The 255,168-nt window shown below is 34.0% G+C and overlaps 21 protein-coding genes and 3 long non-coding RNA genes across 66 annotated transcripts; 13 read left to right on the top strand and 11 right to left on the bottom strand.

The window, feature by feature from the left end:
* The first annotated feature begins 32,887 nt into the window (after nucleotides 1-32,887).
* On the top strand, nucleotides 32,888-33,461 carry LOC138857114 (uncharacterized). Its single transcript, XR_011396087.1, has 2 exons — nucleotides 32,888-33,107; nucleotides 33,180-33,461. It is a non-coding gene; the product is annotated as an uncharacterized lncRNA (long non-coding RNA).
* A 4,716-nt stretch (nucleotides 33,462-38,177) lies between these two features.
* SRPK (SR splicing factor protein kinase) lies at nucleotides 38,178-44,552 on the bottom strand. The gene is made up of 3 exons (XM_014247188.3): nucleotides 43,371-44,552; nucleotides 40,346-41,392; nucleotides 38,178-40,253 (listed from the first exon to the last, which is right to left on the bottom strand). The coding sequence occupies exons 1-3, from the start codon at nucleotides 44,044-44,046 to the stop codon at nucleotides 39,325-39,327; spliced, it is 2,652 nt and encodes an 883-aa protein (XP_014102663.2). The 5' UTR covers nucleotides 44,047-44,552; the 3' UTR covers nucleotides 38,178-39,324.
* Nucleotides 44,553-45,375: 823 nt separating this feature from the next.
* dup (double parked) lies at nucleotides 45,376-50,237 on the top strand. The gene is made up of 3 exons (XM_070108692.1): nucleotides 45,376-46,205; nucleotides 46,488-47,176; nucleotides 48,207-50,237. The coding sequence occupies exons 1-3, from the start codon at nucleotides 46,125-46,127 to the stop codon at nucleotides 49,672-49,674; spliced, it is 2,238 nt and encodes a 745-aa protein (XP_069964793.1). The 5' UTR covers nucleotides 45,376-46,124; the 3' UTR covers nucleotides 49,675-50,237.
* Nucleotides 50,238-51,005: 768 nt separating this feature from the next.
* Pms2 (mismatch repair endonuclease PMS2) lies at nucleotides 51,006-58,188 on the top strand. Its single transcript, XM_070108691.1, has 8 exons — nucleotides 51,006-51,223; nucleotides 51,303-51,462; nucleotides 51,518-51,661; nucleotides 51,736-52,289; nucleotides 52,345-52,993; nucleotides 53,068-53,745; nucleotides 53,846-54,096; nucleotides 57,907-58,188. The coding sequence occupies exons 1-8, from the start codon at nucleotides 51,125-51,127 to the stop codon at nucleotides 58,000-58,002; spliced, it is 2,631 nt and encodes an 876-aa protein (XP_069964792.1). The 5' UTR covers nucleotides 51,006-51,124; the 3' UTR covers nucleotides 58,003-58,188.
* On the bottom strand, nucleotides 54,128-57,152 carry LOC106627358 (solute carrier family 2, facilitated glucose transporter member 1). Its single transcript, XM_014247451.3, has 7 exons — nucleotides 56,906-57,152; nucleotides 56,743-56,847; nucleotides 56,492-56,652; nucleotides 55,503-56,097; nucleotides 55,128-55,340; nucleotides 54,963-55,065; nucleotides 54,128-54,489 (listed from the first exon to the last, which is right to left on the bottom strand). The coding sequence occupies exons 1-7, from the start codon at nucleotides 57,014-57,016 to the stop codon at nucleotides 54,227-54,229; spliced, it is 1,551 nt and encodes a 516-aa protein (XP_014102926.2). The 5' UTR covers nucleotides 57,017-57,152; the 3' UTR covers nucleotides 54,128-54,226.
* On the bottom strand, nucleotides 58,182-59,789 carry l(2)09851 (WD repeat-containing protein 1 l(2)09851). The gene is made up of 2 exons (XM_014247463.3): nucleotides 58,930-59,789; nucleotides 58,182-58,860 (listed from the first exon to the last, which is right to left on the bottom strand). The coding sequence occupies exons 1-2, from the start codon at nucleotides 59,670-59,672 to the stop codon at nucleotides 58,206-58,208; spliced, it is 1,398 nt and encodes a 465-aa protein (XP_014102938.1). The 5' UTR covers nucleotides 59,673-59,789; the 3' UTR covers nucleotides 58,182-58,205.
* A 292-nt stretch (nucleotides 59,790-60,081) lies between these two features.
* On the top strand, nucleotides 60,082-62,222 carry uno (univalents only). The gene is made up of 2 exons (XM_036367801.2): nucleotides 60,082-60,323; nucleotides 60,389-62,222. Exon 2 carries the CDS (start codon nucleotides 60,408-60,410, stop codon nucleotides 61,758-61,760), a length of 1,353 nt encoding a protein of 450 aa, XP_036223694.2. The 5' UTR covers nucleotides 60,082-60,323; nucleotides 60,389-60,407; the 3' UTR covers nucleotides 61,761-62,222.
* Nucleotides 62,223-62,401: 179 nt separating this feature from the next.
* Nucleotides 62,402-85,753, bottom strand: sand (sandman). 4 transcript variants are annotated; one of them, XM_070108695.1, is made up of 10 exons: nucleotides 81,994-82,343; nucleotides 81,594-81,739; nucleotides 66,323-66,739; nucleotides 66,072-66,228; nucleotides 65,869-65,996; nucleotides 63,383-63,615; nucleotides 63,104-63,330; nucleotides 62,913-63,039; nucleotides 62,755-62,856; nucleotides 62,402-62,689 (listed from the first exon to the last, which is right to left on the bottom strand). In XM_070108695.1, exons 3-10 carry the CDS (start codon nucleotides 66,459-66,461, stop codon nucleotides 62,621-62,623), a joined length of 1,182 nt encoding a protein of 393 aa, XP_069964796.1. In that variant the 5' UTR covers nucleotides 66,462-66,739; nucleotides 81,594-81,739; nucleotides 81,994-82,343; the 3' UTR covers nucleotides 62,402-62,620. The 4 variants fall into 4 exon arrangements, with proteins under 4 accessions (XP_069964796.1, XP_069964797.1, XP_014091857.1 ...); XM_070108696.1 differs by lacking the exons at nucleotides 81,594-81,739; nucleotides 81,994-82,343 and adding an exon at nucleotides 85,613-85,753; XM_014236382.3 differs by lacking the exon at nucleotides 81,594-81,739.
* LOC106618463 (solute carrier family 2, facilitated glucose transporter member 1) lies at nucleotides 84,041-86,029 on the top strand. Its single transcript, XM_014236268.3, has 6 exons — nucleotides 84,041-84,100; nucleotides 84,180-84,290; nucleotides 84,347-84,507; nucleotides 84,573-85,380; nucleotides 85,433-85,535; nucleotides 85,621-86,029. Exons 1-6 carry the CDS (start codon nucleotides 84,089-84,091, stop codon nucleotides 85,872-85,874), a joined length of 1,449 nt encoding a protein of 482 aa, XP_014091743.2. The 5' UTR covers nucleotides 84,041-84,088; the 3' UTR covers nucleotides 85,875-86,029.
* A 5,459-nt stretch (nucleotides 86,030-91,488) lies between these two features.
* Nucleotides 91,489-98,828, bottom strand: sut2 (sugar transporter 2). Its single transcript, XM_014230468.3, has 5 exons — nucleotides 98,363-98,828; nucleotides 93,639-93,749; nucleotides 93,382-93,542; nucleotides 92,510-93,320; nucleotides 91,489-92,413 (listed from the first exon to the last, which is right to left on the bottom strand). The coding sequence occupies exons 1-5, from the start codon at nucleotides 98,393-98,395 to the stop codon at nucleotides 92,057-92,059; spliced, it is 1,473 nt and encodes a 490-aa protein (XP_014085943.2). The 5' UTR covers nucleotides 98,396-98,828; the 3' UTR covers nucleotides 91,489-92,056.
* Nucleotides 98,829-103,895: 5,067 nt separating this feature from the next.
* On the bottom strand, nucleotides 103,896-113,316 carry sut1 (sugar transporter 1). 3 transcript variants are annotated; one of them, XM_036367770.2, is made up of 9 exons: nucleotides 111,427-111,494; nucleotides 110,851-111,367; nucleotides 110,524-110,705; nucleotides 107,449-107,553; nucleotides 107,195-107,355; nucleotides 106,188-106,785; nucleotides 105,908-106,120; nucleotides 105,737-105,839; nucleotides 103,896-104,350 (listed from the first exon to the last, which is right to left on the bottom strand). In XM_036367770.2, exons 3-9 carry the CDS (start codon nucleotides 110,647-110,649, stop codon nucleotides 104,097-104,099), a joined length of 1,560 nt encoding a protein of 519 aa, XP_036223663.2. In that variant the 5' UTR covers nucleotides 110,650-110,705; nucleotides 110,851-111,367; nucleotides 111,427-111,494; the 3' UTR covers nucleotides 103,896-104,096. The 3 variants fall into 3 exon arrangements, with proteins under 3 accessions (XP_036223663.2, XP_036223660.2, XP_069964786.1); XM_036367767.2 differs by having other exon boundaries at nucleotides 110,524-111,367; nucleotides 111,427-111,493; XM_070108685.1 differs by lacking the exons at nucleotides 110,524-110,705; nucleotides 110,851-111,367; nucleotides 111,427-111,494 and adding an exon at nucleotides 113,275-113,316.
* Nucleotides 111,772-113,100, top strand: slv (sugar transporter SWEET1). The gene is made up of 5 exons (XM_014229960.3): nucleotides 111,772-112,061; nucleotides 112,121-112,198; nucleotides 112,286-112,512; nucleotides 112,612-112,787; nucleotides 112,856-113,100. The coding sequence occupies exons 1-5, from the start codon at nucleotides 111,985-111,987 to the stop codon at nucleotides 112,973-112,975; spliced, it is 678 nt and encodes a 225-aa protein (XP_014085435.1). The 5' UTR covers nucleotides 111,772-111,984; the 3' UTR covers nucleotides 112,976-113,100.
* A 929-nt stretch (nucleotides 113,317-114,245) lies between the features above and the next one.
* Vps28 (vacuolar protein sorting 28) lies at nucleotides 114,246-115,220 on the top strand. Its single transcript, XM_014235295.3, has one exon. The coding sequence runs from the start codon at nucleotides 114,369-114,371 to the stop codon at nucleotides 114,999-115,001; it is 633 nt and encodes a 210-aa protein (XP_014090770.1). The 5' UTR covers nucleotides 114,246-114,368; the 3' UTR covers nucleotides 115,002-115,220.
* A 640-nt stretch (nucleotides 115,221-115,860) lies between these two features.
* Nucleotides 115,861-128,712, bottom strand: lig (ubiquitin-associated protein-like lingerer). Of its 9 annotated transcripts, none has more exons than XM_036367581.2 (18): nucleotides 128,630-128,712; nucleotides 126,315-126,497; nucleotides 126,027-126,218; nucleotides 125,782-125,956; nucleotides 124,478-125,715; nucleotides 124,131-124,412; nucleotides 123,756-124,070; nucleotides 123,454-123,656; nucleotides 123,050-123,154; nucleotides 121,904-122,008; nucleotides 121,619-121,713; nucleotides 121,161-121,540; nucleotides 119,967-120,101; nucleotides 119,777-119,899; nucleotides 119,458-119,709; nucleotides 119,237-119,392; nucleotides 117,289-117,321; nucleotides 115,861-116,716 (listed from the first exon to the last, which is right to left on the bottom strand). In XM_036367581.2, the coding sequence occupies exons 2-18, from the start codon at nucleotides 126,465-126,467 to the stop codon at nucleotides 116,618-116,620; spliced, it is 4,041 nt and encodes a 1,346-aa protein (XP_036223474.1). In that variant the 5' UTR covers nucleotides 126,468-126,497; nucleotides 128,630-128,712; the 3' UTR covers nucleotides 115,861-116,617. The 9 variants fall into 9 exon arrangements, with proteins under 9 accessions (XP_036223474.1, XP_014100465.1, XP_014100530.1 ...); XM_014244990.3 differs by having other exon boundaries at nucleotides 128,549-128,636; XM_014245055.3 differs by lacking the exon at nucleotides 128,630-128,712 and adding an exon at nucleotides 127,328-127,447.
* LOC138857113 (uncharacterized) lies at nucleotides 127,668-132,594 on the top strand. The gene is made up of 2 exons (XR_011396085.1): nucleotides 127,668-127,995; nucleotides 132,472-132,594. It is a non-coding gene; the product is annotated as an uncharacterized lncRNA (long non-coding RNA).
* mRpS16 (mitochondrial ribosomal protein S16) lies at nucleotides 129,529-130,161 on the top strand. The gene is made up of 2 exons (XM_014245787.3): nucleotides 129,529-129,769; nucleotides 129,827-130,161. The coding sequence occupies exons 1-2, from the start codon at nucleotides 129,653-129,655 to the stop codon at nucleotides 130,097-130,099; spliced, it is 390 nt and encodes a 129-aa protein (XP_014101262.1). The 5' UTR covers nucleotides 129,529-129,652; the 3' UTR covers nucleotides 130,100-130,161.
* On the bottom strand, nucleotides 130,366-137,867 carry ReepB (Receptor expression enhancing protein B). Of its 6 annotated transcripts, XR_011396084.1 has the most exons (7): nucleotides 137,747-137,867; nucleotides 137,589-137,690; nucleotides 136,449-136,798; nucleotides 134,760-134,992; nucleotides 132,508-132,607; nucleotides 131,098-131,220; nucleotides 130,366-131,038 (listed from the first exon to the last, which is right to left on the bottom strand). XR_011396084.1 is itself a non-coding variant. In XM_014245576.3 (6 exons), the coding sequence occupies exons 3-6, from the start codon at nucleotides 136,588-136,590 to the stop codon at nucleotides 130,965-130,967; spliced, it is 549 nt and encodes a 182-aa protein (XP_014101051.1). In that variant the 5' UTR covers nucleotides 136,591-136,798; nucleotides 137,589-137,690; nucleotides 137,747-137,867; the 3' UTR covers nucleotides 130,366-130,964. The 6 variants fall into 6 exon arrangements, 5 of the variants coding, with proteins under 5 accessions (XP_014101051.1, XP_069964788.1, XP_036223825.1 ...); XM_014245576.3 differs by lacking the exon at nucleotides 131,098-131,220; XM_070108687.1 differs by lacking the exons at nucleotides 131,098-131,220; nucleotides 137,747-137,867 and having other exon boundaries at nucleotides 137,589-137,705.
* Nucleotides 137,868-138,013: 146 nt separating this feature from the next.
* On the bottom strand, nucleotides 138,014-145,685 carry LOC106625621 (nose resistant to fluoxetine protein 6). 3 transcript variants are annotated; one of them, XM_036367679.2, is made up of 11 exons: nucleotides 145,425-145,685; nucleotides 142,619-142,923; nucleotides 142,391-142,556; nucleotides 142,181-142,327; nucleotides 139,765-140,146; nucleotides 139,537-139,702; nucleotides 139,335-139,414; nucleotides 139,046-139,159; nucleotides 138,639-138,979; nucleotides 138,428-138,570; nucleotides 138,014-138,371 (listed from the first exon to the last, which is right to left on the bottom strand). In XM_036367679.2, the coding sequence occupies exons 2-11, from the start codon at nucleotides 142,904-142,906 to the stop codon at nucleotides 138,213-138,215; spliced, it is 1,986 nt and encodes a 661-aa protein (XP_036223572.2). In that variant the 5' UTR covers nucleotides 142,907-142,923; nucleotides 145,425-145,685; the 3' UTR covers nucleotides 138,014-138,212. The 3 variants fall into 3 exon arrangements, with proteins under 3 accessions (XP_036223572.2, XP_036223571.2, XP_069964785.1); XM_036367678.2 differs by lacking the exon at nucleotides 145,425-145,685 and adding an exon at nucleotides 143,048-143,609; XM_070108684.1 differs by lacking the exon at nucleotides 145,425-145,685 and adding an exon at nucleotides 143,048-143,110 and having other exon boundaries at nucleotides 142,619-142,910.
* On the top strand, nucleotides 143,845-154,410 carry Dp1 (satellite-binding protein 1 Dp1). 5 transcript variants are annotated; one of them, XM_070108683.1, is made up of 7 exons: nucleotides 143,845-143,934; nucleotides 145,096-145,169; nucleotides 148,069-148,149; nucleotides 148,230-148,465; nucleotides 148,555-150,408; nucleotides 150,493-151,851; nucleotides 151,967-154,410. In XM_070108683.1, the coding sequence occupies exons 3-7, from the start codon at nucleotides 148,119-148,121 to the stop codon at nucleotides 152,330-152,332; spliced, it is 3,846 nt and encodes a 1,281-aa protein (XP_069964784.1). In that variant the 5' UTR covers nucleotides 143,845-143,934; nucleotides 145,096-145,169; nucleotides 148,069-148,118; the 3' UTR covers nucleotides 152,333-154,410. The 5 variants fall into 5 exon arrangements, with proteins under 5 accessions (XP_069964784.1, XP_069964780.1, XP_069964782.1 ...); XM_070108679.1 differs by having other exon boundaries at nucleotides 148,227-148,465; XM_070108681.1 differs by having other exon boundaries at nucleotides 143,849-143,934; nucleotides 145,093-145,169; nucleotides 148,227-148,465.
* Nucleotides 154,411-155,722: 1,312 nt separating this feature from the next.
* On the top strand, nucleotides 155,723-167,539 carry LOC106614227 (tumor protein D52). Of its 12 annotated transcripts, XM_070108665.1 has the most exons (8): nucleotides 155,723-155,852; nucleotides 155,926-156,027; nucleotides 157,828-158,302; nucleotides 159,285-159,409; nucleotides 159,592-159,752; nucleotides 161,235-161,294; nucleotides 161,659-161,863; nucleotides 166,363-167,045. In XM_070108665.1, exons 3-8 carry the CDS (start codon nucleotides 157,855-157,857, stop codon nucleotides 166,471-166,473), a joined length of 1,110 nt encoding a protein of 369 aa, XP_069964766.1. In that variant the 5' UTR covers nucleotides 155,723-155,852; nucleotides 155,926-156,027; nucleotides 157,828-157,854; the 3' UTR covers nucleotides 166,474-167,045. The 12 variants fall into 12 exon arrangements, with proteins under 12 accessions (XP_069964766.1, XP_014085337.1, XP_069964767.1 ...); XM_014229862.3 differs by lacking the exon at nucleotides 157,828-158,302 and having other exon boundaries at nucleotides 155,732-155,852; XM_070108667.1 differs by lacking the exon at nucleotides 166,363-167,045 and adding an exon at nucleotides 167,096-167,539 and having other exon boundaries at nucleotides 155,799-156,027.
* LOC138857112 (uncharacterized) lies at nucleotides 161,738-166,158 on the bottom strand. Its single transcript, XR_011396083.1, has 2 exons — nucleotides 165,163-166,158; nucleotides 161,738-165,098 (listed from the first exon to the last, which is right to left on the bottom strand). It is a non-coding gene; the product is annotated as an uncharacterized lncRNA (long non-coding RNA).
* A 152-nt stretch (nucleotides 167,540-167,691) lies between the features above and the next one.
* On the top strand, nucleotides 167,692-169,258 carry LOC106616817 (retinol dehydrogenase 13). 2 transcript variants are annotated; one of them, XM_014233750.3, is made up of 7 exons: nucleotides 167,692-167,918; nucleotides 167,980-168,145; nucleotides 168,215-168,312; nucleotides 168,384-168,540; nucleotides 168,599-168,767; nucleotides 168,835-168,934; nucleotides 168,990-169,258. In XM_014233750.3, exons 1-7 carry the CDS (start codon nucleotides 167,839-167,841, stop codon nucleotides 169,204-169,206), a joined length of 987 nt encoding a protein of 328 aa, XP_014089225.2. In that variant the 5' UTR covers nucleotides 167,692-167,838; the 3' UTR covers nucleotides 169,207-169,258. The 2 variants fall into 2 exon arrangements, with proteins under 2 accessions (XP_014089225.2, XP_014089305.2); XM_014233830.3 differs by having other exon boundaries at nucleotides 167,695-167,918; nucleotides 168,835-168,925.
* Nucleotides 169,259-169,870: 612 nt separating this feature from the next.
* Nucleotides 169,871-194,578, top strand: egl (Egl_like_exo domain-containing protein). 2 transcript variants are annotated; one of them, XM_014248046.3, is made up of 10 exons: nucleotides 169,871-170,369; nucleotides 172,611-173,280; nucleotides 188,927-189,172; nucleotides 189,248-190,785; nucleotides 190,843-191,090; nucleotides 191,153-191,347; nucleotides 191,427-191,528; nucleotides 191,591-191,840; nucleotides 192,030-192,118; nucleotides 192,183-194,578. In XM_014248046.3, the coding sequence occupies exons 2-10, from the start codon at nucleotides 173,115-173,117 to the stop codon at nucleotides 192,433-192,435; spliced, it is 3,087 nt and encodes a 1,028-aa protein (XP_014103521.1). In that variant the 5' UTR covers nucleotides 169,871-170,369; nucleotides 172,611-173,114; the 3' UTR covers nucleotides 192,436-194,578. The 2 variants fall into 2 exon arrangements, with proteins under 2 accessions (XP_014103521.1, XP_036223527.1); XM_036367634.2 differs by lacking the exon at nucleotides 169,871-170,369 and adding an exon at nucleotides 172,275-172,350.
* A 783-nt stretch (nucleotides 194,579-195,361) lies between these two features.
* Nucleotides 195,362-253,707, bottom strand: Sesn (Sestrin). 6 transcript variants are annotated; one of them, XM_014243546.3, is made up of 10 exons: nucleotides 253,598-253,707; nucleotides 251,552-252,452; nucleotides 241,247-242,969; nucleotides 208,297-208,461; nucleotides 199,262-199,444; nucleotides 198,784-199,186; nucleotides 198,405-198,717; nucleotides 198,158-198,341; nucleotides 197,382-197,492; nucleotides 195,362-196,441 (listed from the first exon to the last, which is right to left on the bottom strand). In XM_014243546.3, the coding sequence occupies exons 3-10, from the start codon at nucleotides 241,286-241,288 to the stop codon at nucleotides 196,355-196,357; spliced, it is 1,488 nt and encodes a 495-aa protein (XP_014099021.1). In that variant the 5' UTR covers nucleotides 241,289-242,969; nucleotides 251,552-252,452; nucleotides 253,598-253,707; the 3' UTR covers nucleotides 195,362-196,354. The 6 variants fall into 6 exon arrangements, with proteins under 6 accessions (XP_014099021.1, XP_036223671.1, XP_014099241.1 ...); XM_036367778.2 differs by having other exon boundaries at nucleotides 253,643-253,659; XM_014243766.3 differs by lacking the exon at nucleotides 208,297-208,461.
* Nucleotides 253,708-255,168: the final 1,461 nt, after the last annotated feature.

Below are 255,168 nucleotides of genomic sequence, written 5' to 3'. Positions count from 1 at the left end.
CAAAATATGTTTACATTAAAAATTTGCAGAATAGGTACATTCCGTGTGATACCCATTTTTCTTTGTCTAAATTTTGACACGATATTTCAGAAACCGACTTATATTCTATAATAAGTATAGCAATAAGTGTGACGTAATATAGGTGATATAATAAAGTGTAGCAATAAGTGTGCCTCTCTATATTATTGTGTCCATTCAGTTTCGGGACTTTTTGAGTTCACTGAAAAGTTGCTGGTGGGATGCGATCATATCAACTTCATCAACAGATTAAGGCACACAATGTGTGTTGGTGTTGAAACGCTTTTACCGAAATTAGTCATTTTATTCGTAACATAAGTGATAACACGATTCATTCAAGTTTTATGTGTAGATAACATGAATAATAAGAACAAACCCACTCTCAGCAGATCTTCGATAATATTGCCAGCTTAACTTTTTTAGTGAATATATATTTGGTTTTATCCCAAAAAATAATATATTCTAGCTAGATTACAATCGAAATTATTATTTTCGGCATATTATAAATGCGCCGAAATGTAGGCAACATTGGTTAGAAATTTCATGCTTTTACTTTTTATATCGAATTGGATTAAAGCAAGGTCCTTAAGTGAAAATTCATTTTTATTTCGAAAACCATACAAAATGGAAGAGCATATTTATATTATATTATATAAGTATATACAAAAACAAATGCAAATGGCTTTGTCTCAATATTCAAGGGAAAATGCTTCTAATTCAATACTAAAGCTATTTTTTAGTTTAGAAGAAAATGTTGAGGTACGTCTGGTGAACTATTACTTTTGCACGAAAATCCAAATATTTAAATAAGAAGCCATTCGGTGCCCATATGCCTCGGGCCACCGCTGTTCACGAGTTATTAGCATAATTTCACAAATGTATACTAGTTTTTCGTAGAAAAGGAAAGGGAGAAGCAGAGAAAACATGAAAAACTTAATACGAAAGTAAATAAGCAAATGAAGGCATGAAAAAGCCTTATTTTTTGTTTCGAAACATTGAAATAATGTACACGCACTGCCTGCGGGACTCATTGGCTTAGTGATTGAGGGAATGCTAATGGATCCCTGCCCATTTGTTATGTGTACACTTGCGCCGACATACATGGCTAATGCTGCATATATACATACATGCATATCCATATATATAAATGCATTATATATATATATATAATATATACACATTTTTGTTATATATATGCATGTAGTCATGTATATGCATGTACTCATCTATATGCATATATGTGTGTGTATGTATATTTGTGTGTGCGTATTGCACTCTATATTCATTTAATATCAACTCTTTGTGTGGGACGATTCACTTTTTATGAGCGAACATTTTCCATCTCTGAAAATATTTGCTTGGCACATTTGTACTTTCATTTACATATGTACATGCAGAAATGTATTTGCACAGAGTTTTTATTTGCGGTTGGCATAAACAAAATTGCTTATCATCTCAAACTAATTAAGCAGCATAAAAAGCACCCAAGTATTTTCCACTTACCCGAACGGACTGGTAGTGACCCATAGTGGGCCCCAGACAGCTTCAACAGGTGAGCGCGCGTGTTTAAAAGTAGATGAAGTGTTTCATCGAATATTGCGATTTCAGCTTATTTCATTTTGTTTTGTACAAATGCAGCCATAGATATATTCTTATGTGAGCCGAAATCCGTATATTTCCCAATTCCCATCGGCTCTGCTAGTTCAATGATTTTGCCGAACAGCTAAGAAATTTGTTGTCACATAAATTGTCAAACAATTATATTTGTTGTTGTTCTTTTAAAACGCTTTTTGTCACAAATTGTTCTTCTCGCGATTTCTTGATAAACTGTTGGCTGCTATGACTCTTAACATTTCTTTTCGGGAATATTTTCTACGAGTGTGAATTTAAAACCTAATGTTCGTGGGAACTTATCTAATTCACACCGTTTTTAATTTCGAAAAAAATATAATATTATTAGGTTTGTGTTTCTTTTTTTTTTAATTTTTTTTTTTCAAATCAAATTTTAATATATTAATTTCTGTTTTCTCTTCTTGTATGTCGCTGATATTTTTATGACCTAAACGTTTTTAAAAGGCGTGTAGATCGAATAAAGAACTGTTTTAATATTTTGCTGTTTCAGTTTCAGAAATCGAAAGAGAATTTGATATTTCTACTGATCTTAAACATAGAACACATAACTGATGAAATCTGAACTCGCTTAGTTCCCTTGGAGGTTGCTTAAAGAAAAATGCCATTTTTGTCATGTTTTCAAAGTATATTCATAACTATTTGATAGGCCTATTTATATCCACCAGCACTACTAAGTTCCAAATAAGTTTATAAACAATACATATTCAAAGCTAACTGTACCTAGTTGGTTAAAAAATATTCTTAATCTAAAAAGAACTTTCCGCCTTTAATATAATGCCCTTGATAGTTGATAAGCGTGGTGCATTTCAAATAAATTTTTGACTTGTGCAAAGATTCTACTTTTCGAAATCTTTAAAATCAAAATTAACATTTACCTCAAATTTCAATCTGAAAAGTACCTTAGGGCAGTGTATGCCCCCTCTGCAATTTCCGTATTTATTTTGACTTTTTTTAAATGCTTTTTCATCATCTCACCATCTCATCTCTTCTAATTATTAGTCACAAATTGATTCACTTTCATGTCAAATGTCACGGTGAGTTGAACCTCAGGAAATTTATCCTAAGCCTTCTACTTATTCAAAGAGACTAAGTCCACTTATTTCAATTAAGGCTTTCCTTTTGGCTTTTAGGTCAATTGTATGCAATTGAGCGTTTGCTCCTTGAAACTACGCCATTTTCATTTCAGGTCTTAGTTATAAGCAAATTCAGAATAAGCTTCTTCCTGTAATTACAATTTCAATCAGCTTTTCGTCTGCACTCGGATTTAACGCAATAGCACTCAGCTCCTTTTCCATTTAAACCTCACTTGCTGCACGCATCCACACACACATATTTGTGAGCCAGTATGTTGGCCATGTACGTGCTACATGCAATTGTCGCATTAAAAAGCGTACACACGGCGACACTTTAACTTGTGCGTGCGTGTGTAAGTGTGTGTACATAATAAATGCCCTAAAATTTACGTACATGAAAATGCATATTTGTACATTCCACACGCAGTGCGACGATTCCGATTATATTTGCACACATTGCCACTTGATTTGTGCCACACATGCGTGTTCTGTAAATACAATATTGCAACAAATGCCACTACAACATGTAAAAGGTCATAAAGAATCGGAAAGACTCTAGCTACTGCTCACCATCCTGTGCAGAGGCTCACATGAGCGGGGAGAAGGGGCGCACACGTGCACCACTAGCCACATATGCCACTTGCCACATGCCGCATACTTTATCAAATTGCCATACATGCAACAACATCGCCACCGCTGCCAATGCAATTTCACTCCACTTATTTCCGCCACGCAACGCAAGAGTCACGGATTCGCGCGAGAGGGGGCAAAAGGAAATCACACGAATATTCAACTCAACGCAAATGTGTTTTTTTAGCGAATTCTTCTTCAAATATTTTTGGGTTCCCGTATTCCTTTAGCCGCTTCAACGCGCGCGTACATGAACATACTTCACCACATAACGCGAGCGCACGCACACATGCGTACACATATGTACATACTTGCTAGATTAATTTGTACTCTACTTTAACGACTTCGTCGCGTTGTGACTTTGTACCCTTTCACAGTTTACTGCCTCGATACCAAATGTCAACAGCACAAAACCTTAGCCTCGCCGCCACCGTCAACATTCAACCGAACTGTTATTACCACTGGCGCTCAAATGACTGCTGTGACGAAGTCAAAGACGAGGCCGAGTGAATTTCATAAAACAAAAAATAGCACAACTTCTAATATATTCTGTCTCTTTCACTTCTCAGCGTTCTCTTCGTCGTCGTCGTCCAACTGCCGCGACATACGTCCGTGCAGTAACGCGTCGAAATCCCTACTAAACGCAAGAATCCGGTGGCGGCACAAATATTCGCTGGCAAGCACATCCGACGCCACGCACGGACACTTGTGGCAGTCGCGCTCGCTTTCTTGCTTTCGGAGTCGTTTTCGGAGTGAACGGCAAATTCTTGCAGTTCCCCGCTCGCGCTGCCCGGCAAGCCAGCTATGCAGCGGGCCTGGGCAAATCAGCTGTCGGTCGGCAGAATCAAGCAAGTGGTTGTCGCCTCTCTCCGGCTGTGAGTGCGCGCCCGTTCATAGAGCGAACGAGCTCCCCACTTGCTTACCTTGGCGCTTAGGCCACACTGTCCGTCTCTGTGTTACTGGGGCGCTCATGCGATGGCACATATTTGTGCACATGTGTGTCATGCCCTTGCGTCTTCAGACCTGGATGTTCATAAACATTCATCTATACGGTTAAGTATGCATATGTTAGTATTTATGGTGGCACAGTGGAGCAAATGTAACGAAGATAAATACAAGAAATAGTAATCGAATTTTTTCAATGTGAGTTTTCAGCGATTCCCACTCCCCGGTATATATACATTTATGCATTGAGATTTAAATAGCTGTTAATGAATTAAATATCAGAACGCCCTGAACAGCGCATATTGAGTTTGCCACGTAATTTGTAACTCCCCAAAGAAAATGTGGAAGACCTATAGATTATATATAAAAATTATCAGCGTAACATGCTGAGTGAGCTGAGTCGATTTTACCATGTCCGTCTATCTGAATATACACGAACTACTCCCTTAGTTTTTGAGATATCAATCTGAAATTCATTGCACATGTCTTTTTCTCCCAAAGAAGATGCTCAATTTCCGCAACCACCGATATCGAACCATTATAGCATGTAGCTGCCATACAAACTGACCAATCAAAATCAAGATAAAGATTTTCATAAAAGATCTTTTTTTCTTTATTAACTAACCTTAACTCGACTTAACTGTTTGAGTTAGCTAGAAAAAACTAACAAAACGTTTTACGTTCGATGCAAACCGTTCGCCGGTGACGTTTTCAGAATTAGTTAGTTGTACATGTAGTTGCTAAAAGAAATGCACCTGTTAAGGGAAGGGTCTTTTTCGCGTATATAAATATGACACTAGCTTACTCGTACAAGCCTATGAGCCTATTAGCAACAAAGTGCTCCAACTATATCATCAACTTTCGGAAGACATACTAAATATAGTTCGAAGAAAACAATACACTCTGGACCAATTAGGACCAATAATAAACATTTTTATTGGTTCTCAACGTGTAAATGATTTCGCCGAATGCCTTGACAGAAATATTACTGTCTCAAAATGAAAACAAAGTCCTACATTAGGCCACCTTTAAGAGCTTTTGCTTTTCTATCAGAAGCTTTTGCTGGAAATATCTAAAAGACCTATGTTGTTTTAAATGAATGTTTAAGCCCCAGTCAAATGAAACTGAATAGAAAGTTGTTGGCTTATTAAACGCTTTTATTTTCTTTTACTCAAGTAGTGCGCAGGGGCGTATGAGTTATATGACGACCTACCAATGCCGCTAACAACTAAAAGTAACGTCCTCATGTATGTGTAAGCTTGTATATGTGTGTTTTTATGTGCGTAAATGGTTTATGGTGGTGTTGCCGTCAATCAAATCAAATTAATTGAACTTGAACAATTGCTTTTCTACTTCTCTACTTTGAAAACGCAAGTGACGCAGATGTGTGTGAGGAATAAATAAGTAACGGAGAACACTATATGTTGTCTATGGACACTATAATTTGGTGATGATAAAAAGAAATACAGTTTTATGTAGAGGCAGATCGCTCTGCATATATTCCTGAGTTTTATCGAAAATATTTTTTAGCGGAATGGTTCTAGTCGAAGTTGCCGTGCTAGAAAATGTTTAAGCAACTTGTCGATTGCTGAAGCTTTCGTCATAGAAAATAAATTAAGCAATTGTTGATAGCTAACTCGTACTAGTCCATTACAGGATCGACACTCAACCAGAGTGAAATTGGCCCAATATTTATTTATGGAAGTTCACTAATGAAAGCAAAGAAACATCTTGTAAATACAATGGTAACCCTTTTATTAACAAAAATTAACTTTGTTCACCAAATATTTTTAGTTTTTTATATTTTTTAGGAATTTCAAACTTCAAAAATTTGAATTTATTTGTTTTAATATACCTTATGCGACGGCAGCTGAAGCCTCTTCCTGGTGCAACAATTGCATTTCCGTTCAACAGCAGAGAGCCAAAACAATCTATGTCACCCGTTTGGTGGCAATTTGTTTGTTCGTTTTGAAATTGATATCAGCATGATATATTAACATTGAGGTCGGAAGTCGATTTGTTGCATTTAAAATGCAACTATCCTTCCACAAAGGCCGATTAGGCTATGGGGCACAGTTGGTTGCACAAGGCAATCGGTATACGTCATATGAAGCTCAATACCGCTTTACCTGCTGTGGACAATGACAGTGTTGGCTTTAATCGTTTGTGCGTTGATTGCATTCATTTGCATATTTAAACACTTTTCTGATGGCGCTGGTGAATTCTCAGCACAAGCCAACTGGGGATTCCATACTGCTTGTCCGTTAATGGACTTATTAGTCGACTTATAAATAAGTGAATAGTCAACTTTTGTGAATGTCTCAAGGGCACGTGTATGTGTAGTTATGTATATAGAAAAACCATAAGCCATTTTGTTCGTAGCATGACTTTTTTGAAAGCTTTTGATTATTGCTTTCTGACTCGCATTAGTTCTCCTAAATATAAGAAACAGCTTTTTATAACCAGGTCCCAGTCATCGTATGTATAAACAATATATGTTGATAAACAATTCCAAAGTAAAAAAAAAACTGTATTTGACTTCAGTTTCATTAACCATTAACTAAGAACTTTGCGCTTAAGACATAAAATACATACACACATGCATATATGACACAAAAAGTTCAGTGTTCATGCCACCTAACAGTTTCCTCTTCATACATTCCCATAACATCTATGTATATGCAGTCGCCTCGATCGATGTCATTTGTGCTTGTAAGAATTCTTACGCACCAACTGACACACATGCATACAAGTATATTTTCCTGCTGTTTTATGATTAAATTATGAGCTGTCATAATGTCGTAATTATTACACACACACACACACACATTCACTCATGTTTGGCAAAGCATTCGCAACGACCCCTGAACATTTTCATAAACGTCGTCGATAATGAGGCATATAAATATTCTCATTAATATTTCAGTAAACACATACATACACGCATATCATAGCACTTATACACATATACATATAAAGACGTGCGTATATCTGTTTGTACATATGCGAGTTTTCACGTGAGCAGTAATGTGAAAAGTTCCATGAAAACGGAAATGACTGAACACACACATTTTTGGGTAATGTTAGTCCGACTCGTTTTACATGTGAGTTATTAATGACGAAGGCATAAGTGTTGAGCGATGAACTTAAAGGGCTAGTGGGACAGCCAGAAGCTCAAAATCGAGAAGTCTCTACACATGTCCAACATTCGATAAAACTTTAAAATTAATTTTCTATTTATACCACACAATTTAAAAATAAAGTAATGTTTTCTTTCTGTAGAAAATATCTAAATCTGACCAAACCTTTGGTAAACTGTGGACAGCTGATTTGACTAGAAGGCTATTGTGACATTGTAATCATCCAAAACCCCGCATTTTTGTAAATTTTCTCTTACATTTAAAGTGTAATGTTTTGAGGCTGCTCAATTTATTATCTATTCACCGCGGTAAATTTATAGATATATAATATAATAGAGTGCATTGAATAAAGGGCGCGCTTATTGGTGAGAACATGCATCAGTACCAACGTGGTTCAAGAGTAAATCAACTGAACTGTTGCCTTCATTAATTTTTAACCGCACATATCTGCTATTGCTACACTTAACGTTGCTTGCGAGCAGAGTAAGACGACACAAGCGCGCTGTGAGCGCATAGTTCTGACAGCCAAATTGCTGAACTCATTCACTGGCGACACCCCCCCAAGCAACGTTTCATCCGATTCATTGCCCGCGAAGCTGCCATAATGCGAAGCATATCTGTGAATGTTTTCAGGTATAAAAGCAGAACACGACACATAAACCAGCGCGTTTACGAGCGCACAGATGCCGTAATTATATACCATATGTATTCAGATGCGCTGAGGTCATTGACAATGCCACAACACACTTAACCACTTATCCAGTGAATGGCACTCCACAGTCTTCCGGGTGGCAAGAATTATGTTTCTCGTGTCTAACAGCGACGCGTGATCCTGCCACAAAGCACCACAGCAGATATACACTTCCCCCATTATCAAAACAGATATGTACCTCAAGAGTGAGGAGCTGTAGTATCTTAAACACTCGGTTGAGTGCAGCGCATGCGTATATGCACACATCCATAAATATACTTGTAGGTGAATATGCCACAAACGTGTTTATATCTGAGCGTGCATGTAAATGTTTAGGAATGCTTCTGGAATCATCTAATATTGATTGTATCCGCTGTAGCATGCCAAGACACCATTATTATGCTCTCTAATGAGACCTCAACACTAACATTACCAGCTCCGCATTTCAGCGTCATGTCATCGGAACATTATCAGATGACGTTTGCTGTCCCCTTAGGATTTCTCTAATCGCAATTACAAGTAATATATAAGGTACCACAAAAATACCCCGCCAGGCTTTTCCAACAACCAAGAGTTAAGACAAAAAATATAACGCCGATCATACTGTAAAGGGTTCACAATTTAAAATTGATAGTCAAACTTTAATCACTTTTTGTTTTCGCTTTCTTTTATCAATCCACTGACCCACATGAAATGCCACTCTGATGGAAGTAGTTCGCATATGTGCAATCCAGTACCACGATCTTCCCTACTTCACACTTACGATTGCAAATTATTTGCCAATTTTCTCACGCTCGAGGCAACCGATTGCCATTAAGGAATGTCGACGATTTTGAAAGGAATGCGCTGGCATTTGAAAGCAAGCTGAGAATGACGAGCAATTGAGACAACAACACAAATACACACACACTTACAGCTGATACAATAACTGTAAGTCAAGAGTGTTAAGGAACTGAACTGCAGGAGGCAAAGGTTTATGAATTTGCGTGGCTGGATTGGAATGTGTTGACGTTGTTAAATGTTTAGTAAATTATTTACTTTGCCCACAATCCCTTCCGTCCCGTACAGCTGTATATATAATATTTGCCCATACATACCTCTTCGATGGCTAGTGTTTCTTGCTACGTGCCCGGCATGAGAATTTCGCAAGAGCAAGACAGTGAAACCGTTAGTAATAAATGGACAAAGAGAGCTGTTTTCTGGTAATTACTACTTTCGTTGCACCAGTGAAGTGGCTCACACGAGTGTGTGTGTGCAATATCAGCATCCACTTGACTGCCACTTTGCTATGCGGGTGCTCTGCCTAAGCATACATGCATTATGTATCCAATACATGCTTGCAGACTTACATAATTGCCACGTCATAAGATGCTATGCTAGTTTTATCGCTTCATTACAGCCAGATAAAAAAGATTTTTGGAGTTGACTGGCGCCATATACTTACCACTTTACATTGGCGGCATTTGACGATTTCACTGCTTGACGGCTTGTCAAGCTAATAATTCATACACTGACATCGAAGCCAATCCACGATTTCTATCTGCAGCCATTTTAGTGTTGGGGTGTTACAATACTTATACTATATAATACTTATCATAGAATTCTCGGAATGTCCAAACATATAGATAGATACTTTTACCGATTTTTATTCATACAAAAATTCGTCGGAAATTTGTCATCATTTTGTTGCGGTTATGGCATCAGGGCTGGAGCTTTTTCAATACCACATGATATAATGTCTATAGAACCCCTTTGTATCAACTGAAATATTTTACACTCCAATTACACTGATACAGACTAATGTACTAATCGCCTTAACACTGTTTTTATCACTTTATTGCTTAATATAAAATTGATTGCTTAAATTTCACCAGGCGTGCATGCCGACATATCACCTCAGCATAAAGACGGAGAAATGTCCGAACACGCGCTTCTAGATTTCACAAAGTTCCAAAAAGACTTAGGATTCAACTTAATGTTAGACTCCGTGCCGCCAATAAACCTTTTATAGAGTAATTTATCCAAATTATTAAACAATTTTGCATAATGTTGAAATTGAGCGAAGAAGACATGAACATTTGTTAAAGAGGGAGAGAAATAACGTAAGGTTTTGCGAACACCTGAAATGTTCGATCACATCCGAACTTAGCCCTTCCTTACTTTCTTTTGTATATGAAGTGTTTTGACTTTCAACATAAAAAAAATATATCTAATCTATGTCCATCCCCAGGATCTAAGCAACCTTTTCACTAATTTTCAGCCAAATCGGTTCCGCCGTTTTTGAGTTATAAATAGTGTCACTAAGACGATTTTCTTTAATATATATAGATTGCAAAGTCGACGGTGATTTTGCAAGAAAAGGCTCCATTAGGACCTTCTGCAGGAATAAACGAATAACTGTGCAAATTTTTACGTTGTTCCGTGCTGTGGTTCGGACGTTCTGCAGGTACATAACGAATAGCGTTTCATTTTTATATATAAGAAAAGATAAAGTGTTACATACTTTATTGACAAGAAATACAAATAATTAAATTTACTTAATGAAAGAAGGACTTTCGTTTCGGTTGCTAGTAAATATACATGACAAAGGCTGAAACTCAAAGGGTAAATGCATTTGTGCATACAAAATTGAGTTTGAACAAAATTATGCAAATTCTTGTGGCAAATAAATCGAATTAGGGTTGCAACTTGCGTTGTTTGCAGAGAAACTCATACGCCCTGGTGCAGCAGCGCAGAGTGCTATTCGTGGATATGCTTGCAGTTCGAACGGAAATTCGTAAATTTAATGCTAAAAAGTTATTTACACCACAAATAATGCTGTAAGCGCTCATTGGAGTATACCATATACACACATATATATTTTACTTAAAGTTTTTAGTCACTTTTATTTACACTTCTAAACTATGTGCATATTTAATGCGCGAGCTGTGACTATCTTCTCGCATTAACTTTTCCCCTTTAACGCCTCTGGTTCTTGCCGCTGCATAAATGCATGCATAATTTACTCAGCTAATTTATCTGCTCAACCCCATTTGAAAGGCAGGAGCGTCCATGCAACAAACTGGCTTGAACGCCCCTTCCTTTGCTCATCAAATATGCACCCTCTTCTCACCCGTGCTCCCTTGCTGCACTTCGCTCACACTCACTATCTCGCGCTCACTCAGCCAATCGCTGAGTTTTGACTTGTTTACTAAGCTATGTGATGAGCTCAAAAAGAACCTTTAAAGCGTCGCTCTTGGGACTTCCATCGCACCACATCACCAACGCATCCGATACCAAAACTGTTGATTGAAGTTGGCTGTTGCTTCAGTACAGTACACACAGTCTTTCAACATGTTATTAGTGTGAGTATAATATTTTTATACTCTCGCAACCTGTTGCTACAGAGTATAATAGTTTTGTTCACCTAACGGTTGTTTGTATCACCTAAAACTAATCGAGTTAGATATAGGGTTATATATATATAAATGATCAGGATGAATAGACGAGTTGAAATCCGGGTGACTGTCTGTCCGTCCGTCCGTCCGTCCGTCCGTCCGTGCAAGCTCTAACTTGAGTAAAAATTGAGATATCTTTATGAAACTTGGTAGACATGTTTCTTGGTGCCGTGAGACGGTTGGTATTGCAGATGGGCGTAATCGGACCACTGCCACGCCCACAAAACGCCATTAATCAAAAACAAATAACTTGCCATAACTAAGCTCCGCAATAAGATACAAGACTGTTATTTGGTACACAGGATTACATTAGGAAGGGGCATCATATAATAGGTTTAATGTGCACTAGAAGCAAATTTTTTTAGCACTTCTATTGACGGTGTGAAAATAGTTGAAATCGGGTGGCAACTCCGCCCACTCCCCATATAACGGTACTGTTAAAAACTACTAAACGCGCGATAAATCAAGCACTAAACACGCCAGAGACATTAAATCTTATCTCTGAGATGGTATAAATTGGCTTTATAGGAACCGCGTTCAAAATTAGTCAGTGGGCGTGGCACAGCCCACTTTTAGGTGAAAACCCATATCTTGAGATCTGCTCAACCGATTTCAACCAAATTCGGTGCATAACGTTCTTTTCATGTTTCTATATCATAGTGCGCAAATGGGCGAAATCGGATTACAATCACGCTTATTTCCCATGTAACACCATTTTCAATTCCATCTGATTCTTTCACTTTCCACTATGCAAATCAGGTAACAATGATTATATCGGGGTAAAACTTTGCGTGAATAATGCAATTAAAGTATGCCACCCTGCGGCCAAAAATTGTCTAAATCGAACCAAAACTGTTCAAACCCCTAAGTACTAAATATGTGGACCCCAGTGCCTATAGTTGACCTTCTACCGAAAATATCAGTCAATCCACAAAGAAATCTCAAACGAGTATACCATTTGACTTTGCGAGAGTATAAAATGTTCGGTTACATCCGAACTTAGCCCTTCCTTACTTGTTTTATATAATTTTGTTCACCTAACGATTGTTTGTATCACCGAACACTTATCGAGTTAGATATAGGGTTATATGGTATACAATATATATAATAATTATAATATAAGACGGTTGGTATTGTAGATGGGCGTAATCGGATCGCTGCCACGCCCACAAAAGGCCCTTAATCGAAAACGAATAAATAGCCATAACTCAGCTTTTATTGGGTATAACAAATCACATTAGGGAGCAGCATCTGTAGTTTCAAAAAAATGTTTAAAGTGGGCGTGGTCCCGCCTTAAACTTTAACCGCTAAAGCTATAATAAACAAATTCATTCAGGACAAATATTTTTAGCACTTCTATCGACAGTGTGAATAGGAGTGAAATCGGGTGATAACCCCGCCCACTCCCTATATAACGGTTTCGATTAAAAGTCGTTAAATAAAGCAGTCAGAGACGTTGAATTTTACACATATGATGGTATAATTAAGCCATATAGGAACCAAAACAAAAATTGGGCAAGAGGCGTGGCACCGCACACTTTTAAGGGAAAACACATATCTCGGGACCTGCTCAACCGATTTCAACCAAAATTCGGTATGTAACATTTTTTGACATTGCTATGTTAATCTCATGAGATAAAACTGCACAAATAATGCCTGTAAAGCGTGCCACTTTACGACCAAAAATTGTCCAAATCGAACTAAAACTGATCAAGCCCATAGGTACCGAATGTGTAGACCTTAGTAAATATAGTTGATTTTTTACCGAAAATATCGGTCAATGTGAGATATATAATTGAAATTCAGAGAGGATCCTTGCTTTATATGAGTATGTATGTACGTCAAAAACGGATTGAATCAGGCCAATACTTCCCTTAATCTCCATATACTTAATATAAAGACTTTTGAACTTCCGGTAGAACAGCGCGTAACATATGTTATAACAGTGTATCTTTGTGTCTAAAATGGATAAAATTAGATGAAAACTCTACCTAGCCCCATAGACCTAATATCAGGATTTTCGAACATCCAGCTGACTTTACCCCATATGATTGGTGATGGTATGTGAGGTACCTTAATGAAACCCAGGGAGCATTTTATTAGTCTGTGCGCAAGTAAATTAAACAGCCTACGGAGGGCTGGTCATATTATTAGCGCCGACGAAAACTATCCTTCTAAGCAAATTCTCCTGGGCAGATACAGAAATAACAGGAGCAGAGGCAAACCAAAACTTAGATGGATTGATGGTGTGAACCAGGACGCTGAAGCGCTGGAATTAAGACGCTGGCGAACGCAAACAAGGAACAAAAATAATTGGAGAACTAAATTGTAGCAAATGTTGAGATTTTGAAAATACCCGCAGTTGTTCTAATAACTTTCAGACACAACATGACTAAAATTTCAAATATATATTCAGTGCATACATAATATATATACATAACCCGTCTTAACACTGCCAGCGTTATTTCCAAATAATTTTTCAAAAAACGCCACAAAACAAACCAGAAAATGCGTATTTGAATGTTGCCACGTTTTGCGTGTACTCGTATTTGTATGCGTGTGAGATGCGAAAAATTAATAGAATTTTAATTACTGGGTTTGTATTAATGGTTTTTAAATTAAGCCAAACACAAAACTAAAAAAACGAAAACCAACAAAACTAAACACTAATGACACAGCGACTTAATAGCGGTTCCCCGTCCAGCAAAATCAGGCGAAATATTTAAATACAAACATATTCAATTGCTCTTCTAAAAGAGAAAAAATGTGTTTAAAGACTTTATGTTGTCACCAAAACTTCGATTTCTTCCAAACAACTGATGAATGTGTTTGAAATAATTGAAGAATCAGAATTAATTAACCCTTTTGAATTTAAAATGTATTAAATTTCCTTGAACGAGCTTTGCAGTCGCAAGTGGAATTTTCCGCGCGTTAACAATGGAGATTGGCTCTTATATATCGTCAATCAAATTGACGACAAAGCACTGTGATTATACACGTGATATGCCAACAGATTACATCCAGTTCAGTGCGAGAGGTTTGAAAATGTACCACACATTTATCTGTTTTGTTTGGTGTTTTCTATTCTCTTCCTCTAAGTTATTGCGACCTCATTCAGTTGAAGTTGAACGCTGAAGCAGGTGGACGTGGCAACAAATGCTCACTAACACAATGAAATTACATATTTACCATGAGTCATGATATTTGACAACTTCGAAAATATAAACAAATTTATATATCGTATTAGTATTATAATGGAATGCTTACTGAAAAAATTTATTTTAAATAAAGTGAAAGTATGTTCAAGTCATGTGAAATGTAAAGATTAAAACAACATTCGTTCCCAAACGAAAGTTTTAACGGCGTACACTCATCGAGAGTACAAGAACCAATTTCACAATTTGGGAAATAATAACTTTATTTCCTTTTATGGTATAAAGTCAACCATAGAGGCGGAAATCCTACCATTGGGGCCAGAGCCACGACTTATATAAACTTTCAGCACCAAATCACATTATACATAATTTTCGCTGTATCTTCTTTTTAGTTAAATTTGATACTTCTAACGGTATTCTTTCGCAGTTCTTTAAATGAGATTATTTCCCCAGTTGCTGATAGTTTTATGGAGTTGAGGAGTTTTCGCTTTTCACTCTCTGCGCATCATGGCCTTCCACTCAAAGAAAATGCTTGGACTAAGTTTCGACGCCCCTCAAAATGTATTCTATTGCCAGAGTTTCGTATATTAATTAATAGCCACAAATTTAATTTTTGAAACAAAAATTTCCGCAGAACGTCGCTAGCGATTCGTTTTAGCAGTTATTTGCTTCCACTTTCTAAAATAATTGCAGACATTGCAGTAAAATTTAATTTAATAATAATTGCGCTCTCATAAAACTAAAATGTTGACTAATTTGACGCGCAGTCACACACACACACTTATTCACACACATGAGCGCGTTATCAGAAAGTGCGCAAAACAATTAAATTAAATTTTCCTGAGCAACTAAAAGCGAGCGACGGCAACAAGCCATCAGCCCACGGAGCGGAGCTCTTCCTCTCGAAAATAAGTACAGTCGCCGGTGAAAGTGGTGATATGGGCATGCACAACAACAAGAGCAACAGCATCCTTGCAGAGCGAGTTCTCGTAAAAGCACGTAGACAATTAAAAAAAAATAATACAACTAAAACAAAAAAAAACAAAATGCAAGAGTTTTCGATTGTTTTTTCAGCTTCAACAACAACAACAATTAAAGACTACAGATTTGTTGCTTCTGCTGTTGTTGCATTGTTAATGTCGCCGTTATTGCCGCCATAATTACATCGCAAACATGCGAACTCCTCGCCGACCCCTTTACAATATCAACACGACGAAGGACAACGCCGGTTAACTCACTTGTAAAACACCATAATTTAACTTCCGCCTTGCTTGCTTATATTTTACAGTTAGTCACTGGGTTGCTGCAATGTCAACGTAAGAAACTACTAAACACCTGCAGTATCGCTACGCTGCCGCGAAAATGGGTGAATGCAACAAAAAAAGAAGTTGCCACAGTGAATAAGCTTCGAATATATTTTGATTAAATATGAGTTACAAAAGTCACACATTTTAATTATAGTATTAATTTATATATTTGTGATGATTAGATCTTTTCACGAATAAATATCTTCTCTACTAATAAGAGCAATCTACAATATTCTTTCCAAGACAACACAATAACAGAATCCCTTCACCTAACTTTTAGTTCATAGTACTTGATCTTTTTATTAACATTATAAAGGGGTTATGGATGTGTTATACATGGGAAAGGTTCCAGAACAGCTCGAGTTAATATTCCCACCGGTGGGTTTTTTTGAGTCCAACTTCAATCATAAAAGCATTTAAATCTTTAGAGAACACAGCAACTGAAAAAAACACTTGCTTTGCATTGCCTCAAGCCTTTTGGAAAATATTTATTAAACATCAGGTTTTCAAAACCACTAAAACCATCTTAACCACTATTAAGTAAGCTATGTAGAGATGGATGTAAAAGAAATCAACACGATTGTACAATTGCAACTGCAGTTGTCTCTCAACGTCAGCGCTACAAAGTAAATGGCCACGCATCGCTGATTGTCATGTCGCCATAGTGGCCGGTTAGTTGAGCGAGCGAGCATTTGTCCGAACACAGCAACCAACTAGTCAGCCAAGCATGCGAGTCAAGTGACAAAGGTCGAGAGATGGCCACAGGCGTAAGAGCGGGAGGTAAGCAAGTGATAGTGATGCGTTGCTGCACCAACAATGACAGTTTATGAAAGCGACTTCTTCGCAGGTCCTTGATATATCACAACACCTCTGCTTGTTCTTTGGAAAAGGTTGAGTTAATGATAATGAATGGTATAGTCGTTGTCGCCTGTAAACTTTCCCAAGAATACCTGCTTGGGTGTGACTTGTAAAGCGACTCTTTAGAATGTATGTACGAACATTAGGAAGGTATAAAAGCAGCGTTAGTGATAATCGGGGCTCTGACTGTACTAGACTCTACAGCTTCATCATTGCGGCGGATACCGACAATTACAGACAGATTGTATTGAAAATGGATCTCCAAGTTTTGAAATTCTTGATATTCTACAAGTACTCCCAATTCTCTTATCTCGTATCCATTCGCTCCGAACTAATGTACTTGAAAAGCAGCACATAACTCGTGTGTTAATATCTAAATGGTTTTTAATATAATTTCTCTGTCTCTGTAATAGCTTTTGAAAAGTTCAAATATTTGTACGCAATTAAGACGCAAAGTTTAAAGCGCCTGAATGCAACACTACTTTTGACATTAAACTGAGTTAACAACATACAAAATGTATAATGTAATCGCCTATATTGGAATGGATGGGAAGAAAGTTGCATACTGTGAAGGCAAGTCCAGGCGGCGAGCAGTTTAAACAGCTTAATGCGCAGTGATAGCTTAATAACAGTATATTGCATGTGATATGGTAGTGAATAATAACGGACTCCCACACAATTACTTATGTCTTATCTAATTAACATTTAAGGAGCTCTTAATAATTATAAAACAGCAGTTTGATAATTCCCAGCATATATAATATATGTATATAGATGTTAGCCATTGTTTACATGTTAGTTCGGCTGTGTATTTGTGAAATTCAAATTTACTCTGGATTGAAAACAATAGCTGAGCCAGGGCCAAACACCTGAATGAGATAATTACGATGCTGCCGTCATTGCTAACACATGCATAAATATACATATGTACATAATATACATACTGGTGTCGTAATGTTTGAGTGCTGATATTGCGAGGATCGCTGTTAATATAATAAAAAATATATTTTTAAACAAACTATTGACATTTGTGGACCTGTAGAAAGTTATTAAGTTAACGGTTGAATGCTGAACGGAAATTATATAATCCTTATAAAATGAGAGGACATTGCGCCCCACATGATATTATGACCATTTTTTGGCAAGTCAAGTGAGTTAAAGAATTTTATGGTATATATCAAAACGACCTATTTTTATATAACATATTTGAAAATTACACTTAAATGGGAATCGTGATTTGGTAAACGATTTGTGTAAGATTGGGTGCGTTCGAGATGGCAATCACGACAGCAGTGTTGCAAATTTGTCAAAGTATCACGTTCCGCGTGAATTTTCGGCAACACTTGCAACAGCACCACGTTCTACTGTCACTTTTTGTACGCAATTTATGCAAATAATCGGCAACACTAAATTTTTGTCTGCACATCAGCAGAGTATCAACAAATATGCAACACACTAGATGTACTGCTGCAATTATTAGGTAGCTCGAACGCACCCATTCTAATAACGAATAATATTTATTACGAAGAAAATTTTTATTTTAATCCGAATAGGTGTTCGATTCTGGTTTTCCCTTTTGCACGTAACTACCGCACCCCCTTGCACACATAATTTTCGGCGAATGTTTCGCTGATTGCTGTTCTAGTGCCAGCTAAATTGCATACGACGCAATACTCTATTTTTCTATGAAACTTAGTTGAGTATTTGCCTGCACTTTGATTAACAGCTATACATATATATGTATGTCTTGTTGGAGATTCAAACTTTCCAATATGTTGACTTGGTAAACGGATATGAGTGTGTACATTGAGCCTCGCACAAGTCAATAATTCATGCATACATGCATAAGTATATGTATACTCCGCTGACGTAAGCTTTTGTATGTAAATAACCTGTTTTCTGTGGTTTCCCGAATGTCATATAGTAGACTTGCCAACGTAAATATTTACTCAACCACCAACAGATAAGCAATGTCAAAATAATAAAAATTGACTTTAGCCTAAACAAACAGTTAACTAAAAATTCCGTTATGGCTCTTAGCAGGCATGAAAGAAATACCCCACGAATTTATAAACAAGTGTTTGTATGAGAATTCCCTGCAGAGAAACGAACTAGTTGCCAGCTACGTATCTCGCAGCCGATATGAGTCGCAAGTCCTACTTTCCAACATTATTATCACTATATGGTTTTGATTCTGTGTTTTTGTTAATAACAAGTTGTTTGTTTCATATATAGTTTTATTAGCGAATCGGTGCTTTTGCAACTGCATTAACATAGTTTAAAAACTGGTTCTTCTCGGACCACATTATAAACTAAAGATTTTCTTTACTTCAGAGCTTATTTACGTAGAAGCAAACATTTGTACGTATGTACAAGTATATATACAACATTCTTATATTCTTTTTTTAATTCCAATACATATTTTGCATTAGACTAGAGAACGGAATGTAACAGATGAAATACCTAGACGAAAAAAAATATCCGGTAAAAAGACGTGCGTTCGCGAGTGTGGTTTTAATACAATAGAATTCTTTATTTTACGTATATTATAAATTAGCCTAAACCTTAACCTAACAGCTTAAACTAGTGGTAAGTTTGTATTAGAAATGTAAAAGATTATTGTAATAGATAATATGTTTTGTAATAAGTATAATAAAGGTAGGTATTTTTCATAGCATAAAACATTTATAATTCATTCCAATATTACTAAGTTAATCTTCATTTTGTTAAGTTTATTTTTAAGATATATTTTATTTTAGTTTCGAAAGTTGCTTGACGCAACAAATATTTTATAACTTTTTTGGCAAATGTCCTTTTTATAAAATGCTAGCATACTTCCGCTAATCTCCCTAATTCCCCTACAACTTAGTAGTTAGCTGTCGACAAAATATCAAATTAAACGCCATTAATAATTTGCAGCACTTAAATCACAATTAGGCATTGATTATATGATTTATTTGCTGTGAATTATAAGAATTCCGTTTAAATACGACTTGAGCTTAGTCAAATATTTTCATGTGTCGCGACAACGAGTTGCCATTATTATGTACATACATATGTACATATAGGAACACATACACTCAGGTATGTATTATTTATGTCACGTCCAATGACTCCCAGATTACTTAATTAATTGCAAAATTGGCTGGGTCAACGGCAAATGTAGCCAATTTGGCAGCAATTATGATATTCATGCAGCGTACACACAACACAGCAACAACAAAGAGGTCACAAGAGCTAACAGACAGAGAAAATGGGATAATCACAGATATGGTACTCGAAGCACACGCACCGTCACAAAAACACAAGCATGCTCGTTCACACGACAATGTGAATGTGTGTATGAGTTTGTTTATCCATGAGCTATATAACTTAATTTAAATGTTAATTGATTATGACAGCCGCAGGAATATTAATTATCATGCAATAAGAAAGCAATATACATAAATACAAATTTAAACAGCTTTTGCTGATCAAAAAACGTACTTACCAGAATTGCCGCAAATGTGATCAGAGAATGTTGAAGAATTCTCTGATGTGATATAGGTTTAAAAATTATTTCTGTTCTAAAGAAACGTATACTTTTAGGCTATCCTCGCATTGAATTTATTAAAAATTGAAATTCTAAATGCGGTTGATTAGCATTATCCATGAGTTTTAATTCCATCTAAAACAGTTGGTGCACGAAAATTGCTCTCCGTATCAATAGTTAACATTTTATGAGATATGAAAATATAGAATAAAGCTCTACTAGTAATAGTTATGAGGCAATAAACTACATGTTGTATGTTATGTTATGATGTTACAATGAATGATGTATGTTTGCATGTATGCATGTATGTGCACAATCATCTATATATTTATGAGCCCAATAAATGGCCATGGAAGATACAAACATATAAATTTAACTCCAGTGGATGCGTGCCCATGAAGGTGAAGAACGATGGCAAAAATATTAAGTTGCTTACAGTGAAGACGTAAGTTAGTCGTTCAATCACATATGAGTGCTCAGGTAAACAAACCATATAATTTGCTTGCGTATTCGTAGAGTGAATGGTACAGCGGCATGTAGATGGTATGGATATTACAGGCAAACATTTTTGGCGGGTAACAAATGTGAGAGCAGACCGTTAAATTCATTTCAAAAGACAGTGGCAACGCCTTATTGGCATTTATCCTTTCAGTATGTCTTGAAGACCAACTACAACGACGGAAACATAACAAAAATTCACATTCCATTTTTAACTTGACTTCCACATGGCACTACAAGTCAATCACTTAAAGGTGGGAGGAATATCTTATAGGGCCCTGAATGCCTAAATAGTCTCACTGCCCAGTGAACCTTAAAAAAACAAATTGTCGCAATATTAAGTGCATATTTAGCGCCTGAATTGTAAGTGGGTACTTTGAGTTATCTGGTTAATATATTGTTGGTCCAACAGTGTGCCTGTACTGTGAGCATCCTGCCTTTATAATACAAGAAGTATGAAGAATGCTCTACAAATATGTAGTTTCGTAAGTTAATAGGCGAAACATACGTAAATATAAATCTTCCACCAAGTTAAAGATCCCTCATTATTCTCATATATGAAATGTGTTTACCGACTAACATGTTTTTGTATATACTATATACATATACAGTATCTATGTGCCGAAGTAAAGAATACGAAATTTGAAACTAACTACAAGTATAAGCATATCTTGACCCGTTATTAATTTTGAAAACAGAATATCGATTTAATTTTCAATAGTTTTAACAAACAAGTTCTTACACAAATTGCCCTTAATTCTCTCCATAGAAATATTAAGCAACGCTTTAACTTTTAAGAAGAATTTAATCTCAAAAAACATATATATGGAAGCAGCGGTGTGAAACTCTCGTTCTCTGCAAACGAACCTAGCAGAAAGCCTGCCAGAAATTTAAAGGAAAAGGTTAGCCTTCACGTTTTAATTTTTTATAAAAGTCATAGCTCTATAAGATCCGATTTCTACAGCATCAAAATTGTATGCTACATTCCCCAAGGCCTAATGAAAAGAGTCTTTGCCAATGCTAAGTGAAAAGATTCATGCCAGCTAATAAAAAGTAAAGATTTTTTTCTAATCGAAATTCAATAATGTTCAACGACCTTTGCTAACTGTGTATGTGGCTTAATAAGACAAACGTATGGTAAAGTTACAGCCAAAATGTCGCTGAAGGGAAGTTAAGGTGGCTGAACACAGCAGGAGCAACTTTGATTTATGAGGAAACAAACACACAGCCGTCCAGGAGGTGTCGAATAACAACAGAAGAAGTATAAATCAGTTTTACAAAAGAAAGTTCAATAAAAGCAAAATGATCTTCTCTTGGGAGAGGAAAGAAATGTTTAACGCATACTGGGCAAGAACACAGAGGCGTGTGCCATATCGATTTGAAAACTACATAAAAGCACTATATACAAGTAGAAGAGTATGAATGAAGTGTGCAACGATTTGTAAACATAAGCTGCGACTCTTGACCCAAAGAACGAAATTCCTTAAGGATTTAGGGCTGAAACTGTCAGGCTTGACACCTTTCAAAACTATTAAACCTTTTGCTTACATCTGTTCAAGCATAACTTCAGTCGATTGTTGTATTGGAAACTTCTGATATAAACCGTTGATATGACACGGAGTTGGACTAAACAAATATTGATGAATTGAGTGTAAACAAAGATGATGCCAGAGTGGAAAATATGGAAGTATGTTGTAGTAATTACAAGTATATTTCGATTATGTAGAAGATGTTATCGAGTGCGCGATTAATACACGGATTGTTGGCTCAAATCACAACAAAGGCGAAGTCTAAAACTACATGAACCCTCAGCGGGGATTATTTAATCTTCAAGTGTATTTCTCATTCCGTTTCCTGCATATTTTTTTCTGAGTGCCCTGGACCCGCAGTTCAAAATGTAAAACCCGGGTGGTGCGTTGTATTAGTGTTTAAACAGAAAAGTATTCAATTTCTTATAGCTCACAATATTCACATGCACAAAAAAACGAGTGTATCAGAGCACATTTGCAACACCACATATTTGCCATGTGACGATATAAAGACTTGGCTCTCTGCTTCTGCTTCGCTTAGAATTATTCACCACAACGTGTTGACCAATTGACCAGTTTCTTTGCACTCTTTGCTTAGCTTTCTTCATCCGGTTCCCACACTCCCATAAATCCATTTTTTCAGTACACTTCTGCCGCTCTTCTGCCTGTTTTTTACGTTAAATGACCAAGTCTATTATTATCACAGTCGTCCACTTATTGCTTGGTAGCTTGTCGCTATATATGGATTGCTAGTTCGGACACGCACGAGCAGATGACGTCAGCAAGATTATACCATACACGCGAACTCCTTTTTCTTTTTGGCATATTCCTGTAACATATTAATCTCTTAATTTCTCATCTCTTACCGTCCACAATAAATCCGGAGCGTTAAGTTCAAGTGTTTTTTTTCATTCTACTGAATCTTTCGCTAAGAGATTCCTAAGTGGTGAACAATTCTGATGATCCTATCGCGTAAACTGTAAATCTTTGTCCGTCAGAAACGGAACGATTGCGGATAATATATTTGAATATATATCTCGTTCTTGACAACTTTTGAAACCTACCGAGTCCAGAGAACGAATTGAAGCGACACACTTCTGCACTATTTAACTTCACTCATAAGGTCACCGTAGTCACCAACAAACTTCTTATCACATATACGATGCAAGGAATTTCATATGCACGGATCCCCTAGAGACGCGCTAAAGTAGCCGAGCGACTCAGTGTCTGCTCAAACTGCGCGGGCCAATTTTAACAGACTCTAATGCAGAAACATGTGCCTGGATTGAGGAGCTTTGTTTGACCGTGCTCGAACTAATTCGTTAAAATTTATTTGTTAAGCGCAAAGCAAGCTTTCGAAGTGCAAGCATATGTTAGAGACCAAAATTGTGTTTGCTTCACTAGAAACCCAGTATATAAATATTTAGCAAACGATAACTAAGCAAAATTTATTTTTATTTGGTATTTATTTTAATTTTTCTTCTTGTTGCTATTATTATAAAGCTTCGCATGAAATGTAACAAAATGCAAATATGCCACAATTCCACAGGCGCATCATCCACAAGTGCTTATTATAAATCTGATGGTCATTAATCGCCAATATCAGCAATTATGACTTCCGAGCGCTAATGACAGCCACCATCAGTGAGTTCCTTCGCCAGTCCGCAATATAACATTACAATGGCGGCTGCAGTGGATGGTGGTCGGTGGATAACCACAAGTGGCGGCAATAACTTTGATGGCTCTACTTAATGATTCAAAGCCTTAACGCCACTCAAAGCCAATATTTGTTATGTTTAAGACTTCGGAAGCAGCAATAAATTGACGACTCGGCGTTTCGTTATACTGCATCAATGCCTTAATGTTTAAGTGGTTCGGTTGTTTGTTGAGCAATAAAAATGGGTGGCATAAGGGAAATATTAATTATTGGCTTAATCCTGTTTACCGAGGACTAATTGTGAGCGCTAATAAATTTCTTGATGGCAGAATAATACATACATAGATACATTCACAGGAATATTTCCTCTATTACAACATTAGTATGAATCAACTACGAAAAGCTCAGGCAAGCATTACTAAAACGCTTACGATGTCGTTGTTGTAAAGTGATATGAATGATCAGTGTTTGCGCAACTCTTTTCTGGGTGGAAGATAAAAAAAATTACAGGAAGTGTCTGAAACACTCACAAAAATTCCAACTAAAACATTTGGTTCTACTCTGTGGTTTTTGTTGTAATTTATTTTTTAAGTTCAGACAATTCATAGAACGCTGCAGCAAATTGCCTACAGAGCTTATCAATTATCTCTTTTTATCTCTTTCACCATATTTGTGTTAAGCTTTGCATATTTCGTACTGGGTGGGTTCCACTGGAAAAGTGGAAGGTTTTGACGATTAATTCGCTGGAATGTGGGTAGACAGACTATTACGCTATTAGGCGTAATTATAAATACACATCGAATAAAGATTCAGAAACAGCTAATTAGACACAATTACTGTTACAGCAATATAAACAATAACGGTTACGCAGGAGAAACAGTGGCCATCGGTATGGCGATTTGTCGGTGACACTTGGAAGAGCATGTGGTAAAATAAATACTTAGCAATGATACGACACATGTTGTCAATGGAGTTAAACAGTCAAAACAAATAAAATCAAGGCGGAACGACAGTCATCGGAGGGTAGCTCAATAAGTGTGCTGTATTTAGAAACAATATTATTTACATATGTATGTGTGTGTGTCTGCAGATAAGTGACCTAGAGTACTAGCTATTACATTATAAAAATGTATATTAATCAGTCTACTAGAGGCAAATAAGGTAATTATACCAAAGGCATTAGTAATTTATTTTACCGTTATATAAGCAATTTGTAGTATTAAATATAAAGTTACTAATTTCCAAACGGATGATTCCAAATGCAAATACGCTAAGCTAAATCAGCCCGGCTTGTACTTTACAGGCAGCTAGTCGACGATTTTTTTTAGAGTCTCCATTATCGGCGATAATATCTTCTTTCAACAAACAGTTATTTAGGATGTAGCCCACCGTCAATACAAAAGTATTTTATCTCTTTAATTCGAAAAAGATTTCCGCCTCGAGCGAAAAACGCGTGTGCAACAGTTTTTGAATGAGTAAAGCAAATATGAGGAATGAACTGAGCCTATAAATACTCACCTTTGTATGGCTGCCCAAACAAACAGTTGGCCTATTATGTATGTGAGCTCCAGAGTGCTTGAAACAATGAAATCAAAGCAATGGCGAATAAAACAAAAGCAATAACGTAAAAGCTGAAACACTCACATCACTGCTAAGTGCCAAATAACGGTATTTACGCACTTGAATTCAAAACCCACAGCTGCCACTTGCTGCTCCTTCAAACGAAACGGCACACGTTCGAGCATGTGTGCAATGTAGCTTTCTTGTCTGCCCTCCGCCTCGGTTCCAATTCATGCGCTTGTTTATCAGCGAGCTCCAATAAAACCGTTATTCTACCAGGTAAATCTCCTTATCTCAATCATAACGCAAGCTCCCACGCTCGCTCACGTTGTATGGCTAACTGTGCATGTTCTCATATACACACCGACAATTCTTTACATTTCTCTGTATGCATGGGATAGTATATGTGTGAGTGTGCCAACACTGACGTCTGCGTTGGCAGGCAGCCATTCAACAAGCAGCCAACCGAGCGTGCAACCATATCGAGCAGTTACCTGGCAATTTCAATTAAAATTCGACATTGAAACCAATGAACTGTCTGATTGTCTGCGGCTGGCAGCCGCACATACTAGAGGCTAGCGCAGAGTAGATGGGCATTGGGATCTCAACGAGGTTTGCATACAGCCACTCGTGGTGCTTCATGGTTACACGGAATGGTGAATAGACAGCATCTTGTCAAAATATCGGATACGAAAGGTAGAAGGGCTTCCTTCGAGACCGCAGCATATTCTAAAAGGATAATTTATCTTTATGTTTATCGAACGAGTTCTTATTTTTAAGTGAATATTTCATAAACGGAAGGAAGTTTCTGAGTTATCTATGCATGGATTGCGGGGTTTTTGGGATACGTATCCTTAAAATATTTAATTATCAGCATTATTTTGACAAGTTTCTCCTAGTTTTCAAACTGAACAACCGTTATATATAATATCTGTTATTGATCCCCAACATAAGAATTCCTCTCTCTTTCTTGGTGGTACCTTGGCAAAACTAATTCATACTTCAAGTAAGAATCCTTTATTCAAAGGATCTGTTTTTTACTATCCCTGCCTCATATATTTGGGAGAACTACTGCAATTCCCACCAGATCCTGCATTGTCCACACACATTTTGTTGTCTCTTAAACCGTTTTATGAAAACAATTTTTGTGCGCGTTCTTTTTAACTCCACTAAGGACGCGGTAAATAAAATGTTGGTAAATATTTTTGAGGGAGAAATATGTATTTTTTTTTCTCAAAAATAAAGAAAAAGAAGACAGTTGCTTTCATAAGTTAAAAAAACAAGATCAAATGAAATAATTAATATTTAATAGTACTAGTAGTAATAGGGATAGTACATTAGCGAGATATAGGTGGATTATTTGTGTTTTTAAACAATAGATGTTAATAAACGTCAACAGAATTTTAAACCGTTGAGCAGCACAAACTTTACACTCTCAAAATTATGCTACAATGTCCTGTATTATTCATTCCACGAAAAAGAATCACAAAAAAGACTGCAACAAAAACAATAACAATGATGTTTGGTAATTGTCACGAGCATACTCGCACAAGTGCACGCATCCAAAAAAATGTGAAACAATGGAGTGAACAAATAAACAGAAAGAGCGTGGCGTGCCTAATAATAGGCAACAACAACAATGGAATTAACATGCGTCAGCCGATGAAGCGCTCGGCAGCAGCAAGGACTGCTTATGCAAATTTATTACAGCTCACATTTCACCTACAACAACAACGATTCGGTTAACAACAAGGATACGGCAGCTTTCACATGATTTACAGATCCAGCGGAGAGAAGGAGAACGCCTCATAAACAACCAGGAGCGCGAAAACTTAAACGCGGACAACGTTTAGGTAATGTAATCTTAAAATGGTTTAAATACAATAAATAAGCTTGTAAAGAGAAAGTTAAAACGAGGGGAGGGCAACAATTATATTTGATATAAATCCGGAGGTAGATGTGCAGTGGAAAAATTGTTGGATTAACATAAGAATGTTTTGAGGTGAAACCTGTGCAACCGATGCAACCGATGCAGAAGTCAATATAGTTTGCGACTCTTTCGCGTAAGCAGTCTTTGAACATATATGTGATATATTATATTTTGCATCACTAGTTTATTCTTCCTGCAGGCCAATACTATACTTTGTCGACTACATAGTTATCATATTCCGAGGAGGAAACTATTGCCATCTACTTATGTCTTTCACCAGTTTAAGGGGAAGCCCCTACTTAGTCAATTGAACTTTCAATGTTATAGAAGACGAATTTTCAACAAAAAATATATTCATCACACAACATGATTTAATATTTTTTTCGCCGCTGCAATTTAATTGATTTGTTAGTTTACTTCATTTAGTTTACTTCATCAAATTATAAAATAGTTAAGAAAGGGCATAACTTCATTCTGCAATACAAATATTAATAATACAAATATAATAAATATATTTTAAATGAAGAATGCAAATTACCTTACAATAATAATTAACAATAACAATACTGCTTCAGTTGTGAAGCTTAAATATTTTTCATTTTCCGGTGAAGCGGGGCGTATACGTAACAACGTTGAATTTAATTGTATGCTGTTGTGTTCTCAGGCTGTCATAAGAATGCCTCAAATTCATTGATTTCTAAATCCTAAACCAAATAGTGGCAACAAGAAACCCGCAAATCACTTATGATTCAGAAATCTCATTCGCCGTCTAAACAACTTCCGTTCAGTTCCGGCTTTTAATATAAACAAGTAATAAAAACACAAAATAATGAATATTTCGGACGTCTTCTTGGGAGCTCAAGGGGTGTGGGAAATTCGAAGACTGCAAGTTTTGTAATTCAATCGCGGAAGTCCGCCACACTCGCAGTAACCAGAACTTTTTCACTTTCAACTTTAGGTGCAACTTTCCCTTCATTTGTAAAATGATATCGAGCGTAGAGAATTCACACACTTATCTTTATTGTATATGTGGTACACCAACAACAGCTTTACCTACACCATACGCATTTGTATGTATATGTATGTTTGTTTGGACGTTCCAGTTTTCACAGCCAAGGCATGCGATGCTCACACCGCTTCCACAGCAAGGTCACAAGTTTATTGTCATGAAAATTGGGTGCCGAAATCGCTACTTGTTTCCGCTTAAATTAAAATGTTAAAAAATCAAGATTTTTGTCATAAGAATTTAAGACCCATTACCACCTGTGACAGATAAATCATAAGAAACAATGCTGCGATTTAAGAAAATCTGAGATCAAAGCAGTTTAATGCCAATACACAATTTAATTATGTGAAACGCTTTTGAGCACAGTCTTCCTTCACACACAAAGAGCATTGCTTTAAGAAACTTCAAATAAAGCGATAGTCAAGGAACATTTTGCTATGGCAGAAATGCAAGGTATTATTTAAATAGTTTAGGTTACATACGAGTATTTTAAGAACATTTATTTTTTAAGTGCTAAGAAGTATGCTCAGATCTAATATACCTATACGCTATTCCTTTGTTCGGAGTGAGCAAACGTACATAATTTCATGTAGGACATGACCCATGGCATCTTTTTAGTTGACAACTATCTCAGCTATCTCACGCACTTTTATTAGACGTTCCATCTACACGAGATCATAAACATGAGTCAGGTTATCCTCCCAGGCAACCGTTTTCACTTCCGCATGCAGTCAAAACATAACTTCGTTCCGAATAGCGAGAGAAAAGCCTCGCATAAGCCTTATCCAACTAAACACCCAATGATTCATCAACTTAACAACAACAACAATGAATGGTTTGTAGCTATCGTTAAGAGCATTTGAATTAAATGTAAAGTCCAGATATTTGAACTGATTTCTTTATAAAAATGTATCGACCTGCACGTTTATCAGCCTCATTATGAGCCCCAAATCGTGAGCAACGAAATGTACTTTCAACAATAAAAAAAACACAAAAAACTTAACATCAAGACCCTACTGCTTTTGTGTGTTTCAGAAATCATATCAGCCAGTCATGGAAAATAATTATCATCGACTTTTCTTTCATTATTAATTGCTCACTTCATCACCGTCTGTCCCCATCGTACCCACTCTCCACGCTAATGGCGACGCGCTTGGCATAACGAGGACTGACCAATTATTTCGGTTGATATCAAAAATAATTTCATGCTCTTTGTGGCTGGTTCACGCCAGTTGCCACCATTGTTGGTTGCATGTGAAACGCCATTTTCGGTTGTTTCTTTTATTTTAACAGACAACCGCAATTTGGCCTGGGCTCATATCCGTGTGGACGATTATGTGACTCTACCCAAAAAAAAGCTGTCAACTGTCAGTCATTCTCGACAATTTGATAGTATGACTTTATACTTACATGGGAAAACTTGAAAGTAACTGAAAGCTTTTACAGTTACAACTCTAATTGGGTCGACAATAATTTAGTGCACATTTGTTTCTACAAGTACATGTACATATTTAGGTGGCAAAAGGTGAGTTTAACCAAAATCCTAAAATTACTTTTGCGCTTGTTCTCTCAGACTCATATGTGTATTTACGCTAACCGTGAAATATACACTTTAAAACGCCAAAGGTATCACCCTTTTGCATCTCCAATATACAGTTTCACAATGACTTTGATCCATCAAGGCAACAACAACTTTTGCATCTCCAATATACAGTTTCACAATGACTTTGATCCATCAAGGCAACAACCGCTTTTTGGCTACAAATGATGGAGAAAGAGGCTGTTAGCTTTGGATATTCCTGAATGGCTGCTCTATTGCAGAAAAATATTAGCAAGAGTGTTTTCGATAATGTGAAGAAAAGCTCCTTGACTAATAGATTGAAGTTTAATCAGAGGGAGGTTCAGTTCCATTTTAATTCAAATTAAATATGTATGTTTCCCTAGTAAAGCTCGAAGTTCCCATGAATAAATGTATATCTTTTTTCGACAATTTCAAACCGATTTACATAATTTCAACCTATGTTTTATGTATTTAATGCTAATAAAAGTGTCCCATCATATTTTGTTTGTTTTTTTTCTCCTTTTGGCAATCACTCAGCGCCTGCTCATCCTCTTTTAGTGGCACGGTATGTCTGCCACCAAATTTACATGTTCTTCTTATACGCTACTTGTTCGCCTCTTACTTCGTTCCAGTAGTATGTAATGCTTTTGGAACTCTTGCTATGCCATTTGCAATTCGCAGATGTTTATGCGAATCCATTTGTATGCCAGTAATCCCGACTTGGACGACACATGCACTTCACATTTCATAAATAATTTAATGCTTTAATGAAATATACACACCTTCCTCAATATGACTTACCTAAAGCGCTATGCGCACATTAACTATACATATGTAAATACCTACGTATCGATGTTTGAGGAAGCTGCCATTTGAGGCTCCACTCATCCATGGCTTAACGCGATGCTGTCTACAGCGTATACGAAACTGATTCCCTTTGCATTGCTACTGATGCAACATATTACGTACATACAAACATCCCGAACGTAGTCAGTGAAAGCAAGTAGAATGTGACTGTCATTCTAGTTAGACAGTGAGACTTTGGTTGCAGATTCTATGAAAATTCAACACTCATTACAACTTTTTTCTTCAAAAATCTACAAACTGATCGATCAAAATCAAGTTTTTAGTATGTTTAGTTTTTATTTCTGAAGAGTATTATAGCTGCTATGCCAACGAAGTTAACGTTATTTCTTCTTTTTACTTTATGTATGGTAAATACATCGTTGACATGTAGAGTACCGCGCCGAACGCGAATGCTTATTCTAGAAATTAAAAATCTCATTTTCAAGAAAATAGCAATCGAATATCGAAAATACCAAATAACCTACATAATGAAACTATGAGTATGATATGCGGAAACTAAAATAGTGACAACCATGGAAGAGCTACAGTCGAACCAAACCTAATATGAGTAACCCTCCGAACCTTGCACATATCATTATGAATAGCATTCTTCTTCATTCTATTAAATTTGTCAAATCTGAGTTTACTTAATTTTACAAAATAGTCATAACACATAGACTTATTTTAAGAAGAAAAACAACTATTGGCAAAGCCCAAATTAGAAGCTGTAGTATTGAAATTAGAGAAATCTAAGCCAAGAGAAGAAGTCAGACGAAATGCGATGACAGTATTATGATTATGATCATCCAACCGAATATAATCTTAAAACCTTACATATTTATATTATATATGTACTAAGTATACATGTATTTAGTGTAAAATATAATATGATTTCATATGCTACAAACTAAACTCCGAATATTTTCTTGCAGTTCACTGGTACACATACTTTTCGCTGCACTGTAAGCTGCTGGAAAAAGACAAGCAGTCGAGTTGGAGAGTGGAGAGCATGCTCTAATGCGCATGTGTCAAAAGTGGCCGGATGTTATATTACAGTAAAACCCCATTTTCTTTTCTCCCTTTCTGGTTTTAGAATAATCACTATTGTTGCCATTAAAATGTTATTGTCAAACCACTTCTACAGTTCAGCACCGCTTGTCAAAGAACAAACTGATTGCTTCAATAAATAATGGTTTTACAAGACACGAGTTACTATTTGAACGAGAAAAATTCAGGCATTTAGGGATTGTTGTGTTACGACTCTCACAATTCTACAGATTTCAATAAATATGATTTATCTATTGACAATTGAACAAACTAACTAACTTAACGATGATTCAAGCATGAACACATTTACATATAACTGAATTAGCGCTTCTCAAATCTGCAGAAAACCACTAATACTCACTTAATAAGAAATATCAAGCATAAGCCATTACCTAACCACATATGTCGAATGCAAAACAAAGCGCTTCAAGAATCTATGGCTATGAAGTTCACACAATTCTGCCACGGCCAAAGTAATTCGATAGCTGGAGAGCATAAACTACTAAAGGAAACAAAGCATGCATAATATTTAAGTGCCTACTTAAAAAGGGAGTCAAGGGCGGTGGATAATGGTGAACCTAAAGCGCTTGAACAGCTGTCATCAAACGGATTTAGATACTCGTACTATTGAGCAGCTACGCGTCGCACCAAACGATGTGTGAAACGCATTGCTTGTTTGCACAAAACACATTTATATTCACACAATATAACATATACCATATCGTATACATATATATTTATATCGTATATGAGTACTAAGGTAGTACAGGCTTTCATTTAACTCAATTGATATTTCAAATCTATCGGTTGAAAATTGCTTAATTTCATTCCAAACAATATTTTTTCAGCTGGGTTAAATTTAAGCTTGGAATAGGAAGTTCTATGTTCAGTAAATAATAGAAGACCCTCTCTTGTGATTCAAAAGACAGCGCAATCCTCCTTTTCCCACTTGTGTCGAGAAGAGAAGTATCACGATCACAGCCGTTATGTGTGTACATATGTATCTGCAGAAAAGAAAATCCTACAAAAATATGGCATGTAGCCTCAAAGAAATGGTAAGCTTTTATTATAACTTAACAGTGGCTAAAAAAAATAATTTTTTCTACAATATGTTTTCATAAATATAGCAAAACCGATCTACGAACAGACTTCTTGGCATCAAAACAATTTAACATGAAGGTGGATTGCCACCAAGCGGAAGGCAGTCGTCGTTATATTCATATCAGGGCACTTCAGTAGCGTTTCTTTTGCTGCCATCTGTTTTAGCTGTTCGGCTATTCCATCGGAATCTTCTAATTTTGGCCACTACCGATCTTCATAGAGTAACTGGGAGCACCCGAAATACTCGCTAATATAATACTAATATCAATCTATCAAAAAAAAATCAAAAATAATGACCAGAATCACAAGCATTTGTTTTGGGTCTGAAGCCTTTGTGCCCCACATACACACCAAGCTATCCCCCTGCCGACTAAAAAGCAGTTACGAATGTTTTAAGTTTAATTATTTACTTTATTGTGTTAGTGTTGTTTATATATAATCTGAATGTTCTCAACTATGACACTGTGACAATTTTCTCAAACTCTCCCGATTCTTAACATTGTTTTATGGTGCATTTACATTTTTACCTTTAACTTGCTGGTGTGTGATATTTTACCGAATCCATTTGTAATTATTTGTGTGCTTGTGTGTTCCGCATTTCGATATCTTTAACACTACTCGGCCGATTGGAGTTTTTTGTTTTCATTTGCAATTTCATGGATTTGCATATACTTATACTTGTACATATGTATGTAAGTATGTAGGTATGCGGTCACATCACTTATTAATTTATTTTTTCTCCCTCTTAGGGGTTACATTTGTGTAGGTATTGTTGCTTTATCGTCTGTTATCTTACAGTTTATAGGCAAATAAATTAGCTAAAATGCCGCTGTTATTATTTTCAACTATAACCACTGCTTATTTTTATTTTTTTATTTTTTTATTTATTTTTATTTTTCTTTTTTACTTTTTATAGCATGGTTTTCCAAGAGTTACCTAATTTATTCAATTATTATTTATCTACTTATTTCATTCTGTTTACTTTCTTACGATTCTTACTTGGATCAATTGATGACATTTTCTAATTAAATGCTTGGAAGGTTTTTACATTTACCGTTACTCTTTTTCATAGCTCCACTTGCTATTTTAAGTGTTTTGTTGTAATATTGGACCGTTATTACGTTTGATATATTTAATATTAAACCAGCTTAACACCTAAGTTGCTATACATAAATATGTATGTATGTAAATACTTAATTGGGGGAACCGCAGTTAAGATACTCTATGCGTTTGTAAAGTAACATCTTCTAATACCACTTAAAGCATTTGTTGCGATTATCTGTTACGTTTCAAGTTTAATTCGTCGCATCGCTCGCAGATACGCAGTTAAATACAATAACAAAGTCAAAAGATTCGAGTATATTTTCATTTCGATTGCGGATTTTGTTATTATTCTTGCATTAAAGTGGCTGTGCAGTTGTCTTGGTGTATTCAAATCAAATTCATAAGGCCACTTGGCTAATACATACAAATACAATGCTTACATACGAATATACATAATTATCATCGTTAATTTTTAACAGTTATGAGAAAGAAAAGCCGTTTTGACCAAACAAACCAATATATTTTGTTGGTAACATTGGCTTGCATTTGCAATGATTGTAGTAAAAATATGTAAAAGCTGGTCACACAGTGGACTTAATCGCATCGGTGCAATGTCTTGAGGAAAAGTAAAATTCCGAAATGTAGATTTCATGTAGGTTGTAATAGTTTTGAAAAAACAGCAATTCTCCAAACATAACCCCAAAAAGCTAAAAAAAAACAGCAAATTGTCCTGCTTTATATATGTATATTTATCAGTATTCAAGTGTGACTATAATTTTAGTTTATTATGAATCTAGGTCCTGGGGAGAACTGCGTTTAGAAGAAGCCAAGTGCACCAGCTTGTTCATTATGCATATGCAATCATCGGTACGTTATCCGAATAACTGATTTCAAAAATTATTGTTATACTATTTATGTTCGAACTTAACCTCAATTTCTGCAAAAAAATTATGTTCAATTTGCTTTACCGAGATCGAAAATTGAATTTATTCATTAATTTAATTATGTATTTTTATTTATACGTATGCATATCTATTATATTTTATTTGTTATTATTAATGTTTTATTTTTGATTTAAAGACTCTTTGTGGCCCTTATCCTTTTAAAACCATTAATGATTGTTTTTGATACTTCGTTAAATTTCCTGCATTTCCGCTATTTTTCTTGGTTAATTAAGAAGTATAAATTGCATTATTATCCAATTCTACTAAGAATCTACATATTAAATATATATATTTTTTTTGATGCATTAAAATAGATTAAATTTTTTTATTTTATTCATGTTTGCTCTTGTAAATATCTATGTATGTTTAATCGGTTTCAAACTACACTGAAGAATCGCTAGCAATGTTTTTCAGCAACGTTACGCGGGGGTGCTTTTAGGGAACTGTTGTTCTCAAGATTGAAGGAACGGTACTCTGGAAGTAAGTTCGAGAATGTTCCGAAATTTTACTTTTTACTAGTTTATAGTCACTATAAAAAACGTGAAGGGCTAAAATTTAAGTTATAATTGTTCTGTATCTGTTTTTATACAGACCTCTTTTTACGACAGACCTAAGTTTTTGAGTGCCAATGCATATTAAAGAGCAAAACCCAATATGTTTTTGTCATTATCATATGGTTTATTGGCTCCTTGCGTTGTGATTTTGTTTTTGTATAATTTTTCCAGCTCGAAGTATCTCAAATATTCACTCCCTTTCTAAGTTGACCACCTCTCCACTAGTTTATTGCAAAGAAAGGAGAATTCAAGTATTAATGGCTCGAATTCGAAACGAATATTTTTGGCATTCACTTGGAAATCATTGGCAGGACCTGCCTTCGTAATCATTATCCGGTGCCACATAATTAACTACTTGTGTAAGTGTGTTCTTATTAATATTTATTCTTCTTACTAATGTTTAACATTAGGGTACACGCCACTTACAAATTATATGGATTTGAATTGAGGTCTTGATACATATGTATGCCTATATATATATATTTATTCATCGCACAACTGTTTTCATCAAAGAGTTAACAACTACACACAGATTTAATGATTTTCATTTGTTCATCCGCCCTCCGGCAACGCTCTCGACGCTTTCGACGCTTGCCAATTGGACATATTTTCGTTTATAATTCAACACTAACACTAAATAACACTACGACATAGCATAATTACATATGTATGTATGATTGTTTACTTTTTTTATTTTGCATTGATGTATATTTATTCTTGAATTTCCGGTCCATTTTGCTTTCATTTATGATTGCATGTATTTATTTTTTGCGAATATATTTGTTAGAATTTTCTTACAATTTAAAATACCGTTAGCATTTTTTACTGTAATGTACATTGTAATCTCAAAGTCGTTATGTTTTACCTCTCATTTTTAACAAATTTGTATACGTCCGCGTGAATGACCACAGACACTTCCAATTTTATAAATACTGTGCAAAGGTTTGAGGCGTTTCACTTAGTTTTAGATTATACAACTTTTTCAAATGGTTTGGAACCGGAAACGCAAACCTCTTCTACCTCTTATCTACAAGGTATTTTTTCCAAACGGGCAGTTTAAACATCTAAATCCAATGAATTCAATTTTTTGTCTATTGAAGAAAATATAGTTTACTATAGCTTTACTGATATCTAATTATAATACATATATAAATCATTTTGCATTTAATATAACAGTATGTTTAAAATAAAGTAATTCACATAAAGCTTACGTTTAACAGTTTTCCGTTTCGCGCTGTTTTAGCTAAGAGTATGCACATGAATATAGAACGACTCTGATCTTCGTACATATTCAGTCATTACAGTTTAGTTCTGGTTAAGCAAAAAAAAAAACAAAAAAAATGGAGGAATTTTTTTATTCTTAAATTTCTTATTCAACTGTAAGATATTCGGTTCGATTCTGTTCAAAAATAAATGTACTGTGTATATGTACCACATAATTATCAGGCTTCGTATTTGTAAAATAGCAAACTTGTTAAAAGTTCTCCTTATTTGATATTCGTACTGTATAAAAAGTTAATGTTTTTTAACAAGTTACATGATTTTCGTCTTCTTCGCATTTAGTGTAATTGTTAATACATCTCAAACTAAAATTCTTGTACATTTTGTCTACAGATTAACTTAGGATTTTTTTTAATTTAGTGTCACGATTTGGGGAATTATAATGATTACCAAAACAAATTTACTGATAACTCAATGTCTGTTACTTCAGGTAACTTCAGGTTCAGTTTCATACTTTGAAACAAACAGTTCTGGAAACTCATTGCAACTTTTATAAGTTTTTGTAAGATCTAGAATGGTATCCATTTTAACTAAAAACGTTTTAGTTATAATTACACAATTTCTTTCAGAGCCTTTTTCCAATTTTACAAACTGTACTTATTTCTTAGTTTATTGTTTTTTAAATGTATTACTTGCAAATGAAAATATTGTGCTTGAAAACTAACGAATTGTATTTTAGGTTGTTTGATTCTGAGTTAAAATAATGCAGAATTTTTATTACTTTTTTATTCAAACATAAAAGGATAAACCGGGAAGGTCTTAGGTTTAGCCTTTCATGTTTATAGGGTATTTTCTTTTAATAATTTTATAGTCCTTTTTTAGCACACTAGTTTAAAAAATCCACCTCGTCCTCGTAAATGTTCGTGGCGCTCATTATTAACAAATTGATGCGAAATATGACATACTGATGGACAGGCTATAAATTTTGGCTTTCTAAATGTGATTGCTTCGCGCGTTGAACTAGTTTCCAATTGATAATAGCAATATTGAATATTTTATTAAATAGAAACTTATTGTTTTATTGATTTTCAGTTCCAAAGGAATATTATTAAATAGCCAATTGCAAATTTTGGAGCTAAAAGGAATGCTTTTCTCACAAAAACGTAAAAAACAATGGAAAAGAGAACGCTTGTATAAAGAATAATAAGCACCTAATTTTAATATAAAAAAAAAATAAAAAAATAAAAATTTATGTCAAAAATAAGTTTTCATTGATTTATATAACGTTTTACATGCATTTCAAATATTTATCGAACAACGAATTTCTCAGCGACAAAGCGTTTCCTATATAATGAATATATTGTTTAATTAATGTCCGTAATTGCTTATGAATCTCCAAACTTTTTGTGCTCTAGCCAACCACTCTTCTAAGGAAATATATATAATTTGCAAAATAGCAAATTGTCTTAAATTAAATAAGATACAAAGTATTTACTTCTATTTCTGGTTGCCGTTTCATAAATAAAATAATTATGTATATATAGAAGCGGATTGCACAGTAATAAAAACATTATAATGATAAATAAAAATAAAAACTCTACGAGAGAACATGTTTTTTGATTAAATTTCTTGTATGTAATTTGTTGTTGTTGTGCTGCTGTGATTTTTTTCTTTCTGCTGTTATGCCCGTTCTGCTGCATCGGCTACTGCGTCAACACCGCCTACGAAACCTCCTTATTACTCCATATAATGTGCATCGTTTGCTAATTTACGCCTCTTTCATATTATTTTTAATATTTTAAATTATTATTATTGTTATTAGTATTTTTTTAATAAATATTCAATCCAAATCTAAACGACTATCAATAATAGCGCGCGTACGCCAACGCCAACACCACCACACGACGCCGCTTGCCCCGCCCACGCCAACGGCAATGCCAAAGTGCGCGCTCACGTTGGCGTCGCCGTCGCGCACGCAGCAGCCAACGTCACTTGCGCTGAAACATACGCCGGAGCGTGTTGCGCCAGCACTGGGTTTGGCCAACTGCCGAAGCAGCCGCCGACGACGAGGGTGTCGCTGCACCACCCGACACCGAACGCGTGGTGCGCTTATGCGACAATAATGGCAATGGTAGCGAAGTGGTTTTTGTGGCCACCAATGGCTTGCGTAACGCTGTGCACTGTACCACATCCAGTTCGGCCATAGCTGCTACCGCCAACATGCCACTTGCGGCATTGCGGGAAATTGAGTGCGTGGTATGCATCACAGTTGACGGTGATGGTGATGGCGACAGGGACAGTGACATTAGTGTTGCAGATGGCGTTAGTGGTGAGGGCAATGTCGGCTCTGGTGGTGGTGGTGTTACGCTTGGTGCTGGCGCATGCGCGCAACAGCAAATCATTGTATTTTATCTCAGCCACGGATGCTTCAGGCACTCCGCAGCCGTTGCACGCTTCGTCCGATCAAATACCAACATTGGTATGAGAAAATCAGCAAAGGACTCTGCATCTGCGCGTGGCCATTCGTACTTTTCCGATAATACGTCCACCAAACCCCATGGTTTCAAGCCGGTGATGTTACGCAGTTCACCTTTACGGTTGAATGCTTGCGATGCATACGCCCCGCGTAGGATTATATTATGGGGTATCGGACCCAATAATTCGATAATATGTGCAATGTGATCCTCGTCGCGTGAGTAATTCTCGCCCGAATGGGGTTCGAATAGATAGTCGCCAGTGGCCAACTCAAAAGCCATACATGCGGTACTCCAAATATCCGCTGATGTATCATAGCCAGCACCCAGTATTACTTCTAACGAGCGATACTGACGAGTCTGTATGTCCTCAGTGAAGTGTTTGTCAACCCAACAGGCATTGCCTAGATCGGCGATTTTAACATCAAACTTACAGGGTTCTAGAGCTGGGTCCTTGCGAGGGATTGGCTTTACAGCCGGAGGTGAAGCTAATGCAGGCGCATATATAACCGGCTCGGATTTGGATTGCTGTGGGGCTGCTGTTGTTACTGTGCAATTAACAATTTGCTCATTATTATTGGCATTTTGTTTTATGTGAGGTGTCAGATTCGTATTCGACGTGTTAGTATTATTGTTGTTCTTTATGTTGTTGTTTTGCGTTTTCGATGCCTTTGCGGTGGCATTTTTGGTCGATGCGTTTTTCTTATTTGCTGATTGTCCTTTAAGGGTCGGCGAAGAGCTACCTGAGTCATTCAACTCGTCTTTAATGGTGTGGCTATCACTGCTCGATGATGATTTGTTATCATTTTGCTGTTGTTGGTTTTCTCTTTCCTTTTGATGTTGTTGCTGATGCCCTGAGTTTTCTTCAATAAAAAAAAATAATAATCATTATATAATAAAAAGAAATGATATACATAGGTACGAATAATGTGAATAATGTAATATGTTTACTCACTCTTATTTTTCTTCTTTTTTTTCTTCTTCTCGCCAGGAATGCTGTTTGTGATGACTTGTTCTGTTGCGTTGTGGACAGCCGTAGGCCTCTGTTGTTTTCGTGGTGAATTCGTATTTGAGTTGTTGCTGTCGCATCCTAGCACCTGTTCCTCTTCATCGTCGTCATCTGCATCGCCATCTGCGGCATTGTCCTCTGCAATAACATCTTGTTCTGCATCTTCATCGTCGCCATCTTCATCACCATCATCTGGATCAGTCACATCGCCATTTACCAATTTACCGCCTTTCAAGCGCGCACGCTGCTCTTTGTTGCCATCGCCGAAGCCATCGTTGGCCAACAACGTTCTATCGTCAGCCTCGGCTGGCGCTTCTCCGCCCTCCTGCACACCACCGCCACTCTGTTCCAGATAGTCCCATTGCTTTTTAAACAACTCCAGACGTTTCTTTGCCTTTTTCTTTAGTTTCTTTTTCTTGTTTTTACTCATCTTGCCAGTAATTTGCGGTTCGCGATATTCTTTGGGAGCCCGACTTACAAACGAAGGAAACATTTTATAATTCATGACATACAGTTCGGTAGCTTCGTTAGCCAACGAACGCACATACTGTTCATCGACACAAAGCAGCACATTCTCCGGCTTAATGTCGGTGTGAATAATCTTGCAACAGGTGTGTAAGTAGTCCAGACCCTCCAACACTTGGCGTGTAATCGACTTTACGTTTTCAATTGGTATGCCGCGGTAATTTGACTTACGTATAAGTTTTAGCAAATTGTCGCCAAGCACTTCGAACACCATGCAAATATGTGTGCCATTTACGCCAGTGATCTTAAAGTCATCTAGCAGCTGCACCGTCTTCTGGCGACGCGGATTGCTTGGTTCCGAATCGCGCACCGATTTGAGTATCTTAATTTCGTCTTTCGCCGTCTCGGCAAAATGATGAGCTGATTTTACGATTTTTATGGCCACGTAACGTTTCTCCTGCAAATCCCAACACAGCCATACGGTGGAGAAATGGCCCCATCCTAATTTGCGTACAACGTGATAACGCCCTATAAAAAGATGGAATATGTAAAGAATGTCAACATTTTATTTATTTATTTTTTAATGTTTTCTTTATTTTCTTCTTATTTTAAAATTAAACAACTGTTCATTTAATGTGTATGGTCGATATATCGACCAAGGTCAGTCACCTTAACGAAATCCCTCAAAACAATTCCAGGGTTATTTTATGCTACAACTACATTATTTTTTGAGTGGAAAAATCATTTTTAATTCACGCTTGTAAATTTCTGAATTGATTGTTCTATAGCAACAAAGAGTTACTAACGGTATACAATCATGGCAAAGTAGCAGATAATAAGGTACACGCATACGTATTAATTTGTTTATAGAAAATAACCAACTAATGTTTTATGACACCGAAACAGATACTCCCGCACTATCATTATATGATGCACAAAACTAAAAACATAAAACAAAGTAAAACACTTGAATGCACCTAATAAATAGACAAGATCATAGAAACCAGTGCAATCCGGCAGCAAATCCATTCCGTTGTAATCGACTTTACATTCTTTCAAAAAATTCTTGATGTTAAGCAATACTTCTGCGGCACCAACAAATATATTCATGCCATACCCCGTTCCAGCTTTATTTATTTATCCATTTTAATGGTATATGTTACACTATTTGATTTTTATTTTTACACCAAGTTACAATTGGCGATGTATGAACAAGTATATATATATTAAAGTACATATATGCTTAGATGGCCAATGAAACGGGACTGATTAGTGGCAGCTCATTTCAATGTCACTTCACCAATAAAGTAGTACAATGAGCTCATCACCATCCACTTCAGTCCTCTCGCGCTTAAGGCGAAGACAACCGTCGCTCAAGTGTATGTGGTCTCGTTCAAGTGCCCGCCATGGCGCGGCTTTGTTGGCTTGCCACCAACGACCGACCAATATAACGCACTGAACAGACGACACAATAAACTATAGATGTGTTTTTGAGAAAGTGCACAAATTTAATTAACTGGACAAATTGCGAAAAAAAAAGAGCGAACAGTTTGCGATAATCGCTGAACTATCACTCTACTCGATTGATTATTGTGCTGGGGTGGAAAATCAATATACAATTTTTTTGGCTTCTGTAGCAATTTTATTGATTTTTATATAAAATCTATTTAACCACGCTCTTACATACTAAAACCTTGTGTTTTAGCAAAAACTTCCTAATTAATTAAAATTGTGTGTTTGAAGTTCTTTCGGTGGTTATCACGTCATAATTAAGTTTATTTTTATTGCTTCTATATCATCATGATAAATCTTTAAGAGATGTGCATATAATTACGAACCTAAATAGTTACTAATATTATAAAAACAAATCCACCGCGAATTCAGGCCATGCGAATTATTTTACCGTGATACATTAACTATTCCACTGATTAAGTCGACTTCGAAATGCGTTCCGGCACAAATTAGTTGAAATAACGCTGAAATATAAATAGCCAAACACCTTGCACATATGTAGATATGTATGTAATTATGCATGTAATATTAAAACGAAAACATAGTTTTTAACGTAAAAGTTTAAAGCAGGTAAAAATAAAACAACCACTGCATACATTTGATTGATGTTTTTGCACTTCCTGGTTGCCGCTCAGCCGATATCACAAAAACAATGATAACAACAAGAATGTAATCGGTTAGAACAAAACCAAACCAAAAGTTTTGATTGCTCAGTAAAAGAAACGTGCACAAGCCAGTTGAGGAATGAGTACCTGAGAAAGCATTTACACATATACACATACATATATATGCGAGCACGGTAAACGAAATCCTAAATACATATATCTTGGCTCGCTAAACTTAAAAAAAAAAAAGAAAAAAACTAAAACATACATATTTACACATATAGGTATGCAGTATTTGTTGCTACATAATACTGATAACACTTGAAAAGACTGTCGTGTATTTAGCAAACGAATCCCTTATGTTTTATCTTATTATTTCTAAGATTTACCTTGAAACAAATCGCCAATATTCACAGGATGATAGCCCCCTTTGCAGTAGTCTTCTTTCAATTCTTGCTCCTCGTTTTCACTATTCAATTCAGAATCTTCCGAATCGTTCGATGAACTACGTGGCGGGTATTGATATTGTTGCTGCTGTTGCTGTTGCTGTTGCTGATTCTGAGGATCATCATATTGATGCTGTTGTATATTCTGAAATTGTTGCTGCACATGGAAATTGTTCATACACTTTTGCTGGTGCTGCTGCTGCGGCAACAACTGCTGCTGATAGTTAGAAGAGGACTTTTTACCTCCTCCACTAGCGCCACCGCCAACGCCACCACTGACGTTATTCACCGAACTTCTCAGATGTGAACTATCGTCTAAATTATTGGTAGATCCTGTAGCTGGCGTATTAGTAGCTAATGATCCTGTGCCACTTGTGGATGGGGCTCCACTAAAGGATTTAGACATTTTCGCAGTGATTTCACCTTCAGGCGAAATAGGAGATGTTGGTGGAGCACCACTTGGGTTGCTATTATTAGAATTTCCCGGTGTCTGACCAACACTAGTACCGGAACCACCAACCACGCCATTCTGTTTACCACGCTTCTTGTTGGGCTTATGTCGTTTCTTCTTGGCTTGTATAGCCAGAACTCGTCTGTTGACGTCAGCTTTTGTGTTCATTTCAATGGCCTTTAAGCTAGCTGCCGCTACTTTTGCCGTAGACAGCTGTTGTTTTTGCTACCCTTATTTCAGATACTGCAGAATGATAGCAAACTGTTTTTGGTCAATATCGCTCCAGCTGCTACAAATATGCTAAATGGATAATAGTTCTTTTTCTCGAATAGTTTTAATGTTTTGAGAAAACGTCTTCTTCTATCGAAATATTGAATTTTTGTCTTCGTATTATATTTTTCTTTCTTTATTTCAGCCACACCACTTCCTTGGTCGCACTATAGAAATTGTTGAAAGAGAAAAGTTGGTAAGATTTTTTCTTCGTTATAAATTTGGCTAGGTTTCGTCTCTTCTTTTCGAAGTACGTCCACCGCCTACTCGAATATTCATTCAAAGATTTTCACTGTGACAATTTTTCACAAATTTCCAAGCTTGAAAATTAAACTATCAAAATTTTTACTAAACTTGAAAAGATTTTCTCCGCTCAAGTTTTTTCGTGATAGGAAAAGAAATTAAACAAAAACGAAACCGAGCAAAATTTTATATAGAACTTCCAATTAGACCATATTATCTATCTCTCTCTATCCCAAACAAAATCTGACCAAATTTTCACTACAGCACAGTCTATTTCGTTTTCGCAAATTCGATAGCCATACGTTTGCGAATGTCGTCAAGCGACGAGTATGTCAAAAACTTGCATTGCCAACTACTTTCGTCTGTGTTTTTGCAATGTTTCGCATATTTTTATCAACTAAAATGTTACTATCATGAGGAAACTTCCACCTGTAACAATTGTGAAGTATTCTGATTTTTCGAATGACTACACTTACTTAGGAAATGCGATGAAAGAAAAGCAATCAAAACTTTGCTTCATCTAGAACTCTTTTCACTTCTTACAGAAAATGTTCTCTGCTTCTCACCCAAATTAATTTAAGCATGTGGTTGGAGTCGCTGCATTACCATCAGAGTTGCAATCCATTAACAGAAAATTTCTGAAGCCATTAGCGTTATTCACTAAATGGTAAAAAATAATTTGCTGATAACATTTTTAAATTGGTAATTATATATAGAAAAACATATAATAAATAAGTAGTATACAATTACATATTTTAAACATTTTAAGCTTTTAACATTGTATCGAATCATAAGGGTACAATCAACTTTGACCAGAAATTTGGACAATAAACAGACGTTCTGGCAACTATGGGATAGTAGGGACTATAATAAAAGCAACTCTGTGCTATAGTATTTAGCAATAAAGTCCAACTTTTATCAATCCCTTAATACAAAAGAAATAACGTTGTTTTTCCGTTCTACTAAGTTTACTTTTAGAAGTTGTGTGATGAAAGTTACATTTAATTATCCAATATTGTATAGAGGCAATAAAAATATATTAATATTTTGTTAATTAGTGGCTGATGCGCAATATTTTACAAGATCGCTCTTTTTTTTTTTTGCATACATTATTGAATAGAAAAGGAGTGAAAAACGGATGAGTGAGAGAGTCAACATTAATTCATAAAACAGCTGATATCAAATTGACAATTCGCACGAATACATTGAGATAGAGTGAAATAGCATTCAGTCGAAAATAGTGTACCAGCAAATGAATCTGGTAAAAAATTTCCCAAAACAAAAGCGCGCGAAGGGGAAGAAATTGCGCGCCAAATACTACTACTAGTATAGCAATTTATTAAGGTTCATTATAATAGAATTAATGAAGTTTTTTGAATGGACGCATATAACTAATAATGTTCGGGAGTATAGTTATTGAAAAATTAATAGGATTAATTTTTAATTTAATAAGTACGTTCTATTCTCACTTGAATAACTGCGAGTAACAAACAATACTAACACACACGCTCACAACATGTGTTCAACTTTCGCAAAGAGTTGGTGTTCGGTTCATTTTGTGAATGCTTTTGGAGGGAAAATTCGTGTCAGTCAGAATTTGAGCGGGATAAAGTAAAGACGTGTGGGTTGTTAATGTGCTACGGAGCATTGATAAGAAGACGTGCATTTTTGTGAAATTTCAACAATTAAGACGATATTTAATATAAAATAAAACAAATCTACCAAAATACATAATGTCACAGCCATCAATTGCTTCATTTTTTAATACGCGTAAGCGAGTGGCGACAGATGAAGTGGGTACTATTAAAAGTCGGGTAAGTAAAGTATTAATATTTGTTTTTGTTAAAGTGTATAATTGAGAAAGTGACAATATCCTTGGCGAACTTATTGGGATCGTCAATCGGACATTTTGTATGTGAAGGCATTTCACCCTTAAAATTGTTCACTCTCTTATTGCGCGTATGTTTGTACAATGACATGTACACATTCAAGGGTGTGAGTGATGTAATTTGAACATGCTCTTAAAGCCAAATGTGCTCTTTGGTGATAAATGATAGAAACGGCATAAATCTAACAAATTTTACATATTTTATTAGCGATTAACAGATGACAATGAATCGGCTGTCCCTTCTGCTACTCTCGGTGCAGCGGGAATCCCAAATGATGATGACGATATCGCCGCCATCAAAGCAGCTGCAATGGGTATTCGGACTCGATCCGGACGTACGATTAAGCGTACAGGTATTCAATCCTCAGCCGAAATGCCGCTTAAAAAGCAGTGTAAACAGGAACAGACTATATTACAACAACAAAAACTAGTACAATTTATCAAAAAGGGACCAATGTCCCCAAGGAAAAAGGCAACACCAATTAATGAAATGCAAAAGAAGAATGAAGAAACGCCAAGTGCTAATTCAGCCATAAAAATAGCAAATGCCTTTGCATCCAAAGACAATGTAACAAATGTACTACGAGGACTTAAAACTCCAACTAAACAAATTATAAAAGGTTCTGGTGTTACACCACTAAAGCACGATGACTTGAAGGGTCTCGTACGGAAGGAACTAAATTTCGATGAAGTAAAGACGAAATTATCGCGTAGTGCCAAACTGCAGGAATTAAAAGCTTCGCTTTCACGCATACAAGATCTTGAAAAGACGCGTAAAGCACAAGAAGACCGTAATCGTCGTTTACGTGATGGTCAAAGCGTCTCGCCATTAAAGAAAACAACACCCCTTGTTCAGCTTAAGGAATTCGATACGATTGAATTGGAAGTGTTGACTAGGTAAGTTTCAAAAAACTGACCAATCCAACCTATTTTTTGATATTATATAACGTCATTCAAAAGTTCCCCAATTTTTCATACTGTATGTGGCCTACAACGATAACCCGATAAGTTATTGAGGTCATTAAGTTCGTTTTTTATTTAACTACTCTCACTGGTATAGAAGTCTAGTGAGTGTTAAACTGCTGTCACTGCATTTACCAACGGTCTGATGGTCATTCAGTTAGCAATGTAATTCACGGCGATGCATATACTCTACGTCATTGTCAAACATTTAATTTTTTCGTTCTCTTCCTAGTAGTTTGCACGCTTCTTTTGCTTAGCGTTGCAGTTGGAAGCAAATAAAAGCAGAAACACTCTTGTTTACATTCTTTTGTTACTGCCTGGCTATTTATTACATGCTAGTATATATGTATACACACAAATGTATACCCAAATTATATCTAGAATCTTTTTATTTCCTCTTACAAGACTTTGACTTTACTTATCTCTTTCACATTCCAATGCTCAATTTTTTGTTATTTATTTCTTTCAATATTTTATCCTTGTATCGAGGGATGTTTTTGTAACGGTCGGTTGTTGCCGTGGTTTACAATTCCTTCCAAAGTGAAGTCAGGTAGCTAAACAACAACGAAAGGAAGTTTGTTTTGATGATAGATACACATACATACATACAATTTATCAGTTACAGCACAGCAGACCCGAAGTAATAAAAGAATGCATCTAAATATAAAAATGGCTGCAAATACTTCTGTATATGGTAACATTTGTGTATGATGAAAAATTTGAAATATTGGGCTTAGAATAGATACTTGTATATGCATTTCTATATAGTGTATTTTGCTTAAATTTCAATCCTTTTGCTGTATATGTTCTATATACTCATACATTATATAGTCGTTTCAACTATGAGTTTCTTCAGTTTTATAACATACTTTATCTCTGGTAGACATTTTACGAATTATTATTTATTTAAATTTATTTATCACTTGAAATGCACCTGCAAGTAATATTTTTGTTTTTATTGCAGTCCAGCAAAAACATTCAAGACCCCCACTAAAATACCACCACCAACACCAGATAAAAATGAGCTTATGTCACCACGTCATACAGATGTGTCCAAACGCATCCTCTTCAGCCCCGCAAAACAGGGTTCTCCAGCAAAAGTTGTGGTGACACCTGCTTACCAGCGCTTTATGAGCCTTGCCGAGTCAAGTAAAGCTGGCCAGTTGCCTTTGCCATTTAAATATCGTAATCTTATTGAAGTATTCAAGGGAGTGGACTCTGTGTGCGCTATGTTCCACAATCGCAAGGAATGCATTACGTTTAAAAAATTAAAACCGGCAGTGCAAAGAATGCTGCGTAAGAATTTCACGGAAACCCATTTGGCACAAATTAAGCATGTGTATCCCGATGCATTCATTTTCTCACAAATGAAAATGCGCAATTATGGTTCCGTATCAAAGGCGGACTATTTCCAATTGGTTATTTGTCCAAACGTCGACGGCAAGTCGTCGGAAAAAGTAAAGAGTCATATTTTAGAGGAAAATGATGCTGCCGATAATATTTTGAATGCGGCTCAAACATGCGTAATGAATCCGCAAGTTATGACTGAGCGTTTGCAACGTTTTACAAATACTCTGCTGCAACGTGTTTTAAATGAGCACGAAAAGTTCTTGCACACACTTGATCCCCCAATCCGCATACCTAAGTCAAAAGTGACTCGTTGGCATCCAGATTTTGAATTAGAAAACTGTCCAGAAATTGATTGCGCACATTTACCGCAGCCACCAAATATGGAGAAGTATTCTTCGGCGCGCGATATATTGTCTACAGCACGTAATCTTTTCAACTGTGCAACACCAATGGAGCGAGCTCTAGAACGTTACGAAGCTAAGATGGAGGCAACACGGGTGGCAGAAGAGAATGCAAATAATTCCTCTAAAGTCACCTCTACAACTGTCACAAAAGAGGGCATATGTGAAAGTAAAGATCGTTTGGCGACACCTATCAAATCCGTAGCTGTGGCCACAGTGACAACTGACACTTCTGAGGCTTGCCAAATCCCAGCGGTTTCTGGAAAAGATGTCACATCTAATTTATTGAAAGGTGTTCCTAAATCGTTGCTGGAGAAAATACGCGCCAAGCAAGCAGCCAAAGCGCTAGATGCTATGACAAGGCGACCCTCACAGGATCAGGAAGCCACTATGTACTCACGTCTTCCAGAATTGGCACGTCATCTACGTAACGTTTTTATTACCGAGCGCAAGGGTGTGCTAATGTTGGAGATCGTCATAAAAAAGATACAAAATAGTTATCGTGCGTGTTTGACGGCACAAGAATTGGAGGCTCATTTAAAACTTATGGCCAAAGAGGTGGCTGCATGGGTATCATTTCACGAGGTACGGAAGACAATGTACCTTAAGATAGCGCGGGAAATGGAATTGAAGAAAGTAATTGCCAAACTGGAAGAAGTAGCAAATGAGAAGAGTAAATAATTTGAAATGAAAATATATCTTTTTTATATAATAAAATTTTGTTATATTATTAAGCAGACCGAAAATGATGTATTGATAATTTATTAAGTTAAATATTTAACATTTTACAATTACACAAATTACTGAAAAGTTTTTGTTGACATAAATTTATAATTCCACAAAGTTAAGTGTCTTAAAAAATAGTTTAAATTTCTACACTAATTTTGTCCCTTGATGTATTGTCTCACAATAAAAAAATATACAATATGTATGTATCTTTAGATTTAAATCTGAAAACAAAAATAAGTTATATTTTATATGATATTCCAATATTCAAATAAGATCTACTTATTCTCATATTTAACGGAAACTAGGTCATGTTAACATTTTATAGAAACAATATATAATCACTGAATAGTTAATAGTAAGCATTTATGTATTTTTCCCCAAGTGATACTCATATAACCGTTATTTATACATTACATCGCTTTACTTTTCTTTCATAAATCTAATATCAAAGTCTGCATCCGTTATAATTTATAATTATGTAAGTGATTCCAAATAAAGACTAATAATAAAACATTTCCCAAGTAGTTTTAAAGAATGCTACTGACTAGTTGGACTGATTAATTATTTAATCCAAAGATCAGATAAATAACAGGTTTACTTTCCAAGAGCACTACCAAATATTAAAAAGAACTTTACCCACGGCTGCACCGAAGCTATAATACCCTTTACAGGTGCCTTACTTATAGCATAAAAGGGTATACAAATATCTTGAAAATCTTGATTTTGATCGGTCATCGATCTGAACAAATTTTTCGGAGATTGTGCCTAATTTTGTGAAGATAAATGCAAACGTTTTTTATACAAGAACTGGATTTTAATCGATTACCTTGTATGGCAGTCATATACTATAGTAGCCCGATCTGAAAAAATTTTTTTGTATATTATTTCGTTGCATTGTGCCAAAGTTCGTGAAGATATCTCCTTAAATAAAAAAAGTTTTCCATATAAGAACATGTATTTGATCGTACAGTTTTCATATCTACTACTACTGCGTATTAGATGCTATAGTGGTCCAGCAGCTTCTTGGGAAGAAAGGGACGTTTTCAAAATGCCATATCTATATCAAAAACTGAGAGACTAGTTCATGTACGAGTATATACAGACGGACGGACAGACGGAAATGGATAAATCGACTCAGCTCATCATGCTGGTTATTTATATATATTTTTTATAAGGTGTTACAACTCTGTGGCAAACTTAATACTCTGTTCAGGATATATTAATTAATAAATATATTTTCTCATATATATCATCTGGCAACGTTTTAGTATCATATGTCAAAATGTGTTTCGTTGCTTCCGTTCGTTACTATGTCTTAGCATCAGGAATGCAAAAATTAATTTAATATTTATTTATTTTTATTGTGCATGGTTATATTGTGTTGTTATTCATTATATATAAAATGGCAGAAGAAATTATAATACATGAACCAACAAAAGAACAATGTGGTGAAATTAAAGCCATAGCTAAGGACACTGTGCATAGGATTTGCTCTGGCCAGGTAGTATTTATATTAATACTTTAAATCAAACACCCATAAACCCTGTTTCAAATTGTAAATTTAAATGACCACCTGTTAGGTTGTGCTTACTCTGGCGGTGGCTGTGAAAGAGCTTGTAGAAAATTCCATCGACGCCGGTGCATCGCTTATTGAAATTAAACTTCGGGAACAAGGTTTAGAATCTTTGGAAGTTAGTGATAATGGTTGCGGAGTTCGTGAAAGTGATCTCGAAGCTATGAGTTAGGACATCTTGATTTTTAACTGAAGTTTATATTGAAACTTTTCTAATTGCAGCCGCCAAATACCATACATCAAAGATAAAAGACTTTGTTGATTTGCAAAACGTTGAAACGTTTGGATTTCGCGGGGAAGCACTTAGTTCCCTTTGTGCCTTGTCTGATTTATTTGTGCTTACAAGACATGCCTCACAAGATGTTGGTGGGTTATATTTATGCTAATACCATAATGGACAATGTAAATTATATTTTGAGTTTAATTTTATATATATGTAGGTGTTCGTCTGGAACTCGATCATGATGGTAAAATAAAAAAGCGCACCCCTTGCGCTCGTGGTGTAGGTACTACGGTTACATTAACAAACTTGTTTGTGACGCTACCTGTAAGGCGTCGCGATTTTACGCGTAACGTTCGCAAAGAGTTCAACAAAATGTGTCAAATTTTACAGGCATATTGTTTAGTTGCGCGAGGTGTTCGCATAATTTGTACTAATCAGAATGCGAAAGGTGCTAAAATGGTAGTTATGCAAACACACGGAACTCAGGATGTTCTAGCAAATGTGGGTGCAGTTTTCGGCAATCGTCAAGCGTCCGAGCTTTTGCCTTTAAAGTCGATCTTCTGCGGGGACCAGGTTTTAACCGAAAAAGGCTTACATGCAGAATTCGAAACCGACGATAACTTCCAAATTACCCCCGAAGATTTGACTCAATTGAAATCATCACGTTTTAGGTTGGAAGGATATGTATCCAGTTGTAATCACGGCGCAGGCCGATCGTCCAAAGATCGCCAGTATTTTTATATAAACTCGAGACCCTGTGATCCAAAGAGTGTAAGATTTTCGATCAGCTTCACCGTTAAATATGACTTTCATCACATGTTTTCAGATATCAAAAATTGTGAATGAGACTTATCACCGCTACAATAGTCATCAATATCCATTTATATTTTTAAACATCGTTACTTCACGATCGGACGTGGATGTAAATCTAACTCCAGATAAACGGCAGCTATTGATTCACAATGAAAAAATATTGACAATAGCTATCAAAAAGGCATTGTTGAGTACCTACGCCAACTTACCATCTACATATAAACTTCAAAACTCTACTATAGTTAGCATGCTGGAAAACGACAAAAAAATTGGACAAAATGAAGATGCTGAAGAAAAAGTAAGCAGTGAAGAGCCAATGGAAAATATGCCAATTAGCAGTTCACAACGATTTATGGATGTATTGTCACAATGGAAGAAAACTGGCGATACAGTAGGCACAGCCCCACAGGTCTCTAAAAAGCGAAAATATCCAGATGAAGTCGAAGTGCGTACGTTAAAGTTAAAGAAAATACATGAATATTTAGATAGAGAAAATCCAAGACATTGTGATATGCCTAAAGAGTTCAGAGTGGAGTCTGAGAGTGATGATGACGAAACTAGCCAACCAGCTAAGGCAAATGTCTCAAATGTTGTATTGAATGAACAGAAATCATTTGACAATAGTTTACTTGACTTACAACGTCTAAACAAAGAATCTCTAGGTCTGTAACGAAAACTAAAAAATCCATGGATTTCTTGCATAGTTATTAGTTAAAAACATTATTTCTCCCTATAGAATTTGACTCATTGACTGAAAAGACTGTGGAGCGCCTAGATTGTGAAATTTTATCTAACAAGCAGGAATCATTTTTGTACCTAGACGAGTCGACTAAAGTTGATAATATGGTGGATTCGATAAACAAAAATGGTGAAGTTGAAGATGTGAAAAGTTCTCAATTGTCTGCTACAACGACTGTAATGTTAGATAATAGTTTAATAGATGTTGAAGCTACTAGCAAGTACTACTCTACTGGAGTTATGCGTATTACACTCACAGAAATCGAGCGCAACATTAAAGCGGAGGAAAAGTTAAAGGCTGAATTTAAACAGTCTAATAAAGCCAAGCTGGAGCGCTTACGTTTCAAAAGTGAAATTAATCCCAGCCAAAATCTAAAAGCAGAAGAAGAATTACAGCGTGAAATTAGCAAGGACACTTTTGCCAAAATGGAAATTTTAGGTCAATTTAATTTAGGTTTCATCATTGTGAAATTGGATACGGATCTTTTTATCATCGATCAACACGCCACTGACGAGAAATATAACTTTGAAGTGTTGCACCGAACTACGGTTATGCAATCACAACCACTGGCTGTACCGCAGCCACTCGAACTGACGGCGGCCAATGAGATGCTCTTGCTAGATCACCTGCCGGTGTTTGAGAAAAACGGCTTCAAATTTGAAATCAATGAAAGTGGTAAGTAGTCTTGATCATAACACAGTAGGAAATAGTAAATAATAAGAAAAATATAATCTACATTAATTTATGTTATATTTCTTTGTCAATTTCGATTTAGCACCGCCTACTAAAAGAGTTAAATTACTGCGTAAACCCTCTAGCCAGCGTTGGGAATTTGGCAAGGACGATATTGACGAGTTACTCTTCATGCTTCAGGATGCTCCCCCAGGAAGTGTGTGCCGACCATCACGGATACGCGACATGTTTGCATCGCGAGCGTGTCGCAAATCGGTAATGATTGGCATGGCCTTAAAACGTGCTACAATGAAGAAATTAGTTACGCACATGGGAGAGATTGAACAACCTTGGGTAAGTCAAACTCAAAAAAGACAAACGTTGATATCTTTAACTTAAAAAAATTAGTTTGTAATATATATGTAAGTATAATAAGCAATGCTTATTATATGCTCAAAAGTATCTACATAAGCTTAAGTTTTAATTATTTCCCTTCATGTATATTCGATTTAAAACCATTCGCCACCAATTGTACAACATGCGATGGATCGCGTCCTTTTGTTTCCGGTAAATAGCGTTTGGTCAGTATGAAAAGCAAAGTGCAGACCAAGGAGAAAGGTATGAACACCAAAGAGCCCCATAATTCTTGTAGTGTTGGAAAGAGCATGCCCACAATGAAATTACATACCCAAGAGGAAACACTTCCAAGAGCCATGGCAGCTGGGCGTGGAGCCACTTCGAAGAGTTCTGTAAAAATATAAAGTAAACAGATGTATGTATATTAGGGTTGGTAAAAAAAAAACAACTTCGTACTCTAAAGAATTGGTTGATAGACTCCTTTAAGAAAGGCTCTCCGATTTAACGTAAAATGATGTTTTTTCATTGGGTTATAAAATTCTAAAGCATAAAAAGAAATTTGCCGTAAAATAGTCAAACTTCAAACGTTAATATTTCTTAAACCGTTAGGTTTACGAAAAAACCGTAAAAGACTATTTTGTAGAGCATACAATCCTATGACATCTCTATATGTTTTCAAGTAGTTGGAAGTGAGTTATGAATTTTTCTATCTGATAATAAGAAAAAAATAGAAAACCGTTAGTCGGAGAACGTTCCCGTCAAAATTAAGAGCTCAAACTTATTATAGAGTACAAAACGACCAAAACAACAATCGTTTATTTTGACCTCTACATATTTGCTTCATGATATGCATAATTGCTTACCAGATCCAATGAAAAATGGAATGGGACCCAAACCAAACTGGAAGAAGAAAATATAAAGAAATATGCAAGCGATGCAACCCATTGCGAACCAAGGGACATAGTCCTAAAACGAGAAAATCATAATTAAATAAGCCGTTCAACTGAACAAGACGATGTAATACTCACAATAAAGTAGAGCAATAGTGCAAATGCCATCAAAGAGACTCCACTAAAAAACGTTGAGAAAAGAAAAAGTGGACGACGATTGAAGCGGGCCATTAAATATGGCCCAATTAATGATATTGCCAAATTAAGGCTACCAGCACCTAAATTAGTCCACTCGGCAGCAGTCGCAGATAACCCAGCTTTCAGAAAAATAGAGACCGAATAGTAAAAAATCTGGAAAATTAAGTATGCAACCAAATAAATATCTATGATATACATATTAACATATAAATTGCCTAAATGTACGGAAGAAGAGACATAAATACCTAATGTATAGGTGTCTTAATTCTTTATTTAAACGTTACTATCTTTCATAATGATAAAAACTTTACTCACAGCGTTAATACCAGACAATTGTTGACCGCCTTGATAAGCACAAACGATGATCAATGGTAAGCGGAGCTTAGGATCACTAAGCACGGCCTTATAACTGCTGACTTGATTTTTTGCATTCGCTTCAGCTTCCATCTCCAAAATCTCTCTATTAATCGCATTCTCAGTAACGTTTCCACGTAACTTTTCTAGTTGTTGTCGCGCGCCAACTTTATCGCCTTTCATAATGTATAACCATTTCGGACTTTCTAGATAACAGTTCATAGGTGCATAACATATTAACACTAGAACAATATAAAGGCTGATCGCTAAATGCCATTGATCAGCATTACCGAAGACGCCTCGTAAACTGAATATTTGTGATATGACAACGCCGGCGGTTAGGCCCATCGGACAGAAGACACCTAAAACACCGCGCATCGATAGTGGTGCTACTTCTGACAGGTACATAGGCAAACACGCCGTTGTTAAACCTGATGCTAGGCCCGCCAGAAAACGGGCAATAATAAGCGCTTCCACCGAACGAAGCATGCGGCAAGTGTAGAAAAGCATAGCTGAGATGATAAAGAACACACCGCAGTAGAGAAAACTACTACGCCTGAAAAAAGTAGAGGATTGAATTTAATACACTTTTATATTTTATATGTGTCATTTTTTGATTAGCAGAAAACATTAAAAAATTAATTTAAGTGATTTCTGTAAGGAAAGGACTTAGCGGGATTCAAATACGGAAGTTTCTTGTGTGTTAGTATCAAACGGCTATAGAGCGATGCCACTATATACAGATGTTTTTCAAATATAACAGAAAAGTAACTTTTACTTTAGTCTATCAAGAAGCTCAAAAATACAAAATCGAACGAATATGGTAACTTAACTGCGGAAAATCAGCTACGAGTTTAAGGACTTGAAATTTAAAATCTGAGTTCAAATTCTGATGTTTGTTGTCATAATTATTCGATTACAGTTTTATACATTATTTACATGAACGTTACCTTCCGAAACGGTTGGCCACTTTTGCTCCTGTAAGAGATCCTATTGCACCGCCAACTAAGAAAATCGAAACAATCGTTGACCATAAAATATTGTTACCCATTTCTCCCAGGTGCCAGTCATAACGCTCTATCAGCGTTTGATGACACCAACTGCGCATAAACTGCAAAAATATATACATACGTATTTATAAATAATGGAAATAAAGAAAGATTCATGATTTAGAAACAAATTTCTTTGCTGGTGCACAAACCTCTGCAGGACTATTCATCACACCAACGCAATAACCCGCAGGAATTGCTGAACCTATGGTTGCACCGTATCCAACAAAGGCCAGCTGCTTGGTCCATTGTCCTGCCTGAAATACACATAGCTCAACAACATTAAATGAATCTGAACTCTAAAATAAACCATACATTATCCTGTTGTTGATCGACCAGGCGTTCTTCCTCATTTGGCTTTATCGCTTGCTTATTTTCTGGCGCAGCGATTTTGTAGGCCCCTTCTTCACACAGTGACGCGCTCATTTTGTGTGACTTTGTTCGTGACGAACAGAGATTTTTATTTATTTCACAGTTGTGGTTGCTATCAGCTAACTCTATGAGACTTAGTAATTTAATCTGTGATTTACTATTTCGTACACGCAATTGGCATTAGATTAGCCTTTCTCGCTTTTTTATCCATTTAAGATAAATGCTGAAGGGCTCATTTGATAACGTTGGCTATTTAATTGTGAAAGTTGGATCCCATTGAATCAAACGTGAGGCTTTTTATTCATATTGATAAGACAATTTCATGCTGGCCACATAGCGGGCTCCAAGATTGTTGGATGTGTAAATATTTAATAGTTAAATATAATACAAATACTTAGTACTTATTACAAAAAAATTGTACAAAGGCAAGAGCAATGGAATTTCACTGCGAGTTATTATTAAACATATTATTTTAATATATTTTTATACATATAAATTATATTCTTATATATTTCTACATTGGGCTAAGCAAAATATTCCCGTTTAAATGTATTGTGATATAACACATTCCGATCCACATACATATATGGTATTCACAGCGATATTCAGGTAGAAGAATGCGGGATTGTTCGATGCACATGTAATTTTATCTTAAAACATACATATGTACAAGTATATGTAAATAAAATTTGTTGTTGTAGCAAATGTACTCATTTCTCCGTAGAGTTCCATTATCATCTAAAATAAGTCACCATCTGTGAACTGATTGAGCCATGGCTTAACGAGTGAGCAGATAACATACATATCGCAATTTAATTTATATATGTATGCATAGAGTTATCTACAATTAACACTATTTTATGTTACAATTAATTTAAATCAGTTTTACAGAACCATCCATTTTTTAATCCTTGTGTAATTCTGTCTTTTTACATATACTTTAGAATTGTCCACATGGACGGCCGACTATGCGTCATCTTATCAATATCGCAATGCTTGAAGACGACGTGGAAATCAATTATACACAGACTGTTACTTAGATTTTTTTTAGATGTGTTTAACATATTATGCTAAAGATGCCACAGACTGTTGATCAGTTTGCCAAAATAAGACAATACAGGTAACTGAATTTCGAGAATTCCTAGAATACGTAAAAAGTTTGAGTAAAGAATACCACTACAGTAATAATATATGGCTCAATAAAAATAAAATGCATATATTTGTCAGTTCAGAATTTTTATTATTAAACACTGATTGTTCGAAAAACATTAAATCCACTATGCGCCGTGGACAATATTACACCAGGCAATTGCGGATGCCAATGCAACTCTTTTATTTCTTTCTGTCCTTGATGTATGAATAGCAACTGCGGTGGTAGTTTATTTATCTCATCTTCGCTTTGTGTTTGTTCTGATGCGTTAGGTGTTGCCTCTTGGTCTATATCCTTTTCTACCGCCAAATCCCACAGAGCAATTTGATCATCATCACCACCTGACGCAAATACTGTAGCATCATTAGGGTTCCATTCCAATGTGGTAATATGGTCAGTATGGTGTTTGAATGTTGCAATTGGCTTCTTTGACTGAAATTGTCTTAAATCCCAAACATGTAGGAAACCATCGTCGCCACCACTTGCAATGAATGGTTCTGTGCGATTCCAGGATATAACATTAATGTCACTTTGATGTGCATCATCACATGTGAGCATACAAGCCTTCTGGGGAGGTGCTCTACAATCCCAAATTCGTATCGTTTTATCGACTGAACAGGATGCCAATACACTGGCCTCATTGGGACTCCATTGCAAATCTTCCACAGATGCAGTATGACCCACCAGTGGACGCTGGTCAACTTTCCAGCTGCCCCCTTCCAGAGGTGACCAAATGTGTATATCACGTCTGTAATGCATTAAAAATTTAATTTATATCAATGCATATATTATTAGGTTGGCTTTTATAATTACTTACTTGCAATCACCCGTTGCGAGAACACCTTCAGCACATATACTCCAGTCAATTGCGAAGCCTTCCTGCTGATGACCATTGAAAGTGAATGCTGGACGCACAGTCTCATCAACCACTTCACGTTCATATTGCTTTAGTAGTTGGGGATCTTCAACTGCTTGAAGCTGTTTTGATATATCCCAAATATTCACTCTTCCCAATTCACTCCACGAAGCTGCATATACGGTATTGCCTAATCTGTGAGCACGTACACGATTTACACAACCTTGATGCTTTATCAATGCACATGCCATTTGTGGTTTTCTTTTTTCATCTGGATCGTTATCGTCGTCTTGATCATCCTCCAATTCCTCATCATCTTCCTCATCCTCACCACCTTCCTGCGTCTTGTGCAAATTACTCATTTTCATGACAATTAAATTGTTGACATGAGTACGGGCTGCCTGAGTTCCAGCTACCATATAAGCGGTTAAGGGAAAATTCTCCCGACCGGCACCCAATTCATCGGGCACTACATCAAAACTAAGGCATGGCGCTCCGGTTGATGCCTGATGCAGCATTATGTACGCAGATTCATCACATACGAGCTCTTCGCCATCTTCTAAAGGTTTACCTGGCAGGTATACCTCTTTGTGTTTAGCTTCGTTTGTTGTTTCTCCTTCATTGTCACTTTCCATTCCTTCTTCGCCGGCGTCCTCGTCATCCTCGGCTTCGACATATTCTAAATCCATTTCATCATTATCCATTGTTTGAAAGTAAAATATCTACTGAATTTAAAAATTACCAACTAAACTCGAAAATATTAATTGTTTTGACATTTTTCTTATTGACACGTGCAATCCAAATAGTCATTGCCAGATTAGTTTTTGTTGCTTTGTGACAATAAGATGGTATCTGGGAAAAAAATTCAAGAGGGTTCACATTTAGTCTCCAAATAAATAGCAATAAATGACCCAAAAGTGAAAATAAATTTTCTTTTTTTAACAGTCTTATTAAATAACTTATAAAATGGAATTTTTAATGCAAATAAAAAAGAGAAGGAACATTTTTGATGTGAGTTTTATGGATAGTATTTACTGCATTAATATTTTTATACTAGTCCAAAAGATTTATTGGTAGAATGGCGATAGAAAAATATTCTTAAGTAAAGGATTACGTTGATATGATGAAAGTGGACGACAAATGAAGTGATAAATTTTTAATATCGTAATTTACCATCCACAATAATCGTTTGATTGATGACAATGGCAAATGTAACGATTACAATATAAGTGGCAACTCATATTTATGTTTTCCTTTTACCTATCCGATACCGAAATGCAGCTGTCAAATTTATTTACGTTAGAATTTTTGATTTGTTTCCAAATTAGCATTTCTCATTGAATTTATAAGGACGGGTGATTATATTTTTACAAAAATACAAAAAATTTGCTGGAACTAAATTGTTAATCTCTTCTGTAAGTCAAAATTTCAAGTTCGTGATGTCCTTGAAGAAAGACTTCTCCAAAGTGGAGTATCGAATAAAGCTGTTGTCTGGTAATAATGTAGTTCTTGTCGAGGCGAATGGTTTCGAATCTGAGATATTTGTTCCGGAAATTCAGAATGGACGCATTAGTTTTCAGAACATTATACCTAATAGGCGTTGCTGTTTTATGTTGAATTCGTTAGCGACAAAAAATTTGACTCGTAGAAAACGTCGTCAATTACAAACTACTGATCAACTAATGAGAACAGCAGAAAACCAAAGAGATAGTGTATCACCATCGAGAACATGGCGCCTACAGGGCGGTGACGAAATACATCGGGTGCGTTCGCCGTTAGCGTTTAGCACACCTGCACCTGCTCCGTCACCAACTCCTTCATATACAATAAAGCAACAAATGAAGTACACAAATAAAGAAAATTATTCACAACGTCCACGCACTTTAGCTCAAGCATATCAAACAATAGAGTTGTTGCGTGCAAGAGGGTCGGCACCCGTTCAGTTGGCAAGACGAAATAGTGTCCAAACGCCATGTACAAAAACAGTACGTATACAATGTGAACAATCAGAAATCGACAGACATTTAAATGAAAATTGTGGTGACTCTGGGTCTGGCTTTAATATACCAGATATTCCAAACTTATCACCCAGATTTGAATCACCAAATGAGATGAAAACTAACACAAAGAAAGCGTGTATTTCAACTCCAGGAACAGTTACAAAGTGGCGTAAGTGTCTGACGCCTGTACGAACTTACTCTCGTCATGGCATTAATGTGCCACGTTTACCTTCTAGTTGTAGTGTCAAGAAAGTGCGAAACTTGAAAAAAATTTCTTCGACACAAGGAACTGTTGGTTCATACAAACTGGAAATAAAGAGGCGGAAGATAATCGTGGATCCCAAAACAACTATAACACCCAAAACATTTAAGCAGCAGCAATATTCTACGGCTCATTTACGTCCGAAAAGTCCGGATCGATTCTTCGCAACAGCAGCGAAAGATCGAAAGAAATACGACATAAATAAAAAAACTGCTTTTGATATGCTAACGGCACCTAGTAGACCTGTGATGTCTTCAAAGCTATCACAACAATTTAAAAAGGCCTGCGTAAACAAGGCGTCGTCTACATGTCCAAAATATAAAATTTTATGTAAAATACCGCCATTGGAACAAGTAGAAGAAAGTCGAAATCGGGAACACCGAGACGTGAATATCGATCGGAAATTGCCGCCAAGTAATGTAACAGTAGCCGCTATGATGGAGAAAGCGTGCTCGAATGCAATACAATCATCCAACCGCACTTCACATGTACCTCACTTGAGATGGTCTTCTCAACAAAAGTCATGTTGAAATGTAGACGAACTTCATTTATTAGTAAGAATAATTTTTGGGCAATAATTGTAAATTTGATGGATGATATTTAATGTACTTTAGGATTATGATGTGTAGTATGTGTCTGTGCATTTTTTTATTTTTATATTTACTAGAATTTCAACGAGTAACTTTGTCTTCGTTTAGTGAAACTATTTTGACTACATAAACTGCAATAGAGGTATGTCAATATTGCCATTTTGCAATAAATGTAGTTATTAAATATTTTCACCGCAAACCAAGAAATGTTTAACATCTATTATGCTCGTTGTTACTTTTATATATGCAAAATGTAATAAAGTAATTAGGAAATTATAGTTGTTTGTAAGAATATATCCTCTTTTAAATGTTTCCGATACGCAAAATTACTTTTTTGGAATATGGGTATTATATTACCATGGTTTGTAGATCAAATTATACTGAATCTCTTAATTAATTTAACTGTTAGTCGCTTCGATTTTTATTTATTGTGGTAAATATTTAGATGTGTACGTTTAATATGTGTTATAAGATAAATATATATACTTATACGCATGTGCATATTGACCAAATAAGTTTTATAAGTAAACACACTATTTTAAAAATATTTCAAAAAATTATGAATAAAAACATTTAATGGGTATATTAATATCCGTAAAAACACCTATTTTTATTTCTTTCTTTCTTTTCGCTTGCGAACACATTTGGATTGCTATTTTATTGAATATTACTATCTTTAAACAGTTATACATATTTATTGTATAATAAAATAAATCTACATATATTACTCAATAGTGTTTTTGCAACTTAGTATCACGATTTATTCTACTGTACACATAACGAATGCGTCTAACGTAGTGTCATCTTCTGCAACCGAAGCAGGACTTAAAGGCCCGCTTTATGGCGCGCACATTATGAATGACTTGTTCCTGAAAAGGAGAGTTGTATGTTCAAATTTTCTCATCTCATTGAATGATATTGGGTTATAATGTACCTGCATTAAATTGAAACACATAGCAATGAGCGCCATACCAAGTAGAAGATAAACAGCACAAAGTATAAAACTAACCTCCACTTTGTCTTTATCGGCAGTAATCTGGAAATGAGAACGGATTAGTTTTCTTGGTAATTCTTGAATATTTGGAAGTATACCACCCGTTCGCCGGGCACCAAATCGCCAAAACCGATACTACTTAACGATATGAAACAGAAGTAACTGCCATCCAAATAGTCCCATGCCTCCCACCGGCTGAACAAAATAGCTCCAGCTAATATATAACTGGGAAATCAAATTGCTTTAGCCGATTTTAATATATTATATATTTTTAAAAACTATAGACTACCTTATCATTATGACTACGCAGACCATTAGCGGCACAGTTATTTCGTCAGTATTCATTCGTATTTCTCTCTCAATGTCGGAATCATTCTCTTTCTCAAAGTTCTCCAGTGCGCTCATACTCTGTGTAGAAGTTTCAGTTTCTTCACTGTAGTAACTACTCGAGGAGCTGTTACTACTCCGACTGTCACTACTGCTGTTCGTACACCGATGACTTTCCATGTCTTGCAGCTATTAAGTAATAAGTTATTTAAATACTGTCTGTTGTATGTTTCAAACTTACCGCTTTAGACATAGCCAATTGACGCAGTTTCCTTCGTTCCCGTATGATTCGTCGCCTTGCAACACCCGGACAAATGCGGCACAGACATACTTTGGAGTAAATCCATTTGAAGGATTTGGCTAGAACATCGCCTATATTCGATAGATATAAAAGGAAAAGCGGCATACCAATAATTGCATATAAAATTGTCACTAATTTGCCCCAATCCGATTTTGGTGAAATATTGCCATAACCTGCGGAATGAAAAAATAAATGAAGATATCATTAAAGCGATGTCATATCGACTTTCTGCTTTAAATTTATTTACAATAGTTTTAAAAATTAATTTCATAACAAATATTTAATTTATATTAAAAAACGTTGCGAAAGAATTCAACATTCATTGTTCGATGGATTACAATCAAATTTGACGTCTTCTTGACTTATACTGAAGGTCATAAACTTAAACATAGTTTCATAGTATATTTTAAATCGCTTCAAGTAAAGTTATGTTTAAATCATTTTCACATGAGAAGAACTCAGGCGAAGAGGCTAGATATATTCTAGTTTAGCGCTAAGCCACTTAATTTTTAGGAAAACTTGTCCATTTAATTTCATTAAAATATTCCACACTTTGACCAACCTGAACGGTTTAAAGTCAGATGGAAAGTCGGAAATCATTATGCAGGCTATATTAGGGTCAGAGAGAGAGAGATGAGCTGATTGTACTTGTATTACATTGTAATATTAACATATTTTTAAGGAATTTCATAAAGATATAAATAACACACAGAACGGCGCTTGGCCAAGTTTTTGCTCGATTTGATCCATTTTAGGCACAAAGATGCGCTGTTATTATCTAGGGACTTGAACAGTTATAGTCCGATTTTGACAATATTTAGTCATTAGGGGGCATATGCATTGGTATTTGCTTTGTATTCTGTATAGCAAAAGAATCAGGTGGAATTTAAAATTGTGTTTTATGGGAAGTAATCGTGGTTGTTATCCGTTCGCGCCTACTATCGCACTGTAAGATTGAATTGTCATAATAATCTTATGTACCGAATTTGGTTGAAATTGGTCGAGTATTTAACCTATTTTCAAACTGTCGTAAAGGCGTCGAAAGAATTTGTCCTGTGAAAATTTGGGTGATGTAGCTTGGATGGTTTGGGAGATATATACATTAACCTATTAGAAGGTAGGGGCATGCCCATTATTTATTAATTTTCAGCCCACATGTGCCTCTGCGATCTTATGTACCAGATTACAGTTTTATTTCGTAATTTGGAGCTTAGTTACGATATCTCAATTTTTACTCAAGTTAAGGCTCGGCTTGCACAGATAGACAGACGGACGGACGGACAGACAGTCATCTGGATTGCAACTCGGCTCATCATCCTGATCATTTATATATACATAACCCTATATCTACTTGTATCTCGATTAGTTTCAGGTGATACAAACAACCGTTAGATGAACAAAACTATTATACTCTATAGTGACATGTCGTAAGGGTATAATAACAAGGAAACAGTAAAATCGATGGCAGCCGAACATTAAATACTCTCGCAATTTGTAAGAATGAAAGTTGTGTAAATCATTCTTGGTATATGTTGCTAAAGGCTCGATTTTACCACCAAACCACAATAAGTTCAAGATGTACGAAATGTGTTTAGACAGTGTTTTTGAATTATGTTGATATGCATACATACAATACATGCTGAAATTTTCAGCTGTATTCATTGCTTATATTTCACACTTCATTGCTTGTTTCTGAAATCTTCACCAAAAACTATACTGTAATGATGCCCCAGACTCCATATTTGCCAGACATAGCTCCGCGTGACTTTTTCCTATTTCCAAAAATAAATTGAACCTTAAAAGGTTAAAAGAGCTAAAGGCTAAAAAGCGAGTTTGAGAAATGTTTTGACGATTGGAAGAAGTCCTGGCATAAGTGCATAATATCGAATTTTTACTATTTTGACGGCACCAACGTTAATGTAGACGAGATCGCACATATTAATCAATATTTACGATATATCTTAAACTGAAATAAGAGAATCATTATCCCCAAGCCGAGAGGACGTAATGATAACGTTACGAACCAAATTGGCTGGGTAAAATTCGTCAAGTGGTTTCTGAGATATAAAATTCTAATTCAATGTTCAATCTTTTATTTGATCTACATGTAGCTTTACTGTATAATCCTACTCACACTTATAGCAATGTAATCAACTACGTTGATTATTGTGCAGTGGTAATTGGTGATTAAGTTATAGCACTTTTTCTTTGTATCCTTTTTGTGGGCGTAGAAACTCCCACCCAACCTCTTCAGAATTACGTGTACTACATGAACCGAATGGGTAGACACACATTTTTCTAGTATTTTCGATACATAACTCTATATCTATTTTGATTATTGTAGTATGTTAGATGAATAAAGCGGTTATTCTTCTATGCAACATGCTGAGAGAGTTCACTGTAGCAATCTGGAAGATGGTATTCACCTATAGTAGTTATAACCGTTAGTGAATAGAGGAAAGCACCCGAGAAGCTCCACTGTTTGTCAATATCAGGATCAATTAAGTTTTCATGTGCAACTTCCCGTTGAAATTCCAGTAAAATTTCGTTAACTCTATAAGATTGAAAGGGAGAAGGCTTTGATGTACAAATGTTGGCACAATAGAAATTTCGAGTTGTTAATACGTACCTTTCCTTATAATAATTGTTGTCAAAGAAACTTATATTTTGTACAGTTATATCCCAGATCTTCTGCAGGCATTTCCCCGTTATGTTGGGTTTTATAGTTTTGTGTGTACTGAGTCTTTCGTATTCGAATAATTCAATTGCTTGAAAAATGAAGGCACCTGTATATAGTCAATGCGATTGAGGTAAATAAAGGAAAAGAAAATCCACAATATGTTTGAATACATGGACATAGTTGAATGATTTTCGAATTACCTCCAATGGTATAGATTATTACAAGGAGTATGATGCCAACATTACTAAACAGAAAAGCTGTAAATTGTCGACATCTATCTTTGAATCGTTCGAAAGGGGGTTTTTGTCGTTTTCGAAATGAGCTGCGCCGTGAGGACATTTTTCCTACAACGCTCACTCTATGTCACCTCAAACAACACTCCGACCGTCCTCTTGTATGCTGGAGCTAGGTTGCGCGCTTTTTTGTCTTCTTCGACGATGCTTTGCAAAGAAGAGTTTTAGCGATCGATCGGCAATTGAAGTGGAGCTATGATCTGCTCCAATTTGTAAAAGACAACCTCTGTGCTCTGTAACACTGGACATGCTTTACGACAGAACAACAGATACGTATCATTAGTTGTTTGTGTTCTGTAAGGTTAATGGCGATATAGACGGCAACTGAAAGTAAACGAGAAAATCAGTTATTGTACATATCAGAAAACGAAAAGTCAATGCAATAATAATAATTATATAATATTATATTAATAATTTTTGAATAAAATATTTATATTAATTGTAATATTATGTTTACTTTTTATGGTAAACCACCCAGCAGAATATTGGAGTTTATCAACATGCTGGGGCTAGATGTGTCGATATGATTTAGAAGCGATGCATACCTCAAAACTAATCTAACTATCTATCTATCCTAACATTCATTACTTTTCAAGCTATCTCGAAAGAGTATGTATTTAAGTAATAGGTTCACTTAAACTCAGTTGTCCTTCGTAATCGGATGGAAGCTCAGAAACATTATATTTATACAATATCCATTGAGAATTTCTAAGTATCGGTTCCGCGTTAAAAATCATTTATATGTTATTTTCATCTTTAAAACTCTAATTTCCACATTTGTTGTGATTTAATCAATATAGAGGTATTATGTACAAATACCACAATATGACTCAAGTACCTTTCACAACCCTATGAGTAAATATGCTCGTTCAAGTGCTGCAACACACCCTAATATGCCCATATGTATGTATTTATGGATATAAACTACAATTTAAATATATTTTCTGGCACACGTGCGTCGAGACAAGGGCGGATATACATAAAGTTTTAAAAACTTAACTCCGAGCATACTACCAACAAAGTTCGTATAGCAGATATGCTTGTATGACAAAAGGCGTGTGCATATATTGAGATGATTTTGTGATAAGACCATACCGATACATTTAAGTTTATAAATATCTACATACATATGAACATGCATATGGAGAATTGTGTGCATATGGAGTGAATATCGTAGAGGCAAAACTAAAACAAAATCTTGTTGGGTACTTTGGGAGAAAATTCTGCTAAATTAGACTAAATCGTGTGACTCACAAATGTTATTGAACTGCGTATGCTAGGAAGTACTTTTGATTTTAACATGTGGCTTCGGAATATAAGGTAAGTTATAAAGTCGTTTTTAAGTGCCAATAATCTAGACTCGTAACCTCAATTATTACAAATTGTGTAAGGTACATAAAAGACGTACTCGGGAGTGCGTCACATATTGATTAAGTATTATGATTTTAATCAAATTATTGCTTATAGGTATGTATGTACTATATATAGACAAGTATACATGTATATTTACTTTGTTAGTGTATTTATAGTTTTGCATCGAAACAACAGTGTTAATTTGGTTTTGGATATGGGCGGAAGAAAATAATACAACGAACAGTCAGGTTCCAGCTAGCCAATAATGTGAATATGTTAATAAGTAAAGTGAATTATTGTTTAGCTTACATTCTTCAATGAGTTCAAAAACCTTAAGGCGAACACACATACAAGTAGATATAAATAGAATAGCAGCGGTATTTCCCTGAAATGTACGAGACTTCTAGATACACGGTAAAGGCTAAAATCGTTTGCTAAATGTATGAGGTGCCACATTATATATAAGATAGTTATTATTTATACATCCGAAGATATAAATTTTAAACAACGTATTTGGCTCGAACTTAGTAACTGTAATCATGTACAGTAATCACAATCATATAAAAACCCTGAACATCTTAAAACCACATGTTGTATGAGTAATATTCATTTTACAGATAAGCAGGTACTGTATTTGTTTGTAGAACACCTACTATACATATGTACATATATCAACAGGTTGCCCTAAGAATTACTCTTATTAATTGATCGATCTATGAACACAAATACACATATGAATTTACAGTTACTGCAATTATATTATGATATATTTTTCCGCATAGGCCATTGGATAATGAAAACGTAACGTGGACTAAGAGATCGTCTATTTCTGACCAAACAGACATTTAATGACAGCTACTGACGCCAGTCGTCATTGTTATTACTATGCCCAAGTACACGGCGCTTACTTTTTCGGGTGCTGTGGCATAAGGGGTGTACCATATTTGACGATGCGTTTAATTACCGAAAAGCGTTGTTCGTTTTGAATGAGTTGCAGTAGGCCAGCGAAGACATCACCATTATTTGGATCACTTTGGCATTAAGTGGATTTTCGTATACTATGTACAAAACGTCACTTTTTGCAACATTGCCAATTATGTATAATGTGTAAATACAATATATAACAAGTAAGGAAGGGCTAAGTTTGGATGTAACCGAACATTTTATACTCTCGCAAAGTCAAATGGTATACTCGTTATAGATTTCTTTGTGCATCTTGCCGCCTTGTTCTATGTTGACCGATGTTTTCGGTAAAAAGTCAACTATAGGCACTGGGGTTGACATATTCAATACCTAGGGGCTTGAACAGTTTTGGTTCGATTTAGACAATTTTTGGTCACAAGGTGGCACTTTAAACGTATTATTCACGCAAAGTTTTACCCCCAAATAATCATTGTTGCTTGATATGCATAGTGGGAAGTGAAATAATCAGATGGAATTGAAAATGGTGTTATTTGGTAAATAGGCGTGGTTGTAGTCCGATTTCGCCCATTTTCGCACTATGGCATGGAAATATAAAAAGAACGTTACCGAATTTGGTTGAAATCGGTTAAGCAGATCCCAAGATATGGGTTCTCACCTAAAAGTAGGCGGTGCCACGCCTACTGACTAATTTTGAACGTGGTTCCTATAAAGTCATCTCATACCATCCCAGAGATAAAACTTAATGTCTCTGGCGTGTTTAGTGCTTGGTTTATCGCGCTTTTAGTATTTTTATACTCTTGCAACATGTTGCCACAGAGTATAATATTTTTGTTCATTTAACGGTTGTTTCTATCAGCTAATACTAATCGAGTTAGATGTAGAGTTATATATGTATATATATAAAGGATCAGGATGATGAGACGTGTTGAAATCCGATTGTTTTTTGGCCCCATAAGAAGTTCATTTTTGTAAATGGGCGTAACCCCACCACTGCCACGCCCACACAACGCCAATAGTCGTCATAACTTCAATCCATTCTCGATTTTGATTTTGCTGCAATCTCTGAAGAAATTATTCAGATTGGGCCACTATAGCATATAGCTGCCACACAAACTACGAACTATATGCTACAGAGTCCGATTTGACCAATTTACAAAGGTGTCATTGACTCCATAAAATGTAAACAAAGAGCAATTGTTAACAAAGGTTGTTGACTTAGCAAAATGAAAAAATAGGTTGTGGACTTCGCTAAATCGAAAATAGGTTGTGGACTTGGCTAAATGTAGCCAAAGGTTGTGGACTTGGCTAAATGTAAACAAAGAGTTCATTGACCTCATAAAATGTAAACAAAGGGGTCATTGAACTTGGCAAAATGTAAACAATAAGGTCATTGACCTTGGCAAAATGCTAACAAAGAGGTCATTGACCCCATAAAATGTAAACAAAAGAGTCACTGACCCTAAATATAAACAGAGGTTGTTAACTTCGCTGAATGAAAAAATAGGTTGTGGACTTCGCTAAATCGAAAATAGGTTGTGGACTTGGCTAAAAGTAAACAAAAAGTTCATTGACCTCATAAAATGTAAACAAAGGGGTCATTGAACTTGGCAGAATGTAAACAATAAGGTCATTGACCTCATAATGTAAACAAAGGAGTCATTGACTCCATAAAATGTAAACAAAAGGGTCACTGACCCTAAATGTAAACAAATGTTGTTGACTTCGCTTAATCTAATTTAGGTTGTGAACTTGGCTAAAGGTAGCCAAAGGTTGTGGACTTGGCTAAATGTAAACAAAAAGTTTATTGACCTCATAAAATGTAAACAAAGGGGTCATTGTACTTGGCGAAATGTAAACAAAGAGGTCATTGACCCCATAAAATGTAAACAAAAGAGTCACTGACCCTAAATATAAACAGAGGTTGTTAACTTCGCTAAATGAAAAAATAGGTTGTGGACTTCGCTAAATCGAAAAAAGGTTGTGGACTTGGCTAAAAGTAAACAAAAAGTTCATTGACCTCATAAAATGTAAACAAAGGGGTCATTGAACTTGGCAGAATGTAAACAATAAGGTCATTGACCTCATAATGTAAACAAAGGAGTCATTGACCCCATAAAATGTAAACAAAAGGGTCACTGACCCTAAATGTAAACAAATGTTGTTGACTTCGCTTAATCTAATTTAGGTTGTGAACTTGGCTAAAGGTAGCCAAAGGTTGTGGACTTGGCTAAATGTAAACAAAAAGTTTATTGACCTCATAAAATGTAAACAAAGGGGTCATTGAACTTGGAAAAATGTAAACAATAAGGTCATTGACCTTGGCAAAATGTTAACAAAGAGGTCATTGACCCCATAAAATGTAAACAAAAGGGTCACTGACCCTAAATATAAACAAAGGTTGTTGACTTCGCTAAATGTTAACAAATGGTTGTGGACTTCGCTAGATCGAATATAGCTTGTGGACTTGGATAAATGTAAACAAAAGGTTCATTGACCTCATAAAATATAAACAAAGGGGTCATTGACCTTGGAAAAACGTAAACAATAAGGTCATTGACCTTATAATGTAAACAAAGGGGTCATTGACCTCATAAAGTGTAAACAAAGGGGCATCGACTTCATAAAATGTAAACAAAAGAATCCCAAATGTATACAAAGATTAGAGGATTGGTTAAATATAAACAAAAAGATACTCCGTAAAGGGTATTAGTGCTTCGGTGCGGCTGAAATTAACATTTTTCTAGTTTAATATTAATATAAATATAAAGTTTTGCTATATCTGAATGTATTTTCCCTACGTTGATCTTTGCAAGTTGCAAGAGTTTAAAATGTTCGGTTACACCCGAACTTAGCTCTTTCTTACTTGTTTAACAGTACCGTTATATGGGGAGTGGGCGGGCTTGTCACCCGATTTCAACCATTTTCACACCGTCAATAGAGGTGCTAAAAACATTTGCTCCCAGTGAATTTGGTTATTATAGCTTTAGCGGCTTAGGAGATATGCACATTAAACCTATTAGAGGCGGGACCACGCCCACTTTTTAAAAAAAAGTTTTAACTGCAGATTCCCCTTCCTAATGTGATCCTGTGTACCAAATAACAGTCTTGTATCTTATTGCGGAGCTTAGTTATGGCAATTTATTTGTTTTTGATTAATGGCGTTTTGTGGGTGTGGCAGTAGTCCAGTTACGCCCATCTGCAATACCAACCGTCTTACGGTACCAAGAAACATGTGTACCAAGTTTCATGAAGATATCTCAATTTTTACTCAAGTTACAGCTTGCACGGACGGACGGACAGACAGTCACCCGGATTTCAACTCGTCTCTTCATCCTGATCATTTATATATACATAACCCTATATCTAACTCGATTAGTTTTAGGTGATACAAACAACCGTTAAGTGAACAAAACTATTATACTCTGTAGCAACAAGTTGCGAGAGTATAAATATATATAATGACAGCTGCGTTTTAGCAAGCAACTTTGCTTTTGTTATCTTTCTTGCATATACTGGTATGTATGTATTTATTAGAAATTTAATTCAATTTAAATCTTTTTTTATTTCAATGACATAGTCAAGACATTTTATTATCATTGTGAGTGGCTACTACGCGGGCATATTGTACATTACATACATACGTTCATATGTAATTGCTTGCTTATAAAAGAAAAACACATTTTTTCAAATTTGTCTGAATGTATAAAAATATGAATTATGAATTGAAATAGCGGTAAATGCTAGTGTGGTTGAATGAGCAAATGCAAAAAAGTAGACCATTTTAGAATAGGCAAGAGGCAGCAGTGACATGGCTCCTAAAGCGACATTTGGCATGAGTTGATGAGCGGTAAGGGACGACAGGTGTTCATTGATATTTGAAAAAATTCTGTGTTGCCGTGTACTTGTAATGAAATACGAAAAAATATGTTACACTAAATATTTTTAATATCACGCGATATTGTGAACAGTTTATTTTTCCTCTCATTCAAATATTAAACGTAGTTATTATACTCTTACAACATTTTACAGAGTACAAATAGTTTGGATCACCTAACGGTTGTTTGTATCATCTAAAACTTATCGAATAATTAAAAAAAATTAAAAAAGTGGGCGTGGCTCCGATCTCTAATCTAATAGGTTTAATGCGCATATATCCTAAACCGCTAAAGATATAACAACCAAATTATTCCAGGACAAACCTTTTTAGCACCCCTACCGACAGTGTGAAAATGGATGAAATCGATTAAAACTACTAAAAGTGCGATTCATTAAATAAACCAGTTAGAGACGTTGAATTTTACACATAGGATGATACAATTAAGCTTTATAAAAGCCAATACAAAAATTGGACAGTGGGCGTGGCACCGCCCATCTCTAGGGGGAAAACCCATATCTCAGGATCTACTCAACCGATTTCAACCGAATTTGGTAAGTAACATTATCCTAAGATTCCTACGCCCACTTCCCATATACCAATTTTAAATTCCGTTTGATTCTTTCGCATTCCAGCACACAAATAAAGCACCAATTAATATAACGGAATACAAATTTGCATGAACAGTGCCTTTGAAGTATGGCACCTTATGCCAAAGTTGGCTAAATCGAACCAAAATTGTTCAAACGCCTAGGTACCGAATATGTGGATCGCAGTGGATATAGTCCACTTTTTACCAAAAATATCGGTCAATGTGTGAGATATGATAGTATGTCTGAGTGTCAATAATGGGTTGTCTCGGGTCAATACTTCCCATAGCCCCCATATACCTAATATAAAAATTTTCGAAGTTCCGGGTGAGTTTATACCGCTTATATCGGGTAATATGTACGTTATCTTAATTTAATTGAGTGAGCAGGTTTTTCTCCTAATGGTGCATTTCTGTGTCTAAAATGGTTAAAATCGGGTGAAAATTTGACCTAGCCCCGATACAACTATTATTAGAATTTTCGAACATCCGGCTGACATTACTCCATATAGATTGGTGATGGTAGGTACTTTAATGAAACCCAGGGAGCATTTTATTAGTATGTGTCGTGTAAATATTGTATATATATATATATATATATATATATAATATATATTATAGTATGTGGTATTGGCAAAAATAGATGAAATCGGTTCAATACTACCCCAACTCCCATATACTACATACCATAATGATTTTGGTTTTTTCAAAAACTTTTATGCCGAAAATGTCGTTCAGTGTATGAGTTATACAATATATTTACAAAATTGTTTGGAAATATGTTCTCAAGTATAATGGAACAATGTCAAAATGAATGCAATCAGCCCGTTCCATATAATGATTTCAGTCTTTCCACCTGACTTGTAACTTTTCAACTTGGTCAAAATGTGATATTTTAATGAAATTAAATAGACAAGTTTTCTTAAAAATAATGTGGTCTAAACATCGCATCTCTATTATTATATAATGAATTCCGATCCGCTAGCTTACGTTTTCCGCATCAACTCAATAAGTAGAGAAGTAAAATATAGCTATACAATTAAGTCTAAATTAATGGCCTGCAATATATGTATGTCAAGAAGATACCAAATTTGATTGTAATTTATTCACAGTTTCTTCGAATAATTAATGTTGAATTCTTTCGCAACATTTTTTTTTTATAACGTTTGGCCAACACCTGAAGGAATTTTTCGGGCTTTGATTCTTGCTTAGCTTAGCTTCGTTACATATTTTTATTTTTTTTATTTTTATTTATTAACATGATATGCCTGACGATAGCTGAGCAAAAATGTATCCTAAATACCCAACAAATGAGTTAAAAGTTTTCAGAGGGTTGTGTGCTCTCAAAGATGCGCAGAAACCGCAGCAGATCCAGCTGATTTTAAGTGAAGTAGTTCAAAATTTCGTTTTCCTCAGAAATGCTGTTAGTAAAACCGAGTTACTAATTAGAACCAGTGAAAGAATGGATTAGATCGTGGCACCGTCTTTTTTTGGGTATAATGCTCATGGAGTCCAGTATTAAGCTAAATACAATCAGAACACAACTATGCCTACTTTCCGTAGAAAATTTGTGGTGCGCATGACAGTCTTGATAAGTTTTTAACTCATTCACTATGCTAAAAATGTTGCTAAGTTAAAAACAAAAATTTAATAAATTTGAAAATAAAAATAAAAATAAAAATAAAAAAATTCTTCGAACAGCTAATTTTCTAAAATATGGCACCACCTGCTGTCTGGATTTATTCCAGAGTAAGCATCCAAAATAACAAACGGTTAATGTAATAAACAAAAAAAATATAAAATATGACTTTCGAGCTCATAACAAGAAATAAAGTATTTCGGCATTGCCGATTTTAATATACATAACCTACTTCTAGAAATGAAAGGGCATTGGTTTTCGTTCATTAACGGCCATTTTCTGCAATATTTATGATCCAGTTGGTAGAGATCAAGGTAGTGTTTCTTGTATTATTAGTCAATATCGGACTCAGCTAAATAACTAAATCATCTTTCTGTATGGCCTTGAACTTAGAACTGTGCAGTTTTAGGACTAGAAACAATACCTAAGAGTCCAAATTGAAAGCAAATATTCAAAGAGTGAAAATAGTTCAGCTCGAAAAGTGTGTATTTGTGTGTTCACGGAACAGTAGGCAAATACTGTAAATAAAAGCATATTTGTTTAAATTCAGATTTGATTGGAACATCATCCATTGTACAAATCACCTGCGAAAGTGTATCATGTCGACCCTACGAGAAAAAAATCCATAAGAAACGATATAGCTATAAAGCTGGTTCTTCAACCATTAAGGGGGTACAACTAAAATAGAAGGCATTACTCATATTATTTAAGGATATTTTTAACTGAATACGAATGCTTAATCCACAGGGAGCCCATAATAACTCAAAAGCAAGCAACACCAGAGAACATACCATCCAGATTCAATAAATTATTAGTGATCGGACTTTAACTCGATATCTTTTCAACACACAATTAAAATTAAAATATCAAATATTAAATATATTCGAGCGCTTACCTAGACAAGAGATAAAGTATATCCGATATTTTGTGTTGAAGTCGAATAAGCAAAGTTCTCTATGGGATACCTTCTGTTGTGTATTTTTTATAGTTTTTCAAGGCACTTACCTACGCGTATTAATTCATACGTATTTACAATAGAAATTAATTGTTTAAATTTCTGACATAACAAAAAAAAAAAAATAGTTCACAAACGCGAATAGCAAAGAAATTATTTTCCTTTACATGTTGTTGTACAAGTATCATCTTAGTTAAGAAGGGACAAGCTTTGTAAATATTTCTGCATCAATTTCGTGTGAGTATTTTTAAATAATCGCAAGTGGTTGCATCGAACACTTTTAGGCAGAACATTAATTACGAACATAAATATTTACTTCTCTGTATACATATCTTTTGTGAACAAAATTAGATATATATACTCTATAGTGAAACCCTAAAAATAGTAATAATGAACCATAAGGAGTTTTTTTTTACGATGCCGGTTGTGTCAAATGTCGGTCAGCTCACTTGTGACCTAGAACAATTGCTTTCATAAAAACTCACTTGATTTGTATTGAATGTTTAAGTAAAATTAAATTTGTTATATTTACGTTATATTGCATTTGATGCACAACTGTAAGTGCGTATAACGTTTAAAGGAATGCTGTTATGAAAAAATCTTTTAGACCTTTTTGTAGGGCGAAACAACTTTTTATTACAAAATAATTTGTAAGTTTATTTGCTTTACAGTGCCTGCAGAGTGCAGAGAGCGTGGCTCGGCTCCGACAAACGCTTCAAAACTCTTTTCTCGTCTCAGCTTTACGCTCGGCTACGGTCAGCGTCCGTGAATTCGGATGAAAATGATCGCACACAGTTTTGCCGCTTTATTTATTGCAAAAAAAAATTATCTCAAAAATTATAACAGATGTGTTCGATTTGACTGGATAACAGGTTATTGTTGTTGCTTTGCATTTATTAACTTTTTGAAGAGGCGAATCGAAGGCACCTTAGAGAATTTACAACAAGGAAGGTTGTATGTTTTGTGGTTAAAGTTGGCATTTCCCAAAAACTTTCATTATTTTATGAACTCTGTTATTTGCAGCTTTTATTGACTATTAATGAATGTTATTTAACTTGAAATTTTAATGTTTTATTGCTACATGATTTAAAAAATAATAATTCCCAACAAATTGCTTACAATTACACATCTTATTTAACCAAAAAAAAACAAAATCTTCTGCCTTTTCACACATTCATAAATACATACATACATACATTCCTACATACCTACATATATGGTCATATGTATGTAGGTTTGTATACGCAATGTTTTCCGCATAATTAAATTGAAAATTATTAGGTGCTTGAAGCGAAACGACTGCGACTGTGACTGCGAGTAACAAGCCGACATGCAAACGCTGGATCAAGCTGACCGTCTCGCTGACGAATCTTTGGACAGACCGTTTACGTGCGCTGCGAAAAGATCAAAAGCTGTAATGGAGCGAAACGCAGAACAACTCTAATAATACGTATATAGTGATCGTAAGTTTGGAATATCTGCTAAATATAACGAACATGTGCAAATACTCCACAGTGGCACTTATGTTTGTATGGAAATGTGCACATATAGAGACACATTGGCAAATAAGTTTTTATGTATTGTAGAAGTGCATATTTTCCATATTTTGTTATTTTTGCATTGTTAAAGTATACTTGGTAAATGTAATATTCGAACTTACAAAACTTGTAAACATTAGGGTTTACACAATTATAGTACACAGAAAAATGTGTATATGTAAATGAAACTCAATTACGTAATTAACAACATTAATATGCCTTGGTACAAGCGTATGTAGATACAAGTATGTTTATGCATATATCCAATCGATCTATTTTGAACTATTTTGTTCTTCTTTGTTATTAGAAACATAAACCAAAGCTATGGTATTGTGGAACTTAAACACCCGACAATTCTAACATCTGTGGTAAATTTGTGCGTCATGGCTATTTCTTTTTAGTACCTTGCGGAGATTCTGTTTATCCACCCTCGTATCCACCATGTGCATGTGATATACATACAGATATTATATGTTTATCTACAATTGTTTATGAAAAGTGTGATTGAGTTATAGTAATTACCTAAGTTAGAGATATTTCATGGACAAAGTTAATACATCTTTCTAACGCAACACTTCCGAAGAAGTTACAAACAGAAAACATAGTAGCAATTTGGTAAAATCGAGGAAACCGCTTGATCATTTCCACAAGGATACTTTGAAACTTATTTATTTTCTTATTTTGCCACACAACTACAGTTGCAATTTATTTTATATGTTTGTTTAGTAGATATATAAATTTAAGAGTTTCTGTTTGGATTACAATCAAATTTGGTATGTTTTTAGTTATAATATAGGTCATATACTCATTTAGTTTTATTACTATATTTCACTTCCCGTCAGCTAAAATTGTATTAAAACCGTCTTCAAATGAGATATATGTGATATAAACTCAACTGAAGAAGCTAATCTTAATATAATAAGTTGATGTGAAACGTCATCGCAATTCATTATTTTAGAAATATAAGGTTTTGACAAATGTCTAGACTTTGCTGACTATTCGTCCCGGTTTGGTCCCTGCTCCCTGAGTTTCATTAAAGTACCTCACATACCGTCACCAATAATATGGAGTAAAATCAACCTGATGTTTGAAAATTCTGTGATTAGTTATATGGGGACTAGGTCAAGTTTTCACCCGCTTTTACTTATTTTAGACACAAAAATACACTGTTTTGAGGAAAATACGCACTCTCACTTTTATTGAGATAACTCACATATTGGCCGATATATGCGGCATAAATTCACAAGGAACTTCGAAGATCTTTATATTAGGTATATGGGGGCTAAGAGAAATATTGACCCGATTCACCCCATTTTTGAAACTTAATTGGTGATTTATTTGGATACTGGAATGTGAAAGAATCTGATGGAATTTAAAATGGTGTTATATGAGAAGCAGGCGTGGTTGTGTTCCGTTTTCTCCATTTTTGCACTAATACGTGTCATGTCAAAATAATATTGTGTGCCAAATTTAGTTGAAATTGGTGGTATAGGTTCGGAGATCTGTGATTTCACTTAAATGTGGGTGGTGCCACATTAGCCCATTGTCCAATTTTGACACCTGCTCCTATAAAGCCCTTTTGTGTTATCTCGAATGTAAAATTAAATGTCTCTGACCCATTTCCTCGAACCACGAAGAACTACGAAGTTTTCGCTACATTTCTTAATACAAAGTTTTGCCAACACCTGAAGGTATGGCATTTCTCCGTCTTTGATCCTTGCAAGTTGTAAGAGTATGAAATTTTTGGTTAAACCCGCAAATTAGGGTCATACTTGTTTTTATCTATTTTTCGTTAGGTTTATCAAAATAATTTTAGCAACTAAATTTATCTTAACTTCAGCTGAGGTGGTCATATATATATATATATTTTATTGATATTAATGTTTCTAAAAGACCCTAAACATTGATGACATTGATCAACGGTTCAAGTGTTGTAATCGAATTTGAATTAACTTTATTTTATTCATTTTTTTTTTTAACTTTCAATTCTCTAAACTATAGATTTTCTATCGCTTCTGAAAACCTGAAAACCGCGGAAAAAATTATGATGGTATTGAAACAACATAAACAGCAATATAAAATAAAAATTTTCTGGTATATGCCGGGTTTCGTGTAAAGAAAAATGTATCATATAATGTTTTTTATACTCTCGGAAATTGTTGCTACAGAGTATAATAGTTTTGTTCACTTAACGGTTGTTTGTACCACCTAAAACTAATCGAGTTAGATATAGGGTTATGTATATATAAATGATCAGGATAAAGAGACGAGTTGAAATCCGGGTGACTGTCTGTCCGTCCGTCCGTCTGTCCGTCTGTCCGTCTGTCCGTCTTGCTACTGCTACGCCCACAAAACGCCATTAATCAAAAACAAATAAATTGCCATAACTAAGCTCCGCAATAAGATACAAGACTGTTATTTGGCACAAAGGATCACATTAGGGAGGGGCATCTGCACTTAAAATAGGCGTGGTCCCGCCCCTAATAAGTTTAATGTGCATATCTCCTAAACCGCTAAAGCTATAATAACCAAATTCACTGACCTACTGATAACAAATTTTTTTGGCACCTCTATCGACAGCGTGAAAATGGGTGAAATCGAACGACAACCCCGCAAACTCCCCATATAACGGTACTGTTAAAAAATACTAAATGCACGATAAATCAAGCACTAAACAAGCCAGAGACATTAAATTTTATCTCTGGGATGGTATAAGATGATTTTATAGGAACCACGTTCAAAATTACATAGTGGGCATGGCACCGCCCACTTTTAGGGGAAAACCCATATCTTGGGATCTGCTTAACCGATTTCAACCAAATTCGGTACATAATATTCTTCCCATATTTCTATGTTGTAGTACGAAAATGGAGGAAATCGGATTACAACCACGCCTATTTACCAAATAACACCATTTTCAATTCCATCTGATTCTTTCACTTTCCAGTATGCAAATCAAGCAACAATGATTATATCGGCGTAAAACTTTGCGTGAATAATACGTTTAAAGTACGCCACCAAAAATTGTCTAAATCGAACAAAAACTGTTCAAGCCCCTAGGTATTGAATATGTGAACCCCAGTGCCTATAGTTGACTTTTTACCGAAAATATCGGTCAACATAGAACAAGGCGGCAAGATGCACAAAGAAATCTATAACGAGTATACCATTTGACTTTGCGAGAGTATAAAATGTTCGGTTACATCCGAACTTAGTTCTTCCTTACTTGTTTTTTGTTGTTTTTACGTATTTTTTGCAAACAACGAATGTATAAATATTAGCACACATGAGAAATAATTATTGTAATTATTAATTTAATGTGAAATCTGTCACCTACATGTGCCAGCCATCACGCTGGTTATTTATTGACAGACGCGTCAGGAAACTTGAGTAAAACAACAATGATGTCCACACAAATTTTCGCTTAGTGACTTTTTCGTACAAAAAATTAACATGAACTCTTAAATTCCTTGGACTCCTACGTAGTGTGTACAGACAGTGCGTAAGATGCGCCAATACCCGCAAATTATAATAATTTTTCTAAGTAAGGACGGCACTCGTTCGAGTTCATATGATCTTAACAGTCGCAATTAAAAGAATATGTAGGCCGATTGTCGTCATTTATTCTTATCATGGGTGTCAAATTAACTTCTGCTAGAGTTGCCATAACTGAGCTGCATATTAAGATTCAACACCCTAATTTTGTACAACTAATCGCAATAACCTGTTATAGTTTCAACCTTTCGTTTGAAATAGCTTTAAAAGTGGGCGTGGAACCATAATATGTTTGATGTATATATCTCCCAAATTCTTCAGGTTGTATCACCCAAATTTGCACAGCAAATATCGTTAAAAACTACTAAAACTGCGATAAATCAGTAACGAAATGCGTCAGAGACATTAAATTTCGTGTAGTTCTGGAGGTATACGATTTTACCTAAATGTAGGCGGAGTCACGCCCATTGTTCAATTTTTACACCGAAATCCATGAAGCCCTTAAGCACCACCATAGCTCTGAAATTAAATGCGTCTGACGCTGCTTTAATTACTGAGGTTTTAAACTTTTAAAAGTCGTTAAATGATTTTGTTTTTAGAAATTACAAAAATAAATTCCAAAAAATAATAATTTATAAATTTCCCGATTAGTCCATCATATAATTAGTATTAGAAAATATTTAAGTCCTTCATATCACTACTCGATATCAGACTTCGTGGTCTCATATCTATTTCTTATGAGTATGCCAAAAGAGGATTAATTTACTTTTCTTTCTTGCGTCTGACACAATTATAAAAAATTGCTGATTACCTACGTATATATCGAGTTGCTTTGCTCATAGCAATCGACAATGATTCGTTGAGATTTTCCGATACACGGCAGCCCCCGAACAAAAACTATAATCAATGTAAATAGAAGAGCGTCATCGCCTCGATTGTATTTACGATAATCTTTACCTAGGCAATACATACGTACATATGAATTTATAGTATATGAGATGTAGATATATTGGTTTTGTATTTTTAGCTGCATTTGTATATCTTAAGAGTCAACGTGACGTCACTATTGAAATACATACGTATGTATATATAGACACTACTAACAATATCACAATTCAAAACTTGAATAAACAATTTTGTGATATGTATGAATGTATGCACATCGTCATATACAATTTTTTGTACTGCTTCAAAAAAGTTTGATTATTTACTTGGTTTCCATTGGGCTGCTTGTTTGCGCGATTAACAGGATCCACTTAATTTTACTACAAGTATATTTTTAAAATCTATTTTGTTTTATCATACTCGTACATATGCATTTAAATCGTTTTTGCAACGAAATTTTTTTATTTATAACTACAAAAGAATAAAACTAAATTCACTATATTTGCATAAATGTGTGAAATAGATAAATGACGAATTAAAATGCCGCCGGGTATAAATTTAAGACAATAGGACCAGCATACGTAAGCAGAAAAAGTAGGTCTGTGCCACACCAACTTTTCCTATTTCTACGCGGTTCGGTTTTCGCCGTTCGCCAGAGAAATCACTACTGACACTATTTTGCCGCGACGGTCATCGAAAGAGTTCGAAATTGAGATTTTTACTTGGTATTGACGTCGTGTCTATGACGATTTTCAACGATCAGTGATTTTCGGTCGAGAGATCGTTGAAGATTCTGCGCAGATCATATCAAATCATTAAGCAGATGAGCGGTTAATTAAAAGTTTCAAAAACTTAAGGCTTTATAGAGTGAGCTAGGTAATCGTTGATAAACCCTGGACACAAGTTTTTGACTATTTAAAAAAACAAATAGTCGTCAAAGTCAATAGAAAGAAATATCAATATTCATATAAGCCTTTGAGATGATACGGATCGATTTCGATCATTTTTAGAAAATAATTGTTACATGTTTGTTATTACATGTTTCGTTTTTTTATCTTTGATGATGAGTGAATTTTTTTGTAAAGTAAAAGAAGCTAATGGAATCAAAACAGTGTCGGTGGTGTCGTGCGATTTATCTTATGATATATGAAATCCAACCTAAAAGGTGTTTGATAGCAATCGTACTTTAAACAGTTTTGAACAATACTGCTAAATAACAACATTGTTTTTTTGTCCTTTTTTGCATCTTAGCAGCGAAAGACGTACAATAAACCTATCAGAAGGCGAGATCACTAATTAATTAATTTTCTCTGCAGAATTTTTAATTGAATTTAAGTAATTTTGGTGAATTTGTGGATTTTGACGTTTCTAAAGGATATACGAGCAGGATACATGAAAACTATTGGACCAATATAGTTATTGTTACATAAGATTTGGACAATGGGCGTTACACCGTCCACCTTTAGGTGCAATCCCAAAGTTCAGGAACTACTCGTTACGGAAAAGTTGTTACATTGTGAAAATGGGTGAAATGGGCTACAACCACGCCTGGTTTCTATGTACCATACATATGATATGTACTACATTTTTGAATTCCTTATGATTCTTTCACATTCCAGTATATAAATAAAGCACCAATTAAGTTATTGGAAACAACTTTTAGGTAAATAGTGCCTTTAAAGTAGGCAATCTCGCGTCTCAAAAATGTAGAAATCGGACCATAATATTTCAACCACCTGATACCGAATATGTGAGTCTCAGTGCTCATGGCTAACTTTTTATCGAAAGTGTAATTAATTTGTGGGATGAATTATTGAAAATCAAAAAGAATCCTGTTCAAAATATGTTCTTGTATCAAAAATTCGGGTCAATACTTACCGTAGCCCCCATAGACCAACATAAAGATTTCCGGTTGATATGCCAATATGTAAGATGTTTTAACAATAAATTGAGTTTAAGAAAAACTATAATTATGACTTAAAGCAATTTTTACAATTAATACATACCATAGAAGCCGATTGTACATAGCCGATTACAAATTTGAAAATTATTTATAAAACTATTTTTAAATAAGGATTTTCGGAATTACAAAATAAATAAAAAATAATGAAAAAATTAAATTTTTTTACCCCTGAATTCGGGAGATGTTATTCTAAATTTCTTCCTGTTTGACCAACAGTTAAAAGTATTTGCAAATGCATGCAAATTGTGAGAGTATAAAATATTCGGTTACGCCCGAACTTAGCCCTACCATACTTGTTATATTTCTGTTTTGTAATGAACGTAGCCTGTAGTCGTTTTGATGACTTGTAATATTGACGGAAATAATTTTATTAAAAAAAAACAAATCAAATAAAATACAATTCCTTTGAAGATACACACGTACGTAATACAAAAGAGGGAAATTTTAATTATCACGAGATGCCTATCGATGTAAGCATAAGATATTCAAATTTTATCACTGTCCGGTCATTGTATTTTAATAAAATGAATAAATTTTAAAATATAACAGCCAAAACGAGTTGGGTGGACGCCAATGCTGATACTGATTTGTGTTGGGACCACCATCGGCGCTGTTATACCCATTGGCTATGCACTGGGGGTTATGAATACACCTGCTGAGGTGAGCTGGGCTAATATTCTCATAAACTGCTCATTGCATGTATTGCCGATTTCAAGATCATAAAAGAATGGACTGTCTCTAGTGTTGCCAGTACATACAGCGTTAAACTCAACGCAACGAAGGCGGACATACTTTGGGCTAGCATAGTGTCCATTTTTCAGGTTGGCGGTATTTTGGGTTCTTTTATTTCTGGATCTATAAGCAACAAATTTGGAAGGTAAAAGTCGGGAGTGCCGTACATACATAAAAATGTGTGTAAATTCACCTCACTTCTCATTACAGAAAAGGTTGCCTTGCATTCAGCGGTGTTTTGTTATCTTTTGCTGGACTTTTTTTGTATTTCAGCCGTAAGGCTCACCTCGTCGAGATGATGTTATTTGGTCGTTTTTTGATTGGTATCTCAGCTGCGCTAATCTATACCGCACAGCCGATGTATTTGCTAGAGTGCGCGCCCATACATTTGCGTGGCAGTGCTGGCGTCTTCACACTACTTGGCATAACGGGCGGTATTGTTTTTGGACAAATATTTAGTTTACAACAAGTGTTTGGCAATGAGGAGAGTTGGGAATTGGCCTTAAGCTTCTACTTGATTTTTGTTCTTATTGGCTTCTTGCCGGCCTTTTTGTTTCCCGAATCACCTAGTTGGTTAATTAAGGTGCGCCAAGACGAAGATTTGGCCAGGAAGTCTTTAAAAAGTTTACGTGGAAAAAATGCTGAAGAAACTATAAATGCTGAAATCGCAGAATTGAAAGCATCAGCGGCTGCCTCTAGTGAAATACTTGGATTTTGGGCGGTGATGAAAAACTCAGAATTTTGCTTGCCTGTGCTAATTGTTATCTCATTTACCGCTTGTCAAGCCTTGAGCGGAGTTAATGGTATTTTCTTTTACTCAGTAAGAATCTTTACCAAATGTGGCTTTTCCGTTGAAAATGCCACCTGGTTGAATTTCGGTTCTGGTGTATTGAATTTCGTGTTTGCGCTCATTAGTTTAGTTTTAATGGAGAAATTCAATAGACGTCCCTGTATGCTTCTCTCAGCGAGTGCTTGTGCTACATCATTAATTGGTTTGGGGTTCGCTTTGAAGTATATTGTAAGTATCGCATATATTAACAAACCTATATCCATTTGATAATGCATTCTAGGATTACGTCAGTTGGTTCCCAATACTTTGCGTTATTTTAATGGCTTCCTTCATATCATTTTTCAATGTGGGCCTAGGGCCAATACCATTCTTTATAGGAACAGGTAATTTTGCCAAAGTGTAATTTTATACAACTAAACATTTAGATATATGTATGTATTAAAAATAAGATAACTCTTACCTTTTAAGAACTTTTTGAATTACCACCTCGTACTGTGGCCATGGCTACCGGGAACTTTTCATGTTGGACCGGTAATTTCTTGATCGGTATGTGTTTCCCTCCTGTAGAGAGTTTAATTGGTCCATTTTGCTTCCTACCCTGTGGTGGTGTTTGTATATATTGTTTCTTGCTCACGTGGCGCTATGTCCCGGAGACACGCGGTTTTGAGCCATCGGATGTGAAACCTTTGATGGCGAATGGCCTCAAATCGAAAGTAACCTAAGGTGAGGTGACAGAAATTGATTGAAGTCAAGTTTAGTGCTTGGTAAAATTCTTACTGTTTCTTTAATCGAAGAAAAATCGAATTTTTTTCTCGAAAATTTAATAAACGTATAAACTGTTTTTTTCTATTGTAAAAATATGTTTTAAAAATAATAATTATTTGTTGACTTTCAAAATGAAATGCTGAAGAATGTACAAAGCTATATGGAAAATGCTATATTCAGTACTCAAAGATGTTTATTAATTTTTACCATCTGACTTGCTGTTTCACTGTTGAGTTCGATCCACGATTCATCTTCAATCCCTTTGATCGCAATTTTTTCTCTCGCAACAAGTTACACGTTGTGTATGTACATACATATCTATATCAAACGTATCGAAATAACGAGGGGAATTGAAGAATTGAAGTAATGATTTGGAAAATAAATTAAGGTTTCTTGTTACAACTCAGGTATACTATTAAAACTATTGTAGTCGAACACGCCTTCAAAGGGGTTTCATTAAAATAGGCACAGTAATTGATGGGGCCGATAATATATCATGCGTTAATATGGATCAGTTCCAAAATGGGCCACAACCAGGCTTCTCTTTGAAAACCACCAGAATTTTTATATCAAATATTATGATTTTCGACCCTGTAGTTGACTACTTACCGTATACATTGGTTCGCGAAGGAGATCTTATACAAGTACATTCAACTAGTTGTCTGATTAAATTGATAAAATTGGTCAATGTTCTCCTTTAGCCTTGTTTAATAAATTTGCACAAACTTCTTATCCTCAATATTATACAGTTACATGTGTACACATTTGTTGCAGAAGATTTAATTTTCAAAATATTACCATGCCATTTTTTGCAATAATACCAACATATTAAGTGAATATTTAAGCATTGACGTACATAAGCGGTCATTACAACAGGTGTCTTCTTTTAGTATATTCATTTAAGAGTCTCCCCAGCAGCTTATTAATACTCTCATTTACATGCATAGCGTATATAAAATACGTTTACTTAAGTGAATTAATTATATGGGAAAAAATCTTTGCTTAAAAAAAAAAAAACAAAGTATGCACCAGTTTGTAGTACACTGTGAAAATATATGTTAAACTGCCAAATAAGATCTCTTAAGGCTCCCCTAAAACTTTCAATAATTTAATTTGAAAATTTGCCAGTCCTAGTAATATTATCAGGCCAAATAAAATATTGAAATCATTTTTCTAGAAATTTCGTTACAGCCGATCTATTTTACTATCTTAATCATATTAACTTAAAAAAATTGCTAGCAATTAAATAATTTTGGAAGAATTTCGTAGTTTTCGTAAAGTGGCTCTATCGACGTAATCTGTAATCTGTAAATTTGAGAATCTTACCTATAATCTTACAGTATGGAGGAAGGCGAGGTTGAACATCTCACTTTCTTCTTGATTGTCTCGCCTTTGCTAGATCAAGAACGGATACAGGAGTTCTAGTTTTATGGCTTCACACAGCCATCATACCTAACCTAACCTAACATAGCGCACAAAGTATATAAGTGAATGAAACTGATAGATTAATTTCCAAGAAATTTCAAGGAATTGTGTTGAACCCCCAAATGTATTTCAGAACTAGTTATATAAAGAAAACTATAAATTATTCATGAAAAGTCAATCAGAACCATATAGTTAAGCGATATGCTAAATAAAAATTTCTTAATCATATAGTCTAGAACTAAAAGTATTTTTAAGTCATAAGCTGAAAGTTGAACTCTACCCCTGATCAGCCAGTTAACATTTCAACTGGTGTGAAATTTATCCCTTTTAATCTATATATAATATAATACATATGTATTCCCATAGTGAAATGTCAGTTATGAGAATTGTATTCGACAGATGTTGCCTTAACAATTATCTCACATTGTGTGAATCTGAAAAGCTTTTTTTGCTTAATTCTGTTTTTTGTGTTGAATTAAAATAGCAGTACAAGGGAAATAGTCACATTATTTGAAAGATTTTACTGAAATGCGAAAATTTTAATTAATGCCAATTGATTTAACAGTTTTTTAGTGTACATATACATAGCTCATTAAATTATAAAGCATTTGGGACTTGCCAGACACTAAATTAAACGTTTGAAAAATGAAAACCATATTTTTTGAAAGCTGTAATATCAGCAAATAAAATAGAATAAAAATGAATTATAATAAAAATCAAATATATAATTTTTTCTCTTCGATTGAATTCCTGGTTATACCACTATTATTATTTAGACTTGTTGTATATATGTTTTAGCACATGAACACATACCTAAATACTAAATCGTAAAAGGCAAATCATTTATTACCTATAAAATGATTCCCCTCTTCTATATTTTCACAGCACCCTATCGAGGCTAAAGTAATAGTGTTTTCTTTTCTCGCTGAAAATGTGGCCTCATTATATGGCAATATTATATAATTGTATATAAATATCTATTATTGAGCTTAACAAAACTTATGGATTCATTATGGTTAGTAGAAAAACTTGATTCAAGGAGTTGGGGGTAGTCAAAATTTTCGTTAAGTGTAATATCTTGAAAATATTCTCTGAAAATTTAAAGTTGATTCGATAATTACTTTTTGACTTACTCGACAAATAACAAAGAGCACTCGGGAGCAGGTAGTTAGTATTTCTGTACGTAAATCTAGTGTGAAAATTAAAAGCGTTTTTCTCAAAACTATTTTTTTGAACTGGTGACAACTGTAACTCGAAAACCGCTCAATAGATTTTAATGAAATTTATACAGCTTTTAAAATACATAATAAATTCGGGCCTGATCTTATTTTCGATTTTTTAAGACCAATTAACTGTGTTTTTTTTTTCAAAAATCTAGAAAAATTTACCTGAGGCCGCCATTTTGTTAATTTTTGAAAAAAAAAGCTTCGATCAGACCCAAAATGATCTATTTATAAAACTAATTTTTTTATCCGATTGATTTTAGATGAATCTCCAATAACTTATGATTGTTCCCGCAAGGAACTTTTTTTGGAACTGGGCCAACACAGACAGCTATAACTTTGGAAATAAATTTTTTTTTTGAAATTTTCATGACTTCAAGTCAAAACATTGTATAACAATGCCATATTAATACTTTTGTTGTTTCGTCTAGACAACTCTCACCCCAACGTTTTGAGAAGGGCAAAAAATGTTGCACTTTTTTCAGGTTAGAAGGCAACATTCTGAGAAAAAAAACACGCAACTTTGACAGCCCGGACATATGGCAGAATAAATGCAATATTTTAGTGAGAAAAGAAAATGCTATAATTTAATTCTTGGTATTCGACTAATCGACTAACCGGATAGAACATTATTCGGTTTGCAGTATCCGGATAGTTGTAAGTCGTGGACTATTTGATTAACCGTTCATTTTCGATTACCCGGTTCACCGTTCGTTGTCGACTACTCTTACTATTCGCGTTCATTATTTTTTTTATTTGTATTGAAAAAAGTTACACATTCAATAATAAAATTTTGTGCTCAAATCAAAACCTGTAAAGTGGTTTCGCTTGTATAGGAGCCGTGGCCATAGATACTTTTAGATGAGATATCGTTTTGAAATTATGACCAAAGATCTAAAAAAATATGATAAATATATTATAAAAAAATTGAACAAATCGGACGACTATACCCTATAGCTCCGAAAGTAACAGACAGTAACGAATCGATCAGTTTTATTTTTTATTTTGAGGGAAACTGGCGTGGTTTTATTAATAATAACACAATACAAAAGAAAACACCTTCAAGAATATTCCTATTGATTTGTGGTACTCAAAAATGTTGTGATAACAGAAAAATAAACCAAGAAAAACATTTATATATTATAATTAAAAAACAAACAACAATTTTATTAATAATTTTCGTATTGTCTCATCAATTAAATCTATTTTGGACTATATTAGCGTTGTTTGTGATTATAAGCATGTTTTCGTTGCCCAATAATAAAGAGATCAAGGCTTAAAAGAAATATGTTCATTACATTGGAACCTTTGTCTTTAATCTTTAATCCTTGCCACTGCAACTTCTTCAGGAGCTCCCCAATCGAAACCAAGGAATGTTTTATAACTTTAAGCCCATTAAGTAAAATTGTATGAACCGATGGAGGGAGTTAAAACCAGGGATATTTGCCAATCAGCTGCTTTGCGGTTTCAAAAGCATTGTCTCCAAATTTTGCTGAACTAATTTTGTAAACCAAAGATATGGCTTGCAACAAAGTTGATGCTCTGTGTATTAAACTTTTACCAATTCCCGTATTATCAGCAGATATGTCTGGATTATTGAAAAACACAAAAATACAGCACAACAACAGATCAAAGCAGCGGTTTTCCTAGGCAAATTTTATTTATTTATTTTTATTTTTGAATGAAATATATGACGTTAGTATATTGCAGATTATACGCATTTAGGCAAATTGCGGTAGCTACACTTATATTTTTTCTTACCTTAAGACATACACAGATACACTGAAAAAGAAATGAAAGGGGGATCCGGGGGGGAACACAACTAAAACTTTATGTAAACATATTAAAGACGAACATAAAATGCATGAAATACAGGGTAAACTAATGTATCGATTTAAGATTAACTACAACACCTTTATCTTCAAAATCCATCAACAAGAATTTAAATTCGTTAACGTATTGTAACAAAACGCCTGACCACTTTGAACTTAGCTTCTGTTGTGAAATATTCACGCCACGTGCATATTCGTTCTACTGCGACTATTCGAATAGTACTATTTGGTTAATATTCATCAGAATGGTTGCAAAAAACTTATTTGTCATAGGGAAAATATTTCATTCCGCTAAACCTAACCTACTCCCAATCCATGTCTCTCCCACGTAACCACCGGATTAAGTATTACTTCATGGGAGAGAAAATAACATTTAAGTATCGGACTGACTGACACCTAATCTGTTGTAAGTAACTCAGTTTTGTCATAATTAGAGCTGCCGCATCGCTGACAGTTTTCCATTTATCAGAGGACTGACACATATGTGCTGTCAAAGTTTCCCCCGTTAGACTACCGCCGAGTGTAGATTTTAACTTTTCCCTAATATTTAAAAAACCGGGGGCACTAAAAAAATACGTGTTCAGAGTCTTCTATGCACTCTGTACTCGGACAATACGGACTAACTAATAGTATACTCGAATGTTAAAATACCGCTAAAGCTTCAATAGTTCCCAATTTTATTTCTCATTTCGTTTTATTGCCAAATTTAGATATAATATTTTGAGTTCACCAAACTCGTCTTGTATGCTAGTATAGGACCGTGGTGCAGTTTGAAATGGTTGTGTCGTAAAAGAGAGTTCATACTTATATCTTTCTCTACGACTAAATTATCTGGAAATGTCATCAATTGGTAGGTTTTTTGTTTCAATATTTTTTGTAAAAAATTGCTTCGAATTATGTCTGTCATCAGTCATAATTTGATAGTAAAAGCAGTCAAGCTAAATTTTACTGTCTTGTCAACAAATGTATATCTCGAATATGACACCACCTACGGAATATTATTTAAATAGCAAAAGAAATAGAAAAGCAAGGGCAACTCAACTTTTGCTACATAAATTCGTGAGAACTGCCAATTAGTAACAACTTTCACATTAACTTTTACACACTTTTGACAACTTTTATTTTAAAACGTAATAATGATTGGCATATAACTGCTTATATATCTATATATGTACATATGTATATACCTATATACCATAGATGGTACATATGTAGATTATATTGGGTGTAGGCATTAATTCGTGCGGTTTTCCAAAAGAGGGGTCTACTAGTATTATTTCGCGTCGTGTTCATCTGTGGCTATATTCATTTCTAAGGTACTGTCATTTCGCGTCATTTTCTGTAGATGTCATTTGTTTTAGCGTGAACAACAATTTGTTTCATTCATTTGAAAATGTCGAAATTTGTATAAGATGGATGCGATATTGAAGCTTGCAATAATTGGAAGAAATAAATAAATAACTATAGATACGTGCATAAAGATATATACATACAGAGAACATATGCATCCTATTTACATTTGAAATATCTTAAATTTAAACTTTACAGTATAGGGACATCTATGAATGCTAATATTAAAGCACTCGTACATACTTGTATACCTTTTAACATACGAAAACATTATGGTTTCTTAAGTTTTCTTAAATTAGATGTCGCTCATCAATGCACCTTAGAACGAAATCCTTTAGCCATTAATGGTTTAACGTCCGCAACATCTTTTCCGCGAGTCTCGGGAAGATAACGCCACGTTAACAGAAAACAATAAAGACACATCGCAGCACAAGGTAGGAAGGCGTAAGAACCCCAAATAGCCTCCAACATGGGAAAGAACATTCCAATCATAAAGTTACCACTCCATGAAAAAAAATTTCCCATCGACATGGCCACCGACCGTGACTCGACTTCAAAGAGTTCTGCGCCCACAAAATATGGCACAGGCGCCAGGCCCACGTTGAAGAAGAATATGAACGAAGCAATGAAGGCAATGCAAAGAATTGGCAACCAACTAACGCGGTCCTATTAGAAATGAGATTGGATAACAAATAATTGGGTTGAAAAGTTGTCTGTGTATATGCATGTATAATAGAATGAGGCATCTTTTTTAATACTCACAATGTAATTCAGGGCAACAGCCATGCCGAAGAGCGATATTCCACAGCCGCCAGCGGAAAACATCATTAGAGGACGACGACCAAACTTTTGCACCATTACAGGGCTTACACTAGCAAATATTAAATTCAAAATGCCTGCCCCAAAATTCATCCACGTTGCAATCTCTAGCGAAAAGCCTCCTTTCATGAATATTCTCACCGAGTAGAAGAAGATCGCATTAATGCCACTTAATTGTTGGCATAGTGGAAATGAGCAACAGATTACTAGTGGCAGCAAGTATTCGGGATTTTTCACAACAGCCAAAAACCCTATTTTTTCGTTGCTCGCATATGCAACTAATTCTTTCATATCCGCTATTTCGATATTCACGCACTCATCGGAATTCTGTCCGCGCAAACGTTGCAGTTCTTTGCGCGCCGCTGGCTCATCTTGACGCATCAAATAAAGCCAACGTGGCGATTCCGGATACCAGTAAACCGGAAGGAAGCTAACCACTACCAACACTGTATAGAAGCTGAGTGCGAACTCCCACAGATCTTCGGTGCCAAAAACCTGCTGAAGACTAAAAATTTGTCCAACGAAAATGCCGCCAGTCACGCCGATCGATGTGAAGACAGCTGCACTGCCGCGTAGGTGAGTTGGTGAAATCTCCAGAAGGTAAATCGGATGAACGGTGTAGGTGATTGCGGCAGCAACCCCAATGGTAAAACGTCCAATTAAGAGCATTTCCACCGAATTTGTCATTCGGCAAAAGTGTAAAAGAATTCCGGAGAGTGTCAACAGGAATGCGCTGACCAGCAGCGATCCTTTTCTGTACCAACAATATCAATTAGTTTTACGTAACTCCTTCAATATAGCAAAAATGAGCTAACCTTCCAAATCTATTACAAAAACTTCCAGCTATAAATGACCCGAAAATGCCGCCAATAAGAAATATAGACACAATCGCCGACCAAAGCAGATCCACTTGTGATGAACTCAATTGCTCGTTGTAACGTATCGCAAATGCATCGAGACACCAGGATTTAATATACTACAAATTAAGTAAACGGGGAAAAACACTGAATTTAAATATATTTATTTATTTATATTTTTGTGCAACTATGTATGTACGTATGTATGTGTGTACCTCTGCGGTTGTATTCATAACTCCCAGACAATAGCCAACGGGAATTGCGGTACCAAGAGTGGTTGCAAAGCAAACCAGTGCCAACAGAGGTGTCCAACCTTTACGTTGCGCCTGAAAAATAAATGTACCATATGTATTATATATAACCGTTAACATAATATTTTATGTTGCGACAACAAATCGTTAGGACTGATCTATCTGAGTTGCTTCGTCGTTGATAATGTACAAACATTCTCATACTTTGTGGATCAACTATTTTACTGATTGGACATCAACCTTAATACCTTTATTAAAACAGGCCAGCTGTGTTTATTATTATAGCTTTCTAACAAAATCTGTCGATTATTGCACTCTTTAAAAGAACACTTCAAAGTTTAGTGGCTTAATTTGGTAATGTAAATTTTAAATTTTGAGAAACTGGCGCTGTTTGCCACCTTTCAACCCTACGTATGTATTTCTGACATGCAAATGATTATCATGAAATTCATCAGCCATTTGGAATCGGACATAGGAACAATAACTTGAGTAGATATTTAAATATTAGGTAGTAAAACGAAATCTAGCATTTTATATACAGTTTTTCTTCGATTAAGCTGCGATGAGCTGCCCACCTACCGCAAAACTTGTAATTAGGACCTGTACTGTCAACAATTGGACCGTCTGCAGTAAGCAAACACCTAGGAGCGGTCAGCTTTGGCAAACAGGAAAAGAATTATATTTTATCAGAACAACGCCACTTATCAATAAAACTTTCAATTTAAGGCAAAAATAATGATAGCTTAATAAGCCAGTTTAATAATTGGGCAATGTTCATGGCGCCTACCATCGGTGAAATTGCCTTCCTCATAAACTGGTTGACCAATTCCGACCAAACTTAGTGCATAACATTGTAATGGCGCTACTTCCCAAAAACATTTCTCTATCCGAATTTATGCTACAGTCGTTTCCAGTAACTGGTTTCCAAGGTCAAGGTCAAATTATTTGCGACTTCATATTTGTTATATTCCTCACATTCTCACAATTCATAGAGTATTTTATATGCGCTACTACTGGAACTAATATTTAAAATATGTATGTGTATATATGTATTGAAATATAGTAATATCATATAAATGCCTTTTACGGTATTGAGAACAAAAGAACTCAAATCATAATTACAATTAATAATTATAATACTAAATAGTAGGAAGTAGCACATTGACTCTTCTTCTGATTTCTAAATATTACATTTTGATCCATTTACCTTATTTAATTATCTATATTCAATATACAAATCATGTGCAATTATGCATGGTTCAAGTACCTATGAATAATTCAAGTAAATATGAAGGCATTTATTCCCCAAGTACAACTGATAGGGTATTCACTTGATCGCAATTAATAATTTCTCAGCGATTAGCGGTCATAAATATTTACAATATTTTCTTATAATATATTTCAATATATTCTTGTAGAATTAACAACAATTGCATTTGGCGATTGCTGGTTGTAATTGTTCTCCATTTTCCACCTTGCGACCTCGCCAATTGCTCTTCAAGTATACGAGTATTCACCTCCGTCAATTGTACGAAATTAACGTTCGTAAAAACGTGAGGTCGCATAACTATGCACTCGCCTCCCCAGATTAAAAGCATACTGAAGGCGATTAATGTCTGTTGTACAACAACACATTTAAATATATTCACAGACGATTGTAAATATAAGTACGTAAATAAACATATGCCTTTAAGTTCAATAGCAGATTTAACCTTAGCACGAGCCAAATTTCTAAATTGTTGATCTGGCGATATTGCTATTGCAAATGTTGAAAAGAAAAAATATATATAACAAAGCAAAACTCAGTGAAAGCATTCAAATTAAAAATGCACTTAATGCATAGTGAGCAATTTAAGCTCGACGACTGGTTTATTGAAGAAACTAATTGTTATAGCTTTTAAATGTACCCGGAAGCGCAAAAATCATTTCAAGTGTCACTGTATTTGAAAAAAAGTTTCTGTTCTAAACAATTTACTGCTGCTATAAGTTATAGTTTTGTCCGAATGCAGCAATCCAACTCTGAAACATAGATAAATTTTTTTTGCGTTGTGTCTGCGTTCACACAGTGACCATAAGTTAGATAGATAGATAACTATCCCTAAGTTACTTAGGTGATATTAGATTTGTCAATTATTATCGCTACAGCTTAGAGCTGACACTGATTTGCTCATGATCGATTTTATGAGACAAAATTAATTAGTTTATGCACAAATGTAGATTAAGCTCGAAGTTAGTATAAATCAACCACCGTGTGCACTTTGAATAAAAATAACTGATTACTCTTACCTAAGTGTAAATGTAGAGTATTGGGGATTTTACTTAAGCTAATTTTTTATTTGCCATTTAAATGTGTTTATTTTAATAGTTCATTGATTTACAAACTGGTTTAAGTACTCATAATTGCCGTATTGATTACATGTACAGATCGCATCGAATATCACTTACGTTAGACTTCACAGATTTTTATGGCAAGCGATTGTACCACTTTAATAAGCTATTCACAAACTCTCTTATATTTAATTTCATTTTACTATTGCTTTCACATGTTTTTCTTTGTAATACATACTTACAACTATGGTGCATGGGGGAACCTAAAGTATTGGTTCAATGAAACTGGACACAAACATATATTCCTTCCGTAGTCCTATGTAGCAGGCTTGATTAGCGCTTTGATTTAGCTTTTCATTTCTCAATGAAACTTTTCATCATGACTGGGAATAAAGATATTCAGTGTATGTTCGAATTAATTCCTTCCATAAATGAAGGACGAATTCTAATTATTTTATTATTTATTCCAATGTTTAATTATATCTATTGATACCTATTCCCAACCATGAACGTTCATTTATATAAACTTTATGACTTCCATTTCATTTAAGCATAGCAAGAATGTGACGAAAGATTAATAAAAATCCGCAAGTTAACTGCAGGTCTATAACTTTGTGCAGAGTCCACACCTGACTAAATCCTTTAAAAACTGACAATTTTTACTTGAGCACAGTATTGCCCATCCACCTTGTACTTGTGGATGGTGTAGCCTTGATTTGCATTTATTATTTAGTTTCACGCCGATCTTTCCTGGTTACGACAACAGGAAGACATATTCATATAAGTATGTATGTATGTCAAACAAATTTTGTTTATTATTATACTTGTAACTTAGCTTCAAGCTCAAGTGTAAGTGTGGGAGTACTTTATTAAAGCAAATTATCACAAGCCAAGTTGAGTATGTTAATTAAGAAATTTGTTATAAATTTCAATACAATTATACTTGTGGACTAAAAAAAAGTTACACGGTAGGTAGCACGAGTGTATACCTATGAAACACTTGAAAAAATTGAGTGCTTAATTGAAGATTTAATTGCTTTATTTATTGTTTAGCTCTTAGAGATTTCAATGTTAGCAATACACTTGAGAGCTCTTTAGAGTAATGATAATGGAGTATTAACAAATAGTTGTAAATATGTATTACAAAGAAAAACATGTCGAAACGCCTTATTTTGAAGAGTTAGCAATTTTATTTACATTTCAGTCCGACATTGCGTATGAGCAACAGATAATATTATATTTTTTAGACGAAGTACTATACTCGTATGCCATAAATATATGTATGTACATAGTAATGTATAATTGACACTTTTCCAGGCGTTTAGCAGAGGGCTTTTAAAGTATTAGCCGTTTCCGAACGGCTGATGGGAAGTTTTTCCAGCGACATTCTGCCTTAGCTGCTATTCGCCATCTGTGCATGCAAAAAATTGAAGAATACACAATATTCATACGAAGTTGTTGTATGTATGTATGTATGTATATTTCATTTAAAAAAATTCAATGAATTGCTGATAATTTCATTTTTTGTATTTGTTTTCTTCATAATTTTTATTGCGCAGAATTTAGTATTAGAAATACTTTGAACGTGTCTTTTGTGCTTTATTATCAGTTTCAACAGACCAATATTGTGAGCATTCTTCCCAAATAATCTAATCTATCATAGTTTCCGTCAATTCAAAATATGATAGTACTTAAGTCATAACCGACTTGTACTTATCCTGCATAATCTAATTATATAATTTTCATATATAGACATCGTCGTATGAAGCTGGTTTGAGCACGTGCCTACCACTATGATTTAGTATTTTCGAACAACACGCTTTTCACCCCCCTTGTCAGATGATGTGAAACTGTTGGACCCTTACTTTGTTGTGTAACATACATAAAACTCAGCTAAAGTTCTAGAAAAAGTGAAAACACTAAATATATGTTTTTGAATTTTTGCTAAATTTTCGTAACTTTTGGCGTAGCTTTTACGATGGCAGTACAAATTACTCACTGCTATAAAAACTCGTATGTATATTTATGAACTAATTAAAAGCAAGGATTGTTTGTGGATCTTATTCTCCAAAATAACGTTCCACAATTTGTTGCCAAAGCAATTGAAATAGAATTGTGTTGTTTTTAAGCCGATGTCGTAAAAAGAGAATTGGAAACTTATTTTGATATATTCCTTCATTTTTAACTTAATGGTAGGAATATATTTTTACTCTGACATATTACTTTGTGAGTCTTGTAAATTTGTATAATACAAATCAACTTTTGTTTTATTTCATAAACCTTAAAGAACAAAACAATTTATTTGTTGTCCTTAGAATTAAAGAATTAGAATTTTGCCGCAAACTGATCCTGGCACTTACATTGTCCTCATTTTTCTCCAATTTGCTATCCATTTATTCTGGCTATTGCTCCGTGCTGGTTTGGTGCTTCGTTTGAACAACTTCACTCTTTCATAAACTCTTATCAACTAATAGTACTTCAGATTTAGTCACTTTTTGCAGTTAATAATGTCCCGCATTGATATCTAGATATTTTTTATTTGTGTATTTATGACTTTTTATGTTATGTTCACTTGTGACATCAGTAGATGCATATAATTTTTGCTATTGCTAGATTTTAGATATTGTTCACTGCACTTCCGAGATATAAATGCGATCGACGCGCGTTCCAATCACCTTTTTATGTTGACAATCGGTGCACTGTACACAAATGGTTTTTTTTATATTTATTTCCGCGCTTTTGTTTTTGTTGTTGTTTTTGCTTTTTTGCCAAACTGTGAGTTCTTTCTGATTCGCGCGCCAGTAACTTCTGCTCAACGTTTAATACGACCGGTGCACTTATATACGAGTACCGAGTACCCAATACCAGCTTCGGTCGATCCGCACGTAATAACTAATATCTCACGATTGTTTACTTATTACTATTGTTGGTTAACATTTACGAATATTTTACTGTGCAGGGTTCGTATATTCACTTATTGATATGTAAGTATGTACATGCATATATACATGCGTATATAGCGTATATTCATGTGTACATATCTAGCAGTGCATGCTAATAATTGAAATTTGGAAAACATTCTCGTTTATACGAAGGTATTTATTGTTACGAATGGAACTACTACATGCTAGTTGAGTTTTATCGGTATTCCGGATATACACATGTGTTGATTTTCAGTTTAACTATCTGTTTACCATAGGTCTATTTTCGATCCAGTTTAATCAAAGTTCTGGCGGCCAATTATGTCAGTGTCATACATGTAGATGTAAATCAAACTGTCGGAGTAACGATTTTCTACTATATATGTATGTTTCATAATTCGTATACCCTGAACAGGGTATATTAAGTTTTCCACGAAGTTTGTAACACCCAGAAGGAAACGTCCTATACAAGGACTTGATTTCGATTGTTCAGTTTGTATGGCAGCTATATGCTTTAGTGGTCCGATATCGGCCGTTCCGACAAATGAGCAGCATCTTAATGAGAAAAGAACAGGTGCAAATTTTCAGAATGATAACATTAAAACTGAGGTATTAGTTCGTATATATACAGACGGACGGACGGACAGACGAACATGGCTTAATTAACTCAGCTCATCATGCTGATCATTTGTATACATATATTTTATAGGGTCTTCGACGTTTCCTTCTGGGTGTTACAAACTTCGTGCAAACTTAATATACCCTGTTCAGGGTATAAAGAGCTTATACGCCTTGCACACCTGTAAACCCCTGTGCCAAATGTAAGTTTTGTGGCTTAATTGTTTATAGACTTAGATAAATGTATTTATTGTCGAATAACACAATTTAGATTGTAATGTCTTACTTCTTAGTTATCATCATCATCGGTTCCACAACCGTCTCCGATCTGTCAAAAGTGCGACGCTTTGGGTGTTTGCTTGGCGTGAAGTAACATTTGTTAACAGCAGATTTCACCTTTGAGGATATTAAGACTTTAGTCTTTTCCCCCTTTATTCTAAGACCCATAACGTTTGCAGCTTTTTCTATTGGCATTAAGGCAGTTTTTTAAATCGTCTATACATGCCGTATATACATCGTTACGAATTGTCAACATAAGCCAAAATTTGGGTCGATTTGAAAATATTGTGCCTCTGGTGTTTACTCCAGCGTCCCTTATGACCTTTTCAAATGCAAGATTGAATAGTAGACATGAAAGTCCATCCCCTTGTCGAAGGATATTTTTTGAAATAAAGTCACTTGATATAGTGTAATACCAATTCGTACCACATTTCTTACGTTCACTATTATGACTTTAACGAGATTTATTAATTTATTGTCATATTAGGCCTCATAGAGAACGATCTATTTATACTTTCGTATGCCACCTTGAAATCTATAAACAAGTGAAATGTGGTGATTTTCATTCGTTTTTTCAAAAATGTTCCTCACTATAAATATCTGATCGGTGGTGCCTCTTCCAGTTATAAATCTTGCAATCATAATTTGGTTCGCGTATGGGCGTAATCGTCACGTAATGGCATCCTCTAGCTTTCTGAACTCCAGTGCTTCTAGTGACGACTGCCTGTGGCACCTACCTTTGTTGATTTTCATTAGGACTGCTTCTGTTAACAAGTCGAAATGTTCTACCCACCTGTATTGAATTCCTTGTGTTTCGGTTACTAGGATACAGTGTGTGTTCAAGCAGTACGAGTATATCGTTTTGGGGATTAAAGTCTGTTCGATCGCAATTTATGCTTTTGTAGAACTGACAAGAATTTCTTAACTTGTAATTCGCTTGTAGAGTTTCGAAAAAGTTTTTGGTAGTCTATTAAGAATAATTGTTCCTCAAGTTATCGGTACACGGCTGCACGGACTTACTGACAGACAAGTACCCTTCTGCAAATCAATTTCTTATGCCACTCAAAAGTTATTGATATAAATGAACAAAAATATTATGCAATGTATATTATAATCTATACGTGAAATAGTCCCTCAGTTTTTGAGATATCTTAATGGAATGAAATTTTGCACACGTCTTTTTCTCACCAAGAAGCTGCTCATTTATCAGAACTGACGATTTTGGACCACTATAGCATATATCCGTCCTACAAACTGAACAATCAAAATCAAAATCTTCAAAAAATTTATCATGGATTATTGTCCAAAGCAATTCTATAATCTCCGAATGAATTGTTCAGATCGCTGCACTATATCAAGTTCTTGTATGGAAACTATTTTATTTGTGAAGCGTATTATAGCTTCAGTGCAACTGAAGTTAACGGTTTTTCTTGTTTTATCCTCACATTAGGAATGTTTCACAAAAAAACCCAAAAGTGGCTAGCGAACAATCATGAAAACGGGTTGCGGTTCGCTAACATATAATTTTATTACGCCTAAAAGAATGCCAGGAACACATTTTAAGTATATTCAAAACGGCAAACAATGTATTTAATACGTTTGTGTATGCAGATTTGTAAATATGAGACTTTCATCCGTACCAGATAAACTTGCTTATGCTTTTTCTGGTTCTCCTATGAAAACCAGCGAAAACTACTGAAATACCAGCACACCTTACGAATATACAACTCAGTCGATCGAATTAGTATCTATCCATATATGAATCTATCTATATACCATACATGTATGTATGTATGTATTTAATGGAAATGAAAAAAAAAACGGTTCTCACTGACGCTTCCGTGAAAAATAGCGACTGCAACATACTAATTAAAATGATTAGTGTTCCTTAAAAAGAATAATGTGGCGCGAATATGAAATGTAAAAAGGTACAGTTAATATTAGAACAGTATCGATGTTTATAAACAACTATATACTTGTATATTGTGAATCCCCAATATGAGAGGTATTTACTTGAATGTCTTGGAATGTCAAGATATTTAAAAATGTACAATTATGCCTAAATTAGCTGTTGAGGAGGCCTCTACTAGAGAATGTTAATGTATTATTATTACATCAACATTCTCTGCCCACATCAGTATATATGTACATACCTATGTACTTATATTCACACGATATCAGCAAGCAGAATGCAAATTAGCGCATTTACGTTAAAAATAATAATATTTAGCTTTATAGATATTATTAGGCCATATATGTACATACATATATACATTCATACATATGCATATGTACCATAAATATGAGTTAGAATTATTTTAAAATAAAGCTTTAATGCGTATATGTATCTAAGCTGTATAGAGAAAAACCTAGGACAGAGCTTTAAGGTATGAAAAGCAATTTTAAAATCGACACAGAAGATGTTGTGATTCCTTCATGTGAGTATTTTTTATATGATTGACACAAACATACCATGCACAACCCTTGCCGCTATTACGGTTTCCAAGTCAACTACATTTTGGTTGAAGTTTTGAAATTCAGTATAATCGATATCAACTCTATTCATCAAAAATATTTCAGTTAAAGTATTGTGGAACTTATAACTTTTTTGTTGTGGTAAGGTTTTCAACCCTGTGTCAGTGCGATTGACTAAAATATCAAAAAATTTAACCTTAGTGCAGTTTATTTGGGAAAAATATTGATAGAAAAGGAAATGTTTGATCTAAGTAATTTCATTGATAATAACAGCTGATCTGTTTGAACTTTTTCGGAGCCAACTTTACATTTAACCGTTTTGCCGTTATATATTTGAACAGTACACATAGTAAGGGTTGTTTGTAAAAAAAATGTTCTTAAATCTTTTGGATTAATTTAAGTTTGGTGTCCTATCGAAAAGGGAAGATCAAAAACAGTATCTTTAGCATATTTTACTGTTTTACTACAAAAAGAGTAAAAATGCAGTTCAAGCAGGGCGAAAATTATGTAAGTGTACGTAGATGTGTTAACGAAACATCAATGCTAAAGTTGGCTTACAAAGTTTCGTTCCGACAATTTCTATTTCGAGGAGGCATCACGTCCTGAAAGGCCCATTGAAGCCGAAGCGGATAAAACAAAGTCATTGGTCGATGCAAATCGTCGAATAACAACTCAAGAGAATGCTGAAAAATAAAATTTGTCTAATTTCATAAAATCTTTTATACAATAAAAAAAAAATTTATTTAAATTGAACTACAAAACGAAATTACTTAGTGAACGACCCAATGTATGAGATGTAGAAAAAACAAGGTTCCAACAGATTGAATTGGGCAGTATAATAAAATTAAGGTACTGTGGGAAATGTTGCGAACATAAAGAATTAAAACAACCTACTATTCCTATGAATGCATTTTTTGAACAAAATGAAATTTTTTTAGGAACAAATACGGTGACTGTGGCGCGAGAACAAAGGACGGGCTACACTGAACGTAAATTCAGAAATAATTGGCTATTTGGTGTAAAACATATGATCTTAATTGAATTACGATTACGCTTGAAAATAAATCGTTAGCAAAACTAGGAAATAAAACCGTTCCTCGCAAACGTTTGTAGAATTTTTCTTTGATCTCATTAAGCAAAAAAAAAAGAGCTTGCTTAGATTTTCTCTTCTTTAAGTTAGCAACATCAATAAAACTGCGATTGAAATTAGTTCTAGTTCGTAGCATCAAAAAAGAGTTTGGTTGATCTAAAGTTGATTTTCAATTCAATTCAACTGCGTGAAGTTGCATATTGTAATAGATGTATTAACTGAACTTTCCAATGCAAAGGGGTGCCAAATAAAATGCATATGAACATTTTTGAATTACGAATTTTGATACGGTTCCTATAAATCATCCTCCCGTGTCCCATCGACAGTCATTACAGTTTTTCCTTATTTAATGATAATGAAGAAATCTTTTTCAAGCAAAAAGGTAAATTGTATAGCAAAAAGGGTAAAAGTTGTAATATCGCCATAATTGGTTTATCTCCCTTGATGATTGTGTTCTTCTGTAATACAATACGAACTTTATTTGCAGACCATTAGAATTTGCCCAAATCCTTTCTAACATTTTAAATAATTATAGTTTATTAAATCATAACACCTTTTGCATAAAAAAGCATTGTGCGCCATTATATACATATGTACATATATATTACATGAATCTATACTCAAAAAAATTTTCCTACTAATCTAGTTTAAACATCAAGATGCATTCATCAGTTCATTTATCACTATGAACACGCCAACAGCATTCATGGCTTATTTCACCTTTGAGCGAAAACCCTTAGCGACCATCGGCGCAACTTCAGACGGATCCCGTCCACGTGTTTCTGGTAAATAGACTTTCGTTAGCAGGAAGAGCAGTAGACATGTTGCTGAGAATGGCAGGAATACAAAAGCGCCCCAGGCGTTCTGTAACGATGGAAAGGCCATGCCGACAGTAAAATTGCACGTCCAAGATGATAAGCTGCCCATTGACATGGCCACCGAGCGAGGTGCGACTTCGAAGAGCTCTGTTAGAAAGAAATAAATGTATATTTTTAATATGATTCAATTTTTGGCTATTGGTTACTTAGTAATGATACATCCTTAAATACATCATTAAATTGAAATTTCAGGATAATTACTCATTTTAGAGAATGGATACAGAAATGCCACCAAATCACCAGAGAATAGTTTTTTCGAACGAACTTATAAATAATGTATCGACGTTAATTGAGCTAATTCGTTTACTAATGTAAAGGTAATTGGCAAATAATAATTTCAGCTCATTACGCATGAAAAAGGCTTTGACGGTTCAACAAGTTGGCGAATAATGTGGCACTACTATTTAAACTATTCAGCTTACCCACCTAAAATTTCCAAATTTGATTCCAACTGTAAAATAGATATAATTACACTACTAAACAAATCTGAAGGAAAAATGTGCGACTGATGTGCTAAGAGGTCTGTGGGGGTAATTTGAGTTCAAAAATTTTTCATCACGTACAGCTATTTTGGTAATTTTAGTAAATAGTAGTGGATTGACCCCTACACCCCTTGACTACAACACACAAAATTCTACGTATTAGGAAAATTTTACTATCATTTTCGGTTTTAGCAACCCAAAATTAGCAAGAAACAGCACCTAACATGACAGTCACCAAATAACTGTAAACTAGTGTTATTATATCTCTGCTGACAAGTACTAGGAACTAAATATTGGTCCGTTACATCAATTGGGATTAGTTACCTTAATTTATAGAGTTTAATTACGGCATATTAAATTTACTTTAAACACTATTTCTGTATAGTCTCACACAATACTATCACATATTGTACATAAGAGTTGCTTTAAAACAATTACGATGGGCACAATGTAACACATGTTATCGAAAGTATACAGACCAGTTATGGAATTGAATCATTCAGAAAGCAATTCAATTTTCTCTGCGGAAAACCCTGATTGCATGAATGGTCACATAAATTGACTCACATTTCTACATCTATAGCCCACAAAACACACTAAAAGCTAAAAATAGCGAAACGTGACTTCGTTAAAATTAAATCACATAAACACTAAGGCTGTAAAAACAATACAGGCGATCCAATTGAATTCAATTAAAAATCAACTTAATATCAAATGCCTCACTCTTTAGGTCAATAACTTGATTGCATTACTGAAACTATGCTGAACGTGTCGAATATCTTCATATTCAAACGTTATTGTTTGTGACGGCTCGTGGCAATGAGTAAACACTGACTGCCTTTTAGTGATTCAATTAAAAAACAATATATATAATATATAAATACATATGTATATACGTACGTGTATGTGCATAAATTAATTTTGAATAGAAACTATCTCTACTCACACATACATGCAAAATGTATTGGTGGAAAGGCGTCTTTATACACACCTGAGCCAATGAAGTATGGTATAGGTCCCAAGCCTATTTGATAAAAGAAGATGTATCCCATAATACACACAATACAGAGTATGGGAAACCAACTTGTAGTGTCCTGTAATAAAAAAGATTTTATTCAATGACACATCATCAAATTTGTATTGGCAAACCACGCAAACTTACTATGTAATATAAAACAAAAGCGATAGCGAAGAGGAAGAGAGAACAAATTCCGCTGGAAAATATCATCACTGGGCGACGATTTAGCTTTGACATCAGCATAGGTCCCAAAAAGGCCACAAACAAATTTAGACAACCAGCGCCTAAATTCGCCCATTCCGCATCAGCTGTGGAAAGGCCGGCTTTCTCAAATATTGATACAGAATAATAGAATATCTGTTGGAGATTTTACATTACTTATTAGTGAGCTGATTCATTCTATTTTTATTTATTTATCTCTTACAGCATTAATTCCAGACAATTGTTGACCACCGTGAAACGAGCAAACGATGATCAATGGCAACAATAATGTTGGATCTTTTAGCACCGAAAAGAAACAGCTCGTTTGTACTTTAGTATTCATTTCTGCATCCATCTCATCAATTTCATGCTTTATTACGAGGGCCGCATTGGGTCCTTTGCATAAGCGACGAAGTTCATAGCGAGCCAGCTCATGATCGTTACGCACTATGTAAAGGAATTTTGGGCTCTCTGGATAATAGTAAGCAGGCAAGTAGCATACAGCCACTAAAATTATGTAAAAGCTTAGAGCATAATGCCAGAGCTCCTCGGTGCCGAAAATGTGGCGCAAACTAAAGACTTGTCCAACCACAACACCACCAGTAACACCCATGGAACATAAAACACCAAAGGTTCCGCGTAAGGCTAGTGGTGCAATCTCTGTAAGGTACATTGGTAGTATGGCTGTGGTCAAGCCAGATGCGAGACCGACTATCAAACGACCAAGTAAAAGCATTTCTACGGAGCCAGCAGCGCGACAGAAAAAGAACAGGATTGCGCCCAACGTAAAAAGTCCACCGCTTATTAGAAAACAACCTTTTCTGAAAAATAAATTAATGAACTGTCTGTAATTTTGAAAGGAACTTATTAGTTTAATATACAAAGTTAACATAATCTCAAAATAAAGAAAAACGTAATAAAAAATTCGATAATACTTTAACCGAGAAACCTAGCAGTATCTCCACCAGAACTTTAGATTTTTCAAATTATATTTTAAAGCCTCAATAATTGCATCCATCAAAAAGACTTTCAAACCTCATATTCATGATTCACCCCTTTAACATTAACAAGGGTTTTAATATTGAGTACAAGTAAATTTAAACAGAAATGTGAATTATGAGTAAGAAGAAGAAAATATAATCATGGAATGGTGTGGAGAAATTTATACATCATTTTTATTTTTTGGTTTCTTCTCGTTGTCATTAGCAAATCCATTGGTGAGCAACTAACCTGCCAAATTTATTGGCTGCTTTAGCTCCTCCAAGTGAGCCAACCGCTCCGCCTATCAGGAAAATTGATACCACAGATGACCAAAGCAAATCTAAACCAGAAGCACTCAGATTAGAACCGTATCGATGGTGTAAAGTCTCATTACACCAAACCTTTATAAGCTGCACAAAAAAAAAAAAATAATAATAATAGGAAAGCAAGACAGATCGAAACGAAAAAAAAAATTAAATTAATAAGCATAAATGTTAACTTACCGATGCCGGAGCATTGATAACACCAATACAGTAACCCACAGGAACGGCAGCCCCGAAAGTAGTAGCGAACCCCACCAATGCTAACAAAGCGCTCCATTGTGGTTTCTACAAGCACACAATTGTATTCATATTTAATAATACTTATATGAAAATTAAAGTTTAAAGTTTAAATTTTTCTACTAGGAGTATACAATGTTTCCAATATTCAGAATCAATAATTTCCTTGATTTGGCATTCAGTTATGTAAATTTAGCATTGATCAGATATTTACATATTTACTTTATGGAATTGTGAATATGTAGAATAGCTCTATGCTCAATAGCATACTTCTATAAATGAATGGTTTGTTCCGTAAAAATTAGAAGTTACATCAAAATTAATTTTCATTAATGTATTTAGGTCTCTTGGATTGAAATCAAATAACCATATGTATGTATATTACCCTTAGATATGGTACATTGGAAGAATATGTGTTCTCCATATTGTCAACGTTTTATTTACTAAAGGAGTTGGACGACTATTTATATACAGAGATTTATTGCAAGCAATCCCTCATGACCTTTAATAATTAAATCATGATACTAATTTTATTTTGATATATGTATGACATACATATTTATTTTTGGTCTAAAAAAATTGTCTCTCACAAAAATACAAATATTTTAGAATGTATATGAGGTTAAAGTAACATCATTAATTTCTGCAAGAGGCAGCAGCAAAAGCACATAACAGAAACATTGACGAAATCACATGAATATTACGCTAAAATTTTTTGACAAATTCAATAAATCAAACGTAATCTTAACAGGGGCTCATGCATAGATAATTTGGGGTTATCTCGATGTTGGACACTAATTGTGCTGTAATGCTAACTTCCACTATAAACTATTAAGATTATAAATCTGATACTCACATAAGTATATTCGTATTCAATTATTACTATAATCACCAAAAAATAATCGAGTTAGATATAGGATTATATATATAAATGATCAGGATGATGAGACAAGTTCAAATCCGGCTGAGTGTCTGTCCGTCCGTCCGTCTGTCCGTGCAGATTGTAACTTGAGTAAAAATTGAGATATCGTAATGAAACTTTGTACACATCTTCCTTGTGTTGTGTTCCACTATCACGTCCATCTGATTCTTTTACTTTATAAATCAATAACCAATCAATGTATCCCGAAAAAATAGTGCACTCGAGGTATTTCATCTTAAGCCCAGAAATTGTTGAAATCGGACTATAACTTTTCAAGAACAAAGACGCCAAATATGTGAACTCAGTGCGTATGGCTGACTTATCGGCCAATCTGTCAGATATATTATTGAAATTCGTAGAACATGTTTCTTTGATAATAATATACCCTTGTGTCAAAAATTGGTTGAATTGGATCAATACCCTCCCTTAACTCCCATATACCTAATATAGAGATTTTCACCTTCCAGTTGACTTTATACCACATATATCAGCCAATGTGCTAGTTATAATAGATATTCACGATTTTGAAAGGTCCGACTGTCCTTACTCCATATACATATATGTATACTTATATTTATATATTATATGTACATATTTATAAAATTACTTGAAAATAATTTCTCAAGTATACCTGAGCAATGTCAAAAATTAATCCAATCACCCTTCCATTTATATGCCCCCAATGATTTTATTAAATTTTCGCTGACGGAAAGTAAAATATAGTCATAAAGCTGAGGAAGTCCATGACCGTCAAAATTAGTTATTATGATATCAAATTTGATTGTAATATATTTAGGATTTCGTCGAACAATGAAATTGAGGGTTCAACATTTGCTACATTTTTTAATATTGCTAATTTATTTTTTATATTTTTGCTTTTAAGTTTGGAAAATGTACCATATGTTTATTTATCCTTTGAGTTCGAACGGAATTTCATTTCAATGTTTACCCAGTTTCACTATATTATGGCAGAGCACAAAAGTAAGAAGTCTACACGAAACATGGGAAGAATATAAAGTTTGATTATTATGTGAGGGGTATCATATGTACAAGTATGAGGAACATATATACACACGAAAAGATGTTAATCTGCCCTTTTAGTCCTAAATAAAACTGTATGGTTTTAAAATTTAAATAAATATGATCTTACAATTAAATTATATTTTCTCATCTCTAAGCAGTTGGCTAGTTACTAAACAGTTACTAACAGATTATAATTAGGCGGTCCAGGGTTGGAAACTAGAAATAAAAAAGGTGCTTTAAAGGATTGACGAAAAGGAATCAAACTGAAAGTATTTGGAAACACTACAGATTTATATTTTACGCATATGTGTATGGAGTTAACTGAGATATAGTCATTCCTACATGTCATATGTATGTATGTACTTCGTCGCTGTGAAAAAATGTATCGTTAGAAATGTCAGAAAAGTTATCAAAGTACTTCGTAATCAGTAAAAATATTAAAAACCCTTTTATAAGGTTGAAAATAATATGTGTACGTAAACATGGAAATATATTTTTTTAATATAATAAGGTGAAGTATATAGGAACAAAAACATAAAAACATGAAAATTTTGAATAATAAATAAACAATGTTTCATATTAGGACTTAAGATATTTTTCTTTAAGCCTTATTCGATTTAATAATACAATTTTTTATATCAGATTAACTTTAGGTTATATAGTAAATATGTTGCATTAGATGCATTTATATGTACATTTATTATATTTTTAACAGTATATTGTATTAAATCGAATAAGGCTTAAAGAAAAATTAACTTAAGTCAACTAAATATTTAACATTGTTTATTTATTATTCATAATTTTAATACACGCTTAAGGATGTGCCATTACTTTATAATAAGAAGGTGCTTTCATGCAACAAAACGTAAATTGTTAGAAAAATGAGTGCAACCAATTTAAGCACAAATGTACTCAAATGTTTGTTAGTGAGCAGATGAGAACCTATTAAGTACCAAAAAGGGTACAAGGTTCAATGCTTGCATATTCTTGTATATCCACTTTCAAAACAACTTTTACTTACGGGGATTGATGTACTTGACTTTAAAAGCACACATCCATACAAATAGACATACCTTGAGTACTTCCGAAGCCTCATTAAGTGATAACTTAGTACCGTGGGTGACACCAAATTTCCTTGTTTGTTGTTCTCCATCTTGAGAATGCAGAGGTTCACTTTGTTCTGTCATATGCAACTCCATTTTTTATGTTTTGATTTTAATGTGTAAATGCAGGCATACAAGGGCGCCGTTTTCTTCTGTAATATGGTTATTTGGTGAATACAAATTGTGAGAAGTGTGCGATATTTGTGTTCTTTGTTTTGCCACCTCTTTGGCCATATGCCAGCAATAGCTATATTTTTTCAACGTTTTAAGTAGAATTATTTTGTTATGAACATTTACATATTATAGGTTTCCTAATTTTATTCGCACAATGAATCTCTGTAAAAATCTGCCTTTCATATCACTTTTTCTCCCTCAAGTTCAGGAACAGAGACGTAATTTTCATATACATATATATTTACTGTTTAATCCGCGAAAAGACTGTTCACCATGGGAGCTTCTAGTCATACTGTCAGCCAGTGATAAAGGGATACCCAACTTATTACCGTGTGAGAGCGCCTCAAATTTTGCTTTTTTATAACAGCAGAGAACGCAAAGAACTGGTTATATGTTCTCTGCTGTCAGTTGGGCCATGTTCACAATGAGTTCATATCAGAGAAAGTCAAGCATTCATATCTCATTCAGCAGTTTTAGCTGTTGAGACTCTTTGGAAACACAACCACCATTGCCCTAATATTGTTTTGCTACCACGTGTAGTGCTTTCCAATTATCGGAGAGAACTAATTCTTGTTCGCTACTGTTCAAGGGTGAAATCATTAAGAGAAAACTTATCATTTCTACATGTTGCTACCGTTCACTAAAAGCAATACAAAATAAGCATATATCGAATATATACACTTTTATAAATTTACTTACACATTAATCGTATCTGTTTCGCATCGACATATTTAAATCCATTCGATGAAGTACCGATTTATTTCAAATATCTATCTGTATTTCCAGATGCCCAGATTAATTGTTAACTTGTTATTATTATTACTTTACAATTTTTAACTCTGAAAAAAAAGATTACTTTTAACAAGTTTTTCAAAAATTATATCCATTTAAGAATTTTCTTTTTGCATATCATGTGCATTCTCCCAAGACAGCTGATTATTTTTACATGTTGTGTTTTGATCCCATATTCTCTTGTGAGCACAACAAAATCGAGAAGTAAATACTTCAATGTCAAAATAAAAATTGAAAGCAAAATAAAAACAGTTGACGTAGACATTGGTTTGGAAAGAATAGTCTGATAGCAACCATAAAGTCAAACAAATTTTGTTTCTCATTTAAAATGTATCCTCTTTCATATATTTTAAAAACAAATTGATGTCTAAAAACTTTTTATATTGTTTGAAAGAAGTTTACTAAAATAAACACAATTGATTCAAATTCATGTGTACAAATTAGATACTTAGAAAATAGCTAAATATGCCGCTTCCCACATACGATGTGCTACTGGAGTCTACAGCGGTAGTCAGTACGGTTTTACAATTTTTGTCTGGAGTGTAAGTACAAATAATATTCGAGGTATCAATGAAAAAAATAGTATATATTTATTTTTCAGCATTATATGCCGTAAGTACATACAAAAGAAAAGTACCGGCGAATCATCTGGACTATCTTTTATTTGTGGATTTCTTTCGTGAGTTTTAATACGTATATTGTAGACCTCACATTTTGCATTAACATTTATAACCGAATAATGAAAAAATATTTTAAACTTATATAGAACTTCCTTTTGGCTTCGTTATGGTATGCTCACTGATGAACGCAGTGTTATATTAGTCAATATAATTGGGTCCTTCCTTTTTCTATGCTACACCATGATATTCTATATTTTCTCAGTAAACAAAAAGTCCTATATGCGACAATTTGGCATTGTATTGTGTATTTTGTTTGGTGTATGGTACTATACAAATTTGGTTGAAACCGAAGAGGAAAAAGTTCGTGTTATGGGTACGTGCAATATTCAAGTGTCTATATATATTTACGTGCAATATTCAAGTGTCTATATATATTTAGCAATGCAAATAATAAAAAGTTTCTTATTTTTAGGTTTGGTCTGCAGTATTGTTACAGTGTGCTTCTTTGCAGCTCCCCTAACTATGTTAATTCATGTGATACGCGTAAAAAATTCAGAAAGTTTACCCTTTGCACTGATTGTAATGACATTTCTGGTGTCTGTACAGTGGGTCATATACGGTGTCATCATATCAGATACTTTTATACAGGTTAGATTTTACACATTTCGAACTTATTTAGATAATACATGCATGTAATATAATTATCTTATTAACAGATACCAAATTTTCTTGGATGTTTACTTTCAATGCTGCAACTTTGTCTATTCGTTGTTTATCCACCTAAAACCTATTCCGGTCAAGGCTATCGCTTGGTTGACCAAGCCCCTATTTTTTGAAATTGTTCGTCGCTGTAACGATCTAACAAATCAACTTAGGTTTGAAAACGTAATGACTGTATTAAATATTTTTAAAAGTAAAACAATAAAATTATATGGTTAGTTAAGTACGAAGTATATATTAACACATTGCATTTATTTAAAAACCTAAAAACTACTGCTCATATTTAGATGTTATGCTATATTGTTTAATGAAATTTAAGTTTATACTGTTTGAGTATTTGTAAAGCGACAATATATAATTCGATCGTGCTTTAATAAACTAATTATGCTGATAAACATAAGAATTTTTTACTTACATCTGCCTTATATACATTCGAGACCATTGCTTGAAATTATTAAAAGAACGTGTGTCTATTCCAGAACTTGCAGTGCTGAAGACTGTTGTTAAAAATATCGAATAGTATTAAAAAAATGGTGAAACATTTCTTCTAATCCAAATCCACACGTCAATAAAACTTATCTAAGAAATTGTTATCTATTTCATACTACGTGATATTACTCGTATTTATGATTCAAAAACAAACCATACATAAACAATATATGGTCCTCCTACTAAATGTATGAACTGAGAACGTATATTAATAATACGTTACCCCTTATAAATAATTTGACTTATTCCATCATTTAATTATATTAAATCTTTCTTAAATTGAGGTACATCAGAGAACGTCTAATGTATGTATAGTATATATAATAAAATATTAGACATACTCTAAAATTAGTGAAATGAACCATATACCCCATAGAATTGTAAACAGAGACAAAGCATAACAAACGTACAATTATCGGAAATATAATTATTTTTTTATAATTTTTGTATTGATAACAAGGAAAAGGAAAGACATGTTTGTATTAGTTGTATGTTAAGTTTAAATGTCTAGTATTTATTTCCATACAGTATTGTTCAAAAATTAATTATTATTATTATTAACTTTATGAGTACATATATATTAGAAGACTTTTTCGGACGCCCGCCTCAGTTAAAACAATACTAAATTCCTTATTCGACCACCTCACCACTCAGTATTTTTCTTATTTATTCAGAAATAATAACGAACAATATTTAGAAGAGTGTTTGAAAATTGTATTCATTTTTTTTATTATATAATTTGAATTCTCGGAAACGGAAAACAAATAGAATACTTTTGATGGTGCAAATGTCTAGTCTAAACGACATCAGATAAAAATAGCAGAACAGGTATAAAGAAGAAAATGCAACCTATCCAACGTAATGGTGAAATTATAAATACACCATAATTTATTTCCACCACTTGTGTAATGTGACATATAAACAATATCAACATTAAAGAATTCGTCATTTATTACTATTGATATTTCTTTGTTCAGGAAAAATTATTAACACCGCTGATATAGTTTGGTCACTAGCATAATGCAAGATAATTGTCCAGAATTGTACGAAGAAGTAAAGCTCTATCGGAATGCACGGGAACGAGAGAAATACGACAATATGGCTGATTTGTACGCAATTATCAATACTCTTCAACAGCTCGAAAAGGCGTACATCCGTGACTGTATCACTCCCCAGGAGTATACGGCCGCCTGTTCCAAATATTTAGTGCAGTACAAAGTTGCATTCAAGCAAGTTCAATGTGATGAATATCCCAGTATAGATTCATTTGTAAAAAAATTCCGATTAGACTGTCCTGCAGCTCTGGAACGAATACGAGAAGATAGACCTATAACAATTAAAGACGATAAAGGGAATACATCCAAATGCATAGCAGAAATAGTTTCATTATTCATAACCATCATGGACAAATTACGACTTAAGATGAATACAATGGATGCTTTGCAGCCGGACGTAAAAGACTTGGCTGATAATATGAACCGACTGTCATTAATTCCGAAAGATTTTGAAGCAAAACAAAAAGTTGAAACTTGGCTTAGCACTTTAAATGACATGCAGGCCTCTGACGAATTATCAGAATCACAGGTTCGTCAATTTCTATTTGATTTGGAATCGGCTTACGCTGACTTCACTAAATTATTACATAGTCAATAGTTAATTTGTATGACACAGTATTCGCAATAACAATTCAAAAACGAAATTATATTTGCAAAAATTAATATCATCGCCGTTATAAAAATAAGTCTTATTTTGTGATCAAATAAATCAACACAAGTTCGCTTACATATTAATTAAACAGCTTCTTAACAGAATTTAAAATTAAATATTGTACACATATGGGAATAAAAGTATAATTATAAATAAACTCATAAATTTTCATTGATTTTTGAAATCTTGTGCAATACGAACAGTTAGGAAAAAACTAAATTAAGTCACATAAAAGTTATAACATCGCTATTATCTAAGGCTACTTGTTAATTGTTGTCAGTTCACCTGCCCGGGTCACTTAAATAGGATTTTGATCTACGTATGGCTACTAATGTCAGTATATTTAGTATTTCAGTCAACGCCGATAATAACGCTGGGTTCACATATTTAAGCACGACTGTTAAAAGTAATCCGCACCATTGAAATGGAAAACAATTTTAAGGCTACAGGTGTTGAGCACAATTAAAGATATCCATTTAAACATATTATTACATATTAAAATATATTTTACAACGAAAGCATTATGAAACAAAGTATATATTATTTGAAAAGTAGGTTAAAATATGTATTTGAACAATAATGTTTTTTTAAGACACGTTCGTAAAGTTGTAGCAGATAGCCATGCATAATGTCGATGGCCTGCCCCGTCGACCACCCTTCAATAGTTTAACAAAACTGGTGTTTTGAAATTTTTACATACATACCTCCAATCAGTGACCGCCTCAGGGTCATTCCTCACATTCCACTTGTATGATGCCACAAAATGATACTGTTCTAATGATGTAAAAGATAAAACCAACCAAAATTTAAATTTCGACTTCACCGCGCATGCGTATGAACTATGCGTTTGTTGTGTTTATTTTGGATTTAATCGTATTTTGTATTTAATTTAAATATTAAGGTTATTATATAATTATACATATAGTTTAAACCGATTACAATATTTAAATTTTTTATTTATTTTTTTGTTATTATTTCCTTTCAACTGTGCCGTGTGTGTGTGTGTGTGTGGCCCCTTCTCCACTGCTGTGAATTACTTATTAAACACTCTCTTTGCTTCGTAATAGCATTATACACCCATGTATTATTTTTTTCAGTTTTATAATTTATTCGTGTGTATGAGAGTGAATTACAGATGTACGAGTATGAATGTGGGTTTGTGGGATAATGGTTTTTGGACATACGTTTTTGTTTTTGTATCTTAGTAAAATACAATTTGAATAAGTGAATCGATCTTAAAGAGGGAACTTCGCTAAAATGAAGGAGTGGAACATACAAAATTTTAATCCTCGATATTATGCGTTTATCTTCTATTTATACTAATATAATTGTACATAAGCATAAATACATACATATGTGTAAAAAATAATAGGATAGTCAGACAGACAATATGAAAAATTAATGTGTATTGTATGTGGTTGTAGACACGCGGTAGCAAGACATCGGGAACAGATTTTTAGAGCTGATTGGATGATGTTAATTAATCGGAATCGAGTTTCATATACTACAATCGTATATAGATATATATACGTTGATGTGAATTTACGCTTTCCTCTTTACGTTCAATTTTGCCCGGTCCAATAAGAGGGCGAGTAGCCTTGCTTAGCAGCCGATTTCGATTGGCTGCTTGTCTGCTGCCGTTGGCCCGTGCTATTCGAATCCTGAAAACACACAATCAAACAAAAATATAAGTTTTAGATATATGAGCAAAAACACTGCACATGTATTATTGCAAGGCTCTAATGAATTTATTGTATGCATTTTGTTAGTATATTTCTTACAGTAATATTTATATATAATTATATATATACAAGTATATATATATATATGTATATATATATATATAGTTTTTTTTTTTGTAAATTCCAACATAGTATTACTAATACAAAAGGAGGTGAGGTATTTTTCATTCAAAATTCAGCAGGCATTTTTTAACAATAATCAATTTATTTTGTCAATTTCGTCCTTAAAACTATTTCATATCTTCGATTTGTGATACCTCTGCGTGAAGATTGCACAATATTATTGTAGTGGAACAATATTGGATATACCACAATTATTTTTATTCAACTTTGCCAGTTAACATTAAATTAATTGCCAGTAAGTAGTCGGATGGATTAGCAAATTTTTTTTTATAACAGCGTAAAATTATAATACATAACAAATTTTAAAAAATTGGTACAGGAAAATTATTTATTATTATAATAATTTAACTGATATACTAGAAACTTACCCGGCGGGATGAATTATGAATCCTGCCGTCCATCTAACGTTGTCCATAAAAAAACCAAAAGAAATAATAAAATAATAAAAAAGTTTTCCATGCAATTCTTTTTTTTTTTTGTTTTTTTAATTACTGTACTTAAAGGAAACAGTGAGCGTGAATAAATTGGTGTCCTGTTTATAATATGGTACTTCTGAATTGACTTCAGTAATTGCCGTTGTATGATGATAACAAGGAAATATTTGCACATTATGTAATAATAAATTTAGTTAAATGTGGTTAGAAACCGAATTCGTTTTTGAGGAATGCAGTCTAAAAATTTCTAACATTTACTGGATTGAATCAACAGGAGTTTGGAAACGAATTAATCACATCTTTAAGTAGCCAACAAGCACTGAGAGAAGAATTTATACGTAAATTAAAATTTGCAATGATAATTTTACTATAAAAATAAATTCGAATGTTTGCATGTTAGTTATATTCCAATATTATACAAAAATCTTCATATTTTAATGATTTTCACCGGGCAAAGTTAAATTAAAAATATATAAATTACAAAATAAAAATTCCACTTTAATGAAGTGTCATATAAATACAGTGTACAGATGTAATTTAGAATATGTAAATATATGTGTATACTTATCGGAAAATGAATTAAGCGAACATTTACTATAACGTAAGTATTACTAATGGCATAAATAAATTTCACTTCAAATGTTTATATTTTTTAAATATCCCATTAAAACCTTACTAAGCTTAGCTCTACAGGTAATTTCGGAGCCCCAAGTGTATGTGTATATTAATATAAAAAGTATTATCCAAAAATTTCAATCGCAATATGGAGGCACACATTATGTTTGTGATGAAGTGTTTAAATGAGTTTAGCTACTGGAAACCAGAAAAAACTCATTTCTCCACAAACGTATAGGGTATTGCAACCTACTGATGGAGGGGGTTAGATTGTCAAAAAAGAACAATTCGAATCAGTTGCAGTAACGTAGAACCAAATGTTAAATGAATTAATGTAGAGTGTCTTAATACACATTAAACCTTTGTATCAAATGAAGCTTTTAACAGGAAATATAAGATAACGCTAATATGGAATAAAACAAGAATGACATATTCTTAAAACCTCTGATGCAAATCTAATGAAAATTAGACGGTTCAGTGTAGAGATTCGAACAATATTTGTATATTTGGATTCATTAAATCCGCTGTTTCAATAAAAAAAACCATATTATTTATCATAATCAAACGATTTTACTATTTTCTTTTGGACTTTTTTTATTCTTTCATTCCATCAATTTTCTTTAACGTCACCGTTATCGAAGATATTGACAAATTTTCTTAATCTTTTATATTATTCAGTTTTGAATATTGGTAAAAATATTAATGTTAAATCTTTATCACAGTAGTTCAGTTTTCGATTTGGGTTAAGTGCTCCGTTTATTAGCAGGTAAAAGCTTGTTTTCTGGTTCAAACGCAATCCAAGTGTAATGGATTCAGTAAATTGCATTCAACAAAGTTAACTATAAATTTGAAGCTATTGGAAATATATAATATAATTTATCGACTTTTAAGTGTTATTTGTACTTACAAACATAAAACGGTACAATTTTCGATTCGATTTAAAAACAAAAATTTATCATTGTTAACTCCTTTATTTTTATACAAGTTAAAAAGTACAAAAACAACGATTGTAGGATCCTTCAGAAAGCCTTGCGAAATTATGCGAATAAATTGTATAGTGGCTTATGACAGGAGAAGACTAATTTAAATTCTTAATTTTGTTGGAAAAAATGTATGGTGACTTTTTTATAATAGAACATATTGGGATAATTAATAAATAAGGGTGTAATTATTTTGTTATCAGTTGGAAGTTATACATAAATAACTATGTTTCTTAGAATAATAGGGGTAAACAATGTTTACAAAAGTATATTGATTATTACATTACCTGGTGGATTGGTTGATGAATCATATTGTGATGACCAGCAGTCGGCATTGGCAAATACATGCCGTAGGGCTGAGCTGAATTTCCACCAGCTGTCTGCGTATTCGGCATATTGAATGGTGGCGGAGTGCCCGAATGGAAATTTTGTTTCTCATATGACTGTTAAATTATAAACATATAAATACTATTTGAACATTTTGTAAACTTTGAACGAACAAACTTACATTGACTTTATTCAGCGCAACATGTCCCTTACTGTACATTGACGATGTTATGTCCGAGCTTGTTCCGGTTTGCGGAGGGTTCGCCACATTTTGTGATTTCGTTTGTTGATTTACGCTTGACGGATAAGCGCCCTTTGTGTAATCCTGTGAAGCTTGCGACAATGCGTCGTAACTTGTCGAACCGTAGCCAGTGCTGTAAGAAGGCTTTGGAAATTGGCCACCAGACGCTGTATTAGCAGCAGGAATTTGCTGCTGCCATTAAGATACGAAATCAATGATAAAATTACATGCCGCGATTCATACAGTTTTCCATACATACCGGATAGATTGCTGGTGTGCCATACTGAAAACTGCCCGGCATAACATTTCCACTATAGAAGTAGTAAGGAACATTCAGCATGGGACCGCCCGAGCCTGCTTGCTGTGACATTGTACTTGATACCTATGAGTTACGTGTGAGGAAAAATTGTACAGATTCGTAAAATATATTGAGTGCCACATATTCTTACATTGCTAACTGGGCTAGAATTATTGTCCGTTCTTGTGAAACGTGCATCAGTCATGGTAGAATATGCTACGGAGCCCAAATTATCTCGGCCTGTGCCCAAACTAGTCGGAGTGTAGTTGAGATCGTAATAACCTTGCTGAAAATCAAATGTAAAATATATAAATTTCAATGCATTTATATTGGTACCATAATCATAGAATATGCGATATACGAAAACGCAAACATGATGAATGAAACGAGGCACCGCATGTAGCTATAAAAATGAACATATAAAAATGTGGTGAATTTAAAGATAACCTAACGGTTCCCTTCGATATCTCTTAACTTTAATATATATTGTAAAAAAAAATATTTATTTATTTAAATGTATAAAAGTCAAGCGTCGAAAGATGAACGACTATGAGCTGGGATATCGTAGGTCGTTATGGCCCATCAAACGAATTATAAATACATTAATGCAAGCAAACGGATGCTGCTAACTATCAAATTTACATTGTACGCCGCCGCTTCGTTTCATTTCATGTTCTTTATTTACAAAAGAAAGTGCGATGCAATAAAGGCAAAATATTACAAATAAGCATTGGGATGGAGTATTAGTTTCACTTAAATCATATGGGAAAAGGAAAACTGAAAAATAAATTGAACAGCAAAAATGTACAATAAATAGAAGTCAGCTTTCACCCAGAATTTATGTTATATAAGATTGTTACAAAAAACTTTATATCCGATCACATTAACGACATGAGCAAACCATGCAAGCCATAATTTTGTTTTGAACGCATTTATGAGGTTATACCAATTAGATTTTTAAACCATTTCAATACCAGATTTGATGAATTAAATAGCCAATTGTAAAATAGATTAGCATAGAGGATGAAAAGTAGTTTTTAATCAACATTCATTAGACTTAAATATAAGTGAGTAACTTTGTGAATATCCATGTTTTTTAATTTTTAGTTTCACAAAAGGAAAATGAAGAAGTTATTTTGAGGAGGTGCAAAAGGTGGTAAATAATTTTCATGTAAATTGGACCACAATTAAAGTTCTTGGAAGAATATATATTTTAACCAAAATTATTAATGATTGAACACCTATAGAATTATTATCTTAAATGAAATTTTATGGATGTTTGTGAAATTTTCATTGGATTGATTGATTTTTCTAAGTTTTGCATTTTCTCCATATGTGAACTCACCACGTGTGGCACTCTCTGTTGCATCATTTGTATATCCTCGTAAGAATAAACTGGTTGCTGATAGAATGGCAATCCAGTCTGAATATATTGACTAACCATTTGGATGTTGGGCACCATTCCGCTAGCGCTTGTCTTATTTGAAGACGATGATACTGCCGCGGCCGCAGCTGCTGCGGCAACCACAGATGCAGGGTTGCTGCTGCTGCTACTACTACCAACTCCACTGCCACCGGAACCGCCACTACCACCACCACCAGCACCGCTGCCACCGCCGCTAACAGTACTACTACTATTCGTATTCACATTACTGTTGCTAGCACTGCTTACACTATTACTTGCCGCCACGCCCGAGCTGTTACTATTCACATTCGAGCTGTTGGCTGTAAGAATAAAAAAAATTTAAAAAAATAATTCATATTACTATAAATATAATAGTGTGGTTATTTAACAATGCCTACAGTTAACCGACGAAGTCGCATTAGCCGACGAATTAGCAGACACTGTCGAGTTGCCAGTTGATCCACTATTGCTTGCCACATTACTAGATGAGACACTAAAATGAACAATGAAAATATATGTAAACCACGGATATATATGTAAATACATGTTTCTTTTATGATTATATAACAACGTTTGATCACGTATCAATAATGTTTAATTATTAAAAATACTTGAAAATTATTTATATTAGTTTAAAATGCGGCAATCAGTCAATCAAACAAGTAATTTAACTCATTACTTACCTCTCGTAATGCGAACCACTAGACGCTGTTGCTGCATCCTTCAATTTCGCACTTGTACTAAAGTTAGTGTATTGAGAGGACGAAGTGTTTGTACTACCGGCAAACCTGTACAATAATAAAACGGTAACAAAACAATAACAATATCTGTTAATTGCCAACATTTTTCCTACAACGTTAACATTTAAGTGCATAATAGAAATAATTATTTACTTGTAACCTCAGTGAATGGTCTGAACCATAAATAATTTGTGATAATTAATTCAAAGGAGAAAGCGTAACATTTGCCTAGATTATATGGTAAGGACAAATATCACTAGTAAGACGCTTTTAGGATATCAAAAATTCTGAAAATTTTGTTGTTACAACGAAATCAGCGATGTTAACTGTCCTATGAAAAACCAGCCAATATATATTTCATAATACTTTAATAACCTTTACCATTCAAAAACATTAATCTAATTTGCAGGTTATGCTCTGAATAGGGTTTATTAAGTTGACCACAAAGTTTGTAACATTCAGAAGGAAAAGTCGGAGACCCTATAAACAGTATATATAAATAATTAGCATCACGTGCTGAGTCGATTAAGCCATGTCTGTCCGTTTATCTATATATACTGTATATACACGAACTAGTCTCTCGGTTATGAGATATTTATAAACATGTATGTATATATATGCTATAGTTGTGGGATATCGGTCCCATTTTAAATATGTTAGATAATTTCACGAGTTTAAGGCCGTCTCCGAGTTGCTGATTGATTTTATTAGGATTTTAATTGCAGAAAAATATTCGAAGAAGTTACTTGAACTGTGGAGGTGCGACTGCAATAAGTAGTTCAAATAAGTCTGTATTGAATTTGAGAGCAGAACACGATTTTACATCATTAGTAAATTGCTGATCCCACCACAAAGAAGCCCATAGCCTTTTGGAATAATAATAAGGTTTATACTTTTTCTATGTTTAAATATATCCTACATTTTTAAATGATAATCTCCTATACAAAGTAACTTACTAAATACATGTTAATTTGCAGCAACTATAAAAAGGATTAGTTTTGTTAACGCATAAAATACTTTAAAAAAAAATTATATACTTTTGTAATATTTGCATCACAAATGCAAATGTATCATTCAAAATTTACTTACCCTGAGCTATTTGAGAGACCAGTTCCACCGTACACACTTTGGCTGGACTGGTACGCGCTTTGCTGTGTTGGGTAGCCGGTTGACAAATATCCAGTATTTGCATTGCTACAGCGTAAGATTAAGGTTGTCAACAAAAATTGTAAGCATTAAAGCCATAGGCAGAGGGTTGGCGGGCGGGAAGAAAGTGAGAATTTGATTTGGGAAAATTGTTAAAGCAATCAATTTTATATTATAAAACGAAATTCAAAATGCAATCATACGTACGTATACAAACGCAACGAAATTATATACAAACTAATACAAAATCAATTCAATAACGCAAATATTAATACTAAACAAGGGTCAGTATAATTATGTATATAGGTTGTAAAGATACAATTAAAATATCGGTTTTTTTTGCTTACTTTGCATTACTATTGCCGCCGCTGCCACCAACTGCGGGAATGTTTTGTGCTGCATTTCCACTACTACCAACGTTTACACCGCCCCCCGCTACGGAATTCGATGCCGTCTGCGCACTCACTGCCGCTTGTTGCTGATAGGAATTCATCGAAGTTTGCTGATACGAACCGTACGATTGTGGTTGGTATGTATTTGCAACAGAGGACTGAACGAAAGGGTAAACAAATTAGCAAATAATTCCATCGTTAAAATTATATATAGGATATTTAATTTATAAATTCAGTGTAATATTTGCATTAATTACCTGTACATTTGCATAGCTACTGCTATTGTACACTTGCCCGGCAGCAGATGGCTGATAAGCATTTGCAGTCTTGTTAGCTACAGATACACTAGTTTGGTAAGCGCTCGTTGGATAGCCACTAGTTGAGTTCGTAGCACTCTGTGACTGACCGTATGGGTCGCTTTTACTCAAATCTAATGTGTGATTTGTAGTGCCGCCAACAGAGGAGGCACCACCACCTACCCCAACTCCATTTCCACCGCTAACAACCTGTTGTTGTTGTTGTTGCACAGCTGCTGTGCCACGTTGCGAGTAGCCAGTTGATAATGCATCACCCTGTGTTTATTTATTTTATTAGAGCCGTTATTACAAAGTTAAAACAAAAAACATTCTTACAAGTTGTGTACTCTGTAACCCTGCCGACAATGAACTTTGTTGTTGTTGCACATTGTTCTTGTTTTGATAATCAGTTGACACATCCTGTTGCGATTGCACCAATTGCTGTTGTGATTGTGTCTGTTGTTGCTGTTGATTATCAATCGTCACTGCCGCACCAAACTTCTCTGGCAAAGTGTCGAAAGAATCTTCTGTTCCGAAGTCAAGGCCTCCAAATTGAACATCCAGGTAGCCGATATTGTTCAACGTATCTCCTGGCATTTCTACAGCGGTCGAGGGTATCTAAGATATTGATATAATGAATGTCTTCTCCCATACCATGAAAAATCATAAATATATTAACTCACTTTTGAAGGCGGTGGTAATTTGGCACGTGCTCTTCGCACTTGTGGCTGTTGTACGCCACCCGAGAGTTGTGTTTGATCAGCGCCAGATACGCCCAGGCCACTCGTTGCCGCTGGGGTAGTTACAGCAGCTGAGCCAAATACGTTTGCGTATGATGTCGGGTACTGCACGGCGGCGGCATTTTGTGCATACGACGATGGTAACTGCTGTTGTTGTAATGGTTGTTGCACACCTGCGGCTGCAGTGTTCTGCGATGTCAAAGAATTGAAATACTGAGATTGCTCTACGGAAAGCGTTGCCGATGTTTTAATTTGCCCTTGCGGTTGTTGTTGCTGCTGTTGCTGCTGCACTTGCTGCACCAAATTTGCAGCCGCTGTAGCAGCATTCGAAAACGTATCCACTGCACTACCATACGGAGTGTTACTAAGAGCCGTTGCCGTCAAATTACTTGAACCAGCTAGCACTGGCGGTTGTTGCTGCTGCTGCGAAGTCAGTGACTGTGATTGTGAAAGCTGTGTATTGGTCACTGCTGCACTATACTGCATCATGGGAGTTGTAGACGTCGACGCCGACTGCACAACTGAACTAACAGTTGAGTTTTCGTCATTTATGCTAGTATTACCACAAGACGGACTTGCTCCTGCAATACCCACTGAGTTGCCAACAAGCGTATTCATATGAGATCCTTGCTGTTGTGGGGAGGTTGGAGTACCAACCAAACCTGAACTGCCCAAATGATGTTCCAATCCAGGAGGTGCCGATATCTCACTTGTACCACCACTTACCACGCCACTCATACTACTAACGCCACCACTTACCACACTTGCTGCCGTCTGATTTGGCAAATTGCTTGTGGTAAATACTTTACTGTCTTTAAGCGAGCCCACATATTCTTCATTATCCCAGTCACCCCAAGCATCATCTTGCATTTGTTGCTGCTGTTTCTCAGCATTCTGAGCAATAGTATTGTCCCATAACTCCACCTCATGGTGATCTTCATTGGTGGCAGACCGAGAATTAAATCCACGTTCACCTCGACCACCAGTACCGCGGCCACCAGCACCAAATCGACCGCCACCACGACCTCCACGACCAGCATAACCAACACCACGGCCACCACCACTCCTAACTCCACCGCCACCTCCCCCACCTTCTCTACGACGATAGTTGTCATTGCGATCATCGCCGCCACGTGAATCACGTAAATTACGTTCATTTTCACGAGCTTCTCTGCCACGCCCTATACATTGTTTAATAATTATTAAAGTACAATGTGATACACATGTATAAATTAAATTATGCTTACAGCCACGGCTATCGGTGCCGCCGCGTCCGCCACGATTACTACTCCGATTACGTGATTTCTCACGTCTGTCAGTGTTTGCATTGCTATCAGTCCATTCTCCATCACCACCAGCACTTTCTTGTCCGGCACTTGCAGCTTTGTTCTTTTTCTTCTTTGAAGATGTCTCAAATGCTCCCTATATATACAATAAAATCTAATATCAGTGACTGAATATAATTATTAATACATTTAAATAATTAACTAACCACTGGAAGGGTCTCCAATAGATACACAACAGCACGTTCCATATCGTTATCGCATTCATATAATGCGCAACATACTTCCTCTTCAGAACGTTGAGTCATTTCAATAAGTGTGGCGACTTTTTCCCGCATTTGCGGATCTTCTGATGTGTTACTATTGGTGATTTGGGCGATGCGTAACTGTTCAGCAGTTGGCTGCAAAATTAATTTAAAGTGAAGTGTAGTTATTAAAATCAATTAGTTGTAACTTCATCACTATTTTACATTTGGTAATACTTAATTGTAGCTTACCTTTGGATGCGATTTTTCTTTTTCTGTCTTTGAGACATCTGTTTTCTTAGTTGATGTCTGTAAAGCAGAATCACCACCTCCGCCACCTCCACTGCCAGAATTTGATTTTTTTTGGTTGCGACCCCCGCCGCTATTTCGATTTTGTGTGCTCATATTTATATGTACACTGTATTTACAAGTAAGCTTTAGGAACGAAACGTGAATAGACAAAGAAAATATTATTTGTTAAATAAATTCTCGATTATTGTATAAATTATCTACAACTAATCATTAATATATCTGGATCATAAAATTGTATGTTGGTTTTAAAGAAGATATAGCGTTTTGTTACCAACTAGGAGAGACCTTTCGATGCAAAACTAATAGGAGTATGTGAGGGATGTATAGAAGTCAAAGAGAGAAATTAATTAGATTACTCGAAACAAGTGATTCTTATAGTAAAATTGAACATTTCCTGCAATAAAATATACAACTAAAACAATTTTATTATGAAAAATATACATTGTTTTTTATCCGCAGAAACATTAAAATGTAATAAATTAAAAATTAATGCAGCTAATTGTTAAACAGATTGATAAAAAAAATATTTTTGTTATTAGTTTTGTTTCAACGCAATTCAATGAATGGTGGGCTCCGCCGGTACCATTTCCTAAATTTTAACAGACACACATTCATCATTACACGCCGGTAACAAATTCATTACTCGCAACCTGCCACATTACAATAAGTACCAAATATAATCCTAGATAGGCCAGAGGAAAATTTTTTTGTACTCATATTTATGCTACTTGCCATTCGGTATTGACAGTTGCACTTCACCACAAAATGTTTAAATATTCTAAATTTTACTTCACGAGACTTTCACGCCAGACACTTTTCTTTCTTTAGCTATTATCCTTTTCTTAAGGACGCAAATATATATTTTTAACTCAACAAATAGTAATCCTAGACATAATTAATTATCGCAAACACTATATGTTAATTTAAAATTCCTATTTTAGTTCGAAAGTTACCTTTTATTAAGCGAAAAACAGAATAATTGCATACACAAAAAATTGATTTATAAATTTTTGCTCGACACGTTGTTGCCAGCCTACTCAATAATTACTTAGAATACAATATTTGTATTAGGCTTTATATATAACCTTTTCTTTATAAAAAACCAAAAATATATAACTGATGTTTCTACGAAAAAAAACTTATCAATTACATCTGTAACCAATAAAAAAAAAAAAAAATTAAGAAAAACCATTTATGATGTATTGTAACGAAAAATTGATTTATAAACATAGTTGGCAATAATGATCACTTCGGCTATTCATTCCCCCAAATTCCTGTTCGGCTTTAATACGAATCAACCATGATACTCGTCATCCCGTTTATATTTCTACGTTTTTCTTTTTCTAACCTATCGTTTTTAGTTTCCTAATCTCTTATTCAGTATCAAATGAAGCCGGATTTTGTATGGCGTGTAAACAGAGGTGTAACTTAACATTGACAAGAAATTACATATATTAATTCTATTTCAAATTGATCCTTGGCATTAAATTGCTTTATTGATTATTTTTCTCATCAAAAATCAATTACAACTTTTACGTATGCATAGCTATAGCGAAAAAAAAAAAAATCAGAAATCCACCACTCAACCGGTAACCCTCACAACATAGCCGCCCTCAAATTCGTAAGTGAACGAAATAGCACATTTACACGTACTTACTAAAGTTATGGTAGGAAAAGAGAGCACCAGCTGAAATACTTTTCGATGCGTTTTGTCCTAAAAGTAGACGACAAAAGCAAATAACCCGAGTGGAAACATTCATATTGAATTTAACGAGAACAAAATGGAGTATACATGAGATATTTTTTAACAATCATCTAACGATTCCTACAATATTTTACACTTGCTCAATTTTATTGTTATTATTTAAAAGCAATTACTTTCAAATGTCAATAATAATGTAACTAATATATATATTTAAATATGCACTATGGTCCATGTGGAGGAAATCTCATGCGACAGGACGCCATTTCAATGGTATTGCACAAGCACACATTTCTCTTTCGCACCAATATTTCGACCATTAGTATACGATGAATAAGCATTTCAATTGTAGCATTCAACCCCAAAAATAAAATATTGGATCTTGGTACGATAGTCACACACTAAAAACCATTTAAACTCTACACATCAATCATGTAATTATTCAAAATTTAAAATGTTTAACTTAACACACATTTGGTTCACTAATTTAGGTAATTTAACACCAGTATTTTACAAATAAATTGCTGAAAAACGCTTAGCAAAAACACCGTACCTGCTATTGTGCCGTCTTCTTCTAAAGAAAATCTGTGTTGCCACTCTTCTTTAATATTACTGAAATATGAACCACAGTTGATATACAAAAACAGTGGACAGTAAATAAAAGAAAACGGAGCACTAACAGACCGACGTGATTACAACGGAAACTACATAATTCACATAAGTTTAATTATTTAGTAGAATACGCATATATTTCTGAGATGAGCTCCATAGCAATCAACGTTTAGAAATATGAACTTAAATTCGAATATGCATAAAAAATCAATTTTTCGACCTCTCTTTGTTTTACAGTACATAGTTGGAAATCGAAACCAAAAAAGTATAGTACATGTATATGTTAGAGCGAATCCTTTCCGTGCTTCTCTGATATTTCATATATCGTTATGTTACTTTAATCTTAACAGTTTAGATAAACTAGCAATGCCAACATAGTACTAATATGTATTGTAGAAAAAAGTAATAAAAATAGCGGCAGCTAATCGTCAATGCCTAAAATTCTGAGAGTAGCCCAACTTTTTGCTTCGTTTTGCTTTGCTTCGCTTTTATGAGAATGTAATCTATCAACGCATTCAAATGCTTACTATGGAGTCGCTCGAGTTATACGCGAATGAATTTCTACCATTACACCAATGCATTCGCTAGTTATATATATTCAGCCAAAAGCAAATTGTTGTAAAAATATGTTTGTTTGATGTCAATCCACAATTAAGGTCATTCATTCATATACTACGTTTTACGAAAAGTGTTCACTTTCTAGAGGTAAATATTTTCATAGACTAAACGCAGAGAACGTATATCATACGTATTTTACGTTCTCTGCTAAACGTTTTCTTAATCACGTTGGCTCAGAAAACATATTAAATGGCTACACTGTTGCATACAGCTGATCAGTTGTCAAAATATTCTTATATTCGATTACATTAATCGCCCGTGTTTTCGTAACATTCATCTTAATCTAGTTTACAAGTTTAAATATAACTTTATTGTATATTAATTGTAAGAACTGAAAACTAAAAAGATGTCATTATGTCCATCAAGTGGTATAGGGCGCTACTATAAACATTCTGCCAAAATTATCCGCTTTGTCCGATTGGGTTGCACAAATCGTCCTTTCTACCATGTTGTCGTTATGGAGGTATGTAACGCTCAAAATACTTTTTTGGATTTTATTAAAGTGTGTCATTTTTTGTAGCGTCGAAAAAATCAACACCAGCCAGTAATAGAACAAGTTGGTACTTATGATCCAATGCCAAATCAGACAAATGAACGTTTAGTTTCGTTTAATTTTGAACGTATCCGCTATTGGTTGGGTCGAGGTGCTCACCTGTCCACACCAACAGCAGAACTATTGGGTATTGCTGGCTTTTTGCCCATTCATCCGCGCACTTATATGACCGCCTGGCGAAACAGGCAAAAAGTCGCCGCAGATGGAATAAATGAAGTAAAGGATTCTGTTGAAGCGTAAAAAATATTATTTATTCGTCATGTCCGATAAAATAAAAAAAATGCTAAAATGTATAAAAAAAATGTTTTAATGGATAGAAATTTACAACTAAAAATAAATTAATACAGTATCATATACATAACAGTTCCAATTAGGTCCAAAGAGTTGAGGTGCACGTAACAAAACCTATTACCCACCGATCCTGTTTGATCGCCAAAAAAAAAACACTTCAACAACATAACAACATGACACGTACTCCTGGAGGAATGTATTAGAAACAAACGAAGTGTTCTCCAAACATGTGTTTTATTAAAACTATACATCTATTTACCCTAAACACAAAACAGTTTTATATTATTTTTCAAGCAAAAAGCCACCAAATATTTACTCTGTTTAATTTAATTTCTTACAATCAAAATTTTAATTCAAATACAATAAAATTTTAGAAGCAACGAATAGTGGTGATAATCTGCAGCTTAGGTGCAAAATAGCAGTGCGCACACTTCTTTAATTGCGTACGTATTTTTTAGACAGTAAGATATTTGACTTAAAATACACGATATACATGGGTTTTTCGGTGTATACGTAGCTCTTGTAATCGTGATCGTCTAAAAATTATATACTAAACATTTTATTGATGATTTAATATAATTAAAAGATATGGGCTCAGAAACCACCCGCCATGCCATAAGAGAAATGTTGCCATCGGAAATATATTTTACAGGTCTTTGTTCTTTGTGGTTTCTGTCTCTATTTCATACGTTTTTCTGTTGTGTCCCTCTTCAAGCTCTCGTTCACTTTCCATTCTTACTTGTGTTTACTTTTTTTAGGATATGCAAGCAATAACCTCAAGTAAAAACTAATGCTGCAAATTGCCTACAACAATTTAATCTTGTTTGGTGATACTATGAATAGAGTCCTTTGCTTTTGTAGCCACTTTATCAATAAATTCATCAGCAGCTGGAAAATGAAAGATATTTTTATTCTTATAAATTAATTAACATAAATATTACTTGTACCGTAGAAAAAATATAAACTGAAAATTTACTTTTTAGTCATACAGGTGATTTACATTATAGTTTACTTGTAATGTTTCCTCTAAATAATGATGTCGTGCAAGCTAACATTAAAATGTATTCACTCTTAAAATAAAATAATTGATATATAAATATTTTAAAATTTTACTAGGCATACAAAAATTAAATATCGTGCAATAAAGAAATTCGTTCAAAACTAAAGAAAACATTCTAATGATTCATGTCAAGGCAGGCCAGTTGCTACGCCTTATAGGTACTCAAAAATTAATAACAGAATAATAATAAAAAAAGTGAAAGAGTGAAGTTGGGAGTAATCGAACTTTTTATACTTTTCAAATTCGCAAGGATCAATATCATACATATTTCTACCGGTCAAACCCGCGTTACTTAGCGATTAAAATATGGTTAGATCTCCGAAATGACAGCACCTAGTCGAAAAAATCGGGAACCAGCTCTTATGGGACATGGGTCCGACTCCATCGAAACAGCACATTTCCATTAAGTAAAATCATTGTGATATAGTTTGAATGGTTTACAAGATATATACATTAAACCTATTAGGGGGCGGGGCCACGTAAATATTTTAAAGATTTTCAAACCACAGGTGCCCCTCCGTAATGCGATTTGTTGTACCAAATTACTGTTTTGTATCTTAATTTGTGGCTTAGTTATTACAATTTATAGATTTTCGATTATTGGCGTTTTGTGGGCCTGGCAGTGGTCCGATTACGCCTATCTACAATGCCGAATTTCTTAAGGTGCCAAGGAACATGAATATCTAATTTTTACCCAGGAAACAGCTTTGTACGAACGGACAGACAGTCAAGCGGATTTCAACTCGTCTCGTCATCCTGATCATTAATATATATACAACTCTATATCTATCTCGATTAGTTTTAGGTGTTACAAACTACCGTTAGGGGAACAAAACTATTATATTTTATAGCAACATGTTGCAAAAGTATAAAAATCTGTTGGAATTTATATCCGAAGTAAGCATGGTTGTCGCCCGACTTCACAATTTTCAATATGTAATGTAATAATTTGAAAGTAACCCCAGGTACCCCAGGGTGCATTGTTCACTTTTTCCAATTGGAATGCAATTCCACCGTAATACCTTGCTGTACAATTTAAAGCTTCCGATGTTTTTCCTTAGAAAGTTATCGTCTTTTTAGTTATTATGGGTAATTTCTATACGGTATTAAGGAATGCGAGAAATAAATAATCGCAAAAAGTTCGATTGATATAGCTTTAGTAGTTCGCGAAACCACGTTCACTCTTCCATAATTGTTAAGCCATATACGCAGTTCCCTACTGATAATTTTGATATACATAATCTATCTCTATTAATTTTAGGTGTTACAAATAATCGCGAGAGAAAGTAAAATTTACCTCGGTGGTGCTTCAGAAAATATGGACGTACGACGCTGTGATAGATGACGAAAGAACCATTCCTTTCGATAGGCAGCATACACCAAATTAAGAATGCGCACTAAAAAAAATACAAAACAAAAAAAAGATTAATAATAATAATTTATAATATACCAAAAATTCTTAAAAATAAAGTTACTCAATAAGCAATTGCGAAAGTAATAAAAGAAATTGTTAAAAAGACTCGTTGCATATATTTTCGATGCAAATGCAAAATCCGTATCCTGTTTCCATTTAAGTGAATTTTGAAAACTCTTCTTGTATAAACTTTTTTTGAAATTATTATTTTTGTAATGTAATCAATACATTTAAGACCGTTGACTTCGAGGGCTGATTTTTATCTTCAAAATAGTATCTCCCTCATAATAAATATAAAATATAAAATAAACTAATTTGTTATATTTACCAGAGAACGTATATCATAATACATATGTATAATACACGTTCTCTGTTTTTATTTTAACTTCAAATAGATTAGAAAATCAATTCTGCAATTTTAAGTAAGTTAACAATAGTTATTTTAGCATTCAAGTATTTGTAAAAAATATAACCATTACATATTGCAGTATATCAAAATCTAATATGTATATAAGCAATGCAATTATACGGGGCTGCAAGAAACATAAAACTTTTAACTGTTCTAGACTTGTGCAGGAATTTTAAGTGACATTAAATGCTAAGAAAGATGTTTCAAATAGCACAACGAAAGAACTTCGACAGAACTCTCGCGTCAAAAATTGGAAACAACCCACGATTATGAGCAAGAAAAATAATAAACCCGCCAACAAAGTGGAATCTTATCGTCCGATAACTCTCCTTTCCCCAGTAGTGAAGACACTTGAGGCCTTGTTATTCACCACCTTAGTCTAGCAGAACAACAGCATGGCTTCCGGAAAGTGCACAACACCACCACAGGCCTTAGCGTCATAAACGCCCAGATAGTTCATGGCCTAAAGCAGAAGCCACCCTGCGAGAGGACGATCCTCGTAGCGTTGGACTTGTCGAAAGCCTTCGACATAGTCAATCACACAACGCTACTTGAGGACAACGAACAATCTACGCTCCCTCCAGGGCTGAAGCGGTGGACCAAGAACTACCTGAGCGGTCGGCATTCATCCATACTGTTTCGAGGTCAAAACTCCAAACTGAGAAGAATTAAACAGGGGGTTCAGCAGGGTGGGGTCCTCTCCCCTTTACTGTTTCAACTTCTACATCTCGAAACACCCCCAACCACCAGAGGGAATTTCCGTGACCTCGTACGCTGATGACTGCACGATATTGTCGTCGGGCAATGGAATCGATGGCATGTGCTCAAAAGTAAACAGCTATCTCTCCGATCTTTCTTGCTTCTTCTCTGCAAAGAGTCTGACACTCTCCCCCACTAAATAGTAGTGCTACGCAGACGAAGAAGCTCCAGACCTGTCAGAACACTGCACTCCGGACTATCACGGGATGCCTCTTGATGTCCCCAATCGAACACCTACACAGTGAGGCCCGTATGCTTCCGATTAAGGAACATAAAGAGCTCCTCTCCAAGCAGTTTCTGTTGGGTTGTTTTCGTAGAAACCACCCCTGCAGTCGTCTGCTTGAAGCTGAGCCCCCTCCTAGGAACATCACGAGGTCTTTTCTTGATTACGTCGACGACATTACACAGTACGCCGACCGGATTTCGGACGCAACGAACTTCAGACAGGCACTGACCGCCATTCACAGTGGAACCATCAACACCTTCACCGACTCCCTCTCAGTGAATGGCGTACTACGAGTCAAACCACCACCCATAGCAGACGTAGAGCTTGAGTTGCCTCGCGAAACCAGAGTGACCCTCGGTGGTTGTAGCAGGTTAAACTCCTACTTATTCAGAATAGCCCCGACATACCAAACACATGTCCTGCGTGCAATGAGTCTCCGCATGACAATAACCACCTCTTTGCATGCCCAACGAACCCCACTTATCTAACACCCTTTTCCCTATGGTCCGAACCCGTCGAAACAGCTCGTTTCCTGGGCCTCCCGTTAGATGACCTTGACGACAACCAATCTGGAATTTATCACCCAAACGGGGATTAGGTAACCGTTACAACAACAACAACAAACAGCAAGAATAATATCGACATCGACAATGTATTTTGGGCCGCTACTATTTTAAAGATTTTAATGGAATATTCTATTTTATTGAAATCAAATATGTATATCTTAAATATGTAACTCACCTTAAGCAACCAGTAAAATGGTATTACAGAGGTAAGAAAACCGGAGAAGTATTCAATTAATGACAATATGGCATAAGTCACCCAGTAAATTAACCATCTAGTATCGTCCAATTTTGTACTCGACTCTATGGCATGTATGGAGATATAAGCAGGATAGGCAACGCCAATTGTATTGCACAGCAATTGAGCACCATAACCAAAAATCAAGTACAAGGCACAAAATGCAGCAGCGCCTGAAATATTTTTGTATAATGAACATTAGTAACTAACACTCTCTCACTCTGTATCTGCAAGCATATGTAAATAAAATAAACCTAATTTTTGCTTTTATTAACCAATTGTCATAGTTGTATGCCCGCGATATATTTGCAAGAGTTTTTCTTGTAACGGCTCGAACATTTTCCTCAGTGTTTGCTGACGGATAGCGACAAATTAATTTGATCAAGGGATTTTTGAGAATTGCGACAATATTATATTGGCACAGAATTCAGAACACGTCTAGTCTTTGTACTAAATTTTTTCTGTAGAATTTCATCCGTGAAGATGAAAGTTCAATGAGCTACAATATAAACGATCAGTTGTACTATTTCACCGCTAATTAAAATATCTTGTCTGCTTTGCCACGTAAATGCATAAATTAAATGTACCTTAACAGCCGCTTGTCAGTAAAGTGTAGTGTGCTATTGAGTTAATGAATTGAATACGCTTTTGTAAAGAGAGAGAACAAAGGTAATATTCACGTTACCTAGCCAATTGCTTTGTTCATGTTATTGATAGATGACAAAGAATTTAAATTAATAATATCTTTTTCGATTATACGAGTATATCCATCCGATCTACGTGTTTGCGATTTTATTCAATTATTGAAATTTATAGTTAATAGAGATATCAGGTTTATGTATCATCATTGTTAAACATTTACATATATACAATATAAATAAAAAAGACAATTTCGTGTACCATGCAATATTTATATACGAACCAGTTCCAAATGTAACAACGGGCTCGCTGAGAGCCTTTATATGCTTCTCACGTCTTCGCCAATTTATAAAATATTCCCAAATCCACATGTTGAATATCCTAATCTTAATGCAAAACTTTGATGCAGCTCTGCATTTATTTCGATATATACAAATAAGCTGGATTTAATCGAAAACAACAAATTGGTAATGATGAATACTTAATTTACTAAATAGAGCATTTTTTGTCACGAATTAATTTATTTTTAATGTAACCATAAACATTTTTATCACTGACGTCACCCAATTGTAGCGTGTTACCGATTCCATATGTACGTATCTGAATAAAGGTCACTGATACGAACATATAAATGCATGTAAATAAATATTTTACCTTATAATTAAAAATCTTTTAACAAGAAATAAGAGAATGGAGAAATGGGTAAACTATGACTAATTCCGTTTTAACCTGTAAAAGTCAAGTTTTCGATGTAAAAGAGATATGTGAACAAGATTGGAATAATTGGAATTCGTGATATCAAGCCCTTTATGTTTTATGTTGTAATTTCTATACGTCGTTTTAATATATACTTTCTATACAAAAAAGTATATTATATTTAAATAATAATAGTACTATTTTTAGAAATTCTTATACTGCCTACGTTGACAATATGACGTATCATCGTGTTGTCAACCAAGAGGGAAAAACGAGTCACTATATCCTACTCACCCAAAAATAAATATAATCTTGGAACGTTTGTTTTTGTCTCAACAATTTCAAATGCTTGTGTCCAAGGTTTGCTCCGGTCGTTGAGTGCTTCTTCAACCGACTTTCGGTATTTTTCTGCTAATTCCTGAGCCTTCTGTGCCATCTTTAATTACGAAAAATTTTGTTGTTTTCAATTTTTAATATAGTTCTCGCAGTCGCTATTTTACTGCTTCTTATCTGCCAGGGAGTACGATGCTTCCAATTTTCCAAAATCTAACTTTTCTTCTTTTTTGACGTTTTGCTTTCGCACAGTCTCTATTGACGTGAGCAAATGAAATGCCAATAGTGATGTTGAAATTATTATAATTGGTCTGCTTGAAATTTAAATGGAATAACAATTTTGATAAAATGTTTTAATATTTGATATTGGAATTATGGCGAAAAAATTAATACTTTTGCAATATTTAATATACTTCGTAATTAGATTACTATTGAAAGAATTTATTAATGATTAAAATTCATTAGAATTATGTGAACCTGGCTTGAAAGTAAACATTTTCTACCTAATGACAAAAATGTATGCCAATTTTTAGTCCAGGGCGGGACATGAATACATCTCTCCCCTACAAGTAGTTGTTATACATTTCTTGATATTGTATGGCCTGCTATCATTCAAGCACCATGAGAATCGATTTTACATTATGTGATAAGATGTGTGATTTTATGTGATCTCAGATTTTTGATATTTTTAAGTTACGTAGCTTTAAATTTCGTGGGAACAAAAAACGGAAAAGAAAAATTTGCTGTATAACATTTAAATAATAATGAGAGGGTTAAAAAAAAACTAGCGATCCAAATAAGATTAGATCGCATAAATAAAAGCTCTGATACCGAACCGATACCGAAATATTTCTATTATTTTATTTTTTTCAGGTGTAGGATTGATAAGCAACGATTATGACAAAATTTAAGTACTGTGTATGAACACAGTCTAAATAATTGGAATGCTTTCTAAAATTATCTACATTTTTCACCATTATTAAATTAGTTCATTGGCATCAAAAGTTGGATTGGTAAAGACGTAAAGTTTTTTTTTTGTTCTGTATTCTTCAAATTTTTAGTTAATGCAAATTTGACTTATTGAGATTAAAGTACTCTTACCTCATACGACGAAAAGACATGCCTATCGTTTTGATATATATTCGCAATCATTCACAGCCAATAGTATATAACACAAGCAACTCTGAACTTTACAAATAGTTTCTAGAAGAAAACAAAAAGATTTTAAATCTATCTAAATTTTTATTTTTTTTATATACATATTATCATGCTATACATGCTCACAAATGTTTACATTCACATCATTTAACTTCCTCTTTGACGTTTCGAAGTGAAATTGTTCAATCAAGAAATGAATAAGGTTGTTCTTTTTTGTTGACATTCTGTATACATGAAGAGTTGTATTCTAATTATGCTGCAACTACATAAAATGCGTGGTATTATGCGTAAAGATGACTAAATATCACAAATTCGACCACGGAATCGAATGCACTAGAAGTAATTTCTCTACTTTAGAAAGCTGCACACGATTGCACGATTATGTTCGAAAATTTGAATTTTATTACTACTTTTTGTCCAACATTTATTTTTGAAGTGAAACTTCTAATGGGAGTTCGGAAAAGGTTGCGTTAAACGTTTAACGCGCAGTGGTTAGGGTGTATGACGCATCCACTAGTAAATACTTATGTATATCTATTAATATTTTTTCGTTATTATAATAACAACTCAGTTTAAATTATAGACATCTCTTTTGCCTTGCTTCCTTTCGTCTTTATAATAAGGCAAAAAATATTTAATTATTGCTGCCACAGGGTATTCAAGAAATAGTGCAAAAACAAAGGCAACGGCTTGTGTTATTACGAACGCAACTACAATCTGGCAAATCTGTAACAAATGTTTTAAAATAATTTTTAACTTCTTAATCGAGATAATACGATTACCAAATAAAATCGATTTATATAAATTGGTTGTCTATAGAAACCGCCAATTAAACGTAGAACGACCAGGTGCCAAAGAAAGGCCTGATATGATAACTTGGATAAAATCCGGAGAACTGGAAGACGGCAAAACTCGTATGCGATCCCTAAAAAAAGCATTTTACATTAATGGAAGGAAATAAGATTGTACCTATGATATATGAGTGCGACTCACATCCCAACTTCAAGCACATGCCTAGTATTGCCGCGCTGGATATTAGAGCCCACATATTCCGATAAAAATTTGCAAATAAAGCTGTCCAAATAGATGGCTCATTGATTTCGAACGACATAACGAATGCGGCGACAAAAATTAAACCAAAACCGACAGGAAATATCAGCCACCAACTCAATTCATATTTTAGTAAACCACGATATTGCTTCGAATGGTTTCGTAATTTCAAATATAATTCAGCAGAAATTATGCCAAAGAAATAACCGCCAATATTTGTATAAAATGGTGTATACGCTAGGTAAAAAGTTTCTGCATCTCGAAAAAACATATAACGGTAGTTTCTATTATTGTAAAATACCTCGTGAAAATAAATAAGTAATCAAATGTAAAACTTTGAAAATACTTACTCTGGATTAGTATGGTATATTGGTTTAAGTTTCCAAAAGTAAGTTATAAATCCTGTTACCGAAAACGTTAATACTAAAAGAATCGAATATACAAATAGTCGCATGTTTGGATATCTGAAAAAGTGCAAAAATAATACATACATAGGTATATGTACATATGTATGTGTTTATTTTATAATTGTCAATATAAACCATCCATTATATTTTTTGTTTTATTAAATACAGGTGTTAAACCTTTCGAACTAAAATGGTTTTCAAATTAATCCGCCAAACTATGCCATTTACTTACTTGTTTATAATGATTAATATTATAAGAAATAATTCAAAAAGTTGCATATCGGCACCAAGGTACCATGTCTGATGTGAGCACTGAGTACGGTGTAAATAAATTGCACGTAGATATACATGTACAATAAAGAGAAAAAATAATTGGATGTTAAATTAAGATAATATTAATATACATTTATATACGTAACATAGTATGTACATACACTTTCTTTCAGAAGATAATTATTCACAAAAAAAAGGTTCTGCCACCACAACTCGCGACAAAATATGCGTTCGGCTTCCACATAATGCCTCCAGAATGGTCCATTTTGTAGCCTTACAAGCACGGTAGAATTGAAAAGAATCAACATTACTAGAGATGGTAGAAGCCTTAGTCACATATGTTCGAGAATTAGAATAAACTTATTACCCAGATAAATAGACACAATTACCTTAAATATCGGTGAAAGAATATTTTAAAGTATATAATAACGCAATCTAAAAGACTGGTATTGCTGGTAACAAATTTCCTTTCGTTGAAATTTACATAAAGTAAAAAACCGCTCATAACAAAAAATATTTGAATTATTGCTGCTCCATTTTCAAAAATGGCTGTTTCAGGACGATAAAAAAAATTTTCATAAAATTGCGGATTATCAACTTGTACAGCCATGAAAAGTATCAAAGAATGTACAAATAACACCAAAAACATTCCAATTACACGGAGGCCATCGAAAAATTGTAGATCTTCTGCTGTTTGGCTGCGACTTTTTGAGGAATCACAAATATGATAAAAGTTGCGACATATTGAATATGAAACCCATAGTTGGTGTACTGAAATGTACATAATGTTATCATATCAGGTCATCTTTTTTCAACTCTCTTTCAAATCCGGGCACATACGTACATATGTATATGTATACTTGCATATGTATGTATGTATATATGGCGGGTTTGTTAGAGGTATAGAGTCTATCAGTATAATTGCCTTGCGAAATATATCATATTTATATTTTCCGTTAACTCCAGTTGGAGCGTAGGGACAAAGGTTGTGAAATATACGAATATAATAACTGAACTGAAAAAATAAAACTAGCAAAAACGTTAACATCGGTTTCACCGAAGCTATAATATCCTTCATAAAAACAAAAAATTCCTTATAAGAACATTGATCGGTCAGTTTGTATGACAGCTATGTATGTATATGCTGTAGTGACTTGATCTAAACAATTTCGTCTGAGATTGCATTGTTGCCTTGGAAAACAGCCCATGCAAAAAAAAGTTTTCCATCTAATCACCAGATTCCGATCGTTCAGTTTGTATGGCAGCTATATGCTACAGTGATCCGATATCGGCTTTTCCGACAAATGAGTAGCTTGTTGGTGAGAAAAGGATGAGAGCAAAATTTCAGATCGATTTCTCCAAAACTGAGGGACTAGTTCTTATATATACAGACGGACGGACAGACAGACGGACATGTGTAAATCGACCCAGCTCTTTACGCTGTTCATTTATATACATATGTATATACTTTATATGGTCTCTGTCGTCTAGTTTTGGGTGTTACAAACATTGTGGCAAACTTAATATGCCCTGTTTAGGGTATAAAAATGTGTTTAAGAATGTCTGCGAGTTTTATGTGGTTATGTACAAGAAGGCAAAAAATATAAATTTCTACGTCATAAATAAATCATTTTGTTATTAAAAAAAGATCAGATATTACTGTCAAAAGTATTTAAAAATACCTGAAACACATAACATTACATTATGTTGTCGTTTTTTAATATTTGAATGTACATACGCGATGTGCTAAAATTTCATTGTATAATAGATTTCAAAAAATTTTAATATATTGATAATTGGTTACCCGAACTTTTTCCTTCTTATTTGTTCCTTCCCCTATACAGTAAACCCCAAAAAAAAAACTTATGCTTTGACTTTGAAGATACTTTTCACTTAAACTATTTCAGCTTTTAAGTTGCAACCAAATATAACAAAATGGGAATCTTATGTATTTTTTATAAAAATTTCAACAATCAATCAATTTTGGTGTTAAAGATTCGAAAAAATTAAAATATCTCACTACTGAGCAGCTACAAAAAACTTGTACACTGATGTTGACAACACTTTAAATGCAGTTGTCAAGTAGATACCGTTATTTTTGTCTGGTATTATATGAGTACGGATATGGATATGGACATTTATTTTGTGCGGTTGTAGTTTTTGAAGAAAAAATGGTGAATAAACAACTATCTAAAAATTTACAGGCTCATGTAATCAAATATTGGCAAGAGATCAAAATTATTCGCAAAATAGGCAATATTTTCAAAACAAAAAAAAACAAATTCTAATGTTCAATATATTATTGCGAAATTCAAAAATACTGGAGGAGTTGGAAACATTGATGGTAGAGGAATGCCCAAAAAATTAGCCGGCCCAGGCAAAGTTAATAGCTACAATAAAGTTATGGCTTCTCTTCAGGAAATATGGGCAAATATACGTCCTGAACACAATTTACATTAAATACAATACACATTCTATGAATAAAACACTGCACACCAGGATAGAGGGGATACCAAGTATAATTTTCCTTCAAGAGTGTTAAAATGTCAATTTATGCAAACTGTATAAGTTTTTTTTTTATATTCGAAAACGGAGTTATTGAATTTTTAAATTTTTTTCAGAAAACTGAATTTTTAAAAATATATTTTAATTACGTTGATAAAATTAATTAAACAGCTTTTTTCTCCCTTTTGAATACAACTCAAAAGTTTTAATAGTTTAGGAGATAAGTCACTTCAAAGTCGAACCATCTCCCTGTACAAGTTTTTTTTGGTTGACTGTATATACTTAGATAGAAATAATTACCTGAACATTGAGGTGGAACTTTATAAAATTCGTTGTTTTGTTTACTTAAAATTTGCGACATCTTTAAACGATAGTCATACATAGTAGACATGATGGAGACCAAAGCAATGATGGCAAGAATTGTATAAACAGTTACATCTAAGGAGTCTAAAATTACATAACATTATTTTTTAATTTTGGTTAGCACTATGATCCAAAGGGTATATTTACCATGTTCCAAGTACACATTCGCTTCTTCGCAGTATTCGATGCTCGTACGCAAATTTAATCCAAATATGTTGTGAAAATCGTAATTAAGACAACGACTAATCATCTCGTCATATTGAATACGATTGTCAGTTTCTCGTTTATGAACATTAAAATAATAGTTAATTAACTAAAATTTATTTTGCTGTTATGTGAATTATGTGGTACAATGGATGGAATATTTCAACTAACCTCAGTATCGCGAATGGCTCCATTTTTTACTAATTCATTTCGAGGAAATACTACCGTTGTATCTAATAGTTCTTTGCAGCGTTCTAAGCAGACCCCAAAAAATAGTCGATCATGACTGAAATGATGTCTTTTGTCTGCCGAGAAGCTTGCGATTTGGTCCCACAAACTTGAAGTCTCGTTTTCTACTATTTCTGCATAAACAACACAATAAGTTGCTCTAATATTGGAAGTGACAGTGTCAGATTGGAGACATTGATCATAATCATCAAACTGATAAAGCGAAGGCATCTGCCTGTAAACACTCACTAAATAATTAAATACCATATATGTATGTATCATATGTATATAACTAATATATCTACATATGCACAATATGTATGAATGTGTAGTTTAAAAAAACATTTGTATATATGGAGATGTGTAACTTACGGTTGAATTGGCCTATTACAACAAATAATTTGGCCGTTAGGAAAATATTTACAAGGACGAATAAATTAAAGTAATTCATCTTTACAATAGCTTTTTGCAAGTATGCTCAAAATGTTACAAGCTTCCGATTCGAATACTTGCAAAACTTAAAGTGAAACTATATTTAATGTCTTTGATAGCTATAGTTTTTGCATGTGTCACGCCTCAACAGTTCCAATAACGTGTGACGTTCAATATCAGATCAATATTGCATGAGATTCACATTCGTCCGTAAGCACGAACGGTTTGTACTTTACCCTTTCTTGGTTGCTTTCAAACAAAATTGGCATGGAACGATGTTAATGATGCAGTTTCTTAAGTCTTCTTAAACCAAACTTTGTGTACATCATATTTTATTCAAATAATCCACAGGACATGGTAATGAATTGTTCGAGGTTAACGAATTTTAAATTCCTTGCAAAGTTTCTCGTACATAGTACTGGATTGACAACGATCCTTACAGACCAGTTTCCCACGGCCCTATTTGCACATCTGTTGGGTATATTATATGAGAAATAAAATTAGTGGATTGCTTTTAGAAATGAAAATTTTGGTGTCAAATTAGGTTAGGTTAGGTTAGGTTACGGAGGATGATTGACTGATTTTCGGGATACATACTAAAATTTCAAAGAATCAAGGGTTGCATACCATACTATATTTTTTGCATTCCTTGGGTGTCATTGGGTTAAATATTGTAGAGTTTCTCTTTGTATTTCCTGTGTGTAATTGCAACCGTGCGTACGAACAGAATATGAAAGAAATCGAGAAAGTCAAAAATTAACACGACATCACGACATCATTTAACACTTGGTCGTCTAAGAATCGGTACGTTTCAATCTTATTACTCGGTATGTGATTAAAATTTAGGGTATAATAAAGTAAAACCTTAAGAATAAGAAATATACGGAAATAATCCTTTACTTTAAAAAATATTTGTTGTGAAAGTGTGTGTTAGAATTATAAGGTTGTGAATAAAGTGAAATAATTTGGTTGGGATGACATGAAGGAAACTAATATTGAGAAATTGAGGCCGCCCTCACTGCAGCTACAGTGTCTGCGATATGCCAGCAAGTCAATTGCAGTAGTATTGTGTCGGTCGGTCGGCAGCGCATTCGCGTTGGCGTATATGTCGACAGAAGCGGAGTGTGGGCTAACACAAATACAAATGCAAAAATGAAAATGGTAGCCTAAGAAAACATGTGAAATGGACAAACGGAGTAGGAAAAAATTGACTTTAACTATTGTGAGATTTAAGACAGTATATTTTTGTTTCACAAATTTTTGATAAGATGGCGATATTTTGAAAAATTATGAGTGGTCTGCAAGAATGAAGATTGGGCATGTCATAAAGTAATGGCAACACTGCTGTTTCGTACGTGGAAGTTTTGTCGGCTTTGAATGTGTGGATTATGTATGTCGCGGTGTTTTTGACTCAGTTACCGTCTGCGTCAACGCTGGCGTTAAGTGTCAACGATGCTGTGGAAAACACGTTTTTTTTTATACTTTATGTTCCAAAATGCATTGACAGTCAAGAAAAATTGACAAATACCTTTACCGTACCAGTTGTATATATTAAGCTCATTTCATTAAGAATTTAAAAATATGCCACGCGACATAATAGTTAGGATAAAAGTCACAAATAAACTGAGCCAAGATAATATATGTACATACCTACAATGTGGCTTAGCATGATAAAAAGTTTATGAACCATTTGAATTCATAGGCTCTAGAACGTGATGCCGCGAAGAACAATTGTTGCTGTGTCCAGTATAAATCGTAATTTACATATATTATGTTTATAGCATTAGATGAAACAAATGCGTAAAGAAATTTTTTATAAAAGTATGCCATTATGCAAAAATCACGGCCACATTCACACAACAAAAAGAAATTGTAGTTTATGCATTAGATTTCTATATAAGTATTTAGATTTCTCAGCCCAAAAATTATAAACACTAAATATTTGAATAAACTTGGTAAAACCAAATCGTTTGATTTATTTTCAGTAGAGGACAACCCAAGTTAACAAACTGGATTTTACAGCAGAAGCTAAATAGGCCGGATTTTTGGAATTTACAGTACAGTAAGTTTGTCCAATAAATATTATTATTAGGAATCTACATATGTTCGAAGCTCATTTTTTACTTAATATGATTTGACAATGTTGAGCCATTAAGCCAAATAGAGCTAGAAAAACTAAAATTGTAAACAAAATACTATAAAGCCGCTTTTAGTGGTGAAAGTACCTAATAATGTAGTATATGTATACATGTTCTTACATATATTTGAATGCATCGGCATATTGGCAACATGGGTGCAAGTATGTAAATGGACTTACCTTTAGCTGATAATAATGGAAACCGATTCCTTTCATAATTTTAGTAGATTACACAGCAATAGGTTATACTTCTTAATAATATCAAAATATACATCACAATTAGGTTCTATAGAATTAGACACAAATTATGGACGGTTTATCTGGAAGCAACTCATATCCGTCTACTTTAATTTTTCCAGATACTTTTTGAATGTTAATTTTTTGAGACATTATCATTCAAAGAACGACGTAATTTGTTTGCATAAATAAAACGGTTTGTAATAATTTATAATAATATGAGTACTTTGGTTTGAAGTATATTTATTTTATGAATTACATATTTCATAAACGTTATATGTTATATGCAATGAATAGAGAAAACAGTAGTTTTTAACTTTTCTCACAATCTACTTGTAATCTATACTACACAATTTAATTGAAGCTAAAGAACTTTGTGATAAGGTTTAAATATGAAAGTTATAGGAACGATTGAGCAGTACGAAAAAGTAAATTATTATTGAGTGCATAAAGAATGAGGGGGAAAAGAAAAACATAACACGCGCTATCACTGACTGACTTGCGGTATACTTTACTTCTCACAATCGTTGCCATGATCGTTTCGATCAGAAGTTTTCAAATTCGTTAAATTATGTTGAATAGCGCTGACACGTCGACAAAATGTGTTTTCGGTGCTGCTAGCGCCAAATTGCTGATAGTGTTGGTAATGGTGAATGAGATGTATACAAACTTAGGAGCTGTCTTTCGAAGCCATTGTATTTTCTACACAACGAACTTTGTGAATTTCAATGGAGTGGACGTACGACGGCTTCACACACCACAAGTTCAACTTGAGGTTTTAGTTGTTTTAAATACTGAATTCCTTAGCTGAAGCTAAAACCAAAGAGCTTAGAAAAGTAAAAATCACGCGAAGTATGAGTTAAGTAACAGAAGTATTTTATTAATTACATTATTCAACGCAGATATTGGTAGCGTTGGTAAGTAAGAGTATACTCAAGCAGTAAACTGTTAAAGAAAGTTAAAGAGCTCATCATCTCGAAACATGTTAACTTAAAATAACCTATATACACATATGTATACCCCACGAGTATGTTATACCGGAGTTTTTATTTCGATGCGGCGGGGAACAACGCTGCTATTTCAACTAAACGAAAGCTCGGCTAGTATCGTTACGACGATGACGATGGTAGATCCTATCCGGTTTTTCTTTATTTCTCCACTGCATTCTTTTGACACATTTTCGTACCAACTTGAAAGTACAACAACTATGACTTAATTTTATTTAACCGCTGTTAGTTGCTCAACTGCTACTCTATAGTTGTATATTTCGCTTACGAATACCTGTATTGCATGATTTTTATATGATTTGTCGAAAGAAGAATGTAGACTAAGCAAGGTGCTGGCGTTCGGCTTTCGGCATTTAAAAAAAGAGTTAATAAGAGAGAAAAAGCGATATAAAAAAAAGCATTAAATTCAAGAAATCTAAGAATTGAACTGTGTGCAAGGTTGTTGCTTGATATTGGTTTAGTTCAAGCAATTAGTTAAATATGTACTGTAGCTCACCCCCCGCCCGACATTTATGTATGTTGGTTCCGTTGTTAGTAAAAGTTAGTCTTCCAGATTCGATATTGTTTCATTGTTCATAGATTTAGTATGGTTTCAGTGTTGTTTGATTAAATCCAGTTAAATCTCTTGGCTGAGCTTCATTTTATTTGTATCCCCCTTGCTAGGCGATTTTAAAAGTCCATCGTATAGTTCAATAAATTTTTTTATGTTTGGTTGTTGTTGTAACAGCAGAATACTGCCGAGTTGATAGTCCTTGGCCGGATAAAAATCTGGGTCCGTTCCGGTTACATAGACTCGACCGTCATGGGCACAGCAGTATTTTTTTTGTTCTTTTTTTTGAAGTTTTTGGTGTCTTTTGACGCTTAGCTGTTGGTTGTTATGAATCCAGATATTATTAATTAAAAAAATTTAAAAGTATTTTCCTTGATGTTTATAACAATATGATGATGTTGGGTTTCATTATTATTTTGCAGGATACAAATTTATTTTAACTAAAGACTGCAATAATTTCTTAGACCTTAAAAGTTGTTGTTTAATGTCCAATCACGTATATATTTCTTCGTCAGCTATCTGAAATAGTCTCTTATCAGTTAGAAAGTCAGGACCTCAGTGCAGTGGATGCGGGAATGCTAAGCAGTTACGAATAAATATAAAATGCTTATCATCTTTTCTCTAAAAATGAAAGTACACAACATACAAAGGTAGATTATGATTTTTTTTCGTAGTCTGTGAAACTTTAAATTTTTAGTAGAATTTTTAAAACTATATTGAAAGCATAAGAAGTTGAAGTTTTACACTTACAAATGGTGGGCTGATAAGATTAGATATCAAAAGGATCATAACCAGATAACGAATACTTTTTAATTTTCAATTGCTGACGTTAGCGCAGGTGTAAGCTTAGAGAATAAAAGATAATTTAGGAATGTAACTGTGAGCGATCAAATGTGGCAAGACCGTATGCCATGTTTTTTTTTTATATAGTAGTATTTGCATACTTTCATACACAATTTTTAGCATAACTACAAATAAAGTGCGAATTCAATTGACATCTGAAAACATAAATTAAATAACTTTTCTATAGTGGTACTGTAACGACTTGGAACGAAAAAGGACTCTTCTCTTTTTTAAGTAATGCAAGCAGCAGTGATGGAGGAATCAAACGGTATGTATTAAATTAAAATTTAAACATGTTTAATTTTCATTGTCAATAAATATTTTAATTGAATTTTTTTTTTACAGTAGAAACCGTTGAACAAGCAATCACCAACAACCAACAGGAACAGGCCCAGCTCGAGCAGCCATCATCACCCACTTCTGTCGCTACGCCGACAAGCACCAACAGCGGTAATACCAGCAATGCAGCACCAACATTTAGTTATGATGACTTGTTTCCGGCATTGCCAGCAAATACCGCCGCTCCACTTAGTAGTAACGCTGCTCCATCATGTGTTCGAGTGACCACCACACAAAAAACTCAGGTTAGCATAAAGACAGAAAGAACATAAATAAAAAAAATATATATATATATACTCAGCCACATTAATTAATACACATTCTGATACAATAGGTGTTGCATGTTACTGGCGAGGAGCGAAAAACTACTGAATCGGACAAATTCGGTGAAGGGGAATCAAGGCGAATTTGTCAGCAAATTTCAAAGGATACAGGGGCTCAAATTGAGATTGCAAGTGGCAAGAATCAATCTCTAACCTTCCTAATTAAGGGCAAACAAAGTGAAATCTTAGATGCGCGTCGTCGCATTCTAATGCATTTCTCTACGCAGGCTAGCAAACAGGTGTCGATACCGAAAGAGCATCATCGTGTCATTCTGGGTAAGCGTGGTGAGCGTTTGCGTGAATTAGAGCGTGTAACCGCTACACGTATAAATATTCCCTCTCAAACGGAGGAAAGTGATAATATCACAATTTTGGGCACTAAAGAGGGTATTGAAAAGGCCGAACAAGAAATCCGCCAATTGTCGGCTGAACAATATAAGAAATGCTCAGATCGCACTTCCGTACCAAAAGTGTATCATCCGTTTATTGTGGGTCCTAACAATGAAAACCTTACCAAGTTGCTGGAAGATACTGGCGCGAAAATCAATGTGCCACCACAATCGGTGCAAAAGGATGAGATTGTGATTTCGGGCGAGAAGGATGCCGTAGCCAATGCTAAAGCAAAAGTGGAAGCCATTTATAAAGAAATGGAAAAGAAATGCTCCACTGTTAGCGTAGAAGTCGCTAAGTCACAACATCGTTACGTTATCGGTCCGAAAGGTTCAACGTTGGCGGATATTCTTCGCATCACTGGAGTTTCAGTTGAAATGCCACCGACGGATTCCCCATTGGAGACCATAACATTACGTGGACCGCAGGTGGCTTTAGGTAACGCGTTGACCGTTGTTTACCAAAAGGCCAATTCGGTGAAATCGGTTGAAATCGAAGCACCTAATTGGACACACAAGTATGTTATCGGTCGCAAAGGTGCCAATATGCGTCAATTGGAAGAGGAATGCCCCAATGTGAATGTCTTCTGTCTGGACGACAAAATCAAACTAGAGGGTGATCCAGAACGTGTTGATCAAGCAACAACGTATATCAACGACATTGTGCGCAATTACTTAGACCACTATACGTATGTGGTGATGACCGTCAACCCATCCTACTACAAGCATATCATTGGCAAAGCTGGCGCAAATGTAAACCGTTTAAAGGACGAACTGAAAGTGAACATAAATATTGAGGAACGCGAAGGTCAAAATAACATACGTATTGAGGGTCCCAAGGATGGCGTTCAACAGGCTCAACTTGAATTACAAGAAAAAATCGATAAACTGGAAAATGAAAAGTCGAAGGATGTTATCATCGATCGCCGTTTACATCGTTCTATAATTGGTGCCAAGGGTGAGAAGATACGTGAGATCAAGGATCGTTATCGTCAAGTCACTATTACCATACCAAGTCCTCAAGAAAATACGGACATTGTTAAGTTACGTGGTCCTAAAGAGGATGTCGACAAGTGCCACAAAGATTTGCTGAAACTTGTTAAGGAAATTCAGGAATCTTCTCACATCATTGAAGTACCCATCTTTAAACAGTTCCACAAATTTGTGATCGGCAAAGGTGGCGCTAATATTAAGAAAATACGTGACGAAACACAGACGAAAATCGATTTGCCAGCGGAGGGTGACACGAATGAAGTGATTGTTATCACAGGAAAGAAAGAAAATGTGCTCGATGCCAAGGAACGAATTCAAAAGATCCAAAATGAGCTTTCTGACATCGTTACGGAAGAAGTCCAAATTGCGCCGAAATTCTATAATTCTATTATTGGAACAGGCGGTAAATTGATTTCAGCTATAATGGAAGAATGTGGCGGTGTTTCCATCAAGTTCCCCACCAGCGACTCTAAAAGTGACAAGGTAAGTTTCAGATGTAAAGTATACACACAGGCATTTCTTTTGATTTACTAACCTCTTGAATACTTTTGTGTTTCTAAACAAAAGGTGACAATTCGCGGCCCCAAAGACGATGTGGAAAAAGCTAAAGCCCAATTACTTGAACTTGCCAACGAACGTCAACTAGCTTCATTCACCGCTGAAGTGCGTGCCAAGCAACAGCATCATAAATTTTTAATTGGTAAAAATGGCGCTTCCATCCGCAAAATTCGTGATGCCACTGGTGCACGCATTATTTTCCCTTCCAATGAAGATGAAGACAAGGAGGTCATAATAATCATCGGCAAAGAGGATAGTGTGCAGGCCGCCAAAGAGCAATTGGAAGCCATTATTAAAGATATTGATCAAGTTACCGAAGGAGAGATATCTGTCGATCCCAAGTACCATAAACATTTTGTTGCAAAACGTGGAGAAATCTTACATCGCATAGCCGAAGAGAATGGTGGTGTTATGATTTCATTTCCACGACCTGGAGTCGATTCTGACAAGGTTACATTGAAGGGTCCCAAGGATTGTATTGAGGCAGCAAAACAACGCATTGCCGAAATAGTTGCCGACTTAGAGGCACAGGTAACCATTGAGGTAGTCATTCCACAGCGACTACATCGCACTATAATGGGTGCGCGTGGCTTTAAAGTACAACAAGTGACCTCTGAACATGATGTACAAATAAAATTCCCCGATCGCGATGCTACCAATCCCGTTGAAGGTTTGATAAATGGAACTAATAATGGCAGTAATGATGAAGGCGGTGATGAAAATGCCGAACCTATACGCGAATGTGATATCATTCGCATAACCGGTCGTATCGAAAAATGCGAATCAGCTAAGCAGGCTTTGATTGATTTAATACCGATCGTCATGGAGCTCGAGGTGCCCTACGATCTACATCGCACAATCATCGGTCCCAAAGGTGCCAATGTTCGTCAATTTATGTCCACATACGATGTGCACATAGAATTGCCGCCCAGCGAAACGAAGTCTGATCTGATAAAACTCAGCGGTACTCCGGTGCACGTAGAAGAAGCCAAGGCAGCTTTAGACAAAATGATTGAAGAATACGAAGCAGACCGTGCGGATCGTGAGCTTCGTTCTTACGAGTTGAAAATTGATGTTGATACCCAATATCATTCGAAATTGATTGGCCGACGTGGTGCTGTCATCAATAAGTTACGCGCCGATCACGATGTTCAAATTTCGTTGCCAAAACGTACTGATCCCGATCCACGGATTATTACAATTACCGGCTACAAAGCCAACACCGAGGCCGCGCGCGATGCCATTATGGAAATTGTCGGTGACTTACAGGATTTGTATCGTGAGGTCATCGAAGTGGATTCACGCATACATTCGCACATTATTGGTATTCGTGGTCGCACCATTCGCAAGATTATTGAAGATTATAAGGTAATTTGTTTTCAATTGTTTCGTTTTTTTTTTGTGTCCCTATTTGATTCTGTACCTCCGTTCTTGACACTCAATATTTGATTTTCGTTTCTCTCAACATATTTTGGATTTGCAGGTTGATATCAAGTTCGCCTCTTCTGATGATGCTCAAACTAATCCCAATGGTGTAACAATTATCGGCAAAGAAGAAGACGTCGAAAATGCTAAGGAAGTTATACTCAATATGGCTGAAGACTACACAAATGAGTACTTGGACAATTTGCCACCATCACCACAACCTCAGACTGTGGCGGCCTTCCTACCTGGTGGAAATGAGAATGGTTTTGTTATTAAAAATGCACCGTGGGAAAAATCCAACGACAAGCAAGGCAAGAGCTCTGCTCCCAATACTCAGTCGCAGGAAGATTTTCCAGATTTCGCAGCTGGAGGCCCTATACCAGCGGCTACTCCCTTAACATCAGCATGGGGGCCTAAAAACTAAATGAAAAAGTAAAATCCAAACCGAAACTATATATAAAAAAACCACCAAAAAAACAGTAAAATTGCTAACGCATTAAAACAAACTAAAAACATGAAAACATAGGCAAACGGTGAAGTCTTAAACTTAAAGAAGTCTAGAAAATGTTGGAACACGTACACAGAAATGCTCACATTTATACAATTATGTACGTGTGAGTGTTAAATCAAAGGTTGTCCATAGCGTTTTTGTTCTAAAATCAAATATGTGTTATAATTTTGAGTATTCTTTCTAACATCTCTAGAAATGAAATAGTAAAGTAGGAAACTACATCCCATATAAAAGACAGCAACGAAAACAAATTGTATCAATGAGAATATATAATATGCTTGATACTTGTAACTACATATTTGTAGATTAAAACCCATTTAATGTGTGATGTATACAACAAGTTTTTAGTACAGGCATATTTACAACAAATAACTATCGACAAAAGGGTGATGTTTTAAAAGTACTTGATTTGTATGTGCTTATAATCAGTTAATTTTGTTTCGTATTCAATAGCTTATACAGTGAACGTGTAAACGTAATTAATACATCTGAGAATATTTCGTCGTAGATGTTTCATCATTGTATAATTAATTTATTGCTTTTATTAGTCTACTGAAAGCTACTAATGAAAAGGCCATTTTGAACTGCTAACATACAAACACGAGTACGGAAAAGAATGTAATTTTATTTTTCTAAGTGGGTTATGTGTGGAGTTGACCTCTGTTTTTATCCGACGCCTTCTTATTGTACGTTTTCCATCCAATTACACCAGCATGCTTGTCAACCGTTGTTTGTGTGTTCACAAAAACTTACGTTAAACTAAAATCCCAAAACAAAGTGAATTTTCAATTGTTTTTTCAAACACATTTGTGTGTTCTTGTGTGCATTTATGCATGCGTGAAATATATATGTTAAGTTAAAATTTATGTATGTTCGGATATATGCATTAATCTTCGTTTTTTTTCTACTTCTAATGACTATAAAAGAATTTGAATCATATTAAAACATATGAAATTGTTTGTACTCTTGCAATAGTGAAGAATTCTACATTTTGCTATTAACTGATTTTTGCGTTAAATATTTTGTATTATTGTGTATATACACATATACATATTGCGAAATACTATTAATGAACGATTCAACGAGAGCATATAGTTATATCGATGATGTATTTATGTACACGAATAAATAACTATTGTAGAGTAGGAATAAAATTGCAAATGGTCTTGGTATTTTCCAAAGTTCCTTGTATTTGTTTTTGAAATGAACATAAATAGCTACTCGTAAGAATTTATACGACAGCATAAATATGGTAAATAGCAATTTTCTTTCAATTTAAAGTCTTACACTTTTTTGAGCAATTATATTTTGTCATGTCTAAAGTATTTAATTAAATATTATTAATCATTTACATATATATATATATATACGAACATATATATTTTCTCTTATAGTAATATGCTATAGTATAAAACGATTATATACTCATTTGAAAATGCAAGAACCCATTAAATTAAAGCCTATGAAATGCTGTTGAGGTCTTTTTTGTAGTTCCAAATGAAAATTACGTCTTTCTAAATCTTTTCAGTTGTACGTACATTTTATTTTTTTTTGCCTTTTTTTGTGTAATTTTCTTAATAGGACGAAACACTTTATGTTGTCATTTACAAACATGTGTTTGAAAAAAAATACCTCTTAAAAATATATCCATTAAAAGTACATGAAAAATATGAAACTACAAACTTTATCCTGTGCAATTTAAAGTCTTCATTTTTCGGCTTATAGTTTTACATTTTTTGCGATTTATTATAATTATGATTTTTTCTAACGCAATTTACACAATTATATAAATAATGTTAGTTTTTTTTTGCAAAACTTAGTTAAGGAGCAGCAACGATTTTTTTAATTGTTTTGCAAATACAAAACGTACATACACGTTATACTACATCGTTGAACTCCTTAATACATATAAATAAAATTTATATTATTAATTGAATATAAACAAAAATGGAAAAGTTAGTTAAAATAAACAAAAAAAACTATAAAACCAATTTTTATTTGTGTTTTATTTTTGGTTTCAAATTTTCATCACTATATGTTTGTAATTTTTTATTTACAGCTGCTATTTGGAATTCATTTTCATTTATACCCCAATTATTTGCAATGCACAGTTATTTGTTATAATTAGTAAATAAGATTTAACAGTAAAACCTGATGTATTTTTTATACGTAAATATACATGAAATACTAATCAGTTACTTTGCAAATTACATTAAATTAAGTAACCATACTAAAATAAAAATATTAACAAACAAATGTATGTACATATATTTAAAATCCACTCATGTGCATATTATACATACGATTTGTAAATATATACATCCATATAAATATATATTTTCCTATATATCAGGCAACACTGAATATAAATAGATAATAAAAATTAAGTAAGATAATAACATTACTAACAATTGCAAATGCGTATACAGCGATTAGATTTAGAAGTATAACCAAACAGAAGGTAGTAAAAGTTGATTATTGGGATTTCCTCTTTCTTTATGTTAATAATTTTTAAGGAGGAATATCTCATAATATTATGTTAATTATGACTGTGGTGTTTGAAACACTAAAATATTTGAGTCAACAACAACAAAGGCAGCAAATGTCACTACTAATTATAAGGGCATAAAATCATTTGTTTATATATACACCATTAATAGAAATACAAACTTATATGAATTTAATACTTGAGGGTACTAAATTGATGAGTGATAATCGGTTGCAGAAAAATATTATTTAGCCAAATTTTTGATGAAAAACAATATACATATGTATGTCATAATGATTACTCTATCTTATTTAAGATGTGTTTAAAACTAACAGATAATATTTTACTCTAATCGATTAGACTCAGAGAGTTTACTAATAAAAATGAAACAAAAAGACATAACAGCAACATGCATAATAAAATAGTTTTAAACGTTCATTTACGTTGTAAGAAGAATTAAAAATTCTGAAATTTTTTATATAAACCAAAAAATTAAAAAATATATACATATTTATAATAAATTCTAATTCGTAAAAATAGATATTATAACAGTAAGTTTGCCGTGTTTCAATTTATAATAGAGTTTTTTTATATTTATTTACTGTTTTAAATCAGCCGTTTGATTTTGATTAAAACACATAACTCGATTCTCCTAAGCAATATCAGAAAACATACAACATTCTTTCACGTTCTCTGTATTAACTTAATTTATTTCTGGGTAAAGACGCCCTGTGTTACAAATATTCACTTTTACCCGAGGCGAATTTAAATTTGACTTAGCCCAGAGAACGTATATTATTAATATTATATATAATATACGTTCTCTGTCTCTGGCCTAAGTCAGCTGTTTAATTTATTCGTTCAACTGAATTATAACAACGAATGGAGAACCAAGCGAGTAGTTTTATTCGTTGATTGCTGAAAAATAGCTAATTTTTATCAAGAGTAATTTATTCTTCTTCGAAGAAAATCCGAAAATAAAAATAAATATTACTGTTAAGTAAAATTTCTTTCATAGAAATCTTCGCTGAGAAATATTATAAGCAAAGTATACCTATCATTCACGTGCATAACGAAACATCGTAGTATTTTCCAATTGTGACAACGAAAATGGAAGATCGTAAGTGAATTTCTCATTGCAAAATATGAATATGTTTGCTATGGACTATAAGTTATAACATCTGTTGAAATAATATAATTAATGTATGCTTATGTATCGGAGTATCGCGCAAAGATTCACATTAGTCCATATACATGTGCCTAAGCTAGTGAGTCATCTCGAGTTGGACCGGTCAAATCAATACGGTAAAAATATATGCTATGTTTTACCGACATGCTCCAGTGGTATTCTAAGATAAAGCTGGATTTTCTATATACAACAATGTTTCAATATCAACAGAATTGATAGCATTTAGCAATATAGGACATCCACAACTACGTGGCATATGCATATGTATATAGGTATTTTCTGACATTTTATTTAACCTGATAGTGTAAAGCCTTAATAGCGAAAAGGCATAGTAAGAGTTATAGCTTATTGTAGTAAGAGTATATAAGAAATTAAGAGTGTCGGATTTGTTTATTTTAGGCGACGTCATCAAAATAAATAATAACATTTGTCGTTGTATTAAAAACTGTTGAGAACATAAGTAGGAAAGCCGAATGATAATCCAATTCTATAATATGCATACCTATCTGGGCAAAGGTATGGTTACATGTTTATCATACAAGTAAATCCGGCTATACCGTTCGAATAGTACTATTGCAAAAATTTTACAATAATACTTTATACATACATACGGATGGCATAAGTTGCGTAGCAAATAAGTCAATTTTCTTGTTTATAAGATTATGTCCTGAGAATGTGAAGTTTATGTTTTTTTAACATGTACATAACTTGTAATTTAAACGTTCAAAATTAAGATCATATTGAAATAGGTAAAAACAACATTAATGTTGAAGGGGCGTGTAATTTATAAAATACCATTATTACTTTTTATATCTCCTCATTTACAATCGTCTATTGGTTATTATATGTATGTACTTACGTACGCATGTTTTGTAGACTGCTTTCTTGTTAATAATTACTAATGACACTAGTATACTAGATACTGCCTGTTGCTATAGTTTGCTACAGTAGTTGCTCAGCTTAATGGTTGAGTCATCGGTTTGTTGTTGCCGAAGTTTGCTTATGTGTTAAACAGATTGGTTAGAGGCTGGTTCTATTCGGACGCTTGTTGAATGAAGTTGCTATTACGGTTTATAAACCACAGTACCAGTGGCAGTAACGCTGAGCGACAACATTGTGAACGTTGGATAACTGAAAAGAGCTGTTGAAGTTGCTGACATAAATTTGTATTTTGCTTTGTTGAAACGTTTGCGCTTTTCTAGTCATATTTTCGTCTTTTCTAACGTCTTCAATCTTTGCTTTTATTGCAATATGTTGTTACTCAGTTAGATTTTAACCGTGAACGCCAACGGACGAACATAAGCAAAATAATTTATAATTGTATTATGGATTGAGTACACAACGCTCTGTTAACCTAAGTTTGAAGTTAAACAAGAGTAATATTAACTAAATAAAATAGTATACGGCTAAAATTAAAGTAAAGCAGTCCGAATTCAATTTTGTGTTTTACTTTGATACACAATTCATGTTCAGCAACAGTAATATTAAAGCTATTGCTGAGCAAAAAAGTTGCCACATGCTAAAACTGCTTCAATTAAAAATGTTTCTTTTTTTAATAATTGAAATGTGATATTACAAATAAACTACGATCGCTGAGAAAAGAGAAAGTGTGTTGAGTTCTGTTACCTTTTCCGCAACTTTGGCTCAGTGCTTGTTCATGTATATGTACACCGCATGTATCCCGACTTATTACATCTTAATAGTAATTTCACTCTGCTTTTTTCGCATGAGCTTGCCCTTGTCATTGTTGTTGAAAACATGACAGACTCCGAACCGGTCAGTTTGGAGTTCATCGAAGATCCATATCTGCCTAAATTGGATAATATCACAACTCCTTCACTAGATGAGCCTACCGAATTGGATGATCAATTAGTTGACTTGGCCGATTGGACAAATGAGACTGAACAATACTTAAGGGATTTAACATTAGATCAAATTTTTTACGATGTAGATTCAGATTACACGAACACACTTGAACTTCAGGCTGTCGAAACGGAATTTATAGCAACGAAACTAGCCAATCAATTGCCTTCAACGTCAATCGCAAAACGCTTCCGTTTACGGTTTTTTACGAAACGTACAATGCGTGAGGTTAAAGTGACATTTATTGATTTCTCTAAACCATATTTAGCCAAGATTTCGAGTAGTGACAATTATAAGAAATTCCTAAATATTGGTTCATCATTACCTTCCACAATTACCAAAGGTACGCACATTCATATATATCATGTATGATCGCCATCTTTAAAACATTTTTAATTAGAGGAATTATTATGTCCAAATTTGTTTTAAGTTCATTCTTGCAAATTAAATATTAATATGGGCATTAATTAATATTATAACTGTAAAAATTTTACCTATGTATATATTATATATTAATCAAACTGAATATATTATTTTCTGGTTATTAGATTCTGCAGATCATGAATAAGTATTTACTCAAAATAATAAAAGATGTCATCTAGATTTTTCCCTCTCCACTAATATCAGCTGACCTGAGTTATTTCTATCTAAAATTTTGTTTGCTATCACCAGCATTCATTGTTAAGCTTTTATATTTCCATTTTCATAAGAAACACAGAATGTTTTCCATTCTGTCCAATTGATTTTATTGGATTGTCACTGTCATCAAAGGCCAGATTTGTCCTGATGCCGATTTATTTATTGCACTTTCACAAGTTAATTCAGCGTTTACATGAATCTGAAGGGTTTTTTATTAAGAAACTATGTTTAATAAACATAATATAAATATCTTAAAGTACCTACACATATTAACCGAACTCCAAACTTTTTTTTGTCTCGTTTTTCCAAAAATTCCTTGTGCAAATTCAAAGTTTGTAAGTATATAACATATAATTATGACATGCTTAAATAATCTTAATGCAACAACAAGTTTAGTTATTTGAGTATTTTTTGCTAAATTAATTGAATCTTCAGCTTATGATAGAGTATTCGAGGAGGTTGTCTTTCAAGGAGGTACTTATAAGACTATACCGATTCACTTAAGAAGCTATTTAAATTGGTTTAGTATTTTTTTCTTTGATTTTCCTGCAACTAGAAAAATTTAATTATTTGTATCCAAACTTGCTATTTTTTCATTCATTTAAATAAAATACTTTGAAAAAAACCAAACCATATAACTTTATTGTTTTAACTTTTTCAACAATAACACATTTTCCGCAATATAGACAATACTTCAAAACTATCGGAACCAGCATCTCCAGTAGCATCTGTTGCGTCCGCTGATATTGCTGCCGAGTTTGCCGCACTCACAGCAGAGGAGCAAGAAAAGCAACGGGCCGAATGGAGTCAAGTATATTGCCGTTAATAATATCTAGAAGTTGATCGGAAAAACTTACTTAGTACATTATGTAAAAAATGTTTGAGAATCGATACTACTTTAAAGTGGTTTCGTTTTTTAACAAAAATGTACTAAGACTTTTTTCTTGTCACTCGATGAGTATTTGAATATATAACTCAGAGACTTTCTTGTAGGAACTTGCTCGAGTTGAAGAGGAAATAAATACATTGCGTACAGTACTGGCATCGAAAACGCGACATGCCTCAGATTTGAAACGCAAGCTGGGCATTACTATGTGGAAAGAAATAACGGACGATATGAATCAAGGCCTGAAGAATGTAAAAGAAAGTTCTGTGTAAGTTTGTTTATACACTCCCTATTACCATTTTATTGTGAACTTCATGTGACTGTATATGTACAGTTACTGACAAAAAAATAGAATCAAAGCTTTATTAGCTATTTGAAAAAAAGTGTTACCACAGTTCTTAGGAAGAAGCAATTTTTCTTTTTTATAGTTTATAAAATTTATTTTAAATATTTCAAAAGCAAAAATAACTTAATATAAATTTAAGTATTATCGGCAATCAACTTTTAAATGACAGTTCCTTTAATCTCAAGCAATTGACAATAAAATAGAATAATGGAACCAAAACTAGTAAATAGCAGACTATTATAAATAAAAATGCATTATTGGGAGTATGACAGTGCCCTTTTTTGGCTTAGATTCCACCAGAGCGTTACAGACTAAATTCGTTATTGAATACCACGCCTCTTAGACTTTTTTCCATAGTTCCTCCTTATTTCGTCGTTTAATGGGTCCCAACTTTTCCTTTAAAATCTTCCACAGAATTTCTATAGGATTTAAATCCAGAGATTGCGCTGACTCGTGTGAAAGATTTTGTCGTGTATTGGATATTCATTTCAGCATTCTTCAGACATCGAACCCAAACTTTTTCACCGCTACCCACTATATTTATTTAGATTCATCGGATCAAAGGATCTTTCGCGACTTTTTTGCATTTTCTTAACGGTTGAATTTATTTGCGCCGAAGCAAAAGCAATTCGATTGTTCCGCTGTCTTTTTTGTCAACTTTGGAATTTTCTGGGACAACCTTTCGAAGAGATTCCTTTCTACAAGACGAGGCGCAACAGTTCTCTAAGAAGTTTTATACCCAATTCTATTTGGATAGCTACAGAGGATTTCAAAGAATCGCGTTTCAATAAAATCTCTATATAATTGTCATCCTTAGACGTCGTTTTTCAGCCGTCCCCTCTATTCACATTCTTTTGGAGGATTCAAAGCAGTAGGAATGCTCTTGATTGCATTAACAGTATCGTATTCATGTTGGGAAAACATTGAAATAAAAAATTAATATATGGATTATATTGTGTGTTCGCATGAAGTTCCTAATAAAATGGAAAAACATCGAATATTTAATAGTGCTATAAAGTGAATGAGAATGGTCATGCGCCTATTAAAGCATTTTTACATTCATGCATATATATATATATTTTGTAGCTTGTTCTTTTTTTATAATAATTTGAAATTTTTACATATACTTGAGTTATTATCATATAATACGATGAAAATAATCATATAATCTAATGTTTACAAAAGAACTTTAAATTAAAGATTTATTTAATTAGTCTTTCAATTAAATCGTTTCCACTGTAGTATTTTTAATCAAATCACATCAAAGGATGTATATTTGTACATATATTTTTTGATAAATACTAATCCTAATTAAGTTTATGGCTTTCTTTATTAGATACACCGTTTTTAGATTGATTTAATTTTATTATTTTTATTATTATTTTTTTTTTGTTGTATTTTAAGTTTTCAAAGCGTTGAACAAAGTGTTGGCAACATTACGAAGGCCGTTCATGATGCCCCAATGTAAGTAAGGCTTACGAAATATTTCACATTTTATCTTGTCGTTGTTGTCTTTCATGTATTATACATATATTTTATTTTTTATTTTATATATTTATATATTTTATTATTTATTTTATATATGTATGTATATTATTTTTTTATAAAACCCGTTAACTTTGAAAATTATTATGACTTTTATAAAAAAAGTGCTTAAATAAATTATGTATGAACAAGTTCATTATCGACTGTGCTTACACTACAAATATAATATATTCAAATTATAATTATTGTAAAGTATTTTTTCTATCCTGGAATATGTACGAATGTATTAAAAAGGTTAAATAATTTTAAAAGGTTATTATATGTATTTTCATTTGTTATATAGTTTCCAACGTACCGAATCGGTGCTCAAGTCGACATCGGAAAAGACCGCTTCAGTATTTGGTAGTATAACTAGCGGCATAACATCAAAATTCTCACAAATGAAAAACTCGGATTCGATGCGTTCGATCGAAGAGAAGGTTGGCTCAGCCTATGAGAATGTTAAAGTAAGCTATGAACACAACAATTTTTTGTGCCAACCCCATGCGGTAACTATAAACTATTTTTTATTCCTACTTATCAAATTGAAAACAAAAACTTAATTTTTCGTTTCAATTAACTTGCCCTTTACTTCATACTTAAATAAGTCGAAACATAAAACACCTTGGACATGACACTGTTTCTTAAAACTATTAATACTTTCCTATCGTTTTAACATTTCCACCCTAATTTCGAAAACTGGATTTATTCAATGTGTTTAGCATTGTAAATTAATCCGCTAAATGCACTGTTTTTATACTCTCGCAACCTGTTGCTACAGAGTATAATAGTTTTGTTCACCTAACGGTTGTTTGTATCACCTAAAACTAATCGAGTTAGATATAGGGTTATGTATATATAAATGATCAGGATGAAGAGACGAGTTGAAATCCGGGTGACTGTCTGTCCGTCCGTCCGTCCGTCCGTCCGTCCGTGCAAGCTCTAACTTGAGTAAAAATGGAGATATCTTTATGAAACTTGGTAGACATGTTTCTTGATACCGTGAGACGGTTGGTATTGCAGATGGGCGTAATCGGACCACTGCCACGCCCACAAAACGCCATTATTCAAAAACAAATAAATTGCCATAACTAAGCTCCACAACAAGATACAAGACTCTTATTTGGTATACAGGATCACAATAGGGAGGGGCATCTGCAGTTAAAATTTTTTTAAGTGGGCGTGGTCCCGCCCCTAATAGGTTTAATGTGCATATCTCCTAAACCGGTAATGCAATAATAACAAGATTCACTGGAAGCAAATGTTTTTACAACCTCTACCTACAGTGTGAAAATGGGAGAAATCGGGTGGCAACTCCGCCCACTCCCCATATAACGGTACTGTTAAAAACTACTAAAAGCGCGATAAATTAAGCACTAAACAAGCCAGAGACATTAAATTTTATCTCTGGGATCGTATGAGATGACTTTATAGGAACCGCGTTCAAAATTAGACAGTGGGCGTGGCACAGCCCACTTTTAGGTGAAAACCCATATCTTGAGATCTGCTTAACCGATTTCAACCAAATTCGGTGCATAACGTTCTTTTTATATTTCCATGTCATAGTGCGAAAATGGGCGAAATATAACACCATTTTAAATTCCATCTGATTCTTTCACTTTCCACTATGCATATCAAGCAACAATGATTATTTCGGGGTAAAATATATCATACATGTATATACTAGTAGATTAATTATAGCTATGTAATTATAAAAATTTGCGTGCTTTATTTTTAATAACAATGATTATTTCGGGGTAAAACTTTGCGTGAATAATACGTTTAAAGTATGCCACATTGTGACCAAAAATTGTCTAAATCGAACCAAAACTGTTCAAGCCCCTAAGTACTAAATATGTGGACCCCAGTGCCTATAGTTGACCTTCTACCGAAAATATCAGCCAATCCACAAAGAAATCTCAAACGAGTATACTATTTGACTTTGCGAGAGTATAAAATGTTCGGTTACATCCGAACTTAGCACTTCCTTACTTGTTATTGTTATTTTTTTCAGTTACACACTCTTACAAACAATAAAATCAGTAAATAAGTGATCCTTGTTTATTCGGTTAACCTTGGTTGGTTTATAAAGTCTCTATAATTTAAGCCATCGAGTTGTCGATAGAAAAACATAATGCATTCAGCTAAAATTTTGTAAAGAAATGTTCATTATTTAATTATTTAAAGAATTACGATAGAAGCTTATTCTTAATCATTGACCCTGAATAGGGAGGGTATATTAAGTTTGCCACAAAGGTTGTAACCGCCAGAAGGAAACGTCGGAGACCCTGTAAAATATATATATGCTTAAGTGATCTGCATGATGAGCCAAGTCGATTTAATTATTGTTGTTGTAGCGGTTATCTAATCTCCGCTTGGGTGGTAATGTTCATATTAATTGTCGTCGAATGCATCTAACGGTAGGCCAAGAAAACGGAGTTTAACCTGCTACAGTACCCAGAACGAAGTTGCGCAAGGGTTACTCTAGATTCTCGTTGCAACTCGGGCTCTTCGTCTGCAATGGGTAATGTTTAGATCCAGTCTGTACTCCTTCGTCCAGTTAGTGAATATGGTCGCTGTGGATTTGGGGGAGTTTCGATATGTAGAAATTAAACAGTAATGGGGAGAGGACACCATCCTGCGGAACCCCCTATTTAATTCTTTTAAGTTCAGATTTTTGACCTCGAAAGAGTACGGAAGATTGTCGACCGGTCAGGTAGTTCATAGGTCACCGATTCAACTCTGGAGGGAGCGTGGATTGTTCAATGTCCTCAAGAAGCGTTGTGTGGCTGATTGTGTCAAAAGCTTTTAAGAAGTCCAACGCTACGAGGATCGTCCTCTCACAGGGTGGCTTCTGGTTTAGTAGTCAGTAAATGTCAGGAGTAGCAAGGCCTCAAGTGTCTGCACTATTGGGGAAAGGAGATAAGACTCCTCTTTATTGGCGGGTTTCCCAGGTTTTAGTAGTAGGACCACTCTTCCGACTTTCCACACATCGGATATTTGAGGAGTGGTCAGCGACATGTCCTGCGTGCAACGAGCCTCCGCATGACACTAACCACCTCTTTACATGCTCAACGAACCCCACTCATCTAACATTTTTCCCTATGTGACATTTTGCGTAGCCGTCGAGAAACACATCGTTTGGTCTTGTCTGTCGAAGAGTGCAATGTGATATGCCGGCTAAAATAGCAGGCGCACTTCTTCAGGTCCAAGGAGGCATGGCCATGGACCCTACGATCGTTTGATAGGCAGAAGTGCCAAAGATCGTGGTGCGCGTTAAAGCACTAAGTACCAAACGGTTTTCACCACGAAGTAGCGCACCTATATTCGGGTGTTATTCTGTTGGGCAACATGTAACAGGGGGAATTTGCACAGTGCACAAACAGTATGAAGGCTAGGACTCCACCACTATCTCGCTCGCAATCCTTGCGTATTACGATGAAACCTGCAAAACTCAGAAGATCTGGGCGGCTGTTTAACTTGGTTTCTGTGTCATGTAGGAGACGTATCGCACTGTCGCACTGTGGTGTTGTTTGGCGACGACACTGTAAGCGGATGCGGGAGCAGACTTCTGCAGCACGGGGCAACGTACGACACACTCCACTCACGCGTGATGCGCAGGCCGGAACACGTCGGGAAGTGACACCAGCCAGTACAAGAATTGCATTGTCTCCATACAAAGAAATCGTCAGCGGCTCCACCATATTTCAAATCTATACATAGCTAAAATTCATCATCCTATAACTAAGAGATTGGCATAGTCATTTGTACACCTTTCAAACCACCATCATTTAGTGGACAAACCTACCTCCTGGAAGCTTATATTTTTCAACAAAGTATTCTGTGCACTGAGATAAGCGGTCCGGCCGATAGGGTTCATTTTAATGCGTGCAAGAACTAAATTTAAAAAATTTCCATATAAACATATAATGCATATGAATATTTACGTTTAATTCCAATTCAAATACTTTTTTGTTTTGTGTTCGCATTTCATGTTATTCTTAAATGTCATTTGGAGCAATACCAGGGAAGTAATAAATTTGAATAAAATTTCTATTTCGTTTCGTGCGGCGATCCGCCTACTCGACCTGTTACGAAATTTCACTTGATACAAATTCTCGCCACGTACCGTAAAGGTCTTTTGTTGCCCACTCGATTCGAGTGGCGGCGCAGTGCGCGGACATGGTGCAATTTGCAAGGCCGTTGAGGCTGGTGTCGCAATAGTTCGTTGGCAGCATAGGGCCACATAACAGGTCTTAAGATGGCCCCATCCATTGCATGTGTTGCAGCTAACCGAGCTGGAGTTTAAATGGAGCTTTGCGCAAATGCAGCAGAAAAATTCCTCAGAGCCCCCGGGTTGGACTCAATGTTAGCACGGGTCAGGAGGATGCCTGCTGTTAAGAGTTGCTGCAGTGAAGGCAATCTTAAACTAAAACTCACCGATTCAAGTGGGAATAGATCGCCGAAATAACAGCCCTTGGCCGGATAAAAACCGGGTCAATTCTGGCAACGTGGAACCTGCTGTTGTGGGAATTGAGTCAATTTAGTCATGTCCGTCTATCTGTAAGTAAGAAGCTGCTCAATAGTTAGAACCGCCGATATTGTACCAGCATAGCATATAGTTGCCATACAAACTGACCGTTCAGAATCAAGGTAAAGATCTTGATGCTAAAAGAAATGTATCTGCGAAAGGTATTATAGCTTTGGCACAGCCGAAGTTAGATTTTTTTCTTGTTTTTAAAATCATATTGCGTCATAATGATAATAAAGAATAGCAGGTAAAGAATGCAGGTTAAACCGGGTAAAAAAGGATCAGTCTGATAACATTCTACTAACAAAATTTCATACATATATATACTAGTAGATTAATTATAGCTATGTAATTATAAAAATTTGCGTGCTTTATTTTTAATACTCTGTTTTTTTGACTAACCAATTGCTTCTCTCTTTCGTTTCATGTTTAATCTGCGTCAACTGAATGTTTATAATTGTGGCGTCTCTAAAGTAGACAAGAGTATCAACTTCGCGTTCGGGTTCAATTAACAGTTTCCCTGATGCCTTAAATGAAAACAATTCGTCGTCCGGCCTGAATTCGCCAACGGATTCAATAACAAAATAAGTTTGAATTTTTATTGAATTGCGGTTTTTAATATAATATATAATTCAAAATATGTATTAGCTTTTAATTTGAAAAAAAAAACACACACGCATACATATATATACATATACAGATATTAGCTGGTGGAACATTTTTTCTGAATTTTCCGGTAAAAACATTTGATCTACAGTCTATATGCATCCTTGAGTGAGTTGTAAATTTGTCAGCACAGAAAAATTAAAATATACAACTAATAATGTAAACACCAAGAAGCAAGCCAAACATGAATTTCTGTACACAAATTTGACTTCAAGGCTATTTGAATGCTAAAGTGATACAAATAATAAAATGCCGACAAATAAAAATTTAGACTACTTTACATATAATTTTTGATATCGGTGAAAAATGCGATGAGATTGTTATGTATGTGGTTATTTTTTTAACTAAAAACTAAACATGTCATGCATGCACATTTCCTGTCAACCACTAACTGAACGATATACATATGTATGCTCTCGATTTATAATTTTGTTTATACACATAATATATTAAAACTAATTTTTCTTATTCATACAAGAAAGCACAATCATTTATATGTATGTTTCTTTTGTTTTCAATTTGAAATATTCTGTTTTTCTTTTAGGCTTTAACCCGTTTTATCCAATGGCGCTATTAACACTTAATTTATACTTTGAACTTTGGATTTTTACAGCAAAATCATAATTTGATTAAATTTATTAATGCTTATTTGAAGTCACTGCTTGTATTTACATAATATACGAATTATTAAACAACACTGAAGTTATGAGATAAGGATCGATTTTGTGTGAACCGATCTATAGCTTTCACTGGAAATATTCCTACAAAATTCTGTATCTCAATATTCCACTTTAAATACATACATATAATAATATTAAGTGTATTTTTGCTAAATAAATAAGTAAAAATTATATTTGAATGTACGTGAAACAAAAAAAATATATACATATACACCTATGCATACACGAACAATATTAGTTTGTGCTTTTTTCGCTAATACAATAAAAACTTAAATGATGAAGTAAATGTGGACGACTCTCCGTAGAAATGTTTTTCTTTCAAAAGGACTTTTTTTTAAATATATTAGTTATTTTAGTTATACCCATTAAATATATTTACGTAAATTGATATAGGTAAGAAACGCATTTTAACTTTTAAGCTTTCGTTTTTCTAAGTGTATTTGCTCAGCTGTTGGCATGTCAGTTGATATGAGGCTAAACATTTGTCCGTAACCTCGTCATGTTTTTAGATCAACCTAACTCAGAGATACCTAAATCTTAATCGGAGATAAATCCAGATATTTTGTGGTATAATTAAAGTACAAAATAGAAAAAAATTGCGAGAAATATGTTCTCTTTTCTAAAAAGTCGTCCAATTTTTTGGGCAAGTGTCACAGGAACTACGGTGGGTTTTGCGTTTTTTATTAAGTAAGCAGCCCATGTGCATGTGTTATGAAGTTCATATCTATGTAACAAATTTATGCCACAGGGATTTAATGCAAGGAGAGAAGTTCGAAAATCCCATAAGAGCCGAGGATAAAGTAGTGATTGTTACCGGGTCCAATACAGGGATTGGAAAGGAAACAGTGCGTGAGCTGGCTAACCGTGGTGCGACCATTTATATGGCTTGTCGCGATATGCAGAAATGCGAAGAGGTGAAATAACATTCAGAGATTTTGAAATGTTTAAGTCTTATTTGTGCTCATTCTGCTAATCTCTTTTAGGCCCGCAATGAAATCGTTTTAGAAACTCGTAACAAACACATCTACTGCCGAAAATGCGATTTAGCATCGATGGACTCAGTTCGTAAATTTGTTGAAAGGTGTGAATACAATAGTTTTTATGTCATTTAAGAAAATTAAATTACATTGTAATTTTTTTTAATCGTTATAGTTTCAAAAGGGAGCAGGTGAAACTAGATATTCTTATTAATAATGCTGGTGTTATGCGCTGCCCGCGTTCGCTTACAAAAGATGGTTTCGAAATGCAGTTGGGGGTCAATCATATGGGCCACTTTCTCCTCACTAATTTACTACTGGATTTATTAAAAGTATATAAATGGAGGACAGTTTAGAAGTTCAAAATCCTAATTAAGAAAAACCTTTCAGAAATCGGTTCCGAGCCGTATTGTTACCGTGTCTAGTTTAGCGCATACACGTGGAGAAATCAATATTGCGGACTTAAATAGTGACAAGTCGTACGACCCAGGTAGAGCTTACAATCAAAGTAAATTGGCTAATATATTATTTACACGTGAACTGGCAAAACGTTTGGAAGGTTTGTCTCTAAGAGTTTATTATGGTGTTTGTTTCAAATTAGACCTCTATTGTGTTACATATACTAGGCACTGGTGTTTCAGCTAATGCGCTGCATCCTGGCGTTGTAGACACGGAACTTTTCAGACATATGGGCTTTTTTAATAGTTTCTTTGCCAAGTATATTAAGTACTTCTTTTATAAGTTTTCTGTTTTGTTACTAAGTGTAATTCAACCATTTCAGCTTATTCTTCAAACCACTATTTTGGCCTTTCACTAAGTCGCCTAAAAATGGTGCTCAAACCACCCTGTATGCTGCCTTAGACCCAGAATTAGTCAATATATCAGGAAAGTACTTCAGCGATTGTAATCTGAAGGACGTGGCGCCAGCTGCTATGGATGATGCGCTAGCGAAGTGGTTATGGGCTGTAAGCGAAAAATGGACTAAGTTGAACAATTGAGTAATTAACATTATACATATGTACAATAATAAAATTATGCCTGCCTAACGAATTGTTTGATCTTTGTGTAAAAAATAGTTGTCATTTTAGGAGCTAGGTTTAAAAACTATAAACTGTGAACATATACACATAAAAAACGTTACAGTAACTGACTTCTCTAATAATTTTTCACATTTACATATTCTCTTTTATAATTTTAAATATGCAGTTTTTACAGAGAGTGTTAAAGAATATTATAGATATAATAATGAATATAAAAAATTGATATAATAATTACCATAAAAATATTGATATAAAAATGAATATACATACATTTACAATCTCTGCTGATACAATAACAGGTGAAACCAGAGAACGTAAATGAAATTCAAATGAAATTCATTTACGTTCTCTGATTTCATTTTCATTAACATTCTCTGTTCATACTTACCATTCTAATAAGATTATTATATTCTAAATGGAATAGTTTCACCTTCTCTGATGAAATATGAATATGAATGAAATTCATTAACATTCTCTGCTCTGATGCAACTTCACCTGTAGATGACCTATGATAGGTGAATGCAACCCTGCGACCGTTTTTGACGGCCGTACGCCAGCTGCGTCGCTGCTGTCGTCAGTGTCGTCAGTTGTTGCGCCGTCGCTGCCTTGTCATCATCATTTTTTGTTAATTCGGTAGTTGGTGTGTACTGGGGTATACTAATTAGTTACCAGGAAATAAAATCTGTTGAAACATTTCATTTGCTACACCTTTTGCTAAGTTGAAAAGTTAATACCGATTTAGAAAAAGCGTGTGGTACAGTGTAAAAATAGTATGGACCACGGATCTTGTGGTAAAAAGAAGCCACTGGAAAAAATAAATATCTGTCATCGTATCGTTTCGAACATTTTGCTCTCATAAGCCACGCAAATTTCAACGTAGTAGATCGTAGTTAATTTTGTCATAAAGATATTTTGGATAAAAAACTTAAAAAGCAAACGAATTAAAATAAAAAATCCCCACGCGAAGATGAAAATCGAGCAAATGGGTTTTCTATAAATTTTTATCATATAAAATTAAACAAAAGTTCATCGAATCAAGTGCCTTATAAATGTGAATAACTATACTCTAATTAAAACAAACCGCAACTCAAAATAATAGAAAATAAGGCTTTAGTAAGAATGTAAGTACATACATATGTTCATATATATATGAATATGTCGAAAAATTGTTAATAAGGAATGCATGTATGTAAATAAGTATATGAAAATAGATGTAAATGGATGAACTTATTTAATTTGCTTACAACTTTCTGTGTTCATTGAGACGTTGATTTTCTCAATCCTTTATATTAGCATTTAACGGCTGTATATTTCAAGTCTGATTTAATAATCATAAAAATTTTACGAAATTCCCTCACTCGCCTAATGCAAATTTCCATACAAGTGTAGTTATTTTACCTGCTGCCTTGCCCGAGTTTTGCAGTCAGGAGACACAAATTATGCACACTAAAAACCTAAAGCAATTTATGCACACACATTCGCATGCATGTTTGTGTTTACACATATACACAGTATGTATGTATATTTATGCGTGTGTCGTATTATTTTATGCATTGTTGTATGTTCTTTGATTTGCCTTTCTCGTGACGTCAACGTGAGCATCGACGACGCTGGTGGCATTGTCGCGAATAACGTTGGCTGCGACAGCGAACACCTAATTCTCTTACTCGCGATTTTCTCTTCTCTTTTTGTCAGTTACCTTTATATTATTGACCCTTTAGTAACGTGTTTGCAGGTTACATTAATTGATTGTACTTGTATAAACGCAACAAAAGCCAAGATGTTTATTACTTTGACTGCGGCTGTAAGCATACTACCCTTCACTGTTTTTCTTTAAACCAATTTTAATTTCTAATTATTATTATACATAAATTTAAAAAAATTACTTTGTTAGAGAGCTCAGTTGTCTCATTATGTGACTCCCCGAACGGACAGATCCAATACTAACTGATAAATGAACTCTTTGAATTCAACAAAGAAGTGAACCGAAATTAAGACAACGAAAAATTTATTAATGTACATGTATACATATGTATAAATGTATGTATATACATACTTATATACTTTTAACACCTTAGAGAAAGTTGCTTAAAAACCAAAGTGAGGAACATACATATGTTAGTGTTTCTTTTAGTTTCTAAGCAAATGGAATAAATAATTTTATAACATCAAAGGAATGTCAAAGAAATGTACGAATGCCGGTGATGAGAGATATTTTGCTAAAAACATATTTATAATTATATAATATTTAGAACATAAATCGCATTGCAAAATAATTAAGAAAGTCTGTAAGTAAACAAACTATATACATATGTATTTGTACAGCATAAGTATATATGTGTGTATGTACATGAATTTTGTATATTTAATATATTATTTATCAGATCATCTAATGGGCTACTAATTAGCATGTCGCAAGTTGTTATTATATGTATGTATGTACATATCACATATTCTCCACGTTTTTGGCTTTCATGTTCAAATATTTTCGCTAATTTCTATGTCACTTACCTGTAGATCTCATTTTGCGTCCGCGAAATGTTAACTCTGTTTCTATTGTATGTGTGTCTACGCAAGTGTGTGTGTTTGTAGTGAAACAATATAACAAACATTTTAGAAAAGTAAATGGTAAAAGTTGCAAATATTGTCGTATTTTTTACTTTTGACCGTGTTTTATTTTCCTTTGTGCTGTAAATTGTTCTGCCAAAGAGAGGGAATTAAAGAGAGTGCGCTAACAGCAGCGAAGGCAGCGACTGAGACGGGGACGGATAAGTCGATAGGGGCAGAAATCATGCCAATACAAAGAGAGAACTGATAATTCATGTATATTATATTCACGCAACTAAAAACTACTATGAATGCAAAGCTTAACGGCAAACAGCTGATTTGCCGTATTTTTTGCGCAGACTCCACAATTCCGCCGGTGTTCACTGCCTGTTATTCCTTGCTTCTGCGTAAGCTTGATGTTGTTCCTTACCATTGTTTGCTGTCCAGTTAAGCGGCAGTTAGCTAGTCGTGTGGTTGATTAGTTTCTAAATTCGTCTCTCAAATAATTTCTGTTTACATTGCTGTTTTGATTTACGTATTAATGCGTGGGTGCAGGTGGGTAAATAAATTAATTTAACTTTTTCTGCCAAAAGGAAAGTAAAAAAGCAAGTAAGTGAAATTCATTGAATTGATAGGTAATCAGTCTAAAGGCTCCAATTGCTTTAGAAATCTTGCTGGTTGTAAAATTTTACCGCTATTTCCTCCCATTCTTTTCTCAAGCACATTAAAAATTTATACATAAGTATGAACATAATATATACAGTTGTAAATTTTCTTCACATCAACTATAAGTTTTGTTTCAATTTTGCTTTCAGATAACAGGAGCAAACAGCGGCAACAACGATCAAATTATAGATAAATGAAAGTAGCAATAGTCGAAAAAGCGTAGAATAAGATTACGAAACCACAACACTGTCTATGGTTTACCCAAATCAAAAGATAAAATACCGTTTGATGAAAGACGGGAATTCTGTGATAAACAGTGTTTCTCAAACTGCCTTAACATAAAGAAACGGAGGGATATATCATATAGAATAATAATAAAAACAACTAAATATTATCCAATCAATACAAAAAGTGCTTCCTTCGCTTGTCGTAGTAAAAATCGTGAAGTGAAAATTTTCATTCGCCAAACAAAAAGTGTAATAATTAAAACCAAAAATAATCCAAGAATCCATAATATTATATTTTGAAACAAAAGAATAAAAATATTTAAAAAAAAATTGAGATTGTGAATAAAGTGTATAATTACCTACCGCTATCGACAAACACATTAAAGTGTTGAGAAACACGTATACGCTTCTCCTCTAACTGCCATCATGGATTCACAGGGTTATGAAAATGCACGTAACATGACACTGCTCTTTTTCCTTGAGCGTCTCATGGACAAGGGTGAGTCGCGTACCGTTCATGACTTATCCTGTCAGTTTGGTAACAAGGAGTTCACTAAGGAAATGCGTCAGATTGCGGGCGGTAGTCAATCGGGTAAGAGTTAATGCTTTTAAATGATGATAATAAAAATATCTAAAACTTTCCTCACTATTTATCTTCCGCGTTAGTATATTATGATCAATAAGGTTTGAATTGAGTAGTTAAGTGAGCGCGACGGATTATCTTATATTGGTTTGTATGATGTGTAGTTATGAATTTGTATGAGTAGTAGATCGAAAATGAGTAAGCCCTTTAAACCGATGTGGTAATGTTGAAACTTTCGCACATATGGTATTTAGCACTGATTGGTTTTTTATCAGGTAAAACTGACTGTAGAAGTCCTTGGCATTATCAGCCTTAAAGTGGCAATCCTGATATACAACGAAATTGCTGCCGTCACTCACACATCAACGTCGATCAAGTTATTGAATTTTCTTTTTAGATAACTTGTTGTTGGTTTTTGTTTTGGATTTATAGATGTTGTTAGACTGATTGAGGTCTATTCAACTCGTCGCCATACAAGTGAAACCTAAAAATGTAACAATACCATTATAGTGATATGCGAACTGGATAGGTAACAGTAATGGGGACCAATGACTTTTTATTTTACTATAATTGTTACGTAAAAAATAAAGCGCTTAAACTACAACAAAACATTACTTGAGGGAGTTATCGTTCGGTATACCATATAATATTATGTATATACTTATATATGTATGTGAATACACTTAAGCCTCATATACGCACATGTGATGCTTATAAACATTGCACTTGAAAATTAAAAAAAAAAAGTTACACCACAAAAATAAAACAACGTAGGCGACGATACTCAATCAACTGGATTGCCACATGGAATGTTGAACGCGGTTGTTGTGGTGCAATTGTTTTGTATACCCCGTTGGGCCTTAGTTTCGAAGTCAACAACATAAACGGAATGAAGATAATCAAGTTCAGGTTTTCACCTTGATGATTATGCGAATTATCAAACTATTGTACTAACTAGCGTACTGTCTATACATACACATATGTATATAGATTCCAGAAAACAAAAAATACTTTTCTTCAATTAAGTATGACTTACATTGACAACTTTCATTCTTGATGTATAAAGAAAGCATAAACTATGAGCATGAGGCCCAGAAAATTTACATGCTCATATAGTATGTGTTTGTTTCTCAAATAAGTTCTTCTGGAATCATATTCACTTTGTTAGCAAATCTGTGTGTATTTTAATTTGAATATTCAACACAGTAGAAAACGCAATTTGGTTGACAGGAAAAAAACGCTAAACTATAGTGGCTGCTTAAACCATTTAATTGACGACGATTTGTCGGTAAATTAAATTTCGCACTTTAATTGTAGTGATGGTAAACGGTGGTAATTTTACGAAAATCAAAAAAGGCGAAATAAACAAATAATTCAATATGAGTACAATTACCGAAAGTAATTCCATATGTATATACATACATACATAGGGGTACATACATGCATACGAGACAAATATAAAATTATTACATGACAATGTGCTCAGTGTGAGTTGCACAAATATCTGATTCCATGTGAATCATATACTCGCACACACTCATGCATATTTATAGTATTTGAGTTATGTGTCAGTAGGGAGACCCACTAAGACTCACACCCACATCGCCCCACATTGTCTGCTTCAATTTGTGTTGAGTTGTTAGCGGATGTCTAATAGCAGGCAGATGGTACTACGTAAATGTGGATGTGTACGGGCGAGGTGTGTGGTGTTGCGTTGTGTAGGTCGATGCCTGCACGCAATCGCAATTCGCAAATCGCATTGTAATGAAGTCGTTTAAGCAATCACCGTTTATTGCGAATACCACAAGCCGTTGGGCGGGATATTTTTAACTTAGGCTTATTAATGAATTTGCTTTTGACTACATTTTGCTTTTTGTGCTTCTTCTTGCCTAGTTCGGGTTAAATTATCGAAAGTATCGATTTAATTTTCTATGTTCTAATTTTTTAAATTAATTTTTATTTAATGTAACTACTTATCACAAAAATTAATTTATGATAAATTTATAACGAGAAAGTTATATTTTTGAATTATTTTTTGGCGGATGAATATTGGACCAAAAATGTATCTAGTTAAGGTTTAAAAGTGGCAAATACATATTATATTAGTGCAATCAATTATTCTGCAACATTGTTTAGTTACGAGCCATCTAAGACGATACATTTGATAATATAAATATATAAAACTTACTATATAGTATGTTATTGCAATCTAACAGTAATATGAGACACAAAACACATAAAAAACTCGAAATTTCAAGGCATCGAGGCGTGTGAAATACTATATTTTGAATTGCATTCTAAATTTATCTCGATTAATTTTGGGTAAAATATGAATACTCTGCAAGATGTTGCGAGAATAAAAGTGACATAGATTACAAGTGCAATGTATGTAAATGTATTCGAACTGCCTGGCGTGAGTGTTTTTATGTGTGAAAATAAGGGTAGGAAAATGTCACATGCATAATTAAAAATAAATACGCAAGAGCTACAAACTATGCATTTGAATTATAGACAAATGAACAAGTGTGGGTATGCCTACATACCATTCATTTATTCGAGGTTATGTGGATTTCAAAAGAGAAACAACTAGAAATCTGATTATCTGTACAGAAAATGAAAAATTTAACAAAAGTTGCGTCAATTAAACTTTACACAATCAAGGACCTTTCTGCCGGCTTTAGAAACCACATTACAGACATAATTTATTACACGTAAAAACTTTGTGTGAAAGCAGCATGAAAATGGCGGGAAATTGCGAACTAAAGCAATGAGTTGCTTAGTTCTTTGTGTTTATGTATTTTTATTTTATTTTATTTTACCAAAGATTGAAATTAAGATAGTTTCACCTTTTATCTCGCTAGTCAAGACCAATAGCATTAGATTGTTTAATCCCTTTAAGCCGTTTTTTGATCCCTTTAAGCCGGTCGTATGTGTGGATTTGTATTTGAACCATAATAACTAGACATATGCACGATTTGGCTAAGTCCTGCATATATTGCCAATAGCCTTCTGAAAGCTCACGAGAATCACATGGTTTGCCTGTTATAACTAAGTGTATGTATGTATGTACATATGTATATATTTATGTATGTAAGTGTGTGGCAATAATTCCTAATTGACTTTCAATTAAGAGCGGTGAAGTCATTCCAAATTCCAGCAACCACACGCACTGGTGGCATTCCGCTGGAATCACCATTCCATTTTCAAAATTTGTTTTGCCATTTACGTTTTTTTGTGTTCGATTGTCTCATCGCTTCCTAACTTAACCATTTGAGCAAACATTTCGCAACTATTTGTACTTTTCTATTCAATGAGTTCGTACAATTTACATTCGATTGATGAGGGTTTGAGATAACCAAAAGGACAGCTTCCTTCTCAGAGTAGTTTCCGAATTTTATGAGCACTAAATGTTTATACGAATTGAATATTGGATTGAGGTGAAAGGAAAGATGGTAAGTGGACAACGGGAAATAGAAGTTTTGACATATTCATTCCCATATTGGAAAAGTGTGCAGATATTCTGAATTTGAACAAACATAGAGAAGTGTGCAATTTTATAGGAATAAATCTATACAGTGCTACCGATACCATGAAAAAATAACGAGTTAATCAAGGATATGAGAATTTAATCAATTGACGAGTTAATACAGACCTATTGTCAGTGTAGTGACCTTGTAAGCACATTCGGACCGAACAGACGTAATTATTTATAACTAACAATATATGCATATTAATAATTAACAATCTTTGTCATTTGCAGCATATTTCGTATTGAACATACACACATTGTACTCCTATAAGGCACTACACAAATAATATCAAACTCAGTGCTGTAGTGTACTTTTATGCCCTTGTTGCGAAGCGATATTATTTTATGGAAGAATGTATTTACTACCTTTTTACCGTTAGGTTGTGATTTGTTTTTGTTGTCGTGAAATGCTCAATAATTAATTGTAATGAAATGAAAATCGGTACCAGCTGAAAGTAATAATCAAACTCCCTTCAAAGTGCTATGCATAGATTTGGGATTGTAGGCTGCTTTCCACTGACTTCAGGCGCGAAAAAAGGTTAGCGCAGCACACGCAACTTACCGTATACACGCAGACCTTCACGAAAAAAAATTCTAATATTAAGTAGTAGAATGCAAAATACGGTCGCGATTTGAAACGTTCTTTGCTTGTTGTAGGCATCAAGGTTTACTTTTAGGCGTTGTGACAAAAGTTGTACGATGTACATTTTATATATTATATTATATATTCATAAACTCCTTCATATTTTTGTTTACAAATCAAATGTAAAAGCGAAAACAACAATATCACAAAAAATCAATATTTAACAAAACTAAAATTAAGAATATACACAAGGCATCATTGACATTGTTTTCACAATGTAAGACATAATTACATTTATGTATATGTGTATGTATATTAAAAATAACGTGGTAGTTATTTGCATATGCGTTTTGTTTGCTAATTCCATTAAATATCGGCAAGAAAAGTAGAAATAGAAAATGTTCGTCGAATCGTAAAAGTCGCGTGAATGTATGGTACGAACTACGCATTGCCGTATTGCCGCCATCTGGTGAATGCCAATCCAGCAAATGCACTGAGAAGGTCATGTATAAAAGCTTTTTAACCCTTTGTCACAACATTTCTCTAACCCACCCACTTACGGCTATAAATTGATTTGAACATACATACACATGTAGTATGTATGTATGGTATGTGCGAGTGTGTAGTGTTACTGGGCCATAATATTTTATAAGTTTAAGGTTCGGGAATTTGCCTAACGCAAGATGTGTCTGCTGTCGCTTTTGTATAAATACGTTAAGGTAAAAGAGCTTTCGAAACGGCACACATAAAATGAAGACATTTACGCAGCTGCTCATAACTTTTTACACGCCTTATTCGCATTTGTGGGAAGTTAAGAAGTAACATTCGGATATATGTCTGCCCTCAAGATTATTATATCAAGATTATTATATAAAAGCTGCTTGAAAGCAATATTGAATACAGTTAAATTGTATTTATTGATTTTGAACTTTACAACAGCAAAGTTTTTACTTATCAGTGTTGTCTCTGACATAGATACGATAGAGAAAAAATTAATAACTGTAACTTAGGGTCTGTATTTGTCAGGGAGGATCATTTTATGATAGTATTTTGCTAGAAAAGGTTACAGAATTGTGCACTAAATGATACGGTGAATGTTTGTGAAAATAATCAGCTGTTAGTAAGAGAAGTACATATATAGAAACATGCAATATATCTATTGAAACACATTTTAACAGCAAAATTCGATTGTCAGAGAGATGAGTTATTCTTCCTCTTGTTAACTTCTGCTATGAAAATAACAAATAGAGCCAATGATGTGAGGGTACATGTCTTTTCAATATTAATCGCCTGTGAACAAAGTACTTGCAATTAAAAAATTAAAACAAATTCGGTACTGTAAAGTATTTCTGTAGATCTTAGATAAATTCTGGCGTATACATGCACTCGTTAAAAATGTCCAAACATATGATTGTAAGTTAGAAAAAAGTATTTATGAGTAATTTTAACGAAATGCGGACATACATACATACGTATGTATATACGTATATTGTATGAGTTATACGAAAAAGTATAGTGAAACGAAAACGGCCTTCTAATGTGCATATTTGTATGCTTAACTTCGGTCGTCATTCCACGTACTTATACCATATACTTATGACAAATTCAGATGCAACAATGGCTCACTACTCTTTTGGTCATCACGGGCACTGACAAAGAAAACAAACCCTCTTCCCTTACTCTTCACCTGAATTTGTACATTTACATTTCTATGTATAAACACTCTATAAATTATTTAGCTATCTTCTGCCATTGTGGTTTTGTTTTTACTACTGTAATCCACGCTGGCCCTAACCATGTATGCTTCGTTTGTTGTCAACCGAAATAACTAAATGTCAGTTAGCCAAATTGTTTGCGAACGTTTCGTAAGTCCACACACTTGGTCGAAGATAAGCAAGTATCTCGAACTATATACGAACTCGTATGTATGTAGTAAGTAATGTTTGCGCCAAATTGGTTTGCTTAACGCGTTCATAGGTGGAGGAATTCGTGCCTTCTTTGATAATTACCCTTTTGATTAGAGTATATATGTATGTACAAATGAACTTAGCTCGTTTGATTCTGATTAGTACTGAACCAGAGTTTGATATATAATTGATGGTACATGGTACAGCGATGGACTTTTGATTAAATGTTTTAATTAATTTGATATTAATTAGCGCAATTTGTGGAGGAAATTGCATTAGACAGATACTCGTATCCATTAGATTCAATATTTACCAAGTCGACTTCTTATTGGCTGTCGGTAAATTTTGTCATGCAAGTTATTTATTATAGGTTTATTAGTTTAATATATTTTCGATACTATAAAAATGTAGACACATTTAACAAATAAATATATAATCCTACATAAATTACTTGAATATATAGAAAACTTTACAAAACTTTTAACAGTGCTCAAAAACCCATAAAGATTAAGGGAGTTTAAACAATGAATCTGTCATTACCATTGAGCAAGTTCCAAATATGTTAGGAAGCACACACCAGTGTATTTAACACTATATATTTAAAATAAATTTATTAATTTACTTTATTTTTTAACTTTAAATTTTATATACATTTACATTTAAAATACAATAACGTTTTAAATATCTAAAAGTATTCGGAGGCCGATTGGCGGTGGTCGTAGCGAATATAATTGAACCGACGTGCGTAACAGTGTTGATCGAAAGAATTTTAGCGCATCAGATTGAGTAAGGTCAGGTGTTGAGTCGAGAAAATAGTCCGGAGCGGTGGAAAATAATCGATTAGGACATAGCGCTCCTTCGGTGAGCGGTGCTCTTGGGGGAGAGCGGAAAATTTTGTACTAGCATATTATTTTTTCAAGGTTGTAGGGTTACTTGTTTAATGTAAAATATCAAAATATCCTATGTTATTGTATATGCTACATGGGAAAAGAAATATGATTTAGGCACGATTATAATATTTCAATTATAAATCAATTCAGAAGTTCTTCCCAAGCAAAATTCGTACCCATGTAAAAGAATTTTATTGATTCCGAAACGTTCAAGTAAAAAGACCAGAAACTGTTGTTCTGTTTGTTTGCACCAAATATAATATTGATATAAACGTCCTCTCTTACAAGTCATAACACAAATGCCTCCAAAAAAATATTAATAAGAAAGTCGTCAAGGCCGCAAATGGATAGCGTTAGGTTTATGTAATAAATAATGCTATTTATAGATTCTTCACCTAAATGATTTGTAAACCACATTTACTATACAAAAAAAAAAAAGGATAATTAAATTTGAAAGGTTATAACAAATGTAATGTACCAGTAAAAACATCAACAAATATTTACTAGAAACTGCGGTGGAGCGGCGATACCCAGTGACCGAAACTTTCGTTAAAATTTTCAAGAAGCCAGTGGTATACATATACCTTAACCATAGTGGCGATAAACTCATAATTCAATTTAATGTTTGAAATTTCTTTGGGAAATAGCAATTCTAGATGGCTGAGTACGTGAGCGCCAGCAAACCCTTCAAAAGGCCATTACTTGCCAAACACCGTAGCCAATGCGGAGGATTTCATAAAAATTTAAACCTCAATAAACTTTGAGGGCCGCTTTACATTTGCTTTTGGCCACCATAAATATTTGTGACTTTTGCCAAAAGAATAAATATTTGCTTTTTTTTGTTCATTTTTCGTATCAATATCATCCTATATGGTGGCACAGCGAACAGGTGCAACAGTTCCACCTTTAGATATACCTTCGAATACGTTCGGTTATACTAGAAGGATATTCGTACGTGCAGCCAATCGGCAAACGAGCACCAACAATACTACATATGACTCTATGTACATACATGTGCTTGTGTATTAGTGCGACTATGGTATGACTTTTACGATTTTTGTGGTTTCTATTTAAATTTAAGATTATGGCCACATACTGAGTGATATTTATGTACACATTTGTTCGCAGAGATATTGGGAGGCGTTTGCTTGCATATTTAGGGTATTAAATATCTGTATTTATGCGCCCAAGAATATTTACCACGGCAACTGCACCATTTAAATCATTTTGAATTTCCATTACTTAGAAATATGAAAATAAATTTTATATTCGAGCTATTAGAAGATAGCTGTATTGTCAAGTCCTTTTTGGTTGCATATAGGACATTTAGAATTGATATATCCAGAGATTTCCACAACTCAGCAGACATTAGAAGTTTAGGAAGTATCAGAATTCAAGTTTTTTCTTTATTCAGACCATCCTAAATACCACAAGTATATATTATATTTTTATGTATATGTTATATTTTTTTTTTAATTTTAATACATATTTGGTGGTTAGTTGTCCTTACCCTTTTTGTTGTTGCATTTTAATGAGCCCTACATTAACAGAAGAATAGGTCCTCTAACCCCATATGTTGACAATTATGCCTGCATTTACATATATTAATAATTATGCCAAAGTTCTTATGCATAAAAATACACGACTTTGTCTGAGATTTTTTGAAATATTAAATAAAAACACAAAAACCCCCAAAGCATTTTTGAGAAATGTATTTATTTGTATTTATATTCTAAATTATATAGAATATTTACCAGAAAGTCAACTTGATAAGCAACGTTTGTTATCGTTGTAATAAAAATGCAATGAACTTCATTAAAATCGGGCAAGAAGAAGACTTTATAGTAACGTTAATGATAAGCCAGTGATGTTTTTTATTTATTATAATTGGTGCAATCGATTTCCATTATAAGCACAAGCACATCTTTCCGTACAGGGAGATTCCAACTAGGAATTATATTCATATTAATATTTTACCAAACCAAAGCCTTAGGTTTCTATCACGTCAGCTATTAAATAGCAGTCGTCAGCATAATTTGAAGTGATCGGCATACTTACATACTTATTGTGTAATACTTCCTCGCACTCTCTCTGTCAGTACTTATGCTACAGTTAGTAACTGACGCAAAACCGTAGACCGTATCAGCTGATACGACCTATCTTATGAGAGCGCAATGTAAATGAATACCCATCACTGCTTTTACCGTCCGTGTACGTAGATGCCCGCGAAAATTATATTTATTCCGTAGAAACGAATCAGCTGATTGCTCCCTTACAACGCAGGGTTACCAGTCTCGATATTTTGTAGTAACTAGAATATATTTTGAAATATTCTTAAACCAACTCAAAATCACAGTCGAATACAATTATTTATACATAAGTAGACTATTTTTAATAGTTGGCTATTAAATTTGAGGTTTAGTTTTATGAAAAATTATATCTTAAAAGCTAGTTGTGATGAAAACAAAAGATAACAACTGATTTCGTTTGATACGGACGGTAAGTTCGGAGGGCCACACGTCGCTCAGTAATTCCAGCATTATGCTGTGCAGCGGAATGACGTACGCGGCTTAGAGGCAGTTGAGCATAATTTATTTGCAATTCTATTCACAGCTCATTTGCATAACAACTACGTAATTCGTACGTACAAACATACTTACGTGAATTCACATTAACTCACAGATATTCATTCGCGTACTCCCTCACTATTGGGTAGAGGAAGCGCTCGATGGCCTGTGGATTGTTATACTGTGGGTTTTGCTGGAGCTATGGAACTATGGTACTGTAAGCCCATCATGCAATGTCAACCATATTGTATTATATAAGCATCAGTGCAAGTGGCAGCCGCTGTCATATCACATTATGACAAGAAAAAGTTATCGCACTTTAACAGTAGGTACATGCGGGACATTGACGGTGCTAGAGCGCAATGTCGTAATGGCGTTGGTGCCCACACAATAGTTGACGTTGCAGTGAAATACACACTGGCAGCCAACACACTGAGTTGTGTGGAGTGTGACCTGATTTTCGTAGCCTCATCCACTGTTTGAATGGACGACACTGGTTTGCCGGTCGGTTGGACAGTTCGTTGCTTGTTTTGTCAGTATCATTTGGTCGTTTTTTTTGTTTTGCTTTGCTTTGACTTAACTTGCCTGGCTGCACCGTTAGTAGTCTCTAATTGATAACACAGCGTTATAGCCGTCTAAATATGAACAAATCACACTTTACAAAGCCAAAAAAAAATGTTTTAAAGTAGAGTCTGCGGAATGTTTCCGTTCAATGGTTTTCTATTTTTATTCCTACTTCCGTATATCTTAAAAAAATAAAAAACACATTCAAATTACTGTTTTATTTTCACTCTTATTCTATCGGTGCAAAACTTGGAACTTAATTCATACAAAACAAACTTAATACACATGACAAAAACATTCATAAGTCAGTCGTATATACCGTATCCCATAAAAAAAAAATATGAAAAGGTAGAAGCTAGAACCATCCTTAATATACTAGTATGATGTTAGCTAAAGCATAAAAACAATCATTTTTAATTATAATTTTGACATGAATCTATAGTATTTCTTTCTTGATTTGTGCAAAAAATTGTATTGAGTGAAAATTTAACACTATTTAATTATTCTTTTCCTAAAGTCGAAGAACAAAAGAAAATAGCAAAACTTAATAACTCATTAATATAAGGTAGTGTCGTTTGCATTACTATTTGAATATAAGAATGGTTATGACTAATCCAACTAAGGAATCAAATTTGATAAACAAAAGTTCAAAACGGCTATTCTGAACACTTACCGCGGCCAAGCGGTCAACAAACTCAAACACATGAATTGCCAATGGCTGCTGTTATTGCCGTAATTGAATGGCCTGAACAGCGTGAAATCCAAAAGCAACCCTTGTACATACATAGGAATGCATATATCAATACGTATGCACATATAAATGTGCATGCTTCACATTGCATTTAAACACACGAACTTCCATGCATGCCTCATAAATATCCGACATCACATATCACTTCACACCAATTTCATTATAAAGTTATTGTTTTCATTATTGTTCGTCAGCAGCAACTTCTCATTTCATAGGCGAGTAGTTTTTGATTTTGTTGTGCCCTGAATTCCCTTTCCTTATGTCAGTTTTGCCACATTCTCTTAACTTTATTTGTTCAGCTTTTGAACTTGCCTCGCTTACACCGCCATTCATACATCCATATACATATACGTAGGCACGAGTATGTTTGTACAATTTATTTATATCCTATAAAGTTTAACTCGGTTTATTTAATCTTATCTGGTTATTGTTTTAAATTTGACTTTTGTTTTGCGTTTGGTAAAGCTAATGGCTTTCCTCAATTCTCTCTCACTACAAGCATACATATACATACAAACATGCAAATGTCTACTAACTACGTATATAAATTACTGTTTTACTCTAGTTGTTGGCAGCTCCATAATTTCCACCACATACCATTGTTTGTTGTTATTGCTTGCTGCTTCTTTTCTACTCTTGCTCCACAAATATTCACTACACGTCCAATATGCTTATTTTGCTATCGGCGAAAATCTGTTGCAGCCCCATTTATTTACTACAGCTACTGTTGTTGCAACATTTAGCAATCACACTATGAAATGAAAATGGAAAACGCCCGCAAACAACAAGTTTTTCCATTTTCTTCGACTGTAAAGTGGAGCGTGTCTTATATTCTTCCAACCATCATTTCGCCTCTTCATCGCTTTTGAATCGAACATCCGTGTTCACCAGTAAGTTTGCAGATGGGAATTATGTTGAATACATTGGAGTTGAGAGAGCTAAATGGATGTAAAGTGGCGGTAAAAGTTCCATAAATTGTGCTTCTGCAACAACAAAGTTATTGAGCTGAATTCGATACAAAGAAGAATATGTATGGATAGCGATTTTCTAAATACCACCTCTACAATTTAAAACATGTATATAGCCGAAGCATAAGCCTATCTTAAAGTGTAATTGTTAAGAGAATAAAGTATACTCAATGATTATCCTAAGAGTGCAAACCTACCAGCGCACAATCTATCTTGAACCCTTGAGATAATCGCACAGCTCGAATTTTATTAGCCGTTTCAAATAACTGTTTTAATATCAATATCAGCAATTAACAGTTATAGTTTCAGAATGGAATTTGTATCATATACGAGGAAAAAATATTTGTCCTTAAACTTAGATAGTTTAATATTCACAAATTAAAAGTAAGTTGACAAAATTAATGGAAATATTTTAATGAAATGTCTCAAGCTTCATATCATATTCCACTCACTTATATAATACAGTCCTTATCGCATTATTATATATTTAAATTTTTACACATAATTTTATTTGTCTTTTGAATATATTTTTATACTCTTGCAACATGTTGCTATAGTATAATACAATAGTTTTGTATCATTTAAAAATAATCGAGTTAGATATAGGGTTATGTATATGAAAATAGGTGAAATTGGTTGATAAATATCCCCACTCCCCATATAACGATTTTATTAAAAACTACTAAAACTGCGATAAATCAATAACGAAACGTACAAAGGGGTTTTATAGGAGCCGATGTCAAAATTGGACGTTAGGTGTGGCACCACCCACATTTAGGTGAAATTATATATCTCCGAACGTACTCCAACAATTTCAACCAAATTTGGTATATAGGATTATTTAAATATTCCAATGTTACAGTGCGAAAATGGGCGTAATCGGAACCACGCATATTTACCATTTAACACGGCTTTAAATTCCATATGGTTTTTTTACTTTCCGATATACTGATAATACTCGATATATAATTGAAATTCAGGGAAAATGTTTTTTTAATAATAATATTCCCCTTTGAAGAAATATACCTAATATAAAGATTTTCGAACTTCCAGTTTACCTTATACATCATATATCGGCCAATATGTTAGATATTTTAATGAAATTGAGAAATCGTATTTTTCTAATAACAGTGTATCTTTGTGCCTAAAATGGATCAAATCGAGCAAAAACTTGCCATAGCCACCATATAATAGATATTCACGATTTTGAAACGTCCGACTGTCTTTACTCCATCTATATGTCTGCTTATATTCATATATATATTATAAAATTTCATTTGCAAATAAGTTCTCAAGTATACCTGAGCAATGTCAAAAATTAATACAATCAGCCCTTCCATTTCTATGTCCCCCATGATTTTAGAATAATTTTTGCTGACGGGAAGTAAAATATAGTGATAAAACTAAGTGAATCTATGACCTTCAAAATAAGTTAATATGATACCAAATTGGAATGTTATCCATTTACCATTTCTTCGAACTATGAAATTTAATCTTTTCGCTACATTTCTTAATATAAAGTTTTGTCAACATCTGAAGGTATTACATTTCCCCGGTTTGATTCTTGCAAGTTGCAAGAGTATGAAATGTTCGGTTACACCCGAACTTAGCCCTCCCTTACTTGTTTTATATAAACTTATTGTATAATAAAAACAACAAATTTCTCTTATATAAATGTTTAAAAATTTTGATTTTGTTTATTACAACTAAAAATAGGTAGTTTCAACAACAACAATACACGCTTATTTACATCAAAATAATTGTATAAGTCCCTATCCTGTCTTAAAGTGATTTAAATCCATTTTAGTTTTTTTTGCTGGAAGTAATCCTTAAAGGTTAAAGGCGCAGCTGTTATAAGCTGCCGCAGTATCTATCCTTATGGTAATACACTGTAAAGTACACCATCAGAGCGATTATGACAGCTAGTACTATGACCGAACAAATTATGCCACAAATTATATTCAGTGCGCATTGACAGCAAGTAAAAATTTCTAATTTATGCCAGACTTTGAACAAAACAACACATTTTTTGGTCGAATTCAAACCAAATCCTTCGTTCAATGACTAGACAGTGTGTGCAAATTTTGAACCAAATGGCTTCACCGATTAAAAAAATTGAGTTTGGAGATAAACGCGTTTAAGTGTGAGCCGGTGCACTGACGTGGCTTGATCGACGGAAGGTTCTATCACTTAGAATTTTATTCCAATCGATTTGAAATTCGGGAGAATATTTTAAATATATTGTACTATTTAATAAGACATGCAGGTCATTACCATCTGAGATCTCTCTCGTATAAATCACATAAGTATGTGAAAGAAATTCAATTGAATATGGTATTTACCAGTGCTTTGCTAATTACTTTACCCGTTATTTACAGCATCAAGTGCCTTTATTATCTCACATTGATAGCTTTTATACCGTTTCAGCACTTTGAGCAATCGACTCTGCTTGCTTCGTGGTCATAATATGCTTGTCAAAGTATGTTCATTTCAACCAAATGTTTCAAAAAGTTTTTACCATAACTAAACGAATCTTCAATGCTAATTTGTGCATACATAGGGCTATGAAGGCTGATCAAAGGATGCATACTAATAGGAGGAACTTATAATTGAAATATCTAATTAGCATTTCTAACATTTATTAATTGAAGTAGCTACATCAACCCACAGCAATAGCGCCCAGCAAGTACCTGCAATTCATTAGGGTGCTGTGCCTTTGTGAGTACCTGTGATAGAGGGGATGGCACAATGTTGCCTTATACAATCTTCTTAAATTGTCTATGTTTTTTTATATTTTGTTTGTATCTAGCGTTTTTACACATTATTTTATTCAGCGTAATATGATTTTCATAAAAAAAACTTATCAACACAAAACCTTTGTTGGACATTTGATACATTCCCATATAACGTCATATACGTTGACCCCTTGTATTTAAAAAAATCACCGTTATTTTAGTAGCCGACAGATAATTTAATTAAGTATTTTTAAAGTCCCGTGTAATCTTTTGATGCGCTTAAATTTGTAAATTGTTTCGCTAACTCGTTGGCAAACACAAACCGCAACTGTCGGGTCTCTCGAGTGTTATTTCCTATTTCTCCATTAAAAACTTAACCCGCGCGTCCTACATACAGAGATACATACTTTACAGGAATAAACAATCGAGAAATTCGTGCACTTAGAATTGTTTTAAATGTGAATCTATACTTGTTGTGCCTAAAATGATATGATGTTTATCACCTAAGGGTTAAGCGAGAAGTTCTAATTATCGCACTGGTGTAAGGTGTAAAAAATCTAAGCAACAGTTAGATGTGACAGATTGAGTTATCAGTGTTATTATAGCAACGGAGTGTTTGCATATGTATATATACATATGTGTGCATTGATAAAAAGAAGTCTTTGTTGCCTATATACATATGTTCCCATGAACGACCAGATTTATATATTCTTATCACTATCGTTCGGTGTAAAAGTACTACACATAGGCGAGTGCTTAAGTACTCTATTTGACACCAATAATTAATGTGTGCAGTTGTTGTTTTCATAAGCACACACTTGTAATTTATGGGTTTCATCATAAGTCACCAATTCAATGGAATACGAAGAAATAAAATTTATATTATATATTATTACGTAAAATATATTTATAGAGTAATTTGATAAACGAATTTATACTTCATTTTCCCACCGAGATCTCTACAAATTAAATACACCTTGCTTAGTGTAAAATTGAGATTATTTTACGAAATCTAAAATTAATTGAAACTCAGAAATTCGGTATAAATGTTGTGAAATTTTGTTTGCAGTATTATATATATAAGTACATATCTAGAATAAATAAATTAAATTAAGATTCTAAGCATTTTTCCAAAAAATTACCAAATTTTTTTAATTGAAGGTTTGAAAAAATTGCTTGCACAGCATCCGTCAATATTTCTTGTGGATGGAGACTATGTAAAGGTGAATACTTATCAGCACGCTTCGGAGGACGAAAGCGGATTTGGCGGTCGGCGTGATTACATTAAAGAGGCTAAAGACTACTTTAAAAACAAAATGCTGCAGTATGGCATCGGTGTGGAGGTCCCAGTGCGTAGCCTATTGGGTCATCGTTCGCAAGCGTCGCCACAGGTGCGGCATATATCAGGTGCGTAATTAAATGAGAGAGTTTAGGTCTAAACGATATTTTGAAGTCCATGTCTATGTCTCTTTACGACATCAGGTCAGCACATAAAGGAGTTCACCGAATTTTTGCAAAAGCATACGGACACGTTTAAAGTGGTCGACGATCATGTGATGCTTGTGGGATGCGAAGATATGACCGATTTGCCAGCACAAGAGCGCCTTCATTTGCCGCAGAGTAATATCGACACGAAAGCTACTCAGCAGATGTTGGATTTCTTTGCGCAATGCATCGAGACTAAGGGCCCTATTTTGGTGGATCAACTATTTCATTTGTTGACGGCGCGCTTTCCACAAGAGCAATGGTTGCGCATGTTCAAAACGCCCAACGATCTCTCGACCTTTCTCAAGCTCTTCTCTGATTGTTTTCACATACAAGCAAATCTAGTCACGCTGCTGCAGAAGCCCAAATTGAGCGATTCCTATATACAGCAAGCGCAAGCGCGTTCGCGCGAACAATACAACTCGATGAACAACAACATTAATAACATGGCCGAGAAGAACCAGTCGCCACCACCGACACAGCCGGCGTTGAGCGCCGTACAACAACGTTTGCAGTCGCCAGGATTGCGTAGCTTTGCCAATAATAATAATATAAACGCTTCATCGCCACAAAGTCCGAATCTGAACAACTTAAGCAACAACAACAATAATTACAGCATTACATCACCGAATTTCAAGCTAAATGCGCCAGTATCTAATGTTTCCAGCCCGTCGGCTGCGTCGGTGGCAGAGAATTCGGCACAGTCACGTTCAGAACCCAACTCGGGCTTTGACAGTTTTATACAGATGACAGACGTACATCTAGACAACCTCTGTGAACGCAATTGTCCCAGCCCAAACACGTGCTCATCTTACGGTCAAACTGGCAACAACACTCCAGCACCTATGAACGGTCAAAGCAATCTGAATTTACTACAAAACCCCGCCATACCTACACAGGCGCCTACTGAGCGTCCCAACAGTCTTAACCAGACGTTAAAGCAACGCGTTAATAATTTGGTAATACGCACATTGGCCGAGAATTATGAAAAAGACAAGCAATCGCTGGCTAATCAAGTGGGCGGTGCTCCCGTTGGTTACAACCCACAAAACTCTTCCACGCATTCAAGTCCTGTGCATTCCAATAATATCAACGCCACCAATTCCAACCCAACTGCTACAGTCAGCACGAATAATGCACCGCATTCTCCTAGTCACAATTACTTTGTAGGCGACACCTGGAAGATCAAGGTGCTGCAGAACACCACAGTTATTGCGAACGTGAAACATTCCATGTTCGTCACAGAAGCTATGTTGAAGTTTGCGCAGAGCAACCAGAGCATAGTCATATCTTTGGACTGTGAAGGCATCAATTTGGGCTTGAAGGGTGACATCACACTCATCGAGATAGGGACAACTCGTGGAGAAGCTTTCATTTTCGATGTGCGCACCTGCCCTGAAATCATCAGCGACGGTGGCCTGAAGACATTGTTAGAGCATGAAAATGTCATCAAAGTCATACATGATTGCCGCAATAATGCTGCGAATTTATACCTGCAATTTGGTATACTCTTGCGCAATGTCTTCGACACACAGGTGAGTAAAATTTGTGCTTGAAGCTGGTTATTTGAATTTCGCATTAATTTTTTATAGGCAGCGTATGCTACTGTGCAGTACCAAGAGACAGGCAAACAGGTATATAAGGCGAAATACATCTCATTGAACACACTCTGCGAACAGTATAACGCTCCTATCAATCCAATCAAGGAACAACTCAAGCAGATTTACCGTCGCGATCAAAAGTATTGGTCCAAGCGACCACTATCACGTGATATGCTACTCTATGCGGCCGGGGATGTGTTGGTATTAATAAACGATCAGCTCTATGGCAACCTAGCAAGGTATGCATCATGAATTCACATCGATTGTTGGTATTCTAATACATGAAACTTTCATTTTATAGACAAATAAAACCGGAGAATCGACAGCTTTTCTCTGAGCTCTGCACTGAACAAATACTAATACAAATCAAACCCAATGAGGTGAAAATACGGAAGAAACAACGTAAAGTAACCACCGAGGTCGCTGATCTCAAACAGAAACTGGAGCAGTCTAACAAAAGTATAGTGCTGTCGAATCGTGAAATTCGCTTATTACGGTAAGCTTATGGAGTCTAGTGAGACGTATGCAGTGGAATTTACATATTTATTTGTCTTATATTTGTGTTCACTATGCAGCTACATGGACCTGACCGAGGAAGAAAAAGACCGTCTCAAGCGTAACAACAACAAAGTCGCAAAGAAATTTGAAAAAATGGAATCGGCAGGCAATCAAACTAGGTAAACTATCTTAGTTGAATGAAACGAAATTTAATATTTTTTCTAATGTTTTTTTTTTGCAGAGATCAAAGTGATTCAGAGGATGAGCAAGAACCTATTGAAAACGATAACTTCCCAAGCCTCGACTCAGTGCCATCAGATAACTCATTAACCGGTACATTTTCACCACGCTTCAACTCTGAGCCACCCAGCTTGGCAGAGTCAATGCAAATGATGGATGAAATTTTGTCCGATCAATCCATGGACCGTGTGGTGAAATTGGATAAACTAGAAGCGATATTGTCAGCTCTTACTCAAATGCCAAATGATCAAGTAGGTGTTAGGGATATGAAGTGACGACAGGGTTATCCTCACTTTTCTATGTAACTTTAACTCAGACTGAATCGAATTTGCATATAAAGAATGATTAGGTTTTTAAGTTAATATCTCATTTTATTTTCGATACTTTCACATAAATAAATTGACTTTAAATTTCGTTAATTTTTTCGTTATCTATCACAGATTATAACTTCCAATGCGATACAGGATCAATTGGGCTCCAGCATATCAGCCACCGACAGCGTGCAAATTATACGCGAAAAAGTCAAAAAGTGGGTATTATTTTGAAATGTATTTCGCAGGCTTACGTAAACAATATTATGTTGCTAATTTTAGTGCTAAAAACTGCAGTTGCAATTGTGAACGAAGCATAACACCAACAATGCGCATAGGTAACAATGAAAAGAGGGCTGTGAAATTGGTCGACGCTGCATCTCAAACTCTTAGCACTGGCGATATCGTCATAACAAAGATATTCTTCCAAGACGAACAAGGGAAACCGAAGGAGAAAGTGTTGACCTCATCCCCAAAACGTATCACGGCATCACCGATAGCACAGTCAACAGCGACGGCCACATCGTCATCGTGAAGTAAGAACTTCATAGGAAAATGAGCTGAGCTTTGTTTTACATAAATCATTTGTTAAATATAAAAATGGCAGCTATGTAAAATAAGTAGTAAAACTATTTTGGGCAATAACTAAGTGAACATATCAAAATTAAAGCAGTCAATTCAACGACATGAAAATGTACACAAACCTACTTGCAATATATACATATACACACAGTACATACGTATACGTTAAAGTTTTATACTAAATGCTAAGTGAAAATGTTGCAAACATTCATCTACTACTTGTGTGTATGTATTTATTTTTTATTATATATTTTATTAGAACTTGTATTATCTTATCAATTTTATATTTCCCCTTTTTTAATTTAAAGCGTAAAATGCGCTAATGTTCATTTAACCGATTTATTCTTTAAGTTTGCTGAATTTCCCAAAGGCAATCCATTGGTATATAAGTATGTAATCACCTCAATTCAAAGACAAGTTGAGCCATACTTAAAAATTGCTAATTCGTGTGCTTCTGAGATGAGTAAAAGCTAAGATTTGTAGGCTTAGATCCGTTTGTAAATACCTATGCTCATAAATATACAGTGTTTGCCCGTATTATGCGTAGACCAAGTAATTAACTTTTCTTTATTATAATGCAAACAATTTAGCTAAAATAATATGTAATAAATAAAATATATAAACCAGCAATGTTTGGTGAAGGAATAACGAAACTTAAGAGTAACACTATTGTGCTATCAAGCATTTGTTTTTCCAATATAACACAATTATAAAATACAAGCTTATTTTATTAATCCAAAGTAGTGATCAACAAGGTAAGCGACATACATACATGTATGTATGTTTGCACATATCCGCAATTTTTGCGTCTTTTTAACACAGTTCTCATAAACGAAATATGAGAATTTGATGTTGATGGATAGATGCGATAGCATAAATATAAACGAAAATGTGTTGATATAATTATAATATAATTAAAGGAAAATATACTTTATAAGTTTTAGGTTCTTCGAAAAAGCAGCACCTTCGCGATATACATATATTCGAAACGATGTATTACTTATTTTAGAAGTATTGAAGAAACATTTCGAGCTATGGAATTTTATGTGGTGACATGTGTTCGAAATTACTTCAAACGCTATTGTAACTCCTATGCAAGTTGTGCACTACAAGCAATTTGAAAAGCATAAGGATTTGTTATCTACATAAATAATTGTTGCACTTGCTTTTAATTTTGTTATATTATAAATTAACTAAACTTTCTTGGCAATCACATGCATGTGCAAAATTTTATGCTATTGTAAACAATGAAATACGTGTATGTAAGTTTTTAGTGTAGCAACAACAAAATAACTAATATATCACATGATAACTGTATATGCGCATATGTATACTTTGTAAACACTATTATATTCAAATCAAGCTTGATTTGGTTATGTGACAAAATGAAATCTTGCAACTATTTATGAGTCGGATAAAGTAAATCCAAAATTATACATATTAGTGCTTTGCTAACATCCGAACTCTAATAAGAATTTAATTATATTTTTTGTTAGTTTTATTACTAAAAGTTTATGAAAAGGCTAATTTACGTAATCGCTTTCTTCATAGCCATATTAACTGAGTTACTATAAAAAATGAATTATTGTTACAGATTTAAATTCGAAGCATTTGCAACAAAACAAATTGGAAAAAATCTATATACATATACATACTATATACAAAATAATGAAATATATAATATATTAACGTTGCAATTATTGTTATATAATGCTGATATTTAATCTTGTATTACAGGCATACTTATTATTAACAAAGTACGCATGCAAAATTAATAACATGCTTATGTATAATATAATATGCTTATTTGATTTTGGCTCAACGAGTTTTAATCTACGTATACTAATGTATATGTATAAATATTGTATTTAAGGCTTAAGCGATTTTTTCTCAAAAACAAGTACATATGTATGCATGTCATGCCGCCATATGTATGTACTTCATTTTTACCTATACTATATACAAATATTTAAACGAACCCATGGACGAAATGTGTGAATTAAATGTATACATATGATGAGATGACATTGGATAACATTTAAAAAGTTTAATAATACTTACACTTATAGTAAAAACAAAATAAAAACAAAAAAACATGTGCTTTGTTTTGATTATACATATACACATTATTCTTTCAGTTTTGTTTTATGAAACGTTTGTAATTTTCTCTTCTTCTCAGTATTATTTTGGTCTTACTATTTAGTCGATTATTTCTGCCGACCTTAATAACGTAATGCGTTCACCTATCGAATTCAGGAATTCAACTTCCGAACAACTATACTATTTTTTGATATTACGAACTACAATCGATTGGAGTTTCATTGATGTTGCAAATCTAAAAACTTGGAAGATAATTAAAGAGCAAAAAGATTTAAACGACAAATGAAAACACAACAGTTGTGTGAACTTTATGAAATAAAATTGGTTAGTTCTGATTTATACTACAATGACGAGAATGTTAGGTGTGCGAAAAAGACTTACTCATTATTGAATTGAGTTTTGAGAAGTTTTTTTTTCGGTTCAAGTTGTTATCGGTGATATCGAATTTCATAATTTCAACTAAAATGTAGTTGAGTTGTTAACTATAATACAGACATAATTACAATTGTCGAATGGAATAAATTTTTGCAACAAATTTTTCTTCACAGTCGATAAGAATCGTTTTTGTTGTTTCTGTAGCGGCTGAATTCTGCAGAGTCGACAGTCTTTGGCGGGAAAAAATCCGGGTCCGTTCCGGTAACGTAGACCCGACTACTTGTATCGTGCGAACGGTATAATAATCATTGTAATTAGACACTGTATTATTTTTAATTCACTTAGAATTTCCGGTATTTTTCTCATTTTATATTCTTATTGTACAAGTAAAACTTCAAGATAGATTTGTTAAAATCACTTATGCTTTTTTAATTTTCTTTTTAAAAAATAACAAGTAACTTTATAAACTTTACAAAAGGAAATGAATACGGCATCAGCCGTGCCATGCTTATGGTCATAAGCATCGTCAGCTTGATCATAACAATAATGTATGTACATATATTATGCAAATGGGTTTTCTTTAATAATCGTATATTTATCATAAGTATAAAAAACTATTAACAACACAATTAGGCATTACAATATTCTTTGTTTACCAATTGGAACATTCTTACGCATACAAAGATACAAATCAACGTTTCATTTTTTCGCTACGTCTGATTTTTATATCAATTAAAATTTAATTCACAGAATACGTCATTGTAAAATATTACTAAAATAACAATTTCTCCACTTTCTTCTTACAAAACACAGTTACGAATTTTTAAATTGTTGTATACCTTTCACAAATTTTTAAAATATATTCTCTATATCTAAATAATGATTTTTACGTTGATAATGACAGTCCTTTATTTTGTTTTTACTCTAAAAATCTTTTGGGTAATTTTATGATTTCTTTCTATGTAGTTCGCCTTAAACTAATTGCTTCTTATTTATATATCTCTTTATGTAAGTGTATCTATGTGGGCATGTGTTTATATTTGCATATGTATGGGTGTTTCAAAGGGCTAAACGTTTTTCATTATTTTCGCGGCAGTGACGCAGTGACGTGTTTACATATTAATCTTGACCGCAGACTAATTGTGTTGGTGTTCCCTTTTCTCACATATATTTACCGAAATTTAATTGGCTTAATTTTTGGTTAAACATTCGTTTTCCTTTATATAGTATTGGTGCATTCTTTGTGTTTACTGCATATAAAATTTCCATGTATATGTATATATTTATGTATGTGTATGTGTATATTTATATATTTAATCGTACGAAATACATATGTTTATTTTCCTCTCTCTATGAATGTGTGTACATATGTGTTTGTATGCTTAATCACAATGAGATCATGTCATGTAGCGCATTATTTCACGCAACGCGTAAAGCAGTTCGGCCTGGTTGCGGGCCTCCATTATCATCAGATTTACATGGACCTGCAGATAGAGAAAACTTTCATTCAAATATACTGTCAACATAATTATATGTAATATAATTTCATCGAAAAGGAAAAGATGACATACATATTTTATACAAATATGCAAGGTGTGTTAAACAAATTAGATTAATAATATTGTAATAAGTAACCTGTAGATATTCATATTTATGACAACGGTTTCTTCAACCCTCAAAGTACTTTCGCAAGCTCTAAAGTCTTGCATTCCAGTAATGTAGCAAAAAACCACAAAGAGTTGGACCCGTGAAATCACTTCTTATCAAATACTTAGATACGAACAACAATGAAAGAAATCTTACTTGAAAAGGCACTTGCCACTTAACACCTCTTTTGACCAGTCAATAATACAATACAATGAATTCAATTAAGGATTTAGTACTTATACTTCCTCAACGCCTTCAGTTATTCTGTCTTGCTGTGGGGTAAGGGGTACACCGCTAATAATCTTAATTTTCTGTAAGAACTATTTTGTATTACGAAGTACATAAAATATAAATGTGCCTAAACGGCTTCTTTTGAAAAGTTTATTGTTTGAATTGCTTCAGTTTTCCATCGTGAACTTTAGACCAACCGTACAATATGTAGGAAAATTTGTTTATGACCCTCCTGAATCGAGAAGTACTTGTACATACAAAATTGTTTAATCAAGCAGGGACAATTGAGATTTTTAAAGGGAAGTTAGTTTTACAGAAGGTCGGCAGAAATATGCAGTCAATAACCCTACGAAAATGTTTATTGTGCATCTCTTACGAGAGCAGTCTAATGTACTTATCGCAATTTTTATTAACGGAAAGCATAACAAGATATGTCCACAGTCATCCATGAATTCCGATCGGGAATGAACGACACTAGTGCACTCACGACAACCACGAGTTTAGAAAAATATTATGATTTGAAATACATTTTGAATACTTTCTCACCTTTTCACTGTCTTGCAGTTCGACGAGTATACTGTCATAGTCCTTTGTGGTAATCCTTTCTGGGAAGCAGCAGGCTGTTTTTATGAACATTTTCAAAGGACGGTCCAATAACTGTTAATTAGTTTATAAAAAAAAATAATACAATCCAAAATTAACGTGAAAAAACGTATACGCATATAAAGTACTACGATAAATAAACAGTTACATAATAGTAGTTACATGCGTTAATTTTGAACTTTCTTTCGGTGCAATCACGAATTTATATATATTTGTGTGCGTGTGTTTGGTGGGTATTGAAACGGATCGAAATTTTGCTAAACTCTAAATTACCCATTTGAAATACAACGACATCAATTTTTCAAAAAGCAGTTAAATTCAATTATTAACTCATTATTTATACAAACTCTTATTGAATGGCCGCTGTACGCGCGCAATTATAGAGGCGTAATAGGAGTGTAGTTAGTAACATTTTGTACAGACATACATACATACATGAAAATATACAAAGTATCTCGTTAAATACATTAAAAACTAACAGAGTTTGTTTAAATACTTAATCGGTTAAATTCGGATATTTCTCTTGAGTTAATAACTCGCCAATTTCGTTGCAAACAGATTGATCGCAATACCTTTGCACGCGTGTGATGGTATGCAGATGCTCTACCAACACCGTGCAACCAGGCGCTGCACACATACACACATAAAATATTAAAATTGTTGCATTTGTATTGTTGAGCGGAAAAAAAGTTCGGATACACACGTACGCATTTATTCACCTGATTCACTTCACCATAATCGTAATCGTCATGGCGTATGCCGTATATGCACTGAATGTAATTCCATATGGCCCGACGGAATTTCGATGTGTCCACATTGCGGTAGCCACCCATGGTGAAGTACGTCAGATTATAGGCGGCACGAAATTTTTGATCCAAAAGAGTACCTACATCGCTGTACAGACTATGGAGAAGAGTAAAATTTAAGTTAGAGAGAGATAAGAATCTTGATGTTTTCATGCCTTACCCATTTACCAACGAGTAGCCGTGATCGTCCCACGAGTAGTCTTGAACACGAAAGGTGGAGGGTATATTTTCGGCACCACGACGCGCAAAATCCTGATAGGTGAAGGTGGGATCCTCGATATAGTGTGAAATGATAGGTGGTACTTCGATGGGGGCTTCGGGGACAGCAGCAGGCAGTTCGGCGGTTTGCATCTCAACACTTTTAAAACGGTTACTCAGTTCTGCTTCGCTACACTCGTCATGTTTTTGTGAGAGCACTTTCATGCGTTCAACCAGCGCCTCCACCGGGACATTCGGTTGGGGCGAGCCGGAAGCTGTTGTAGATGAAATTCAAAATATGAGCTATGTTCATATGGACAAGCTGTCTTATTTATGCTTACGAGTATGTTTAGCGACGCCATTGCTGTTGGCGCCATATATGGAGATGTCAGTCGGCATAGATGCGCTGCCGCCAATATTTTGCACATTATTATTGTACAACTGATGATTACTATGGTCTAGAACGTTGTTGTTGTTGTTCATTGTTATCTCACTTAGGACAGCCTTTTGTTGTTGTGGTATTTGTTGTTGCAACGGTGGCAGCGGTTGGTTCGTCGACAATTGCTGCTGCGTGGCGGGCAATAGTGCCGGAGCAGTCTTCAATTTTGGACTAGATAGGCCATCTAGTTTTTGTGTGAGACCGCAGGAGAATACAAAGGAGGATAGCGAATGAAAATGCGAGAGCAGAACCATGGCATGCACCACTTCAGACAGCGACCAGCTGTTTTTACCTTTCGTGAGACCCTTCGGGAGAATAACGATAAAGTTACATTGAGAATTATTGCGAGGCATACCCTCATCCGCGTGGTTCCAACTCACCTCAATGTGTTCTTTGCGCAGGAGCCACGGTCGATGGGCTAGTATTTTGTTTATGTCATATATGGCACGTAATTTTGATGGGATATGTTCTAAGCCATTAAGCCACTCGGCCTTGCCGCCCTGACTGATGAACTTCTTCTCATACATTTTCACAAGATACGGGCATTGATGCCGAGCTGCAGCCTAAAAAAAGAGAAAGAACGGTTTATATTTTATTTAATATTAACAATTAAAATTTTGGGTTGGTAAATGCGAAAAGTTCATCGAATCTAAAAAAATCAGTGTATATGTGCATTGTCTGCTAAGTCAACGTGCTTGAGGTGCCTTCTTAAGGTGTGGAGTAAAGTTATGTATAAAACAAGAAAAAACATTAACATCGGCTGAACCTGAGCTATGAAACCTTTCGCATCTGCATTTCTTCTAGCAACTACATACATATGTACATAACTAAATCTGAAAATGAGTTTATCTTCAGGAAGAATGCATTCCGTGGGGCGAAAGAGATATTCACGTAATTACTCCTCGTCTTCCTAGAAACCCAAATAGCCATTGCATTACATGTCGGCAATAAATTTTTCGCTGCACTTAAAATGCCGAAAAAAAAAATAACCACGCAAGAATGAGTAAATTACATTTCGAGAACAACAGATGAGCATCACTAACATGAAAACAAGTATGTATTTCAAGTGCCAAAGAGACGAAGGCAAAGACGTGTGAAGAGCAATCACACAAGAAAATAAACTTTTGCAATTACAACTGATTTATTGTTTGCCGTCGATTATTTGGGTTAATTTGCTGTAAATTCGTACCATCAAACGGATAATTTTTAAGAAATAAAATTCAATTTTTAATGCTAAACTAAATTGGAATGCATGAGTGGGTTTCGTCGTTAAAAATATGTTTGAAAAGCCGCGAGAATTAAAAAACAAAGTACTTGACATATGTGTATACAAATGTATGTATCATGTGTGGTCCAACTGCATTTGCACAGATGCGTGCCTGCTTGGCTGCCCGATCCACTGGGTGTGCGTAACAATATGCAAATGACAGCGAGTGAAACGAATGCACTAATGAAAAGCTAATGCATTTTAGTGCGTTACGCATCGTTAAGAAATTTCGAGGAAAACAATGCATACCGCTGACTCATTCCTACTCGTTAAACACGGTGCTCAAATTCCGATCTATTGGAGATGCCGTTGTATTGTATAAAACAATTTTCTTGTACGAGTAATCGTTTCCTTCAAAAATCTACTACTCAATTGCGTTACAAAGGAAAATATGGAATGTTTTTTATTTCTATTGTTAATTCTTCAAATCATGTTCTGTTGAATATATCTTAGCATTTCATATCTATTCTGATTGATCTACAAATCACTACACATTCTCCTAGAGTCCATATGATAAAATTTACGGTCGATGTTTTGGGTATTTGAACAACAATAAATACTGATTTTTACGCATATATGTATTTTGTTCACTCTTACAAACTAAGAAAAAATGTGTTGTAATCGAACCTAACTCTCCCTTACTTTTTGCATCAAATATGTTTGCATAACTGCCGGTTCTTATAAGATGTAGCAAATGTACAGATGAATAATGTTTATTAGTGGATTCCTTTTATTTAGCATTTTATTGCCTGTCCAATTGCGTAATGTAAAACAACAGTCATTTTCTATATAATTACGTCATAAATATATATATATACATATATGTACGTATTTTATATCATCGTTGAGGTCTGAAATTAGATGAGGTAACATGAACGGTTCGCTGGAGATTCTGCCTCGCTACGGCGGCCACTGCTGTTTGTTTTGCTCTAAATAGCGTTATTGTTTTTTTTCGTACGATTGTCTCTCTTTATATAAAATATATTGTTTATGTACATATATTTTATTAATTCATATAGTTCTTAATTTACTTAAATTGAGTTTGCGCTTACATACACACTTATATGTACATCCATATATAATTGTGTACCTCTGTGTGGTATGTACATAGACATGTTTCGTTGCCAAGTTCCTCATTAAAATGCAAGAATAAAAATGTGAATAACATGTTAGATCAGTCATAATTTTTAGTGCGTTTTCTATTCACACTCGAATATTTAAAATCGAATTGGTTAATTTACTTACCACTGCAATGAACCACTGTGATGGTTCTTAATGAACAGAAGTATTACAAACAATTATTTACACATACATGTGTATGTTGTTTTTATTTTTTTGTTAGATAAAAGTTACTCGGGCTACTTGATATATATTATAAATAATAAGCCATAAAAGAATTTCTTTGTTCTGTGATCGCCAAGGCAATAAATAGAACCGATCACACGTACGTTCGGTATTCCGGTTTGTGTGAAATGCTCCAGTTATAGCGAATAACGCATGATAGGCAAATTCTGTGCGTTAGCTTTGGTTAGAGAGATATGACGACGTTTGAGAGAAGATAAACATTTCAAAATTAATTTTAGGCCATCAACATCCAATAGCCAGACTTACAGTTCAATGAGTAATTATCGGAACAGCTTGCAAACTGTGGTTACTTATACGCACTGTCATACAATTTACCAAGGCAGTGTGTTGTGTCCATACATATCCTATTTATGGAATGCTTATATCTAATTATTACATCATTTAACAAATATTATTTTTTGCATATGATTCGTTGCATGTTTATCATCACCTTTTTCGAAAAATTATTCCCGAAATATTTTTTTGATTTTCAGTTGTTTTAAAACAGATTTAGTTGGAATTTGTACAAAATTAAAACTAATAGACGTGTGGATGTGTGTATATGCATATAGCTAAATGAAGATGCATCTGTGCATAAACAACAGCCAAAATTGTAGCCAAGCAGTCTATACGACAAAAATTTGCATTCGAACAAAGAAAAATAAACAGGCTACATATTTGCCTGCTGTAAATGTTGCTCTGCTTTCTGTGCCAAATTTATTTTGCTTTGTTTTTATTGCTGGTGCAGTGTGTGAGTAAGTAAAAGTAGCAAGCAGCAGCACGGTTTATTCACACATGTTGACACTGTGGCTGACATGCCAAATAGCTGAAATGCACAAATGAATACTCAGCGCATGAAATAAAAAATAAAAAATACAACCGCTGTTGTTGTGAGCTGTCAAGTTGATTGTTTTTATTTGCTTCGTGTTTGGCTTTTTCTGTTGTTTGTTTTGAAAGCTATTTCGGCTGGCTCTAACCGTTGCTCTGCTCGTGTCGCTCATTGCAGCTATGCGAGCGTTGTCGGCAGCGTGGAGCGTTTTTCGGATTAAATCTTTATATTTGTTATTTCTGCTGTTGTTGTTGATTGCATTAGCTACTCGATGGGCTGCTGTTGTTCGCCAGTTAGAGCAGATGTTTAATGTTTACAATTCAGCAACACGAGTAGTCAAAAAACCAAAATAACAGCATCTAATGCGCTAAGTTACGTTTTCTGCCTAAGCTTAAAATGTTTTTCTATTCACAAAAACAAAACACTATTCATGTATCTACATATATACAAGTATGAATGCCTTTAAAAAGGCACATACGAATGGAAAAGTTAATCTAAGAGTGAGTGGCATAAAAGAAACTACTGGCTGAAGTCGAACTAGCCAGGAAAATATCAGTTTTATATCATCTCTTTGTTGCACTCCATATCTTTGTGTTAGCTTAAAGTTAAGGTTGGTTTTTGGAACATTTGAAGTTGATTGGCTAAATATTTTCGGCGCATATGGAACTAGTATGAGACTGTCGACTAGTTGATTTCACTGCGGGGTAAGCTTATGAATTTGTGTGAGAGTGTGTGTAAATAGGTTAGTGCAGCGCAGCTGTAGAGTCGCCGCTACTTTTAATGTTGATTTCTAAATTATCGCAAGTTTCTATAAATAAATTTATATACGCACTTATGTATGTACTTATACACACTTACTTATGTGTAGCAACAACAGATGTACTGCTCTACTAGTGCCCATATGTGTGCATATGTGTGCATGAGTAAATGGGGCCAATGAATGGGTGGGCACAGCAAATATTTTATTTTTGTTATCAGAATAAACTTTTCGAAATATCGTGTAAAAAAATTAAATATGAGTAACGCCAACCATAATCAAAAGAACTGTGAAGTATGAATAAAAGTTCCAGTGACAATAAGAACCCTCATCCGGTTAAAACATATGACAATATGTCTTAGAAGTTCATTTGTCTTAATTAGTAAAATATTTAGGGTTGTTTTCTCGATCGCCTGCTAATGTATTTAAGAATTTTTGACGACATGAAAAATTTGAAAATTAAGCTTCTGTTAACCATTTGCTATTATAGTCAATAGGTGGCAGCACCGCAAAGAAAATGCTATAAGTCGTCTACTCAAAAGTAAAACTGTAAATATGTTCTGAATTTGAGAAAAATGGGATTTTAGAAAAGGAGGTAATTACTGCCACAGATGGAGATTGTACTCACGGACTTTTTTGATTGTTCCCATGAATTTTGTAACTACAGACTTTTTTTCTTTTGAATTAGAATGAATTTCTTCAAAGCTTCCTCCTCACCACTCCAGTAAGTGTAGTTTTATATTTTTGTATGGACTTATATGTATGTACTTGTATATATGTATGGTAATCGTAAGCATGCACTTATTCGCTAAATACACTATTTTTGATGTTTACGAACTTGTGTGAACAGTAGAAAACTATAAAAAAAATACAACAAACACAGGAAGATAGACGAACTTAACAGTGAACGACCTCTAAGACAATTGACGACGCTGTTAGTATTGCTTGTCTGCTTGATTAACTGACTGGGATAGTTATTTGCTGTGATGGAGGCCGCTGCTGTTGCCAGCTGTTTTAAGTAATTGTAGGCAATAAAATAACTCAAATAAAAAAGCAATCGAATAAATACAAAAATAAAGAAAAAAGCTAAAAACAATAAAACAGTTTATGTATGTACATAAGTAGTTACAGTAACTAAAGTGATAACAAGTGTGCTCGTTTTAAAAACAGTGGGGGAGTATGCGAATGGCTATATACATATTAGTTCATACATAGGTAAATTTACACCAACCATGTAGTAAAAAAACTTGCGGCCGAAAGATCCTAACAAAAATCGAAGTTGTCATAAACATAATGCAATTCGTGTACAAAATTAAAAAGTTTTTGCTAGAATACAAGTTAAACTAGTCATACATATATTCGTTTTAAATAGTTTAAGAATAAGATATTCTGTAGACGGAGGAATAGTGCAAAAACACAATGAAATACGACTTTTCACAAGAGTGAAGTAGTTACTTGAGATCATGTCTTATCAGTATTGTGTTTGCTGTTTCGCCTTTTGTGCTGTTGCCTTGCTTATCTTTACTAAATTTACATTATAGTTGTAATTATTTGCACTGTTTTTTGATACTTCACAGTGTAGTCAGCTGCAAGCGCTGGGGAAATGATATTGTTGTGATGTTTTTATCTTTGCAGCAGCAATCTTAATGCTAGTACGCAGTAATACGAGCACATACATATGTATGTACAAGTGTTTTTACAGAAGTTATATTGATAATATTATATATTTCGCCTCAATTAATTGCAGATACGATAGAAATATTCACTTGTTGTTGATAAATCATTCAAATGTGCAACCACAAGCCATAACTCAATTATATACTTAAGTATTGTCACATTGATGGATGAAGCGGTCTAGCTCAAGATCAGCCACATCGTTCAGTATATTAAGGCTATGCACAATTATACCGATTTGTGTAGGTGCGCATTACCTACGCAAACCACAGAATTTAAATTTCTTCATTAATATACCCCTCTACACAGAGCTTAAAGTTGTATTTACAGTGCTGCTAAAAAAGTTAGCGGCTCTGAGTATATACTATGACTTCAGGAATCATAGAATAAAATAACCAATTGCATGTCTGCGTTAGAAAAAAACTTTTCCACATAGGAACTTGATTTTGATCATTCACTTTGTACGTCAGCTATGTGCTATAGTGGGCCGATATGAGCAGCTTCCTGGGAAGAAAAAGACTGAAGGACTAGTTCGCGTGTATCCAGACAGACGGACATACGGACATGGCTAAATCTACTCAGCTTGTCACGTTGCTCATTTATAAATATACTTATTTTACTCTGTTTAAGGTATAAAGATGAAGTGATATGATGACGGCAACTGCTACATATATGTATACATATATATATTTTCACAAAAATTCTTAAGAAACAAAATACACCTAGTTCAATATCCGTACGAGACATTTGCGAAAGTATAAACCATTTCAATTTGTCGTAATCGTTTCTCTCTCTCTCTTCAAACATAAAAGTTTGTACTTGTAGTAGAACTAGAAGGCGAATCATGCCTTACAAAGCTGCCAATAAAATTACCAGCACATAACACCTAAGAATGACAGCCTGAAGAACCTACATAAGTATGTGTAAATGCACATTTTTCCACTATTGCATATATCCGCTTATCGCTGTCTGTCTACACATGTGTTTGTCGAGTAAACAAACTAACGAGGCACAGTTCACTGACTCGCGTATCTATGAGCATGCGAATGCTATTGCTTCCATATTGCCAAACAACAAATGTAGAGCCCCAAAAAGCGTAATAATATTTGTTTTTTCTCCATTTGTTTCGAAAACTCCATTAATACTCGAGTTTTTAGGGTAAAGACTTTATTGAAAGTGTGCGTGGTGATGCTCACATTCATGGTATTCATGATATGCGCCAATTTTGGTTCATATCGGCTGTAAGTTATGTAGCCCTGCTGTATCACTGAGTAAAATTCGACGTTATTCTCCAGACAGTTACCATACTTTTAATAGTTAAGTTCACTGGGAGAATTTTCCTTGCAAAGAATGTAATGTTAAAAAAGGTTAGCGGCCAATTTGACTGACTGGCTTTCGTAGTTTATGAGATATGTACAATAAACATATTAGAGAGCGGATCCACCACCATTTTTTAATTCAAATTCCAAATAATGCAACTTCTATATTTAATTTGTTTGATAAGTGTCTCATGTTATATTGGCTATCACGTACACACGTATTACACGTCTGATAATAATATGGTGCGATTTTGTGAATGATGTCAAATGTTTACAAATTGCAAGAAGACTTTAGATAGACGGTGGATAAGAGTTTTTGACTTCAATGGCTAACGTTCAATTAAATTTTTGATAGGGCTTTTCATAAAATTAATGCGTGGCTTAGAAGTGTTTCACAGTTAGCACTTCCGCTCTTCGAATGAAATCGGAACATAAACCACCATAAAGAGAAGAAACTCGAACATGCATTTAGCACAGCTATATATATATATATACTTATATATATTCGAGTATAACGATTGCAAGGTAAGATCATAATTATACAGTGCGCACATAACATTACATTGCTTTTCATATCGGTCAACAAATACTACATACTCATGTATATATATAATATACTAATAGGTTAACTGGAGTGCAAAATACGACTTGCTATTTTATTGTTTTTGAATTGTGGCTAATGAAAAACCACAATTACGTGCACACTTCATCCACAAACAATGATCATATTTGTGTATCAATTTACTCTTTATTTTTCTATTAGAAATTCGTAATTATTTATTGCGTTTCGCTATCATTATCTCTGTTATTATTATTATTTTGCATTGAAATTCTTCGCCGACTACTTGACAATGCAAATTATATTATTTTTTTTATTGTTATTCAATGTTGTTGTTTTTGTGGTATGCAAATGATGTTGTCCTTATATTATAGACGGCATCTGATTTACGCCAGTAAATCTACTCAAAATGCATTGAAATCATGACATAATATTATTTCTATTTCATTAAAATATCATAGACATACGAATACATGCTTATGCACATTTAAATATACTCTGCAGTAAAGTAGAACACTAGTCAAAAAAATCTCCAGTTTACAACTAGAAACTTCATATTCATATTAGCTATATGACATTTTACAATACTTTATTCCATCCATAATCTATTAAAAATATTTGAGATGATATGAAATTGATATATTTTATTTCTGACCAAAATCCGGCAAGATTAAAAAAATGCAATTACTTTTATGTAAAAAAGAAAGTACTTTGACTAGTAGTAAAGTGCTTTATAACTAGTTGTTTTCAATACATTGTACCTATTGTGTATTGAGGGGTTCTCTCATTTCATTTTTGATTTGCAATTACTTAGTCTGATGGACAAAGTTTTCTCAGGGAAGTAATTTAAACCGCTACGTGTCTTTTATATTGTATATGATATTGTATGTTATAGACTTAAAAATTGAAAAAAAAATTAATTGGAAGTTCGAAAATATTTACATTAGGTATTTGGGGGCTAAAGGAAGTATTGACCCGATATTTACCATTTTTGACACACAGCCATGCTATTATCACAAAAATGTTCCCCCTGAACTTCAATACTATAATTCATAAACTGACCGATATGTTCGGTAAAACATCAGCCATATACACAGGTGTCCACATATTTGGTGTCTGAGTCCTTGAAAAGTTGTAGTCCGATTTCAACAATTTTTGGGCGTTAGATTAAATACCTTGAGGACACTATTTATGCAAAACTAATAACTGCATTGATTTTTGATTTGTACTAAATGTGAAAGAATCATAGGAATTTAAAAATTTGTTGTATAAAAAGTAGGCGTTAATGTAAACCGATGTCGCCCATTTTCACAGTGTATGATAAAAATTATTAGGTAACCCAAACACCAAATTTCGTTGAAAATGGTCCAGTAGTTCCTGGGGTATAGGATGCCACCTAAAAGTGGGAGGGCCCAGGCCCATTGTCCAATTTTTACACCGGCTCCCATTAAGCCCTTCCCTGTCATCCTGGCTGTGAAATTTAATGCTTGTGACTCTTTTATCCAGAGTGACAATTTAGACCTAATAAATATCAAGGGTTTGGTAACTCAATGTGTATACAAGTAGTGTACAATAGAGAAAAAGCTTTGACTTTCAAATTACAACATTATCATTAACAATTATGCTATGTAAACCACATCCATAAATATAGGTTGGTACAACTTACAATTATGGCCAGATAGTAACGGTAGTCATATGGCAGTGGCCCATCGCCATCCATAATGAAGTTTTGTGTTCGTAGAAAATGATCGAGGAAACGCGGATGATAATTAATCACCTGCGTGACCTGATCCAACTCCAGATCTTCCATATTGTAATCTTGATTAGAACACTGAAATTGTCAACAGAAAATAACCATTAAGTATTATGTAATGAAAATAATGAACTTAATTAAGAAATAATCAAAATTAATATAAATTAATAGGTAATTGATACTTATACTTCCATTGACTGATATAAAAATGAAAATCTTAATCTTATATATATGAGAGATTTGGGTAATATTGACCCGATTTTATCTATTTTTGGCAATACAACATACTATTAACAGAATTAATACTCTTTGAGTTTCATGAAGGTACCTTACATACCATCCCCAACATATGTGGAGTAAAATCAACCGGATGTTTGAAAATTCTGTGATTTGTTATATGAGGGCTAGGGCAAGTTTTAACCCGATTTTACTCAGTTTAGGCACATAGATGAAGTACATCCACTTAATTCTATTGATATAGCTCACATATTAGCCGATATATACGGTATGATGTATGTATTTCGATAAGGTGTATGGGGACTAGAAAAGTATTGACCCGATTCAATCCATTTCTGACATACTTGCATACTATTATCAGAAAGAGAGTCTCTCCGAATTGCAAAGATTGGCCGTTACTTTCGGTAAAAAGTTAGCACCAGACACTGGGGTCGCCATATTTCATAACTGGGGGATTGACCAGTAGTGGTCCGATGTCGTCACATTTTTGGACTTCAGATGGTATACTTCAAAAGCACTGTTTGTGCAAAGTCTTGTGCTAATATATACTTTGGTGCTTAATTTGTATACGGGAAAGTGTAAGAATCATATGAAATTTAAATAGGTGCTAAACAGAAAGTAGCCATCGTTGTAGTCCGTTTTCTGATCATTTTCTCATTGGTAGATGGGATTTTTAAATACTTTTATGTGCCAATTTGGTTGAAATTGATCAAGTAGTTCCGTAGATACATGATTTCGCCTAAATGTTGGCTGTGAAACGATCATTTATATCTATGTCGGTACACAACCGTTAGGTGAACAAAACTATTATATTATACTATGTAGCAACATGTTGCACTGCTAACTATCACTAGCTAGTCAAGTTTCTACCGAAAAACTAGCAGAAGAATGCACAAGTTGAGAGCGGATGAAGCTGACAGATTTCTGATAGCAGAAAGTTGACAGTAGTAGTATGAACAAACAACTGTTAAAACACATGTGTATACCAGCGATATTTCACGCATTTGATATGATTTTTTTATGGTATTTTTATTGTTTTGAATTATGAAAGTAAAAATTCTATTGATAAATTTTCAAGTGTTGATATGAAGTGATTTTTAGAAACAACATTTTGATATTTTCTTAGTTTTCCGTTTCTCTAATTTTTCGTTATTTCGCTCTTTGTGAGAGAAATTTACAATCTTCTTCTTCCTGATAGCTAGAAGCTGCGAGTTGTTAAGATACAAACGTAATAATTATTATAATTTTAAGTAAAATGCCAATGATTTTCCATTGACATTGTAACAATCATTTTCAAAACTAAACCTAAAGAACAACCCCTATTTAATGTATACCATATCCACAGCAACGCGTGGCCGGATCTACAAGGAAATATTTAAAAAAGAGCAAGGAAGGATACTTGCATAGAATTTACATAAATGTTCCTCTGCAATCAATCTGCTCCATATATAATAATTCGTACATCCAAATAACTCATAGACACAAATTATGTTAAATAACTCTTATTTTACGGTTAAAGGGGAGAAAATAGTGATATCTAGAGCTCTACATTCAAAAAAATTTGAGATTTGAGAAACATTATCTACAACTAGAAGCAAGGAAAACCGGTTACTTCGGCTGCATTGAAGCTATAATATCCTCTCAAGTCCATTTCTGATATAATAAAAGTTTAAAAAAACATCTTTATCTCGATTTTGATCGGTATCTTGATTTATTCGGAGTTTATAGCGATGTATCAAGCAATAATCTGTGCCGAATTTCGTTAAGATAATTTGTCAATTAAAAAAGTTTTCTATACAGGAACTTGATTTTGATTTATCAGTTTATATGGCAGCTATGTATATGCTGTAATAGCCCGATAACGGCGAAACTAATTGAATATACATACATATGTGTTAATATGCATTTCAGCATTCTAGTCTTTGACACTGACGTGCTGCTTGTCGCCATTGATTTTTCTAAATTTGTTCATTGCTTTAGATTAGCGTATGTGCTTCATCATCAGTTGCCTAAAACTTAAGAATATATTTTTAAGCACCAAGCATTAATTATATTGTATTATAAGCATTAATTATGTTGTAATACTTGTATTATGTTATTTGCTAGTATTTAGCACGATTCGAATTTGTCAACGAAGCTGAATGGCAAGCGGCGTGCTACTCAGAACCGATTTCTTTAAAACTGTTATAACTGAACCGACTTCATCATCTTCAACATTGTTTTCGCTACTGTTTACTATTGGTTAATAATTAATTATAGTTTCGGCTGTTAAATATTCATTGCCGACTTAAATGGCGCCAATGCTGATGAGCTGCTCTTTACAACAAATATTTCCACATTCACAAACTTAAATTTGTACAATAGTCAGTCAGCATGGCGTATGATTAATTTGCTCTTGAAAAATTTTAGGTACTAAGTCAAATAAAACCAATTTGTCTCAAACTGTTCTACTCTCGTCAGTGTGAATATTCATTACACCGCTACAATAATGACTACATTATAACAGAAAATCGAGGGCATCTCTAAGAGCAATTATGAATACCAAATTATAATTATAAAAAAAGTATTTATTGGAAATAGTTAAGACCAGAAAAGAGTCAGTTAGAAGTACAAAGGTCTTACAGAAAGGAAATAAATCAAAAGAAAGTTAGGAAGCAGTAGTAACAGACGGTGCTGAAACAATATCCACAACATGTCGATCTATCCTCTAAATATAATCCAGCAATGTGTTCAAAAAACCGTGCTTTTAATCACTAAACAAATAAACTGTAAATAATAGAATAAAAGGCATTTACATATATTATTATTAATAACTTAGAAATTTTACGACTTCAACCTATTTTACCCTGTTCAAATTACCAGCCAGGCGATAGACTGTAATAATATGCATGTGTAGAAATGCCTTAAACAATACACATGCTTCATATGTACATATTAAAGTATTCACTCGAGCATATAATAAATATGTGCAGCACTAATAATATAAACTATTAAGTTAAAAAACATTTTTCATATTCATAAACAGTGTAAACGCGACAAGTTTTCAATTAGCGTTTAACAGCTTGCACGCCTGAGCGTTTCGACTGAGGCGGGACAAACTTCACTGTTGAACTATGTATGTTACTGACTCGGCGAAAATTTGCATATTTGTACAATTTGAGACGAACGAATATAGTCACCCGCTTGCACACATACTTTTGTATGCACGTACGGTTAATGGATACACTTGCACACATACACAATTGAAGATAGATGGGTGATGGTCAACTTATTAAACGAGCCGAATATTCGCCTCTTATTTCAGATTGTTGTTATTGCCTCTTCCATAGAAGACTATGGTTTGAGTATATTTACTGGCTTCTTTATTTGTGTTCGAAAAAACAAAAAAAAATCTAGTCTACGCGCTGGCGCAAACAAGAATATGAATTGTAAAACTTATGATAATTTTGAGTCTATCAAATACGGCAATATTTGGTCGGCGTTTAAGGTCACAAACATATAGCTAATGGCAGCAAGTAAAAAGATAAACAACCTAACAAAAATGGGAAAATTATATACCATGCGTATAGAGCATTCACACACATACATACATGTGTTAATACCTACAATAAGCACTATGTGTGCGTACGTGCCGTGTTTGGAAAAAACTGTATGCCTTTATTGCTTTTATTTTTTTTATGTGTGCTCGCAACTCAGCATTAAGTAAACGCTCTGTTAACAATAAACCACAACAGTTTTCAAAACTGACATACGTTGTTGTTATATTGAACATCTAACTGCCGTCCCTAAATAAAAGCGGCAGCCGCAAATTACTGTCAAAAATTCCTCATGCCCATAGGTTTTGTATGGCGCATACCTAAATAAACACGACGCAACGTAAAGCGTTGAAAAATACGATTTTGACAGCGCGTTAAAAAGTTAGAGTTGATAAATATTATTAATAAATTAATTCGTTGTATCTTTCATTTCTTTTGTACTAATTTTAGAATTTAAGTGCGAATTTGACGTAAAATTGCCATTTTATATAGGGAAACTGCTTCGACGTTAACGCTGAGCGATAAAAAACGCGCCGCTCAACGCATTTATTTTGGTACGCCAGTTAATGAGGAAAGTCATAGGCAAATAGAGTAATTATTTTAAATTGTCTGTCTCAAGCAAATTACCGATGGTGCGATCTTTTTCGACTCCGCGAAGTAATGTTTGAACGACTTTCTCAAGGGGATAAAAAGACTAAGATACAATGATAAACCTGTACCTAACACTCACGTATATAATATTATAATATAATTTTGAAGACCAAACTTATAGCCAATGAGCTTCAAACAAAAATTACTTATAACCGCATATATTTATGCTACAGTTTTTGTAGTTTATTTACCAACTAAGATTTCATAAGATAAGAAATAGCAGTCAATGTTATTATTGTTATAAAAAAGTTGAAAAAAGTGTTGGGCATTTTGTTAAAATACATAATTACAAGAGTTCTCTGTACAGATCTACAATATTTCAAAATTTTATCCAAGTCTGTGCTCGTAATAAATTAAATAAAACATATTTCAAACGTATCTTCTTATTATGAAAAATGGAAAGATTCATTTGTTAAATAAAATAAGGAATATTTCAGGAATCTTTCTAACTTCCGATCTCTTCATCCAATACACAATACAAATTTCATATACATATAAGAAATTATATGGTTGGGTACTAAATTTTTTTGACAAATATTTATTTCACGAGCTTATGAGCATGTCACGTCTCATTTTAAACGTTTAAATTGACATTAGAATTCAAGGGAGCATGATAGTATAGAAATGCTTATGCATGTACTACTTATGTATGAACTGGTTAATTTTGTAGTATTGAACTTGTTCAAAATACTTCAAACCAAGTTTTTGAAGCTCATTTAACCTTGCCAGGTTTCTATTATTAATTTTAGTACTCGTATTGGTATATAATACTTCTATAATTTGATCAAGCACAGCGTGCTGTTTCCATAAGCACCTGAGTAAATAGATTGCCAAATTGAAAACATGTGTAAAACGCGACAGCTGTTGGGTAAAGGGGCATCTCGACAGGCAAGTAAAGATTGCTAAATTCGCAATTGCAATCAATATTGCCAATGAAGGCAGCACATTGCTAATGTTAAGCAATTTATGTCTAAATATATTTCATGCCACACATTGCTAGCAATGAATTGTCATTTTGGTGGTTTGACAGAGCTGTTTTCATTTGCACACTAATTTCAAGAGGCAACATGTACATGCATAGCTTCTGTAGCATGATGCCAACAAAAATAAAATATATAAAATATTTTTATGTTTTATTGCGTAAACTGCAATTTAGCAAAGTAATATTCAAAACATACATTTTAACAGCACATGGAAAATAGTGATTAAATACATACATATGTATGGTTAATATTTTAATGATAATTGTTATATGTAAATATCATTGCTCATATTTTATCATTGAATTAATAAATAAACTTTATGCAATAATAATTTAAGTCTTAAAATATGAAATCTTATTTCTCCAAAAAATACATTTGTAGAGAAAATTAGAGTTCTACCTTTTTCATCCTCCACATAAATTAATGTCGTCATATTTAAGAGATGGTTAGCAATGTACATTGCCTGTGGAGATGCGGCGTAAGCTGCACAGACTGAGCATGCACAAACTATTATACATCCACATACTCGCAAAGACACGAATACATATTCATATATCCACTTGGAAAATAACTAATATTTCCCCACACCATACATTGGCGCCCGTCATATAAATGTAAACGAAAAAAACTACGAAAATATAAATGTATGTCAGCCGGTCCCGCTTGAGTGGAGGATGTTGCTTTTCCTGTTGCTGCTGATAAAATGTAAATTATCGCTGCCACAGAGTATTTTCATAGCAGTCAAGCTTTAGACAAAACAAATCATTCAGTTCACACATATTCATATTAACAGAAACGTAGAATGGCTAGCCCAACGTTACTATAAAAAAAACATTCTCGCACTTTACATGTATATATGTATGTTTACGTTTTGTGTGCAGGCAACGTGCTATCAACGCCCTTTCAGACGAGTACGAGAATTGCTTCATCTGTTTTTTGTTTTGCTTTTATTTTTTTATTTTTGTTTTGATATTGTTTTTGTGGAGGATGACAGCACATCCCAATACAGACTTATGAAATTTATTTATGAACAATATTTTCAATAAACATGTTACTTATACGCCATGGTTTAATAGAGGGCAATGTGATAAATCAACAAATCGGTCGATATTCTTAACAATATAAAAGAATGTTTAATGCTATTATATAAATTAAAAATCATAAATCAATGTTGCTTGGTTGTTTACGAAATACTCGCCTTCATCATGACTCATACAATATATGAATTTTAGTCAAAAGGAAGGTGCGTGGCGTATACGTAATAAATTTTACATTAACACACTCGGATTAATATTCTTGTATTTTGTGCAAATATTTTCGAAAATTAGTGATTACCTTATGTGTCATAAATAATTAACAAACGCTACTTAATACGAATGTTTATATGAAAAAGCGATAAAAATTTAAAAATACATACAAATGTACAATACAAGCAAATAAAACATTATACATATGTTTAATCGATATCTGCAAATAAATTTGATAAAGTGAATTTTCAAAACACAAATTTTATAACAAAATTATCTCCAATTACAATAAATATATAATGACTCCTGTACATTTAAGTAGGGAATTTTAATAAACTATTCTTAAAATAGAAAAACTCAGATCACTTATTAAAAAGCTGGTGTGGAAAACACTACCATATATGATTGGATTGCGAAACAAAATTAGTCGTTAAACCAAAACACTGGGGTACACTGTTTTAATTATGAAATTGACTACAAACAGAGCATACAAAGAAATAGATTTCTATCCAGCTTATAATAAACAAATCAATTTCCCATAATTTACACATATGCTTAATTAATCAAGATAATTTTTATACTCTTGCAACATGTTGCCACAGAGTATAATATTTTTGTTTACCTATCGGTTGATAGATATCGAGGTATGTACATATAAAAAATCAGGACGACGAGACAAGTTGAAATCCGGATGACTGTCCGTCCGTCTGTCTATGCAAGCGATAACTTGAGTAAAAATTGATATACATATATTGATGAAACTTGGTACACATATTCCTTGGCATTGCAAATGGGCGGAATCGGACCATTGCCACGCCCACAAACCATCCATTAAACTAGAACCTTTAAAGAGCCATAACTAAGCGGAAAATTAAAATACCAACTGTACTTTGGTACAACGTATCGCATTAGGGAGGTGCACCTAATCTGGTTTTCTCACTTTAAACATCAGAATTTATCAGAATAAAACTTTGCACAAATAGTGTTCTCATGGTATTTCATCTTACGCCCAAAAACTGTCGAAATCGTACTATAACTTTCCAAGGACTCAGAAACCAAAAATGTGGGCGCAGCTGATTTTTTACCGGTTATGTCAATCTGTGAGGTCTATAATTGGAGTTCGGGAAGAATATTTTTATGATGATAGCATGCTAGTTGCAAAAGGATAAAATGTTCGGTTGCACCCGAACTTTACCTTTTCTTATTTACTAATATCTGATATTGGTTCATGAAAATGCTGGAAAGTGTGAAAAATCTGATTAAGTTAACTATTGAGAGCAAAGAAACAGCAACTACTAAGTTTGGTTCGGTCAATCCATATAACTCATTTGTTATTACGTGTGTTTGTTTTGCTTTGCATCCTTTCAGCCTTTTTCAATGCATTGGTGCAAGTTATAAAAATCATATACAAATTTCTAATACTTCACACTTACTAATATACAGCTATTAGTTTCAAAATTTGTAAGTATGTGCGCCGTAAAAAAATGCTTGTATATGTCATATATGAAAATAATAGAGTACAAAGCTCTATTGCGCACACGCGCATGTCTGAAAAGGCTACAGAGAGGGCACAATATTGAGAAACATTATGAAAAATCAAAGACCAAACAGTAATACATATGGTAGAAGGCCCGGACACAGTAAAAACAGCGCACCAACGAACAGTTCAGCTAGATACATATCTATATTATATATGCATACATACATTTTACATACAGAGTTACGAACAGCCAAGAGTGCGTTATTACTACGATGGTTTGCCGGTATTTGTCGTGGCTGTGTTCTGCAAGAGTATGTCACACGTGTCTGCCCACATTTATCGCCAGCAAATTGTGATCAAAACTTAGTTGTTTGGGCTCATATTTAAATTTGCATAAATTAAAATTGAAGTGAGACGAAATTATTGCTCATTCATAACACAGTATTTTGAAGTTTGTTTTGTTATAAATTAGGAAAATTTTTGGTTTTAATCTTATACTCGTATTCTTCATGGAATTTTATTTTTAAATAAAATCTATGGTTTCGCGGGGTTATCATGTTTCGTCTCCATATAGACTTCCAAAATGCAATTTAAGTATACATATATACAGATTTTCTGAATGCTATCAATGAAGTTCTCATTCACACCTTCTTTATAGTTATATATGTAAAAATAATATTATTATTAAGTCACTCAAATCCAATGCAAATGATAGAACTCAATCGCCTTTCAAAATTTTCCAAAGCACAAATAAATACAATAATTGAATACTCAAACTTCATAAGAATAATACATTTATGAATAACACATTTAAGTTAGCAATTGCAGTGGAAAAGCATTAGCTTAACTGAACACAAGCGCACTGAGTAATCTTTAAATCAAAATATTTAGTTTGAGATCAAAATTACCCTTGCCATGTTAGTTAATTATATTTTTTGCACTATTGTAAATGTAGGGAAAATGCACATTAGTTACTTACTTCACTTCCAATGCAGATACGATTGTTAACAGTATTGCATACAGCAGACGATTGATAACTATTTGAATATGTCATACCACAAAACGAAACTGGTTTTGTTTATTTTGCTTTGTATTTGTAGTAAAAGGTTATTAGTTATACCTATACACGATTCACTTCAATTGCACATACATAAATATATCCGCCAATACATATTTAATAATAATGTAGAATATATACTTTTTTGTTAAATATATATTTCATTTAATATTGTTTTCGATTTTCAATTTCTATATAGTTTTTTATATATTTTTCACTATTTGGCACTGCTGACATTAAAATGACTAGAAGCATAGAATGATTACTGCTAACAGCTCACAAAAACAATATTTAAGTAATATTCTCAAACTATCATGTCAGTTACTATAGAATGTTGACATAGTCAGTTAATCATCGGTTATTGAAATATAAAAATGTCAAATTTACGATAATTCAATTTGACTAACATGCCTTTTTCTCTCGACTGTTTGTTTTGCAGTCAACCTATTTTATAAACAATTATTCTTATACTTATTGTATATGGATTAATACAAACTGTGACTGTTTCTGTATATATAAGACAAATGGTTTTAAAATCACTTCTTGATCATTTGATGCTATGATCCACCGCTTAAAATCAGTGGTGAAATTTTATAGAAAAAATTTAGATGTCCTAAAGTTGTTTCAAATATTTGTTAGGGAATGTGGTTAATGTAGACATAGACATATAACATAAACTATATTAATTAATCCGAAAAAATGTATCAGAAGCTGAGCACTGTCGATAATAGCCAATATAAGTAGGGCTGCCTGTGTGAGGATGTTCACGTTGAGATCATTTCAAATCTGTGGCTCTGCTGTTATACGGCTACTACATCACTTTTAATGAGACTTTTGTTACTAGTGCAGAAACATTTACATTTTTAACTATTGCGCTTCCTTATACCTTTTTAGAATTCATAATACCTTTAAAAATACACTCTTTGCTTTTATTTTTTGTTAGCATCACTTTTTATCGCGCATACTTTTCCACGACTCCGCTTTAGTTGTACAAGTATTTTGTATTGGTATTTTTCATGTATTTTTTATTTAGTATTTTATTAGTTTATGGCGCACACTTTCAAGTCGAAAACCAAAAATAAATACAAATGAACACTTAGGCGCGATAATCACAAAATATCGTAGGCAACAACATATTTATCTACATACCTGCGCTTAAGCGCAACAATAAAATTCGACGCAAAACAAGAATAACAATAAAGTAGTTGCAATTTATGAGCGATGCGTGAGTGTCCGCAATTGACGCTTTGCCAAGCGGCACACGCACAGTGTCGGAGTGGGAGCACGTGGGATCGTCTAAACGGCTTTTGTTGACACGATAGTTATATGTAGCTCTATGGTATTTGATTTCAACTTAAGGTAGCGCGCTATGTCTGATAATCGTCGTTTGATCGATCGATTGTTTATGTGCGCGCGTTTTTACCCTTCGCTGGCGGAGCGTACAATGCGAACCCGAGTGCTTCGTTGTGCGTACCTTACCGCGTGCGGTCTGAAACAAGAATGAGCCAACTGAAAACTTTTCGAAAACAAATGTGTGCCGAAAAAATACTAGGTTAACGCCGAGGCAAATGCGAGAGTGCTCGAATAAAGGGCTTCGGCGCATTTAGTGTTTTCTTCTGTGGCGTCGTGCAGCTACAATCGACCGCTATTGTTTGCGCGCGCGTATCTAAAGAGTCAACATATATTTGTATATACATACTTGTAGTAGCGACTGAGTTCACACACAAATACTTTTGATGACCAGACTCGTGGTTAGTGGCGAGGGGCGACAAGGAAAGACGAAGGGCACCGTGTTGTTCGTGCCCGGGCAACATGCTTTGTGTTCTTGTTCGCAACAGTTAGTTGCTGCCTAGTTCGGTATTCGTTTTCATTTGGAAATTCTGTCCATAGTTGCACTTGCGCTCGATTACAAATAAATATTTACAAGTACAATATATTCGGAAATTTTAATTTAATGTGCATAATATTATTATCCAGCGAATCGAACAAATTATATTAGATGCTCAAACAAACGCATGCGCAATAGTGTGAGAGTGGAGAAATGCGCAAAGTGGAGAAATTCTTTTTTTAGCGATAGAAAACGTTGCTGTAATCTTTTACACATGTTTTTTATAAATTACTATAATTGATTGTAAGTCTTAAGTTTTCAAATACAAGAAAAAAAGAACTTAATCGCTTGCACGAATTCAACTCGATAACTTTGTTGTTGCGTTTGCATTTAAATTTTTTAACAAGAGAGCAGTGAAATGGTAAATCAAAGAGCTGTTGTATAAAATTTTTAGAATGTTGAATAAAGATAAAAAAAATAGCAAATGAAAAATATTTTGGTGTAACGCGTAAATGAAGCGTATAATAATTCGAGAATATGATATGCAAGGAAAAGCAGAATATTACACGACACGAGTTGCGGACTCTTGTCGCCCGCTTTGTCAAGTAAACGGAATGGACAACCAGAAAAGAATTTCCCGATAATGAGCAAAAAAACATTTTCGTGTGTAAACGCAGACATATCGTGCACATATTTATACACACTCACACATGTTACACACACACATACATATGTATATGCTCGTTGTTGGTTTTTCATTGGTCTTTTTTTAGCTGAATAAATAATTGACCTACCCGCACAAATTTCGCTTTTGTTGTTTTCTTTTTTACTTTTCACTGTATTTTGTTTTCGTTTTGTTGCATCTTTGTGTTGTGAAATTTGTGAACAATACACAACCAGCTTTTTGTGTGTTGTTTTCGGCGTCTGTAATTCTCATCGCTTTATTTACGAAAAATCAAAAATCTGGTTAGTGAGAACAATGATGGGCTACGCCCTAAGAATCGCCAAAAGTAAAAACTCACACACAAATAATTAAATAAAACCAAAATGGTGGCTGTTGATGGAATACAAATCATTTCAAGTCAACATATCAAAGACCAATTGAGTAGATATGCTTAGATATACTTATGTACTTTTACGAATCTACATAAACGTATAAATCTATATATTTCTGCCTGCAAACATCAAACTATGTTAAAAACAACACCAGTTTACAACTAGACTTCCGGACGAAATTGAACTATTCGGAAAAGCATGAGTCTATACCGATCTTTTGAAAAATTTGTCCAGCAAAACCAATAAAAGAGAAAAATTTTAAAATAAAAATGTTTTCAAGAATATAATTTGAACTAGTTACGAGTATGTACCCATTTTGAACAAGTATGAACCTGATAAAATTCTAACCGAAATCTCGTAACTGTCTTGACGTATGACATCCACAAATAAAAAATGTCAAAGTATTGATATCAATCTGCGGCTTTTCTGACAAGTTCGATTTTAGTCAGGAAAGTTTAGTTGTTAATTGGTACTTTTGCTAACAATTAGTCAATGTTTTACTGCAGGGCAAGAATGTTAGAATAGAAGATTACAATAAGTATTTACCGTTACTTTTTTCGGTTTAAGAAGTGACAATTGTTACAAAAACAAATTGCACTATACCGCCATCTTGTGACGTAATTCTTTTGGAATGGGCAGAGGCAGCATTGAAAACCTGTATTTAACAGGTAAATTATAATAAAAACGTAAACACTTTTTTAATTCGCGAAATAAGCAATATTTATAGGGCGTAATCTTGTATTTTATCAGTCTTGACTGCAGGGTATGAACTGTAGATATGTACAATGTATGTAATTTATGGTACATAAATAAGAAAACAGCAAAATTATCGTTAAAGTTAAAATAGTCTCATTAATTGATAATCTATTGTGAAGTGTAGTAAGTAATAGAGCGAAGGTCAATTCATTCCCAAAATATCATTTCAATTTAAATCTATAAATCATCGTTTTGTTTAGTTGCATCGACACCTACAACACTCCTTTTTATCGGAAGACTATTTGCGGTGTTCGAAAACTTTAACTGTACTAATATAGAACTACAGATTATCGTTATAACAAATTTTCTATCTGTTGAAGAGTCGAATCTCAGGACGTTGTATCCCATAATACTGGACATCCATTAAATTTGAAGAGCGTCCTTAGTCAAGCGAAGTTTCATGGGATAAAACAATTGTGGTTGAATTAAAGACTTGTACACAACATAAACATTTAGTATTTTCGTTTTTTAATATGGTGACGTAGTATTGAGCACTTTCCTAATCTGTTATAGTTAAGGTAGCATACGTAAGTGTCTGTCGAGGAGAATTCGAGTGTGGATTTGTAAGATAATTTCATAATTTGTAATTTCATTCGTTCGTCAGTCATCATTCGTAAAATATGATCTGAACATTTAACAAATATGATCCAGGAACAAAAACAAAGCTACGAATGTTTTGAAATAAATCATTTAAAATGTTAATATACCATAATATATAAACATCATTTATAATCACGTAATAAAAATGATAGCATCAAAGCAAGTAAGTATGAATACAAATATTATATATAAATGTTAGGTTATGAATTTATGCCAATATCTTTCTAGTTATATTTATACTTATTTATATTAGGGTGAAGCAAAATTTTTTTTTTAAGTTGATAACTTTTAATTGGCCAGAAAGCGGACTCTTCACAATTTCTAGAACACTTATCAAACACTTTTTAAAAAATAAAAATTTTAACTCGAAATTTACTTTAAGGCCGCCTCTAGATGTTAAAAAAAAAAATTTTTCCAAACATTTTCTTTTCTTATAATCTACAAATTTTACCCCCAGGCTAAGCAAAAACAAAAAAAAAATTTCGCTTCACCCTAATGTATATATAAAAATATACGTATACCTACAGACAAAAGCCGGAAATTGTAAAAACTAACCAAGCTTGAACCTGTCAAACTTCCAACCATTGCTACTGCAGCGCTCACTCGTGTTTTATTGTTTTCGAAATACTCTTTGCCAACTATTTACAAGAAATGTGTGTTCGTGTATATATGTACATACATATAATATATACAGATAATTGACTACACTGTGTTTTTCATAAAATAACTGGTGTATATATCCAACTACTGTTTACCATTAGCTTGTGGTGTGGTGTGGCGAATTGTTGTAAATAAACCTGGGAGGAGCAATAAATTAATTTTAATTTCTTTATTACTCATGTTCTTTATTAAAGAGTTCTCGCGCTGAAGAAATAAAAATCGTCTAATACTAAAAAGTTAATGGGAACAATGGACAACTAGTTTTAGTCTGATTCTCACTATCATACACAAAAGAAAAAGTAATAAAACAGAAAATTTGTCAGATTTCACAACGAACATGTAGCTGAAATGTTCGTATCATAAATAAAAGAAGAGCACATTTTTGATTGGCATTATGCTCCAAGAGGTCTTGAGTTGCTGAGAACCCTAATTCATATTATATTTAAATATAGTTTTAGTTATTTACCAAACGGTTAGTTTTGAGAACACGTGACACATCGATTTTGTAAACCGGATCCGAACCGACGAATATAAAGAGAACTTTCAAAGAATGTGATTCTCAGCCTGTCATAGTTAGAACCCACCTGTCGACATGTCCACCAAGGCATGTGGTGACTTTAAACGCTTAACCTTTAAGATAAGTTTCAGAATAGTTGGGCCACACACACTATAAGACATTTTTGTAGGCAAAATAAGTACGACATTATGTCAACAATCACACCCCTATTGTGGAAAACTAGTAGATTATATCGTAGTTGCTTTATGCTAGTAGATACTGAAACAGAATTGTTATTTACGGAAGGCTACAGAAATCGATCTACTAAACGCAAATAACAATGTAAATTCTTTGAAAATTTTTTACGAGTACAAGTAAATATTAAATAAATAAAATAAATAATAAAAATATTCAATATATACGTTTCCTATAATTCACATAGTAATGTAGACAACAGGGGGAAACTCGTGGTTTCCTGATTTAAAGAGGATTGATAGTATTAAATAATATACAGAATTGTCTGCGGTAAGTGGACGATATTCTCTCGTAAAGTACAATATGATATTCTGTTGTCGAATAGCGGTTGTACTCGCTATTATAGACACGTAGTAGGAGAGTTTGGAACAGTGTGCTCAAAATTTTAATAATATAATTCACTTTTCAAGTCTTAACCAAGTTAATTTTTATACACTATTCACCCAGCTACCTCAAATGTAGATATATACCTATATTATTGTTTATAAAATATCGTCCACTGATTCACAAATATTTATTAATCTAAATTAACGTGGGGTACACATTTGCGGTGAATGACCTCAAAAGACACTTCGTAGGAAACACTTTCGTAGAAATACCACTTAAGATAAATATTTACAAATGTTTATTTCAAAACGAAGTCAACAAAAGCGTATGTGTATAGATACACACGAGTATGTGTATGTATACATGTAAACAAAATGCACTTCTAATTGCGGCGCTAGATTATTGCATATTTTCAAGGCTTACGACTTGAGAGGCCTTCTAAGTGAGATCATCAAAAGTCATACAAAATATATGTACATATGAGCGTAACTGTTATATCGTTATGATATATGCAAATATGCAGGTTGCAAGGCAGCCTTCACCCTTCACGCTTGATTACATTAACAAATAAATGCATATTGTTTATAATACACTTTGCGTATATTGTATAGATATTGCACATAAGCATATAAGTAGTAAGTGTGTGTTTTTACTATACATATATAGCTATTTTTGCTAAATAAAGAGAGGTGCTCCCCTTTTTTGAATTGCGCCACTGCCCACCATTGGGAGGGAGCGAACGCTTTGAAGGGGAAAGATTTGCAACTTGTGTGATGTAAATACTCTATAAGACAGGCATTCATAAAGAAATTAATTAAAATAAAATTAATATATACAAGGCATGACGTCAATTATCACATATACTTACATACGAGTATGAAGGTATAATTAAGTGCTTGAATGTAAAACCAGTGGACTATTGCTTATAACAGAGAAACTATCGCAATGCCATTAAAAATTAATAATTATAATAAACAAAAATCATGGAAATTGTCCGCCGGAAAGAGCTTTAGATAAACAAATCCTCCTTAGTAGACTAATCTTTTCAACATAAGTATAAGTATACATGAATAGAAATTATCAGCTGAAGTTACCCTTTTAGAAAAACGAGCAAATAAATGACTCAATAAAACTATTGAAAGTTACTTTTATTTATCGGCACATCTTGTCATTTGCCACTTAATATCAAATTATAAGCCTCGAAGATATAATAATGATTACTTTCAGAGCTTTTACCCAGATGGCCCTCGAATTATATAATATTTCATAGAAGAGCTGTTACACAAAGGTTTTCTTTCAAATAACTTCTTTTAAGATACTACCATGCCCATACAATGCCCATATAGTATAAGTTTATTAGTCTATTTATAGTTTGTCATATTGGACTAAGATTTCTAATGTCTCAAGTTTGTACGGTCATTAGAAATATAAGTAAATAAGTCAATGACAATTACAACTCTGTAATGACAAATCGTCTAGACATTATAAACTAACACACCAATTTGAGAATAACACTGTTGTTGTTAGCACTTGTTAGGGGCATTTGTTGAGAATAAAAGTTATACTTGCATATACATAAAGAAAATAAATGTGCATAGTCCTTATGGTATTGTTGGCTTATCTATTTACTCACAAATAAATAAATATGTAATGTATACAAACATGTGCATATGTATTTTCGCATGATTGACACTCCCTTTGGTGGCCCCAGCTTTCATATGTATTTACCTTGCCCGCTGCTTCTTCTACTTCTTGCATACTTTGCAACTAACGAGTTGTAAACAAAACGAATAGACTAAGCAAATATGGATGTATACACTGAAACACAAAACTATTTATTATTCTCTAAATTAGATCAGATAGTTTTCAATATATTTGTATTTATTTGAAAATAAGACTAAAATTGGCAAGTATGAGTCTGTAAATTGAAAATCTGAAATTTTTGATGCACTGTTAAACATTTACTTTTCTTTATTGAATATTTTTTAATCCAAATAGCGACAGTGGTTTGCTCCACAATGGTTGTTTTCATTCCAGGGCTCTTTTGTAGCAAACACTTATCCCTATCCGTTTGTCTGACTTACTACTCTTGTTCAACATTGTAACATGTGATATAAATGTGTATGAAATCTTATTTAATGCAGGCTCCTGCCGGAAATGTGGAATGTAATAAACTAAAAACCACATTTTTGTCGATGACAGCATTTCATTTTGAGGTGTTCGAAAAATAAGAAAAAAATCTTAAAGTTAATTAATAATTTTTATCAGTTTAGATTCCTGTTTTTATGCTAAGATAAGTCCACCTGGATTGTAAATAGTGTTAGAAGCTTTACACCACAATGAACTTTCGAAAGACTTCCGGTAGGGTAATAGATTTCGGAAATATTTATCTACATCATTGTCGTTAACAACTTTATATATCATCGTTGATCAAAGTGACACCTTAACAAATAAGATAAATATTAAAAGACTTATATAAAATACAACAAGACATGAGTTTCAGCGTATACTATTGGGAACTCTTAGGTTTCATGGAGAAACTTTTCCTTAGAACTCGTATTTACTTATATTTGTACATATGCATGTATTTACCTATCTATACATAATCTACTTAGTATATCGCCTAACTCGGTGTTATTAATTATTAGCTGATTTATGAGTTTTTAATGTGCGTCAGCAGCATTACACTCAAAGGCTTGTTGCCACACGAAAAATTATCAGTTCTAAATTCACATCATGGATTGCTTATCAGTAGACAATGAATAACAGGAATATTTCTTGAACTAGCACTCATATCTACATAGGGTTTTATATACATATGCATATATACATTTAAGTGTTTGGTGTGGTTATTTTTAACACACATTTGTACTAATAGCACGAATCAATCTTCGTATGTATTTAATTGCTCGGATATATTTTTTCAAAATATGAAATATTACATGGAATATGATGTTGGTAAAATGTACAACTTTTGCTCTGGCAAATTGTTGTAAGTAGTTATGAAATATGACATTTAGCGGATAAAGCAATCGAACAAAAAGTAACAGAGGTGGCTCGACGAAAGTCTATTTTATTCATAGCTTGAAAAATAATCTATTCACGGCACTCATATTATACCATATAATATCACAACCCTTTCGTCGGAGTATTCATATCGTGCTTCAATCCGTGCTACGAGTATATTTCAATTGGAATTCAAGTTCAGTAAACGAATATACCAATTGAATAAAAACTAAATGAATACAACATTGGAACGGTTGGGCAAATGATGAATTCTGTCGACAATAACAAATATGTATGTATAGACTAGTTGTATTTAATAGAATATACAGTCAGAGTCAAAAGTTAGTATGTACCTGCTATAACATGCTTCCAAAACCATTTACTTTTTGTTTTTAATACAAAAGCAACTTAATTTTTTGTGTACGGCTTTTAGTTTTATTCAATGAAAAATCCGGTTTAAAAAATTTAAGAATTTACAGAATATTCAAGTTCGAAAAACGTACCAGAAAAATGCACTCAATAGTTAGTCTACAAACGGTATATAAGTACTTTTTTATACTATCTTAGTCAGAATTATTAATTGTCAACATCAAAACGTATTCGTGGTTTTGTTTTGACCGCGAGGTGGAAGCCGACTTGACAATGTCATTGCCTAACTATTCTAGTTTTGGACTTTTTTAAATTAAACTAAGTTAATGGCAATCAAATAAACAACAAGGATAGGTATGGACAAATGCCAAACCTTTTCGATTAAAACTATAAACTTGTAGAATAATAAGTTGATTTATATAATAATATTCGAGGATATATTTTAACAAATTATAAATAATTTCTAAAGTAAAGATTTCCAATCTACGAATATAATATCTAACGACTTTCAGATAAATATCAATGTAGAAATAGTGCTTATGGGGCACTGGTCTACCTTATTCAGGGGAAAATCATGATAATTTGCTTATAATATTCATTTAATATCGAATATATATGAATAATTTCTCATAAAACTTATGCCGTTAAGAGCTTTAGCCATATGTGACAGGGATCTATATATTCTGTTCTTCCAAGTCAATCGTTAAAAATCCTTTTTCCAAATAAATAAAATAGAGTTATGTTAAAATATCTTGATGTAATATTTTAAAAAGTTCAATGACCGATTTCGACTTTTTGTGAACCGATACCAAGAGGCGAGCATCTTTTTGAAAAACAAACCCATTAACGTCACTGTAAATCTCTTCAAAAGAAACCATTTGCAATATCATTCTATTTTTACTTTTGGAATGAAATCAAAAGCAGCGAAGGAAAATGGCATGTAATTTTTGGATACAGTTTTTCGATTATTTTTAAGTAATAAAACCATACTTAAAGCATTAAAAATAAAATTTGTACTGCATACATATATACAGCACTGGCCAATACTAAAGCAGCCTTTGGTCTTTTTACAACTTTTTGTTTTTATTAAAACACAATATATGTAGTATATGCTTATTATACTAATCTAATTAATTATCAAGTATGGTGTTAAATGCTCTTAGTTTCCACAATTGTCTCTGGGATATTTCTATCAATTAATCGGTGTTTCATTAAGTGGGTATGTATGTATATATTTATGTATGACAAAACAAGTAAGGCAGCGTTAAGTTTGGGTGTAACCGAACATTTAATACCCACGCAATTTGTGATCAAAGGCGGTGAAATATCTTCGGTATTGACAAAACTTTATATCAAAGAATGTTGCAAATTAATTCCACATTCCTTATTCGATAAAACCGTGAATGGATTACAATCGTATTTTGTAGATTATTAACGTTATAGGTTCTATATCGCACGTATTGACGTATATACCCGCTATAAAATGAGAAGATATATTCGGTAAAAGTCATCCATAGGCACTGAGGTCTACATATTCAGTATCTGGGAGCTTGAAAACTTATGCTCCGATTTCGACCATTTCTAGACATGAGAAGGCAAAGCTTTACGCCGATATCTTGATTGGTGCTTGAATTGTATATGTAAGTATGTTGTAAACTGCACAAGTAAGGAAGGACTAAATTCGCACTGTGATGCAGAAATATCAGAATATTAGTGCTTAGTTATCAGTGCTTAGTTAAGGCACTTTATAAGTTTTCGATTAAGGGCGTTTCGTCCTCACTTTTTTGCCAAGGAACACGTGTGTAAAGCTTAATTGCGATTCCCAATTTTTACTCAAGTTACTGTTTGTACAGACAGACTGACGGACCGACGGACAGACAGTCACTCGGAATTTAACTCGTTTTGTCATCCTAATCATTTATATTTACATAACCCTATATCTACCTCGATTAGTTTTTGGTGATACAAGTAACCGTTAGATGAACAAAACTATTATACTCTGTAGCAACATGTTGCAAGTAGACATTGAGAGGTACAATGCCCACTCATTTGCACACTAGATAATGTTATGCAGCAATTTTGTTGAAAATTGTTTGTCCAACTTTTACACTGAACAAAGTGAAGTTTAATGCTCAACACTTTAAGTAGTTTTGAACATAATCGCTATAGGGAGATGGACGTGATTATCATCCGAAATCACAATATGTATATTTATCTTATTAGAGGGCCATTCCACGTCCACTTTTTAGAAATTTTTAAACCACGAGTGCTCCCCCTTATTGTGATGACCTGCAAAAAATTGCAGTTTTGTATCTTAATCTACTGTTTAGTTATTGCACTTTGTAATTTTTCATATATTTTGAGCACATCTGCCAAACCAACATTCTCATGAGCCAAGTAATTCGTATCTTCATTCTGATTATTTCAAAACATAAATATAACATAATATATACCTACATATACCTCATTAAGTTTCAGGTACGAGTATTACAAACAAAACTATTATGCTCTGTGCAACTTGTTGCTGGAGGATATAAAGTACCCGGTAAGCTACTGTTTATTACTGAGTCTCTCGCACCAAATTGAGCATAAATGTGGATTTTTCAGTGCAGATGTTGCTACCATTCAAAGGTAGCCGCCTTTTTGTATTAAAGGCAAGGTTATATCTCTTATAAAGCATAAATCAGCCTCGTTGATCGTTGTTATTATAGGGTCTTCGACGTTTCCTTCTATTACAAAAAATATAAATATTAAAAAAAAACTTTTTAAACAAATTACTACTTTTATATAATATTTTCAATCAAAAAAGAAGCTAATAATAATACCTTTGAAGAAGGATCACAAATAGCTGTCAATTTTTTTTTTTTATATGAAATAATAATTTAAATATTAATTGAATTTATAACAAGAATAAGAAAAAATAAAAAATTAATGATAGAAGAGACAAAAAGCACTCAAACTCGACGGGCTATAACGGGTGATCCGATCTGAACATTTTGTTCGAAGGTTATTGCGTTGCCTTGGTCCATGTCAAGTTGAGTGAAGATACCTTGTGAAATAAAAACGTTTTACATATAATATGTATACAAAGGGACTTGTTTTTGATTGCTCGGTTTATATGACAACTATATGTTATAGTAGTCCGATCTGAACAATTTACAAAGGAGTCAGTAAACAAAGGAGTCATTGACACCAAATGTAAGCAAAGGTTGTTGACTTGGTTAAAAGTAGGTAAACGAAAGGGCCACTGACCCGATTAATGAAAACAAAAGGGTAATTGATCCATTTAAGTAAAACAAAGTTGCACACGTTCTTTTTTTCCAAAGAACTGCTCATTGTTCGGAACCGCCGATATCAGACCACTATAAGCTTTATCCGCGATACAAAGTGATCGGTCAAAATAAAGTCCTTGTATGTACTTTTTTATTTGACAAGATATCTTCACGTTAATTGGCATGGCTTATTATCAAAGGCATCACTACAATCTACGAATATATTGTTCAGATCGGACCACTAAAGCATATAGCTGTCATACAAACTGTTCGATCAATATGAAGATAAAAATCTTTTTATACCCTTTTATGCTCTAGCTTCGGTGCAACTAAAGATAATATTTTTTCTAGTTTAATGTATGGTTTTGCTACAACTGAAAGTATTTCCCATGCTTTGATCTTTGCAAGTTGCAAGAGTTAAAAAAGTTCGGTTCCACCCGAACTTAGCCTTTCATTTCTTGTTATAAATATTTCTAAAGATAATTTTTTAACTTTTTGAAAATTGAAATCAAGTTCAGGCTAATCCTAAAATCATTCAAACACTTCATCACTCATACGCCTATGCTTACACCTTAGTGTATACATACACATACATCTACGGTATTATGGATGAAGGCGTACATATAATAAAATAAAGTTCATTGACTCACTTTTCGGTCTTTATGTGAGGCGAGGCGAGACGCTACATGTAGACTATCAAATTAGAAGCCAAATTACACTGGAGTACTACATATTCGCCAATAAAAAAATTTTAAATATATATTCTAAAAATATGAATTGGCATATCAAGAAGAAAAAATCCTAGCTTCGGTTGCACCGAAGTTATAATACCCTTCACATATACAAAAGATTCATTACAAGACCTTGATTTTGAACGGTCAGTTTGTATGTTAGCTATATGCTATAGTGATCCGATCTCAACAATTTTTTCATAGATTGCACCAATGCCTTCAATAAAACCCCATGACGAATTTCTTGAAGATATCTCGTCAAATGAAAAAGCTTTCCATACAATTCCTTTATTCCGAACGTTCAGTTTGTAAGGCAGCTCTATGCTAAAATGGTCCGATATCGGCGGTTCCAACATATGAACAGCTTCTTTGGAGAGAAGGAAAACTGAGAGACTAGTTCGCGTATATACTAGTACAGACAGACAGACGAACATGGCTAAATCTACTCAGCTCATCACGCTAATCAGTTTTTTTTTATAGGGTCTCCGACGTTTCTTTCTGGGTGTTACAAACTTCGTGGCAAACTTAATATACCCTGTTCAGGGTATAATAAGAGTGGGGTTTGGCTACTTTTTTGTAAATACAACCGATTCTCGTATATGTACATATTAGAGCTTTTAAAATTATTCGAATAACCCGATAACCCGAAACCCGATATTCATACGAATATTAACCGAATAGTACTAGTTAGTTTGTTTGAAGTTGCTCTGCTGTGAGTATTTGAATAAATGAAAATTTTTTGAAATCCAAGCAGCCTTTGAATTTTGCCTTTTTGATTTTTGGTTTTTTGAATAAACACTTATTTTTCAAATAGTCGACAACGAACGGTTAACCATATAATCGAGACAGAGCGGTTAATCGAATAGCCGACAACTTACGACTATCCGAATAGTGCAAACCGAATATTATTATTCGAATAATGTCCTATCCGGGTAATCCAGTTAGCAGATTAGTCGAATACCAAGAGCTCTAGTACATATCATATATACATACGTATATTCAAAATTTGTGTATATTTGCGTATATGTATATATTTCGTTTGTTTTGCCAAGTTCGTAAATATCAAAAAAATCTAATCTTATTCCTGTTGGCTTTGGAAATATAATCACTATGGCTGTTTAGCGCTGAAAACGGGTGTTGATGGGCATCAAAATAAAATATACTTACCTAAAATAAGTCTCCTAAAAATAACAAACATAGTAGTATGCGTCTGATTTATGGTCGATTATAAAAATATAAAATAAGTGGCTTATACGCATATTATAAAATATATACTATTACGAACGTATCAGACAGACTTATATCCCGCAGGAAACTTCATTGGTAACTCACTACTTAGGACTATGACAAGCGATATAACATCTTACTTAACTTATAGGAAAACAGATTTCGAAAAAAACTGAGAAACGATGAAGAATATAAGCACTCATCTTCATCATCTGAGGTATCTGCTGTAGTTCGCTGTGATGTATTTTTCGATTGATTTACTCAGTTCGTTGTGAGCGCTCGTCAAAGATGGACACCAACAAAGAGAAAATTCGCTATATTTTACAATTTTTGCTGGGTTCCGTTCCGGTAATTTCGATGTCAAAGATGCACCACGCGTCGGGAGGCCTGTCGTCGAAAATTGCGATAAAATCATGGAAATAGTGGAAACAGACCGTCACGTGAGCACCTATTTAATTGCTGAGGAACTAAAGATAAGACAGAAAACCGTTTGGAACCATTTGCATAACCTCGGATTCAAAAAGGAGCTCGATATTTGGGTGTCACACGAACTAACGCAAAAAACATGATGGACCGAATTTCCATCTGCAAATCGCTGCAGAATCGCAACAAAATCGACCCGTTTCTGAATCGGATTGTGACTGGCGATAAAAAATGGGTCACTTATGACAACATCGAGCTTAAACGGTCGTGGTCAAAGCTCGGGGAAGCGGCCCAGATGGTGGCCAAGACCTGATTGACGGCCAGGAAGCTTTTGCTGTGTGTTTGGTGGGATGGGCAAGGAATCATCTACTGCGAGCTGCTCCCTTATGGCCAAACGCTCAATTCGGCCCTCTACTACCAACAACTGGACCGCTTGAAGGCAGCACTCATCCAGAAGAGGCCATCTTTGATCAACAGAGGCCGAATTGTGTTCCATCAGGACAACGCCAGGCCAAACACGTCTTTGGTGACTCGCCAGAAGCTCCTGGAGCTCGGATGGGAGGTTCTAATGCACCCACCTTATAGTCCGGACTTGGCACCAAGTGATTACCATCTTTTCCTGTCCATGGCGAACGCGCTTAATGGTGAGAAGTTGGCCTCAAGAGAGGCCTGTGAAAATTGGCTCTCCTATAGTTTTTTGCCAATAGGGACGCAGTCTTCTACGAGAGGGGTATAATGAAGTTAGCATCTCGTTGGCAACAAGTTTACGAACAAAACGGCGCATATTTGACTTAAATCGGACAAATGTACACAAAGTTATCATCTTTTGAAAAATCAATAAAAAACCGATCGAACTTTTTACTTAATATTATTTTTTGATTTGAATGAACTAGAAAATTAATTCAAAAAAAATTATTTTTTTAATTCTAAATTATATGCTTAAGAGTAAAATTTTTCTCTTTTTTTCAATCCGGTATGAGAGATTAAAAATTTATATGTTTTTAATCCGGTATGTGGGATTAAAAGTTTTCTTTTTAAATTTTAATGAAGTATTTGGGATTATCAAATCTGGTTAATGCGATGATAAATATTTTATTAATACAAGACGCTTTCATGAGGGATTCATTTTATTCGTAGATGCCATGCACGGTCTCTTGGCTTCTCTGCATTTCTATGGGGGGTACACATATGTATGTCCTTCTAGTTTTGTATTTCGTAGTACATATATGTACATATTCACAAAAATGTCATAAAACTGCGGTTTTAGGTGACACTGCTTTAGTTTCATACAATGTACAATATGTATGTACGTGTGTATGCAAGTATGTCTACCTAAGTAATTACATATAACAATTTTAATATGTGAACATTTGTGCTTTGACTACCTGCTCACAAATAATTCAACCCGCTGTGTAGAAATAACTTATCATTATAATAATGTTTATTTAACTAATTTAGTTCACACATATTTACAAAAACTGTACACGTTATATGCAGCTGTAAGGGTGGATGTTTTTTCCGTGCTTGCTTTTATTATACAGAGCAAAATAATCTCAAACAACAAAACAATAGAATAACAAAAGTAACAACTCAAACAAAAAGCAAAAAATTGTTAATTTAGGGTAAGTAAGTAGGTAGTTAACTGATAAGAGAATTATTTGTTGTCTGTCGTAAGATTATTAAATCGTCGCGCTCACCTCGAGATAAGGCACAAAAACAGCAACAAATAGTAATAATAGAATATGACATTATCTAGTGATATTTGACTGCTAGCAATGCTAACACAACACAAACCATAATTGATATTTTATAAGTATGTATGTTTGTATGTGTTCAGCAGTATACAGATATACATGTGCATATATATATGAGTGTTAGCGCATGGACACAGAAAATCGTTGAAGTTAGCCAGACTGTGAACCATAATTATGAATTTGTTTGACCTCTCTCTCTTGTCCAAAAACAAAAATTACCTATGAAAGTAACAATAAAGTGCAAGGCTAACATTTATTTAATTGTACCAGTAAATATTATTTATGCCAATTATTTGTTCGATTCGCATTTTTCACTTAATGATGGTAAGAGGGGTTTTGTCTATTTGACATTTGCTGGCATTATGACAATATTTATACAAACAAATATATTTCACAACCGTCTGTATTTTTTTGGAATCAAATTAATACCATGAAATCATAAATAATTGGTCCACTCTCCCACAAATTATTGGATGCTGGTATAGACTTTTAAGATCGTAAAATTCATTTTGTGTAAAGACTTATTAGGAACCTGTAGAATGAAATAGAGAATACTATTAAAAAGTCTAATTTTCGTCAAAGAATTTTAAATTAAGATGCCTTCTTTTTTATAACGTGAGTTATTATAAAATATCAATGTTGTAGTTCTAAGTTTAAAAAAATTTGGTAATAAGGTGTTATTATTTGTATTTGTTTTCAGAAAGGCGTGCCTGACCTCGGGCAAGTCGTATTTTCTTAATCAAATTGCAATAACAAAGAGCACATCAACAACAATTATACAATAAAATATACAACCATACGAATAGCATATATCTAGTTGCGTAAACCGCTAAAGACTAAACTAAAAACTATGTTTAAATCTGACTTTTTGGAAAATAAGAAAACATATTAGGATCATAAACCTTTACGTCATTGTTGAGATTCGTAGTGTCTACAGAATACCGCGACAATGAATTTTTCCATTGATTTTCGCAGAAAATGAAGTTTGTTATTGCTTTATAGTTAATTTATATTTGTTTGATAACGAAAATACTTTCTATACGTTTTTTTTGAGGGTAGCATTCCATTTAAGTGGGGTTTCGCGGATGAGTAGATAATATAAGATAGCTTATTATTCTACGTTTACCCACGAAGACTTTTGTTGTTTGGTTCCTTCATTTTTCAACATGGTATGTGAACGTAGGCTATGATGTTCGATGAAAAGGACCGAATAGTTTTCTCTTCGAAAAACATATTGAGAAATGAAGAGAACTTCTAAAATCTAAGATCAAATTAATCAAAAAGTTAAATGGATAAACATCGAAAAGTCTCAACTCAGGATATATTATTCAGGGTATGATTAAAATTTTGTGTTTAACAGGTCAATAATACACCGCTTGTATTCCGCATTGTTCCTAAACTTTACAAAGGTTTATATAAGTAATGTTGGCCAGGTTTTGCCATTTATGGATTCATTACGAGTATTTCGCACCCGTACTCTCGTATGTACCATAATGACATTTCGTGCTATCCATAAAAACAATTGCAAAATCGTGCTCCATTCGCAATAACAAATTTAGGTATAACAAGTAAGAAAGAGCTAAGTTCGGGTGTAGCCGAAAATTTCATACTCTTGCAACTTGCAAAGAATAAAGGCGAAGGAACACCTTCGGGTTTTGCCAAAACTTTATATCAAACTAAGAAAAGTATCGCCGTTATTTCATTCATTTAAGGAAAAAGAATACATAGTGATTAGAAACAGATTCTTTCTTTCACCTAAAGGTGTGGTTCATTTATTTATTTAGTGAGTTATCGCACTTTTACTACTTTTCAACATAACCCTTATATGGGGAGTGGGCCCATTTTCAAAGGGTTTGAAGAGGTGATACAATAACTTCTTCTCAGCAAATTTGGTTGATATATCTTTAGCGATTTGGAAGATATGTACATTAAACCATTTAGGGGCAGAGCCACACCCACTTTTCAAAAATGTTTAGCCCACAGGTGTTCCTGACTAGTGCGATCTTCTGGACTAAATTACAATTTTGTATCTGCGGCTTAGTTATGGCACTTTATAGGTTCTGCTCATCTGCAATCCCTTGGGGGCCAAAAGAAGATGTGCACCAAGTTTCATCAAGATATCTCAAGTTATCGCTTGCACGGACAGACGGACGGACGGACGGATAGACAGTCACTCGGAGTTCAACCCGTCTCATCCTCCTGATCATTTACATATACATAACCCCATATCCAGGTCGTTTATTTTTAGGTGATACAAACAACCGTTAGGTGAGCAAAACTACCAAATTATACTCTGTAGCAACATGTTGCAAGAGTATAATAAAGTATCAGCAGAGTTCTGTACAGACGTGGGTATATGTATATAGGTATACAAATTTATTTGCATGCTTATAATAATCCTGGCGGGCAGTAAAAGTGTTTTCCGCCACATTATTTACATTAAAGAAGAAAAATGTTAATGCATTTTTGGTTTTACGAACTTATTGAGCATTTAGAATTAGCTAGATGAGCACTATCTTCACTTTGTAGCACAAGTGCACGAACAATCCTATAAAATAGTAATACATTTTGTATGCAAAAACATTTTATTTTAAGTTTACTTGAATATATTTGCCCCCTAAGGAAAACCATTATGATTATTTTAATAAACCTTTGAACGTAAAAATTATCTTTTCAGATTTTTGATAATTTTAATCAGTTTCAGCAACCCTGTCACCAATAAAACCCTGCGAACCCTATAAGGATGTTAAATATGATATATCACTTCCAAAAAGAAAGAAAGCCAAATACTCTTATATTTATCTTCTATTTGTAATCTCGGGAGGCCGCACATTATGTTAGGTCATTGTCTAAAACTAACAAGTAAAGAAGGAACATTTTATACTCTTGCAACTTGCATGGATCAAATACGACTAAATACCTTCAGATGATGGCAATATTAAAAAATTTTGCGAAAGGGTTTAACTTCATTGTTCGACGAAAGCGTGAAGGGATTACAATCAAATTTAGTATCATGTTAACTTATTGTGAAGGTCATAGACTCCCTTAGTTTTATTTCTATATTTTACTTCCCGTCATCGAAAATTATGCTAAAATTCTCCTCGTATGAGATATATGTAACATAAACTCAACCGAAGAGGCTAAATTAAGTACTTGTATATTGGGTTGATGTGAAAAACGTCAACCAAAGGATCGGGATTCATTTTATTAGAGATATGAGGTTAAGACCAAGACCAATTCATTTATATTGAGCGCCAAACCATTAATATAATTATATAACTTTTAATTAAATAAACGGTTAAAAGTCAGACAGAAAGTCGGAATTAACTAAACAAGGCATATTTAGGGCAGATAAATGGAAGGGCTGATTGCATTATTTTTTAACATTGTTCAGGTATACTTGAGAACTTATTTTTAAGCAATTTTCTAAATATATAAAAATAAACATATATATGGAGTAAAGTCAGCCAGACATTTCAAAATCGTGAATATTCTCCCGATTATACCACCAACAAATACGTATGGTATATGTATGGAAATAATACGTGAGGTACCTTAATGAAACTCATGGAGCGTTTTATTCTGTATAATAGTGTGTTGTATTGCCACAAATAGATAAAATTGGGTCAATACCCCTATCTCTCATATACCTAATATAAGATTTTCAAACTTCCGATTGACCGTATACCATGCTTATATATCAGTCAACATGTAATATATCTTAGCAAAATTAACTGAACTTATTATATATTGGATATACTATAGTTTAATGCCTAAAATATGCAAATTTAGTCTACGAATCACCCCAACTCCCAAATACTACATATATTGATTATTCGTTATTCTAACAAACCTTATGCCGAACATGTCGTTCAATCTGTTATACATTTATAAAATTGCGTGAAAATATGCTCTCAAGTATACCCCAACAATGTCAAAATTAACTCAATTAGCCCATCCCTTTCTGTGTCCCCAATATATCCTGTATAATAATTTCCGATTTTCCACCTGACAAACTGTGTGATACTTTAATTTTTATTATTATTAAATAAATAAGTTTTCTTAAAAATTGTGTGTGAATATGAAAGAAATTGGTCTGAACTTTAGTCCAAACCTTATATCGTTATAATAATCAATTGTGATCGCTCTGATTGACGTTTTCAGAACAACTCAATCAATTCAATTGAGTTTATATATTATATATCTCATTAGAAGATAATTTTAATAAAATTTTAGCTGATGGGAAATTAAACATAGTAATAAAACTAAGTGAATCTGTGACCTAGAATATAACTTAATAAAATACTAAATTTGATTGTAATCCATTTACGATTTCGTCGAATAATGAATGTTAAATTGTTTCGCAACATTTTTTAATATAAATTTTTCCTAAAACCTTAGGGTATTTGCTTTGATCTGATCCTTGAAAGTTGGTTACACCCGAACTTAGCCCTTCCTTACTTGTTATTAAACATTTATTTGTAAAAAACAAAATATGCATTTCCGACTTGCGAAGTATTTGATTTCTTGAATTGCACGTAAAAACAATAAGATATCAATAAAACACTTAGGGTATTTAATACAAACGAAACAAAAGAAAAACTTAATTGATTACAATTATTGGAGCCATTAAACTCGGACTCTGGACAGAAATATAAGTCGAGATAAGATAAGAAACCCTACCGAGAGACCTCGATTTGTACGTTGCTCGTATAATTGTTGAAAGATGAAATATATACACATAAGTAAGTAAAAAAGCATACCAAAGAACATTAAAGTGAAATCCAAGAAAATTAAACAATAAAGCAATCTAAATCCAGCCTTTTGTGCGTAAAAATTTTAATAAAAGAAAAAATCCAAAAAAAATTAAAAAGCACGTAGCAATAAGCAGATGTTACGTGCTTTTTAAATCTATTATAATACTAATTAAATCACAACAAGTAAGGAAGGGATAAGTTCGGGTGTAACCGAACATTTAATAATCTTGCAGCTTTCAAGGATTTTATAAATATATAACTCACACACTAACCGACATATTGAGCATTGGCTATGTTAGAATGACGAAAATCATTGTACTTGTATGTGGTATATGAGGGTTTGGGTAATTCGTAGACCAATATCACCTATTTTCGGCATTAAACTATAGCATGTCCCATATTATTCTTTCAATTAATTTTGTTAAGATATCTTACATATTGACCGATATGGTTTACGGTATAAAGTCATCAGAAGGTTGAAAATTTTATATTTAGTATATGAGAGATAGGTTCAATACTAGCTTTTATCCATTTTTGCCATTACCACAGAAAAAAAAGATCTCTGAGTTTCATTTAAATACCTCATACATACCATCACAAACATATGCTGAATAAAGTCAACCGGATGTTTTAAAATCCTGATATTAGTTATATGGCGGCTAGGGCAAGTTTTAAACCGATTTTATCCATTTTATACACAAAGATAGATTGTTGTAAGAAAAACATGCTCTTTTAATTTCAATCAGATAAATTGCTTATTGAAGGATATTTACAGTATAAAGTTAGCCGGAAATTCGAATTTTATTTTATTAGGTATATGTGGACTAAGAAGTTATTGATCCAATTTAACCCATTTTTCCCCAGCTCCATCTCGGATGTAAAATTTCATGTCTCTGGCGTATTTATTTATAGATTTACCGCGATTTGAGTAGTTTTTAACAGTACCGTTATATGTGGAGTGAGGGGGGTTATCATCCGATTTCATCTATTTTACAGTATCAGTGGTGGTGCCTAAACGATTTATACTGAGCGAATTTGGTTATTATAGCTATGTGTATGGTTTAGAAGATATGTACAATAGATCTCCTAGAGAGCGGGGCCACGCCCATTTTTTCAAATTTTTAGCCCACAAGTGCCTCTTGCTTTGGATCTCTTGGGCCAAATTACAGTTATACGCCCATCTATGAACTCGTCCTCACTTTTTTTTACCAAAGAACACGTGTACCAAGTTTCATTGCGATATCTTAATTTTTACTCAAGTTACAGCTTTCAGAGACTAACAGATGGACGGTCGGACTGAAGGACAGACAGTCACCCGGATTTCAACGCGTTTCGTCATCCTGATCATTTATATATATATATATATATATATAACCCTATATCTAGCTCCTTTATTTTTATGTGATAAAAACTTTAGGTGAACAAAACTATTATACTCTGTAGCAACATGTTGTATATGGGTGCTAGGGGAAGTATTGACCCCATTTTACCCATTTTTAAGATAAGGATCTACTTTTATCATACTTAGATGCTCTCTGAATTTCAATTCTAGATTTCACAGATTTACCAATATTTTAATTTCGCCCATTTTCACACTTCAGCATAAGAACGATGGAGTAATATAATGCACCAATTTTGGGTAGTTCCTGAGATATACATCTATTTCGTTTAGTTTTAGGTGTTACAAACAACCGTTAGGTGAACAAAAACTATTATACACTATAGCAACATGTTGCAAGAGTATAAAATAGAGTATGTATGCATTAACCCTAATGAGAATACATATTACCTATATATAAGTGCATATGTTGTATATAGGTCAATGAAAATTATTTTTTTACTGAACAACAGACAATAGGTATTTAAAACTTTTAAAAGAAAAATTAGAGATTAGATTGAATTACTTGTTATCCAGAGGATTCGTGATCTAAATTCATTGAAATCGCTTCTTTCAAGAATGGATGCCTTAAAATTCAATCTCACTTGCAAAGCCATTTATATCCAAATAATGTCTAAGTAAAATAAAAGTGACTTCGAATAGCTAAACAACAAATAAATAAAAGCTTGCCTATATACATAAGATTAGCTAACGCTAAGGTTTGTTCATTCATTTACAAAAAGATAGATTATATGTAGTATTCATGGATTTACTTACATCTTGGCCAATTTGTCCCATATCTGCACAGAACTCGAACATTGAGAAGGTGCGAAGTGGCAAACGAGATCGTTCAGTTATCAAAACAAAGGCTTTAATGGAGACACGTGCGATTGTATTGCAGTCAGCAGTCAATCTTCACACGCACAAATTCAACATACACAACAACTTGCTACGAATGGCGGCGAATCAGGTTCAGGTGGAGCAACTCTTAAACTGCTGATCTGAACAGCTGCACGCCGTAACGAAGGCCAGGTCGGACGAACCTTGTTGTACTATGTTGCGCACGCTGCTGTAGCGTGTTGTCACGAAAGAGTGGGTTTGGAGAATTCTTATATAAACTTTTTGTTTGTTTATTATTTCTGTGTTCACGCGCAATTAGATTTAGCCGCTTGTTCAACTTTGGCTTATTCTGTAACCTTAGGTTAGTTGCCTTTGCTGTAGACTTGAAATGCTGTTGCAACGAGGGACCGTAACTTCGCTATTAGAGTCAAATAGGGCGCGACTTTTATGCTTTTGCATGAATTATTTTTTATTAATTATTTATTATTTTTTATTAATTATTATCTTTGACAGATTATTGATGAATTTGTATTTTTAACTTCGTTGTGATTTACGAACTGGCCTGCCCGATCACAAGCAATTCGTATCACACGTGTTGCTCTATTTGCCCACTTTTATTGTAGTTATGTATGCTCGTTCGATTGCAATCAACCGTTACAATAGCTTATTTACCTTACACGGTTGGGCTCGCTACGGTAAACTAGTAGAAACGGAGTTTCGTTGCACATTTATCTCTTTTTCTAGCTGTTGAATTATATCCTCTTTTTGCACATTCTTTTTGTATTCAATTATATTTTTTTACAGATTTTCCCACCTTCACCTTGTTTGAATTCTTTTCTTTGGCACTTTTTCACCGTCTTTCATCTGATCTTCCCCTCCTCCTCTTCTAAGTTAGTTGAGAATTTGGTAACAATCGTCACTACGCGTCGCTGATTTGCAAATCGTCAAACTAGTTTGTTTTCAATCACCTTGCTCCGCTACCCTGTTGCACTGTTGGACCGATTTCTCTTTGCTTTGCTCTGCTGCAGCTGTCAACTGCAATTTAGCTACTGCCGGTTGTTTCGCTCGGCTCTGTTCGAAGTGTTAACTCTTTTAACTCAGCTGTTTTGCTGGTGTTTCTGGTTTAGTTAGTGTTGTTGGCACCGTTTACTGTCATACAATGTTGCTATCGCTGCAGTTGTTACGTTTATGAAGCTTGTTAAGTTTTTCCGTCTTATGCCTATTGTAATGCCACCGCGGCTGTTGCTGTCTGGGTTGTGATTGAGGCGTTTGAAGGTGAAGATTGCACGACGTATATTGATGAAGCTCAACTCTTCGATGCGTTGTTGTAATTGCTGCAGTTGTTCTTTGTATTGTGGTAATGTCTTAACTGTAATGGTTTTGTTTTTGTTTTTGCTACTCATTTGTATATGCAACAACGTGATGGATGGAAGCGCGGCGTTTGCTGCGACAAATTGTCAAATTGTACAGAAAATGTCAAATATATGACTGCAAGTTTCCTGTGGGCACCCAACGTTAGTTGCCGAGGAATAAGATTTTGCTCACAATACGGAAAGCTAACCGTTAAATATATATATTTAGTCAACTGTTGATTTCCAACGGTTATTTGCGCAGAATTTGAATTGCTTCTTTCAAAAGTTTTTTTTTTCTCCGATATATTCTGTAATGAAAAGTAAATGATGGTGAAAGTGTTATATAAAAGTAACGGTATGCTTATACTATAAATATGATAAATACTATTTTTGACAGTTAAAAGAGCTTGCTTGGGTATAATAACAATGACTTTTTTATCAGAAAGCAAAATATTTCAAACAGCCAACTCTTGGCCTTGGATTTATATGCATTTCCCATACCATCATATGTATGTCTGCTCCTGACAGCCCGGGCTGTTGCAATAATTATGAAATACGAGTGCAACAAATTGATTTATGGGTGGCATCACTTTAAGAAACATAATTCCCCCATTCAACATTGTTTACTCAAGAATTTTATTTTCAATCGTTATTGAAAAAATTTATTATTGAACCAGACAAATTACAAAATTAAATTGGTTTTTCGCACAATGTAGCAGATGCAGAGGAAGAGGTAGTGCACAGCTCACTCTCATACAAAATATAGTAAACTCATGCGCTGCAGTGAGGTATCACTGGTGTCAATGCACTTTTATGAATTTGTCGCAAATATCTTTTTAGGCGCTTTCTTTGAAATTTTACTTTGCAATTATTAATTCTTCTAAATGAAATGCATTGATTTAACATGAATCGAATTTCATATACAAATTAAATAACAACAAACAAAAAATCGTAAAATATTAGTATATGATTACTTAAGATATGAAGAAACACTACTTGGGATTAACGACCAAAAGTTTAATTCGAACTAAGAGCTAGAAAAGAGGCAGCTACGACCCGAAACCTGCATGCTGCTTAAATATTTAGATTAAAGCGCAAAAAAGTCTTAATTTCGCACCACATCGAGGGATGACATTGACTGCTTAGAGGGATAACAATTTTTAAAAACCTCTTCTATATATTTAGATTTTTCATCGGCGAGGAAGATATGAGAAATATTAGGCCATATATTTTCGAAATGATTCACACCTAGGCCACCTGACGGGAAAACATAGGCTTCTATCTCAAGTTCTAGCAAATTATTAAAACTCAGCTTTCCATCTACAGCTATGTACTGATATGTCAGCACACTTAGAATCGAGTGAGCGACAGTTCAGCACACTGCGTGCCATGCATTGGGATGATGCAATCGGAACCGATTGATTGGTATGTCACGCAACTCAGGTGCGCGGAATGCAACGCATGGCATGCGAATAGCTTGTTGTTGCCAAAGTATGCGTCAACAACAGGCACATTTGGCACGAAGACTGCAACAGTTGGTGTTTTGGTGTTTTGGCGAAAAGCCTCTAGGGTATCGATTGTGTAGTGGGGAAATGAGCGAGTATGTCATGCATGGCGTGGTGAGATATTGGCAGCTATTCGAAATTAATTTCTTTATTATTTATTTCTCGAAAATATATTATTTTTATTGTGTTTGATCATTTTATTTCACTTCAATAATTTATTTTGTAGACTTTTTTGCCAAGAGAAATCTGCTTCTGCAGCTTGTTAAAATAAACGATATTTATTTGTGTGCATTTCTTGCATTGCTGACTATTTTAAATGCACATCTGTTCGAATTCTTTACTTCTTCCTTTTTTTGGTGACTGATCGTGTGTGAACATTTAATTTAAGCAACACATTTCCACACTTACAATCTTTGAGACATTCACACTATTTTTACCTTACTTTTTAATTGTATGACATTCTTAGCTGGGTACACGTTAAAGGCGAAACACGTGATATTTTTCGGTGATGCATACATACCGATGCATATTCAATATTTATGTACATATGTATGTATGTATGCATTTACAATACAGTATTAGGCACTTTTTATGTTGACGTATTGGGTATTTTTGCATGTAACTAAACATATTGCATTTGAAATAATAGGACGCTACGTACAAATATTGAGCGTGAAAAATTATTGAAATCATTGTCAAAACTGCTACATAAATAATCAGGATAACGAGACGAGTAGAAATCGCAAGAGTGTCTGTACGTCCGTACAAGCTGTATCTTTGAATTTGAAATGAATGGACTCGCAAAACGTTATTACTACTGACCCCCCCCCCCCCCCCCCCTATAACTCCGCCCTCTTCCATATAACGGTTTTGTTAAAAACTACTAAAAGATACGATAAATCAATAAAAAAGAGATAAAATCATACATGTGTACACCAGTGCGTATGTCTGTGAGATATATGTATTATTGAAATTCGGAGAAAATGTTTTTTTTACAATAAAATACCCTTGTGTAAAAATGGATTGATTCGAATCAATACTTCCCTTGGCCCCTATATACCTAATATAAAGATTTTCGAATTTCCAGTTGACTTTATACCTATGACATTCAAAATAAGTTAACATGATACTAAAGTTGATTGTAATCCATACACGCTATCGTCGAACCATTAAGTTGAACCCTTTCGCTAAATTTTTTAATATTGCCAACATCTGAAGGTATTTAGTCGTATTTGATCCATGCAAGTTGCAAGAGTATGAAATGTTCGGTTACACCCGAACTTAGAGCTACCTTACTTGTCTATGCTTTTCATTTACTGTATCAATATTTTACTCCAGTTTTGACTATCAACATATTTCTTTATGTACATAATTTATATGCGAGTTGCAAAACAACAGAATAGTTTGTATTCGAATGAAGCCTCAGTATTCATGCAAACATATATACATACATATATACACATGCGATACAATTATTTGTTATTTCTAATCGCCAGTCTCTCTGCCAACAACGCCTAAGTAAATACATGTATACATGCACTCTGCACTAAAAGCAACTGGTTATAAACTACTTTACAACTAGGATCAACCGGAAGACTAACTAGTCCACCGTCTGTAATGTTTGTACGCGCTGAAGTATTATGAAATTTCAACTGTCACATTTTAATCAATTATGTATACATAATAAATTGTTATACATATTTCACACTACTTCAAAACATATAAAGTATAATATCAATAAATTCAATTTAACCTATATTTTCGTCATACATTTTTTTTAAAAACACGCGAAATAACCTATAGCCAAATAACTTTTCTGGAATTAATATGAATTTAATATCAGTAAGAAGACTAGTTCGATTTTAGTTCCAAAATTCTATTTGGTAATTGGAATTTTTTGACAAGTTTGATGTTTCACAACGGTGTATATACATACATACGTATGTATGTTGTAAATTTTTGTATTATTCTTATTACTTGTCTCCACGCGATCAGCGCAAAATGCGCCAACGCATTTCTAATGCCAAAGCAGAGAGTCAAAATAAATACGAAAATTTTCCATTCACACTGTTCAACTTGACAGTGAATAAAAATTACGACCACATTGACACACCATTCGCTTATCTGTATCTCTTAGTTGGGGGCATGCAAACATAAATACCTAATATTAATAATACCAACATACATACCATATACTATTATGTTAGAAGACCCCGGCCACGACTTGTTGTGGCTAAGTTATAATTAAATTATATTTGAGTAACTGTTTAGTATAGTAAAATATTATTATCGAAATCAATTTCGGCATTTTTTGCTGTAAATATAGCCCGATTACCGAGCCAGTTATAGTTTAAATAATTATTTTGTGTCTGGGAAAATACTGTCAATTAATTATTTTTTTCCGTGTACAATAGTGCTGAAACTTTCAAGCAGTTTGGGGCACTTTGTATTTGGTTGCAGTTCTATTTTACTGTTCCGAGTAACAATTAGTCTAATCCGATTGTAAATAGTATTTTCTTCATTTGCTAGTAATGGCTCACTCTTCGCGGTAATTTTAGTTAAATTACCATGGCTATATTTTTTATACTTCAATATGTTATATTTACATAGCTAAATGACATAAATATACACGACGCACGTGTCAACAAAATTGTGTAATAAAAACATTAGCATATCAGCGTTAAAAAATGTCATTGACATTAAAAAAAAAAAAAAATTATCCCCACCAAACTCTCCTGTAAAGTTTATATTTATATTATTTTATAATATACTTACATACAAGCTTTCTCTTTCATATATAATACATATGTATATATATATCTATGTATATAGATGCACGGGTAAGGTTGACGATAACTTTTGTGTCACTTGCTTATATTACATAAATGTATGTATATGTATTCTTGTAAAGCTATTTGAAGTAAGAACGGATATAACTTATAGCGTTATTATCATATGAACTATTTAAATTAAGTTAGTGTTATAAAAATAATTGGCGCATCTAAGATTTAGTTGGCTGCTGAGGATAATCTTGGTATTCTGTTCGATATTGCAACAGATTCTGCAGAAATAAAGAAAAGGTATTTAACCGAAAAGATAATTTTCCTTTTCTAAAAATACAAAACTGTTAATTCGCGCGTTTTGTTAAAATATATTTACTCACCACTAGGTTGTTAATTATTTCTGCAATTTGACGCATTCATTTTCAATGTTATTATTGTTAATTTACATTCCTGATAGCATGAAACTTTGATTAGCTAATTTCCTCATCATAAAGAGCGAATTTGAACAACAAATGTCTGGCATCTATTTGGCACTTATTTCAACTTATGCAAGTTGATGGTTCCTTTATAGTTTCTTTGCTTATTCTGTTATCGGTTTGCAAACTTTCGATACATATATATGAGTACGTGCATACCTAATCAATCAACAAAAGAATATTCACACTTAATTGCAAACTATTGGCAGCCAACAAATGTACAGTGCCAACACAAGAATTCCACAACAAATTCATGAATATTCAGTAGTCTCTGTATTACAGTAATCTAATATGATCTGCAGGCGATAGCGCATTTGTTGGTTACACATGTACATTTAAATATCTGACAATTATGTTATATGCAGAAATATCATTCGAGAATAATGTTATTATACCTTTGAACTGATGCCTGTGCGTTAAAGAACGAAAAGACATCAAGAACGTGAGTTGACTCTGTAAAGCGCTTTGTAATAATAATTTGAAGTTAATAATAAAAACAAAATTACATTAGGCTCGCAGAGTGGAATACTTGTACAATGGGGTTTATACACTGCTATTTGCAAAATCGATAAAAGTAAATCGCGTAACGACGGGCTATATATACGAACAAATAAATACTCATACTACCGCAAAATATAAAAAAATTCTTAAGTAAACAAGATGAGCTAAATGCACCTAAAGATTAGAAAGATTCTTCTTCTCTCTATCTATCTGCAAACGATTTGTGAACCGATTAATGGAACTGTGCATCAATTTACTGTAATTTTACAGGTATTAGTTTAAACTGTCATCTTTCTCTTTTTAGATATATGGTACAATGTACTTTCAATTTTGTTTTGAAACCACCAGAATCCAAGATGAATCCATTTACGAATAATTATTGCAACAGACAGAAGATGATATTCGGACAAACCCGATCGACTGGTAAATGTTTCATATAAAAGGTAATAATATTTTATAACCTGAAAAGCAAACGAACTATTTCTTCATTTGTTGTTAATTTGTTTAGTAACAATTTCACCAGACCAGCTGTTTCCATGCAGTGCTACATAGCCAGTAATTAATGGCAACAGATGCACGGGCACTCGGAAAGGTCCATAAATAAGTTGTACATGCTAGTGAATACATACGTCCACACACGTATATACATACGCTTAACTCTAGGTCATATCGACAAAATCAGTTCAACAAGTTCATTCAACTTCCTTTGAATACTTGTTGTTCTTTGTCTTGTATATTTGTGTTATAAAAAAGTGCACAGTGCAACAATGTTATTAAAAGGTCCTTCTACTTGAATAAGCGGGGAGTCCTTTACTCACCTACATATGGGTGTATGCATGTACAATTTATTATACCCTGAACAGGATTTATTAAGTTTGCCACGATGTTTGTAACACCCAAACGAAAAGTTCAGATATCCTATAAAGTATAAGTATATACGAGTAAAAATTATCAGACGCTTTTACAAAGTTTTCCTTCATGAACACAGTACAATATTGTTCAGATCAGATTAATATAACATATAGCTGCCATTCACAAATCAAAATCAATATAAAGATAGGGTATAAACTTTTGTACTATACAAAATGCACCTGTGTAGGGTCCAGCTGCGGTCGTTCATTGCCAAAGACAAACAAGTCATCCTAATCATTTTCATAAACAAACCCCTTCATCTATGTCGACTATTTTTAGTTGGCTTGAACAACCGTTAGGTGCACAAATCTGTGCAGCATGTTGCGAGAATAAAAAATGTCGAATCGCCATACACTGTTGCAGATCCTGAATTTCTAAATATTTCAGCCGATAATCACACCCCTTAAATGGGTAAAGATACTTGACAAAACAGAGAATAAAGCATTAAGTTTGTGAATTAAACTCGGTCAGAAATCGGTCCGATTGTTCGAGGAACAATCTAAAATTATTAAAAGTTTTTACTAGATGAGAAAGCCAAGAATGTTTCAAGATGAGCTCCGTTATAAATATTACCAAATTCACAAAAACATATGCAAATTTATGTACATGTATAACTGAATATAATAATAACGATTTAAAGAATAGATACAATGAGATAGCTAACTGACGTGTAAATACTTGTATCCCCTAATTTAGTATACCACAGCATTAGCAACTGGGAGAAATTATAGCAGCCGCTCTAAAGCGCTTAGCAACAAGTGCATGGATACGAGTATATTTTGCAATAAACAGATCTATTGTTCTGGCACAAATACTAAGAGAAATAAATGAGCAACTGCGCTTGACAACAGCAACAGTTGCTGTTTTTGATGCGATATGCATTCGCGGAAATTGGTTGCCGGCTAATTCAGGCACCATGCAATCAAAACAAACGCATGTACCATATATGTATGTATGTACATGTACATAGGTCTCTGATCTATGTATGTAGTCAGGAATATATTGACATACGTACCATGCAAATGTGTGCAATTGGTGAAATACAATGACCAAGTGTAGCAGACGCATAAATAATAGGTATATAAGACCTCCACCAAAAACAGAGGTACATAAATACATACATATGTATGTATATATGTATATCGTTATCCTCAATTTCAGCGACTTGTTCAAAGAAAGATAGCACCTCACAGGTGGATCTACCATTATAAATCCCGCGTTTATCTAGGGTTTGCCTCTCCGCTTTCAAGAATCTGATTCTAGTCTATCCAACTTTTCCACCCATGATAAAATATTACCAACACATCACAATCCGTCAGTAGATGTTATTAAAATGCCTTTTATCGACATGTAACTTATATTATATGTTACTTATTTAGTAATTACTAATACTCGTATTGAAAAATGTTTCTAATCACTATGAGTCTGCTTCGTTCAGGTCTTAGTAATGTTGCTTTCTGGTGTACTAAAAACCAACAACATTTAAATATTCAAATTGCTGGCATATCTCTTTCAGCAAATCCTTCTCCTTCCTCATACTGTACAGGCGGTACTCAGCTTATTAATGCAAAGGAAATTTGTGCTCTCGGAGAGATTTTTATATGCATGTACAATGCTATAAATAAAATCAAGTTTTTCACACGTTTCCATTTTAATGTATTATTCTCCTTATTAGACAAGGTAGTTATGCAGAGTAGAGTTTCCAAGGTGCTCCACGGTCTCTCTCATGCCTACTTCCCTGCACTTTTTGTATGTGTCGTCGTTAGGTAGCCTATCCTGCTGCTCTAATATTAACTGAACTACACAATTTTATTTTACATACAAATAATTGATTTCGGAATGCTCTCTGAGCATTGTGGATTATTCTTTCGTATGTACATATAATATATGCTTGGAGGGTGCTCACAACGACGTATTTATACATCCATATACGAAGGTCAAACCAATGAAGAAGTGGATATCGCTTGGATGGAACAACCGGCCAAAACCATGGTATACATGAATACAAATAAATAAGCCGAATATCGAAAATAAGTTCAAATGCATCTCTTATACACATATTCACATACTATATATGTATGTATATGTATATTTGTACCTTTAATATATATTAATGAGTACCATATGCGTTCATATCCATACATATAGATACATACACATGTGTGCATTTGACTGTAACACAAATTGACCTACCTCTTGGATGTTTACATAATACATCAGCTGATACTGTTGTTTTTCATAAACAAACAAGAAAGCAAAAGCGAATGAAGAATAATAAACTGAGGTAGGAATGTATGTATGTTTGTAGTTGAAATTTATCGTTGATATAAAAGAGGAAAGTTTAAAGTCATAAAAAATACAGTCCGCTCACTTCTCATTAATTCTCACCACTCAATGTGTAGTAAATAGAATGATATTTCCAAAAATGATCGCTTCACTACAATCTTCTCCGTGGTAGGTACCATAATTGGTCACACATTGAAAACTGCATTAAAGCTTTAAATTTTAAGAATAATACAAATTTACATTCTGTCTATATGTGGATATATCTGAACAATTTTGCCATTTGTAGATCACATCTTTATCCAAACTGTTTGCAACTAAACTGCTTTTATCTATTGAGAGTTTCTAACTTGAAAGTTTATCACACTTGAAACAATTTCGTCTTGAGTACTAGACTTTGGTTTTTCTAAGGAATTTGCAATAAACTTACCAAAATTACTCTTTCACAGCACTCTGCAATCAGAGTTTTTATCGACTGGGTACTACTGTACGTGACGAAGAGGAATTAAAACGCTGCACCAAACTATTGGTATACATATGTTTTGGCTTTATATATTTATAAATGTTTGTATGTACATACATATGTATGTACATATATATATTTGTAAAAATAGTGATCTTTATGACACTTCGATGTTTTCGTTTTATTTTTTTTTATTTTTAATTTTGTTCGCTCTGCGAATGCACGTTTTTCGGGTTTTAGTGTTCTTTTTTTTGTTTTGATGTGCTGATAAGCTAAATATAATATATAGTACGTAGCGGCTGATTTTCTTTATTGATTTAAGTTTTTAGATTTTCTTTTTTCACATGTGCTTTTTCACTTATTGTATTATTAATTTTTGATACACTGGTTTTGCTGCTTCTATTTATATTTTATGAATTTCTTTAAATTATTTCATACACAAATACACTCACTTTTACACTTGTTACGTTTTAAAGCGTTTTAATTTTGTGTTTAATAAAATTCTTGATGAGTCTATTTATTGAATAAGGCCACAGGAACTTATTTAGTTGAGGAGAGATTGGCACAGCACAGAAACACTAATTTGATCGAACACATACCGATATACATACATATATACGTACATACATATGTCATCCTCTACATACACATATATATATATTGTATATACAATTTTTTTCAGTTTCTCGTTTTGTTTTACTTTGATTTTATTCAAGATTCACTCAAGTTGTATCAACTTTTAATGGCTGGCTGTCTTTGATGTTACTATTTCTTACTTATTTATTAACATATTTTTTCCATTTATTTGATCATAATCAGCATGGTTAAAATTTTCTTTGTGTAGCCGCAGTCAAACTTTTACGACACTCTGTGAATTAAAGAAAACAGAAAAACATCGTTATACTACAATTCAAAGAAAAATATTTACTTACTTTTAAACGATTAATTTAAAAGAAGTTATATATGTACATATATGTGTATATGTTTTTACATCTGTATAGGTATGTGGATTTATGTAGACAAAAGTGGAACAAATTTCCAAACTTCCCATAATATACTCAGGCAGGAATACTACTATGAAACTAGGCTACTGGTCGTTGCAGAAAGAAAGAAGCAGAGTCTTTACTCTTAAGACACCTAATCTATGCCGTGAAGAGAAAACCAGGACCCGGGGATGATTGTAGGGATTTGTTGAAAAAAAAAACTTTCAAAACATTGTTGCAGAGCATCGCGTCCCCATGAGAACTTCGGCTATGAAAGGAATTGTCCCCGAAACTAAAAACAGTTAAACTGATATAATCAAATTCAAGATTCTTAAAATTAAATTATAACGCTGAACTTTGTTTTTTTTTCCTGAAACTGGTGGCTTTTTCAACACATAACATAGCTTAAAGAATCCTTTAAGGATTTGCATATAAGTATGAACACAATAAACCAAATTTAATCTGGCTTTCACTTAAATATTAATATAAGACATTATTTAATATTTGACATTGGAAGAGAAAAAATACTTTCTCAAATAAAATTAAAAGCATTGTTGTAATAAGCGAATCCAAATAGTAAACATATTCACAAAAAAGCGAAATTCAAAGATGGCAAGCAAATAATATAGCTCGAACTAGTTGAAAAAATTTTCTCTTCTAAATGGCGAAGGAAGAACATTTATTTTTGTATGCATTTAACAGATTCTAGTTCTAGTTTCGAATTTTAATTTAATAACAAACGCAGTTTTTTTAAACGAACACATTTTCTCATCACACATGTACAAACATACATATCTAATTTTTTGCTTAAATTACTGTATATAAATATCATAATTATTCTCTTTTCGTCACTGGTGTAACTTGAAAATTTTAAATTATGCCGGTAAAATGTAAACAACAATGAAACAAATGTACATGCATATATACAACACAAGAGTCTCTTTTAAGAATCACTTTTTAGTTTTTCAGTAGTACAATGACTTTCTTATTTATTTAATAGTCCTATTAAAATTATTTTTACTTCACATACAATTTTAGTTCAGCGCTTTGAAGGAATGCCACAGAACACCTATACCTTTACCGTTCGTTGCTAGACTTCAACTGATTTAACTGTTTGAACTGCTACAACTGATTCGCATCGGCTGTTTTCGATACCGACTTACTACAAACCGTCATTGTTGTTATTGTCGCTGCTGATTCCGCATCTATTTACTTCTGCTTCGCTGTTGATACCGGCAATCGCATCGCAAACTGTGTTCACACCGTTTATTGTTATTGTTGTTACTGTGTTAACCATAAATTGTTAGGGTGGATAATTATTTAAATATTTTATGAAAATCATTTTCAGCGTAACTTAAGTGATAACTAAGTCACATATCTACAAATGATAAAAATCCATAAAGTTTATTGCCGTAGCAGCGATCCTTTCTAAAATATCGGGTTTAGGACATCTGCTTTGTTTAGCTAAATGTGTCATTTTATCATTGGATAAAATAAAAATAAAAAATACCATTCGAGAGTTTTAGATTACCTAGAGATCACCTTACTATGGAATGTACATAGACACACATTTGCCTAAGTATATACTATGTGCATATATTACACATTTTTATTTGACCGGCTAGATACACACACACATATTTGCTAGGAACAGATAAATACTAATACACTCTGGTTCACTCGCCTGACAATTTGTATGCTGGGTTTTGAATATATTCATGTTACATATATATTTTCGCTACATATGTATGTATAAATGTGCTACATGCAAATAAAATATGTACGTAATTATTGATATTGCAGCTCATCTTTGTCGATCTTCCTACTAAGCATTCGTGAATTTAATTTAGAACGGAGAACGTAAATGCTGATTGGTGGGAGTATAACCAGAGAAGTTTAGTGAATATTCAATTAACATTCTCTGATCAGGGCACTACTCAGAGGACCTTCGAGTGGTTACTTTGTAACTACTCCCAAATCTATATTAATACAATAGTTTTATTCAACTAATAGTTGTTTGTATCATCTAAAACTAATCGAGATAGATATAGGTTTATGTATATATAAATTATCAGGATGAAGAGACGATTTCAAATCCGGGTGACTGTCTGTCTGTGCAAACTGTAACTTGAGTAAAAATTGAGACATCTTAATAAAACTTGGTGCACATGTTCCTTGGCAAAAAAGTGAGGACAAGTTCGTAGATGGGCGTAATCGAACCACTGCCACGCACACAAATTGACAATAATCGAAAACCTATAAATTTCCATAACTAAGTCGCAAATTAAGATACAAATTTGTAAATTTGTACAACGAATTGCAACAACGAGGGGCACCCGTCCTTTGAAAATTTTTAAAAAGTGGGCGTGACCCCGTCCTCAAAAATGGTTTAATGTATATATATCCCAAGCTATATCACCCAGACAGAACAAATCATTTCGACAAATCTTGCGAAATCGTATGATAACTAAAGGCTTTGTTGAAAATTACTTAAAGTGCGTGACACCGTCTACATTTAGGTGAAATCATATATCTCTGGGCCTAATCAACCAATTTCAGCCGAATTTGGTACCAAGGATTGTTACAGGGCGAAAATGGTAC

Source organism: Bactrocera oleae, chromosome 4, assembly GCF_042242935.1.
Source record: "Bactrocera oleae isolate idBacOlea1 chromosome 4, idBacOlea1, whole genome shotgun sequence".
Taxonomy (NCBI): domain Eukaryota; kingdom Metazoa; phylum Arthropoda; class Insecta; order Diptera; family Tephritidae; genus Bactrocera; species Bactrocera oleae.
The sequence above is the reverse complement of the archived record's forward strand: the minus strand, read 5'-3'. Positions and strand labels throughout refer to the sequence as shown.

What these genes read in the sequence shown, in the direction of transcription:
- SRPK (XM_014247188.3), bottom strand. Translation starts at nt 44,046, where the DNA reads ATGAACACAAAAGCTGACGTCAACAGACGAGTTCTGGCTATACAAGCC. An exon ending in TATTGGCGATTTGTTTCAAG is followed by an intron (nt 41,393 to 43,370) that starts GTAAATCTTAGA and finishes ATCTTTTTATAG; the next exon opens with GGCGTTATCACGTTGTACGC. An exon ending in AAAAAAGAAGAAAAATAAGA is followed by an intron (nt 40,254 to 40,345) that starts GTGAGTAAACAT and finishes TTTTTATTGAAG; the next exon opens with AAAACTCAGGGCATCAGCAA.
- dup (XM_070108692.1), top strand. Translation starts at nt 46,125, where the DNA reads ATGTCACAGCCATCAATTGCTTCATTTTTTAATACGCGTAAGCGAGTG. An exon ending in TGGGTACTATTAAAAGTCGG is followed by an intron (nt 46,206 to 46,487) that starts GTAAGTAAAGTA and finishes ATATTTTATTAG; the next exon opens with CGATTAACAGATGACAATGA. An exon ending in GAATTGGAAGTGTTGACTAG is followed by an intron (nt 47,177 to 48,206) that starts GTAAGTTTCAAA and finishes TTTTTATTGCAG; the next exon opens with TCCAGCAAAAACATTCAAGA.
- Pms2 (XM_070108691.1), top strand. Translation starts at nt 51,125, where the DNA reads ATGGCAGAAGAAATTATAATACATGAACCAACAAAAGAACAATGTGGT. An exon ending in ATAGGATTTGCTCTGGCCAG is followed by an intron (nt 51,224 to 51,302) that starts GTAGTATTTATA and finishes ACCACCTGTTAG; the next exon opens with GTTGTGCTTACTCTGGCGGT. An exon ending in ACATGCCTCACAAGATGTTG is followed by an intron (nt 51,662 to 51,735) that starts GTGGGTTATATT and finishes ATATATATGTAG; the next exon opens with GTGTTCGTCTGGAACTCGAT.
- LOC106627358 (XM_014247451.3), bottom strand. Translation starts at nt 57,016, where the DNA reads ATGAGCGCGTCACTGTGTGAAGAAGGGGCCTACAAAATCGCTGCGCCA. An exon ending in TGATGAATAGTCCTGCAGAG is followed by an intron (nt 56,653 to 56,742) that starts GTTTGTGCACCA and finishes ATATTTTTGCAG; the next exon opens with TTTATGCGCAGTTGGTGTCA. An exon ending in TCCATTTTTCATTGGATCTG is followed by an intron (nt 54,490 to 54,962) that starts GTAAGCAATTAT and finishes ATATTTTTACAG; the next exon opens with AACTCTTCGAAGTGGCTCCA.
- uno (XM_036367801.2), top strand. Translation starts at nt 60,408, where the DNA reads ATGTCCTTGAAGAAAGACTTCTCCAAAGTGGAGTATCGAATAAAGCTG.
- sand (XM_070108696.1), bottom strand. Translation starts at nt 66,461, where the DNA reads ATGTCCTCACGGCGCAGCTCATTTCGAAAACGACAAAAACCCCCTTTC. An exon ending in TGCGTAGTCATAATGATAAG is followed by an intron (nt 63,040 to 63,103) that starts GTAGTCTATAGT and finishes TTGATTTCCCAG; the next exon opens with TTATATATTAGCTGGAGCTA. An exon ending in TGTGTTTCAATTTAATGCAG is followed by an intron (nt 62,690 to 62,754) that starts GTACATTATAAC and finishes TCTCCTTTTCAG; the next exon opens with GAACAAGTCATTCATAATGT.
- LOC106618463 (XM_014236268.3), top strand. An exon ending in TTATGAATACACCTGCTGAG is followed by an intron (nt 84,291 to 84,346) that starts GTGAGCTGGGCT and finishes GCCGATTTCAAG; the next exon opens with ATCATAAAAGAATGGACTGT. An exon ending in GGTTCGCTTTGAAGTATATT is followed by an intron (nt 85,381 to 85,432) that starts GTAAGTATCGCA and finishes AATGCATTCTAG; the next exon opens with GATTACGTCAGTTGGTTCCC.
- sut2 (XM_014230468.3), bottom strand. Translation starts at nt 98,395, where the DNA reads ATGGATAGCAAATTGGAGAAAAATGAGGACAAT. An exon ending in TGGAGAAAAATGAGGACAAT is followed by an intron (nt 93,750 to 98,362) that starts GTAAGTGCCAGG and finishes TTTATTTTTCAG; the next exon opens with GCGCAACGTAAAGGTTGGAC. An exon ending in TTATGAATACAACCGCAGAG is followed by an intron (nt 93,543 to 93,638) that starts GTACACACATAC and finishes CTTAATTTGTAG; the next exon opens with TATATTAAATCCTGGTGTCT.
- sut1 (XM_036367770.2), bottom strand. Translation starts at nt 110,649, where the DNA reads ATGGAGTTGCATATGACAGAACAAAGTGAACCTCTGCATTCTCAAGAT. An exon ending in GCAGCCAATAAATTTGGCAG is followed by an intron (nt 106,786 to 107,194) that starts GTTAGTTGCTCA and finishes TTTATTTTTCAG; the next exon opens with AAAAGGTTGTTTTCTAATAA. An exon ending in CTTTTGTTTTATATTACATA is followed by an intron (nt 105,840 to 105,907) that starts GTAAGTTTGCGT and finishes TTTTTATTACAG; the next exon opens with GACACTACAAGTTGGTTTCC.
- slv (XM_014229960.3), top strand. Translation starts at nt 111,985, where the DNA reads ATGCCGCTTCCCACATACGATGTGCTACTGGAGTCTACAGCGGTAGTC. An exon ending in TTTATTTGTGGATTTCTTTC is followed by an intron (nt 112,199 to 112,285) that starts GTGAGTTTTAAT and finishes AAACTTATATAG; the next exon opens with AACTTCCTTTTGGCTTCGTT. An exon ending in TATCAGATACTTTTATACAG is followed by an intron (nt 112,788 to 112,855) that starts GTTAGATTTTAC and finishes TCTTATTAACAG; the next exon opens with ATACCAAATTTTCTTGGATG.
- Vps28 (XM_014235295.3), top strand. Translation starts at nt 114,369, where the DNA reads ATGCAAGATAATTGTCCAGAATTGTACGAAGAAGTAAAGCTCTATCGG.
- lig (XM_036367581.2), bottom strand. Translation starts at nt 126,467, where the DNA reads ATGAGCACACAAAATCGAAATAGCGGCGGGGGTCGCAACCAAAAAAAA. An exon ending in AGTGGTTCGCATTACGAGAG is followed by an intron (nt 121,714 to 121,903) that starts GTAAGTAATGAG and finishes TGTTCATTTTAG; the next exon opens with TGTCTCATCTAGTAATGTGG. An exon ending in GCACACCAGCAATCTATCCG is followed by an intron (nt 119,710 to 119,776) that starts GTATGTATGGAA and finishes TCTTAATGGCAG; the next exon opens with CAGCAAATTCCTGCTGCTAA.
- mRpS16 (XM_014245787.3), top strand. Translation starts at nt 129,653, where the DNA reads ATGTCATTATGTCCATCAAGTGGTATAGGGCGCTACTATAAACATTCT. An exon ending in ACCATGTTGTCGTTATGGAG is followed by an intron (nt 129,770 to 129,826) that starts GTATGTAACGCT and finishes CATTTTTTGTAG; the next exon opens with CGTCGAAAAAATCAACACCA.
- ReepB (XM_014245576.3), bottom strand. Translation starts at nt 136,590, where the DNA reads ATGGCACAGAAGGCTCAGGAATTAGCAGAAAAATACCGAAAGTCGGTT. An exon ending in AAGATTATATTTATTTTTGG is followed by an intron (nt 134,993 to 136,448) that starts GTGAGTAGGATA and finishes AAAATATTTCAG; the next exon opens with GCGCTGCTGCATTTTGTGCC. An exon ending in CATTTTACTGGTTGCTTAAG is followed by an intron (nt 132,608 to 134,759) that starts GTGAGTTACATA and finishes TATTTTTTTTAG; the next exon opens with TGCGCATTCTTAATTTGGTG.
- LOC106625621 (XM_036367678.2), bottom strand. Translation starts at nt 143,126, where the DNA reads ATGAATTACTTTAATTTATTCGTCCTTGTAAATATTTTCCTAACGGCC. An exon ending in ATTATCTTCTGAAAGAAAGT is followed by an intron (nt 139,415 to 139,536) that starts GTATGTACATAC and finishes CACCGTACTCAG; the next exon opens with TGCTCACATCAGACATGGTA. An exon ending in ATATACCATACTAATCCAGA is followed by an intron (nt 138,980 to 139,045) that starts GTAAGTATTTTC and finishes TTACAATAATAG; the next exon opens with AAACTACCGTTATATGTTTT.
- Dp1 (XM_070108679.1), top strand. Translation starts at nt 148,119, where the DNA reads ATGCAAGCAGCAGTGATGGAGGAATCAAACG. An exon ending in AGTGATGGAGGAATCAAACG is followed by an intron (nt 148,150 to 148,226) that starts GTATGTATTAAA and finishes TTTTTTTTACAG; the next exon opens with TAGAAACCGTTGAACAAGCA. An exon ending in CCACCACACAAAAAACTCAG is followed by an intron (nt 148,466 to 148,554) that starts GTTAGCATAAAG and finishes CTGATACAATAG; the next exon opens with GTGTTGCATGTTACTGGCGA.
- LOC106614227 (XM_070108665.1), top strand. Translation starts at nt 157,855, where the DNA reads ATGACAGACTCCGAACCGGTCAGTTTGGAGTTCATCGAAGATCCATAT. An exon ending in ACCTTCCACAATTACCAAAG is followed by an intron (nt 158,303 to 159,284) that starts GTACGCACATTC and finishes TCCGCAATATAG; the next exon opens with ACAATACTTCAAAACTATCG. An exon ending in AACGGGCCGAATGGAGTCAA is followed by an intron (nt 159,410 to 159,591) that starts GTATATTGCCGT and finishes ACTTTCTTGTAG; the next exon opens with GAACTTGCTCGAGTTGAAGA.
- LOC106616817 (XM_014233750.3), top strand. Translation starts at nt 167,839, where the DNA reads ATGTTCTCTTTTCTAAAAAGTCGTCCAATTTTTTGGGCAAGTGTCACA. An exon ending in GTTCGTAAATTTGTTGAAAG is followed by an intron (nt 168,313 to 168,383) that starts GTGTGAATACAA and finishes TAATCGTTATAG; the next exon opens with TTTCAAAAGGGAGCAGGTGA. An exon ending in ACTGGCAAAACGTTTGGAAG is followed by an intron (nt 168,768 to 168,834) that starts GTTTGTCTCTAA and finishes TACATATACTAG; the next exon opens with GCACTGGTGTTTCAGCTAAT.
- egl (XM_014248046.3), top strand. Translation starts at nt 173,115, where the DNA reads ATGGATTCACAGGGTTATGAAAATGCACGTAACATGACACTGCTCTTT. An exon ending in TGCGGGCGGTAGTCAATCGG is followed by an intron (nt 173,281 to 188,926) that starts GTAAGAGTTAAT and finishes TTTTAATTGAAG; the next exon opens with GTTTGAAAAAATTGCTTGCA. An exon ending in CGTGAAATTCGCTTATTACG is followed by an intron (nt 191,348 to 191,426) that starts GTAAGCTTATGG and finishes TTCACTATGCAG; the next exon opens with CTACATGGACCTGACCGAGG.
- Sesn (XM_036367776.2), bottom strand. Translation starts at nt 217,571, where the DNA reads ATGACATATTCAAATAGTTATCAATCGTCTGCTGTATGCAATACTGTT. An exon ending in GTTACTATCTGGCCATAATT is followed by an intron (nt 199,445 to 208,296) that starts GTAAGTTGTACC and finishes CTCTTTTTTTAG; the next exon opens with GCTGCAGCTCGGCATCAATG. An exon ending in AACTGCAAGACAGTGAAAAG is followed by an intron (nt 196,442 to 197,381) that starts GTGAGAAAGTAT and finishes CTCTATCTGCAG; the next exon opens with GTCCATGTAAATCTGATGAT.